Here is a 243,793-nt window from a genome sequence, read left to right as displayed (position 1 = left end):
TTTGTCAGGCAGGCATATGGTCTGCCTTTCTGCCTGGCTTCAGTCAAAAACATTAAACTCAAACAATGCACAGTTGCAAAGCCTTCTCATTCTGCTTTCATAGCTTGCCTTTGGAACACTAATCCCTCCAACACCTTTCAAACAGCTTTGAATTTGATTCTGTCCCTAATACTGCCTCAGAAATACCACATAATGCTCAGCAAATCTTTTATATGGACTTTTCAAACACACTCATCCACAACTTCTTGGTTTTCTAGGTGCTCATCTCAAGGCCCCAGAGTATGATATGAAAAAACTCTTCAGCCCTGGAATCAACTGCTGCTAGCTTGAAAGGGAAAGGTTGTAGTGCCACATCCTCCAAAAGACTAAGCTTTAAGTTCCTTTTGCATAACAGGGATCAGTGCCTACATTTCACTTCAAGATCCACATTGTATTTGCCATCTGGAAATCAGTGGAAAGTGCCCATTAATTTTCTAAGGATTTTGAGAAAAGTGAATGTTTATGAGCTCCTTAATGATAAGTGCCCTAAAAATGCAGATGGAGAAACTTGTTAGTCTGACTGTATTCAAAGTGAAAAGACAGTAAAGCAGGCATAAGGCCACACATAATAGAATGGTTACATAGTGACTGCTGTCTTTCTTGTGTACTGAATAAATAGTGAATCTCATGTCTTTGCACATTTTTGACATCCCCTGTGATCTGAATTTATTTCCCCAGAAGAATGTATAAGCACAACAAGTTTAACTCAGTTGCCACTTCCGTAATTTGGCTATTGCCCTATTTGAACAGTTGGCTTTGCCAGATCATTATCCATATGACTATGATAATTTAGATTTACTAAGTCACACTTTGATTAGTTTGTTACATATCTTGTTCTCTCCACATGAAAATAGCGTTGCCATAGCAAAATATTCAATGCATAAATTGGCAGTTGCATTTTCTGACTCCTAAAATAGAAAGAAGATTATTAAATTCATTTCTGTGTTCTTTTCCCTTCCCTTTCCTCTCCATGGGCAGTCTCAGGTTTTTGTGAGCACTTCTTTAGCCAATTGTTTCACACTTTTTTATTACTGTATTAGCTTCTAATTGCACACTTGGCAGGTAGAACTAGAGGTTAATTTGGCATTCAGGATTTATTTTTTAAATGTTATTTTCCCATTCCCTTTTAGTTTTTTCTTCCCCAAAACTTTTTAGAGTGTGTTGTTTTGTACTTAGGAGTAAACACTAGTATGCATTTCAAAATTAAGTAGTGTCAGCAATCATCAATCATAATGATGGTACACAAAAAATGCATTTCTTGAGGATTGCTTTTTATTCTTTTCCCATGATCACAAAATACAGAAAAAAAACCAGTTATTTTATTATTTTGCTTTAATACTTTTACCTGCATTTGAAAAGAAATTCCTTGTTCATGAATAGTCTAATACTTCCTCCCCCAAACTAAGAAATATTTGGGTAATCTTTCATTGCACAACTACTTCACAAAGCTGAAGCCAGCCTTAAAATTTACATTTTCCTTTCTCACGCTCCCTGACACAAACTTTAATGACATTTTGGAACTTGCACTATGTTGTCATACCTTTTAACTCACTTATGAGTATCTAGTTAGACAAATTTGTCTCACAGAAATCTAAACCTGTCAAATTTTGCGGATGGGCAGAGCTTTTCGTCATGAATTTTTGGGAATTATTGAAATTTATCATCCAGGTCCAGGAATATATAGGCATTATTTTGTTAAAGCCTACCCTTTCAAACCACTGCACCCTTTCCATAATTTTTTTCTCTTGTTTTTATGTGGAAGGATCTAGAGAAAGCTGTTGACAGGTGTACTATTTACTGTTCACAAAATTCTGTGGCACACCATCTATTCACAAGCAGCACATGCTGTTTCCAGCTCCATCAGTGTTCATTGACAGCAAGTTTAAGCTGGATCTGTCTGACATATGGTTATAACATTCCTTCAAGCATGAACTGATGCTATTTATTCAATAATATAGTGTAGCCCCAACTCTCTTTTATCTGAATAATGTGCCAACTCTGATGTGTATAATTAAAGTCAGATGCCAGCCCTGTCAATAGTTTCACTGTCAATACCCTTAAGCAGGAAAAGATAGGGCTGGTTGCTCCCGGGGTCATGAAATGAATACACAGAATATAAGAATGGTGTTTGTTTTGCAGCTGGCTTGGAATGGGAAGGAGTCTAGGAGATCAGGGTTGTGATTAGTTGCTCAAAATCTAGTTGTAAATCAGTAGCTAGTGGTGTACATCAGGTGTCAACATTAGGTCCAAAACTATCTGACATCCTCATAAATGATCTGTGTGAAACAGAGGGCTGCTTCATAAAGTTTACTGATGATCATAGAATCACAGGTCCATTAAGTTGGAAAAGACCTCAGAGATCATTGAGTCAGACCTATGACCTAACACCACCTTGTCAACTAGACCGTGGCATCAAGTGCTACATCCAGTCTTTCCTTAGAGACCACCAGGGACGGTGACACATAACTGGGAGGAGTGGCTGATCAGTCACTGATAACACTCCACAGACTTGTGCTGCCATCCAGAGGGACCTCAACAGGATGGAGAAATGGGCAGACAGGAACCCCACGAAGTTCAAAAAAGGGAAGAGCAAAGCACCCAGGGAGAAACAGTCTCCTGCATCCAGGGAGAAACAACCCCAGGGACCAGTATGGGCTGGGAGTCACCCCAGCTTGGGCTCCTGGAGGATACCAAGTTGAGCATAAGCCAGCAATATGTCCTTGTGGCAGAGAAGACTAATGATACACTAGGATGCATTAGAATGAGTATTTACTGGCAGATTGAGGGAGGTGATCTTTCCTCTCTACTCAGAAGTGTGGCCACCCCTGGAGTCCTGCATTCAGTTCTGGGCTCCCCAGTCCAAGAGGGACATGGATATACTGAAGAGACTGCAATGAAAGGTCACAAGGATGATGAAGGGACTCTAGTTACCCTTCTTATGAGAAAAGGCTGAGACAGCTGTTTAGGCTGAGAGGGAGTGTTCAGCCTGGGGAAGAGAAAGCTTAGAGAGGTTTCATTAGTTTGTATACTGATGAAAAGAGGACAGAGCCAGGTTCTGCTCTGTAGTGCCCAGTGACAGGAGCAGAAGCAAACGGCACAAGCTGAAACACAGCAGGTTCCATGTGAACACCAGGGAACACTTCTTCATTGTAAGGGTGACTGAGCACTGGCACAGGTTGCCCAGAGAGGCTGTGGAGTCTCCATCCTTGGAGATACTCACAAGTTGCCTGGACATGGCACTTAAGCAGCAGGGGTTGGACCAGCTGAACTCGAGAGGTTTCTTGCAGCCATCCTGGATTTCAGAGACTGCAGAGAAATAACAGCATGGTAGGGAACCGTTCTGCCACAGAGATTAACAGTTCTTTGGTTAGATACAGATCTTCATGTTCAGATAGACGTCCTGCATTTCTGTTTTCCTAGTTCCTTTGCAGTTTCTGCTGCTCCTTGTCATCATGTCCGTTTGGCAGGCCATGGGTGACATGACAGGAGTTTGATCACTTGCCGAACCTTTGAGAACTGCCAATTTTGGTGGTGCACCAAGTCCTGAAATTAATTAGCTCCTTTCTTTTGTATCGCCAACATCCCCTAAACGTTGTTCTTTTGGTTTGTTTTTTTGTTTTCTAATAGAAAAATATGCAACATCTGGGAAGGAGCGCTGACAGCAAGCGTTTCTGATGGCGTTTGGTCCCGCTAAGCCTGAGCTGCCCCTGACTCGCGACCGATTTTTCTGTCCAAAAAAGCCGGCTGGGCACCTGCCTTAGCGCTGCTAAGATGGAAACGCTTTCCATCAGCAAGGAGCACACACGGCGGCGAAACCGAGGGGAGCGGAGCAGAGAACCCCGGCGGGCGGCTCGGCCCGCACGCAGCCGGCCCCAGCCGAGCGGCTCCCGGCGCCGCCCGGCGCCTCCGCAGGGAAGCCGGGCCGGCAGGAGGCGTCCTGGGGCGGCTGGCAGGAGAAGGAGGAGGAAGAGGAGGAGGAGGAGGGCCGAGGCGGGGGTGCCGGCTCTCCCGGAAACAGCGCCGGCCGGCGGCAGAGCGGCGGCTGCCAGCGGTGGGAAGTGGCTCGCGGTCCTGCGCCCTCGCCGCACGCCGGGCGGGTCGGGGCGGCGTGGCGGCCGGCATGGAACCCGTGCCCCGCGAGGAGAAGCCTAACCCGCTGCAGGATGCCAACCTCTGCTCCCGGCTCTTTTTCTGGTGAGCGCCCGGGCGCGGGCAGGGGGAAGGGCAGCGCCGGAGGTGCGGCGCCGAGGTGCCCGCCGGAGAGGAAGGCGCCGGGCTTAGCGCCGCTGGCTTTACCTCGGTGGGAGCTGGGGAATGCCCGGGTCGCGCTTGAGCACGGCTCCCGGAGCGTTCGGGCGCCCCGGCGGCGGGCGGGAGGAAGGGAGGGAGCGAGCGGGGAAGGGAAGCGGCGGCCGGCGCTGCCCCGCTGTGCCGTCGGCTGCCGGCGGCGGCTGTGACTGTGCGGCCGCGGCTCGGGCGCGACCTGCCGCCCCCGCGGGCCCGGCTGTCGGCGCTGCCGGCCGGGGCAGCCCCGGCTCGCAGGTGGGTGAGATCTCCTGAGGTGAACCCGGCAGCCCGCGATAATCCCCGGCTGCGGTCCAGGGCCGGCGCAGCCGGGGGCCCGCCTATCTCGGCACGGCAGCGCTCAGCCGGGCGGGCGGCGCCGAGCGCGGCCCCTTCGCCCCCTCCGAGCACGTGTCTGCTTCCCTCGGTAGCTGCGGGAGGACGGGAGCGTCTTCGGCATCCCGGCCCGGGACTGGGTGCAGGGCTGCTCCCAGGCATTGTTCTGCTTCCCCGTTTGAATAACGGGTCGCGGGCAGGGATTGCTCATCCCGGCGAGGCGTGCAGGCTTTCCCCTCCGGCGGTGAGGTGGTTTCTGACCCGCATGGCTACGTGGAACTTCCCGGCCTAAGGGCTGACCAGGCGGCATCCTGGCTGCTCTCATCCACACATCTGCTGCCTCCGCCCCGGAGGAGCTCGGGGTGTCACAGAGCCAAGGCTGGCGGTGTTGCCACAAACTTTGCGACGCCACGTGGCTACCAGTCCAGAGTTAGTGCTTGGTCTCTTACTAGTGGGGACCTCGGCGTGGGTATATATCTGTACTCAAAGAGGTGAGGAATTGCAGTTCAACATTTTAGTTGTTTTGAGTGTAGTAGGAAAACACCTGCAAAATAAAACGGGAGAGCGCCAAGCTTGTTCGTCCTAGCAGATCCCATTTGGAAGAGCACTTCCAGAGAAAGCCCTTCTCCCACTTCACCTGCTGTAGCCTGAGCCAGGGTTCGGCACATGTTGTGTAGTGGAGGAGGGGGAAGGAAGGAAGGGAGGGCATAGCAGGTGAAGCTCTTTTTTTGGAAGCCTCTGAAACACAAATAAAAAACTCTTTGATTCTATAAGCAGCTCTGAGCAGGTGCAGAAGTCCCCTTTGGAAGGTAGGGGGATTTAAAAAACCCTGACAAATTTTCACTGAACATGTGTTTCAGTAAAGGATGTGTCCTCAGAGGTGCTATGTGCAAAAAGAAAGAAATAAATAAGTAAAAATAAAAAAGGCAGAACTCCCTGTGTTCAGCATTTTGACTTTTGCTTTGACACCGGGGGTCCCCATGTTGGAAACAGCTTTGTTGTGAAATCCAAGCAGAATGGGATGAACCTAAGTTGGCCATGCAGCATCCCAGGGCTGCTTCTGGTCTGTTCCCTTTCCCTTGCTGGGATTTTGTGGTATTACTGGTAGTTCTGCCAAAACCAATCCAGCTAGATGTGAAAAAGAAACATGCAGTGCTCGTAGCCAGCTTTCTGACTGCTTGGCTTGTATCTTTCTCTTTTTAGGTGTTCTGTATCACTGTCTGTATTGCAGAGAAGCATTCAACAGCATCAGTGAAATACCTTAAATTTCACTACTTTTAGGCAAACACCTGAAAGGCTCCTTTTACCCCAGACATGTTTTTAGGTTCTTTGCAAAGGGAAAAATAGGTGAAAGGCAGCTCTTGGGGGAATGACAGGTCTGTTAAAAGTCCAGAGATCGACTGGGAATTGAGACTTCACAGTCAGATGCTGCTGTACAGCCATAGTGCTTCTGCTTTGGAAAAGGGTTTAGCGGAGTTTGTAAAGCTTCAGAATTTGCCCAGTGTCCTGTCTCTCAGGCTTTTATAGCCATGTAGTTCACAACAGTGAAAAATAGCCTTCTAAAGTCTCATCTCTTGCCTGTGGTGTGTGCGATCACAACTAGCATCTGTATACTAGTCAACAAGCATTAGTGTTTTCTGGGTGAAAATTCTGGCTGAAATGATACCTTAAGTGGATAAAATTGAATAAGCAGGGGCTATCAGTTTTCTGCAAGTTAATACCATTTTGCATAAAGTTCAGGAAGTGTTAAAACACCCTCTCATTTAGCTGTAAACCTAACTTTAAGGGTAACTCTAAGAATTACTTTCCCTTTCTACAACAAGTGTAGCATCTCCCAGCTGTGTGAGTAGTGCTTCATTTTAGCTGCTGTCTCACACAGGACATTCTGAGATGTTTTCATCTGGAGAACTGGGAATACAGTGCTTGAGGAAGGCCATCCTGTGGTTGTGTGCCTGCTTTTGCTCTCCACATTCCAGGTGTTGGCCTCTTGTTATCAATGAGGGTAAAAATACGGCATTGCAAGCAGCTGGGCAAAGGTCCTACTTATTTTTATTTTGTTTTTATTTTTCTCCAAAAGTGCAGTTTTGCCCTTGTAAGGAAGCACCCTCCCATTTGTTGCCAGTGGTACAGAATAAAAGCTTACATTATTGCTTGGTGCAAACAGGATCAGACTCTGGGGAGAAAAAAAGTCATGTTTTCATTGAGTTATAAAGCTCAGGTAATGAGTGTGTAGGTTGAAGAGACATTCTTCTCCCATTGTTCAAAGCTTGTCTTCTTGCTTTTGGGTTGTGACTTTGGCAAGTATGAGCTTGATGAACATTAAACACTCCAGCAGTATGTTCATGGGAAAGAGGAGCATCTGGATTGTGTGTTAATATTGTTACTTTTATAATGCATCCCTTGTGTAATGCTAGGAGAATGAGAACTATTTATGACAGAAGTGTGAAGATCAGGGCAGTTGCAAAATATTCTTGTTTTCCATGTTTTTCACTGAATTATCTATATTAACAAGAGGTTTATCAAAGCCCAAATTGGTCTTCTGGATGTTTCAGGTATTATTGTAACTCCTGACTTTCAAGAGACACAAGTTCCACACCCACCAAACTTTTTAAAGCCCTGGCTGATATTTCAGTTATAGTTTGGAGTGCTTGTATTTCTGATTTACTTCATCTGTGTTCTTAGGTTGGTTTTTTTATTGCTGGCTCAGTTTGCTGGTGAGAATGAGGACTCTGAAGGATGGATGGGAGGGTTTGCTTTCTTTTTAAGGTTTATCCAAGGAAGAGTGAATTTAGTTGTGTTTTTCATGTTTAAACAGCTATTCAGTTGTAGAAAGTTTAGGAATTGAAAAAACATAGTCCCCCATGCATCTTTTTTTCTGATGTGGGTGGGTGGGATTATTAAATTAATGACTTTAGAGAGTAAGAATATTTCTCATTTCTAGCTATTAACCCATCTTTGAGCTTGCATGTTCATTTGGTAGGAAGCACATCTTTATTTGCTCAGACCATTTTTTCCCTTGAGTTACTAAAGATGTTTTTTTCTAAATAGCATTTAAATTTTCATGCATTCTACTATTTGGACTTCAAATCTACTTTAGTGCAAAGTTGCAAAACAGGCTATGATTAAATTTTTGAAAGACTGGATAACTTTTACACTGTTAACAAGCTGGAACATCCTGGAAAGGGTATCCAGTGTTGTGCAGAGAAGTAAAATAAGTTAAAGTTCTTCCAGATTTCATATACATTTATAACTTCATTTTAATAATAATAATAGTAATTACTTATCTGTCACAGACTCACCATGACTGTGACAAGTCTTTGGGTGTTTTGGAGCCCTGAACACTGTCATCATCCTCAGGCTAGGTTCCTTTTCACATCATGACTTGACATGCAGCAATTGCCATTGCAATTACAGCATTAAAACTTGATCTGAAAACTTGCCTCAAGGCATCTACAGAGTTGTTACTCCAAGGAATAAGTCAATGATTGGTTTATCATTACCTATTCGTGTCTGGAAGCATTGTTTTTGTCTTACTAGGTGTATGCTTTGGGGAAAAGTCTTCTTCATGGATCTGATGTGAAGTGCAGTGGGAGAGAAGATTAAAAAATAATCTTCATTTTTGGGTATAAGTGTGAATTGAATGGGGTAAGCATAGACATGTAAATCCCAGGATTTTGAGTGAGGACTGTATGATGCTGCTTGTCTGACCAAATGTAGTCATGTCACAGATTTCTCCTGTAGCAGTGTGAATAGCTACACACCTTACTTTACTTCCTCCTCTCTCACCCTGTGGCATAGAATTGGAAAGGCTGCTGACTGATTTCACTGGATTTCTCAGGCAGCCTAATATTGCCTGCTTGTCTGTCTTCAAGTGTTTCTTGCCTTGCACTGAAAGAAGTTATGGAAAGAATTCATTGCTGTTTATGGATATTTCAACTGGACTCCAGCAGTGCCACCAATAAAATTGGTTTGTGTTCCTTACTGTGTCAGTGAACAGGTGTGCCTGTGAGGATTTTACATTTACTTAACATGAAAATATCAGGCTTCATGATTTGCCTGGGATCTTGCCTGATACTGAGTGAATTCCCATGGTCAATGCCTGAAATTGCTCATGGTGATACCACTTCCTAAAGATTTGTGAGGTTCATTTATTGACTTATTGGTGCAGGACAGTTGTGGTACTATAAAAAACTCTGAAGAAATATGTAAGCATTTTCAGTATAGATAAACAGAAAACACATTCTCTGTACTCAGAGATTGAAATTACACTTGATTTGCTTTCTCCCTGGATGAAAAAAGACTGTGGATCATATATACAAGTTTCTTTGGAGGATAATTCCTTGTTTGTTCATTTTTCAGATATTTAATATCCTGTTGCCAGATTTGAATCATTTGTTCTCTTGAGCTACTGCATTAATTTTGACATTTTGCATGCTTGTTTGTAATGTCTGTATTATGCAAAAGAAAACACTTGAAAATTATTGTTTATGAGCTAGTAAAGTTAAAATATGTGGATAAAGAGTGCTAAATAGATGATATGGATTACAACAACTGTATAAACTGTTGAAGTGTTAGCATTTGCTCTCTACTGTAAATATCTGTGCTTAGATATGCAGTTAGATGAACTGTTAGGAGTATAATGAAACAGACTATTTGCCTTTGGAATGCTTATATAAAGGCTGCTGTATCATTTATGAGAGAAAATGTCTTCTAATTCCTGCAAAACTTCAAAATTAAGATTATGTCGTGGTATTGTTTTTGTTTTCTTTTCCAAAAATAATTTCCCTATCCTGCTTCTGGAAAACTAGGCCGTATGCAGAGTGGAGGAGGGAGATAACCCAATTAGATTTTGGAAGTGGAAGGTTAAAAAGATCAGTCATCTATTTTATGTTATTTGTTTTGTATCCCTGGCACCGTACCACTTGTAATAACAGTGGGAACTCACACGGCATTTCAACTCTCCCTATTTCCATTGCTTGTCAAAAAGGATGTTAATAGAGAAATTTCCACCATTAGGTCCTTCTTTAGTGAGTAACTACTGAAGTTTATTTTTATAAGTCACAATCTTCAGACCATCACATCAAATCTTTGATACTTTGGTATTTTTCTTGGCTTGTGGTTGCTGGGTTTGGAATTGATATTTTAATGATGGTCTTTGAAATGCCGCAGGTACAGGTGATGCCACTCCTCTCTTCCCTACTTCTAGGCCTGCAGAAAATGCTAATTTGCAGTATGCTCGCCCCTTCTTCTTGCCATGTCTGTGCTTCTCTTCTTGCTGTCTGAAATACCAGGAAGTATGCTAGATTAATAAGGTCATTTTGTACCTGGCTGATGAACAGTGTGAGAACAGCCTGCAATATATGTAGTTAAATACCAGTTGTGTTATTTTCAGCATCAGAAAGTGGGTGTTCAGCAGTTTAGCTGCTCACACTGTGCTGTGAAAAAGCAGTGGCTCAGAAGATGAGATGGAGCTGAGTATCAAAGGTTAATAAGTTGGTATTGAAACTGGAAGCCTGAAGGGCGTTTTTGAGTTAATATGGCTTTGAAGTAATTTCATTGTATTCCTATTTTTTCCTTCTGTAAGCAATGAGAAAAGCTGCTCTTTAAGCCACATTAAGCTGGGGAGGGAAGTTGCAACCAAAACACCAGTTGAAAAGCATCTGAAGAAATACCAGACTTACTCTGTTTACTTTATTACTTGTGGACGACTGCCTTTGTAAGGGGAAGTGGGAGAAGGCAGCTTACGAATGAGAATGGATGAACATGTGAAGTGGAGAGGTTAAAAAAAAAAAAATGACATGATGACTACAGGAGTATTTGCTAGGGTATTTATGAATTCTTGCAAAGTAACTCTGGAGGCTCTCAGTGTGCATGCCCTTCTCTCAGTACATCCCATGCCAGCAGTGATCCTCTGGACTGAGAGCAGGCACATAGCGGTGCTGCATGGCGCTGCTGGTGTAGAGTGTCAGATCACAAAGGTGGCGAACGAACAGTACAGTGAGGCAGGCAGACTCCTGAAGGTGAACCAGGGAGAGTGAGCAACGTGCATTATTATCTGAAGGACCTGCGAGGAAACCCCATTTATTTTATCAAAAAAGCCATCTCCGAAATAGGTGATTAAAGAGAAGGAAACATGTGTTACTTTGCAGCTTAGTTGTTGAAGTAGTGCTTCCAAGCTGCTCAAGGGAGACAAAATCCTAGTGTTACAGAAGAATTTGAGTAAACAAAGACTCTCCTGTGCAACTGTTGAAAAATAACTGGACATTGAGTGTAAACAGGTGATGCTTGTAATGTAATGCACAAATAAGCTTAAGAGGAATGGGGAAAATGCAGTTTGTAAACCACCTCTCTAAGGAATTAGTTGATGAGGATATACTGGATGTGGCTTTGACTGGGGGCTGTAAAATTACCCAGAAATTAATCTTCTGCTTGTTATTACAAATAAAATATTTTCAGGCAATAATATTATACACACACACACATATATATATATGAGATCATTATATATATATCTAATCAGGCAAGCAGTCTGTTTTTTTCTGACTTGTCCTGTGATAAAGCAGGAACTCTCATGAAACTGGTGAGAAAGAAATTCTGCACTTGTGCAGAGGAAGGTACTGTCATATGTGAGTGACTGACTGTGAGGTGGTTGTTGTGGGGCTGGTCAAGGCAGTTGAGACTTGTGGGTGCACCCAGGGCCCTTACAGGCACATCCTTTGATCTAAGGACGTTTTTCATTTGTGTCACCTTTGTAATGTAATTGCAAATGCTTTGTGGCTGGTGTTTTTTGGTAGACTTTATCAGTTAATGAAGAACTTGCAATGCATGCTTGGGTTTATAGAAAGCTCTGCAAGCCTGCTCTGCAGTGTGGGAATGGTAATTTTTTGAGTATTTGCTAGCAGGATGTGATACAAATCCAGAGGTACAGCAGGTCCCATCCCTGGGTTAATGAACCATTTGAGCTGAAGAGTGCTGTTACTTTCATATACCTGTCTGTAATGTATTTCTGCCTTGGGTGATAGGAAAATATTTTGGGATGATAGGAGATTTAATTTACAAACTTTCGTGTTTAGATTTTATTTTGTGTATGAAGCAGAATAGCATGACTAGCCTTAATGATGCTACCTTTTGGATAGCAGGGCCTGTTTCTCTTTTGTGCTGTCTTTGAAGAAGGGGATGACTTCTCTTAGGAGGGTAAGCAAACACTGTCTTAGCTTTTTCTGCAGATCTTAGAGGCTTTCCAAAATCTTTGTGGAGTTGCTTTCATAACGTGGTAAAGATGGGCCTTTCCTGAGCAACCAAGTAAATTGTGGCTGGTTGACTGTGTTGTAATCTTAAAGGGTGTGTAATGTCAGGGCCCAGGAGTAGGGAAATGCAGGAAGTGAATGTTTATATTGTGGTCTTTGTGTATCTGCTGGTTCAGAAATGAATCACTTTCTTTTTTTATCAGTGCCCAAGATACTGCTGCAGAGGTGAAAAGCCTTTGGGGGTCAGAACAGTGATTTACTGTTTTGCAGTTGACTGTCTCTGGGTTTGCACCAGGTTATAGAGTGATTTTTATAATTTTTAAAAATCTTTATTCCAAGTGACATCAGCATTCTGGCAGTAGCAAGGCATGTTTCCAGACTGATGTCTTTGATCAGCTAATTGTTTTGATTGAACAGAGGCATTCCCAGCAGAACACAAGGTACTCAGGATTCTTACAGATACTCGCATTTTTATGCATAGGTCATGCTAGGAAGAATTTGGGCTAAGCTCTTTGAAAGGCATCATATGATGGCACCTGTGTTCTGGAAGAGTGGCTAAAATGAGGCAGTATGTAAGAAAAAATTTTTTTTCAAAATTCCTAGCAAATAGGAAGTTACCTGGGAAAAGTAAAGACTGTTACTAAGGAGTCCTGGTTTTATTTAATTTTGAACAACTTCTTCAGAAAGAAGTACAGAAAGGCAATGTGAGGCTTACCTCCCCAGCGTGTTGTTCCTCTCTTTCTTCTCCTAAAATAGATTGGTATTGAGCCCATCACTGGGGTGAGAGAAAGGGTTTGGATGACTGTCTATGTATTTCCTCCATTTCTTTAATTTAGCTTGTTATATTAGGTTTTTCATTAAAGAGTAATGCGATTTGCACAGGTTCTGTTTTCATGACAAGTGCTAATTTTATATGTGTATATATATATATATATTTTTTTTTTTTTGTGAGCTGTTTTTAGTACTCCTTGAGGAGATATGTGTTAGCTGATATCTGTTCTGACAAAAGACATGCCACTCTAACGAGTCGTCTTCCTTTATGGCTGTGTTGGGGTTTCAGGGATGTTCTTTATGTAGGCCTTTGCTTTATTTGTCAGCCTCCTCTAGCAATTCTCTGACAGCACTCAGCCTGAACCTTCAGGTAGGAGAAGGCTTGGCTGGTTTGTGTGTTACAAGTGTGTGACTTGAGTTAAGCAGGTTGTATGAAATAGGTTGGTCTCGCTTCTGCTGTGAGTGCAGAGAATTCCACAGGGCATAATCTCCATGTGGCATTCAGATGGAAACTTTTACTTTAATGACTGAATATGATGAACATGTGCTAAGTCTTCTGTCTGGAAGTAGACCTTCCAGCATAAAGTTCAGGATGCACCAGTGAAATGGTGATTCTCAAACTCTTCTTGCTATACTTAGGGTTTGCAGAAGAACTAATTCTTGGGATAAAAGCCCTAAAGGTCTAAGCATAATTTGAAAAGGAAAATGTTTAACCTTCTTATAAAGATCTTTTACTATATTCTGTTAATTCAACATACTGGGGTTTTTTTCTCCTGAGATTTCCATAGCAGTAGTTATTGAGGGTGGGTATTTTGGGGGACACTAGTCAGAAAGGTCAACAACGAGTGATATTTAAATCTCTGGAGTTTTTTATAGAATTTTTTCCCTAACCTTACAGAAATGTGGGCTTGTGCTGAGTCTTTGCCATGTTGCCCATTATAATGAATGAGACACAGAATGAATTACTACAGTTTTCTGCTTACTCTGGATTGGTTTTTCTTGTCTTCTTTGTTTAATGTTAACATACAGGTTGTAGTGCAATATATTACTCTTTCCAATGTTACGGTTTTAACTAACGGAAAAAAGGGATAAATCCTGAAGTCACAGGAGGTCTTACTGGAGCTAATAGTCTGACTGCCTTGAGACTTCTGGTGTTTTTTACCCTGCACTATCAGCTCTCATCTGCTCCTTAAATGTTTTTCAAATTCACTTACACTGTAGGTACAGTGTGGAGATGGGGGAGCAAGGGATTTACTGCAAACTGTAAGAACTCAGTGGAGGTGGGCATATCATCAGTAAATTGTTTTGAGAGTTTAAGGACAAAGGATAAACTAGATGGCTCCTACAGTCCTGTACACTTGAGAGTGTTGTCTTTCAGCTGGTTACTTTGCAGTGGGCTGCACATCTGTGGTCAGCACTTGCTGCTCTTGGCTGTAGTGTGGAATCAAATCCCATCAGGATTGAGCAGTTGCCTTCAATAGAAGTGTTGTTCCATTATTCTTCCTGTCGCCTGCCTGTGGTTTTTGGAAAAGTATATGTAGAGGAATGGTGTTCTGCTGAGTAAAATTAATAGCATTGTTTTTATTTTTGAAGACTGTATATTTAAGTCTGTTTCTAAAGTATCTTTTGTTTTCCTCTGTTTACTCTGCTGCATGCAGAAAGTACCATTCAGCATGGCTGAGGCCACAGCTGGGTCCTAAATCCAGTTCTGGGGTCCCCAGTACAAGAAACACGGACATGTTGGAAAGAGTGCAGCAAAAGGTTACAAGAATGATTATGGGTTTGGAGCAGCTCTCCTGGGAGGAAAGGCTGAGAGAGCTGGAACTGTTCATTCTGGAGAGGAGAACATCAGGGGGATGTCATGGATATAGATAAATACTTGAGGGGAGGCTGCAAGGTGGGCAGAGCCAGGCTCGTCTCAGTGGTGTCCAGGAGTGGGATTGGAGGCAGTGGGGCCACAAGCTGAGTAACAAGAGGTTCCCTCTGAACATCAGGAAACACTTCTCTGCTGTGAGGATGATTGAGGACTGTTGTAGGCTGCTTGGAGAGGTTATGAACTCTCTGTGGAGATCTTCAAAAGCTGTCTGGACATTGTCCTGGACAACCAGCTCTACGTGGTCCTGCTTGAGCAGCAGGGATTGGACCAGCTGACCTCGAGATGTCCCTTCTGACACAACCCCAGCCTTTCTGTGATTCTGTAATAAATATCCTATTTATGTTCCTTGTTAAATGTCAGAACAGGTTTTATTTTCACCACCTTGGCAGCAGTAGCCAGTGAAATTTCACAACCATTTCCATAGATGGGAGAAGGACTTATCCCTTATATTTTCCTGAAAGGGCTGCCTTATCCTGATTCTCATGCTAGGAGAAAGATAACTTTAGCCTCTGTCTGAAAGGAGACCTGTGACTTGTTTGTGGATATATCATAGGCTAATACTGATGTTGCAAGAGAAGGAACACTGGATGTCAGCCTCAGGAGTCAATGGAAGTCTGCAGATCTTCCCCATAGCTGCTTGGCCTGGAGCAAACAGAAGCTATCTCATCTAGCAGGCAGAAATTATTTGAATGGCTTTGAGGTTATTATTTGCCTCATACCTGCTTTTCACCTGTGGTCAGCTGCAAGAGCTGAGGCCAAAGAAGACATGTTTCAATGGAGCAGATTCCTTGTGTCAAACCAGGCAGAAGTTCTGCTGCTGGTTGGAGCAATTGGTATTTGTGACCTTTTGTCAGGACCTTTTGTGGGGAAGTTGTGGTAGTGATTTGGACAGAGATGCAATTTAACCATAAAGTCCAAACAACAGACTTGTCTGACAAGTACTTTCTGTTTCTAATTGTACCTTTAACATACATTTAGGAGTTAACAGCTCACATAAACAAATCTTCAGTACTCACTCCAAGAGTTTATAAACTGCTGTTAGGCATCAAAGGTGCTACTCTAAGGACAGAGACTTAATTTTTTTGAATGAGTCACGAAAACACTGTGCTAACATGCTAAGTAGTGAAGGAAAAACACTATATAATCCCATTTGTTACTTGCAGTTGTGCCGTGGAGCCTGGGAAAAAGGTTTTTACAACGCTGCCATCTTTAAAGAAACTTTGAGTCTCCTCTCTAGGGTTCTGCTTGCCCATCCACCCTCTTTAAAACTAGCCTGCAACCTTCTTGGAAGCCAGTGTATACAGAGTTTAGTTGGAACATGCCCTGGCAAGAAATGTAGAGCAAGTTGATGAGTATTCATAACCACTGTTGTGGTTGTGAATAAATAAATAAATAAATAAATACACTTATTGTAAGGCATCTCAGTTTTGGAATCTCACATGTAGTTCTTCCAGAAAAGAATACATTTCACCTAGCACACCACACATTGTTCTAAGAACTGTACTGGTGCAGTTGAGGAATAATTAAGTATCAGAAACTAAGCAGCAGTTAAGGATTTGACAGGCAATTGAGATCAGATAGACGGCTTGCCTTGAGTACAAGAGTATTTTTTCCAAAACAAATCCATCCCTGACTTCTTGATTTGATAGTGTTAACCGGTTGAGAAAGTACTTGTAGGAAAAGCCTTAAAGCCAAAATCCATGTCTCCAGGAAACAAAGTATCACGAATTCAGCAGAGAGACAAACTAAATGGAGAGCTGCAAGTTCCTTAACTCCATTGTTCCCACTAAGCCATGCCTGTTTTGCATGTGTCATTCCCTTTTTCTCCATCTCATGGACGACTTGGTCACTTTTGTGCTTTATTCACATACTTTGGAGCACAACTGAAACTATTTGGACTTCCCTGATGTGTTTCAGGCATGGAGAAGAATCCAGGTGCATAAAAATCTAGTCTTGCTGTTCCCTGACAGTTGACCTATTTGATCTAACAAAATGCAGTGTTTTTCAACAAATCTGTAGTACAACTACTGTAATTTATCTTCAAATGCTCTCGTAAAATACTGAGCTTTTAAGAATCTTTCCACTAAGGAAACTGAACTGTTAGACAGTATTTTCCTTTTTTGAACCTACACACTGTGTCAGTGTGCTTCTGTTTATGTTTCCAAACATGCGTAAGGTACAGTAAAAATTTATTATTTTCCCATTTTTATGTTTCAGTGATTGTCTTTAAATTACTGACCTTTAATATTTGTCAAGATGTCAGTTGAACAGCAGCTACTTTTCTCTTTAAGTAAATTATACAAAAAATGTCTTTTAGTGTGCATTACAATTTTATTTACAGCTCTCCATATTTTAATAGTTGGGTTAAGTTCTTTTTTTTTTTTTCCTTAATATTTAAATGAATGCTATTTTTCCTTGACTGTAAGGAAACACTAAGAAAACAATTCCCTTAGGGCCAAGAAGCGTTCTGCTGGCTGTCTGGATGTCTGAGAGTAAGGTGCTATGGGCATAAAAGAGCTTTAGGAAGTGGGAAGTGCTTTCCCGTTTGCAAGATAGGGGTTGACTTAATTCTTAGATAAAAGTGCAGTGGAATATGTGGATGTTGAATGATTCAGGAGAAGGAAAGAAGGGGGTAAAACAATTTAATTATTATTTTAAGAAATGACTGTGTTTGGTCTGCTGATCTGTTGCTAATAATTTGTATTTAACTAGGTGGTTGAATCCCTTATTTATTATCGGCCATAAACGGAAGCTTGAAGAAGATGATATGTATAAAGTGTTACCAGAAGATTCCTCAGAGAAGCTTGGAGAGGAATTGCAGTGGTAAGGAGAAGAATTGTAGAATACTTTGGGTTGGAAGGCACAGTTGTTCTCTTTTATTGTATTAATGCTGGAGAAGGTAAAAATCTTATTTCTGTTCTAAAATTAAAAGATGTTATTGCGAAGTTTAACAATCTTAAAAATGCTGAAGAATTTAGAGTAATAAGAACTAAGAGAAAGTTGTTTACCATAGAAGCTTTTTAGTTTTTTTCAAGTTACACATAATGGAACTGCATTAGAGTGTTTCCATTATGTCATTTATAATTAATTTGACACTTTGCGGAATGCTTGCAAAAGACAAATTTTCATCAACTGCAACAGTAGTAATCCTTAATAAATGTAGGATTATTCTGGGCTGTGGTAAAATAGCTGTGGAAATATCAAATTGCCCTGTACAAAAGTGGGGAAAAAAGTTCTATTTTTTTCTTTTTGTTCATTTGTTTGTTTAGAGTGCAAGTTGAATTAAGTGACCCTTTAAATATATGCGTGTTTATAAATATATTTATGTTGAAAATCTGCCACTCACTTTTAAAGTGGACGAGAACCTTGAACAGCTAAAAGCATGTATCTAGGAGGTGTTTTTATTTGGTTTTGAGTACTTTTTCATGAATGATACCGGTTTTATAACACCCCCTGAGTGTTACAGACTCAGGGGGATCTGTATTTTAGTAGGAAAATATCTTCACATAATTACTATTTTTATAAATTGTCATGAACCTTGCAACCAGGAGGATTTTTGTCTCCAGATAATCTGCTAAATATAGTTAGAGGAAAAGATGCCTCCTAGTGAAAGGTGGTCTCTGTGTTAAGAAAGTGTGGTCTTGCTGTTTCTTGCCTTTACGTTGAAGGCAGAGCAGATGGACTTTCCTGATAGTTTGGTTGGGAGAAGAGACTCCTCAAGAAGCAAAAAGAATCCAGAAATGAATGGTTGTGACCAAGTCTGACATCATCATGCTCTGGACACATTAACTGAAGAAAGAGGGTTGGTGATAAGCTCAGAGGAGTTGCTGCCTTTAATGCCTTCATAGCTGGAGAACTTTGCCAAATTCTGTGGTTGTGTCTTGAAGCAGTTAAGGGACTTGGCTGTAGGGGAAGATGGACTTTTTCCAATGATTTTTTTAGTAAAAGCACACTCTTGGATGAGTCAGGAAATGGTAGAACTAAAAAGCAAGTGGTTTTTAATTCTTTAGTGTACTTGACCAAGAAGCAGAGAATATAATTCATAAATAGCTGCCTACGGAAGTAGTCTTTTCTCTCAAGCCAAGAAACCCCACAGAACCTACATAGTTTCTGTTTTCAAAGCATATAGACAATAACTCTGTAATTCTTGTTACCAAAAAAAAAGAGCAAAAATTAAAAAAATGTGTTCTTATCTGTATACTTTGAACTTTTGTGTTTTGTTGCAAAATAATTGACTTTCATGCCTTAGACTCATTACACCCCTCAAACTATCAAGGTCAGAGGTTTGGCAGAAAACACTTAGCCTTCAGAAGAAAGGGGAAGGATCCTGTCTCACAGCAGCGTGTTTGAAGAAGTCTGCTTAAATTGTGATACTTTCTTAAAGTTCTTAAAGTTAAAGTCATGCTTGTTATTACTGTCTTTGGTTTTTTATGTGAACGGATTTTGCCCTACTTGTGGGCAGACATGGTCATGGAAAGGGCTTTGCCACTCTGCTGACAAATCCTGCCTTCAGAGAGATGTGTGGAATGTTGGGTGACAAAATCCTCATCAAAGCATGTGGTAGAAAAAAGACAGGGCCAGACATGAGAAAGGGTTGGGCATCACAGCCTCCCTGGGGAAGCATAGAGGCATGTGGATAAATAGACACTGTGCTGCCTCAGTTTAGTCCGTGGTCAGGAGATCATATGATAATACACTCTTAATTAAGGTGTGTGGGGACCATCTGAATTGAGAGGAGAAGAAATAAAGGGAGGGTCCCTCATCAGCAGATATGTCAAGGTTGATAACAGTCAACAGTAGTTAATTGTTTGTGATTAATCAAGAGCAAACAGGCCTGTAATCTAAGTACCAAGTGTTTATGTGAATAAGAAGGCATGACCTTTAACTCTGGTTTTGTTAAAGTGATCAGGGCAATTTGGCTGTTAGTGTGCAAGTGTTTTATTCTAGGTAATTGCCTTGTGATTTTCCTTTTGCCCTCCAACATATTTGCACTTTGTTTGTCAGGTACTGGGATAAAGAGGTGCAAAAAGCAAAAAAGAGAGGAAAAACACCACGTTTAACAAAAGCCATTATTCTATGTTACTGGAAATCCTATTTAGTTTTTGGAATTTTCACAATGATTGAGGTAAGTGGTGTAAAATGTCATAGGACCTACTTCTTGGCTTGGCTTACAGCAATGTGAAACTTGTCCCCTTAGACTGCGTGACATGTACTAGTGACTTCATCCTGGATTGCTTAGGGAACCTGGTAATATTTTAGGAAAGGTAGAACAGAGCTATAGCCCTGTAGAGACTGAAAAACTGAGTCATGACTGCAAGATTATGGAAGTGGCACAGAGAGCTCATTTCAGTGCATTATTTTTGAGACATTGCGAACCACTGACTTGCTTTGTAAGGCTTATCTGTATTTTATTAATGGGATGCCCAATAAAAGAGGTTTTTTTTCTCTCTGTAAGTGGCTCTAAAGGACACATGGCATTTCAAAAAATGGAAGTGTAATACATTCTCGTGCAATTTTTATACCATCAAAGGGATTTTTTGGTAATTGAGAGAGTTTTCTTTGAAGTTCCAGCTAAATTTTAATGTGGAACATGTTTCTTTTGGATAAAATGTTGATAAAAATTAGCTTGACATTTTAGAGCACAGTAAAGACAAAATAATAAGGGATATTACTTGCGGCAGTACTTTGCTCTTGTTTGCCTGTTTACAGACTTGGTTAGCGTGGTGTGATATAAAATTACTAATACTTGCCCTCCTTCTTTCTCTTTCAGGAAACCCTCAAAATAATTCAACCAATTTTTTTGGGAAAAATTATTAATTATTTTGAAAACTATGATTCCTCAGATAAGGTGGATTTGAATTCTGCCTATGGCTACGCAGGTGCTCTGTCTGTGTGCACGCTTATTCTGGCTATAATGCACCACTTATACTTCTATCATGTACAGCGGGCTGGCATGAAGCTGAGGGTAGCTATGTGCCACATGATTTATCGGAAGGTAAGCAAACCTGTTCACAGCTGTATTTTGTATTTGGCTGCTGTTCTGTTAGAGGAGTTTAAAAATGCAGTTATTTAATGTGCTCGTGCTTGCAATTCCATTGAAGTTACTAATTTGTAGAGACCTGATGCGTGCGGAACATGCAGGCCCTAGATGTGCATACGTGTGGCTTTGTTTTCTCTTTGGTGCTGAGGTGTCTAAATGACAGCTTCAGGCTTGCCTAGCGAAGGTGGTGAGTTAAACAGCCCTAAAGTTTTGGAGAAGCTGCTTTTTTTGCCTCCTGCTGCTGTTGGAGAGGAGCCCCCTCATTGCTCTCAGAAGTGTTTCGTGCTGGAGCTGTAAGAGGTGTCTGAGTAGAGCAGGAGAGGGACAGAGCTCCCAGGAAATGCTGGCAGCTACTCAGCTTTGAGTTTGATCCCAAGGGAGGACGTGGTGCTTGGATATCACCATCTGCTGCAGCACTCTCAGTCTCCTGGGATTTGCTTTGCTGTCCAGGTTTCTCCTCACCACTGTTGCAGTTAATGGTGGGATTTATTTATATTTTATTCCAACAGTGTTGTAGAGCTAGTAGGTTGTCCTCTTTGCAGATCAGAGGCTGCTCCCTTCCCTTAGGGCATTCATCACGCTCTCTTTGGGAGTGGCAGCAGTTCTGTGGAACTGCTACTTGCCCCTCCAGGCAGGCAGGGATGCTTGGCATCTTCACCTTTAGTATCCTTCCTGTTTGAGGGCAAAGAGAGAGAGGAGCAGGCAGAGGAGATACAGTTCAGAATCAAGTGGAATCCTAAAGACGGAGAGTTAAAGAGTTTTTTATTATCATTTACTGGTTTTACTGTGTACTGGAGTACTGTGTCCCTCCACTAAAACCAGTGAAATGTGAGAAGGGATGTATGTTCAGTAAGCCATTGTTTCTTTGCTGTCCCTGCGTCCTGATCAACTAATAGCTATTCTGAACTACAGATGGAGTTAAGACTGCTGTCAGAGGGAAAGTGGAGCAAGAGAAGTTGAGTTTTACCTACAGGAAGGAGCTGAACAACATCCAGGATGAATTACTCTCCTTGATGTGCTCTGGGCAGCAAGCAACCCCATTGTAAATGTCTGCTTCACTCTTCTGAAGCTATTGGCAATTCTCAAACTGTGGGGCTGTCTGCTTCCAAGCAGGAAATCTCTGCTGAGAATGCTGGAAGGGAAAATGCCCCATCTTTCTGTCTTCAGTGCTGCTGGAGTAGTGACCTGAAATTTCAGACCTCAGCAAAGAAGTTTACAATGTCTTTGCAATGTAAAGAAAGAAACATTATTTTAACCATTAAACATAGGTACCATCAACACAAACACTTGTACTACTGGCTCAGGTCATGTGAAGTTTTTGGACAAAGCAATCAAGTGAGGAGAATAAAAATGTCCCCATTTTATGCAGTGTTTACTTTTCATACACACATTTATTCTCTTCCTCTTTTGATACTTTGGAAAGGATCCTCTGGGAACTTGGCTCTAACGATGCTTTCTTGTACATAAATGGCACGATGCTTTCTTGTATATAAACATCTCTCTAAGGTATTAATTTACCAAACTGGTTACCAAAATGAAATTAATGAAAAATGTATATAGTGATGGTGTTTGTTGCTGGGTAGATATTGGCTTAGAAGCTTGGAAAATAAATATTTGTAATATGCACCCTTATTTCTAGAGATGGGATTAAATGGAAAATTAATCTTTCCTCATGTTTACTTCTGAGGGTGAGATTGCGGTAACAGCAGAACATTGACGAACCTTTCTAATAATTTGTCTTCATTATGTGCTGCTTATAAATAGGTCATGTTTTCTCTTTAACCTCATATAGGCTTTTGAAAGAAACGGGTTCTTATTTACCAGCACTTTAGCAGAGTTTGTTAATTGGTGTAGAAAATAAAATCTTGGATTTGTAAGGATAAATAGATTGGATAAGAGAACATTCTTAGTAGAGGACTTCAAGTGTTCATAATTCTTAACTTTTAAACCCTTTTTCATTTCCTGGAAAGTTCAAATCTAATTTGTAAAAACCCTATATTCAAACTCTTAAGAAGTTTTGTTACCAATAAGAAGTATTAGAGATGTACGTAGAATACTTGTAACAAAAATGAAAATGAAATCTGTCTCATGACGATCCAGAATATTATGCTTTGAAATCAAAGGCTACTTGTGGGAAACTGTTTTTTGTTGTTTGGTTGTTTTTTTTTTTCCCCAAGACTTAGCTTTTAGAAGTTCTTTGAGGTCAGTGTACTGACTTTACCTGGGATGGAGTTAGTTTTCCTCGGCTCATATGGGGCTATGTATCAGATGTAAAAAGAGGAAGGTACCAGAACAGGACTTTTCTGGTAGAAATTGGTTATGAAAGAAGTAAAACTGCTACTTTGCAGTCAAGGCAGATCCATTCAACCAGGAAAATGCAAGTCTTATTTCACTTAAAAAAAAAAAAAAAAAAAAAAAAAAGATTCAAAACCCAGAAAGAAGCATGAAAATACTAAAACTGCATTGCCACTAATGGTGGGAATGGCTGCCTCTTCCCTGAGAAGACAAGTCAGTCACAGATGACCACCCTCCTTTTGGTTCAGATACTTGTGTGGTTCCTCCTGACACTGTCTTGGTCAACATGAACTGTGCTTAGAGTCATATTAAAACTGATTTTGCTGCTTGTGTAGAAGTAGCTAGGAAGGAGTCAGAAAGGTGATTGTGTGGCAGGTCCAAGGCAGACCCAGGCCATGAGCCACTAATGGGCCACTAGCAAGACACTGGCATGGTCTTCTCATGGTTCAGGTGAACCTCAGGCAGGAAAGGTGCTGTAAACACATCCTGATGGGAATGTCTCCAAGCATACGTCATGTGAACTCCTGTTACTATGATCTGTGGATTCCTATCAGTTTTTTTCGGAGCTTACCAACCTTAATGTGTGGTGTGCAGCAAACATGATAGCAGCAGGCAGCTACCTGGGGGATTTCAGGTGGGTGAGAGACACGTGGCTTAAGATGGAATGAAGCAATACTTTTCTCAGATAACTAAATCTGACCTTTCATATACTCAGTATCCTAGATTTACTTTTTGGAATGTCAGAGGAATTTCATAGTGGAGTTTTAAAAGTTTCTGCCTGCTGGTTTCAATAAAGTTGGGGTTGGAATTCTCTCTGTGATTAACAATATCTTTCTAACACAAAAATGAGGTACAAGAAATGTAAGGAGACTTGTCTGAAAATACGCTTTGAATAGTACTTTGATGGCTGATGTTCTCCTACTTGTTTCAAAATGCTGGAACAGTATTTTTGAAACAATCAGTGCTTTTCAGGTTTGATTATTGGTCAAAAACAAAATAATGTTTGGAGAAGTGATGTGCACTGCCAAATGTGTGGAGTGTTTTTGAGGAATTAACTATTTCTGTACAGAGTAACATGTAACATGCTTTGTGTATTTTTTTAAACTTGTGCCGCAAACCTGTGTTTTCTTTCTAGCAGGTGTAGAAGGAAGTAGGGTGGGTTATCAGTGTTTTTGAGCCATTTCAGTTTGGATCTTTGCAGTAAGGTTCAGACTTCATATTTTCAGATGGGATTTTTTTGGGGAAGGGGTTATTTTTTAAACACATACTAATTTCTACTGACTAACTTTTTTATTAACTTATAAAAATACTTGTTACTTTATTCTTGTTGTTTTTCATAGCATGTGCTAAACTTCATTTTAGACTTTTCAGACAGACTACTATTTTTCAAGAGTCAGTGATTTGTGAACGGACATTCTGATTTGCAAAGATAGTCTAAAATTAATAACTTGAGGGTTTTTTGCCTTCTGCCAGATAACATGTTCAAAACAGAATTCTTGCAATTGGCCAAACACTGTTCTGACTTTAATCTGGCCTTCAGGTGGAGTTCTCTGTTCCTGTTTTGTACAGACACTAATAGTGAGGAGGGAGAACAATGCACATGGAAAGTTACAGCTCTTTTGCTTAGTGACTGGCCATGTTGGCTTTTTCCTATTTTTAATCACTTCAGACATGAAGATAGCTAGGGCATTTTAATTCTCATGGTCCTTCCCCTGACCTTTTTTTTTTTTTTTTTAATGCTGTTTGCTTTGGGACTTTGTTTAGGATATTAAGTCTAACCCACATTTTGTCTAAGGCCCTAATGCTCTCAGGCAAAAGCTGGGATGTGCCTTCAGTTTTAGCCCTTGTACTATATTTATGTATTGAGTCTTGTGTGTATGGGTGTACTGTGCTCTATAAGCTGTGATAATCTGAGTCTGTTCTGACTTTTTCAGGCACTTCGTCTCAGTAATGCAGCTATGGCAAAAACTACCACTGGTCAAATAGTAAACCTGCTGTCAAATGATGTGAACAAATTTGATCAAGTAAGAAGTACTTTACAGATCTTTCCAAAGGGCTGAAGAAATTGTGGGGTTGGAGTTAAGAAAGTTACGTTTTAAACTGGTGATTACATGTTCCTAATGAACACTTCTTCTAGTTGTTTCTTAAGCGTAGAATGTTTTGTGTTGGAAGGGACCTTAAAGACCATCTAGTTCCTGCCCCTCCAGGGCAGGGACACCTTCCACTAGCAGGTTTCTCATAGCCCCATCCAACCTGGCCTTGCCAGAGGGAGAAATACTTCCTAGGTGTTACTAGGGGTTTAATTTGTAAGCTAAGATCAAAAGCTAATTTTTGATTCTTAACTATTTCTTTAGGTAACAATTTTCTTGCACTTCTTGTGGGCTGGACCACTTCAAGCTGTAGCTGTAACAGTACTTCTCTGGATGAAAATAGGCCCATCATGTCTTGCAGGAATGGCAGTTCTGATTATTCTTCTTCCTGTGCAGACCTGCATTGGGAAGCTTTTTTCTTCCCTCAGGTAAGGCTGCATGTTTTGGGTTGTAGCTATTTTCTGTGCCGGATTTTAAAATGTGCATATTGGGTGGAGGCAGAGTATCAGCTTGTGTCTGGTGATATTTTTTGCAATCTCTTTTATCTTTGCTAATTTTTTTTAATAGTTGCTAATGTGAGATGTCTGAATTCTACATTATGGACTTGAAGTGGTCTGTCTTCCAAACATGCTGAAAATATCTGCTACTCATTAGCTATCCAGTACATTAAAAGAGTGACTATTTCTGTAGCTACCTTGCTGTAGATCGTGGCATAAAATTGTGAAACTTGAACCTTGCCTTCCTGCAGTAGTTCTTGGGAAGTGCAAAGATTCTTGGGCTTACTCCAAAGAGATGTAGTTAGTCCTTCTCTTTGTGACTTACTAATGTGAGACAGGAGTTGCAGCAGAAGGCTCTGGAAATTTCTTGTTAAAGATCTTGCTCTCTCCTCCATGACTAAGATGCATAGAGAAAAAAGAGGAAGGAAGTGAGAGAGAAGGGAAGAAAAATTTATCATGGTGGTTTTGATGCCAGCTATGAGGTTTCCAGCTGCAAGGTTCTAGGCTGTGGAGATAAGAGTTTGGAGTAACTTTTCGTTGTCAGACAAATTTAATTTTTTTTTTGTAACTTTGTACTAAAAATCCCTAGCAAGACTTGTCTCTGATGGGATTGTTGAGGCAAGTTCTTGCATCCAAGTTTTCTGTTTCTTGTGTAATTAGCCATGCTTGACTTAACATTATGACTTTATAAAAGGCTTTTACGTCTAATTGGAAATATTTTTGTGTTCCTTTACTCTGTACACATATGCATAGGCGTGTTAGGAATCTTCCTTTGCATCTTTTGTTGAATGAATTCCTTTTAGCTCTTTGGATAGGTAAAATTTCTTTAAGTGAGTTACTGTTTTTTTTAATCAAGTTATATTTCAGGAGAAGTTTTCTCGATGTACTGAGCCTGGCATTGCCATTGCTTGGCCAGGTATGAGGAGAGAGATGAGAATTGCAAAATCAAAACAACTTGTAGACCTCTTCATTTGTAACCAGTATGATAGTCTTCATGTGCCGCTTCTCAAATAATGTTCAGGGACTATTTCTCAAATAATGATCCATTCAGAGTTCTCTGTCAGATTCTAAGAGCTTTTCTTTTTATGAGAAAGCCTGTTTGTAGATCACTTACCATATGTTCTTAGATGTGTATTATCACTGCATGTACCATATGCATGCATAAGAATCAAGCTACTTCATTGTTGTTTTTCATTAGTTCTATGTTTTTGAGGATTGAGTCAATAATTCAAAGACCTAGTGCTTGGCTAGTTCTTAATCCGTGCTGGCAGGCTTTAATATCCCTGTTTTACAGGTGGGAAACTGAGGCACAAAGAGATTAAAGGACTTGTCCAGGGTCAGACAATAGGGTGACAAAAATCACCTTCTTGAAGGTGTGTATTTTAAATATTAATCAGTGGCAATGTAACAGTGTTTGGGGTTTTTTACCCATTCAGTAACAGCCACTTGTTTAGATGCAGTGCAAGGGAAAGAATTTATTAACCAGGAAAGCTTCTGCTTGTCTCCATGTGAGCAGATCTTTTTCTTTGTGAATAGAAATGTGCAATGAAGAGAAGGAGTTAACGGTAAAACTGGAACAGATTTTACATCTGTAGTGATGAGTGTGTTTACATGGCAGTTGGTGGGAAAATCTGCATGGATTTTAGGAAGGCAGCTTCTGAAGAAGTAATTTAAGGATTAAAGCTTTTGCTAAAATCCAAGCACGCTCGGTGTGGCAGTTAATTTGTGCTGTTATTCAGCATTGTGGTTGTGACTCACTCGTGTAAACACGCATGCACACCAATTCATGATGCAGCCATTGGCCTCAGTGCTCTGGGAGTTGCAGATATGGATTTGATATCCCGAGGAATGGCATCCACTGTATTCCGCAGGATTGCTTTTACTTGCACAAGTATGAGAAGTTTTGCAAAATACACATGACCTAATATATTATTAAAGAAACAGTTCAGTTATTGGACTGAAGACAATTTTATATGTAATTTATTCACAAGAGCTTGACGCTTTCACTGCTCAGTCACACAATTGTAGTATTGTTATTTAAAGTCCTTTTCCTTGAAGATAAAAACTGTGTCTAACTGCTGTGTCAGACATAATTAAAACCCATCAAATATGCTCTGTGAAAGCAAAAGGGAATTTTGTAGCTTGCTTAATTTAGAATGGTTTTTAGTATCATAGAGGGGTCTTCTCAGATGAAAAATTTTCAGGTCCTTTCTTATTGCACTCTTGACATGCTGTGTGAGCATGTACTGGACTGATCTGTTTGTACTCTGAACTGAATATTTTTAAAACCAGGGACATTTCTTTCTCTGCAGTAATTTACCATCAATGCACTGGATGTCTGTATACTTGAAGCCATTATACAATATCACTGAGCCTGTGGCTTCTGCTATAAAGCCAGAAAGTCTTACAGAAAGTTGTAGAAAATATGCTTAGTGCAAAGTGGGGGAGTGTAACTTAAAAAAAAAATTAAAAATACTACTCCTCCAACCTCTTGAGCATTTTAAGGCAATTTGAAAAAGGATGGTTACTATGATGACATTTCAGCAGGAAAACTGAAAAATTTGTTTATGAGAGCTACAGCCTTTTTTAATTCACATCATTTAAAAAAAAGAAACCTCTGCTAACTTTATTATTTTCTACCATCTTCAACTTTCTGTTATGTGGAGACCAAGCCTGGAAGTTAGGTGACTTTCAGGATTGCACGTGAGAATTGTTTGCTACTGCAGAGACATGAGCAAAACATGCTAATTTTGCCTTTTCCAATAGTGGTGTGTGTATGGGGAAGAAATTATGAGCTATTACATTCTATAAGGAATTGTCTTTCTGTTACTGTTTCTTTTTGAAAAAGGAAAAGATAATCTCATTCCATGTTGGTGCGGTTGGTTTAGGCCATGTTATTTTCCTCGGAATTAAGAATCCGTGATTGCACTAGGGCCGACTTTCTAAATGCCTTTTGTCAGTTCCCTTGTATAAATATTTTTTAATACCCTGCTTCAGCCATCCTAACATTTATGGAATGCTGGTGCCGAGAAGTTTTTTTAAAATGACGAGTAGGTGCTTGAAATTCTTTCAGCTTGCGTTCTTTAATTATGGTGATTTCTTCCAGTGTATCAGAGAAATCTTACAGGGGACAGGCTAAGCTGAGAAAGCCCAGTCACTCCTTCTAAAAAGATTTGAATTTTTTTTAATGATTTCTGAATCTTAACTTTTGCTGGTATATGCAAAAATAAATAATTTAGCTGGTGAAGGTGTATTTTATCAGAATAAGGTCTACCATAGCTCTCCATGTGCATAGCTCTCCAGTGTTTGTCTACATGAATGAATTCAGAATTATAATAGGATCTATTAGCATTATTTATGCATTCATTATATGACTTCTAACTTTCAATGCTCTTTTCCTAATTAAAACTGTGCCTTTATTATTTAATTATATATATTTTCCATTTTTTCCATCAGTGCAAACATAGTGTGGGACTAAAATAGATATATTTAAGTAAGTGTTAATTACAATTAATGCTTAAATAGTATTTATTTTTTTAAAGAGACCATATCTAGATTATCTAGTGAATTATAGCTCATATACTAAGTAATCTCTGCGTCAACTACAGTTAATCCTAAAAAGTCACAAATGAGACCAGTTTCTTTAACAACATCAAAAGGACTTTATGACAAGGGTGGTTGTTTTGGCATTTTGAAATCTTCTTTTTAAAGTCATTTTCTGATTTTTGTTTAGTTCTACATGCAATAAACAACAGATAGGTTGTTCAAGGAATATTGCATGTTTGCACAAACTGACATACAGTTCTGAACATTGAATCAGTTCTCAGTTCCCTGAGAGCTGGGAATACAAACATATCAAGTCTGTCTGCTGTGTGTCAGCTTTAACATACTGGTCTTCAGGAAAACCCTTTAATGCATTTACAGTTTTGTGAATTGTCATTACAAATAAGAGCAAAAACTTCATAAGTATGTTATGTGATCATAAATTGTCTTCTTTAGGGAATCTGAGAATTTTTCCTTTGTCCTCTTTGCAGAAGCAAGACAGCTGCCTTAACAGATGTCAGGATTAGGACCATGAATGAAGTGATAAGTGGAATGAAGATAATAAAGATGTATGCTTGGGAAAAATCATTTGCAGAACTTGTGAATGGTTTAAGAAGGTAATCCTGGAAAGATACAGCTGATATATGAACAGTGTTATTTTCCATTTTTTACATGTGAATAAGTGCTTTATTCTATGCTTTAAAATGCAGTTTACTTGCACTTTTTGAGCTTTTCTTTTTTCTTTTAAAATTTTATATAGCAAGAGTGGAGAAATGAAGGAATTTATTCTAAGGGAATAAAAAATTTAAGCTTCCTTCAATAATTCAGGCTTTTTTATGCTTCCTCTAACTGTTGTGTTCAAAACTAACAACTAATAAGATGTAACAGTTGTAATGCAGCAATTTCATCCTCCTTTTATGCATTTTATTACTCAAACCATCTGGGAAAGGTAGAAGGGACTAAGACAGCAGATCTGAAATTTCCTTGTTATTCATCTGGCAAGGCCAGCTGAGTTTGGTATCCTAAGGCATTTCATTTCAGAGGTTCTTTGAATCAGATTAAAACACATTAATAAATTTGACCTTCAGTCAGTATTTGCCCTTTTACTTGACATTGTAACAACATTCAGTGCTAAATGTTAACTGTAGGAGTTCAAGTGCATATTTCTTATAAACTGATTTTCATGTCATGTCCCTCTCCAAAATATGGATAGAAGGTTATTATCCTGCTGCAGATTATCAGACTTCTTCTTTTTAAATGTTTTACTTTGGAAATCCTTTTCTTAGAAGGATTTCTTTTCCTTTACATCCGTGTGCAAACTTGCAAATTTTCCCTGAGATGTTTCTTCCCATGCACATAATTGTTTTCTTTGTTGGATTATGGGATTCTGTGCTGATTGAATGTTCGTGACTGATGGGAAGCTTTACTGTCTTGCATGGAGCCAGAGGGTGTATTCGCATCACTAGATTTTAGATTTCCAAGCACAACACCTCATTAGAATTAGAGGTGTCCTTTTTGATGGGAAGAAATAAGGTCTTCCAGAACACGTCTCGAGCCCTCTTTCCTTTCTTGAGCTGTGTTGTGGAAAACTGTAAAAGTCTTAAATTTTCCCAGATGCTTTATTGTCCAGTATTTCCACATTGGCCCTTGACAGTGGGTAGAGATGCCATCTGAACCCCTTCACTGCTCTTCTTTATTGTGTTTGTCTGTATTAGTTTTCTTCTATATAAGTTTGTGCCTCAGAATAGTGTAATATATTATATGCAGCCTGCAGGTAGGCTGTAATTTATCGGGTATTTATGGAGAGTAGCACAAAAATTTGCCAGCTTTCCACAGATTATGAGAGGATTATTAAAGGGTGGGAAAAGAGTTTCATCCAGGGTTGTAGAAGTAATTGAATTAGACCCAATTCAAATAGTTTACATACAAATGTTCCTTCTCTGTACTCCAGGGGAGATCAGAGATTGTGAACCCTTAAGCTGAAAAAAATTAGTCTTTGAAACTCTTTAAAAGTCTGTCAGTTCAGCCAATTTGGCAAGTATAGTGGGAAAGTTGCTTAACTAGTTTTCCAGTAGTGCATCCTGCATACTTTTCTTCATTAAGTGGTTAATTAATTTACTTCGAATTGTATAATCACAACTTGAGTTTCTAATCTTAATGTATAGTTTCAAGTGGAAGGCGATCAAAATTATTACGATTTTCCCTAAGAATTCCCAGAATGTGTGGAAAGGGAAATTAGGAATTGTTTTGTGATTTTGCTAATATTAAGTAGACTAAAAGTCTACTTAAGGATATATGGGGAAGGAGTAAGCTGTTGTGCCTCTTTTGATAAAGAAAAATGATTACATTAATATGGATGTAAGCCTGATAGCATCCACATGTTAGTAGATGATAGTGTAGTAACATTTTGAGGATTGGACTTGTTGAGTCTTTGAGAAGTGGAAGCTGTAATTTAACTGAAATGGAAATTGAGAAAAAATGTGTCAGAAGCTTTTCAGTTGCTGGAGGGAGACTTATGTGTCTGTGCAGTACTTCAGTCATTATTTAGCTTGGGCAATGAGTGGCAGAACAATTGGCCTCACAGATCAGTATTTTCTTAATTTATGAACCAGAATTCCTAGAGCAAAAGAAGTCAAGAGCAGGGTCCAAATTGGGAAGGATTTAGACTGAGATGAAAGGAAATACTCTAAATCCTGTGATATAGCTTGAGGAGCAGCAGCTGAATAATGACACTTACTTGGGCCATGGACAAACTCTTGATCTTCTGGAAATTGCCCTTTTTTTTTGACTGCAGAGTATGTGTTGGTCTTGTCATGAGTTCTGTGACTGAACTGTACTGGATTTTGATATTGGAAGGATAAGGAGTTTGTGGGTGCTTGGCCTTTATACAGGTTTTTTTTACTCTTTGCTATTTCAAGCAGCCCAAAAATATTTGGAGCAGATTAGAATCTGAATTAAAATACTGAATAAAAATAAAGTATGTTAGTTTTCTGGCTCTAAAAAAATAATTGTTTGCTATAGTTACTAGGATACTAAATGTGATTAATTTCTCCTCTGAATTTCCAAGCCTCTTAAATTCTGGTTGGGTTTTTGTTTGTTTGTTTGTTTGTTTTGGTTTGGTTTTTTTTGTGGTTTTGGTTTGTTATTTAACATATAACATGTTTTCTTCACAGTTATTTGCATATGAGCTGGGGTGGTGCAAGGGGAGGAGAAAGGATATGAAACTAAAATCCTGAGAGGGGGTTTCCCTCATCCTGTTGTTGAGGGTAGCAGTAATGGGAGAGATTGATGTGATTCATTGATGTTTTGCATTTTTAGGAAGGAGATTGCCATGGTTATGAAAAGCTCCTACCTCCGAGGACTGAACTTAGCCTCGTTCTTTGTGGCAAGCAAAATAACGGTGTTCATGACTTTCATGGCCTATGTACTGCTTGGCAACGTTATCTCTGCGAGCGAGGTGTTCGTGGCAGTGTCCCTGTACGGGGCAGTGAGGCTCACGGTGACCCTGTTCTTCCCCTCCGCTGTGGAGAGGGTGTCCGAGTCGTTGATCAGCATCCGGAGAATCAAGGTAGCCTCACTGACTGGGAGGGGCTGTGGAGTCCTTCTCTCACTCTGCCTTTGTTTTAATGTCACTGACAACTGCGGCCTTGCTGTGGGTTTGCAGTTTGGGATTCGCAATGGAATAACCTGGTTTGGAAACTGAACGTGTTGCTGTGTATGCAGGTACAAAAAACATGACATGTGCCGTAGGGGTAGGCTGAGATGTAGGAGGAAAGTGTGCATGGCAAAGAGGTGTTGTAGACATCTCTGAAGTAAGAGGAATGTGTGTACAGTTATGTAGGCATGCTGGGATTGGGATTTGAAGAACAAGGCAGGCAGATGGGAGCAATAGGATTCATATTTCACACTGCAGTACCCTGTCATCCATGGATGCCAGGTGGGAGCCCCAGCTTCTGTATTGTGGCTGCTTTCAGTGCTGAAGTGAACACTCAAATTCAGTAAGAGTAAGCATTGGTAGTGCTGATGTCTGGTGCTAACAGAACAAGAGTATGTTGTGCACCGTGGACTGCTGTGTTAAAATGCTTGGCTTCTCACTGCACTCTGTAACACCAGCTGGAGTCTGAGCAGTGCCTCTGTGCCTGTAAAAGCCTAGCAGTAATCTCCCTGCCCTCCCATGGCTCCTGACATCCTCCTCCTGCTTCCTCTTAGATACTGCTCTCTAAGTCTTCAGCAGCTATCTCACTTCTGCCAACTCTTAGCTAAGTACTTGTTAACTAGTCTTGGCTTCTATGGTCAAGACCTTCCTTCTCTTCCCAAAATATTGTCTGCTGGTGCCTATAAGGTCCTTAAACTCCGTGAGTCAAAGGCTAAAATAATGTTCTGTGTTTTGTCGTAAAATTTTGGTAGGTGTTAGCCTTGAAAATTTTCTGTGGAAGTAGACTCTTTCCTTTCAAAGTGTTTTTTGGCTATTTATAATCTAGCATCAGGCAGGGTGTGGTAGAAGTGTGGCTATGGTACAAAGTGCATGCTTATGTAAATTGAAAGAAAAGTGTGCTGGCTGGTATGTAATGTAGAATAGAAATGCTATGGTGAGAGTGCAATGAGCCAGCTATGGAGGTGTAAGCAGGTTTCTTTTTTTGTTAATATCCTGGACTTTAAAATGAGGAAACATTCAGACATGTTCTGCCTTCTATTGATCCCTTGAAGAATGCTTAATAAAGACAGTGGACAGCTACTTGCTGTGTCCTCATTATTTTTCCAGTGAAATAACATAAACCTTTGCCATCAAAGCAGTGGAATGAGAAGGTGTTGCAGTGAGGATTTCACCTCTTCTACATGGAAAGAGTTAAACAACTTTAAACATTGTTAGTGATTCAAGGAAAAGACAGGGCAGGTTCTTAAGATCCATTTCTTTCTGGAATTCTTTATTGAGCAGGTGATTGTTAGAGTCCTTACCTACTAAATCTGCACTTCTGGAGGTTTTTTGGGAGGGAGAGCTAGCGGGTTAGAGGTACACTGTTGTAGTTGTGTATTGCTTTAGAAATGTAATTCTTTGATCAGTTCGTGATTGTTTTTTCCAACCCCATAGTTAATGTTCTGTATGCTGCATTCAAAAGATGTGTTTGGGTTCCTTGCCTATCTCAGTCTCATTGTGAGCAATATCCTCTGCTTTTCTTTTATTGCAGAACTTTCTGATGCTTGATGAGGTCTCACACTTCAAGCCACAGCTGCAAGGCAATAATGAAAATACCATTCTTCATGTTCAAGATTTGACTTGCTATTGGGATAAGGTAAATTTACTTACGTATTACATATATTGGTGCTGCTGGCATTTGAAGTCTAAAAGGCAGTGTGTGTATGTGTAGTGTGCTGATACTTTGTATTCTGTCCTTTGAGTTGTGAGAATCCTTTCAGTACGTTAAGCTAACTCTGTAGAATAGTACTGAAAACACTGTCAAGTGCATCTTAGAAACAGCTGTTTCTTAATACTATACTAAATGAAAAACTGCGTTTCTTGGGGAAAATATCTCTTTCTGTTAAGCAGCACTGTATATTGTGGCTGAGGTACTTAAATTGGAAATAAAGACAGGCAGCACAGCAAGGTGGACCTTATCATGTGAGGTTTTTCTTTGAACTGAATGCTTGATCAGTCCATTAGTCTAGAGCCAGTACAGTATTATACTTCTTACAACAAATTTGAAAGCTTTAGAGACGAGTCTGCATGTATTTGTTGCTCTGTGTTTTGAGACTGCTCAGCTGCACATTTTTTCTGCTTAAAATAGACCAAACTCACCAAAATGGCTAGAAAAATGGACAAATAAACATGATAAATTTATTATATATCTCTTTTATGCAAGACAGGCAAAAGTTGACTGTTTCTGTTTTAAAACTTTAATTGCTATGATAAGCAATAATTTGTGATCAGTTGTTGGCTCTGTTGCAACCTGCCAGTATCCTCACACAGGAGAGACTTCAGTCTCGATTACAGGTGCTGGAAGCTCTAAAAATTACTTTTTCATATAAATGTAATGCACATAAGGAATCCCATATTTTTCTTTCTAAACTCTGTTCCCCTATCTCTGCTGTGTCCAAGGAAGATGAGATGTGAAAAGCATGTGAGGATCTACCTACTTGCACCTACTCAACTGCAAAAGGACATTATTTTATTCTGCTTCAGACTTCTCTGTGGCATCAGTGTTTCTGAGGCAATGACCAAGTTTTTAGAATTAATGGATATGAAAGACTTGATTGCAAATACATTGTAATGCAAAATGTACTGTCTTGCTTAATCTTTGTTTTCTTCTCAAACTGACTTTGGTACTTTTGTTTTGGTAAAACGATTTATAGGAAATGGTTGCATAAGGCGCCCATAAAAGACTTTTTTTTTCCCCATGAGTTGTTTATATTGCATAAAACAGGGTAGCATGACTGGAATTACTGGTTTCCTTTCAGTTAAAAAAAAACCCCAAACTGACAAGCCATCCACAAAACTGTTAATGTAACTTTCATTTTGATATTTAATTGCAGTGTGCCTGGGAAAAGAACAGTTCTCTCAGAACTGTTAAGATCTGCTCAGAAAGTTTCTATTATACACTCTTAAAATGACACAAAATAATTTGTAGACTTGCTCACTGAAAAAAGTGGTAAGTTCTGATAGAGGCGAGTTATGAAAGGATAATATAAATATGTTATCCTTTGTCAAGTAGCAGGCTTAGCTTGCTACCCTGACTAGGTTTCTCAAGACACTTTGGATGTCTGTACAGACACTCTACAGTGGGATGATAATTTTTATTTTTTAGAGATTGTGTGCCAAAAGTGATACTAAACCAACCAAGAAGCAACTCATGAATCCAAAATCACTTGAAGTAAAAAAGGGATTATTAGCTACATTTTTAGGAAAACAGCCTAACATGGTGTACTACAGTTTCTCAAAAGATAAACAAAGCCAATTAATTCCTGGTCACACTCTTTACTTAGGCAAGCATTATCTTGAATACCACAGGCTAGTCTGATACCAACATGGAACTAGGGATTCTTCAGTACAGCTTTTTACTGATGTTCCTTGAATTTACAGAACAGTCTGTCTGCTCAACTGAGCAACTTCAGATTTACAATCTCAGCATTTGAACACAGGCCACATTTATCCCTTGTAATTTTAGTCCTTACATGAGAAACCTAAGTAGGGTAGTACTTCTGTGCAATATATAATCTCTGTGTCCCTTAGGTGGGCAGAGCTCTTTCGTTTTCTTGTCTGTAACGTGTAAGGTTGGCCCCAGCTCACCTAAGGAGTTGGCTGTCCTTGAAGGGATCATTCTTGTGTCCTCTTGTCCTTGCATTCTTTGTCTGTTGCCTCACTTATGCTGGTTGTTAGTGCTGGTTTGTATGACCTTGTGGTGAAGCAATTCGGAGGGATAAAGCAATAGAAAATGAATCACTGTTAATGAGATTTGTTTTCTGATAGCTGAGTCCCATGAATGACTCATGCAGGGTTAGGCAGAGGGAGGAGGGTTGGAGACACAGCAAGCTGAACAGGGCGCAGGGGAGCTGGGACATTTGTGGTAGTGAGCTGCTAGGTGAACTTTGCTGCAATATTAGTCTGTGCTTTAATTTAATTTCCTAAAAATAGCTGTGATGAATTCAGGACAAATAGTCTTTAATTATAAGGAATGCCATTTTGCAAAAATATCATGCCCCTTTAGGGCACGTGTGTGTGTGGCTGTGCTGTTTGCTTGAATTACTACTTTAGTGTAGGCTCTATAACTTCCAGTACTGCTTGAATGTATAATATGGCAGTAAGAGTTCAAAAACTTTAACAAATCTTACTGTAATGTTTTTTGGCTCTTACGTTGTATTTTTTTAAAATGTTTGATGTGGATGGAAATGTCTTTGCACTTCTGTGAATACAGAAGCACAACCTCAGAAGGTCTGAAGAAGGGCCTGTGTGTCAGAAAGCTTTATTTTTTCCATATAGACATTGATTTAGTAAGAGATATTTTCTCTTCCTCCGAACTGTGTAGTAAAAAAATAAAATTTTTGGCTGCCATAAAGTCGTAGAGTTTTCCTGACCCTAGCACTAGGTGAGCACCTGAGTTGTGTGCTGTGGACAGAGGAATCAATTTCGGGGTCAGATGCTGGTTTGGGGCGGGTGGTGCAGCTGTGAAAAGGAAAAAAGTCCCTGCTGCCACCTTGTGGAAATCTGTAATTTGCAGCCAAAGTGGTTCAGCAGAGCTGCAGGAGGAGCCTGAGTTCAGCTTCTTGCAGCCTGAGGCTCTCCTGCGAGCTCTGCAGAGAGAGCGCTGGCAGTGAGGTTGCCTGCCAGGGATTTCTCCTGGCACGAGTGAGCATGTGTGTGCTATCCCAGCCATCACAGGTGTGGATGGATTCTGGATTTCTGTTTCTTCCCAAATAAGTGAATTGCAGGCTTCCTCCTTTTGCAGTCCCAGAACTGTTTTGTCTTGTGTCATCTTTTGTGTGGAGTTAGGGTGGTCACCTTTTCAGCTGCTTGAACTTCAAAAGGTGGACGGAGATTTTAAAGTATTCATAACCTTGCTCTTCTGTTTTTGGAGCTTAAGGCTGGGTTTTTGTTTGGTCCTTTAATGGAGGTACTTGTTTGGGTTTTTTTTAAATGCATATATTTTAATGTTTGCATTTTGGTGTCAGTTGTGTTTAGTGCAGGTGAAGATGCATGTAAAGGCAGATTCTGTTACAAAGGTGTTTTGCTTTAATGAGAGGGAGCTGCACCAGGTCCTTAGAAGTTGCTTTTTAGCATAACTATTAAAGACATGAGCATCCTTTCTTTCCACAAGTAGGCATTTTTGTAACCTTGATAGAAGAGGCGCAAAATATGTTGGGAAATAAACTCATCCATAATGTAAAGGATAAGCATATTAGAAAGGAATGTTTAACAGACAATCCTAGGGTAGTATGAATGAATATCCAGTATACAAGATAAAGCTGTGTAAAATCAAACAGCGTTTTTCTGGTTTTGCTTTGGATAGAGCCTTGACTAGAGCAAACACAGCCTCAGCCCTCCATTTGCCTGTGTGCTCAGAGTCGCTGAGTGTGTCGTGCTGGGGCCGGGAATGCTGGTGTGGTGGCCAGGACAGAGCTCATGTTTCCAGGGCTGCCACCCAAATATGTGGGCTCTGAAGAAGCCCTGCTTCTGCTGCCTTTGGCCTCCTTATTCCTTCAATGCTGTTTTAGCTGTGCTGCATGTTTGTAGTGAAGGATGAGGGTCTTTCAGAAGTGTTTGGGAATTACTGAAGAGGCAAAAAACCATATGCCTGAAAATGTGGTGGGCGTATGGACTTGTAGTTTATAGTGATGTATGCGCATTGTTTCTGAATATTTTTTTTTGATGGTTTGTATTTCATTACTGAGAAATCCTGACTTTTTCTCAAATCCTCAGAGTTTAGAAACCCCAGCACTTCAACAAATTTCGTTTACTGTCAGACGAGGGGAGTTATTGGCTGTGATCGGTCCTGTAGGAGCTGGAAAAGTAAGTCTTAACATTTACACCATTTTGTGAGGCTTTCGAGTATATTAAATGTAAAAACTACAAACCTGAAAATATACAGTTCCTTTATGTATATAATCACACATTCCACATCTGGATACTGACATTCAAGATAGGCTACTGTCCTTCTGGGTGGGGAGGAGGTGATGTGGAGCTAAACAGTATTTTGTGTGTCGCTTCAAGACTGCATGACAAGGGTACTAGTGTTCTTCTACTGTTAGCAGTAGTTTGAGAGACAAGGTGAAATAGGGTATCGTGCCAGTAAACACTGCTCAATCTCTGGGATGTCTTTAATGCAACCAACCTTTTTAATTTCTACTTTTTTTTTTTTTAATCTTTTCCAGTCTTCGCTCTTAAGTGCTATGCTTGGTGAACTGCCTAAAGACAAAGGTTTGATTAATGTTTCTGGAAGAATTGCCTATGTTTCACAGCAGCCTTGGGTGTTTTCTGGCACTGTAAGAAGTAATATACTGTTTGACAAGGAATATGAGAAAGAAAAATATGAAAATGTTTTAAAAGTCTGTGCTCTTAAAAAGGTAAGGCTTTCTCTATGCGTATTTTCTCCCCATGATCTTTATTTTTATTTTAGTGTTCTTTCAGACCTGTGGTATGTGCTGCAATGTACAGTATATGGAATTGATTGTTATAAGTAGCATGTGAAATAACTCCTGTTGCTCATCAGAAATGTGTAATAATTTTTTGCCATCCTTGTGTAAGGCATCATCTTCTAAGTCTCAAAACTTCCACTAGGGGGAAGTATAGCATGCATGGAGCACTGACAAATTTGGGAAAAGCTGTTCCGTACTATTACATTTCATAATTACTGCTGTTTTGGTAGGTGTGTGTGCAAATGCAATAAGAGGCAGAACACAAATGATCAAGCTAGCACTCCTTGTGACTTTAGTTTTGCAAATATCCTATATGCTTTCCTTTGAAATAAATGTTGTTTTCACTGTGTATTATGCTTTGCCAACAGCTATCAAAAGAACCTTAGGGCTTTGTACTGGAGAACTTGCTGAACCCAAGTAGTTTCATGAAAAAATGTATTTGAAAGGTTTGTGTGGAAAGGAGTTTGTGACATGAGATATAGAAGAGGATTAAGCCAGATTTGTCAAGAAACAGACATTTTGCTTGGCAGCTAAAAAGGTTTTGTGCAGCATGTTATGATATTTCTGTCAGCAGCGACACAGGTTAAAAGCAGATGGTTACTGTAATGAACGTTTTTTGCAAGATTTTTACACTTGGCAGATAGAGTTTTAGTATCTCCTGCTGATATTCAGTCATGCTGTTGTCTAAACTCAAGGTTTTAATGACTTTAAAAGACAGGAAACAGCATTAAAAAAATCCCCACTTCATTCATGATGGCATATTTGCTTTCATAGTTTTCTTGCAAATTTATGTGCTTTATAGAAGCTGTGAATAAGCTTTCAGAATATATTTTGTAGCTTAATGTAAAACTTCTGTATTTCCTGAATAGGAAATACAATAATGTGAAATGGAACACTGTATAATTTTGTTCTCTTATCCACAGTCCTGAGGTCCCATATTAACCAAATCTGTGTGATGAATGTTGTAGTTATTTTTCCTGAATACATTGCAGTAAGAATAAAAACAATGCAGTTTTTAGGGACATTGATAGATAATTTAACAATAATAGTTAGTTCATTTTTTATTTTTTGTGACAGCTAATTTTGTTCTAATAAAAATGAATAAATTTACTGTCAGACTTTCTAGTATTTTATTTGATTTTCTAAATCACCAGTAAATATTCTTTGTGAGACTAAGGCTAGTAGTGAACTTCCCTCTGGTATAGCTGTAGAAAAAGTGAACTTTAGGATCTCATCTGTTTTTTCTGCTTTTTCAATTACCTTTTGCTGAAAGTATAGAGTATATGACATATAGAGTCGTAAAGTAACTGCAGATATTACATTTAGTATGAAACCTTATATTTTAATGTGTTATGTTAATATTTCTCAAATAAGAAACGTTATGTTGCAAACAGCTTTGTCAGTCTTTGAAGTTAAAATGATTTTTTAAAAAAAAGTTTTTATCTGTTCTTTCATGTTCACAGGACCTGGAATTACTGGCGAACGGTGACCTAACAGTGATTGGAGATCGTGGAGCTACTCTGAGCGGGGGGCAGAAGGCCCGTGTAAACCTGGCCAGGCTAGTGCTTTTTGCTGTTCCTAAAATTTGTAAACTGTCAGACTCCAGTGACTAAAGTAAGCTAATGTAAGGCTTTGTGATACTGACGTTTCTTTAAACCTTTTAGAGCCGTGTATCAAGATGCAGACATCTACCTTTTGGATGATCCACTGAGTGCAGTAGATGCTGAAGTTGGAAGACATTTGTTTGAAAAGTATGTTAACTGCTTTATTTTAATTTAAAATGCAACTGTTGTATTGTAATTCCTTATCGAAAACTTGAGAAAGCATTTCTGGGGAGATGGATTTCTTCACAAAACTTAGTACATTCACTTTCTGATTTGCTTTTCCCTTGTTTTATGGAATTGGAAGATACAGGGTTTTTTTTCCTTGCCTCAATGTTTTGCTGATTTTGTTCTTTATTTTTAAAAGCACTGTAAAAACCTGTTTTGAAGATATTAAAAATAGAAATAATCTTAAGGGACGATGTGCCATTTTCTTAAGGAGAATGTTGAGTTTCATCCATAAGTATTGGGGTTTATGAATAATGGAGTTTATGAATATTAGTACCAAGTGAAGAATAAAATGGGGTGGGATTTTAAATCTCTTCTTAGTTTGATACAACTTTACTTGCTGGTTATAAGCACTTAATTCAGCTGGCTAAAGGAGAGGAAAGAACCGTCTTAGATTCTTGAATAATTTTTCGCTTTGGTTCTTGAAATTTTTTTTGGGTAGGTGAAACAGGGTGTGTGGCCTGCATAGTAGACTGCAGAGAGCAGAAAAAGAGGGAAAGAGAATGCACCAATTTACTATGTAAGAGAGGGATACTGGACCTGCCCCCATTTCCAAAGAAACAAGACAGTGTTCATTAAAAGTCAGGTTCCCTTTTCAGTGAGTTTCTTCTCTATCCCTCTGAGACTGTCTAATCTAAGGCACAGAGGTGAGTATCAGAATAATTTGGTTAGTCCTAGCCAGTGTTTTGTCCTTACTTCTTCACAGCTTGCAACTCTCTGTGTTAAAAGACATAACCTAGGATTAACTAGAAGGAAAAGCTTCTGTCGATGGAATTCAATGGTCTTTGATTGGGGTCTTCAGTAAATGAGTTTTGTTTAGCACACTTGCATCCTTTGAATTCCATGCTTCAACTCCATAGATTTATTTGGTTTTACTATTGTTCTTTCCTATCCACCCCTAGGAAATCATAAAAACTTGCAGTAATCTTGCAGAAATGGTCATAGAAATAGCACTGAGTGGCAGTGGCATGCACGTTCTTTTTTCTCCATACAGGGAGAAGTACCTCCCTGTGTTTAGTATCTAAATTTGAAAATTGTACATCCTGTTGATGTTTGCAGTTTGAAATCTAGACCCTCTCATTAACATTTTGCTTTATTTTATTGATGTCTTCAAAAAGCTATTTTGTTTGTTTCTGTCAGCTAGTATGGAGTAAGAGTTTCATGATGTGTAGGCTTTACGTTCATTTTTCAGCTGCCGTGACAGATAGATGGAGTGCATCACCTCTGTAGTTCACGTATGCAATCAAATTCCTTTAATGCCTGTTGAAGCTTTCTACTTTTCAGTGACTGGTCTTCTGTTTCTGCCCAAGTTCTCTCTGCAACTCCAGCATCTGACTGTATCAGTGCCTGAGTTATGAAAGTGCACCCACCTGAGCAGTTAACCAGTCTCTCCCTGAAGTCTTAAGGTCTCTTCATGAAGAGGGAGACAAGAAAGTACCGTGGTGCCTTGTGAAGGAGGTCAGGCTGCCTCTTCAGCTTACTCTACTTTTCATGTGAGCTGTGACATTGGCAGCATCTACATTCCACTGCAAACCTGGAAGTGTGGATTTTTGCATGTGCAAAACCGTAAAGGAGATAGAAGCCATTGCACCGTGAGCACAGCCTGTGTTTTGCTGATAAGTGTGTGAAGATGAGGAGGAATAAGGAGGTTATCTCAGAGAATTTGAAACTCAGACAAGTAGCTGGGGTTGTTTCTGTACTTTCATTTTTTCTCCACAACTCCAAATCAGATTGAGCAAAACACAAAGAAGTAGAATGAAAGCATTTTTTAGAAAATGGACTGGGTGGAGTAGTAGTGGGAAGGAAAAGCAAGCCATGCCTCCCTGCACAAGATTTTAAAGGAGGGTTTTTTTACAAACAGAAGTTATTTTCTGAAGCCTTCGTGGAATCTGTAAAGGTACTGGGAGTAGTGAGGAGAGCGTTGTGTTCAGTTAGTCGCTTTGAAAAATAAGGCAAGGCATGTATTTTAGTGCATCCTGAATAGTGCTAAAACTGTGGAGAAGACAGAGAGCACTTGAGCAAGAATGATTTCTTAGAACATGGTGCTGAGGAATTTCCAAAACACCACTTCATGCGGGCTGCCCCCAGGAGTCCAAACCACGAAGCTTAAGACAATGGATGAGATGGAGGAAACAGGGGATTTTTTTAATGAGAATCTGAAGTGGATATTGTTCAGTTCACTCGCTCTTTTTTTCTTGTAATTTTATGTTAAAGTTTATTTTTTTACAAGTGTCTAGTCTATGTGTTTGCATCAAAGATAGGTTTGTTCCTAGTAATTCACCAAAGCTGTGGCATGTGGATGGCTGGTTCATTACATTTTCTGCTTTTCTGTGTTACATTTAACTGCTGCAGTTAAGCAGTTTAAAATACATAAATACTTTTCAAGTAAGAAAGAATGCAAGTAGCACAGCTCCAGTGGGAAAACAGACCATGATATTATTAATATGGAGCTGTGGCTCTTAAGAATTTCTTTGTGGTACAGACAAGTTGTTCTGTGGATGATGGAGTAGATAAAAGCAGTTTTTCAATTAATTCCTCTTTCCTGGTCAGATTCCTTGGGACCTAGGAAGGTATAAACTGAAGATTTCCTATTTTTGTGTTGTTTGTTGCCTTTTTTTCCTGTGAGTTCTCTTGATAGTTAATAGTAGGCATGCCTCAGCCTTTTCATGCTTCAGTGAGGGGTTGCCAATATAGTTCTATGGTTTTTTGCATATTCATATGTGGATATGAAAAGATGCCTTTGTTTTGTATTTTTTAAAGAAAGATAGCTTTTAATTAACTTTTAAGAAGTCTGATATTTTTGGGACCTCTAGTTTCAAAATGAGGGCAACCATCACAGATGCAGTAGCACATTTCTTTATATGATGAAGTTTGGAGCAGACTGGGATTTCTAAGAAAATCATTCAATTGCACTTGGATCTCAAGGAATTTCCTACTTGCCCTGTTTATCTATATAGTGCTATAGATTATATGATTTCATATCACCTTTAGATAGAAATTAAATTGTATCCCACCAGCAGTATTGACTCAAAACTCATGTTTTTAAGAGTGAGATTTGTATTTCAGCAGTCTATTAGGGCATGCATTTCTCTAGGTGTTATTCCTTTCCATGTATCTTTCCAAGTGACAGGAGCTGTGTAGCAGTCTCAGTTGATGATAGCCTGATTTCTTTCCCTTCTCCTCTGTGCTGGTGAGAGTAGACAGAGTTGCAGGACAGTTTAAGAATCTTTTAAAATCGGATCTAAAGTTGTGATGGTTCTTGGGAGTGGTATGCGCATCATTCCTAGTGTCAGACAGAATTCACATAGAAAAAGTTCAAAGATCTACTTGAACACCAGGATCTCTGGCTCAGAAAGTTCCTAATGTATGTATTCTGGAAGCTGGAAGTGTGTGCCAGAGGAAGCATCACTCTGTTTGCTTATAGACTTTCTCCAGCCATCCAGTGCTACCTATTGCCTGAACAGGTCAGTGGATGTTATGGACCAGTCATATTTGTGCATGACTGGGACTTGTCATGAGATAAATAATTATCTAGGTAGACATAGAAACAGAAGCAGCAGAGCAGAAGTAGAGACATCAGAGTAAACTGTGTAGGGTGTGTGGGGTTTTTGTCTCTGGCAAGCATAGCACAATTTTTTTTTTTTTTTTTTCAATTTTGTAGACTTTGAAATGTGCAGAACTAACTGGGGGGTTGTTCTCCCTAAACTACTTAAATTTAAATGGAAGGGAGAGGAAAACAAATATAGGAAGCAAATGAATACAACAAAGACTTTATGCCTGTGAGCACTTATGCATGTGCTTTAATTTCATCTCAGTGGTTATTTTCATTGAAATGAATATAAGTATTAACTAAAGTAAAGTTAAACTTGCATGTGAACTTCCAAAAAGGAGAGAGAGTAAGAATGGTAAGGAAGAAAGTAGCATCATTAAAGAAGAGACATTTTGTAGAGGTGAAAGAAAGCTGGTTCTTGAAGATAAAAACCTAAAAAAGAAAAACTTGTCTCAAAGAAAAGCAGACCTGATAGGGAAGGAAGAACAAATGAGGATTTGTATGCACAAAGTGTGAAGACTCTGCCTTTGCACAGGGGAACACTGTGTTGTTGTAGGCCCCCTTCTCAGTGTCTCCTGCTTCATGCTCTGCACTATCAAAGCTCAAGGTAATTATTTTTTAATTGTGTAGCCGTTTGCTGTCAAAGTGCAGTGAGTTTTTCAAATGGCTTATAGGTATCCTGTTACTTAAGTTTGTTAGCTTAAAATCCTCTTTGCTTATTTTTGTTGAATCAGAAGGGTGTCATTTCTGGAGAGGTCTGTCCTGATGCTGCTATTTCTGATGACGTTTAAAGGTCGATGATGGTACATTTTCAGGTGATAGAAAACCAGACAGTGCTGAAGGCAGTTCTGAAACTGGACAGGTATTTGTGAAGTTTTGGCTATGGGATGTGAATTAGTATGTGCATGCAGCAGGGAAGGCTGCAGAGTGTTGAGTCCATGAACATACACAATGAGCAGGGATCAGTAGTGTGGTAGTTATATGGAAAAGGAGGTGTAGAGTGTAGTGGATCATGAACACAGTATGACTCAGCAATGTCATGCTCTTGTTAAGGAAATGGCAGCCTGAGATTTATGACCAGTACTATACGTGGCAGTACAAGTAAAATAATACTCCGATTATGTTTTGTACATGTAAGATTTCAGCTAAATAATGTTTCAATTTTGTGCCCTGCAAAAAATCTATAGACCAGCTTCCTATTCCAGTATAGGTGGTTAGGAACATTCAGGTGTCCAGAACAGGGAGGCAAAAAAGAAGCCCTATCTACTTAAAAGAAGTCTATTTGGGAGACTTTATTACTTTTATTTGTTTTTCTTTCATGTCTGGAGGAGAAGGACTTCAAGTATGAAGGGACTTTGTACACAGGAATGAACTGGTCTAGGGGCCCTTGGGGATGTAATGGATTGAAATGGCACCAAAGGACGTAAACTTGAACTTCAGAGAAAAAACTTGTAATGGTGAGGGTAGCTTGTCCCTGGAATACATTTTCAAAGATGTTGAAATTTCTATTTAGCTTAAACAGGGAGAAGAACCCATTTAACTTCTGCCAGGAACATTTTTACGTTTAAATTGATTCTTCGTTGGGGAAGAGGATGCAGCTTTCACAGTCCCTTCATCTTGCTTTGCTGAAGAACCTTGGGTGTTCTTTGTCTGGGTCTTGTGTGACTGTGCCCCTGTGTGTGTGCTTGTGTATTTAATAAATGTGACAGTGGTGATGGGAGTTTGTGCAGCAGTTTGTTCTGTTGTCATGCATTAAGTGTGCTCTCAGTCTAACAAGGTGTGCCTCTTGAGCGTAGTGGACACCCCCAGGCAAGGTGAACTATGTGGGGTATTAAAAGGCAGATAAAAAGGTTGTGGCAGTGCTGGGCAGGCTCCAGCAGGTGTCTGAACTCTTGGACCAGTTGTATCCCCTGCTGAAAAGGCTTTCCATGGGTTTTCTGCATCATCAGTGAGAAAGGGACACACTATCAGATTGTGATTCGCTTGGAATTGGGCTTTTCACCTTATTGTTGCTCTTCAGTTACACAGAGCAGTACTTCTACAAGTAGATGGATGCTGAAACTCAGCCTTAGTGAACCAGTCAGAAAAATAAATACTTACGGGCAATTTTGGAATGTTTTGGGTTTGTTTTTTTTTTCTTAAATCAGTAGTACTGTTTAATTCTTCAGAAGTCTCTGTGGCTCAGTGTTACAGCTGATCTGAAAGCTTCTCTTAAAGAAGTTAATTTTACTGGCTGTATTTCTCCATAATTTTCCTCAGTATCTTGCCCTTCTTTCTCTTTCCTTTAGTATAATTTTTTAATGCTCTTTTTGCAATTCAGATTATGACATGTATATTTGTTACAAGAATGTTTTAAGACAATTTTAATGAAATGTCTTATTGCCTCCTCTTTTTTCTCAGACCAGAAATAATTATATTTTTTCCCTACCTTGAAAACCTAAAAAGCTAAATAAAGAACATATTTTTTAAGGTTTTATATAGATTTTGTAAATCTAGTAAGCAAGCCTGGTTATCTTCTTATTTTAAAAACTGAGTAATTGAATAGAAGAGGTCTTCCAGAAATAATTAAAATATTTTAGGACATTTAATTTTAATTAATCTTTCTATCTCTTTGCAGATGTATTTGTCAGGCCTTACATCAGAAGATTTCTGTTTTGGTCACTCACCAGTTGCAATATCTCCATGCTGCAAATCAGATTCTAATTTTAAAAGATGTAAGCAATTTCAATGTCTGTACTTACACTTTGTAATTATCCTTTTTAATCTAAGAAACGAAAAAATAGTTTTAATTTTTAGTTCGTCAATGTATTTTCTGTCTACTTATGACTACAAACGATTTTCAAGTTTTACAGTTACTAGTAAGTAGATTTTTCTTGGAATACTTTCCCTGAAAAATCTGTTTCTGAATTTTATCATGCATATAAATAATCTTGAATTAATAAGGTATTCATTAATTATTCTTCGAACATTTATGCATTCTTATTTCTTCAAACATTTTGTCTGGTTTTGAAATAAAGTTTTAGCCTTCCCTTGCTTTAAATGTAAAATACTGTGAGACTATGTTAATGTTTTGCTTTTGTTCTTGTTTCTTACACTTCTTTGTGAATTAAGAACTGTGTTAATTTTGCAACAAATCCATTTTTAAATTAAGGCTGAGAAATAGTCTTGGATGCCTTTGAGAATGAGCATGCCTTCAAAACAGCTGGTTCCTTCCCATCTTTGCTATGCCAGATACTTAGAGGCAGAGGGGAAATGCAAGGACTGCAGCTGGGGCTTGTCTTCCTGTTCTTTTTTTAAGAGTGGGTAGCGAAATGTTTGAAACTACTTTTGATGCATGGCGATGGTGCAAAACAAGACACTGTTCCTCTTTTTCTTTCCATTCAGATTGCTTTAAAAGTTACAGTAGCTCTTGAGAAATGAGTTTGTGGTAGAGCTGAAACATGGACATGGTCAGTGTTGCTCCTTGTAAGGTTCTGTGAGGATCAGAAAATGAGGATGGTGTTTAACCCTGGGATGGAGCAACATAAAAAGATTGATGGTTGTGTGTGTGGTTTAAAAGGTTGTCCTAAAGCTGGATGGCTTGGCTGTCTCTCACAGCTTCTCCAGGGAGGTGATTCTCCCCTGGCTGTAACTGGGGCTGTTCTCATCCTGTTTGTTTGTTGGCCCTGTTAGCTGCTATAAGGTGACTGGTCAGAGCCTAAAGAGCTTGTTTCTGTTCCTCTAAGTGAGGAACTCATAGAGGCTTCAGCTCAGTTACTGCAGTGGGATGTGTGCCCAGTGACTGCAGAACCCCAGAGGTAGCATGGACAGGTCAGAAAAATTGTCCTTTATGGAAAGTATATAATGAAGGTACTAAAAGTTTATTTTTATTGTAGGGTAAAATGGTGGGGAAAGGTACCTATGCAGAGTTCCTGAGATCTGGCATCGACTTTGCTTCCCTTTTGAAAAAAGATGAAGAGGTGGTAGAACAGCCGTCAGTTCCAGGAACCCCCAGCCTGAAGTCCGCCCGGAACCGAACCTTCTCGGAGTCCTCTGTCTTGTCCCAAGATTCATCCTCACAGAAAGATGGAGCTGTGGAACAACCACCTGTGAGTGCTCAAAGGATAGAAGTGTCTTGATTCTTGTCTGGCTGGTTTTTAACTTAAATTTCGATATGGGCTTTCCCTGCAACATTGGGATTTCAGGGATTACTGAATGGCATTATCAGGTGAGAGCTCGCCTGTGGAGGACCTGCCCTGCCCAAGCTGTGCTTGGCTGGCAGCTCATAGCTCAGCCTGGTGCTGTTCAAACTCAGCAGAGTCAGTCTGTGCACTTCAGCATCAACTCTACTGGGTGCTGGGGGCATTGCTTGTATGTGTCCAGAGCTACCACAGTGTGCTTCTTTCAGCCTGACCTCTGACAGCAGTGCTTAAAAGGGCCTCTGTATTGGGTGGGTTCACTGTCTTTGTGCAGTGTTGAACTGAAATGAACACTTTCCCTTGAAATCCTGAGCTCTGCGAAGTGCATGTAGAAGCTGTGGCTTTATGCAAAGTCTGTGTTTGCATGGCTGACATCAACGTACCCATAAACATACCCACATGATCTTGAGCTGGCCCTGGGGGGGTGATCCTGGGACACCACTGCCTTGCTCTCTCCAGCTCTTTTGTTGGTGAAAACAGAAGGCTTTGTGTGGTGCCACTGTGACTTCCAGGTGCCTCCTTATCTCTTGGCCTGCCCAGTGCAAAAGCAACCCTAAGGTTTCTGTACTCTGGGTTGTGTTCTGCTGGTGTGTTTGCATTCGCATCAAACAGTGTGGGCTCCCTGTAACCCTGCTAAGCTTGTGCCAGCGCTGCATCTATGGAACAAGCAATCTCTGTATGTCCCTGATGATTGTCATCTTTCTGCTGTGGGTATATACTATTTCTATTTATTCTCTATGATTAAAAAAAAGAAAAAAAAGCTATGGGCTTTTTATTACCTTTTTGAGGAATGGTTTTATGCTCCCAAACAGTAAACTTACATTATTAATGCCCCAATGGCAACTCCATTTAAATCTTAAATTCTTGTGAATTTGTGGAGGTGTACCAAACTTCTTAGCAGCATTAAGACTTTTGGATGGGGAGAAATGGGAAGATGAGGTGGCTGGAAAAACAAAAGGCCAAGGTAGGCTTCTCACGTGTTATAGATGAGTAGGTTGGATTTCTCTTTTCACATCTCTCGGGTCTCTTGATTCCACTGCTTTTGTACAGCCGTGTCTTGTGGCAACAAAATCGACTGTTACATGTCCACTGAACTGACACTAGTTTTTATATTGCATATACTGTAAAAATTAAAAAAAAAAAAAAATCCTGATTTTATTAATTTGTGTAGTTCTTTTACCTTCTTTATGCCTATATCATTTTTTCCTTCTCTCTTTTTCAGTGTCCCTCATACACTGTTTGCTTAGTATGACTTCCCATTTGTCATTTTATTTGTTTTCCCTATTAACAGATGCTTTGTTGATATTTACAAGGATATTTTAGTACATACTTGTAGGAGAGTATTTACCTTAAATGCTTTTCTGGAAAGGAAAGGTTGCTCACATTTGCATTCTGAAAACATAATCCTCCTCAAGTGAATGCCTTGATTTCCGAAGCTGTTACAAGTGAAGGTAGTATATAAGAAAAGAAGAACCTGGATAGTGTTCAGAGTAAATATTTCTGGCTATCTATGAAGTTGTGTTATATATGGTTATGCAATGCCAAATAAAATCCTTGAAATGTTGCTTTGCAGGGTAGATTTTTCAGTATTAGTGCACTGAGACTAATTTTTTTTTGTCATAGCTGTAGTTCAAAATTTAAAGTTTTCATGTGCATAATCACTTCATCTCCTTGTTTAATTGTTTGCTAATTCTGAGCAATGACTTTCAAGTGGCTTACTCTGAATCTATGACTACAAGGTTGATGGGGTTTATTCTGTGGATGTTTTTTCTTTCAGGGTGAAAATGCACTGGCTGCAGTGCCAGAGGAGAGTCGCCATGAGGGAAAAATAAACTTTAAAGTTTACAGAAAATATTTCACTGCAGGAGCAAACTACTTTGTGATTTTGATACTCATAGTATTTAATATTTTGGCACAGGTAAGTTTTTGGAAGCACGAATAATACTAAAGCTATTATAGGTTTGGGAGGTTTTGCCCCTGCCCCCTCCCCCCCCTTTTTTTTAAATAGTGCATACTTGCTGCTGTAATGTTTCATCTAAAATGTTTGGGTGTTCTTTAATAATTTGGTAGTGTACACAAGGGTCAGCATGGAATTTTTGGTCCAGCATTCAGAGGTCTTGCATTGATCCTTACTTCAACGATTTTAAAATCACTAAAAATAATTGTTTTGATGACAACATGGCACAAAAATTATGAGCCAGTGTACTTGGTTTCGAAAGGGAAGAAAATCGTAGGGTGTATAAAAGTGATGTTGGACAAACCTAAACAGTCAGAATGTTCCCAGTTGAGGAGGGTAAAGAGATTTACTGGGTGTGGGAGGACAGTCTGACAGAAGTATTCAAAGAACAGCTCACCTGTTGGTAAGTGCAGATTATGCAAGAAGTTTAGATGGAGGGTCACTGTATGGCAGAATGAGAAAGTGAGGAAGAGCATAGGCAAATATTTTGTGTGGCGAAGACTGTAGGAGGTATGTAAAAGACTTTTTTTAACAAGGGAATTTATTTACAAACTTTCTGAAAGCAGTGGTAAGCTGAGTGAAGGTACCTTATTGCCTTTTTCTCTGTTTCTTGCTGAGGAAGCTCAAATTCATTTTACGGAAATGATTTTTCTCGCTGTAAAAAAATGGTCTGTACATTTTAGCATCTTACTTTTTGCTTGTCCTTGAAATGAGTCTGTTGGAAAGATAGGTAAGCAAGATCAAATCTCTGTAGTAGACAGCCTGCCCACAACTTCAAATTCACATGAACAGAAGTGTATTTTGAGATAATAACCCAGTTATGTGTTTGTAGTCACCTCTTGTCACAGAGGGAAGGTGACAGAAGGAGTTTTTCCCTCCCTCTCCACTCTCATCCTCCTTCAACCCTGTTTCTGGTAATTATCTCCTGTAAACACAAATTTCTGGACTGGTAACATCAGAAAGTTTGTTAATCAAAAAGCATTTTGGAATATCTCTTGTAGCAAATTTAGGAACTGAGAAAATGAGTTCTTTAATGTTCAATTAACATACATTAGGAAGAGCTACTATATTTTGTTTGCTAAAGTGTATTGCTTTCCTGTAGTTGCTAACATGTAAGGTAATTTAAGGTAACTTCTTCCTTTGTAGAGCACCTTCTAATGTGCTTGGCAAATTGCTGCTGGTCTTGAAAGACTGGATGGCATACTTTTCTGAATATGTGATGTTTTCCCAGAGAGCTTGAAAGAATGGCAAGGAAATTTAATTTTCTAATTTTTTTTTTTTAATTTTGTAAGATGATTCTTGTATTTGCCTCTCTTGCTCAAGGTGGCCTATGTGCTCCAGGACTGGTGGCTTTCTTACTGGTAAGTTGATGATAATAACTGGGTGTTTTTTTCTGCCTTTTCAGTCAAGTGTTGTTTGTTTAATTGAAAGGGAATGGAACCTGCTCTAGAATAGTTCAGATCCTCCTCTGATTTCCACTTCTTTCGTGGGGGAAAAAAAATTAAACTTTATGTGAAGTGTAGACTGTAATTGCATCTATTCATGTTGTGACACATGGCAGTGTCGATACATGAGATCTTTTGAACTAAAGATTTCAGCAGAGTTGAATCTAGAAACAGCTAAGCACACTTATTTGATGATGATTATCTTCTGTGTGCATTTCCACAGGGCAAATCATCAAGAAAGGTTGAATCTCACAACAAATGGAAATAATGGAACAAATGAGACTGAACCTCTAGACCTTAACTTTTATTTGGGAATCTATGCAGGTAATTGCACATGCGTGTGTGTGTGTGTGAACTATTTATTATCTGATAGAGAGTTTTGAGAGGTGCAAAACAATGTGTGGGGAAATGTGATTTCTAGCAGTAACTGAGCAATGTCTTAACAGATTAGAAGCCTGAATCTTGCTTTCTGATTAAATTGATTGCAATAAATAAATAAATAAATCTGACAGAAGAAATAGGTTGAATGCAGAGTCTTTAATTGCTTTGCCTGGATTTTGGAAAGTAAATCAGGAATTGAGTATTTGCAAAGTCAGTCACATTAAGGTTGTGGTTATTGTCTCTATAACAGTAAGTCATTGAGCTAAATCTTCAGTCATTATATGGATGGCAAGAGGGATTAGAAATGGATCTTTGTTCTGTGCTGTTCTAAAACTTGGCATGGCTACATTTCTTCTGAAGTGCCATAGCAAAAGAACAAGTTTTTAAAAGGCATACTAGATGGGTATGCAAAGCAGGTTGTTAAAAAGCATTTCAATATATTTCAATAGGTAGCATTATGCTTCTGAATATTCAGAAAAGGGCGTTGATCCTTGCGTTCAGGCATCCAAACATCTTGAAAAACTGCTCTGAGATGTAGTAAAAATTGCCACAGAAAAATCATGTGCATGCTCTCAGATTCTGCTATTTAACACTCCTAGTGATGTATGGTTTTGTAATGCATGGTAATTTCTTCATGGAGATGTAAATGATTGGTGTGAGAAAACAGGTGGAATGCCAGAAGAATATGTATTGAATGTATTCAGAAACATCTCCATGGGTGAGAGAATAGGTGCAGGATTTTTTGTTTAGTTTGTTCTCGGGAATCCACGTGATCCAAGTGGCTGAGAGAAAACATTATGTTTGGCCTGGAAAGCAACAATTTAGGAACCAGATAAACTTGGCTCTTATTTTCTCTGTGTAATGTCTTATTTTGTGCACTGTTCCAGTGGACTGCACAGTATGATTAAATGTGGCAAATTTCACTTTCTCTGACCAGGTAGCCTAAACCACATTAGTGAAAATTTTATCCTTTAAGGAGTATTTCGCTCTAGATAACAACAACAAAAGAAAAAACAAGAGAACAACAAAAGCTACTTTTTATATTGAAATGTTTAGATCACTTAGTGAGATATTTGCAATGGTTGAACAGACAGCATTGACTTATTTACACAAAACTGTAAGTGAAGTTGACAAAGTTATAAAAAGGTAGTACATTTTATATGGCATGCATAATAATCTAATTTATCTTTTTCAGTAATCTCTTAAACAATGTAAAACAATTAACATTTTTTATTTCTGATTCTTAATGTTTGGAAAAACAAAAAAACCCCACTGTAGTAGTTTCTTCTTAGTCCTTGTTGCTTCTGTGAAACAAAGATTTTGAAGAATAAAATTGCTGTTAGTATTGCTAATTGCTGTTGGTAGGGAATGCTGTTGGCCAGAACTGAGGTACCAGTTCCACACCTCTTCTACAAGGAGAACATGCAAAGGGGCATTGTCTCTCTCATACTGAGGTTCTGAGCTCAGGAGCAGGGAAAACAGAGACAGACCAGGTGAAGGACTTGGAAGTGTGTCTTGTTCCTCCTTCTCCCCAGCCATTAGGTCTGTTCAGGTGCTTTGTCCTGGGAGGGTCATACGAACAGCTTCCAGCTGCTTCCAGGCCTGAGTAAAGTTGTACAGAAATGTGGGGTTCCCAGGATGTGGTCCCTCTCCTCATGTCACTCCCATAGACTGCTGTTAGGAATGGTCTGTGCCACAGCCTCCTGCTTTGTGCCTCTCCAGCTTTCCTGTTCAGGTATATGCAGTTGCTCTTGGAAAAATCGTCTTCTCCTACCTGGCCTGGAATACAACAGCTGGGATAAGGCAAACAAGCTCTCATCCCAGGCACCATCTTTTTTCTTAAAACAGCACCTCACAGAATGTAAGCAATTAACTGCAGGCAGACAAATGAAATAGTGATGATAGCTTTTTTTGCTCCCTGGGAGGATACAGAAGGAAGCAGGATGGGATAGCGTAACATATCACATAATTGAAAACCTGTCTTTCCCACTTTTACTCTAGTTGTTCCTGAATTGTGTATGATTTTAACCTGCCCTTAGAATAGGCAAGGTTTCTCTGCTGATAGTTGGGGGTCTAACTTCAGCATGTCCTCAAGACCTGAGGTAGCTGGGCTGATTTTCTGAAGCAGATCCTGTGGAGCCTGGAAGCTCTGCTAAATGCAATGTTTAGACCTTCACTGTTCACTCTTATTGATAGGGAACTTGGGCAGCCACATTGGAGGTTATGCACAGCAAACAGAGCAAGAGCAATCTCATGATTTATTTTGTTTTTTTTGCCATGTAGCACTCTTGTCTTGTAAGCAGAGTTGTGCCCAGAGGAGACAAAGAGTCTGCAGACCAGTTCCCTTGAAGGACTGTTTCACGTGGCATAAGGAGTGTGTCTTACAAAGTGTGAAAGACATGTAATTTAAATGATTTGGTGTGTTTTCCAAGGGGAAGAATGGCATGAGTGGTTTGGGCTGATTGGGCGTAACTCAAGGTTGTCTCTAAAGAGCCATGTACATATTACTTGTCTGATACCTGCTGACAAGTGTTGCATGTTACCAGTGACCTCTGCAAGCCACAATTATATACGGCACTGTGAAGTGAATGTTTTAGTAATGCTGCTATGCAGAAAGTTTTAATACACATTTATCTCATGGGTTAACAGACATTTCCTACATTTCTGTAAAGTACCAATTTTTTCAAACTGAAAAAGAGAAATCGATGAAATTAATTCTGTGATAGTAACTGAAGCTACAGACAATGTACCTGTGTTCTCCACTCAGTCTGAGTCCCCCTAGGCTTAAGTTTGGATTCTTGCTATATGCAGAAGTCCAGAGAATTTGATTTTAGCGCAGTTTTTTTTAAACTTTTTTCTCTTCTGAAAGATCCATATCTTGTTTGAGGCTCTATTAATGGTTTTTGTTTTGTTTTGTTTTTTTTTTTTTGTTTTTTTTTTTTTTTTTTAATTTCAGGTTTAACAGTGGCTACAATACTATTTGGCATAATAAGAAGTCTTCTGGTGTTTCAAGTTCTTGTCAATTCTGGTCAGAATTTGCACAACAAAATGTTTCAGTCCATTCTGAAAGCTCCTGTCTTGTTTTTTGACAGAAATCCTATAGGTAAGTTTATTAGTAAAAAAGAACCCTCAGTATTGAATGTATCTCCTTGATTGCACAAATTGTACCATTTCTGGACAATCACAATTCGATGGTATTTTTGCACTTTTCATCGGGTTCTTTTGCTTCTTTTACTTAGACTCTCTAAAGCTAAATTTTTACTTAGACACTTTAAAGTTAATAGTGTAGACCTTTTCAATTTCAAACTCAGACTGCTTACTGATGGTTCATCTTACTGTCTTTAAGTGCAGCTTACAGAACAATGAATTAGCTGCAGCTTTGGTGTTGTACATTGACCTGTATTTGCACTGCGGTTCTGATGCAGTTTCACAGGGTGTCTCCCATACGCTGAATGTGTATGAATGCATTTTGTAAAACTGTGATCCAGATCCTTATGTTCTTCAAAAGAAAGGGGAGAGAAGCTGGAGCAGAGTGAAGAGAGTGGGGAAGTGGGTGGTACTGGTTGACTAGCCAAAGGTTTCTCTTTTCCATGAGAAACAGAAACCTGGTGGTCTTCACTTCCTTGGAAAAAAATGGACGTGGGCTTTTTCTCGTAGCACCAGGAGGCATTTAATTGTAAGGATATATGGGGATGACTTTATTGTTTCAGAGAAAGAAAATATTCTTTCCAGAGAAAGAATATTTTCTGTAAATAGATAGGTTCATGCCTATGATATGATGGATTAAATATGTACAATTTAATCTTAAAAACCACCCCTACAACTGCAGAAGTTTAAGGCTGTTTTACATGGCCTGCTTGTACTGTGAGTGTGTGGAAATGTAAATTCAAGGCCACTGCAAAGGATTAGAAGGAAAACTCGGGAAATGGGTTAGTGGAGAGCATGTACATGAGAAGAAATCCTAGTGCTGATGTGTCAGGGATTTTCCTCTTCTCTCTCTTGTGTGTATGTGCACAGCAAATGCAGTAACTTGAATTTTGAGAGAATACATAATGATCTTGTAAGAATGCCCATAAATCTGGCTCATACAACAAGCTAAGAACTAGAGAGAAAACATCAGCAACAATGTAGAGTAACACCAGTTTGCTTTGTAATGCTGTGAAACTCTAATTAGCAGTGCATTGTAAAACTGACATTCGTAAAACCTGCCTGTTGCTAGTAGTCACACATTGTTGTGACTTAGATGTGTGTTTCTATTAAACAACAGATATTTTAAAATAGAAGACTAACTTCAGGATGCATACATTTCCTTCCCTTTATCTTTCTTTTTGGTCAGGGTGGCATGCAAATGTACTGCTTTTCTGATCTCTGCATTGTATGAAAAAGGAAAAAAGAGGAGAGAAAAGATGACAATGAGACAATGTTCTCTTTCAGAATTGCAGCATTTAGCAGTTTTGAAATCTGTTTCTATAATCTATATTTCATTGTCTGATTTACATAGGTTTTATACTGTTTATTTATCTTAGGACTTCACATGCTATTTCTTGCATTGAAGTGGGATGTATTTTTTCCCTATCCTTTTTTTAATACGCCTGTGAAAGACATATTAAAAAGAAATTGAAATTATTAAAAATTAAATCACAACCCTTTTTCTAGGGTTGTGATTGTGATGGCTAAGCCAAACTATTAGTTATCATATCCCACATTAGCAAAGCTACTATTGCAATGTCAGATCTGTCATTTGAGCATCCAGCATGTTCTCAGTATTAGTGTGAGGTCTCTAAGACCTCAGCAGAAGCAATTGCTGAACTGAATTTTGCTGTTTTATTTATCAAAAAATAATCAGTAATTAAAAAATGCCACGGCTAGTATTTTGAACACATGGTGATCTGTGTTCCAGAGTCGAGGAAGGAAACTTAAATAAATAGACATCCCAAGCTCTTGGTAGTTCTTATTGGGGAAGCAGAGTAATGAGGAGCATCAAGGAGTTGACATTAGGAAATGGAAATGCCTGGTGAATCATGACATGTCTGTCAGCTCCCAACAGTGTAGATCCAATCAGTCTTCGTGAATAAATGAGATGACTTACTTCTAAAAAAATTATGCTTCGTGAATCAGTTTAGGCATGAGCCCAACATCTCTCTTAATGGATTGCATTAGCAATATATAGGGGGGGAAGGTTGTAAAGGGAATAGTAACTAGCATTTTACTCAAATGCTAGAAGAATGTCAGTGTATTTTTGGAACCTGGATTTCACAGCAGAGAGGGAGAAAAGGAATAACAGGACCCGTCTCCTGTCTCCCTTCCCAGCCAAGAATATTTGTATGTGCACAGATTTCACCTTTCTGTAATTTTGCATAGGTCTAAAAATAGTTAAACGTTACTGCATATTTTGCATTGCATAGGACCTTTTAATAAGTGACTGTCTCTCTCTTTACTTCTTAAGCATTTAGCCTAACCCTACTGGGCTGAGAATCCTAAGTGACCAAAGTGTATTGTCTTACCAAGCATTTAGAAAAAATTACCATTTATTTATGACTGAAATTCAAATTTATCAGCAGGTATCTCTACTGCATCACTTAAACAGCTATTGTGAAAGCTTGATGGGTAGTTGAAGTGTTAGTATTTTGGGTTTTATTACATCTGACTTGTCTGCATTTGTTCACAAAATTCTTTTTTTTTGAGCATAGAATTTGGCTCTCTGGAAACTTCCTTTGCTCTTCTATCCATATCCCAGCAAGGGAATGACATGAATGCCAAAGTATCTGTAAAACATGTGGGCATTTTCTATTTCGTAGTGAGTGCTTTATATGTTGCTCTTCATGTGTCACTTGCTGGAATAAAAAAGGGTTGATTTCTGTGCACATCTAGCACAAGAGGGCAGCATGATCTGTTTTATCCCAGCATTACAGCGTTGTATCCGAGCATTACAGCGGCTTCTTAGAAAGATAACAAAATTCATCTCTTAAGTTTTTGGAGATGATATTTGAAGAGTGAATTTTCAACCTCTCTGCTGAGCAATAGTAATGTGATTCCATTCAGTTGTCTTCATTATCTGCAAGAATAGTATTTTGTCCTGATCTTTTACACAATAAGCTTTTCAGCTCCATGTCGTGCTGAGTTCAGGAACTTTTTTGGAAATAGTGGCCAAAAAGTTAGATAACCCTCTAGAGTCAGAAGCATCCCACCAGGGAGACTTTCTTCAGCCATTACTCCTTTTAATTTCTTTTTCAAGATCTTAGTAACACTTCAAAACAAATTTGTTATAAAGCTAAGTAAAAGAGACCTGGACTTCAGCAGCAAAGACTTGATTTGGGACTTGCCTCTTGGAAATTAGTTTCTTATTGAACAGTTCAGAGGATCCTACTTTTGACAAGCTTCAGGATTTGGTTCAAGATGACTTGCTTAGCTTGTAAATGAATTGTTCTTTTCTGGGATTTAGGGACAGAGATTAGAGAAGTGATGCTAATGTGTAACTGCATCATTTTCAGTTATGGCAGTTTTAGTGTAAATTCTGTGTGATTTTGAATTGCATTGAGTTTAGGAAGCTGAAACCTGCTGCTACTCTGCTGATGGGTGCTACAAGAAGGAATGGATGATATGCATTAATTTGTTCAGATAAAATAGAAATCTCTTCCCCTTCTAGAAAATCTGTCTTAAATTTAAATTGAACCGGAATCACTACACAAGTGCAGTTCGGTTTTTTTTCCCCTCGAATTGTATCTCCCAAACTCTTGGTTCTGACAGTTATAGGAGAAAAAGAAATATTTTGGCAGATTTTTTACAACATTTCTGGCTTCTTAGAAATGGGAAGCACTGAACTGTATGATGGTTGTCCTCAACCTGTTAAATTAACAAATTTTTTTTCCCCCCACAAATGCTTTGTGGAAGCATTAAATAAACATTGATCCCTTTGGATGCTTACCTAGACTTTGAGATTTGACCAGGTTATGGAGAGAAATATTCTTTTCTGGTTTTGGCAGCCAGAAATAACGTGCTGAACTGATAGCTAATAGCAGCACATGAAAGCAAACTCCAAATATAAAAAGATTAAAATATGAAAGAAAGCTGTTGTTATAATGAAGAGTTTGTTTTTCTTTAAGGCATAAGGTTTTAATTATGGTGTTCATAAATCAAGGTCTGAAACGCTTATAATTTGACAGAGAAAGTTTCTTTATAGGATTAAAAGCATGTTCATCAATGCATAAATGACTATCTGCATTTTATCTGACAGAAGTGTCAAATGGGCAATGTTGTTAAAGTGTTTCAACCATATAATATTTGCAACGAATATAGTATTTCAGCAGTCTGAAAATTACAATGCTGATAATGAGGTTGTTAAATTATACTTTATCAGATGGATAGTGAAACTGCTCTAGTTAGTGTACATGAATGTATGCTTGTTCACACAAGTGATTCTGCTGAACAAGTAGCATGTTTAAACAAGAAATACTGGTCTTAAACGTTGTGATTTACAGTAGGTGGTGTTTTGGCATATCATGCAGTTAACAAGGCAAAGCTTTATGTTAAGATACTTGGTTTGTAGTCTCATTCGTCAGTGATATAAATATTTAGTGGCAGTGCCAGGAAATGTATTGTATTCTTATTTGACTCAATGACTCAATTGCTCTCTCTTTTTTTTTTTTTGTCTGGAAACACGATCTGTCCTATCTTTCTGATGCAGTTTTCAGATATATCCTTGTGGTCAAGATGAATTCTGCAGGGTTGTGAAAAACTGTACCAGCTCTTTTGACAGCTTTCATGTTCTCTTAAGCTAATACAAAAAAATACATTGTCATTAAAGCAGCAGAGGCTTTGTTTTCAACTCTCTGTGCCAAGCTCTAAAGTGCATTCACATGTGCACAGGTTTGTTAGTTTATGTTGAAAAGAAGTCCCTATAGGACAGCCTTTTGTTGTAAAATAAAAACACAGATTCTCTCTTCCGTGTTGGTAATCACTTGCATTTGTTGTTATTAAGATGGCAACACAATGGGTTCCATCAATCATCAAGATCCTTAACAACCACACAACGTTGTAAATATTATGTTTGGGTGTTTGAGTGGAACAGCTCGTCACTGAAGTAGGTGTGGTAATTAAAACCTGTTAGGTTGCTACATGTGTTAAAGAAAAAACCCTTTAATGTTCTTTTCATATAACAATGGCGATATGTACTTTAAATCTTATCAGGGTGTGATTATTAAATGATATTTTATGGGAGTTGCTCATTTACTGTTAGTATTATCATGGCTTTGTTAAGAGTTTAAATAGTCTTATACTGCCATGTGTTTTATCAGCATTATGATTCTGTCAAGAGCCTTACAAAGTTGATTGCTATAGGAGTAGTCTTTAAAGTCAGTAAATGGCACTCTAGAGTTATGTTTACATTTATTATCTATTAGGGTAACTCGATTTAACTCTATCCTATTCTTTTCTGCAATAATAATTGAATGAAACTTGGCCATAAACGGATGAGACAAGCCCATTACATTTTCGGTTCTCCGAGTCAGAGCTCACCCCATTTATTCCTGATGTGGGAGATAAAATTAAAAGCTTTATGGAAAAGCTGTTTGTAGGAGGGGATGAGACATTATTTGATAGGGAAATGGCGTGAAGCTTGTACTGACAGCCACTTCCAAGTGCAGCCTCCTGCTTTCCCGGCACAAGATTCCTCACCCCTTCGTAGGGATTTTCTATCTTCTTCACATTAAGATCCCCTGGTGGGGAAAACAGCCTGCTGTGAAACTCATTTCTGACCGTATGCTGACCTGCCCAGATACTGCAAAGTCTAGTGTTTTCATTTACTGAAGCAGCTGCAGAGAGAGCTGCTCTCACCCCACCTCAGCCGAGCAAAAAGGAGGCAGGGAATGTTGAGCAAGACAGGGAAGCCTAATTAAAAATACTGGCTTTAGAAAACTGCACAGAAGCTGTTCAGAGGCATCCCTTTCCTGCAAGTATTGCTGGAAAATAAAAATGAAACTTTGTTTTAGTCGTGCATAGATGGCATGCTGTTTTGGGGAGATTTGTGGCAATGAGGAACTAAACGTTTGTTGGAGACATTTGAAAACAGAGGGAGAGACTCCTGTAATATTGATGGAAAACTGCAAGGGGCTTTAAAAGAGGACCCAACTAAGGTGATGCAGCTACAAATAAGCTTTTAGAGATAATCCAAAATGGAGGATTTGTTTGTTTTTTTGTTTTGATAATAACTGTTTTGAATTTGTACCTTTTTTTGCTGTTTTTAATCTGTTTATAAATTGTGGAATGTTGCTACGACTGCTGTGAATAGTGGTGACTGGAGGTGTCGCACGGATAGAATGTCCTTGCTTGCTTGCACGGGAAATGAACATTTCTGAGAAATGAGGAAAAACTTATCAAAACTCACTTCATTCAACCTTGGAACAAGGCGTAAGCATTTCCAAGAATAAATTACTTTGGAGAAGAGCTGGGCAGGAATGATGAACAGCCAGGTGGTGAGACCACATGTATGGAATGTGGGAAAGGCAGTCCAGCTCTTCTTCCCCTCGGGTTTAATGTGGGCCTTGAACGTGTGGCTCCCTCACACCGGGTGACAGCCGTGCACATCAGGCTCTTGGCTCTCGTGGGCTCTTGGCTGTGCCATCGCTTTCCACTGCTGTCCCTTATGGACACACAGACACAGTTAGACCACCATGGTGTTTGCAGAAAAACTAGCCTCCTTTGATGGGGTGTTTTGGTTTGGTTGTTTTTTTGGTTTTTTTGTTTAATCTGAGTAGCTGGGAATTAAAATGGAACAAACACTATCACAGTGCAAACTCATTTCATTAGCACTGTTCTGCTCTATACTGCTCAGAATTCTTTCTCCCAGATGATCCTAGGTAATCTGCACTGCAGCATCTGGATGAATTAATTAGTTGAGGTTTCTGCCTTTTTTTTTTTTTTTTTTTTTTTTCCCACCAGATTGCCAGCATCTTGCAGATTATGCAACCAAGTGAAGATTAGTTTGTGCCTGTGGTGATCTTGTAGAATGTTTGGAAACAAAAGGCGCTTCTCGATCCAAAATTAAAATTTTAGTGTAGAAAAGAATGGCTGTTGTATGTGAATCTGCCTGTTTTGGCAATCCGGACTAAAGCCCAAAGAATAGAAATAACAGCAGAAGCAGAGGTATTGAATCAAACTTGACTTGAGTGTGTTGTTTGGTTTAAAAAATACAAACTTGAAGTTATTTACAAATAGTATAATACAGCATTGCTTGCTGTCTTCCACCCTGTCTTCCTCAGATAATTTTTTTTTTCCCCTTCATCAAAATCATTAGGTACTTTGTCTGGGGCTTTTTGTTATGTATTCAGGTGAATACATATGCAGAACCTCCTTCAACTTTTGATTTTTGATGTCATTTTATGGAAGATAATGTTGCATTTGGAGAGGGCAACATTATTACAAGCTGTATGTGTTGATAGCTACCAGCCTTAAGAGAGCTTTTCAAAGTAATCTAAAATAGCACCAAGCATATGAAGAACACTTTTTTGTTTGTTTTATTAGTTGCTGGACAGTAGTCCTGTAATTAGGGTGGTAGTGTGTAATAGACAATAATTATTGCTTCTGGCTATACCGACCTTGAGGCAGGTAGCTTGAAACTGGAAACTGCACGTTCATCTTTGTTTGGAGTTTGTTTTAATGTTCGTTTAAATTTGGGCTCTTGTTGAACATTTTCCTAGGGGATTCCTACTTGCCTACTTAAGTTGCTTTCTATTTCAGCTTGAGGAGAATATTTAGTTGTGGTGGTCCCAAAGGGAGGTTGTGGAGGGAGGAGGTTTCTGCAAAGCCTGGACAGGCTGGGGCTGCCTTAGCTATTAGTCACCTAATGCTGGGTAGGAAGTTGTATTCGCAGAGCCAGCAGGCAAAGCAAGCTGCTGTATGGCAGAAAGGTGGCAGTCTTCATTCTCAACTCTTTGGTTCAGAGTAGAGTGCCTTTTGTGCTCAGGAGGTGGTTTTGGTTTTGTGTTCATCTTTGCACTGTCGTAAAAAAATTTTAAATGGCTTTTAACCTGTTTTGTCTTCTAGTTGTAGGATCCCTTCATTTACTAGTTTAAAAAAAGAGCAAGAAGATCACTAATATTTCTCAAACTTGGGCTTTTATCATGTACTATTTGTGCAACATTTATAACATTTGAAAATTCAAAAGGAGTTGAGAGTTCAACTTTTCATATCCACTGACATGGTTCTGGTCAGTTTTCATCCACGCTGTACTAAATTCATCCTCTGCTTTCTGTGTCCAAGAATGCTTCTTTTCCTGCCGTCTTTCAAGCATAAGTCTTCACTAGCTTGAGTTAGTGTTGGGGCAGAGAGTGCAGAAGGTATTTGGAAATCTGAAGGTGCTTGGAAATCTGAGAAGGTGAAGGTTTGGAACTTGGACATTTTTTGCTAGTAATTATAAGGAGTAAAAGACGGAAAAGAGATGGTCTAACTCTTCCTCAGTTTTCTTTTTATCAGATGTGATGAGATTTCTGTGTGTGTGTGGTAAACCTCTCTTTTCTCAATGAAGTTACTGTCTGTTTAATATGTAAATGATGCAATGCAGAATATTGCTAATTCATGTATAGGCAAGAAAAAACACTGCTTTGTGGTAAACGTCCCTTCATTGGGAATAAATGTTTCTTTGTCCCTGTGTGTATTCATTTCTCAGCATAATTTCATGTTCATGAGTTCAAATGTTCACAACCCAAAATAAATAGTTTAGTCTTCATTTTAGGCAAAATTCCTACATCTGTTCTTAAGATGTCATAATTCGTTTCTCATACAGGAATACTGTCCCTGCCCTATCCTTTCTAGGACATGCCAGGAGGACAGTAAGTGCCAGAGATTAGGTGCCAGAGGCATTTGCTCAGTGTTGGGTTTTTCCCTGCTCTCTCCTTTTCAATGTGAATGCTTAAAGCTGTAAACTTCACACTATCTTGTTCCTCTCTTCTTCTAGAGCACTTATGTGTCATGCTTTGGAGAAGAGATGGTGTCTTGTCTTCACTTAGAGAGTTAAGTCCCTGTGCTTAATTATGGGTATCTAGGATTTGGAAAGTGCCACTTAGATTAAGAGAAAGAAATGAACTATATTTTAAGTATTAAAAATAAATAAATATATATATATATATATATATGTTTATGTAAAGCCCCATATGCTTTCCTTGAGGTTGGTTTAATACTTCTTTCCTTTCTCCATTCATTCATTCACCAGTCTCCTTTTAGAAGAACAGTTCTCCTCTCTCCTGTCTCAACAACCAGCCAAAAGTAAACAATTGCAGTTAGCTTTCCAGAATATTTCTGGTATTTCCTGAATAAAAAAATGTTGAAATGATTTAAGGAAGAGTTGGTGGTTCTTACCTTCAGTCAGGTAATGTTCGTTTACCATTGGAGGAAAAATTATTATTACTGTTGGTGCTCCTTTGAGACAAAAGATACCTGCAGAAACCTCTGCAAATTTAAATCCTCAGAACTGTGAAATATAGATGGCTTTAGCTTTATAAGTGTCCATCTTTTTTTTCTATTAAACTAACAATATAGAGAGAATTTTTTTCATCAGTATTTTCAACAGAAAACTAGTTATGCTAGACTTATTCTAATATTAAGAAATCTTATCTAAGGAGCGCTTTCAAAATAAAGCCAAATTTGAGAGAAGAAAGTGCCTTGAGGTTTTTATAAAGCTGACAAGTTTTAATATTCCAAATACATAGTGACAATGATCTTTTTTCATAATTAAGCTACAAGTATGAGTTAATATTGAATTCAAAGCCATTCACTGAATGCTGCTTATGTTTAAACCCCCAAAAATCCCCAAGAGAAAAAATGGAAAAAACAATCCCAACATATTTTTTTAATTCAGATAAGAAAAAATAAACTCTGCAGCAACCTCAATTTAATAACCAATGTTGCTCAGCTACTACCGAAGGCTTAAGGACAGTGTTTAGAAGTGATTGTTCAGAAAGAAGTGTTTCTCTAAGATTATGAGGGCTTATACAGATGATTTTGTTCACCTGCTGAGTGTTCAAGAGTGGAAATGTCCAATCTGACATTTTCCAGAAGTGTTTGTTTGCTTGAAAAAATAGAAACCTTCCTGTGGAAAAATAGGATTTAATTAATTTTTGTCCCATCTTAGCCACATACTAAAGCAATATTATTATGTGCTTTTAATAGAGACACAAATGTTTAGTGAAATGCAAAATCCCAGGTTTCTGAAATGATCTGAGATGTTTTTAGCTTAAAATGTAGTGCTGTGAGCACTGCTTAATTTGTTGATACTCTGCCTCTGTTGTTTGTACTTCTCATGAGATTGAAGATATTAAAATGTTTGTTGAATACTTGTTACTAATTTTAAAATGGGCATGAAGTGTTTTGAATAGAAATCTTATGTGTTGTTCAATTAAATGGGCAGAAAGAGAACAAGTTAGTACAACTGAAAGACAGTACATTTAGATTAGATATTAAGGAAAAATCCTTTGCTGTGAGGGTAGTGGGACACTGGCACAGGTTGTCCAGACAAGCCTGTCGATGCCTTATCCTTGGAAGTGTTCATGCCACGTAGGATGGGGCTCTGAGCAGCCTGGTCTTGTGGAAAGTGTCACTGCTCACTGAAGGGGGGTTGGAACGAGGTGGTCTTTAAGGTCCCCTCCAACCCAGGCCCGATTCTGTTTCTTTGATTTTATGGGTCTTGGCAAAACAGAAGTATACATTCGTTCTTTGACTCCCTGAGGAGGAGATGCAAAAATACTCTTCCAGCTAGTGACCTGCAGCACTTTGGTAGCTTTGGATTGTATCTGAATTACTACAAAGTAAATGGGATGAGAAAAAAGTTTCGGCATGGAAGCAGACGGCTTTGATGACCTTTCATACATCTCAGATTTGGTGCTAAGCAGAGATTTATACTTTCATCTCATCTTTAAACAGGTGCTGGTTCTTTGTAATGGAACTCGACCTGCAGGATGGACAGAGAATGCTGTTGGTGTAAGAGAAAGTGTGATGGGTGTAACATTTCCTCCTTAGACCAATTTTTCCTCTTGCTGTATGCCTTTCTGCTGTGATACCAAACCAATTCAGAAAGCAGAGAAAGGAGGGCAGTTACTTTAATTAGTGAATTTTATCCTCAAAGGCTTTTCAATCTAATTTGGTCTTCTGATTTTCTGTTGATTCTTCCAAATGCTTCAGACTTAGTCAGACAAAAGCGTTTTTCTTCACAATTGTCAAATTTCATTGAATCTTAAGTCTTGGTGATAGAGCTTAATTGTCAGCAAAATAAGTCTTGGTTTCTGTAAATTGTTTGATCCTCAATTGGTTTAGAAGTGACAATATACTTTCGTTTACAGGGTTTAGATAATGTTTTCATGTGGCATGTGGAGCAAAGTTGGACCAACCAAAAACATTATTTCATTTGTTTTCTGTCAGGAAGGCTTAGACAAAGAGCTTAGTCTCAGATCCTTTAGAGTTCAAGTATCTGCCACTAGGGGCAAAAATTATTTTCCTGTAGGCATTAATCTTTTATTGTAGATTTACCGTGCTGCTTCACTTGGTTGATAATCTAATTTAAACCTCAGAGATGATTCATACCTCCTCAAGGGGATTCACAGCTAGTTTAAATTGTCTGATGTCAGAAGTTTTCAGTTCTTCTAGGATCTCTTTTCTGAACATAATGGTCCTTTGGGTGTTTGAATGCACTGAGGAGGAAAGAACGTAACCCATGCAAGTGGTAACACTTGAGAGATACAGTTTTACAACTGTACAATTTTACAACAACATACTTCGGATGTTTTTTCGAATTTATTTGGGTTTCTAGTTCAGGTAACTTGTGATGTCATGACTTAATTTAGGTCCTAATCATGCCAAGTGGTCTATTGTGGACAAACTCCTGCAGTTATGAGCATGGTACTTGTTGAAGTAAGGAACTTTCTGAAAGGTGGAATAGGCCATGTGCTTTGCTAGAGACTTTTGTTTCATAAGCCCAGCATTTTGTATACCTGTAATATGACAGTTTTCCAGAAAAACACTGGATTGTGAAAGGTTACAAAACCTAGATGTCAAGAGGCATTTTCAAATTCCATTCTCAGAAGACCAAAAGAATCAAACAAAGAAACAAACTCCCAATTGTCCAGCAGGTCGTAAAAGTTTTTAGAGTGATCCAAAGACTTAAACGTGTTTGTGAGCCCTTCCTGAAGGCATGACCACTGTATAGTTGACTACTAAGAACATTAGGAATTGAATGTTCATATTAGGAATGTAAACTGCTGTTTGAGGACTACTTCTCTAGAGTCAGGCAAGGACAAAATAGACATTTGGAGAATTAAGAGGTTTTGTAAATACCATTCAGCTATGATGAAAAGGTTACTGAATGCTTTTCATATGCATTCTAAAATTAAGCTACAGTTTGAAAACTATCAGAGCCAACATTAGTTCTCCAAATGTTTCAATTAAATAAACTACTATGCTAAGTTGTTATTAATTAATACTCTAATTTTAATAGTGGTTGGTTTATTAACACAGTTTTGCCTTTTGTGGTTCTTTTGCTTGGAGGTATAGTTTTCTTTCATATTTTTTAACAATGTATCCACAAATTGATCCAGAATCAAGTTCTGTGCTCATGCTGTTTCGGGAAGAGGAAATCAAAAGCAGAAGATATTTTTCTGTCATTTGCTTTCATTATTATATGGGGTTTTTTCCATTTATTCTTGCCTTATCAGAAATTTGGTGTCTTTTTCAATGCAGAATAATGGCAAAGCTGTTGTTTTGAAAGAACCTTTCCCAAAATGTCTGGGGTCAGATTATGATCAGTGATTATTTGCAAGATTTTAAATGCATATTACAAAATATAACTTGTGCTTCAGGTCCATGAGAGGATTTAATAGTGGTTTATGAATACATAAATATGAATACTTGAGTGGTAGGTATTTTTTGTCATAGTCTTTACATGGCTCCTCTAGTCGTCCTGTTTGTTTCAGTCCTGGAACTTGTTTCATCCTAATGTGCCTGATGTATTTTCAGCAGATAAGCTTCTGGTTTAAAAAAGCAACAAAACCAAATTGTGGTGAAAATGGGTGTCAGGTAAAGAAAATCAATGCATAAATAAGTGAACTGTTAAAAATCCAGTGACAGACATGTTTTGAAGGAAGAAAGAAAACTCTTACCGACAATTCCTTTACCTGAAATCTTAATTGGCCTTGTGAAATCTTAAGACCCTGTGTGAATGAAATTAAGCAAACTAATCAGAGTATACACTAAAGACTAATGAGACACAACCATCTGTTTCCCCTGCAGTTCTATAGTTAGCAGAGTGAAATATGCTCCTGTAAGAGCAGTTTAAAGCAAGAAATAACTAGAATGCGCTGGATTGTTTTCTAAAGACATCTCTTTCAATAGATGTAAGTGCTCCCTCGTCTGTCAGAGTATAACCTTGTGAGTAGTCTATATGTGTCCAGTGCCTATGGTTATGCAGCATGTGCTGGATGCACTTTGCCATCTTCCTTCAGGTGACACTAGCTTTTGACTTCCACAGTTCTAGTTTGGGAACTATTTCAGAACCTGAGGTCTCCCTTGCTGTATTTCCCCTGTTTTTCAGTGTAAAATACTTTTTCTGTTGGCTTTATGGCTCATGTGTTATTCCCCTGTCTGGCTCTTTTTGTCACTCTGCATTTCCAAAACATCAGTTCAGGCACTTCTCTGGTTTTAAGTGTTGCAATCATCTTATGTGCATCTTCTGTTCTCAGTTGCTTTGTCCCCAAGTCTTCCACGCTTCCTAGCCTGTGTCTCGCTGCGTTGTGCCTTGGTTGTGTGTGGGATAACATTTGTACTTAGAGCTTGTGCCGTGCCATGGTGAAGGAGAATGGAAGAACCAATGTTGATGGAAGAGAGAGAAGAGGAAATGGGGAGTGGATATGCAATGAATGAGGCTGAGGGTGAAGGTGAGGACACATGCAAGCAGGGCAAAAATTCAAGTCAGTATGTACACAAAGTTCTCTCAATATCCAAACACCCCGGATTTGGTGAGGCCTGTGACTACCAGCTTGTCTCTTGGCAATTCTGTCTAGCAGCTGCTCCCCAAGGCCAGATGGAGGGAAGACCTTTTATTAATCTTACAGCCCCAATGTACCGTGAGGGAGTCTAACAGGAATTGTAGAGAAGAGTATGCCTTGGTTTGTACGTTAGCCTTCTCCCCATGCAAAGCTTTTACTATTTGTGCACCTGGTAAATGGAGCAGTTGGCACATTCCAGTGTTTTTAACTCCCTCCCTCATCATTTTGCTTTTTTATCTTTCATGCTTACATCTTTGTAGCTTCCTGCTCACTGCGCACTGAAGTTCATCCACGAGCTGGCACTTTTTCATCTTAAAGTCATCTCTCAAGATGCACCATTAGCATTGTAACCGCATTACACTGACAGCAGTTAAACATATGGGTGGGGAAAACTCATTAATTCTGTGACCCCTTTGTGTTCCTTGTACTTTAGAACACACCTTGTCCTGCAACTTTCTGTTCCAGCTTACTGCTCCATCCTCCCCTAGCTCGTTATTCCTTCTGTAGTCAATTGTGTTGGTTTCTCTTAACTGACACAACAAACTCTGCAGGGCAGAGCCTGCTGCTGGCTACATGATGGTCCAGCCTGCATCCTAGTGAGCCTCTGCCTCCCGTTCCAGATACATTTGTCCTCTTCTGGGTGTTTCTGACATGCAAACAACAAATGGCAACGTTCTCAGGAGTCCCTTGTTGCGAGCAGCACTCTTCTGTTATAGCCTGTTTATTTATTTAGGCGTTCATACTGCTGGACAGCAGTAAATCAGAGCTTCACAGTGAAGTCTGTCTTTGAACTGAACAAAACCAAAAGGGTTTGTAAATTGTATTCACTTCTGCTTGAATGATGGTTCAGTCAAGTAATTTTTTCCTCCTTGATGTGTGTGAATTTTTTTCTGTGTTTATAGAGAAGTGAAGAAATGTTGCTGTTAACATATTTATCATTCTAAGTTTCTTATTATTTAAAAGCCATGAAAAAGAGGAAATTATTTGATTTTTTTTCTTTAATTTTAAGCAACATATATGTAAGCATATGGTTTTAATTTAACCTCTAAGCATTCAGCTGTCAAATATCATAATTTATTTAAGGTATATTAATACATAAACATTAAATGTTCTTTGCTTTTGCTATATGCACAACTAATGTTTTAGTGTGGTCAGCAGCTACTTCTCATTTGTAGCTGCTTATTTCCAGTATATTTTTCTTTTTTGTTTCTGAGATGATGCTTTCTAATACTTGTCCAGTAGAGGAGTACAGTAGAGTCAAAGGAAGTGCAGTATAACTTTTCAAAATGCTTAGCATTTAATAATGTAATTATTAAAATGTCTTTCTTTTAATGTGATAAATAAAATATACAGTAGGAGAAGACGTCATAGCTGGGTTTCTTTCCTCATTTGATTTCATTTACTGTTATTAATTATAGTTTAGGCTGTAATGAAGTTTACTTTACAGTGATATTTTTTTTCCCCAGAAGCCAATGGCCCAAGGAAATGCATTGTTAGACTATATGTATATTCTTTTGGACATAACTTCTGGAAAAGAGCTCTTGGGTTGTGGTTGCCTTCAGCTTGTCTGAGACAAAAGGTTTTTGGTTGTTTCTCAGGCAAGATTTGTAAGTGGAATTTGGTGCCAAGTCACAAAACAGAAGAGTAGGTGAAGTCATCCCTCTTTACACCATAAAGCTTGCTCCGCTGGAAAGGATCCATTCTGTGCCCTACATTAGGCCCCCCAAAAAACCCAAATGATTTCATTCCAGTCTCTCCCATGCTGATTGCTGTATCCTTCAGGCATGCAACTATTTACTACCTTCTGGTGCCATACTATGTGCTGAGTTTTCCAAAGAGTGAGTAGCTTCAAGAGCAAGAACAGAAGTGCCTGTAGTAGAGGATTAGCATGCCTGCTGGAGAGGTGGGCGACCCACCTTCAGTGTATTCTCTATGACTGCTGAAAATAACACAGTCCTCTGGATCACTGCCCCACCTTTACTTCTCTTGTAAGTCCTGACCCCTGGCCTTGGTTGTACCTTTATAAACAAGGTGACAGGTTTCCCAATATCTTATTTTGTGAATGGTACCTAAGTTGTGAATATAGTTGTTACCAAATGTTATGTGACTTTTCTTTCCTCCAACATGTGGTTTAAAAAGTCCTAAATTGAAGCAAAATATTTATTTTCATGGGGTGTGAGGGTGTGCGGTGTGTCATCTTTAACACAAAGGAAATTTTCCAAGAGAATGCTTTGATTATTTGCACAGCAGACTACGTTAGCTTTCTGAAAGCTATACCAGAATATCTCTTGAGTTCTGTAGTAATGACATTCCAAGTGAGACAGGAAAAAATCCATTGAAAATTATCCAGTGTCATCCATTGCACATTGTAGAAAGCCAAATCCATGAGTTTTTAAATAAATTTTTTACCAGTGGCTTTTTTATAATAGAGGTAGTTAAAAAGGAAAGCTTATTTCAGGAATCATTACATGGCTATTTAATGAATGAACTTTATAGATAATCCTTCCTTTCCGAAGAGTCATTTATTCCAGAAGAAGAGGGAAAGAAAAAGAAAACTAAAGAAAAATGAATGATCAAACTGAAGGGACATGCCAAGCAAAAGAGAAGGGTTTACAGAGTCAGATGAAGATGTGAAATGCCTCTGATGTTTGGCCTATCCAGAGGCTTTATCCTCAGAATGGGTGGGCTAGGTAGAGGCCAGAAGTCTTGGCTGTCCCAGGACAGCCTTTATAGAATTCAGACCCTATAGACTTGTGAACAGAAGAAACAGTCCCTATAGAATTCTCTTTTGTGGTCCCGAAAAAGGGAAGAAGATGAATGGGAATCGGAATATATGACTGGTAAAATATGGCACATTATTTGTTTTTGGAATGATAACCATCTAGCGGTGATAACCAGTTGGCAGTTTCAACTAAGATTTCAGGAGTCAAATGCTTTATATTCAGTAATGTCCTATTTCTTCCTTGTCATTTTAGACTGCAGTGATGATTGAGCCCCTCTAGCTTCAACACCAACTTAAAAAAAGGGAGGGAGGAAGAGAAAAACAGTGAAACATTGGAAATTAATATTCTTATTATGAGAATTATCTTTAGGAGGTAGAATGGTAAGCAAAGCACCAAATATGAGCAGACTTGCAAGAGCTATGTGAGACCCACCCCAGTATTTTCTGAAATGCAATATTTGAAGCCTATTCTGAATCAAGTCTTGATAATATAAATAGCATAGAAAAATTCCTTTTTGTTGTTGGACAAACCTTACCAGGAAGGCGACATATATTTCCATTTTTATTTTAATTCTTGCATTGATGTATATTTATATATAGCTCCCAAATATGAAAATAGCTCTGATAGCTGTTTTTCTTCTCTCATGTAAGCATTCCAGTAACAAAATAATCTTCAGATATTTCAGTCCATCCTGATTTGTAGTATTCTGTTTAATTTTTCTGTAAGCTCCTCCTCCAGCAAAACAGCACTTTAGAGATATTTTCAGCCCAAATTGGATTTGTAGCAGAAAGAACTAGACTACACAAGTGCTCTTTCAGAAGTGGGTGTGTTTGTGGTTCAATATTTTAGTGAAGAATGAAATTCATAATCTTGCTTGTAGAAAGTCAACATAAGACTACATTTTGTAGATAATGTTTCAGGTTTCTATTATACAGATGTTTTGCAATGTGGTGAGTAGTAGAATTAGGTAACTTTATATATGAAAAGGAAAAAGAAGGTGGCGTAAATCAATGGAAAGTTTTGTCAGTAATATATAATGTGACATCTTTTTAGAGGCCAGTTGATATGAAGTTGCAAATGGTTACCATTTTTAAGTTTTTCTCCTTCTGAAAGGGTAAGGAGGCCAGTTGTAACTCTCTTGTACCCCTCTCCTCTAAAGAAATACCTTTTTTTTTTTTTCCCCCAGTTGGACTGTGTCCCTTAAAAATGGGATGTAAAAGTCATGTTGCTTATGTTGAAGCATACAGCAGAAATTAAGTTCTGCTGTATTTTGGCAGTGCATGAGGTTTGATGGTGTCATTTTAGGTTGAGTTTTTTTGTTTCAATATGCTTAAATGTAGATTTTTTTCATTAAACTGAGGATAATTTAAAATAACTTCAGTGGATGAATTAAAAATGATACAGAGAGGATATCCAGAGCTTGACTTCTAGAATGGTTTGAACTTTGTTCTGGCAATCTTCACCACAGGATTATTTATTAGAAGCTTGATATTACTCCAGAAATTGGGAGGGGTTGCAGGTGTCTGCTTCCATTGTCATTCTAATTATGAAGCAGAGATGTAGTTTTGTACTCAGGTTCTAGCATAAAACTTTTTGCCAGAAGTTTCTACTTTTAAATGATTTTGAATCTTCCTTTCACAATCAATTACAGGGTATGATTGCAGGGATCAATAATTAGAAAATTGCTGATGAATATATTATACCAGCTCTAGCATTCTTTTTTAAAAGGGATCACTTTGTTAGCAAGTGTAATACAGCACCCAAGTTAAATTCTGTTCTGTAAATGCTGTTACATCTGGAATTGTAACCAACTTAGTTAATGGGTTACAATAGAATGGGAAAGGCAGTTAAGCAGTGCAGAAGATATTTTGAGATTTGCCAAGAAAGCAGTTTTCAGAAAGAAGGATAGTTACAGTTCCCTCCCACAAAATCAAGAGGTTTTTCCTTTGTGTGCTTCTGTTCTTAATGGATACCTTAGATAAAATTTCTGCATTGTATCTTATGTGAGGAGACTTTGGCTGGTGATAACAGATGTTAATACATGTACTCTTCTGAGTACACCCAGGAAAAGGGACAAATCAACTGTACCACATAAATTACCAAAGAGAGAAAAAAAAAGTGTATAGAGCGTTGACCTATTTTGGTTTGCCACAGCAGGGTAATTCCAACCAATGGTATGTATGGACTAGAAAGCTCCAAAAACTGTACAGTTAGCATCAATGTATTCATACTAGGTGATGTAGATGTCTCCATCAGCAGTAAAAATAAAAATTCATTTCCAAAGAAGCCTGTTTTCTGTTCTTATCTTTATCATAGTTTTTCTTCTTCCTTTAAATCCTACACTTAAAAATAAGATCAAACACAGTGTTTGCGTTTTCTTCTGGTATCCTAACTGTTTTCTTGTTTGACAGCATTTGTGTAAAAAGTCCTTTTCAAGTAGTAAATTAATTTGGATAGAAGGCTTGCCACCTGAATTCATTACATGCTGGCAGTTTAGATAAATGGATATTATGATCTCAGCATATTTCGGCCCAGCACCACTGTGTCTATTTGCAAATGTCTAAGAAAGTGATAATATTCCTATCAGTTTCAGACTGCTAAAGAAAAAAATGGGGTAGAATTTCTTATTTATATTTATAGGATGCCTGTGGGGAAGACAGCAATGCTGTATATGGCAGTTTGTGTGGACATGTGGTGCTAAACATATATTAAAAAAAGATAACAGACCTTTTGACGTTTCTTTGTAGAAATATGGAAGAAAAGCCAGAGTAGATCAGTAATTGACAGCTATGCAGGAGATGCATTTCCAGATTTCTTTCTGAAGAAATATTTCACAAACTTACAATTTCTTTCAAAGTCTGTAATCCATCTTTAATTATTTTGTTGATTTCACAGTTGTATTTTACAAGGTTGATGTAATGTCTGCTTCCTGCCAACATTTGATATGGACAATCCACTTTGTCATTGCTTTGATGAAATGGCAGGCTGCTTGTAGTTGCAGTACTTGTTTGGCTTTTTTTTTCAGGGTGTGTGTGTGTGTTTGTGTGTGTGAACTGAGCATGGGTAAAGGCTTATCAGCTGCTTAATGCCACAGCTTAACAGGAAGATATGTGGGGAGCTGCCAGTTTGTACCACGGACAGAATGGGAAGCGTGTTCAGTGCAGTTCAACGGATGGGCATTTAAATGTACCTGGTTCTGTACAGCTATTTCTTCTATTCCTACTTTTTGAGTGTGCCTTTATTGCCACACATGCACTTGAGAGCGTTATTTTGCTACCTGGTGTCCATTTAAAAGGGCTTTGGCGTTCCAAGCAGTAATTGGGACTGTTGGAGTGCAGGATTCCTCTCTTTGGGATCAGGAAGCCCACGCTGCTCCGTGACTGTTGCAGGCAGCAGTGGCACTCAGCCATGGTGTCACGGTGTCAGGGGGGTGGGGGACACGAGGGGCTTCTGCTCACTCAGCAAAGTCAGTGGCCGTACAGTGTGTGCTTTGGGATTGTCTGACATGGGTCCATCCAAAGGTTGTCTGTCCTAGTCCAGGTGAGCATCTCCTTGGGATGACATACCTTCAAGCAAGTGTGCAATCCTGGTTGGGGTTGTTCATGTTTAGTTACACAGAAATAGTCATTTCTACTAAGTACTTCCTTGAATCTATTCTTAGCAGTGCAGCTTGCCTTTAAACAGGTTTCTGAGAGTTTGCAGCAAGGAGTGGAAGAGAATGTCACTTTCTCCATTGGAGGCTGGGCAGTGAGGGTGTTCTGGCTCCACTGTTTCAGAGTAGGGTAAGAGATTTGGAATATTTTTTCCCTTGGTAAATGCAGTGCATGGATAGGGATATTTAGGCCAATTGCTATGGAGGAGTTTAGGTTACTATGCAAAGCAGTATTTATTAGTAACATTTGCATATTGAAATAAAAAGTGTGATGCAATTAAAATTACCTGCACTGAGGATTAGTTTGATCTCTGAGGGGAAAAACATTCCAAGAGTGTGCACCCGTGCACACACATGCACAAACAAGTGGCAAAATCTTTGTATCTGTAGAAGGCCCCTTTCTTAAGCCCTTCTTCTTTTCCAAAGAAGCAAATCAATGAAGTAGAGAAATAGGGACAAAGTATTTCTGCAATGTGTGATGAAGCAAGTGGGTATAAAGGTTTTGTAAACTCATTGCAAGGTGTAGAAAATCAATGTGGCTCCTCTATTGTGTTACACAGAAGTATTTCAGTGAATGCCCTGGCCAACAAAGTATACCAGAAGTGCCAAATGCGTTTAGAAATAATGTACTCTTGCTCTTGGGGTCGCTGGAATTTAGATTGCACAACACTGAATACTGTGGATGGCATTTGGCTATTCCAGTGGAGGATCCTAGTTTCTTGTTTAAAAAAAAAAATCCTTTTCTGGTGTTTACATCTTGAGTGTTGATTCAGTTTGGATTATATTTCTTTCATGATAAAGTATGTATAAACATTTAAAAAAGGTGTGGCACAGTCAAGTGTTTTCATTATTTGTATGATAGGTTTGAACATCTATTCCAAAGTATCAGTAGGCACCTGCAGAAGCAAAGTGGGTTTGTAGCACCTGAACACATTCCGATTTGTGCAATTAAAGTAGTTTACAGAGCAAGGAAGAAAAGAGTATCACATACTGAGGTTTGATGTCTTTTTCAGGGAGGACAAAAGAGTTTTGATTCTTTCACTCCAAGTTTAGCCTAACTATTGTGTAGGGGAGGAGGTTTAATGAATCATTGTTTAACTTTGATACTGCCAAGTATTTGACCATTAAACAGTCTGAAATGTGTACATAGCACTTTGGTGACAGACCCTTATTTAACAGTGATTAATTGGCATTCAACAGTTATTTAATTACTTTGGAAGAAATCTAACAACAGTGTGTGTTCTGATTAAGCTATTTGATGTAAAAACAAACATAAGACTGCTGAAGAGAGCACGTCCTCTTTTGCAGCTTGCTGCTAACACTACACATCACGTGGAAGCCTGAGTGATTGAAATGGTAGATACTGTTCACCAGTTGGGATGCTGTTGTAATATTGGCATAATTAATCCTTGATTTCTTAAAAGACTTTTTTTTTGTTAGTGGTTTGGTGAAATTTGACTGAAAAGTTTTAGATGTAGTATATTTTTTTGCTTTTGCAGCCACTCACTGGGACAAATAAAGGAGATTATATATGTATATATTAATAAAGGTATTAAGGGAGCTTAAAATTTTTTGTTAATTGGATATACTGGACTGATCTAAGAATTATTGTTTCATGCCATGTATATGTATCTCAGATATGCTTACATAAAGAGTTTGGGGTTTTTGGAAATACGAACCATGGTAGCAAGGCAATGTTGATAGTCTGTAAGTTTAGGAGAGAAGGCTTTAAAGGTTTTGGAGAGAAAATATAATTTTCAGGGTGAGGGGGCACGTCAGTTGTGCAGCTCCTGCACTTCTTGAATGGCAAGTGCAACAGTTTCCATAGTCTGAAGACCCATTCTCAAAAGTTAGGTTTGCAGGTTCTGGTAGAAGCTGTAGTCATAACTGTAAGCATTTTGAGTCCGGACTCCAAACAGGTACTTTAACTTTTAAATCTGGAATGTTTTCTCTTGCATGCTAAATAATGCATAAGCAAGTCGCTGATTTACTGTGCTTTCAGTAAGTGGAAAGAGTTGTTTCTTCATACCTTGTGAAATAGACCTCTTGTACTTGTAGATATCCTTATAAGTGAAGCAATTGCTTTGAATGCAATACTGTAATGGCTGTGGGGCATCTTGTGGATATTTCCAAAGCATAACATTTCTGCTTGGAAGTGCATTGCTGTCCCTGCTACATGGTGAAGGAATTTGCTTGCTTCAGTGGGTTACTGCACCATCCTTCTGTGTAGGGCATGCTGTATAAAATGCCAGTTCAGTTACATCTATGTGAACAAGATCTGAAATGCATCTCAAGAACTTGTGTTTTTTCTTCTGCTGTCTCTGTGGTAATAGAATTGAAAAACAGCAATGACAGAAATGAGGCTAAGGTTTGTGGGTTTGTCACTTGCCTTTGGCTGTAGAAAAGCATCAATGGTCACCAGATAAACAGTAGAGGAGGGAGATACAGACCTCTTAGCAATAAGTACAAGATTATCCTGCTGTTAATTACTTCAGGTGTCGTTTTCCAGAATTTCTATGTGCAAACACTAAATAGACTAATTTTTCAGTAATATGAAAATTCAAAAACATTAAAGCTCTGTTATCAGGGATTCACTTTAATATTTATTTGGGAAGCAGCTGATTCATATTGCCACTGTTTAATTGTATTAGGTGGACTGTGAAAGGTTCCAGTTTTCAAGGATTGCCTTTTTCATATACCATTTTTTTTGCTCACTCAAATTTTAGTCAGTGTCATTTTACAGAATTACTGTATTTACATTTTAAAGAGGATTAGGCAGATTAAAAGATGTTTTCATGTTTTATTGATAACATCAGATTAATTTCCACTTTACTAGTGGCAGTTCACAGAACTTGTCAAAACAGAGGCTGTAGAAACATTGTTATACTTAACAATTTCATAAGGCAGTTGCAAAAAAATAGACTTTTGGCAATTAATTAGCAGCATTACCTCTGGGAACTGAAGTGGTTGGTGGTAGCATGGAAAAGACAGTGAATCCAGGGATTGCAGGGGATGACTTGGGTCAGTTCAGTTTTCTGTCATGACCATGATGCTCAGAGAACTTCACTGGAAGAGGAGTCACTCTTGATGTGCTGGCATTGCTGGATTGCTGGAGGTGCCAGCACTGGCCTGACCTTGCTGTGGCCAGGGAAAAGTGGCCAGCCTGAGTGACCTTGCTGCTTCCTGGCAGTGTCACGTGGGATGGCCTTTGCGCAATGGCTTCTTGTAGAAGTCTGAAACCACTACAAAGAAAACTTACTTGGGGTTAAAAGGCAAAGGATCATTCTTAGGCTGAATTAAGGTGGGATTTGCTTGCTATGGGAATAATCCTTTGCCCTTGTGTACAGCTCGTCATTGGTGGCTCTCACAGCCTTTCATGGAGGGGCTTAGCACTGTCACCTCTTCTTGCTATGCTCCTTGCTATGTAAAATAAAGTGAAGTCACTCAGAATGATGCCTTGAGAGGCTGCCTGGAACAGAGGCTAGACAGTGTTAAAGGAATAAAGTAGGTATTTATTAAAAGGCCTTCAAAGGATACACCTTGGGCAGTACTAGAGCCTGGCCAAGGCTACAGCCACAATGGATGATGGATCATACATTTTCACACTTTTGTAAGTTTTGGTCCATTTACATTTTGGGGTTAATTGTCCAATTACTGCCTCAGATTGCGAAGTTCCATCTTCCTAGATCAGTCTCCTCAGTTCGCTGTTGTTCATACTTCTTGGGCCTGAAGTTGCCACGGTGTCCTTGGTTCTTGGGCTGGGAAAGAATTGCTTTGTCTAACTAAACTGTGAAGAGGACTTGCTAAAGCTTTAGATGAAGTTCAGAATTGTATAATAATGCAGTACAGAATCTGGAAAATAGGAAAGCTAAAATTTAAGGCATCAAGAAGACAAGCAACAAAGCTGTGAATAGATTTCTAATGCCCTGAGCCCAATCTGTTATCCCACCTAGTTTCCCTTAGCTGCCCTTCCTGGACACGCCACCAAGGAAAGCTCTATCAATAGGAAGCATTTAGCATCTTCGAATGATTTTCTTTTTGCCAGTGAAGTCTTGGTTCATTTGAAAATAACCTAGAATGTGATATTTGAGGATATTAAGAAGCCTTAGTGACAGTGTGTATGCAGCATGTGCTTGATCACTCTTCTGTGACCAGTCTCCATGTAAGAAAATCATGGGAAAAAGAAAGTTTAAAAAAAAGTCTTGGACTTCCTTCTGATGTATCTACCCTGATATAAGTAAAAGGGAGCATCTCCTACAAAAAAGATAAAAGAGATTTTTTTCTGAGTCTTGTGCTGCTGTATACCCTTCCTCTCTCTGTGCACAGTCTAAAAACAGGATGAATTCTGCTGTTGGCTGCCTGAAGTAACTGCCTTGGGTGGTGAAGTACTGCAGAACAAGCTCTTTGCCACCAGTATGTCTCTTCAGAGTCATGTCCCAGACCTGAGCAGAGGATGTGTTCTGCATTGTTTGGTGTGGAACAGACATTGCCTTGAAAAAGAAATGAACGTAAAAGAACTGTGGGTAGAAAACTAGCTTGATGGTTGCTACAGAAGTTACTTGAGTATCTCTTATCTCTAAATTACGTTGCCAGCGCACTCTGTGGAAACTTTAAACTTGCTTTCAGTTTAATGAGCTCCTTTGAAAAGGAAAAAAAAAGTCTTTTGTTGCCAGCGCAGTGAATGTGTTTGTACCAGTTAAAAGTATAATTGAATCAAGATATAAGCAGATAACAAAGCAATGTGAATGCATGTATGGGCATTGCACACCTTAGAAATGGCCAGATTCCCACCCCTGCTTTCGTTTCTTTCCTGTTGAGTAGAGATACTGATTAATAGAGAAAGATACTAATCCACTTATGGGTGGCAGTGCTGTGACTTTAATTATTAAAGAAGTCTTGATATAACTGATTTTTTTCACTCAAGTAGAACTTGGGAAAATAGAGAAATGTAAATGCTTCACTGACAGCAGATTAAAAATTATTTTATTAGCTTTAATAAAGATCAGTATTGTCAATGTTTTGAATAAGTATAAATGTAAGGCTGCATGAATGCAAATCTATCTCAGATTTTATTTTAGAATAAATAAAATAAAAAAACGCCAAACTTGTCTGCAGTTTGAATCCGTGTATGATGTTGAGGGGTGAGAACAGAAATGCTAAAAAAGATCAGTTAGATCAGCTATGATCTGTCTGAGACATGCATGCGCTAGTGAGTTTCAGTCAAGGATAGGAGCAGATTTTGGCTGATGTTGCTTGATGAAACTTGCATTATGTTGTCTGAACTGTAAACCTTTACCTGCAGATGTTAAGCTTATAAAGCATGTATGTTTCTCCTGTTAAATTCAGTTGAAATATTACCTTAAAGCCCATTTACATATTTTTCTAGCTGTTAAAGTAAAGGTTTTATATTTGGGTAGAAGGCATTTGTAAAAAAATTATTCTTTTTCTAAATATAGTGCAGTGGTTGTAGAAGATTCCCTTCATGGAGGTTTCCAGAATTGTCTTTTTAGAGTCCAGCTGTTTCGTTTTATTTGTTTTTGAAATGGTAAAACATGTGTCTTTTCAGGAATAATACTTACTTCCCTTTTGTTTTTCTTCTCAACCCTGTTTCCATAGGAAGAATCTTAAATCGTTTCTCCAAAGATATTGGCCACTTGGATGACTTGCTTCCATTGACGTTCTTGGACTTCGTGCAGGTAATTCAGTTGTGCTGTCCAAGACTTCTGCACCGCATTCTGCATTTAGATTCCTGTATGCTTTGCTGAAGATCAGCTATTTGCCACAGATGTAGCTGAGTTGAATGAAAGTACTTGTTTGTGAAAGAAAGGTGCGGTTGAAATTTAGCGTGTCAGTAAAAAGCTAGCATGAGTAATAACTGGCAGGTAGGAGTGGCTACACACAGCTTGCTATTATGTCAAGATTTCAGCTCATAGTAGCTACATGCTTGGTAAATTGCTCCTGATTTGCCTCCAAGCAATCTGGCAAGCTTATTGCTGTTATAAGAAATATGTCCATAGTAAAGAAACAATCAGCTCACTTGAAAAGATAGCGCAGATTAACCTAATTACATGTCTACTTCCACAAAGAATCAAATGCTTACCACACCGTTTCAGATTAAAATAGGTGTGGCTATTTACAAAGAAAAGATTAGTAGTAATAGGGTGAATATAATAGCTGTAATATGAACAAGTGAAATAAGTTGCTGCAGAAAAGAAAGATGGACAAAGCATTGAGATTTTGATGATGATGAAATGATAAAGGATTATATATGACATCAAGGTAATTTTTATGTTGCAGTTGCTATTAATCTTTCTTGTAAAAAATTGCAGGAGGATAAATCTGAAAAAGAATGTTCATACTGTATGAAAATAACATGAATCACAGAATACACAGAATTGTGTAGGCTAGATAAAAAAAGACTTAGTGGATTATCTGGATCCACTTAGTGGATCACACCTGTCATGCTGAGGTCAGAAATGTTTCTTAAGGTGCTATTGCTAGCTTTGCTTCATCTCCTAAAGATAACTTATTCAGCATCTAAACCCTGTCTTGACTTATTTAAAAATAAACCAAAGACATTTCAAGTTGAGCAGTTTATTCATGTTGTTCTTACTGAACTCTTGAAAATAGGAAAAAAAATATTCCAAGGAGCAAAAATGCCCATTAAGATAAACTGGGTTTTGTAGTTTAGTGAAGTAACTGAAATTGAAATGTATGTTTTGTTTTTTAGATTTTTACAGTGACACTTTAAAGTATCATTTTGGGGAAGAAAGGAACGTGATGTATTTAACCTATCAATTACAGGAGTTGGGGTTTTTTGTGATTTAGGAAGGTGCTTACAGTGAACATTAGGATTTTTAATTCATGGCCACTTAATTTAATGTAGTATAAATTAATTTAAATTGTTCTTGAAAGTGCAGTATGGTTTTTCTATAAAACCCTATTCAATTTTTACTGTCTGTACAGATTCAAAGTCTTCTTCAGTCTCGTTAACTGTCTTAATTAGACAGAATATCTTACTTTACTTCAGCTGTCTTGAGACTATACATATGTACCTTCTTTTTGACTGGAAGTTCAGTGTGTCCTTCAGTCCTTATCCTCTTCTCTTAGCATACAGTTTGCATCCACAAAGTCAAACCCATCTGTCCTGCACAGTGTCCATTGAGCCAGAGGGGTTTATATGTGCATTAGTGTGTCCCCTTTACAGCAGACTGCTCTGTGTGTGTGTTCATACAATGTACTGCTCATGGCCAGAGCATCCTCTGGGTCCTGTGACCCTGATATAAAATGATTAACCATTTTCTTTAGTTCTGTGCACTTAAAATAATAATGTGAGAGTTGTGTTGCAAGGCCACTTGCATGGTGGTTTTATTGCAAGAAACTGAGTGGGTGTTTTGCATGCCCTGGCATGTGGTTTAAAGACATGTGGGGTTGTCTGAGGATGCAGAATTTGCTGGGAAAATGTTACAGAAGTCTGCAAAAGCAGAGGGAGCCACAATTGGTGTGATCTTGTCCATACTTCCTTTTGTTGGCAGACCCTGAAGCAAACTGTCTTGAGAATTGCAATGTCTTACTTTTGATGGAGCAAACTGATCTGCTTCAAAAGAAAGCTGAGAGTGTCTATGCTGTGTGCATGGCACATGGTACAGGGGTCTGAATCATCTACCAGCACATTGGAAAACTTAGTCATTGACCAGTGTATAGATCCTTTAGGCAGTGTGTGCTTTCCGAAACTTAACTGGTCTGGAATGAAAAGTGAAGGCTGCTTCTCTAGATAGGATTGTTTTCTTCTTTCAAGCTTCTAGTGTAAACCACATTTGGTAGATATTTTCCTTCGTCTTGATTAATTCATGTTTTTTTTTTTTTAATTGGCTGTTGAATTATTTGTCAAATTTTGGAGTTTGCTTTTTAAGTGAAAAGTTTTTGCTTTCCAAAAAACAAAGTAGATTTTACAAGTCCAGTACACTAGTAAAAATATGCTGTGCTTCAAAGCTTGCCTGTTCTATTTGGCATCAGAAAAGAAAATTTAGGTTCTTACTGTTGATTAATAATGCACTGCTATCCATAAGAAAAAAAACACTTTCTTCTTGGCAGGTTATCTAAAATTTACTCTTCTTGATTGGCAGGCTTTTTGCTTAGTGGATGCTTTTGAAATTCAAGAGCAAAGATATATTTACTTCTGATGAAGCAGAGATTTTTACAAAGGATAACTCTTATCAATTATGATAGAGATCTTTTGTCACTTGTTTTGTTTGCAGGTGTCTTTTGTAACACTTCCTATAATCCCTTCAGGAAGAAATATTTTCTTCTTTCTAAAAACAGTATTAGCTGTATATAAAAGCTCTGATCCCAGCCATTATTGTTGATTCTTTGAGAGACATTTCCCAACATTCATTGTTTAAATGGTTGTCAGGAGGAATCAAGTGAAACTTAATAAACAATGCAGTAACTGGTTCATCTTACTTTGTGTGTAGAAGCTTTTCTTGAGCGGATTTGCATTGAAGAAGTGGTCGTTTTTCAGAGTTATTGCTAGGATCATTGTGAAGCATTCCACCTTTTTACTGTATTGGCAAGTGAGTGTATAATTTCAGCACAAATAAATTCAGTGTGATTGGACACTCAAAAACTACAGTATGAGCCAATTTAAATACCAATAAATAAATAAATAAATGCCACCTACTAGTTCCAAAAATTTTGTAATTATACAAAATACAGATTTTTAAGCAATGCTAAAAATTGATAATATTCTTTTTGGAGTATGTAATAAGATTTATGGACTGCACTGCAGCCATAATGAGCATTATTAGTCTAGACAGCTATACTGGATGGAAATTAATTCTTTGAACAGGAAGTGTTTCATTTTTTACATCTTCCATTGAGTTAAGAAGAATATAGACTCTCTCCAAAACAGTGGATAGTCTCAACACTTTCTTGTTAAAGCAAAGGTGAAAGGTATGTGGCAAGCACAGAAATGCATCATGAACCTTGTGTATTCCTTTGAAAATCTGGTTAGATATTTCAAAACCATTGCTTTGCAATATCTCCCAAAGTAGCAACTCACGTTGTGTTTAAAGTTTTCTGCCATCTTTTCCTTCTTTGGTTTGAAGTGCACCAAAATATAACACACCTGTCTTGAGAGACTGAAGGCAAGAGAAGCAGTCCTCACTAGAAGGCAGTAATTTATTTCTTATGAATTTTAACAGCATATGAAACATCTCATGGTAGTGCAGCTGACTGTGTTTTGTGGAAGTTACTGCTGTATCCACAAGGTTTATGAATTAAAAATAAGTCTCTTTTATGAGAACATGTTTATGGCTGTGTTTGACTACATGGCTGGAACAGAACCCTGTGATTAGATGTGAAGTAGAAAAATGGAGAAGAAACCAAAGGTTAAGTTAGGCATTTCAACTAAGATATCTTTAATGGTACATTTAGAGTCCAGTTTGAAGCTCATTTAGGTAGAAAAAAACCCCAACCCTTAAAATCTAAAGTCTATGTCTGGGTCTTATCTTCTGTAATGAATTCTGGCTGACCATAAGGTTCCATACCAGTTAAAAACATAAAATAGGAAACAGTGCTATGTTCACTATGACGCTTGTTATTTCTTCCAAATATGGCATTAAATTTGTTTGTAAAATCAGGTAGTTATCAATGTTTGTAGGTTGATTAAGATAGTTGAAAAGCTAAATTAACTTGTTTGGTGAAGATGGTGAGGTTTTCGCTATTTTCTTGTGAGCTTACATATTTTTAACTATTGTTAGCCTCCTTAGCCTCAGCCTGCATCTCCTTTTCTTTTTCTTAACTGGAATTACGTGTTTTTGGCAGCTGTTCTCCAACTAAGTTACAATCTCCTCAGGTAAAGGACAACTTGTATGAAGGCCATTACAGCGCTTTAAAACTTTCTAAGAGGATTTAAGCATCTACTTTATTTAGATACAAATGTTGTGCCTTAACCTTTGTAGGAATGTAAGGTTCTGTTGGTGTGGACTTCACTGGTAGGTGCAGGGTCTGTAGTTTAAAATCATGGGCTCACGGGATGCTTTGGGTTGGAAAGGACCTCAGAGACCATCTAGGTCCAAACCCCCTGCCAGGGACAGGGACAACTTTTACAAGACCAGGTTGCTCAAAGCCTCATCCAACCTGGCCTTGAACATTTCCAGGGATGGTGCAAACACAGCTGCCAGAGCCATGCTTAGCTCAATGCAGCACTAATAAAACACAACGTGCTAATTGGGAAAAAGGTCAGCCAAGAAATAGAATAAAATTTTGAGGGAGTATTAGGAATTAGGAATTAAAATTAATGAGGGGGTATTAGGAATTGAGAATCCAATATATTTAATAGTGGTTTATGCACATTAGCCCAGATATTCCTAAGTGGCCAGTATTTTGGATGCTGTGTTTTTGAGAGCTCATCAAAGGCTAAATCCTATTCTGACTCAAGATAGATCTTGAGGCTTAACATCTTTAAACTCTGATCTCAGAGTTTGTCAGATAAGTACCCAAACTATTGCTTGGAAATTATATCTGTAAACCAGTTGAGTACATAGGATGGTGAAATATATTTCAGTCTTCCTTTTGGTTTTGTAAATTATTCTGATAAATTTTAAGGGGATGGTTTTTTCTGTAGTTTCTCGTCCTTGTAATTTTTCAGTGATCTTATTACTTGTTAACAGAGTTGATTTTCTGCTTTACTTTCAAGTGAATTTGAGTAATTAATGTGATGGCCCCTTCATTTTGATTTCTTACCCTGCATTAGATTGAGGGGAGGGGTAAAAAAATCATGATCTGTTTTGTTTCTGGAGAACACTGTGAACATGTGAACTATCTGCAGCTGCCCTTGAAAAAGGGCAGTGATTTATTGAGGAAAACTGAATTGCAAAACCTTTTTCCTCCCCAAAATCAACAGCTTGACTGAGTTTAAATAACTGACTTTTCATATCCTTTCATCACACACAAAGACCTAATCCTGAGACTACTTGAGCCACCAATGTAGGCTGTGGCTGAGACCACCACTGAATGTGCCATTCCCTTCTCACTACACACAAAACACATTGACTGCAGCTTTATGAAGTGAAAATACTGAAGAAAAGGAAAATGTGAAGGAGGTGTCCACAGTCATTTCTTAAAAAAAAAGAGAGAAAGAGGGGGGAAAAAAAAGCTGCTGCATCTGGATATTAGGAACAAAAAGTGCCTCAGACTGGAATAATAGCTTGGGTCACTTGCTTTCGTATGTGCACAAGAGTGGAACTGCCGTTCCTTGTTTCAGTACCACTGACCCCTGCATTTTATTGTGTGAGGATGTCAGGGAAAGTGTGTAGAAGGAATTCCAGGATCTTTTAGTTTAACAATGACGTTGTTATTTTGTGCTTTCTGTGAGAGGTGGGATTCCTGAGGAGCTTGTTGTGTTGTTTTTTCCCGTTTAACTGAGTTTAGTCTGTGTTCATGTGTGAGTTTTGAGGGATATTTTTATTCCTTAAAGAATAATTCTTTCTGTGTGTTTTCATGTGCGTATTCAAAATACGATCACAAGTGTGTTGTAAGAAAATAACCAGTAGTGGGATCTGTGTTAAATGTCAACATACTCTGTTGAGCCTGGTACATAGTGCAGACCTGTGGCTTGGATACCTTGGATACTTTTTAGCTTCCCTTCTGCTGAATCATGGTAGTTTTGCTGTGCTGAGGTTTAAATGGAAAATAAATAAATTAAAGAAACACAAAACAGTTGCCTAGTAACACTTGACAACTGAAACCTTACAGGACATTTTCTTGCTGTACCTTCCCAAGACGTATATTTCAGGACATCTGGCTATTGCATAATAAAAGACCAATTGAAACCTAAAGAAAAATAATAGGGGTATATATTTTTTTCATTGGTAACTTTTGGGCTCTAATTTCAGAAAAGGTTAAAATGATCATTGCAATAAGATCCTGATTTTTGCTGTGGTCATGCAGTATTTGCACGTGCTTTCAGTTTTGGTATTTTTTTTAAATAAACCCACTGTCTTGCTAAAAACAAGCAAACAAATAACAGGGGTGGAAGGTAGTGGAGGTAGAGGAAGCTTGGGTTGCATTTGTGTCTCCTAGACCAACATGCAGAAGCTGTGAGTTTAGCACAGGCACTTATCTAAATAATGCAGTTTTTTATTGACCTTTTCTTCCTCTGTCCACTAATGTCTTGATTGTTAAATCTCAGTAGCCAATTGGTCTTGTTGATGGTGACCAGCAGTGGGAGATAATCTATGCCAAAGCTATTGCTGTTCTTTATTTTGTACCTGTCATCACATTCCTTAGAATAGAAGGGTGAGTACCTTGCATCACACAGACTGCATATTTACTCAGATTGGTGGTGTGTGTACAGGATAAAATGTGTTAAGTCTGGAGTCACTGCTTATGGGTTAATTCCTGTTTATATGTGGACCTCTGTTTTCCAGGGAAGGTTAAGGGTCTATTCTCACTACAGTGGCAATGTATCCCCAGTCTAAGCCTTTGCCTCATCCCCTTTTGAATTTGTTTTTCTATTTATGTTCATTTGTAGAACCTTTATAATAGGTATGCATGCAATTCTTGACACATTAGTGTCAAGGCAGCAGAGGTCACTACTGTAACAAAACTAATTTGTGTAGGAACATAGTGTAACTGCTTTAATATTTTAGGGTGTTTATTTACTTGGTATTATAAAATTTGAGGATACAACCCTTTATCTTACATGGGAAAGAAGGTAAAATAATACTGAAAATGTGTTGTTTTTCCTTCTTGTCCTCTTGCCTCCTTTGCCACCTTTCTTGTTTTTCTTAACTAATTTCCTTTTAGTTTTTGCACTTCTCCATTTATATGGTAAAAGTAGGTCATAGTTTTGTACTGGGATCCTTTCATTTTTCATTGAACTGTGGAATACAGGCGGCTTGAATATAGTGCTCTGAAAAATAAAGTCAGTTTTCAATTTGTGGAAACTAATTCTGTCTTCTCTTTTTCTAGAGCATATGAGCATTGTGAGGTGCAGTCTTTGTCCTGATTTCTCTAACATTTGAGCAGATTGAGTATTTTTATAGTTGGAACCTGTAAATACAAAATTACAGTTATGTTTAAATTATTTCTTCACCAAATGGGCTTCTCTGTTTTTTTATCAGCTTACTTTCAATATATTTTCAGATAAAAGAAATCAGGATAGTTGTATGGAAGTCCAGTGATGTTCACCCTGTTCTGTGTGGTTTAGAAGTTTCCCTCCTTTGGTTAAAGTGGAATTTGTAAAAGTTCCAGAAAGAGATTCTGTTTGTTTGGGGCTGTTCATATCTGTTGGAAGGTATTTTCTTCTTTGCTTTTTTCTTTGTGTGAAAGACGGCAAAGAAATATCCTGCAAGTGGATTTATGTTTGTAAGTAAACTTATATTCTGTAGTTTTCTCCTTTTCTTTTTGGTCTTTCTTTGTGTATATACTACTCCTGTTTTTAGTGCCAGAGTGGGGATTTTTACTATAACTGTTTATAGGTATTTTCATGACTTTTTAAGCAATATTGCAATCTATCATATCTGTGTCTCAGACTAGTGATTAGTTTCAAGACTTCTGAAAATCATTAACATTTCTAACACTTTACACTAGCTAGAAATATTTTAATTCTGCTGTCAGTCACAGAGTGTAACAATCCTGTTCCAAATGGTGATAAGTACAAATCTTCTACATTGCCTTAAACTACTGATATACTATAGATAGGACAATGTCTGCTTACAAATAAATTAGGATTTCACTGTTTGGCAAAAGGATTGGAGATTTCACTTTCGATTCATGGAGGAAGGAGAAACTTGGGGTTAATTTGAATTACTAAGCCATGTTAGCTGACATGTGTATATGTGTCTGTGTGTGTGAAATCATTATGGGTAATTATGCCCGAAACAAACATGTGGGACAAGGAATTATCTTCAGCAAAAGCAAAGACTTCATCTGACAGAAATGTTCTGCCAGGGTTATGTGCGCATCTGCACAATATAAGAAGTTTTTTCTGGCTGAAGCTGATACTGTGGCTACTTGGTGAACTCTGCAGCTGATTTGAAAATTCCAATGAGTTTGTTCATCAAAAGGTAGAGGAGACTGCATTGTGGACAGTTCTGTATGACAAAAGATGAGAGTTCAGGTGGTAACTGAATGTCCTATGTCTTTTTGTTACATCTTTGTATTACATCTACGTTAGAGAGCATCTTTGTATTGTTAAAAAAAAAAAAACTGCTTCATTTGGATTGTACTCCTGAAATATAAAAGCCTGTGTGTTTGGAAAGACTCATTCAAGAGCTTAATAGTATCTGTTCCTGCACAGTGGAAGAATAGGATGCTGAGCAATTTCATTTTCTTCCACAATCATATCCCTAAATCATTTTCTTAATGGTTTTTGAAATCAGTCTAATGTTTCAATAAGCAGAGCTCTCTTGCTATGAATGTCACTCGTATGCTAAAATAAAGGGTTTAGATCTTCTTGTAAAACTGCTGGGTTTGGTACTCGATTGAATTGTCCAGCCTTCTGTCAAACACAACAGTTAGAAAAACAAATTTTCAATTTTCTCACTAATGGAAAGTCTGGATTTGGGGATCAGACCTGGAATCAGTTACTTGCTTTAGTAAGTGTGCCTTTGTTGATGGTTTGTGATAAAATAAAGCTTCTGAAAGGTCTTCCTGTTGGTTTGCTGTGTATTTGTAACACACAGAGAATGAGCAAAGACTTAGGACAGTAAATAATGTTTATTCTCTGCCAAGGAATTTTCTTTTTACTCACTGTGTTCTGGACATGCACGGAACAGCTGAACTGGGTGAAACGTGCTGGTGATGATTAGTTTAAATATGCTGAAAACATCACACCACTATTCAACTTTTTGGAGCTGAGTGATCACTAGACATCATGTAGTACTGAAAAATTACAAGTCAGGAGTTTATTTTGAAATAGAAAGTAGTATTTTATCTCCCTATCAAAGTGGCAAAGCTCTGGGGAAGATAAGGGAAAAAAACATCAGGGACAGGTTAAAAAGCGGGGTTTTTTTGCATATCTGCTGTGAAAGAGTGTGACCTGAAGGAAACAGAAGGTAGTTTTATTTCTTAGGATAGCTGATGGCTGGACTCCTTAATATTTTTCATAGTTTTTATTTAACTGAGGCAGAGAGGCTGTTGTGGTGTTTACAGAAATATGAGTAGTTCATTATTCCACCTAAAAATAAACACATGAATAGTGTATTTCTAAATAACAAGAACAACAGTAAAATGCTTAAAAGCTTGTAGATGCTGTAAGGCTGAAGAGCTGTGGGGAATTGATACTCTCTTTAACAGAAGAGCCCACAGTCTGAATGTAGCACAAAGCTTTTAAAGTTGTTGAAAGACCCAGAATTGACTTCTGATGAAAGTTAGACTTGGCTGAGCAGAAGAGGTCATGCTGCTGAAAATGAGGTATTCTTGAGGAGGGTGCACAGCTGCTCTGGCATTATCGCCATGAGGGACAAGAGACCTGAGGCAGGAAAGTACAAGACTCAAAGACAAAGTTCGGAAAACTGTGACACATGAGGTGCAGTGTTTGTGGTAAGCACAATTTTGCTAAACATTTTAAAAGAACTGCAAAAAAAAAAAATGTGCATAGCATGTGTAGGAATGTGATAACATCATCATTAGCTCGGAGGAATTCCTCACAGGAAGAGCGGACAGTATTTCAGCAGGTAAATTAATGGTCTATACCAGAAGGACATGAACTAGTGCCATCAGTGGTCTGTCTAGATCAGTGTTTTTTTCTCCAGCAGTGGCCATAGGAGATGCTTTTTGGGGAGGGCTTGAGCTACTTTCTGTGATCCTTTCCCTGTTTAGTACCCCAGCACTTACAGTTTTGTACTAGGGGTGTCAAAAGGCCTAACTTTTCCCAGCCTAATTTTTCCCAGTCCTTTTACTATGTATTTTTTGCATCATTTTGTATTGACCTGTAAGATCTGCATCCTAGTAGCCTGAGAACAATGAGACATTTGTTCATGTTTTTTGTTCTTATTCTATGCATGTGTTTTCCATAATTATCACTGAAATAAAATCTGCTTTCAGAAGGGCTGTAATTGGGATTAAACTGAGACAAAATCAGTGAATCAGCCTCTGTTGGTAAAGTGCTAAACACATGAATAAAGAAACTGGGAAATACACCACTTGTAGCAGTACTAAGGAGAAAAATACCCGTTGTTGAATCAAATGTTTTGGTTTCATAAAGCTCTGTGCTCACTTGGGGGTGTCTTGGGCTTATACAGCTGGGGAAACATTATGGAAGTTATTTCTAAGAGATAGAAGAAGTTGTCAAGCCATTATTTATTTTCCTTTAAACATACTACTTATTTGACAGCAAGAAACTGATAGAGGAGATACAAATATGGATTGTTCTGGAAATCTTGGAGCAAGTGCAACAGCTGACAAAGTGACCACATTTGGCAGTGGTGGTGGATATTGCAGGCACAACCCCTCTAAATTAATACGATGGAAAAGGGATGCTTTCTGCTACCTGAGGAGTAACTCTGGGAGTGTTGGGTGATGCCAGACATTTTTCTGTAGTGTTTCAGGCAGGTTCTGGCAAGAGCTGTCAGGAAAGCAAAGCATGTGTGTGTGCGTGTTCTACACTCACTGATTAATGCTGTTTCCTCAAGCTACCATGTAAAGCGGTGCTCAGTATCTGAGGTGTTCCACAAGAAAACATATTTTTCATGGTACAAAGACCATTGTAGTTTATTTGAATAGTTCTTGTGTGTGCACTTTTTGTCCCTTGGGAAAAGAATACAGCCGAGGCCTGTTCACAGGAGAAGTGACAAACAGCACTGTTGAACAGCAAAATATACTAACTCTTTGTATTATTCATACAGGGAGATCACAGGAAAGTTAAAACTAACTCCCGTGACTTCAGGAAGAAGACCTCTCACTTTTCTATAGATCCTCATTGCAAAGTTGTGATTTGCTGCCCAGATCACTGAGAACACTTCTGTGGAGATGTGCTTAGGGGGTACAAGGTGCAATAAACAAGGAACACTTCAGAAAATCAAAGATCCTGCTCGAGATTTTACTGCTTATAAATACAAAAAATATATTGTCCACAGCCATTTCTGAGAATGGCTATTGGCGCTGTCATTTTGTGCATGACAGTATTGTTTTCCATGTACAGTGGGGATAAGCAAGAGCTGCATGCCTAAGTAGAGACCATAAAAGCTTGGTTTTGCATGGAAAACTTGTATTAGGTGGAAGTAACTTAGTACTGTGGCCAAAGAGCCTTGGCAAAAAAACTTTTTACATGTGTAAGTTTATTATAAGAAAGAAGATAACTTCTATATGTTGTAGGAATGTAGTGCGGAGTTTTAAGGGATGAGTATTTCAAGTATCTGCTATAATCACCAAGTCCAGAGCTTAGTTATGTCTCTGTTTCTAAAGCATCAGGTCTGGAAGTCTCAGACAATGTATGGACTGTGATTTTTGAAAACTGCTGTTACAGTCAATTTCTGCATGAGACAGTTAAGCCTCCTCGCCCAGGGTGCCCAGAGAACCTATTTCTATCCTTTCGTGTAGGCTGAGAGATTACTGATGATAGGATGCTGTTTAAATTTGAGAGTGGTGGCAGTGCCAATGTATTAAAGAAAACACCCTTTTTATTATAAGGTCACTTGTTAAAGAACAATTGCACACAGTTCGCTGTGACCTCAAACAAACATTAAGGCTTCTCACTTAATGACAAATGCATGCCAAGTCAAATGAATGAGCATGTTGGTGGCACAGAAAACATTTGCCCTGAGGAGCTCAGTATATGCTTGTTCACTTGGAAAAACAGTGATCTAGAAGGACTGTCTTGTAGAGACGAGAACAAATAGGAGGTGCTAGCATTAAGGATGTGATTGGAAATTTTGAATACATTTCTGTGATGTGTCTGGCAGAAGCATTCAGCCCATTTGCAGTGACATATTGATTTAGTTAGGTCGCCCCTTGTCGACTAATTGCAAACAGCAGGATTCAGAGGAGAAGAGAGCGTCTCGCAGGAGATAAGATGAACTTGCTCTTTTTGAAGTTTTAGAGCTGGCAGTATTTAGTTCTTCCTTTCTTCGTTCAATTTATCTGAATTTATAATTTTCATTTCTTCTCCAGCTGTGTCTTTTTCCCCCCTTTCAGTGCATTGGTTGTGGTGGTCTTTAAATTCCAAGTTTTCTCATGGATGCATGTTTTCCTAAAGCTGAATTAGCACTTGTTGAGAGCTGTCATTCCTGTCAAAGATTGCTGTCCGTGGTTGCTTCAGAAAATGACATTGTTGTCAGAGATGCCACTTAAATATTGTATATCTCATGTGTTCTCCTTTACTCATAAATCTTCATTGCATTTTTGCTGAAGACAAATGTGTTCCTGGCAGTTTGATGCAAGCAACAGTATAAACAACCATATATACTTATTTTTAACCTGTTCCAAAAGAAAACACATAAATTTTATTTAAAAACTAATTTGAAGACAAGACTACTCACCTCAACTCAGCTGCTTTAAGTGAGTAAGATGAAGTAGAATTGTTTAGGTGCTAGTTTCTCTTTGGAAGTTTCCTGTGGCTTTTTGTAATAAAGGAGAAAAATGTAGAAAATCTACGCAGTGGTTCTGGGTGGAGCTGGCCTGTGTAAAGTGTTTATCACTCTGATCTTCTCACTGCAGTGTCATCTTCCCAGGGAAACTTGTCTTCTGGTCTCCCAGTGTAACCAGCCACCTGTGCAGTTGTTTTTTTTTTTTTTTTTAACAGAGATGCTGGTCAGTCAGTCTGGTTTGAAAAAGTCTGTTTGAAGTTAAGGAAAAAAAAAAAAGCATTCAAGGATAAAGAAAATGTCAGAACTGGATTAGGGATTGATTGTGCATGCAGTTATTTGGCAGAGTCAACAAGGAAATAATTTCAGTCAGGGGTAGGGGAGAAGGAGGAAGAAGGGTGATGCCAAGCAAGTATGAACAGAATGAGGTTTTGTAGTTTCTTGACCTGGCTTTACTTCAGACAGCACAGCCTGACTGAGAGTGCCCAAAATTAATGTAGTGAAGGTTCAAACTGAAATTGAGGACATGTGCCTTTGCCATCATTAAATTTTTATGACTCTGTGGCAGTTCTGGGGGCTAATAATTCTTGGGGGAGTGTATACTGGGGCCCAGGGAGCAGCATTTAGGAATTGGGGCTGAGTAGGTGTACTTGGCTTCTGCTTCTTAAGTATTGGTAAAACCGGTCCTGGAACACTGCAGTTCTTGCATGGGATTTGGCTGTAGATTCAGTCATCAAAATTTAGGCTCGATGGGCTTGAGATGTTTACTTTGCTGTAGTCAGAGGGCATCAAGTAAGTACAGTTAGTGAATTGTAGCAAGATATTCAACCATAGGGTCATTAGGTATGCACTTAAAGGTTAGATGAAGTTACCAGCCTCGGACATGTTTAAAAGATGCATAGACCATGCTTAAGGACATGGTGTAGTGGTTGGCTTGGCAGTGCTGCACTAAGGATTTGACTCTATGATCTTTGTGTCTTTTCCAATCAAAACAATTTTACTATTCTATTAATCACTTTTTAAACTTCTAAACTAGGGCAGGAGTTACACTATGTAGGCCATATCCAGACTCCCAGAACAAAGTTTCCAAGCCTCAAATCCCATCCCTTGTGCTCCTCTCATTGATTAGAGATCCTACCAGGTCAACAACTGCAAGTGCAGAATAGTGTGGTTCGTCTAGTAGAGGATCCTTATACCATGTTTTTCTGTTCTGTGCTTGTGGTACAGAAATATCTGTTATTCCTAGATATAGACCTATTTGAGATAGAAATCCCAGAATACCACTCTCAGCGCCTGTAAGAATAATGGAGAACTAGTCATCAGATGATGAAGGGAAAGCATGTTTCCTAAGAGAACGTGCTGATCAGAGCATTCATTTCCCCAGAGGGTTATGGTTGGGTATACCTGCTGCAGTAAAAAAGGAGATTTTTAAGGGAAAAAAAGCCACAGTAAATGGAGTGACTGACCAGATCACGGGGGAAATCTCTCAGGACTCTTGTAAGCAAGAGGATACTTCCCAACAGAAACAGCATGTGCTTCTCTGTACTCTAGGGACAGACGGTGTGCAGGCTGTGTGTAGGAGGTTCATCTTTCTCCAGGGAAATGGAAGCAAGTTTAAAGGTGGACATTGTACACTATATCTCCATTTGGAAGCAATGGTCTTTTCCTGAAGCTATCCAGGTCTTGATAGCCAGTGCATCTGTTGTCTTTTGTGCAAGGTGGCCTTGTTTCAAATACTGTGCAGATAGCTGTAAAATGTAATTCATCAGCTCCTGTGTTTTTATTTTGGTTGCTCTTTTCCTTTTTTTTTCAGTTTGACTGTTACTTTCTACACAATCATTACATTTTGAGTGCTAAAATTAAGAAATACATTAAAAGGTGCTGCGTTTGTCAACCATATTTCTTTTATGTAGGAAAATCTTGGACTTTTGATGCAACTTCCCACTGTAAGCTAATTTTACCATGGGAAGCCTAGATACCCAGTCATGAGTGTTTCCTGCTGTTTGTCTCCAGAGAGGAGAGACACCAGACACTCGTGTTATCATCATTGTCACCATGCTGATTATCTTGGGTCCTACAGCTTGCACACAGTGAATCTGGTAGGAGTTGGGGCAGTCTCCATCTGCAAAGGTTGGTTGTCTCTTGTGAAATTCAGGAGCTAGAACCTTTGCCTTACCTCACACAGTGACTGCATGATTACAGTCTGCAAATGGTTGTGTCTGGCTTTCAGACTACTTCATTAAGAGTTAATTTATATGCAAGTTTGGTTTTCAAAAAAAAAAAACACAACACACATGACTGATCCACCCTATCATAAATTTTTATAATGATAAGGTGGTGCAGGCTCATCTAAAATTCCTTCCAAAGGCGGTGTCAGATTTTTACTTTAGTCATCCTAACCATCTTTTCCTTCCCTGTATTTCTACTGTAGCAAGGCTTTGTTTACATGAGCTGGATCCTAATAGTTTTACTCCCACTCCCACCCCCACTGGCACTTTGCAACATATTGTAGATTATCATCACTAAAACTTCAGATTGGCTTTTTTTTTTTTTTTTTTTTTTTAAGAAGCATTTGTTTTTCTCAGAATTCTTTTCCTTGAAGCAGCGCTCCTCAACATTTGACTTCAGATTTGTGGCTGATGTTGTGAGGAGAGTGTGTACTTCAGAAACAGTTTTTTTGTGACTGTGTAACAAGTGACAGAGAGAGAAGGCAGCAGGTGTATAAAGCAGATTCAGGAGTGAGTTTGGAACAGGAAGGAAGAAATGGACTTCAGTCTCTGCTGATAAGGATGGAGGTGAGGGAACCTTTAGAAACTAGCCAACATGTGGATGGGTGGCAGGCTTGGCAGAGATAATGAGAGTTACTGAGGAAAGTGGAGATCTTGACAGGAGAAAATTTGTAGGAGGCCAGGAATCTTCACATCCTTTCTCCTCACCCCATGATAAAAAGGAGATATGTTTACAGGGTTCTAAAGAATACCAGAGAAACAGAAGGTAGAGAAGGGCTGATGGCAGTGCTGGTGAGGAGCCCAGGGTGCTTTGTTTTGCTTTGTGCTGACACAGCCATGTCCATAATTGTCCAGGTGAAATGCCACGCACTCTCATTGCCACCTTACCTCCTCCTGATGAAATCTTGGTAAAATGTTTGCGATCTGTTGTGTGTTTCTAGAAGGTCAGACAACATGATGCTATCAACACCTTAACCCACAGATGAGCAGTGTAGTGGTAATGCAACTTCCTCCAGAGCTCCTCTCCTGTGCCTACCCTATAGCATTTTTCCTTAATAAAGTTATGAGACCCTAAAATGTGTTTTCAGGATCTATGAAATGGGGGGCTATTACACTGATAAATCTTCTTTCATGAGTTAAGACCTCTAAGACTAGAGCTGACTCATACAGTTATAATGGGTAAGGTGTGTGGGCTTGCTCTTTGGCCAGGTGAAATTAGGATAAAGTCAGAGAAGCCTGGAGGAAAAAATAGCAAATTTAAGGGTAAAGGTTGTACTGTTTTTTTGCCTTAGTGCGCTACCTTAGTGCAACAGTGTTTTATAGACACTTCCACTGAAGGTGTTTGAAAACCCAGGTAGCTCTCTGGTACCTACCTTAGCTGATATGTTGCTTATTTGTGCACTGAGTTGGAAAAGTTAAAGCAGCAGAAACATTTTTGCTGCAAGACATGCATTTCTGGCACCCAGTGGTCACTAACACATTTTCGGAATGTAAAAATCAGGCAGCCACAAAGTTTAGCTGGAATCCACTTCTCTGTTGTTGGGGTGGTGAAGAAGGTGGCTACTGTACAGTCCATAAAATGAAAAATCTTTAGAAAATATTGTCATTTCTAAGGAATATGTTAATGAGAAAAATACAAGAATTTAATCTTGAGCTAGGATTTCAGTTTTCTGGTTTTGGTACTGTATGGGTTTATTTTTGTATGGGTTGGGGTTTTTTTCCTATTTTTTTAAGGAAAAAATGAGCACATCCTCATTATAGTACACCAGGACTCCTACCATACATTCATGCATGCACAGCTGGGTTCTGAAAGAAGTTTATGTGCAGGTGATGGTTTTGACTGTGTATTCAAACTGAAAGTTTGGTGAAAAATATGAGGGGGTCTGAAGGAAATGGAGGGTTTAATTCAGAAAGTTGGGCCAGGATCTTCTGTCCTAAGCAGCAGCGTTTTCCTCATTATGTCTAGTTTTCTAAGAGTAAAGTCAGGTTTACCTCGCCTGTTACATTACACTCTAGTAAACCTGGTGAAACAAACCTTTTATGACACTTCTTGCAGTGTGTAACATTTTCTTCACATATGTAGCATTTCACAATGTAACACTTTGAGAAGAGAAAACCCACTTTCTCCTGTCCTGGATTTTTTTTCTAAATGAGATGATGTTGTGTTCAGGAAAACATTGCAAGGCTGTGTTGAATGTCTCTCTTCTAAGTGTCAAGTCTTTCAGCTCAAGCTGAAAGACAGTTTTTCACTAGTTTCTTCTTAGCAGGAGTGAAAAAATGTATCCTTTTTTCATCAAATAACTAGGGTCCATTAAAGATTAGTTGTGCATTATATTGATAATTTATTACTTTATTACAGCAGTCACAAAATAGTGTACAAAGAATAACACTTATTGTCAACCAGCTTTGTAAAGAAATAGTTTAAAGAACAAATAATGTGGAGGAAAACCATAAACTGCAAAAATAGTCAATTTAGGTAATACTGTAAATTTTCCAAGTTGCTTAAAAATAGATGTTGCTCATATGTTATACAATGCATCCGCTCTTAAATGTGGTGGTTATGTTTAAGTATTTAAGTGTTTCAATAGTGTTAAATAGTTTTACTTGTTCTAAATTAAATTCTTCTGGCGAAGAGTTTTTTATTTTGTTTCTGTTGTGCTCCAGACTCTCCTCCAGATTTTTGGTGTGGTGGCTGTGGCTGTGGCAGTGATTCCTTGGATACTCATCCCCTTAATTCCACTATTTATTTTTTTCATTTTTCTTCGACGATATTTCTTAGACACTTCAAGAGATATTAAACGTCTAGAATCCACAAGTATGTAGTTTGGTGGGACTTAATGTCAGTTTGAACCCTACTTACTATTATGTGAAATGCTAGTATTTTACAGACAATCCATCAAAGTGTTTTTTTTTTTCCTTTTGCTATGCAAATAACTTTCTTATTGCCTTGGTTCTCAACTAGTGAATTACATGCTTAACTCCTGTTTTGCATAATGATAAACCTAGGGTATGTCAGTTAACTATCTGTAAATAAAGCTAGTTAAGAACATGCTAAGCTGCTGGTCTTTGGGACCTTGCATGCATATACTAAAGGTACTTCTGACCCTCTCTGACTCCTGTGCTTGTATTTAGCTTGACGATGATAAAGAATATTAAGCATTGCGAATAACAAACATGGGTGCCTAATGTCATTAATAAAGCTCAAAGAATTTCTTCAGTGACAGCTATTGTTAGAAATTTAAGACATGTTTGTATAAATTAATCTGCCTGGCTGTCTGACTGATTCTAATTGAGTAAGAAGATATTAGTTAAAGATATTGCATATTTATTCTAAAAAGATGCAGTAGAGTAGCTTGTATGGTTAAATATAAAGTGGTAGGATTAAAGATTAGTGTGGTACAAAAAGAATTAAATGTTGTCCTTCAGCTATTGTTAAGTTAACTCTCATTTCCCTTTGTAGCTCGAAGTCCAGTGTTCTCCCACTTGTCGTCATCCCTCCAGGGGCTTTGGACTATTCGGGCTTTGAAAGCAGAGGAAAGATTTCAAAAATTATTTGATGCACACCAAGACCTTCACTCAGGTTTGTGATGAATTGATGTGAAAAATCAAATACTTTGCACTGTAGGAGGGAAATATCTTACGCCCTCAGCGACATGTATATAATGTGCATTAAAATCAGTAGGAGCTGTGCATTTGTCTCTTTAGGGTAAAATCCCTGTATTAGAACAAAAACGTTATCTGTCTAGATTTAGAGAGTTTACTTTGGGCTGTAACACAATTTAAAATACCCATGCATATGTTTTAACAATGTATATGATAAACGTTTGAAAGTATGCCTGATAAGAATACCTAAAGAATAATTTTAAGCATTTTCCTGGATTCCATCTTTAAGAAAAGGAAAGGGGGGTGGGGGCACGGCAGAGAGAGATGTGGCAGAAACAAGCAGTATTATGAAGCATTTGATACTAAGTAGCGTGCTAAGAATGGGCAGATATTATTAGTATAAATAGTCGTGGAAAAGTTTCATAAATCTAACTTATTTTTACTTTGAGCAGCTTCCAGGGCTTAAATCTAAAATATGGAATTAACATAATTGGAAGGTGTGAAGTATTCTGCAAGCATAAGTAATATAATTCAGGTTTGCACTGTGATTCTTTTACTTCTGTTATTTAAATGCTCATTATTACAATGTTCTTCAAGATACAGCAGAATGCAAGTTTTCAGTTCTGTGTTTGTTAGGTAAGATTGTGAATTTCCTCTGTCGTAAGACACAAGTATATTCGATGGCTGTTTTGTAATTTGTAGATTTATAAGGTTTCGGATGAGACCAGTTGATCCTTTCTGAAGTACAATTTACCACAGGTTGTAGCATTGTACACACTGACCATGCTGTGCCCGATGAGTTGTGACTGATAAAGTGTATCTTCCAGGGAGGCACCTCTAGCTTTGAATTTCCCATTTCTTAATATTTTATATTTGCTAGTTGTCTGACCAAATCAACGTTACAGTACCTAATAGCAAGGGAAGACGAAGTTGTGGTTTGGTTTTATATTAAAAGACATCTTTGGGCAATAAACTGCGTGTGGAAGTTTCGCTATACAAAGAGGACCATGACATCTAAGAGAAATATTTTTCTGTGTTTTAAGGTCAGATCCAGGGAACATAGAACCACTTTCATTTTTCAGTCAGTTTTGTGCATCTCCCTAACAAAACAGTCAATAATACCTCTCCTGGGCAGATCGTGAACCTGTTTTTGAGGCCAAACTTCCGTAGTCATAGTCACATTTCTCATCTTGGTGTCTTTCCCACCAAAGCCTTTGGGGTACACCAGCTGGCCTAAAGTGTGTGTGGTTTTTGGTCCTCACAGGGAATATGTGCAGCAGAAGAGGTCAGTGCCATCTGGGCTGTGTTAACAGCAGCATAGCCAGGGGAAGGAGGGAAGTGATTATCTCCCTCCACACTTGTTAGCCCACACTGGGAGTACTGCATCTGGTTGTGGACCCTCAGATCTGGGAAACATTCTAGCAAACTGGAGTGTACTCCCTGTAGGGGCCACTAAGATGGTTAGGGTATTAACAGGAGAAATTTCCTTGTGGCGAGTGGGTAACTGGGCTTGGTCAGGTCACAGAATACAGAGGATTTAATAGCTGCCTTTACAGAGGATGTTGCTGTAAATACAGGTTCCTCACTGTGATGCACAGTGGTAGGAGCAATGACATGGGTATAAGTTGTAATGAGATGTTTAACCTGAATTGAAGGAAAAACTATTTCACTGTGAGCAGAGTCAAGCAGAGGCAAAGATTGCCCAGGGGTGCAGGCTTCATCTGTGTCAATTTTCAAGACTCGAACTGCATAAAGTATGGAGCAATGTGGTCTGACCTCTGACCTGACTGTGCTTGAGCAAGAGGCTGAACTCGAGATTTCCTGAGGTTTTTTTCACCCTGAATAGTTCTTTGATAGTGATGTGAGCAAGCAGTAGCTGTTGTAAGAGAATACCTTTCATACCAGCTCACAAAGTTGGAGTCCTGATGTTTTAAGTCTCCTAAAGAGTTTTAAATTCTTTCCTGCAATGCAGAAGGCTCTTGCACTCAGCAATGGTTTTGTTTAGCACTTTTGGCTGGAGTAGTATCTTACTATTTAGGCCTGAGCCTAGGACTCAGGACACTTGCTTTGCACCCCTTTGAGGGATGCCTATGAATGGGGTATTAAATAAATTTTAGATAAAAAAAACATGTAAAAGGCATGCTGACGTTTGATCAAAACCAAGTTTCCTTCCTGCCAATGCCCCTCTCTATAAGCAAGCCCATGAGTCGTAGACCACAATGAGTCTTTATTAGTTCCTGTGACTGTCAGATTCTTTTCTTTATGCACAGTGACCCCTGTTGCATAGGGAGGTTGCAAAATGACCCATCTCAAGATGGCAGTTTAAAGCATCTCCCTGGACAATTAGGATCTGTGGAGCAAAAGCTCCATAATCTGGCTATCCAAGATGATCAGGCTTAAAACCATACATATCTCCTCTCTATCTTACAAAAGGGAGAATTTTTTAGTCTGATTTTTTCCCAGCACTGGGCTGAGGAGCATTGTACAGTTGAAACTGCAGTATCCTTTAGCAAGAAGTAATGGCAAGCAAGGCAGAAGGGGTTGGAATGGTAACCCTCTGCTGTGACTTGGTAGCAACTGGAAAAATTCCTCTGAGTGCAGCCTAAGGGATAAATAATGCCACGCTTTATTATGGCTACTTTGCTTCTGGTTCTGGCTCTGGATACAAACACTTTGCCTTCTGTTATTGCAGTGTGGTTTTGTGCTGTATCTTGTACTGTAGCATATCTACCTGAAACTTAGCAACTATTTGTCAACACTTGAGTGTGAGTACAATGTGAAGATGTCCACCTGTGAGCTTCCCCAAAAGTAAAAATGTGCATCTAATCGTCTGAAAAGCCCTGTATAGCCACACTGGCTGTATTGAGTAGCTCCTACAGGAGATTAACCAGCTGCAGCTGCCTTCTGAAAACTTGGCTCTGACAGTTGTGTTGTGATATGTTCTAGCTAAAAGCCGGTAGACTCTAGTCCAGCTACAGTAAATGCAGTTGTACTTTTGCTTTTTGTATGACTCCTGAGTCTATTGGAGTTGAGAAGAGGCCTCTGTTTTAAATAAGTGGACCATGCTTTGAGCCTTGACTTTTTCTTTCTCTTCCTATTGTGGTTGCTACCGGTATGAAAACTAAATTCCATAATTTCAGGAAAACTGGTCAATATCCTGATCATCATTAGTCCATGCAGGCATACACTTGAAGACGGCAGCGTTGGGTTTTTTTGACAACCAGTATTATTAACGTGAATTAATTTAGTGATTATTATACAGCTTTGTTTTTCTAATAATCCACTGGTTTTATGTCTTTGTAAAATACACTTTAGAGGCCTGGTTTCTCTTCTTGACAACCTCAAGGTGGTTTGCTGTGCGTCTTGATGCCATCTGTGCCATCTTTGTTATAGTGGTTGCTTTTGGTTCCCTGCTTCTCGCCAAGAGTAAGTAGAGATGTTAGAAAAAGTTCACCCAGTAATTACCATGTATAGTAATGCCTAATCCTTTTTCATATGTTGCCGTTTCTAATTGTTTAAAGGCTGTAATTAAGTTAAACGTTTCTTTCTAGATCATGATCTCTTCCTTAGTCTGGGGCATTGGGGCTGTATCTGCTTTCCTGCAAACACTGGAGGCAGTTCAGGCATCTTCCGGGCTGAGGCATGCATTTGTCATCATCCCCAAGTGTGCAAACAAACGTGCACTTCTGTAGTCTTCACTTGGGAGATTCTGGCTTTCAGAGCAATAACAAGAAATAAATCTTCTTTTTCCCTACCTTTGTCTTTCTCTTTTGGGCCTACAGGGCTTTGCTTTTCATGCTGAAACACCCACGGAACTGTCTCTTAACAATGTTTTTCCTTTCTGCACATAGCACAGTAGGTCAAAAGGCAAGCTAAAGTTCCTAGGGATACTCTTCTTATATCTTGGATCAGTGGGATAGACCAGTTCCAGAAGGGAAATTGCCTCATAATAATACATTTTATGTTCACTGTCACTCATGAGCTGTCATTAGTGAATGCATCATCCAGGATGTAATTGGGTTAGATGTACTAGAATGAGATAGTAATCTAAAACATGAAGGAAGAAGTAATTATCTTGGACATGAAAATTGGTGCTAATTTGCTAGTTTTGTTTCTTTTCTTTTTTCTTTGGAAAAGTTTTGTATGTGCACGTGTATTTTAAAATTTGAACACTCTGTGCTGCACAACTGCAAATTTTGAGCTAGGTTTGATATTAGTAGAATGCAAAAAGACAAGTCAAAACAACTGTCTTGAGTCTTTCCTTGTCTCTGGATAAAGAGTAGTTTTCTTGAAGTCAATAGGACTGTTAGGATAAAGTTCAAATAAGTCAGAAGACAATCACGCTTAATATTGAGGCAGACAGAATACGTTTATTTTCTGAGAGTAGACCCACCAAACATAGTAAATGCTTTTACAAACAGGGGAAGAAATACTCTGTCCTGTTACTTTGTCTAATTGCTTATAAGAGCACAAAGTTGATGTAAATGTTCATAACTAATTTTGAAGTAATTTTATGCAAAATTTTTCTTAGGTTTAGGGCCTTATCTAATTTCCATAGAAAAAAAGTGAAGAGTTAACTAATGCTCAGCCAGACAGGAGTGACCCTAACAATCTACGTAAGTATGGTCTTGAGACCAAACCTCAGTTTTTAGATAAATGCCAGGCCAAGGATAATTTGGATTAGCTTGTCAAAATGTTTCCAAAATGTACTCCAAAAATGTAGCAAGTAGCTCTTCTACCCGGAGCTACTCCTTGCACAGATAGCAAGTAGCTCATAACCAGATAAAATTCTGGCTGTGATGCTTCCATCATGTAAGTAACCTCATGAAAGAGAACTTTACTGAGATTTTGTGTAATTACAATGTACCTATTCGAGTCTCATTTTCCTTTCTTCTGCAGCTCTGAATGCGGGGCAAGTTGGTTTGGCACTCTCCTATGCAATCACCCTCATGGGAACATTCCAGTGGGGTGTTAGACAAAGTGCTGAAGTTGAAAACCTGGTAATGTTTATTTCTTCCTTTTCCCCTCTTGGTTCCTTTCATATTTGTGACACCAAGCCTTAAGGACGAGATTCTTCTTAATTAACTTAGGATATTAGTACCTTAGCAAGCAACTGAAGCACCGCTCTGTAGTCATAAGGAAAAGTAGCTTCTTCTAGGCTGTAATTTGTCTGCCTGAATTCGAATGTCTGTTGAGATGAACTGTGTCCAGGGATTGTTCTCCATTCATAGTAAGGGAGGTTTTACAATCTCCCTTTACAGCAGAAAGGAGACTGTCTTGTTGCAGTGTAGACAATTGCATTGCAACTTGCTAAAGTTGCAATAAATTATTCCCTTTCTATAAGGAAGATTTTAAATTATGCTTTTATATTTGGTATTTATAATTTATTGTTATTTATTATTGCGTTTTAAAATTTTATTTATATCCCTCATGGCGTTTTTAGAGTCCTGTTATTCCATTTCAAAGGCTTATAACTTTTTAATTCATTCTAAGTTAACACAGATGAGGAAGTATTTGCTTATATTCAGCTGAGATGGTTGTGTTTTTTCTAAAATAAGTAATATAAGATGCCTTTGACCAATTCACAATATTTACTAGCATGTTATAATTTGCCTGTCTACTTTCTTAAGATAATACGTAAGAAAAATAGATTGTAAAAAAAAACATGCTAAACATAAACCTGGGATTTTTTTTGTTATGTTGACAACTGAAGTTACTTGTAATTACAGTTTGCTGTACATAGTCTAGGAAATATGTGCAGTCTTTTTGTAGAAGTTACAAAGCCATGCTTAATTAATAATAATAATAATGGTAATAACAACAACAAAGTTGGAATTATTTTTTTGCTACCATGATGCTTTTTCAGTGCATTTTTCACACACCAGTAAACTGTGGTGATGGATTTGCTGAGAAATGGGAAGAAAGCATTCAGGTTTTTTCATAGCATTGGGGACTTTTGGAAGTGTCTGTGGAAGTGTCACATGTAGTGAGTTGCTTTCTTGAAGGCTGTGATTCAGAAATACCTTGAAAGAGAAAGGCCTTTCACTAACCTGGCTTTGATGTGAAATGCTGATCATTTTATGGAACTATGATTGGCATCAACTTCTTTGATAGGTGGACATGCACCAAAAATCTCTTGTTATTAAAAGGTGACTACACCTGGGGGAGGCAAGACCATTTCATCTCCACTGTGTTGCTAGCTGGTCAAGGGAAGTGATTGTCACATTCTACTCAATGGTGATGTGCCCTTGTTTTCAGTCCTGTGTGCAGTTTTGGGCAGCACAATGCAAAATGAAGCTGTTGGAGAGCATCCAAAGAGGGTCATGAGGATGGTGAAGGATCTGGAGGGAAAGCCTTATGAGGAGTGGCTGAGGTCACTTGGGCTGTTCAGCCTGGATAAGAGGAGATTGAAGGGAGACCTTATTGTGAGACAACTTCCTTGTGAGGGTGAGAGGAGGGACAGGCACTGATCTCTTCTCTGTGGTCACCAGTGACAGGACTGAGGGGATGGCCTGAAGTTGTGTCAGGGGAGGTTTAGGTTGGATACTAGAGAAAGATTCTTTGCCTAAAGGGTGGCTGAGCACTGGAACAGGCTCCCTAGGGAAAGTGGACCTGGCATGAAGTCTGCCAGACTTAAGAAGCATTTAGACAATGGTCTCAGACACATGGTATGATCTTGGGGGGATTGTCCTGTGCAGGGTGAGGAGTCAAACTCATTCATGTGTCTGCCTGTAGTTCATTTGGCAGCTTCAGTTCTAGCTTTGTATTTCCAAAACACAACAGGTTTGTGTCATCTTAGTCAGGACTGACAGACAACTGTCTTAGCTTAATTTTCTTAAAACTTAGGCACGTGTTTAGGTTTGTAATTAATTGTACTGATGAGAAATGCTTACTGTATCATGAGATACATGTATTCGTGTATGAGAAAGGCTTTATGTATCATGAGAGATCTGGGTCTGTAGTAGGACATGAGATGCATTCTTTCCACTTTTTTAGTTGTTTAAAGAAATGGCACCAAATACTCTTACCTGTGTTTCAAAGAAAAACCATGGAGTAATTTGCATTGAATCTCTGTGCTAAAAATACACACACATATCTATATGTATGGAGTATTTGCAGTGTATGCCATGTATGCCAAGTTCATGTATGTATATCCTCTTTCCTCTCCTTAGATGATATCAGTAGAAAGAGTGATGGAGTACACAGAACTTGAAAAAGAGGCTCCTTGGGAGACCAACAAACATCCACCACCAGACTGGCCTAATCAAGGAATGATAACATTTGAGAATGTTAACTTCACTTACAGTCTAGATGGACCACTGGTTTTAAGACATTTGTCTGTTGTAATTAAACCAAAAGAAAAGGTATGTATATGGCTGTCTTTGGATATTCACAGAAGTTAAGCAAAGATCATGAGTTGAGAAGAAGCTGTGTGGATATGGATATAATGCTAGAAATGCATTATCAAGTACTTGGATGTTAGGAAAATAGTAACTTTTCTTTTAAAAAAATAAGCTTTATCTATTTTTAGATATTATCTAAATCTGTTTCCTGTAATAATTATACAACTGGGAAAAACCTGTCTGGGAACATGGTATTTCAGTCTGTCAAAACAAAGAATTGAACATACCTGATAATTTCCTTAAAAATTTCCTATTCTTCAGAGGGTAGTGGACATTGACAATACCAGCCAAGCCCAAAATGTTTGTTCAAATCCTAAGCAAATGGAGGAGCAATTAGGAAATTTGGGATTCAACAGAGAGAACATAATTGGAATCAAGTATGTCTATAACAGACAAGGGGAGCAAAACCAATAGAAGATAAGGAATGTACATGCCCTTGCGCTGAGCCCAAAATGGAAGATAGAAGAAAGAAATACAAATCAGTTTCAGAACTTCAGAATTTGGGATTTTATTTCAGTTCCTTTTGGCTACCAATCCAATTAACTCCTTTCATTAATTAGATTGATAGCCAAAAGAAACATAAAAATAGAACTCTTCCTCCTCTGCAAATTTGAGGACTCCTCCCCAATTTTGACACTATTCCTGTTGAAATTGTGCTGCAGGGAAGGTCTCCCCCATAGACAAAGTTAAATTAGAGCCCTGAAGTGTTAATTTGTGCTTTGCTACATTTCAAATGCAGGTGTACTTTTTTGATTAGGAGGTCTTCCCTAGAAGGCTGGTTCAACTCCAAATCCTTGCCTTTGCCTCCTTTTTAACATGCCTTGCTATTCAATTCCAAACCCGTTCATTTCCTCTAGTGGACCTGTTAATAACATGCATGTTACAAAAATTCAACTGCACTTTGCTACATTGAGGTGATTTTGTGGAATTAGCTGTGCATGCCTTAAACATGGTCTCTTGAGAAGAAGAACCCTGTGGGCTGACTCCTTAGCTGTTACATGTCACTCCAATATGGGCAAGAAGTTCTGTATTTCTCAGTGAGAGACAGGAATAAAATTAAAAACGAAAGAAAGAGATGCTAAGTAATGCATGACTCAGTGCTTGATGAGGGCAGGAGAGGGAGGGATGACTGGGGGTATTTATTTTTGCTGAGCACTTAAGTTGTGATTTCGTCATCCTGAATTTGCCCAGCTTGAAACGATTGCCAAGAACTTTGTGTTTGCTTTCGATGATGTTTTGCACAATACTGCAGTAGGCTGCCACTGTGTGAACTAAATCTCCCAAGCACCTCTCCACCTTATGTTTGGTTTAATTATGGAGAAGCATTTTCTTCAGAACCAGGTTTCCAGTTCTGTTGGAGATTCTGCCCATACTGCTGTCATTGAGAGCTCTTAGCACCTGTTCAGGCCCCTGGCCTATAGAGATTTCTGGTGGCTGCAGTGCCACTGGCAGCAGGAATGAGTTTAAGCTTCTGCTGTGCTTGTAGTTTTTGTTGTAGCCACCCCAGGGCCCACTTTGGGAAGCCATGGGTGCAGTAAGAATGAAGGAGGTGATGGCTAGCAAATCACTCATGGGTTAAGGTCTCTTTTGATCTGTTTGTCTTGGCATTCAGTATTTCCCCAGTCAAAGCAGGCTAGGAAGTACCCTGTGTTTGAAGCATCTTTGCTAAAATAGCCTGGTCTGACAGAGACAGACCAGGGAGATGCAAACTGCTGTGCCAGTAGCTGGGAGTGATTAACCTCCTCTGCTACTATAGCTGCAGCAGGGGAAGGTTAGCATGTGCAGCACTGGTTTTACACACCACTGTCTTTGTTTCAGGGAGCTCATGACTGTTTATTGACTAACATATTGTGAAATGCACCTTTTCCTGACAGCTCCTGGATCTGCAGGCTGCATGAAGAAGTTAGGAAGGTGCACATGTATATTTATGGCATGACAGCTGTGCTCCCACAACTTGCCACAAAAGGGAGGCTGCCTGAGGGACAACATGGGCAGTTTCAGTGGAGTAGCTGACATGCTGTAAATCTCACGGTTTTTGTGCAGCTCTGCTGTAAAGTACAAGTGACACTTGAGTAATGATGAGCCCAGTGTAGCAGGTGTACCCCTGTGTGTGCACGTGGCTTCTGTCAGGCAGCACAGTCCTGGCCCTGCGATTCCTCATAGGTGGCACTTGCATTTGCAGACTGCTGCTCTATTTGCACTGGCTGTCATTGTGGGCCTCTGAAGAATAAAATGCATTAAAAAAAATGGATAATGTGTACACTGAGGGCTGTTTCAAATTCCAGTCAATTTTCAGCAGCCTATAGTCAATTGGACCAAAGATGCAAATAGATTCTTCTAAATGTTGAAGAGTATAGTCCTTTCATTTGATGCCAGACTGAAAGTGGGATTTTGACAATATGCAGAGCAGCTGCATTTTTATTTTAAGTATCAATGTATTTTTTTATATTTTTTCTTTATATCCTTGATACAATACTTTATATTGACATTTGCAGAGGAACAATTGAACTTTCATTTTCACAACTCTGGTTGTCTGTTTTCTCTATTCAGCATTTTCTTTCTGAACTGTAGTTTATCTATTCAGAACTGTTTTTCCATTGTTTCACTGATATAATTTGGAGTACTAGATATTTTATCATTTATTGCAACAGATTTGCTTAAATTAGTCTGTTTAATAATAAGCACTGTAGAAATGTTAAGTAGTTTATGTATAATAGTACAGTAATGAATGGTTGGATGAAACTTTCGAATCAGAATGTAGAAGTAGAAAATACCTTTTAGATTATGCAGTATAAGCTGCTCCTTGAAGTGTACTTTTTTATGTGTTGTGTATTTTTTATCAAATGTGGGCAGTGCTGTATTGTCTGTACTTAATGTCTCTGACTGAAAGTTTCTCCTTGCACTTTGATGCAGTTTCCTGTCCTGAATTTCATTTCAGCAGTCATTGCTGCATACATGTGAGTCTCAGGCAGTGGGTAATTGTCCTCTGGTGTCTGTACGTATGCTCACGAAGGCTTTCATCTTTTTTCCTCCTTTCTGCACCCCAATCACTTCGCCAAGCCATATTATACATGTTTAATCCTCATAAATCCTTCCCCATCAAATCAGTATCTCTGACCTATATTAATTTTGTGTTGCACTCTCTGAACTTTTTCCAGTGTTCTGATTTTTTGTTTAATGTAGGAATTAGAACAGAATGCAGGAAATAACAAATTCTGCCAGATCAGATCTGCGTAGAGGGTTACACCCATTTTCTTCTCTGATACAGTTGATTACTGTAGGCTGTTTTTCTCTAAGAATCCTTTACTCGAATACAACATTAAAAAAATAAAAGAGAAGAAATATTTGTAGGTCTTAGCCCCTTGTCATTGAAGTTATCAATCCCATATTTTTCATCATCTCTTTTTTCTGAAAGCTATATTTTTTTCACACTGCATATCTCTTCCAGTTCTTCTTTGGGAATAAAGAGAACCCTGGATCTCTGTGATTTTATTATTTGCTGTTTCTTCTGTTTGAAAAGGAATTTCAGCTTCATGTCATGTCCTTGTAGTTTCAATACTTGTTGAAGATGTCTGAAGTATGGATAGTTTATAATTGTGCTACTTTAAAGTACTTCACCTTAACCATAACTAACCAAAATCAGTCTCAGTTATTTAAATTTGGAATACATTGTTCCCACAGTGCTTTATGGGAGTCCTTTTTGGGGTTGAGTAGTAGATGCATGCCTAAACTGATTTGCCTAACATCACTCACCAAAACAGGTTTAGTATAAATATAAGGAGCCTTGAATCACATTACTGTATGCATTGAGCCACTTTATCTTGTTTACACAATAAGACACCACACATTAAGGGAAAATCATTCACCTTTGAATATGATCCAAGAAATTGTCGAGTATACAAATGTCACCTGAATCCAAACTGATTTAAGGGGAGAGGATTTTTCCTCTTGGAAGAATGTTAATTACAAAGAAGTTTTATTTGGTGCATGTTCTACTGTAAATCCTGTGATGCTGTAAAAGTGTTGCTCGACATATTAATCTATCCAGAAAAGCTCAGTTTAATTGTACTGGCTTTGCTTGCTCCATAGGTTGGAATAGTGGGAAGAACAGGAGCTGGGAAAAGCTCTCTGATAGCAGCCCTCTTTCGCTTGGCGGAACCTGAAGGAAAGATTTGGATTGATAAGTACTTGACATCAGAGCTGGGACTGCATGACTTGCGGAAGAAAATTTCAATTATACCTCAAGTAAGACAGTGACTTGGTTTGGCATGGATGTTTTGAGTGTAATACCATTGTGTTTAAAGTGCTTTGCTGGGATATGTTCCCCCTGTATGCAGTAGACACAGGAACTGTAGCAGGGTGTTACTCTTACTTGAGTAAGGTCTTGAGTATTTTAAGATAAACAGAATCAGTGCTGGGGAACATTTTTTTCCCTAGTTTCCTACGCTGTGTGTTCCTTTGGAATATCTGTGTGTTAGCTGCATGCTGTCCTTCCATAGTCTGGAGAAAAGCAGAGAAAATCTGATAAGTATATACAGCAGTCCTCTGAAGTCGCTTGATCCTTTGGCAGCAATTTGCCTGATGCATTGCCTGAGGCTTCCTTAGTAAGGGGCTTTGAAGGACCACTTTCACCTCTCAAGTCATCTCGGAACAAACTGACCGGTGCTGGATTTAGAAAGAGCCAATGTGCCACCTAGAAGTGAGCTATCAGCTTTTGCATTATTTGGAGAAGGTTGTACCAGGGGAAGGCCAGGGGAACAGACTAAAAAGTAGACCATTATGACCCATAATAAATAAAACTTGGTGTATTTTAGAAGCTGAATGCAAGAAAGGCTGCAGTGCAGGCAAAAATCCAATAAGGCAGTGTTGGGAATAGCCTCATCTCTCAAGCTGGAGTAGAAGAAAGGCTGTTCAAAGAAATCCAGTAGGTTACAGGTCTCTCTTAGGGTCTTACTTTCATGAGATATTGTATCAGAGAAGAGTTATCTATAACCTTAAAACTTAGAAGGCAGAGTCTGTGCATGTTACGGTTTCATGAGAGCTCTGATCTCTTCTGTGGGCCTTTGCTCTCCAATGAAGAGGGAGGAAGAGTGAAAACCTCTTACGCTGTAAATGTAAAGATGTATTTTGGAAAGTAGTTCATCTGCACTGTTCTAGCAGGTAGAGTGAAGAGTAGGCTGTGAACCAGAGGAATTTTTTTTGCCATGTTTAGCATTGTTTCTCAGATCTCTCTATTTTATAACAGAATCTGTATTTAGAGTTATGTCTGAATGTGTACTAGTCTTTTGGCAGGGTGGCAGTCAGAGTGTATTACTTTAAGTTGAGAATCTAACACAAATGGTAATGAGGCTTTTTTTTCCTCGAAGAATAGGAGTCAAAAAGAAACAGGTATGCTATTGAAAGAAAAAAAATAGGTACTTCCCCAGCAATTGGATTGTTGCCTAATGCAGGGTGTCTTTTGTTTCTGCATGCTGTAGGCTTTGTTATTGCAGTACTCACTGGAACTAGTCATCTTTTATATGTAACGAGAACTTTATATGGATTTGAATTAAATTTTTTTGTTTGTGTGTAGCATTCCTTTCTTGTGAAAGTAGATGATCATCAGTTCATTTAAGGTCTACAGCTTTTTGAAAGCCTTGCCCATAGCTATTGTGGAAGATTTTTTAATTTTGAAGAATTCAGACCAGTTTAAGAAAATGGAATACTGAGACGGGAAAACTGCAGGTCAAATGCAGTTTCTACATGCTGAATGATACAAATATTCTCAAGTTCACTGCATTTACTTATATATTTGAGGTCTTTTCATGCACAGGTCTATTGACATAGTTTTAAAATTATTTTAATCTGGTGGAACGCTATGATTTTTCTCAAGTTTATGTAAGGTTTGCATCATAGTCTCAAAAGTTTTTACTGTCCAAAGGCTAGCAGGTAGCTATTTTTTTTTAATGTAAGGGAAGGCTGTTTCTGCTAAAAACATGCAAAACTATCGAATGGTGGTACAAGAATAGGAGGAAGGAGGGTTTGGAATCAGGCTTCTGCCATGGTAAACTGTATGATAGGCATTGTCTAATAGTAGTGTCAATAATAGGAATAGCAATGTAACAGCAGGTTGTTATTTTACAGCAAATATCTTCATAATTATGTGGGTAGCTGAAAAACCAGAGAGAGATGCTTATTAGAATTGCAACATAAAACATGCTAAACAGAACCATTCCTAGAGAGTGATGAGGCAAGACTGAAGTTTCCTTGTGTGTGAGTTTAAATACCTACCAGGAGAAATAAAAATGTGCTTAGGCTTCTAATTGCTTCCTTGGATGGAGCTGCGTAAAGGTTGTGTTTGTAAATCTTTTCTATGCAAATGTTGTCTGCCTCTCTGACTGCAAGCATTTTTACAACAATTATTTACAGGTTAGTCTTATTGCTTTCCACTCATAAACCAGACTGTTTTAAAAAATAATCTGTGTCAGAAATAGTAATTAAAGAGTATCCTTATCTTCTGTTGCAGTACATGTCTGTTGTTAGGACTTTAGTATTCGTTATGAACACTTTATAGGTTCAGCCTCTTTTTCTGCCAACCTATAAAAATGGATTGAAAAGGAAAATAAATGTAACAATACCTTCAAAGTATGCCAAATGCTGTACTAAATATGTATTGTTAAACAAATTAGTTTCTAGGTGTTTTTGGAAAAAATTGTTTTTTGGCCTGGAAATGTTTTGTGTTAAACCCTTTTGCTCATTCAGCAGGTTTTTAATGATATTGCTATTGCAGCAGATACTTTCAAATAATTGGCATGTTACATCAAGAAGTGTATATCTTCTTTTATATTGCTTATGGCATGTTCTGTCTAAATTCTTTTATAGCACTCAGATGGTTTAGAAATTAAAAGACAACAAAAGGGTTAAGGTCTGAGTTCTCTTCTGGTTTGCTGCAGCCCTTTGGAGCTGGGCATCACTAAGGTTAGATGGGGAGAAAGCCATGACAAGTTGAGCTCAGAGTAAGCTGAAGTTACCCAGTGTAACTTAGATTTTATTTCCTAAGGGAGAAAAACCACAATGCTAGCCTAAAATTTCCCCAATTTAAAGAAGTCTGGCAACATGATGAATGGTCTCCATTTATGATTAGCACTGTTAGCCGGCTTTTGACTTGTTTTTGTCTTTATGTGTGGTATTAAGATGAGTTTAGCCCTTAAGTCGTGTCAGTGCATGACTCTCAAGTCTGGCAACTCACATTACTGAGTACTGATCTGTTGCTTAAGGAGTTCTGAACCAAAAGTCCTCTTCGCACTTCTTATATACTACATTTTTCAGTGTGATTTGATTTGTGCCAGTTTGATTAAATATCTGTTACTGCTCTGACTGGGAACTGAAGCAGAACAAAACTTACTTCAACCACTGGTAAACCCACATTGGTACCTGAATGGGAGAAGGTACTGACTCGACTCCCTAGTGTATTTTGAGTGAGAGCTTTGTATTTTGAGTGAGAGCAGTGATCCAGTTCTAAGTAAGTTTGCTTTGGTGCTGTGGCAGTATAGACAAACTTCCATGTGTTTAGGTTTTAAATGGTGAAAGCTGTTCCTGCTTCGCCCTGATGGTAAAATGGAAGGGCTTTCATGGTACAAAATGAAAAAAACAAACCCACAGCCAAACACGGAAGGAAAACCAGAAAGGCATTGTGAGCTCTTTGATTCCTCTCTGGTTTATGTACTTCAAAAACAGGTTTTCAAAACTGCCCAAAAGTAATTTAGGAGTGTGAGCTCATTGACAGTGCTAGTTGTTGGTTTTCATTAACAATACCACAAGGATAGCAACGATTTCATATAAGTGTATATATATAGCTTGTGGCATCAGAACAGTGGCATGTAAATGCCCGCTTAAGTACCAATATAACTGTGTACAGCAATTTACAAACAGACCTGTCCTGTTTGGTAAATTATCTTCATACAGAGTAGTTGAATACTTGCCTCCCCCCTCACATCCCCCTTAAACATGCATTTGTGATATACACCTTTACATTTCAAAAATCATAGATTGTTGTTGGATATTTGTGTGCTATTGTTGATATAGGTTACCTGTGATTATTATTAAATTAAAATTACCTATTGCATTATAAAACCTGTATTTATAATGAAATGCTGATTTTGCATGGTTTCAGGAGCCTGTTTTATTCACTGGAACTATGAGGAAAAACTTAGATCCTTTCAATGAATACACTGATGAAGAGCTGTGGAATGCCTTGGAAGAGGTGACTTACTAAATCTAATAATATACATCTAGTATTTAAAATCCACATAACAATAACATCACAGTACTTGTGTGTGTTAGGTTTTAGATGTTTTCATCAGCTTTGATAAAGGTATAGCTGTTGATGGAAAAAGGTAGACTGTCATATGTGCATTTGTGTATGTGTGTGTCCATGTGTGTGCAGATGTGTATATTGTTATATAAGTCTTTTATGAAAAAATTATCCTTTGGGATGATGCCTTGGTTATATTTTGATTCATATCTTGGTTTTAATGAACATCAATAGATTCTTAACAATGTGCTTTAATGTTTTTAGAATTCTAATAACTGACACACTCTGTAATCCAACTTGGCACTTACTCATTTTGTGTCAGAATATAAAAGGCAAACCTTGCATACTTATTATTGTGTCATCAGACACACAATAGCTGATTTAAAAGAGAGTTACTCATCCTACAGTATGTTGACATGTCAACAGGTGCAACTGAAGGAGGTTGTGGAAGATCTACCCAACAAAATGGAGACGCAGCTGGCAGAATCTGGATCTAATTTTAGTGTTGGTCAGAGACAGCTGGTGTGTCTTGCCAGAGCAGTTCTAAAAAAAAATCGTATTCTTATCATTGATGAAGCAACAGCAAATGTGGACCCAAGGTAAAAACAAAATCTGTCATACTAAAATGAGCTGGTTTATCTTCTAATATGTTCATCCCTGCTGTAGAGATGAACTTAAATGCTTTACATTTCATGTAGTTTGTATTGCTCTTTTGTGTTTTTGATGATACCATCACTTTTGTCTATTCATAATGGAATGATTGAGCTTTGGCTAAGGAGTAGATTATATAAACTAAGCACTCGAAAGATCCCTAATTTCTGTGCATTCCATAGAGTAGGGAAATTAATATTCAGAGTTTATTTGTCATGCAGCCATAGATTAGAAGACAAGAATGTTCTTGGAAATGCATCTCTATAACATTAGAGTAGCCATGAAACAAGTTGAGTTCTGTTGACTTCTGGGAAGAAATGTTTGTTGGAAATAAATAAATGCAAAAGATTTAATTCATCTCACTCCCAAAAGTCCCTAAAACTAGAAAGGTGAAAAAATGGCTGTAAGCAAAACCAGATACTTCTGATTATGAGATGCTGTCCTTTCAGATGGCTCAGAGGCTGGTGTGGTAAGTTCAAGGTAAAGTAGGGGCAGGGGCAAGAATGTAAGATGTCCTAAACACCACAGGAATTCCAAAACAGATTTGGAGATGTTTAAGTCTACAGGATGGACTCACTTAGTCATTATTCTGTCTTGTATAACTCAAGCCAGCAGAACTTTCCTGAATTCATTCCTGTTTGAACTAGAGTGTACTTCTAGAACATCTAACCTCAATAGCAATAAAAAATTCAATGACAATCCTTGTTAAATTGTTCCAATAGCTAAGTACCCCCACTGTTAATTTTTGAAACATTTGAAGTGCTGGTGGAAATATTTTGGAAACAATGCTGCAAACGTACTGCATCAATTAGTCTGAGCTGAATATATAGTTCCAACAAACTATGGCTCGAGGGAGAACTCAAAGTCCAAAGAGGACAATAACACAGCAAGTCCCTCAAACAGATGCATTAAGGATTTTGTATGTCATCTGGGCGTGACTCATTTTTCTAACATCTTCTTGGGGAAGAAGTGGTGCCACTGGGGTAGCTTTACAGTTCAGCTGACAGTATATTTCTAAAACCTTTAGAGAAGTGCATTCCTTTCCCAGAGGTTCTCTTTTTTTTTTTCTTTTTTTCCTTTTTTTTTTTTTTTCTTTTTAACTCCTGGTTTATTTTTGGCTGGCTGAACTCTGATAGATTAACTATGATTAATCATAGGGGTGGAAATTTAATACCATCTTACTCATCCTCCCTATTTTGGCATCTCACATGTGTGTTCTCAACTTGCACTATCCATTTAATTGATCTTGATTAATGTGTGCTGCAATATATATTATAATAAGGTAAATGTTTGTTTGTATCAACTCTAGGCATAACAATACAAATAATAACTTGGAACTTCTTCTTTGAATTCAGTTTGCATTACAGGCATTATTACCTTTTCCTTAATGTGTTGGTACAACTATAGCCAAGTATTTTTTACCTGTGCAATCTGATATGATGATCATCAGGAAATGCTGATGTGGGTTGCTTAACTGAGCAGTCAGGGAGGCATTTTTGGCCTGTAAGGAAAACCTCCTCCTCTTCTGATGCACAACCCCCATACCTGGCACCCTTGTCTCTCACCTGGCAACAAGCACATATCATATTGAGCACCTGAGATGGAGACCATGGCGAGCTGCTGCCGTCTCTGGAGATACTTTGCTTTTTGTTTGTTTGTTTTTCTGGATCTTGATCTCTCTCTCAGCAGCCTCAACTTCTGCTGCCACCATGTCCCCTCTGCAGCTCAACCTGGAAGCAGGTGTGAGATGGCAGGGGTTAGGGGTGGCAGGAAGAGAAGGAAGGGTGAGGTGATGTTAGGCAGTGGATGCAGGGTGAGACATGGGCATTGTACTTTCCCCAGGAGACTGAGGGGACTCCCCACCACATTTCAGTTCAACTAGGCCATTCTTATCTGCTACTGGGAGTGAAGGGAAGGAATTTGAAGTTTATCCTTCTCCCTCATATATTCTGGCTCCCATATGTCCCCTTATTTTCCCCCTTGCTCCTCACAGATGCCACCTGCTCTGCATGTGGCAGAGGTGTGAGTACTTTTGTGGGGAGGAGGAGGAGCTTGCCATAAAGAAGGTTGCTCTAAGTCAGACTACCTGCATGATTTATATGTGATAAGTGATAGACCTTTAATTTGATTTTATCTTCTTGGTCCTTTCTCACCCTGAAGAATAGAGTCTGGTTTTAAAGCAGTTGAACTGTTCTGGAAAGTTGTGTGAAATCTGGAGCATAAGACCTGAAAATCTTCGTGTAATTGTTTTGGTAATACACAGAAACAAAATCATTAGTAACTGAGACTTTTTAAAAGTACTGGATTTGTTTTCATTGTATTAACTGGTATTTTTGCTTATAGAGAACGAAACAAACCACTGCCACCTTTTTACATTGTTTGTTCATTGAATCTGGTTAAAAACAGCCATTGCACATTCAGTTCATTAGCCATCTTAACCTTGTAAGGTTTAACCTTTTATTACATCTGACTGCTATCTGTAACTCTTTCTCTTTTGGAGAAATTATCTGAGCCTCTCAGGAATCATGTAGTGTGAGATACGCTTTCAGGACAATCCCAGGAGGACATTAGACAGAAGATAATGACTTACCCAGGTTTCCTTTCAGCAGCTTGGTTGCTTCTCATTCTGACCATATTTATTCTTCCTCTTTAGATAGTTTTCTTTTTACACCGTCAACTAATTCAGGTTGCACCAGATCTTGGGTTGCTGGGAAACTTGGTGTTAGATCCTCAGCCTGTGGTGCCTGTGGGACAGCTATACCACCATTTTGTGCTTTCTTATTGTATTGTTCCTTGCAATAGGGAGTATCATGGTTCCCATATTTATATAATCAGATTAGGATTGAGTTTTTGTCATCCAGCAGCCCTGGTTTTGGTAGTCAGGTTGCATCTTTGGTTTTTAATGTGCCTAAAAGATGATGGGGTTTGATCTACTGAAGTGGGTGGTGAAATTGCTTGCCACTTGCCCAAACACTTGCTCAGTGTGGGTATTCACCACTAAGAGTCCATTTTATGCCCTGAGAAAGAGACAGAAATAATGCTTCCTTTGGTACTTTTCTAGCTCTAACTGGTGTGTGATACAGCCTTTATACTGTCAGCACATAATTCTGTATACAGATGCTTTTCTTGGTCTTTTTAGATTTTCTTCCTTTCCCTAGCTTCTTCCTGAGATTCTCCAGGAGGTTACTGATGGTGCTTCTGCCTGCTGTCCCAAAAACTATGCTCCGAGATCTACCCTGAGCCTTGGAGAGGATCTAGCCAAGTGTCAGTCAGCAGACACATCTGCATGAGATCTTGTATTGTGATATTTGAAGGTGGAGCTATTAAGTCTGTTCCTGATTACTCTGTCCTCTCATTTTGGAACATTTGTCACGCCCACAATAGGGACAGCAGTTTCTTGTTAATGATAAGCTTGTGTTCAAGAAATACCTGTTTAAGATAATAGTTTGATAGTATCTCTCTAAGAATGAGAGGTTTTTTCTTGTAAATGTAGGAAGAGGTAGTGCTATAAACAAGACATGTAATAAAAGAAGATACGATAAATGAATGCAGAAGACAGGGATGTTCAAGGCTGAGGCTTCTCCAAAAACAAAGTGGTAATAACTTGAGTCACAAATAATTGCAAGCCCTTTATAAAGTTGTTATCAAAGTTCCTGAGCCAGATTCTCGTGTTCTATAGTAGCTTTGCAGAAAACTTTACCTTGAGCTTGACTGTAAGGAAAGAAAAAGGCTTTCTTTACACAGTTCTAGGGAGTATTGAATATTGAACATTTTGTTTCTGTTCTGCTATTTCAACCATTTCAGAGAACACATCCTGCTGTCTCTATGAGGCTCTTCCATCATGAGTGTTTTCATTGATGTCCCTGCTTTTCTTTTCCTTTTGGAAGTAAGAGTAGTCAGATTATTGAAGCGTTGCTGAGAAGAAAGCAAAAAAATATTACATGCATTAACACTGGGGTGAAAGGACTGATACTGCTGTGATGTATAACATGATGAACAACTTCCTTTTCTTAAGGAGATAACACAGAACTGAAGAGCCTGGCCCTGTCCTGACTTTGACTCCTGCCTCTTTCCCTGGTTTCTCACTGGCTTTGGTTCAAAAGGAGTTGAGGAACATCACTTTGCTTCCCACTTTGTTTTTGAGCTTCTTTAGGAAGTAGGAGCAGAAGGACCAAACCTCTCAGACTGTGGTCCAGAACCCAGTTCTCTGAAGTTCTTGACAGAACTTAAATGTTTTCTGTTCCCAGATGAAGGTAACAGTTAGAATGCATGGAATTCTTACTTAACTGTTAATGTCTTCCTTCTCTCTGATTATTCTCCTGTCATCAGCAAGGATCTGTCTTCTCCTTTGTCATGCTGATTGCTTCAGCTTAGCTTGTGACAGAAGCTGTGTTTGTCCTTCAGAGCATGAGCTATATTTTCTACTGTGGAAACTTAATAGTTACTTCATTCCTCTAAGTCATCCTGTTCTTCCAAAGTTGTCTATCCACTTTTTATTGCTGGTGCCTCCTGGCATGATGGCATCAGAACAATTCCCTTTGCATAATTCATGAAGTGATACCAGATACTCATCATGTGCAGACAGATTCAGTGTGGAGCACTAATTCTGTCTAAAAAACTACTACTTAATCAGATGAATATATGTTTTATGAATCTTTCATGTATTTTATATTATTTTCCCATTATTTTTAAAAATTTGAAGCATTAAGGCTTTGCAAGCAACTGATTGCAGCCAACGTGTCTGCCTGAATATTCTAGTTTATTCAGATCTCTCCTTTGTCTTTTTTTAACCTATTGTGCGGCACTTTATTATCCTCCAGTCATCATATATACAAAAGAACAAATTCATGTTTGAATAGAAATCCTGGAAATGAGGTCCATGCTTTCAAGTGCCCAACTTCTAGGCTGGAGCAACTAGCACCAGTATATTTTGAGTTCTTTGTGTCATCCTGTCTTGGATGAGAATTTTGGTTTCTGTTCGTTTTTCTCTGTTGTTGCCGTTTGTCCTCTGGAGGTTTTTTGGAGGCTAGTGGACATTATGTGAGTATTCACAAGGCCTGGCTGGTGGGACCCAAGGCTGCCTGTGCACTGGGCTGTCAGGTGCCTCTAGAGGGCATTCATCACCGGATGGCTGCCTAATCCAGATACTCAGATTCACCTTCCAGCCATGCCTAGACCTCCACATACAAGCCTGACTGGTGTCCTCTAAGTTAGGTGATGTCAGTGCTTCTCTTGTACAGGTAGTTACTTCAGTGAGCTCCAGTTCTATAACTATGGCCCATCTTTTGCCTTAATACTCATTTATATGGCTAAAGAACATTCTGGTGTCTTAACTGCCTATCAGTATAATTTTATTTCCTTTTCACAGTTCTCAGCTTCATTTGTGACAATTTTTGCTTCAGCCCTCTACTTCAGTGTCTGTGCTCTAGCTTAGTTTTCTAGCTTACGTTTCTTTCTGCTGTCCTTTTGTTAGGTGGTTAATTCATACAGTAGGCTCACTCTTAACTTGAAATCTTCTATCTCTTTCCTTGGGTTGTGCATTCCAGTTAATGCTTTTGATTTACAGAGTATGCCAAGTTTTGGGTTTTTCAGTAATTAAGTTCTCGAGCTATTCCAGTACTATTTTATTTACCACCCATCTCCTTTAATTGATCTTCTTTTGCATTTGAAATCAAGAACCTTGGTTCTAGGCTGTCTTGTGTTTGTTCTTCAGATGATTTATGAAGGATATTTACTTTCACCAACTTTTCTTCCCTGCTTGCACAAACTAAATCTTGAAAGAGAATAACAATGTTTTGTTGTGTAGAAATCGGTAGAACTGTCTGAATCTAAGAATTTTCCCTTTTCTGTAATCGAAGTCTCAGAAATTAGTCTCCTGAAATGAAGCCTATTGCCCTGCTTGCAAGAAGAAACCCTTTCCTCATCAGGAGTGGAAGGGTAGACTTCGGAGTATGTTTCATGATACACCTCCAAGTCATCTGGTATAACAAGAGGAAGAAGCACTGTAATAACCTTATATTTCCTTCCATCCAGTCATGTTTCATGAAGTCATAAAACCTGCCTGCCATTCAGTTATCCATGCAAACATCTTATTTTTGTCTGCATTGCTCTTGCTGTGTTTCAGAACAGATGAGTTCATTCAAAAGACGATCCGTGAAACCTTTGCTCACTGCACAGTGCTGACCATTGCACACCGCTTGAACACCATTATTGACAGTGATAGGATTATGGTAAGACAGTTAACTGCTTCCCTTTTGTTTTTAATTTCCTGAAGAATAATGTTACTGCTTCTTCTTAATTTTGATCCAAAGGTGGGTAGGAGTGTAAGTCATATGTTAGGCTTATCCAAGTTAACCTCATCGTCCTAGCTACTGTAACTCTCAACTCATAAAACTGTAGAAAACTGGAAAAAAATTCTTTCTTTCTCTGGTCTTGTGCTTTCCATCCCACAAGGCACAAACCCGCTGCAGGTGAGGTACAGCAGGTGACCTGAGCAAATAAGCTCTGCCAGTACTGGGAGCCTGTGAAGTCACACCCATGAGGTTCTGGACAGAGTCAGCTGGGTTCCGTCAGGTGCTTTAATGCAGTGTCGGTGGGCTGAGGGAGGCAGTGACAATAGTTGGTGTGGGATGTGGGAGGGGGAAGTGGTAGTTCTGGGGCAGGAGACATGGAGGTAAGGAGACAGCAGCTGCCCTGTTTAGTGATGGGAGTAGGACTAGACTGGTGAAGTAATGAATATGGCCAGCTTTCCAAAGAAAGGTTCAGAGAAGATGAAGCACTCCCAGTGCAGTAGCCTCTGTCATCTTTGCTACCAGTAGAGGAATGTTATACTGTATCTGCCACCTTGTCTGCCCCACACTGCATTGCACTTGCATAGAAATTAGGAAATACTAGCTGATTATTTTCATAAAGGCAGTAGTGTTCCCTGGGCTCTCAGGAAATCCACCTGGTTTGTGTCCCTGAGATGACGTGCAGCCTACAGTTTTACAATCTTCTGCAATAAGAACATGAGCCCTTTGCAAACATCTTCACAGCCAGTTAATGAAATAACTGGCATAGAGGGCAAAATGTGTTCATAAGTGGAACTCAAATTTAACTTGGCTTCAAGCAGAAATTAACCTTCACCTCTTGGTGGTAACCTTAAAAGATACCTCTCAACTTTTGTCTTATGGAAGTGAAAGATGATAATTCTTTCCATTTTTTTTTTTTTTTTTACTGAATACTCAAAACATTTTAAAATTTTTGATTGAGTTACAGTGGTTGCCTGAAGTACACAAAATTAAACAGTTCCATCTGCTGAGATGAGTGGTGTTCTGAGGAGTAGAATAGGTTGTGAGCTCAGTGATTATAGTTTACTTACAAAGAGAGAAACCAGCAGAACTGCCATAAGTAGTCATGTAATTGCAAGCATTTAACATATAATAAATAAATATTTTCTTCTCTGGTGAATACCTCCCCACAGGTCTAATGGATATGTTGGTGTTTTCTACAACTGAAATGAACAAAAGATTTGTGAGGAAACAACTGTGACCTAATTAATAACTGTGTGTGTTTGTTAGCTGTCCAAAAGGATTTCTGTGGCTTTTGGTTCATTAACTACTATTAACATGTTGAGCACAGAATGCTCTCTCCACAAAGATGTGTTCCTAGATTTACCTTTAATGTCGTGAAGTTGCAATGAGAACTAAATATTTTATTTACTTTTTTTCCAAAAATTGTTGGAGCAAAGCATAAAAATTGCCCTTTCCCCCAAACTATTCAGGATAATTGCCAACTACATAGCTACTCCATTGCATTTTAAGTGTCTGTACATTATTCTTACCCTAATATTTTTCAGTTTAGTCACTATTAAGATTTCTATTTCCCTAATTGTCTAATAGTCTTTAATGCTTTTGGGCTCTTTAGAGTATTAAGAAAGAGATTTGCAAGATGTGTGTTTGAGTCTGCAGTCAGTAGTGATTTTTAAATCTTTTAAATATTTTTCTTTTTCATCTTTTTGTATTGCTCCATTTTGATCTTAGGATCTTAGGTTTGTGTCAACTGGGGGAGAGGAGAGGGTGAGAAGCCTGATAAAAAAAGGAGGAAACTGACATATAACTTCATAACAATCCTGTTTTCTTGACATCCTTACTCAGTTATCTATTCTGTTTAGGGGCAAATCAGAATTACCATCTCATATTTAGAATGATCAGAGTTATGACAGGTGTGCTTCTGTTACACTTTTATTTCTTGGTTTACTCGGACATGTAACTCATAGTAGGAATAAAGTGGAATTTTGGAAGAGAAACATGTTAAAAATGCCAAGAATAAAAATATTTCTCTAGAAGACTAACTACTAATTAATAAGGGCTATCAATAAAATTATTTACTTCAGTATCAGAAAAATTGAGAAGACTTAGCTAAATAAAGCTTTTAGTGCATTCTATAATTTAGTTAGTCAGTGGTATGTTTTAGTAATTCACCGATTTAACTCAATGCAGATTCATTTTCAAGAGTCAGAAATGCACAAAGAAACTGCATTGTTCTTCATTTACCTGGTATATTACTAAAAATCCTGGGTTTGTTCCTCCTTTAATTAAGACCTCTAGGTGCAATAATGCCTTATTTATAAGCCATCCCAAATGTCTGTTGTTTGCTATTGTGGTAAGTTTTTTAGAAAGTGAAGGAGCAAGAACAGAAATAGAACCTGGGAGTCAAAATATTAACAATTATCTTTTGACAAATAAAGGGGAAGTTATTTTTCAAACAAATTTTGAAAAGCTCTCTTAAATCAAGCATGAATGTTGAAGCCCATTCCTGAACAAGTGGACATCACCTAGGGCCTTCCTCCCTTCCCATTGAGTCAGATTGAAAAAAACCTCCTGCTCAAAGCAGGGTCAGCACTAATTTCTCATCAGGTTGCTCAGGACTTTTTCCATTTGAGTCTTGAAAACTTTGAGAAATGAGATTCCGCAGTGTCTGGGCTACCTGTTCCAGTGCTTAATTATATGCTGTTTAATTTTTTTTCTCCTTATATCCAGTGAAAGCCTTTCTTCCTTTTATGGCAATTGTTTCTTGTTTTCCCACTGTGTATCTCACTAAAGAGCCTTCTATCTTCTCAGTAACTTCCTTGTAAATATGGGAAGGTTGCTGTTAAGTCCCCTGAAGCCAGCAGTTCTCCAGGGTGGACATGCCCTGCTCCATCAGCGTCTCCTCATTCATGCTCCAGTTCACTGACCACCCTTGTAACCCTATTTCAAGCTTGCTCAAATTTTCCTTGCTTTTTCTTGTACTGGGGGTTCAAAACTGGTCATCACGTCTTGAGTGTGTTGGCTGCAGTCTCTAGCTTGGCATAGTCCATGAGTTTTTTGAATTAATTCCATTTAATTATTGGTTAAAGCAAAACTTTCCAAAAAGAAGCTGTTCGCCTTTAGGGTTAATCCAAACATTAAAAAAAAAAATTGGAACAGAAAATAATTTTGAGAAAGTCATGAGAAAATGTCAAGTTGGATGAGTATGGAAATAGGAACTGAACGTGAACTGTTGCATGTCTGCTCACACCCGTCGTAATAACTGGTTCTATTTTAAAAGAGAAGAAAAGCCTACTCAAGGAGGGAAAAAAGGAAGAACAGAATATATTTTATACAACTGTAGACAAATCTGGCCTCAGGAGTTGTTTTAATTCTCGTTTGTTCCATTCCCAAAACCATACCTCTGCTTTCATAATCCAGGTCACGCCTTAAGAGTATTTCCATTTTATCTGTCTTAGTGATGAACACATTTTATCAGAACTTCAAACGCTTAAAATCATTGAGGGAAGAGCTGTATTGTGTAACGTGATACTCTCTAACCCAATCACCTCAATGAGTAATACTACACTGCACTTGCATAGGACCTTTCATCTGGAAATTGTAACGCTCTTTATAAACATTAATTAATTAAACTTCAAACACCTGGGTGAGATAGGGAAGTATCCATACAATCTTTGGAACCAAAGTTGGAAAGACTTGTTAAGTCAGCCCATAAAATTATAATCCAGTGGTTTTCAAGCTCCTTTTTTTTTTTTTTTTTTTTTTTTTCTTCCCTCTATGCTGCTCCAGCATCTAATAGGACACTTTCTCATTCCTTTTCCTTCATTACTTTGAGAAGCCAAGTTGTAACTCTTCCCATCAGGTGCTAGCAGTACCCGTTTTAGCTCTTTGGCACAGGTAAGAACTCCGCTGCCTGGCAGAAGGGGAGAGTAGGATGAAAGCTGCAGTTACCTCTTCTGTCATGGCAAATCCTGGCAAAAGATCAGCTCAGGCTTCCTTCATTGATCCCGCATTCCCTGTAGCTTCCCCACCACCTCAACTGTTGCTTCCCTGTCCTGTCCTCACCACAGAGGGCAAAGGCCTTTTATGTAAACTACATCTGCAGCTTGTGGCAGCCAATGGGCACCACTCCCAAGACTTGAGGGGGATCTTATAAAATCCCCATCATCCATTTCTCCCCCTCCTCTTTGCTTTCTTCTACAGGTCGAGAAATGCTTTTTAGAAACTCTGTGTTTATGGAGGGGGAAACAGAAGCATACAGAAATTGAGGCTTACCCAGGGACATAGTGGTTCAGTAGCAAATGAAGTATATGCATCTGGCAAGAACCTGATGGAGTTGTTTGCTGTACATACTGTGCCGTGGCCTCTCCAGAGGAAAGCCACAGAGTCAAAACTTGTGCATTTTTCAATGACAAGGATGTTTCCCCAGAGAGTTTTCATATCAGAGTAATACTTCTTTGAAATGGAAACTCTTCATGCAAGCAGAACTTGATCTAGTAATTAAAAACTGTCATTCAAATAGGAAGTTTTTGATGAGAGAATCATGGGAAGAGATTTGATTTATTTATGGGAAAACCTGTTGTGGTTACATTCTGCAGTGACTAATATTCAGGATAACAATACAATGCACTTCACAGCCAGACCTGAGTTGTTTTTTTTGGTCAATAGAAAATGACTTCCCACGTCTTTCCGATAAGCCTCACAACTTCCCACGTCTTTCCGGTACACCTCCCTTGGTTTATTCAGTTATTCTCATTTTTCTGATGTTGTGTTTGCCATGATGGAACATCTGGGCCTCATAAATCAGGAACTGTGTTTCCTGCACTGTAGATGTCTAATTTCAGCAGAGCAATCAGTCCACCAAGGGTAAGTGTAAACATCTTGGAATCAAAGAGAGAGATCCGGGCAGTGTGGTGTGTGGTGGAAAGGGCGTCACCTGCAGCTAGATAGAAAATGCTGTGCAGCAGACAAGGTCTGAGCGCTTGTCTTTCTCTGGAGTTTCGATATCTGACCCAGTATTGCACATTAATGCCCTTCATCCATCCAGATGGAGTGAGACAGTGGTGATAGACATCTAAGTGAACATGATGGTGATGCCCATACTGCCCTTCCTTACCATGGGGATGGCAGCATTCTTCCAGGAAGCGCAGAAATCTCTGCTCTGTCTCAAGAGGTCTGGATGCAATGCTCCCCATTCCCAGAAAAACTTTGTGTCCTCTGTGTACCCGGGGCAGTCAGGTTAAGCCCTTCCTTTTGAAGAGTTACATCGCCAGAAGTGCAAGAGTCATGAGAGGTAACGCAAGGGAGTCTGAATCTGCAGCCCAGTGAGAGGCAGAGCTCTAGTAGCAGTAGGGAAGCCCCATCTGTCCTACTGATACCTTCATGTGAGCTTTCACTGCAGTGCCCAGCCCCAGATGGAGGTGTGGAGAATGCAGGAAAGTGGTGGTAGTACACTTAAATTAGCAGTACTGAGTTAAAGTCAGAAAAGCTATATAGCCTGTTGACTATTCTTTAGGTGGCTTTCTTTTCCGCTTACTTAAATATCACTGCTGGAAAATGAATATGTTTTACAGCAAATCTCGACATTCTGTTTAGAGGGTGTTATGTTAAGTCACAAGACACAGAACATGCAGTCCTGGTTGTAGAGCAGTTCTTTGTGAAAGCTGTGTCCCACCGTTGATGTTGGCTCTCTGGTCTTCAGCGTGTCCATGTCAAAATATTCCCCTGGTGCCTGCTGTCAAACACTGGCCCTCAAGGGCTCGGAATGTCTGAGAGGTCAGTTGTTGAGACCATAAATATTCATGAAGCCTGGGATGATAGAATTTGAAAACTTATGAAAATAAGAATTAATTATTACTTTCTTCAAAATTCTAAAGCAGGACAACTGGATGGGTATAAAATGAGTAATTTGTTTTCATTCTGTAACAGAAAGGTGGAAGGGGATTTGACCTCTTATTAGCCCAGTATCTAGAGTGTGGTGAAATATTATTGGATATTATGCTTGTGCTATTGAAGTCTGTTCTGTTAAAGAATGTAAAAGGAGCTTAATGGATTATAGTAGCTAGAATGGATGCTGAATTTTTGCAGCTAAGCATCTAATTCTTCATAAAAACCTTAATGTACCTTGTGGGTCTGAATCCAGTAATCTGCAGTAAAATTGCTACAATTATACTGGTGCACCTGCTGTCATTATTCAAAAGCAACAAACACTAATAAAGCTCCTTTTTTTGATTCAGCCTCTGTCTTGAAAATATGGACTAAGGAGTATTAGAACTAAATTCATTCCTTTTTTTATTCAACTTAAGAAAGATCCCCACTGAGTTCTGGAAACAAAGTCTCATGAGTAAGGAAATGTGAAGACAAGAAAATGACAGGTATTCATAGAAAGTGACCTGCATGGAGCGCAGAACGCCTGGAAACCATTAGGTTTCTCCTTTTTTTTGTTAACTCAAGCCTTCCAGAGTTTCTGCAAGAGCTGAGGATTTAGCAAATGATTTTTCAGAAATGGTCAGTTTTGTTTGATTCTGAACAATAGCAGTTTCCACTGTTCCCAGATCTTCTGAAATTGGGTTGATATTTACCAAACCAGAAAGGAAAACAAGATCCTTCCATTTTCTTCCTTGGAATTTATTGAATTCCACAAATATCAGCAGTGAAGACATTGCTTTCAAAGCTGAGTAATATATGCAAGTTTACTATTGAGAAGATTCTATATTGGTGTTTAGGCCAGGTTTTGCCTAGGATATGAGCTGTATGCCATGGTCTTATATCAGAGCGAGCCTTGTCAGCTGAAACGGAGTGTCTGTGACAGTTGTAGATGTCACATCTGGCCTATCTGCCTCTAAAATTAAGTCAGAATCCCAAAGAGCTTGGAAATACACTAGAGTTCTTGATTCTCTTTGCCAGTTTTAAGCCACACTTCTCTAAAACATTGCCATCTTTAGTTCTTAAAAGCTGCTCCCATTTCAAGAGGGCTGCCCAACAAGATCCTTCTTTTGCCTAAATAAAACAACTAATTATTGAGGCAGTACTTCAGCTGGAAGCATTTAAACAAAGAATTTGAATTTGAATTTCTGCAGGAAGTGAAGCCAATGTTTGATGAACCTTGATCTCTCATTCTGTCAGTCATTTGTGTGTGAATGTGTTTCATCACTGTAAGAACAGGATGGTCGTATCATGTTTCTTTAAAGACAGTGGAATGGAATCTAGATTGTACTAGAAATACTAACACATCTTTAAAGAATGATTTTTGCTTGCTCAGAAATATTGTATTACTGTTTGAAAGCAAATTAGCACAGGTCATGCTGGTGGCTGATGCCCTGAGCAGAGATAAGGTGAAACTCTGCATGGCAGCTGAGCCACAAGTTCGTTGTCCTCAGAAACTGATAAAACCAGGAGACATGCTCAGTCATCTGCAACAATATTCCTTAACCTCTTGAAAAGTATAATATCCTTGTAGCTTATCTACCTTTCTAAGACTCTCAAAAGCCTTATTAAAAAGTGGGATTTTTTAAACTGAGGTATATCTCATATCACTTCAGGGCCACATTTGAGTCATTCTGCAATCCCAGTTGAGAAATGTGGCTTTACAGTGATGGAAGCAGTCATTACTGATTGACCAAGGGAGAGTTTTGTCAGCACGTACGTGTTTTTGTCAACTCTTGGTAAGCACTGGCACGAGGCCCCTTTGTACCCTCTGGAGCAAGGGTTGAACTTACACTGCTATATCAGATGTTTGGAGGTGAGGAAACTGTGCAGTACAAGAGAGATTTGCAGTGTGTGGTTAACAGACTTCTTCAATGAGACATAGAAGGAGTTCATATCGAGTGATTATCAGTAGAATAAGTCTTATTACTGCATATGTCATTGGTATTTTTTCCCCACGACATTCCATCCAGCTTACGGTGGCATGCCATCAGTTGGAGGAAAAGAAGGTAGATTTTTTTAATCTCTGCAAGAAGCCTAAAGAAAACCTGTCTGAACCAATTTACCAGTGCTGCATGCTCAATTTCCCCTAAGTTACAGCTGAAGAATAATTTCAGTTCAAGGACATTCACTATTTCTGATTACAGAACAAGATATCTAAAGTTGCCTTTTCTGTGAAGCAGGGGGATAAGGGCTACATGTCAAATCCCAGTGACTAGTGGCTAGTCTGGCATTGTTACAGCAAAGTTAAACTCTGCTGAGGTGTGTTATTTGGAAAATCTGAAAATGATAATTCGGATTATAAGAAGGTAAATTCCCAGGTCTGCTCTGCTCTGTTCATGTTCGTGAAATTTACATTATTTGACACCAAATTTGTCTGGAGTTACTGGTAGAATAATTTGTATAGGAACCCTGAAGGAGCATGGGAAATACTTTGAATAAACCTGAAGGCTTAAGAAAAATCAAAACAAAATAACCAACCAAAGCTCTGCAACAAAAAATAAAAAAAAAAAAAAAACAAAAAAAAACCAAAAAAAAAAAAAAACCCACAAAAACTTTCAAAAGAAAAAGAGCCCCTTTAAAATAGTTTCTGAGTTATATCTGCAGCCTTTTCAATGTGCTTCCATGTACACAAACATGTTTAGATATGTTGATATTTATAAATGATTCTTCAGAGAAGTGTGTGCATGGTTCTCATCTGTTTTGACAAACCACGATGAGACAGAAGAGACAGAACATGCTTGCATCTGAACTTAATGCCAACTGGAGTACAGGCTGTTGACTCTTTTCCACAAAACTATGTATTGTCTTGGGTGAATATATTTCTTATAATATGATGTAACCAGAAGCATCTCCTGAATATTCTTCTCTTCCCAGGACTTTATTGAAGATCATCTTGATGTATGCTCTCTGAGGAAACCATTGTTCAATGTTGTACTCCTAGCAGAGTTTTGAACTTTAATAATGATTTTGTTGTTTGGTGATGTCTTCTCCAAGTCTAAATTAAATCAGATGTATTCCCAAGGAGATAATTTCCTTGAATTATTTTCCTTTTGAATAGGAAATAAAAACATTTATGATCAACTCTTAAATGTCCCATTTCCCCTCTGGCTTAATGGTGAATATGAACGTGAATAAGAATACTAGTCATTCCTCAATAATAATTGGAATAAATTCTCATGCCCCCCTCCTCTGTTGCTGAACACTTCCAACCTTGGATTGTTTTTTTTCTCAAAATGTTTTATAACTATTGTTCTCTTGGTTTGTCTGCTTTGTTGCTGAAAGTTAGAAAACACAGGATTTAGAAGGGTTTTTTTTTTTTTTTTTCTCTATGGATAGCTGTAAGTCCATGGTGTTTGTTACAGAGTTTTAAAAGGCCCTTGTTCTTTCCCTCTCTGTGGCTAATGACACTTCTTTTACATATATCAATCCACAACGAACACTGTAAAATTCACTTGCAAAGTGAGTGTTGGCTTCTCCGAAGTCCTGTGCAACAGAATAATATGGATTATTTGAGGAATCATCAAGGAGAAAAGGTGTTCTCCTGGTTGTGCTGCCTGGGTTTCTGCTGGAAACTCAACTATCTTGTTGTAGTATCCTCGTTTATTAGTTGTTTAGTTTTTCTCTTTTCATGGTGAAATGGATTTCCTGACTCCTTTTTCACCATTTTATGTTTTACTTTTTGTCTTCCTTCCCTTGTTTTTTTGTCTTGGTTAATACATTAAATTATGAAGGTATGGGATGGAAATACTGTAAAGCTCAGGGGTTTAGGAGGGACCTAGGCAAAGTGGGATAGATACCCTGGTAGATTACAGCTGAGGCAAAATGTAGGCTCAAATCTTACCCAAATTTAGTTCAACAACATTTTTGTGGCATAGGCAAATACTCCTGTGCTAGTTAGAGTTAACATAAACACATTTAAATGGCTAATAATCTTCTCATGTTTGATATTGCAGGTCAAGATCAAATACTTCTTTTCTGTTTCACTGTCCTTCCCTGTCATATTTTAATCATCCCCTTTCTGTGTTATTTTGTGCTTCAAATATCAAAGAAAGTGCTGTTCAAAACTGTTGTCTTCTGCCAATATGGTTCTTAACCTTCTGGACAGATCACAACTCAGATGAGCAGTCACTGCCCCAGATTATTCAGCCAGGATGAAACATTAGGTGGAATAGAATTAGATGGCATGTGAGGATTTTACTCACTAATTCATCATTTGAGTCCTGTTTGCACTTAACATGTTTCTATATTGCTGCCTGAGTAATGCTAATTTGGATAGCTGTAAGTAAAGATGTTTTCACCATACTCAGGGAAGTGAGCAAATTCCACTGAACAGCAGTTTTCCTGCATGTTTTCTTTTGTATGATTGCCAGCAGCCAATTTTGTAAATTTTGAACTGTTGGAATTACTCTTTCATATGAGAAAATCCTGTTGGAGTCATAAAGATGGTACTACAAAGGCAGGAACAGTGCAGGCAAGGTAAAAGAAACTGCTGGTGCAAGAGGGTGGAGAATCTGGCCCTGGTTTACATATGAGCACTTTGAGTTCTTTTGTGTTTATTTTATTTCATTCTGGGCAGTCTAAGTATTTCACAGGCAGTTGGCTCCCACAGAATGATCAAGTCTTTATTTCATGTATTTTACAAAGAGTAAGAGCGAGGAGCTGAAAAGTTGAGTGGTTTGCACAAAACCCCTCTCTCTCAAAATCTGCACTGAGGCCTGTGATGAAATTCAAGTCTGATTCAGAGTCAAGTGCTCCTGTGTGTGTCCTCCACAATCTCCCTGCCGATCTGATTTCGCCAGCTACAAGCTTCTCTCTGGCTCTTCTGTATCAAGTTCCACTGGTACAACTGCCTTGGAACACATCTGGGTTCGATTCTCTTGTATTGTGCAGTGATAAGCATTGCAAGTTGATCGGAAAATACGTGGCTGGTAAACACCAGATTCCACCTTTCCTGAATGATTAGCTGGCTTTTTGAAGTCCTAATGATTTTAATTTGGCTTGGAGTCAGTGAGTAAGAGTATGCAAAGCCTTAGCCAAAGTACCTATTTATTTATGTAAATCTTATCAGTGCACATTTCTTCAAAGAAGAGTACCTATCTCTTTGTCTAAGCGCTTTTTAATAAATATATAGATATATAAATGTATAACTACCAAGTAAACCAGCTTACATTTTCTCCATTGTCTCATAGATGACAGCAGTTAGTAGAAAGTGGTTTTCCTTGGTGAACAGGGTTTTTATAGTGTTCCTGACTTGTAGAAATGATATTGTCTGTTCAGTTTCATTCTTCATTTTTCATTTCAGATTTTTTTAAAAAAATAACACAGCTTGTTTTTCTTATAGCTGTTCTGTCTATCTTAATAACACAAGCTTGGGTTTTATTCCCAAAGAAAGGCTATGAATTGATGATTTGTTAATGATTTGTTTAAAATGTGGATGGAGTTTCTCCAGACAGAAATTGCGCACTCTATTCGTTTGTCTTCTGGACTTGACTATTTAGACCTTGCCAAGGAAGAATAATTTTTTCCCTTTCCCCAGGTTCTCTGGAGGGGAAAGATTGTCTGTGTGTGTGGTTGTTTCAGATATTTGCAAAATGAATGTTAAAATTGCAATACTGCAGTAATATAACTCTCAGTAATATAAGACTCTACTTGTCTATTGCAGTTCTTTACTAGTAAGACACACATTTAATGAAAACACTTTTTATTTCCTTTCTTAAGGAGCGCTTGAATAACCTAGTGCTATGCTGAAAAAAGCTTTACTTAAAGGCAATAAAGATGTTCTATCCTGTGGCACCCTGATTTAAGTGTAGAATTGTATACAATAATTTATTGCATTTTTAAGGAAGCTGTCCTTAACTGTGACATATATTGCCCTAAAAAATACTGTGATAAAAAATATGTTTATAATTAATCATTAAATATTCAGAGTAAATGGGATAGGACTAAGTACACTGAAAAATTAGCATGTGTTCAAGTATAATTCTGCAGGTAAAATAGTGAACCTATTAAATGACTGTATGTTGTGCTGTGCAATATTACTAATATTTAAGATTTTTCTGTGAGCACTTTCTTCAGCTGCAATTCCAAACGATACTGGAAACCACTTTCAAAGGAAATTCATAGTATAGGCTGGGTTCTCTAAGTTAGGAGCTTTTAAAAATAGCAAATATCCTCTTGCAGGTTTCTGTGTGTACAGTTCATAAAATTACATGTAATTATGCTTCTGTTTGTTGTCTGAGTTATTTTCCATTCAAATGCCCTGTTCTTAATTGAACCAGAAGGGAAGGAGTGGGTCCCTTTTCCCTGATGCTGGGTCTCCGGTGTCAAAGAAGTTGGCAGTGCGGTATTTTCACACCGGTGCAGGCAGAGGAATCAGCTCAGCTGTGCCCCTTCCCTGTGGGTTTTTTCATTTACTGGGGTCCAGGCTGCTTGGACATCAGGCTCTTGGCCATCAGGATGTTTGGTTTTATGGAGCTGCACAGGCAGAGGACACATTTGAAAGTTTCCTCACAGGACTTTGAATTTATCTCCAAGCTTGTTGGAGATTCTTCTTTCAAAGAGAAGTTTGCACACTATTTTTGTTTCTTTGGAAGTTGTCCTCACAATACCTTTTATTCATTTCTTTCCTGAAATTACCAGCTTCGTTTTTTTAGATCTTTCTTTTTTTCTCACAAGTATGTAGACCACAATTATGGCTTGAGTTATGAGTCCTTCCTTGAAGTCCTTTTGTTGTGGCAATATCTTTGTCAATAGCACGCCTGTGTATTCAGTTTTTTATTTATATAAGAACAAAATTATTTTCTGAATTGTTTTCTCACATGAATTCTTCTCCTTTTTTTTAAACTCCATTACTCCTACTCGTGGCGTAAAGTACTGAACTTGTAGACTAAAACCCAAATCTCTTTCTTGAGTCAATACCATTAATTTATAAGCCAGTTAAGTATTTGAGTGCATTGCATTTGTCAATATTGGCTTTTCCCTGCTATTGTGTTTCTCATTATCTTAGATTAGTTAGGTGTATCTGATCCTCTGGTCTAGACTTACCTGCACATTTTTGTGTCATTCAAAGGTTTGTCACTTCTCTGACACCTCTTTTTTCTGATGACTAACATAAGTAACTACCACCTATGCCAGAACAATATAGTTCCCACCAGTTCCTACCAGTTCCTTTCTTTCTACAAAGAAAGCTGCACTGTTTAATTCAAATCTCTTGTTTTCTGTCCAGGTTTTTGAAAAGCTTTGTTCTTTGTAGCATGGTTATTTGGTTACACCAGATATCTTTCTTTCCATATAAATAATTTCTCCTTTAGTTTTATTCTAATGCATTAAAAATTGTACCAGATTTGTGATTGCTAAAACTGTGGAGAATGAATTCTACCTGTGATCTGTGTGTCTTCTTTTGTTTAAACGACTATTTCAATTCATTTGGTGTCTTATATCAAAATACATATGCTAATCTAAAATTTTCTTGAATTAATCCTGTAAAGGATTTTAAAAATGTAACTTAAATGTTTGCTGCCATGCAGTCCCTAAATTAAGTCACTAGTCTGAGAACAGTTTCCTAGAGGTTCAATCAGCTTATTCTTATTTTTTTCTCGTATTTTTGACTGTGTATGTTCTCTGTGGATTATTGACTTAATGCTTGATTTCTCTGTCATTCTTTCTTTCTCCCTTCCTCTCTTTTTGGGTGCCTGTGCCCATGGTGGCATCTGATCTTTTCTTTATGTGCAAAGAATAGGGTCAGGTTTAAATATCTTTCTCTAATACATAGTTGGCAAAACCTGATGCAAGAAATTGTTTATCTTTTCAGCAGCACCCTCATTTTCTTTAATTACATCTTCACCTCTAATTCAAAAGACCTACTTATTCTCCCTGAACTGTCTTGGTGGTTATTGCGTGGTTTTCACCCACAGCTGTTTACTTCAGAGCCCACTTTGGACCTCTTTGTTTCCTTCTTACACAATGAATCTTATAATCTGCTTTGTTGGCTGCACAAACATTGTATTTCCATATTCTGCATAACTTCGTGTTGGATTCCTGTAGGTAGAATGGCTGTAGGGCACTCGAAAATTGTACAACAGGTCTGTAAACTGAGAAAGTGCTATACTAGTTTGAAGAGGACAGAACTCATTTTCAGAGTACAAAATTCATCCTAGTGCTAAAAATGCATACGTTTCCCACTTGTCTGTAGTCGCCTACATTTGGGTTCTAGTCTCTAACATTTAGTTTTTAATTTTCTTATGTTAATACATTGGTTTCTGCTGATTTAACAGGTTTTAGATGCGGGAAGACTGAAAGAATATGGTGAGCCTTACATTTTGCTGCAAGAACAAGACAGCTTGTTTTACAAAATGGTGCAACAAGTGGGCAAGACTGAAGCGGCTTCTCTGATTGAAACAGCAAAGCGGGTAATTTTAGAAGAAGAGATAATTAAGTTTGTCTGTGCAGTTTGTTTATCTCAAGTTAGCATATTCAGTGTTGCAGTAAGCCTTCCACTAAAGGATCTGTCAGTTTTGCAAGGCAAAGCCATAATTTTCAGTTGGATATACACAGGCTTCCAAATGATACATGTATTTATATACCCTGAGTTGAAAGACTGGATTTCTTGCATCCTTTTGTGTGTACACAAAACAGTAAGTGTAAATATTATAGGACATACTCACTTGAGCTGGGTATTGATCTTAACTTGCTGTAAAAAACATGTTAAGGCTGCAGAGTCAAACATTTCTCTGATATGTCTATATTTTTTAAAGTGTCCACTAGATTTTAGTTGGGGGTCAGTGCCTGTGACCATGCTGTGGTCCCTGAGAGTTTGATCACATTCTTTCTGTTGTGCATTCCCTTACTTTGTTCTTGTACCCTGGCTTTCTGTTCTGCACCAAAAATGAGCAGGGCTCAGCTAAGAAATAGTTGTTGAATGTTTGTCACCTCCTTGTTCCCTGCAAAGCTCTGTGCCTGATTTACTGTGTACTATTCAAATCCTACTCAGAGTACAGAATTATTAATGTAATTGTGGGCATTCCTCTGGCAATCAAAGTCTTTAAGAGACATCAATGGATTCGTTTTCATAATATGCCTGTGAGGTGAGGCTGTATCTTCTCCACTTCTCAGATGGAAAGCTGAAGCAGAGATAAGAAGATAAAAAGGAATGACCTGTGATTAAGGATCTCTTTGACTAGCTTTGGCTTGCTTTCTTTTTTCTTTATAATTTACCCCACAGGATGTCCAGAGGAAGATTTTAATTCTCTCAGTGCCAACGAAGTTTCAGCATTGCTTCAGCTGAGACTGGCAGTGCTCAGTTTGGCAGCAGCTTGCTTGGAACTCATGTAACTTATGCTTTCAGCCTGCAAGTAAGGCACTGGTATTAAGCAGGTAACAACCTAAGAAACCCTTTTGCAGGCAAGAGGCAAAGCTCTTTAGCCTTCATGCTTTCCTTTCCTCACGTTGCTGGATGCGTGGAGCAGAGCTAGAGGAGCACAAAGTCTAAACTGTAACTGAGGGAAACAAAGACTAATAGACAGGGAACAACACACAAAGACAGGAAACAAAATGACAGGTGCTTGACTGTTTTCCAGTAAAAGAATAGATGCTTTTCCATCAAGTTGGGAAAAAAATTAGAAGTTGTGCTAGTATAGAGGCTGTGTGCTCATGTCTGGACACTTTTTACTGGACTTTCTGAAGATTAGAGAAGAGGTTTCTGTGTCTGTTCATATTCTCAGATTTTATTTTTTAAAGAGTTTTTCAAGTGAAGCACTGTAGCTAATAGCATACACTGTAAGTTCTTGTGTGGCACGAATTGCAGAACTGAGGAAACGGTTTTGTCTTGAACTAAGCTGTGTTATGAGTTCTGCTGTCCTCTTCCATTGCTGCAGTGTAGCTTCATTTATTTTCCTATTACAAGGGAATGGGTTAGCCATGTTTTCTGTGGTATGTGCATGACAATCTGGAGGTTATATAAATGATATTTAAAAGGGTAGCTTCAAATTCATGTGACCATTGTTTGTCTGTAAAGTGAAGGCCAGCTTCCTAAGGCTTGCTCCTTGGAGAGGCAGGAGGTGAGGCTGTCCAGCTGTCATCTGTAGAAATTTAGCTATGTCATGCTGTCGCTCCTTCCTTCCCTGGAGCCCTTCTCAATTGCACAATTGCATTCAAAGATGATTCAAAATGTATAAAAATAATTGCCTGATGTTACTTGCCCATATAGTCATCTGCAGTTACCACATCAATGTTATGTGATTTTGTACAGGAAGGGAAGAGATCCAGGAACCAGTCTCTGCTGAAATGTGGTTTGATGAAAAAGTTTGCTAACTCCCAGGCTAGAAGGCAGATACAAGCTTTAGCATCTGCCAAGAATGCAGAGCATGGTGCTTATCCACACTTGGACCAAAAATATGGGAATCAAGAGACTGTATCTCCAGTCAGCAGCTACCCAGAAGCAGAGTTATAGTTCTTTCTGTTTGAAGGACTTGGACAATTCAGGGGTTTTGTTGTTGCAGTCCCTTGTGCTTCATGCATGCTTTCAGAGAAGTCGCTTAGTCAGAAGAGCTGATTCCAATGGCTTTTCTTTTTACACTACTGAGTCTGTTGCATGTATTGCTGTTGGTTTCCCACATTCCTACTGTGGTTACTAAGAACTGTTTTTATGAAGAACAGCTTTCTTTCTGTTTTTGGAAAACAGCATGCTGCACATTAAAAGAAATAGTAATATGACATACATACGTACTTTTCAAAAAGCATTGCAGTGGGTTGCTAAGTGAAATGGTTCAGAATGTGGCTATGCTTTGGCAATGATTATTTGATTTATTGTGTTTTGGACCTGAATCTTGGGTTATATCAGTTTGGACCTGTACAACACAAACTTGTACCAAGATCTTTCAGTAAGCTGAAACTTTAAATGCATTTTCTGGAAAAGTGCAAATATTTTATTCTGCATATATTCTTAAGTGCAAATTAAGAGGTACTACACATCCTAAATTGGGGAGACTAACCAGGACATATTTAAGAAACATAATTAAAAAAAAAATCTCATGGGCCTCTTAGAGAGAAGCATTGCAAGACTGAGCTATTGCTGGAACCTTAGCTCAGGCTTCCAAATAGATCCAGTTGCTATTGTATGGCTCACTTGGTCACTCAGTATCCCTGGTTTTTGTGCAAATGTCAAAGAAAACAACACAGGCAGAACTCAAATTGGAGACTGCTGAGTATGTATTAAACAGCCCATGAGCCTGATGGCAACTGAGTTATGCTTGACATTGTGGGACTGTTTTTATCTTTGCTCAGTTTACAAGAAGCTGCTTGGAGAAAATCCTATGGGAAAGAGAGAAATAGTCATCAAGCAGTGAAAAAAGAAAAAAAATAGAAGTCCTCAATTATTCAGATAAACACAAGTTGGTGTGTTCTCTCTGCTCTTGGCAGTGTTGAGAGAGGCTTTGGTTCTGCAGGCTTTGGTCCATCAGGATAGGGATAGGTTTCTGTCAGTCAGGTTTGAGTACTTTGAGGGAAAAATAAGGGTTGTTTTTTACTTTAAAGCTGTGGCACATGTGTAAATATTAAAATACTAGGTGTTATCTCACCTCAGTGATTACTTTTAAAAAGGTTGCAGCTCTGTTGGCAGTGGAAGAAACTTGTATAAAGACTTGGGCATTTAATATCTTGAGGGATTGGGCTCAAGGGAAGAATTGCAATGAGACAGTTGAAAAGCAGCTGCCATTTCATTACATCTCTAGTAATGTGCCAAGGTTTCCTATTAGCTTTCCATTTAAAAAAAAAATCACATTCAAAAGCTGCATTAAAAGTATGCCAGAGTTTTATGTTTTAAACCAAGAAGGGGATGGGAATACTGAGGCTGCTGTGTGCAGTCAGCAGCCTCATTAACTTTCCTCTGTTGCATCCGATTGTGACTGGTTACTGAGGAATGCCTCTTAACAGGACTCCCAATTCTTCTGTTGATTCGAATCAGACCTTAATATTCTTTGGAACTTGTAAAAATGCATATACCCTGCATTAGAGAGTGCACAAAAGACGACAGTGGTACTTACAGAAACATTTTCGTAGAATGACTATTTCTTTTTTATCCCATGTGTCTTATATGTGCATTCATGTATATGAAAAGGACATTATTATCAAACAAACTGAACTTTGTTGACAATACTCTTAAATATAAATTGCAGAAATGTTTCATAAGCTGTACTCAAAGCAACCTGACTATGAGACCTAACTCGTCACATGTGTCAGCTTCAGAAAGATAGTGTATTTTCTGTTTTTAAAGACTCAAACAAAACTTTTCACATTCTTCTTTGAAAAAAAAAATTGCATTTGAAGTCCTTTTTCACCCAACACATTTTTAGATAACAGCACACAAGTCTTGACATTATTTCATTTTGTTATGCGCATCTGTCAAGGAACAGAGATATGATACACCTGCTAAAAACTGATGATTGTGGAACAGTGAAACTTGACAGCATTTCATTTCCTTTATGTTCTGATTATACATTTATCAGGAAACCTGTATCTCTTCTAGTTGAGCTAGAAATTGGTAGAATTCAGGAACTCAAAGGCTTGGCAAAGAACTGTCCTATTATTTGGTATCATCTTACGTTTTAGAGAAGTTGCTTGGTTGAGTCATTGTTAAAGCTTTTGCTTCTTCTTTCATTATTGTGGTTCACTATCCAGAGATCACATTTCTATAGGCCCTATAACTGCTCTGCAGCACAAATTAAAGGCTGGGATATTTCATACATATACTTGGAAGTTTCAATGGTTGTCAATCATAGTTTGTAAAATATAGGGATTACAACCTGATTTTAACATCCAAATCCATTGTGTTCATTTTATGTGTGAAAATGAGAAACCCTTGTGCAGACACAAGATTTCACAGCTTCTTTGTCATCCTGTTTTTAATTTATCTCCATGTTTTGAGCTAGTAAAATGATTTTACTTATCAGTTTAATGTAAAGTGATAAAACATATCTGTTCATCTGAATTAACAAAATTTGAGGGGATCGACAGGTTGTGTAGGATTTTTCTCACATTTTGTTTGAATGTAAGTTCATATAGTAATTTTACTAATTTTTCAGTGACACACGTTTACTGAATGCCACTAACCTGAAGTTCCCGTTGGGATTCCTTAAGGATATGTATTTTTCTCTACTATATTTATCTCCAGAAATATTGTTTAAAGCTAAATGGACTTTGGTGCATAATTACTGACAGAATCTAATATTTTTCCTAGGTATACTTCAGTAAGAATTACCCAGAAGTTATTCAGAATGGTCAGCTTCCCACAGACTCCTCCTTGGATCCTTCCTCAGGATTATGCATAACTGAAACTGCACTGTGATTCCTCATTGCCTTTAACTGTTCTCTGTAGAATGTAAACCTGAGATCATCTTAACTCAGCGACAACACTTGGCAAGTGTCAATGAGAGAGGAAAGGGAGGGGGGCAATTCTTTGCACTGGACATCCTTCCTATTTAATACTGAGAAGAAAATTTTTACTGTCCCTGTTTCTTTCATTTCAGTGCAATATGTTTTTCTTTCCAACTAATTATGTTTGTATTGCTAAGGAAATTAGATTGAGGTTTTATTTGAAAGTTATGTACTAGAGATCTCTTTTATTTAAACAGGTGCAGGACACCTAACAAGTCTAGTGTGCCTATTTGGAGCTTAGTAAAATAATTGGAATGTGTCTTTTTTTTTTTTTTTTTCTTTTTCTTTTAGAAATGTTTTGAGAGCAAGTAAAACCAAATTTTTTTCAATGTCACTTTAGCATGACAGCTCAGTCTGAACAGCAGATTTGGTAGTGTGTGCAACTTACTTGTCTAGAGCAATTGTCTTTCTGCCTGTCACAAGTACCTATGCAGGCTGGTAGGAAAAAAAACTTGAAAAAGCCAAAACCACTTTTTTTTGGACAGAAAAGTACTATATGCTTTTTTTAAATTTTTTTTTATAAACAGTTCAAATAATGCTGTTCAAGATGAATGTAAATATTAGTTTTATTTTGCTAAAAACCAAATGCTGAAAAATCAATCTCGATCTTCTGTACTTCAGAAGAAAATTACCACATTTGCACTGAAGAAATATTTAAATAATTTAACATACATTCCTCTTTTTACCCAGGTTATCAAAGAAAAAAAGGTATTAAAATAACTTGAGGAAATGTTTGAATGACATGTAATTATACCTAAATACTGTGTAGTACAAAGTTATCTTCAACACAACACATTGAAATGTATACATTATTTGCATTTATTGTGCCTTAATATTTGTGCCTTCAAGCCAAAGCTGTAACTGCAGGGTACACAACAAATTCATTAGATATATGTTAAAAATATGTAACTTTAGTGTGTTTAAACTTTTGCATCAGGGCTTCTGTTGAACTTCAGCTATTTGAAGTTACCATCCTGCCAGAATAAGTAGGAAAATACAAGCTGTAGTTTCGAATGGCTGTTGCTGATAGAGAGGAATGCAGTGAGAGAGGGGTTCAATATTCATAAGTTATGTCCTGATTCAGCAAAGCACTTTAACACAAAGGCACTATTCCCATGTTTAAAAAATAAATCAAGCAAGTGCTATGCTGCTTCAGATTTTTTCAAATTTAGTGAACTATTCTTTGAGGTCCAGTAGAAAATACATCTATTCATCTTACTGTTTAAAGGGCACAGGAGAGAATAAAAAGCTACAGATTTCTTCAGGACATGGAAAATGTTGTGCTTTTTTAAAAATACTGAAGATGCTTTCTATTACCTTTGTAATGCTGAACAAGTGTTATTTACCCAATATTCATCCAGTGGTCTAAAAGTAAGGCAAACATGAATGTTTCTCATTTCAAGCAGTTCTACCAGAATGTAATTTAGTCAGATACAGAGTTACTTCTTACTGAGAAATAAATTGAGGCCAAAGCTTGTGCCTCAGCACAGCCACTCATCTTGGACATTTTCCTGCTCAGAGCCAGCCCAGTGATGAGAGGCAGAATCCTTACCGCCCTGTTGCAGCATCCTCCCTGCACTGGGGCTTGCTGCACTGCTGTGAGATCCCAGGAGAGAGGGGATTGTGTCTGTAGTGCCACCAGCCAGCTTTCTGAGGAACAGGGGCTTTTGGAGCTTGTGGAACAAACATCCAGCATCTGTGCTTGCTGGTAACATCCTCTTACGTGGTTTGAAATCATTAGTGGGGAGTTACAAAATGAGATGCTTTTGCCTTTGGCCTTTCTTTGTCAAGTCCTAACAGTTCTCCTGCAGTGTGGAGCACCTCACACTGTAGCAAGTTCCACTGAGATCAGTGGAACTGATCTTCACACAGTGATGTGCAGTAGGAGGCTTGTGCTACATCTGATGATAAAATACCAGCCGCCAAACCACATGGCACAGATGTGCTCATGTAAGCAGTGCTTTTGGCAGATCCTTCTGAGAACACACCAGCCACATCCACTTTTTGTATTGCTTGGCCCTTCTCTGAGCTGCTGCAGTCCACTTACACAGTGTTCTAGCACACAGCTATCATCCTGTGTGTGCTGTGGCTATTTTCCATTAAAGTTGTCTGAAATAAGGGTAGGGCTGTGCTGCAGCTGAGGGAGAGTAGTGGCTGCATTGCACAGGTATGTGAAGATGTAAAGTTTAAATGTGTAAAGTCACATTAGGTAATGCTGGGGGACTGTGTAGCATACAGAAACTTCAACCTCATAGCCTTGTGCACAAGTGCCTTTTTGGCAAGAATCCATGGGTCCATGTCCAAGCTCTGCTCAAGCTTTGCCACGGAAAAACCTGTTTGGAGTGGTGCAAAACACAGCTAGGGTGAGCTGACCAGTAAGGCAGTGCAGTTCATCAAGTTGGGAGTTTGAGCTTCTTTGTTTATCTTCTTTTTTTGAGCAGTGTGAATATGTTCAGAGTCTGTGTTCTACAATATGGAATTCCTATTCTTTTTGAAGAGATAGTTCTTGTAGAAGAGGAAGTATAATGTATAATACAGAGACTTTTAAATACTCTAAGAGAATAGTAAGTTCTCCTGGCCATATATACCTCGAGTTTATATTTTTTTATCAGACCCAAGGATATCTGCACGCGTAAACCAAGGGTATAATTACAGTTTTAGTTCATTTCAGCTCTGAAATGAATCTATGCTAAGTTATATTTCAGAGCAGAACTCCAAAACGCTGGCTGCTGCAGACTCACTGGTATGAGACCCTGACAGATCTAGCTATCAGTCTATAAGCTAGAATTAATTTGATCCTGTAGCTTTTTGAATGTGCACAAAAATGTTAGGTATCTCTGAAAATGCTGATTCTGCTTCTTCACATGTTTCGGCAGGACACTACTTGCTGTAGATATCAAATATCAATATAAGACAAAACAAATTTTTTACAAAATCACACTTGAAACCCATAAATTGCTGAGTAGAACAACTGATGGCAAGCCATTCATGTCTGCCAGTGGCGTTATGTCATGTTTTTGGTTTAAAGCAATAAAAATACTTTATTCAGGAAACTGGTTTTGCTGGTATTGTTGAAAGCAGTTTTGTTCAGGTGTTGATTAAGACTGACTGATTAAGACCATTTCATTTTAGTTGGGTAAAAAAGGTGCAGTGTGCCTGAATGGCAGAACTCAAATCAGGGGAAGAAAAAGGCCTTCATGTGGTGAAAGTCTAGGTCTGTTAAATGAATGCATTATTTTTCCAACTAGGTGTTTTATGTTTCCTTATAAAGAAAAATTTAAATAGTTTTGAACTTCCATTTTGAAAAATGTTGTGCTTTATTTGGAAATAGCAAAGCAGGTTACTCCAAGTTGATTGCCTTACTCGGGATCTCAGAAAAAGAACTCAGTCTCTATTCAAGCCTTTGAAATATTTCTTTGCCACGAGGTGCCTTAAAGTATTCCAGTCTTATTTCTAATAAATATAATTTTATACAGTAATACTGAAAATCATCAGTTACAGAACTGTTGTTTCTTAGGTGTAAAAATCTAGGAGCAGCCTCTACTTCTGATCTTGAGAGTTGTTTTTCATGCGTTGGTTTTCGTATGTCTTCACTCCACTCCTTCTCAAAAGACCACTGTGAGCCAGCAGAGCATGTTGACATTTCCAAAGCCACAGTTCACCAGGATGGGCCATTTCATGTTTTACTTATTTGCTTGTTTTAAGGACAAAATTTCTCTTTTGTGAACTGCACCGTTTTCCAGATGGGCATAATCTTCTGTGATAACATTTTTACTGCCCTTTGGAAGGGGAGGACTTTCTGACCAGCCTCACTAATGCTGGTTGCTTAAGTTATGTTGATGGTTTCTTTTAGCCTTCCCAGTACATGTGTGAAGTAAGATTGCAAAAAGAATCAGAAGAAATGTTGCTCTTTTTTTTGTTAAACTGACCCTTTTGAAATATCTAATTTCAAAATTTGCCCCCCCCTTTTTTTTTTTGGAGGGGAAAAGAAAGTTAAAATCAGTTCCTTTCTGTGATGGCGATGAGCATGACAGTTTTGCAAAAGATGTGGCTTTCTGTATGTTTTACATTGTGTAACAGCATGCTGCTTTTTCATCATTTTAACTCTGTTTTTGTTTTGGTTTGGTTCTTCCATTTGTTGTAATAATTTGATTTCAGTATTGCTATGGAATGATTTCTTTTGTGGACGTTCACGTGACAACTGCTGTCATACAATAAAAGGCATTTCTCAGAAGCCTGTCTTAAGTCTGTTGTCATTGCAAATGTGTGGCTGAAGGCAGAAATTATGGGCTGAGCTAAGTCAGGACATGTCTGACATCTCCAAACACATCTCCGTGGCATCAGTAGCCCCAAGAGCTGAAAATCCACTTGGAGGTACAAAACAAAGTAATACATGGCAGCTTGGTTTTACCAGTTTACTTCAGTCTGAGATCTCTCAGATCACATTACCAAAAATTTTGCGTTAATTGCTAAAATTATTGCTAAAAAATTGTGATGGAAGAACCACTAAAGTTGCACCAGTGCAGACAGGGTATGGTCTCTGCCTGAAGGAACTGGCAAGCTCATTGGGCTGGACAGTGGAAATGTGGAAGGTCAGTGGACAGAAGTGAGGTGGGTTAGCAGCATAACTCCAAAATCTGGTGTTACCTCTCAGTCCTGTGCTTCTGTCTGATGAGTTTGTTGCTTAATTTAGCAAGATGCTCGAAAATTGTGGGTTTTTTTCTGAAAACCATGTAAAATTCCTCCTTGTGTCTTCCAACTGTGTCTCAAGTACTTCACTCTGCTATTTTGATGCAGGACTTTTAGTACAGGATGAATTGTGCATTTGTCAATAATTGCCGAGTGCAGCAAGTTGCAGGATCTTGTATGATATAAATTGTCGTCTCTCCTTTTCTACCATGGAAAGAATTTCTCATATTTCTCATTAAGAATTTCTCATCTTTCTACCCAAATTCTGCCTCACAACCACCATGCAGCTGTCTTAGTTGCCTCTAAGTGAATTTGGCTTGGGTTGTGACAGCACAAGTTGCCTGTGGGATGTGCAATATTCACCTGGAGCTGTATCCTCCCAGAGCAAGCACTTGCCAAATGCATGTGCTCCCGTGTTAATACAGCAGTCCTCTTTTAGGAGTGGAAGAGGGAGATTTGTTCCCTTGCCTGAAAGGGAGCTGCTGATGACTAACAAAGCCAAAGGTGCTTTTTAGGAATCTGCTCACTAAACAAGCATGGATTTCATAAATTGAGTGTTTAAAGCTGGTTCGTAGATTTGGAGCAATATTAATGTACAGAAAATCAGGGCCATGCTCTGATGTATGAAATCGGGTTTCCACTGTCTGCACCTTGGCACCGCTTAACTCCCAAACTGGCCTGGAATCAATAACTTGGTCTGTTTTTAGATACAAAATTCCCTATGGGTCTTAGCCACAGATCCAGCATGTGCTGAAAAGTACAATAACCTTGAGGAGAAACTGGAGATAGTTCCACAGCCATTCAGGAGCCAGGGAATATCCAGCTTTTAAGTTGCTGGGCTCAGCACGGATTCTGGGATCTTACCCACTTTCTTCAAACACGTGAGTTAAAAGCTGCACCAGAGCTCTCGTACCTCTCCTGCATGGATACTAGAGCATACTTTTGGGTGTTGTGGATTTTCCTTAGGCTGAGCCGCTTGGATCTTCCCATCCTAGTGCATGACCGAAGCATCATATTGAGGATCTTTTTGATGGGAATGTTCACCATGAGTGAGTGACATGGGGGATTGTTTACACCAGGACAAAGGAAAAAGCCTGGATTCAAGTCCAAGTTCAGGGAGTATTTATGCACTTTATTCAGTTGCCTGCAGAAACACCAGGAGGAACGGAGGCTTCTACTCCATTCTTTTAGCATGGCTGGGATATTGTTGGGCAGCAGGATCCATTTGCTTGTGTTCACTCCTGCTCTCTGGCCCCAGTGGGGCGGTGGTGGCCCAAGCTGTGGCTGCCACCACACAGGTCTGACAGGTCTGCTCTTTGCAGTCAGTGCTTCAGCTGTTGGGCAGCTCTACCAAAGTAAACTCGCTTCTCCTGCCTCTCCAAGGACGATGTTGCCCTGAGTGCTACCATGTGGAGCTTTGCTCTAGATGGGATGCTCTCTGTGCCCAGCTGTTCCTATTGCAGCTGCTGCTCCTCCAGTGTACAGGCAGTGAGTCTCCCTATAGACCAAGCTGTTCTTAGAATCAATCAAGCTCCTAACAGAAGGGCTCTGGAATACTAGATGAAGTTTCTGCATTCACTATACCCAGTCAAAAAGGTCTCAGTTCTTGCAGTTTGAATCACTATGTTGCAGCCAAGGGGATGTGTGTCGTCTGCTCACAGTAACATCTGAATGTGGTGCCTGAAGTATGGCTGGTGGATTGTGGTCATGCTGGTCAGGCACATAAGAGTTACAAAGAGCTATGGTGTGTTTTTTCTTTTTTTTTCCTCTCTCTCTCTTTTTCTCTCTTTCTATTTTTCAGTTTTGGATATTTGCTGTGGGGAATTAAAGTGAGGTGAAACAGTGAAAAATAGTTCCCTTTGTTTAATTCCAGTAAGCTTTGTACCTCACAGTTCAAGCATAGATAGTGAATAAAGGAAGGAGTTCTTTATCCTGTGTATTCTGAAGAAAGTAAATCTTGCTAGTGGTCATGCCAGCTGACCTTCTTCATGGAGCTCTCTGTTTTCCCGAAAAGGACCCTAATTATCTTATGGCATTAAATTGAGTAGGGTGGGAAATGCAGCCTAAGATTTATTAGTCAAAGTTTCACTGTCAACAAGAGCTTGTTCTTGAATATTACAGGCTTGGATTTTCTTTTCGATGTAAGTGCCAAGCATGAATAGGACAAGTGAGCGCTGTTGAACTGTCTCTTGAAAATATTGCCAGGATACCAAAAGAGAGGATTTCTCCCCCTCCCTGCCCAGCTGAGAGGATTTTTCCTCATTCTGTACCAGCAGGAAGGCAGCATTGTACCAAGAATATGGACCACTCTGTGTTTTGGTTGATTTAACATGTATGCACTTTTGCAGAGTAGTGATTTCCTTGAGTGGAGTTATGCAAGTAATTCACCGTGAGTCATTCATGCAGTGAATTAAGTGCCTCTTCCCACAACCGGGTCGTCTCCTGACAATCTTTTTTTTTCTTTTCCCTTGAATTACTCAACAAATCCTTTTGCAATTACTTTTAAGCATTCTGTGTAGGTCACACGTTTATGTAAGTGGTTAATGTTTGTTGATTTTTTTTTAGTCATATTCATAATGCATCAGAGAAAATACATAGTGTTTTCTCTGTATTGGTTGGTATAAATATCCATACCTGCAAATAAAGATTTCGTTTTCATCTGGTTTCAGGTGAGCATGTGCCTGTTCGTTTCTGTGTGTATCCCTGTCAATAAAACTAGACTTACTTGAATGGTGTGTCACATTATGCATACACATCAACACAGAAGAGAAACGAATCTGCATTTTTCAAATAATTTTATGGAAAAGTCTCTGCTGCTTTTTCTAGCAGCAAGTAATAGAGACCATCACAAGCTTGGGGGAACAGGAAGATGCCTCTGCACATGCCGAAAGAATGTAGAGAACAGCAAGATGCCTGCAGTCGGCTGGGATGAAGCAGGGCTGGCAAGAATCTCCCTTGCACAGGTTTTACCTGCCTAGGTTCTTTGTGCATTTTTGTGTGTGTGAGAAGTTGCAACAGACTGTGCAGAACCAGTTCAGAAAGTGAAAGGCCAAGTGCTGCTGGTGAGCAGGAGCAGGTGTTTATCCTGTGCCAGGCATGGCCAAAGCCTTACAAGTGCACACTTACAAGTACACTGGCTGACTGTGCCTCTGCCCCATGGCAGAAATTTCGCTTGTTTTGGAAGAGGAGAAGCCCTCCAGAAGGGAGAATTTTTTTGGGAGAGATTCCTAAAGCATGAAGGAAGCAACAGTGAAGTTTCCCTCAGAGGTCTCCATCTTGCAGGAAAAAAATTGTTCTTTTCTGATTTTTAGGATGTGTGCTGGACCCGGCAAAGCTCATGGGTGCTCTGCAAGGAAGGTGGAACAGCCCACAGTGCTTAGGAGGACCTCTTAATGGGCTGGTTAAGTGGCTGATGGGGATGCCTTTGCTGCAGCCAAATGGATTACTTAATAGAGACGTGTAGATCTTTGGGAGATGACTGGGCTGCCAAAAGGAACGGGCAACAAACCAGTTGCAGCTGCTGATGCTGTTGTCACTGATTTACCAGAAAATCTGCTTTTCTGCTTTTTCTTCCAGCTGCCTTTTTTTTTTTTCTTTTTTTTTTCTTTTTTTCTTTTTTCATGAAGAAGTGATTATCAGTTCACCTTTCCCTGGAACTGGTACTGAGTCAAACTTTTATCATATATTGCTAAGTGTAATGTGCCTTTTCATGACTTCTTGGCTCATGATGGCTGCCAAGCTCACAAGATATTTCGGCCCTGTTACTGAAACTGTGGCTACTGCAGGATTTCCATTTGCCCATCCTGAGGGAAGTGTAAAAAAGACTAGTCCCTGCTGTTAAATTGTTAGCATAATTCCTTTTTTCTTTTTCTTTCTTTTTTTTTTTTTTCTTTTTTTTTTCTTTTTTTTTTTCTATTTTTTAACTGGGGAAGTTGATCTTAGACTGGAAGAAGTATCAGCGATGATAGAGTTTTAACGTGAAATCATCATATCTGAGTGATTCAAGATGAGTGTGTCCCTCTTCTCTCATTCATTGCCTTGAAGTTTGGGAAAGTGCTTGATTTCCCACTTTGAATTCTCTGGACGACTCTTAATCCCAAATTTTAGTGAGGAGCTGATTTATTTGCTAGCATCAGGGAGGGGACATTAATTCTGTCTGCCACCCAGTGTGCCTGCTTGGAAAGAAAGAAACCTCCTCTGCTGTAGGTAAGATCAAAACCAAAGGGTATAAACTGGGTTGAAATCCATGTGTTCAGGCAGCTTGTCTGCAAAATGCGACTTCACTGCTACTTAACCCTGTAGTTGCCTGGAAACCCTGGAAACACCTGACTCTTTACCCTGAAGCTCACCCAGGTGCCCAGAACCACCCTCCTCGGGGTCTCCAGAGCTGCCAAATCCTGCAGCGTAGTGCCTCATGCCTGCCAGAGCCTCCCTGACATGGAGAAAACAAGGATTTTCCTCGTGTAGGGGCTTGGTGTGCCCTGGTAGCTGTGCCTGGCACCTCCCCATGCAGCGCCGAGGCAGCTCCAGCTCCAAACAGCTGCTCCAAAAGATGTGTGAGAACCCTTCGAGCAACCGGGAGAGAGGCAAAGGAGGGAAGTGCCCTCAGGGGCAAGGATGTGTGCCCCCTTGCTAAAAGCCTTTCCTAGAGTCATGATGCCGAGGAGAGAGGAGGAATTTGGGTGCCGGACCCGGCAGCCAGCGTGTAAACCTGCCGGGATGACAGCAGCCAGGGCGGTGAGGAGGCAGCCCCGGGCTCCCACTCCCTGGGGATGGCTCACGGTGAGGTTTCGGCATCGGGCACACGCTCCCTCCTTGCCCGCCCCAGTCCCACATTCCTGGCTGCAGAGTGTGGCACTTTCAAAGCAGGGGTGGAGGAGGCTCCTCCGCCCAAGGTAGCCTCCAGCCTGTGTTGGGGCGCTCTCATGGGATGTGGGAGATGTGGGTTTGGGCCCCTCGGGCTGAGGCGGGAGAGGAACCCGGGCCTCCCACTTCCTCAGCATATACTTTGAATACTGAGGCATTATATAATAAAAGCTATCACCACCTTTTCTTCTTCCTGCTTTGTTTTTAAAAGACTGATCTGTGTGGAGTCTTTTGAAAGGAAGGGCGTAGGTACCAATCTCCAGGAGAAGATTCCAGACAATGGATCCCAGGCAGACAGGGTTGCTTCACTCCAGCCTCAAGGGGCTTTTAGTGCAAGAGAGAATTGCAGATACACCCTTGTCCTCCACGTTTCCTGTTGCTTCAATATAAGCAGCTGCATGCTCCCTTCAAAAAGATCCCACTGTATCCTGGCCAGCTTCTGTTGTGTTCAAGTCTTGAAGCACCTAAATTCCACCATCAACCACACAGGGATTCGGAGTGTGGCTCATGAGATGCTGGAGGCCAGATCATCTAAAAGTCTGTGCTCAAACCTCTCCCGAATTTAACCTTAAATTCTCCACTTAAATCAGCTTGTCAAATCCGGATGGAATGACTTGGCTCTTCATAAAAATACTAGGGGTAGAGGCTAGATCAAGAAGGATATTCATACATAATTACGTAAGCAGGTAAAAATAATTTTATTGCTTTGAAGATTTCAGAGGACTTTAGACTAGAAATAAATGTCCACAAGTAGTCTTAATCATTGCACTCTGTGAATACTCATTTGAAATAGTCCTGGCAATCAATTTTGATGTAGCTCTTTGGCTGGAAAAGCCCAGACAGTCCCAGATGTCTCTTTGATGTAGGATCACAGAAAGCTTCGAGTTTCCATTGCTCTGATGAAGCAAGATGTCCCTTGCCCTAACTGAGGGGGAAGAAGTCCCTGTCCCAAAATATAAATGTGCTGCACATGGTGCCTATTAATCAATGGAGTCAAGTCTGGAGCAGCATCAACTCTTATAACTTGTACTCAGAGGTGCGATTATACAAATTCATGTATCTCTTCATATATCCATATATCTTTCCATGATATTTGAAAAATGGTGGTAGCTGGGCGAAGTCCCTGGGGACTGGGACTAGGGAAATACTGCGCACATTTTTAAAAAGGAACAGCCTGGGAAGTGCAGACCTCTCACTCAGCCTCTGTGCCTGGGAAAGTCATGGAGAAGATCCTCCTAGCTGTGCTAAGGCACATGGAGGACAGAGAGATGATTTGAGACAGCAATCACCAGGATAAATACAGTCTGGTGGATACTTCATCCTTGGAAACATTCAAGGCCAGGTTGGATGGGGCTCTGAGTAACCTGATCTGGTTGAAGATGTCCCTTACTTCTTGCAGGGATGTTGAACTAGATGGGCTTCGTGGTCACTCTACAACTCAAACTGTTCTATGATTGTGTGTAACCTGGTTTTGAAGGATTCCATCTATGGAGCTCAATTATTTCCCCTCTTTTTCTTGGAAGAAATCTCACTCCAGAGGGACAAAAGCCAGGTCATCAGTGGGTCTTCACGAAAGATGAAAATATTTGGTTGTTTGTGGTATTTATTACAAACCAAAGGAGACCAGCAAACAAAATGAAGCAAGGATGTCACTGTCTTTACCACATCTTTTATCAAATGAATTCCCCAAAGGAAGGCGAAGGTTCTCTGCAGACCCTTCATTCACATCTTTGTTATCATAAATTGCTAGTGGAATAACCATTGCAAGTAACCAGCTCTGGTAGAGGAGATTGAGGCTTTGTCCACTCTTTGAAACAGTCAGGAAAGCTGAAAGGCATGAAATAGAAACCTTCCTCAGGATATCCTGAAAGTCTAAGTGTACATTTGAGAAGGTCCAACCACAGGAGAAATGGCTGGTTACCCTGGGCCTCGACTGACTGGACAGATATGATGCTTCATGGACCCTCAGGTAGTTTTTGCCAGGTGCTGTGATGAGATGCTACTCTGATACCATCAGGAGAAATAAAAGAAAGAAGGTACTATAGAGGATCATTTCAATACCTGACACTCTTACACTTGGCTAATTGTATTTGTTCATTAAGATAAGGATCAGCATTCAGCTTCTTCTACATTTAGGTCAGCCTTCCAGTACATTTGCACTTGCAAGAGAGAGCTGCTTTAATGAGGGATAATGAAACTTGCTACACATTGCATCATAACTTCTGTGTTAATATCATTTACACATGATAAAATGCAAATAGTATTGACCATCAATGCACAATCATGCTTAATCCTCTAAGCCCACACATACACACACACACAGACGCATGTGCTAAAACTAATATCCCTAACAGTAAACAAAATATACAACTGTGCCTCTCTCTACTCCTGAGAACATTTGTTTTCCCTAAACTACAAGGTGCAGCAGCTCTACCCACACAGCCAAACAGACAGATTGCCACTGGCTCCTGTAGGTAACCCTTACTCCCTGTTTGCACTTCACGAAACTGTGACAATGCAGTGAGATCTCACTGTAAACAACCCTGCCTTAAACAGACCCACACTCTGCATTACAGGGACTCAAAGGGTGTTTCTAATGCATAATTCTTGTTGACTGTCCCAATGCATTTTGGGTGTCCAAAGCCTGTTTGTCCATCTTCTGTAGACACCCTGAATTTTGAAATAGGCATCTCAGCTAAATGATAGGTGGTAGAGATGCTCAAACTCCTTTTCATTTGGGATTTCTGCTAGTAGAAGAGCACAAGAATACTCTTTTACATCTGGATTTTGTAGTTGGAAGGTAGCACAAAAGGCAAGGTGTTAAGCTGAAGGGGGATCAGTTAGTGACTAGCCATCTTCAGTGAGAACATGTTCCCTGAAGGTTAAACGGGTCCGTGTGAACTTCAAGAAATGCAGATTAAACAGAGAGTGAAAGGTAAATGTATTTAGTTATAATTCTGTTGTGGGAAGTTTGGCTCACAATGTCAGAATCACTAAACCACTTTCAGATATCTCAATGCCTCATAGATGTTCGTATTTCAGAGGGAAAAACCTCTTCAGGTTACACTACTGGTTGAGAGCGCTACATCTGAACTGCATGATTTTAGGGGCATTCTGTATCTCTGGTTCCCTGAGAGCTGCAAAGCTTTATGATCAACTTTTCTTATTCTTTGAATGTAAAAACTCACATTAGTTCAGAACTGGTGAAGAATTTTCTTCAGAAATTTCTCACCCACCATATGAAACAGCATTGCAGCAAGTGTTTGCTGTTTCTGTTTCTCAGCGCTATCAGCAAAGTGCTGCCTTGGGTTTTAATGACCCAGAAAAACGCAACAGACAGCAGTTGTCTGGAGAAACCATAGATTTGTGTAGGACATGATCCTTGGGGAGATGTCCCACTGGTAAGGAAACTCTGAGGAGCAGCTGAACTAGCTCAGTGCCTTTGACAGGCACTCTTCTCCTTTGATTGCACAGGCTCTTACTTCAAGAGGGCTGCTTCATGAAGCCAGTAAAATTTAGCTTCATGATGCCTACTGGCCAAGTCTCACCATGAACAAAGTCTGAGTTTGCTTTCCAGAGGTTTGCTTTCCAGAGAAATGAAGTGTCCCAGCCTTTGTCACCAGCTGAGCCTGACATTCACAGAGCTGGCCAGAGTGCTCAGTGTTGAATACAGATGTGCCCTTAAACACTTTTTGGCTTATTCAAAGCTATGCACTATATTTTTGTACCTACCTGAAATCGCACTGTATTCCCTCAGCAGACATAAAGTCAAAACTTTTTTTTTTATTTAATACCAGTAAAGCAGATGTTATTCAGTGTTTACTATGCTTTCAGTGCCTGAGCAGCTGGAAAGACAAGTGTGTGCCTGAAGTGTGTGTTAGAAAACACAGCCTGTATATCCAAGCTACAAAAGAGAAGGGTCAGGATCTCCTCCAAGCAGACCATGGAGAGTGTCAGAGGACTTCGAGACACAGGCTCCTCAGAGCAGCTGAATGCAGACTCCTCTCAACCGAACGTGCACTCAGTTTGAGGATTATGTATGTTAGATCCTTGCTTTGATACGTTCACTTACGCAAAGCCTTGGCTCTATCTGTTCCAGCATAGTCAAACTTGGGTGAATCAGCCTCCCTCAAACCATGCAGCCTGATTCACATGCTAGGAATCCAGCCTCTCCTTGCTGCAGATTAATCAGTGGAAGCTCCAGCTGTGGAGCTGCATTTAGTATCAGCTCTGTGAGCATTTTTGTACGCAAAGCTCAGGAGGTTTTTTTGAACCCTGGCTGTTGTGAGTGTGCCCTGGATTGTTCCAGCTGACTGCACTCGTAAAAGTAAGGCTGTGTGCATGGAAGATGAGCTTGTTCTTCTAAGGAAAAAAGTGGAAGTCTTGTCTATACCTGTAAGTTAGAGGGTGTGAGCTCTGTGCTGCAACCAGCCACACTTTTTGGTGTGTGTTCCCCAGCATGGCTTCGGCCCATGAGGGCTAACATCCTCCTAGGTACTGCAGGGTGTGGCACACATCAGACTGATCTTCATGGATGAGGCCAAGTGTTTTGGATGGGAAAGTGTGTTTACTCATGCATCTGCAAGTTGTGCATGTCATAAAAAGGATTTGCCATCTGGGTAACTAGAGACTTCTTTCACAGCTGCTAGTGAGTGTGCAAACATACACTAGTCTGTGAGGTATGGGCATGTGAGACATATGTGCACGTATATACATAGACGTGTATTTATATATGAGCACACACATACACTGCACTTTTATGCAATACCCAAGTTTAATGCTGGAATTGCCTGTACTGAAGACTAAGAATCATGTCCTCTTGTTCTGTTTCTTTTTATTGGAGAAGGTCGAACCATGCTAATTTTAACAGGTCTCTCTTTCTGAGCATCAGTGGTCTTCAGTGCTGCCACACAACACTGTGGTGAGCTGGTTTTTATCCCTGAAGGGTGATGGAACTGGGTTGAATAAACATAGTGCTGCAGCCCCTGTGCATTTTTTGCCACTAGTGATGCCCCAGCTTCCCTCCCACCATTATACCATTATGTCTGAGGTGCCTGATTTTGTTACCTGCCTTTTGTGTAATTCTCTGGACTCCTCTACAGCCATGACTCACTTACAGGCAAAGAATGCTAACATGCTATTTGCCGAAATTCTCATGGATGAGAAAATTAACATTCTCCCCCCACTCCTTTTTGTTGTTGCCATGGTCACAGGAAAGGAATTAAAGCATCAAAGCCTTCCATTTCCTGATGATGGATTAAGGAAATTATTAATTTGTCTTATAGAAAGGCAGGTTGTGTCTCTGCAATTAATGTTAGAAGGCTCTTCATGAGGGGAATTTCAGCCTCCTGGGTGGAGAAAGCGAAAGCATCTGCTTGTTCACTATCTTAGATAGATGGGATGGCTATGGGGGTCTGTGGCATAATTCCTGCCTTTATTAGTCACTCCAGATAGTATTTGGCTGCCTAGGCAGTGGTTTCTTTGGGGCACAGTATTAAAAATTCAAGCCCACCTACAAATTAAGTCCTCTCCTCTATCCATTTTTTTATGCTCCATCCATGATCTCTCAGGTTTTTTTTTTTCCATTGCAGATTGAGGAAGAGAAAACCCAGGGAAAAATACCTACTTGCACATAATTGTCTTTGATATGTTCCTACTCATCTCTTGCCCTGCTTTCCTGGCTCCCTGGCGCCCAGCATCTACCTACTGGTGAGACAGCTGTTTATACGGGAACACTCTACAAAAATTAGCTTCACAGTGGGATGTGTTCTCCCAGGGAGCTGTCGGCTTGGCCATGGCCACCATAATTAATCCAGCATGGGGCATAAAGACTCAGTCCTTTAAAGACTTCCTGATGGATCTGGGCCTCTTTTACCAGCTACATCTTGCAATGCTTCTTGGTGAAGAAGCTTTCCTGGCTGGAGCTGCCTTTGCTTCCAGGAAAAAAATGGGGAGGAAAATATCTCACCCTGTCCACTTCTGATGTCAAAAATTCTTTCTTTTGCTTCACTTTTTCTTCTCCACTTCCATTTTTTACTCTAAACAATTGCAGAAAATGCAGTTTTTAATTGCGGCATCTCTCTTCAAAATTAGGAGACAAAAAATACCAACACCAAAACATGGTGATTTTGATCTTTCGATTTTCATCAAAATTCTCTTGGCTCCACAGACGGTCACATTGTCCAAAGCTTCTTTTCAGTAGCTTCTCTGAACTTAAAGGTGCTACTTTGTCCTCCCACTGCCAACAGAGGTGTTGTCTCACGACAGAACCCAGCACGCCACGCAGACTCTTAAATTCTTCCTTTCATATTTCTTCTTGGTGCGTTCAGGTAATTTGGCCTCTTTATTTACTTGATCCCCTTTTCTTCCTCCTGAAAGAGGCTTAGTGCTTCCCATTGAAACCCATGGAGGTAAATTGTTGGAAGATAATACCTGGTGAGCCAGTGCCGCTGGGGCAGAGGTGGCTGAGCAGCGCTTGTGACACAGAGCGGTGCCTCATGAGAACCTCGTGGCCTGTCCCTTTGATATGGTGTCTGTCAGGTGCTGTGCTTTGCCTACCTTGCTGTGGGAAATGAGGGAACTTGTTTGTCACTTTTTCCTATGCTGACAGGCCACAAAAGCCTGTGAGTGGTAAGCTCCCATTTCCCTTTGATCTGCTTTATGGGAGTACCTTTCCTCTATGACTGAAAAAAATGCTAGGACTACTTCTTGGAAAAGCTGAATGCAATTTGGAAACTCAACAGGAGTTTGCATACCTGCCATGTTTCTATGAATAATACAGTGCTGCTCTCCTAGAGACCGCACTCAGCTCAGATATCTTTCTTGAAGACACTGCTGCAGTCAGGAAGACTCCTTCACTTGATTGAAAGATACGAACCGCTTGTTCCTGGGTCTGATGGGTCTGTAATTAAGAGCTTTAAAAACCAATGTTGTAATACCACGAGGGACATTTCTTTGGTGTTAAACACGTCAAATGACCTACTGCTCTCAGATGCTGAGCTATAACCCTTCAAGTCTCAGTTGCTGGGGAGAAAATCCATATTTACATCTCCATTCCTGCAACAGTCATGGGTCCTGGTGATATTGGTGTCACAATAACACTCTGACATGCAAATAGATGGATTTGCAAACGCAACATAAACCTACAAAGTCTAGAAAAATGTAAAATGTTTTGCCAGGTATACCCTGGGTATATTTATATATTAGTTATGCTTACTTTGAAGTGTTCCACAGTGTACCAACACTATTTATTTTTCCTTTGGTAAACAATGGGTATACAATGCGCAGGGTTTAAAGTAGGTCCCAAATGAGTTTACCTTCACAGATATCCTTTGAGGACTCAAAAACACAGATACCATCTTCTCTGCTAGGCCTTTTCTCTCCAGCTGAGCAGAGCAATTGAGCTGGAAGCCAAGTGGCATCTCAACACCTCCACAGCCCTTGATACTGAGTTTCTTTTGGCCAGCCTGCAGCAAGTATGCATTGTGCTCTGCTGTTGATCCTTATTTTCTCTGTATTCAATACCAGAAGCCCATAATGCTTGCCATAATCTCTCGTTATGCTGATGTGAGTGTCCAAATGCCAGTGGCCACATGCAGATATATCTTGGTGTTCAGCATCAGGAGTGTGGGGAGAGAAAGGTTTATCTTCCTAAAGAGTGGGAAGAAGGAGATGCAGACGTTATGCAAAACCCCTTTACTTACACCACCGTTTACATTCTGTTGTGAGAACGAATTAAACGTACGTGTAAATCCCTTTAAACTGAAATATCCACTGTCTAATTCGGAAAGAAAAAAATTATAAATCTTATCTGTTTTCCTTTTTCCATCCTTTTAGACCCTACAGAGACTCACTGCGGGTCTACAGGAGAGTTTTGCAAATGTCCTCTGCTCTATGGCAGTCCTGCTGTTAGCAACACATTGTTTCTAGGGAATGTGGAGGATGCTATGCACTAGATAAACTTGTCTTTCTCTCTCTTTTGCTTTCTCTCCTGAACTCCAATGTAAAGATTTCCCAGTCATGCCATGATAGCCTGTTCCACAAGTTAAGTGAAGCTGAGAGCAGGCACTTCAGTCATGGAGTGACTCCAGCTGTCTTTGACTCCTGAGATGATGCTGATGGAGGCACACAAACATGCAAGTATGCCTGTACAGACCTGGTAATCCATTTCCAGAGGGATATACATAATCTTTTGTAAACATGTTGAAACCAGAATGAGAGTTATGTTGCTAAACTTAGGCTATGGAAAACTCAGTAAGACGCGGGTTTCTTCCTCAAGTGCTATGAAAGGAAGTACTCAGGACAGAAACTGTGACAAGACAGCCTTATTTCCAGGTAGCCAAAGGAGAGGAAGTGCCTGCTCTGTGCTTTGGAGCTTGATGCCCAGCTCACTTGGAAAGGTGAGGCTTTATTCCATCAGGAAGGAAGGGAAGCAGGGAAGGAAGGAAAATTTAGGTGCATGATTTTTCAATATAAATATTAGAAATTTGATTTGTAACATCAAGAGAAAGATGGATTACATGGCAAAACCAGCTGGTATATTGAGAAAGGATGATTTCTTTATTCTGTAGACACAACAGCTAGAAAAATTTTTTAAAGCCCTCTGAAAATACTGAAAAAAAATATTGCAGCCTGATTAAATGCATTGAATATATTAGAGGGGGGGAAATGCAATTTCCTGCTCAATTTGCTATCGAGAAGCCATCTGGCAAAATAGTGGCAAAACCTATAAAACTCTGCAGAAAGACTTCCTGTGGCACATGGGATGTCACTATTGAGGAAGACTAGGCTTTCAGCAGCAGGAGGGTGCAGCTGGTTCCTCTCCTGCACCATGCCAACATGCAGGACATTATAGGAAAGCTGCTGGTTTTGGATGGCTTGAGCAGGACAGGATGGAGGTAGAACTCATGTTTCATCAGGACCCTGATGCTGCTGTTCCTGTGGAAAGGCAATGGGGCTGGTGGGAGGGGTTTTTCATCATGCTAAGGCAGAAGGTATGTGCATAAAACAATTGTGGCACTAAGAGGTGCACAAAAGAGTTGTAAGCATACACCAGCTGAGGGGAGCTCCCCCTTGTCCACCTGCACATAAATTTAAAGGTCAATATTTGAGAAGGCACAGTAGGGAAGTGTGCCTTCAGAGAGGTTGCTGCTTAGGGGAGGGTAAAGAAAAGTCTCTCTTGAAGGACGGGAGACTAAATAAAAATATTCATGCTGCGGACACAGATAGTGCTGCAGACTGTAAGACTGGGATAGCCAGTTTAGAAATATTCATCTTACGCAAGATGGATAGAAATATAATCTGGTTAACACCCTGGGTGGTGGGGAGAGACTGAAGATGAGGCTGCAGGTAGGATCATAACACAGCGGCTGTCAGCCCGCTTTGGCAGTATTAAAAAAATCCTTCAATGACACTGCATTAATGCATATACCAGTGTTGCTGAAGATTTAAAACTCCAGACTGATTGGAGAAGCTAGGACAGGGGCTGGGTATCTGTATGGTATCAGGAGGAAGATATCAAGCACTACAAGAGCAGAAAGAGCCAGTGAAATTTAGCTAGATTGAGGCTGGAGTAGTGCTGCCCAGCACCTGAGTGAATGGCCCAGTTCCGGTCAGGTGCATTCCAACACTAGGATGCCTCTTGAAGGAGTTTTTCCACCCCAGGTGCCTTTGGTGGAGAGAAAGCCAGGCACCTCGAGTTAAGCAGGTTGACTAGGGATTCAACTATGTAAAATATTCGAGGAGAGGATTGCTGGATCCCAAGGAACGTGAGTCACCCTTTCATATTTGGCACTCTAGGTCCCACCACAAGAGCGTGCTTCAGCACATAGCAGAGAAACTTTCAAGTCTTGGGATGTGGCAGGGTGTTGCAAAAGACTGTCATGGATGTTATCTCAATAGTGATTTCTGGCCACACCAAAGTGGTTGGTTTTTTAAAAATGGTTATGATAATAGTTTACCAGGTTACTAATTAGTCAATTAATTTTGAAATGGTTCAGAACAAGGTTGAAAAATGATGATTCACATGTATTGTTTATCAAGAATGATTTCAGAGAGGACAAGTACTTATTACAAGTATATCACTTCACAAAATCAATAGAAGAAAAAATAAAAAACCCCTCAGAAAGTAATAAAAAACCTGAGGAACACCATTCATCTACCAGGATAAGACAAAACAGATCCCACTATATGCTCAGAAAATTAATATGAATAATATGAAAATAAACTACACACATAGCACTCACTAAGTGTTGTGAGAAGAAATAAACTTATGCCTCTCATCTTCTGCTCTTACCATCAATTATGTTTCTTTTGTGTCCTGGTGCAAGAGTATGCAAAATTGCCTTTTAAAAATGGATGTCTCCCTGCGTTTTTAGCCTCTAATCCTAGTCCTGTGTTCAGATGTAATGTCATTTCTTAGTCAGATTTCTCAGTGATTATAATCCTTCACTGGAGACAAGTTCATTGACAAACTCCAGGAATTAGGGCAATGGGAAAACTTCCGTTTTGGTCCCAGTAAGGTGTAGGAGTATTGCTGCTGGAAAGCTGAATTTGAGGCTGTTTTTACAGCTCCTGTTGTACTTTGATGACAGAATCACAGAATGGGTCAGATTGGAAGGGACCAGATATGGGGTCATCTGGTCCAACCTCCCTGCTCCAGCAGGGTATCCTTAGAACCCACTGCATGGGACTGCATCAAGACACAATCACATTCCTACTGCCCCTGTTGCTGGAAAATGCCTGCTTTGCTTGCATGCAGAGCAGCAAGGGCAGACGCCCTCTCTGGCTGGAGAACCTGACTCCTGGCCCAGGTTTCCCTGCCTGGTAAGTACACTCTAATTTACATTCCTCCTGAGTTAGTAAGCTCGAGCCTAGCCTTGAATCCTACTTGAAAATCCTGGACTGATTCATTTTCCCCCTGAAGAAGCTCCTCATAAACTCTGGCTCACCCCACACACATACATTTCATTTTAATTAAAAAATACCTTGCTGGCATGACAAGCTATACAAGTTTCACTAAAATATTAAATAATAAAAAAAAAAACCCTCTGAACCCTCAGGTCTCTGTCACAGAGAGATACAATACATCAAACATCTGTCCAGAACAGAACTGAGGATAGTCATAGCATTTAGAGGTTTAACTTCTTTCCATTTATCATTGTGACGTGTTTCGGATTTGGAGGTAAGTTCCTTTGCAGCATGATCATAGGTCACTTTTTCTTTTCCCCCATAGCTGTATGAAAGTTTTCCTCAACTGTTTTTAATGGAAAGTCTTTTACTACTTTAAAATATTATTTTTTAAAAAGAAAAACTCCTCCTCACATTTCCACCTGTTTTGGGCATAGAAATAGGATGCTTTTCTCCATTTCAATTCCTCTCCTATCACATTAGTTGTGCAGTGATTTCTTTTTAGTTCTGCACTGTGCTTTGCCTCTTCCAATTTCAACTCCTCGTTTACAGTCATTGATTCTTCATATGCCGAGGATCTACTCCAGACTGGCACATTTCAGCCTGTGAAGCTATCCATTAGTCTCAATGTGCTATTTAAAACTCTTCAGCAACTCCATCTTTGGGGCTTTAATAAATCTGTGACAGTAACCTGTATATAGCTTTGTGGTAGGGTTAGGTCTGGGTATGGAGACATGCTCTTGCTCCACTTTCTCCAAAGTCCTAGGCTCCCTGTCCCAGTGCTGGGAGAGAAGATATAATCCAAAGAAAGTTGTGTGATATGTTCAAAGCTGTGTAAGCAAGTCCACAGAAATAGAGAGCAATAAGGTAGAGTGTAGATACCAGCTCTGGTATGTGAGCAGGCACATCCAGCTGCTGGGATTCCCAGCCAGCAACTTTTTGGGTTGTTCTTATAGGGAGAGAGCAACTGAGAGCAAACAGTCAAGGAAAGGCACACTGTAATGTAAGCCAGCACTGGGACACTGCTGAATGAGCACTGCTGAGGTGTGTTGAGATGTTGCTCCAGCTGGACAATTAGCCTGATGTTATAAGCCCTCTCTGAAGGTGTTACTGGGGCATCTTGGCGTTATGCTGTGCAAACACTTCAGCTACAGCCCGCAGTCTGAGAGTTCAGACCCAGCAGAGCCATAAGGGACACGAGTGAATTCCTAGCAGCCATTTCTGCTGCCTAGATAGTGCTTAACTGCAAGGTGCTGAGTGTGCCTCGGACTGCAGCACCTGCCCATCCTCTTGGGTGAGTTACTGTGCAGAGAGGCTGCCCAGTTATCTGTGAGCAGAGAGGTGGTGGGCAAATGCTAAAGGAAGTATATCCAGTGTGCAAGTCATTGGTTTTGTCAGGCGTTGGAGTCCTGCTTTTGTTATTAGTGGGTCCTCAGTTGTGATGGCTTTCCTCTGCTGGTGCCAGGGCTCGGCTTGGCTGCACCACTTGTTGCAGCTGCCAGTGTGCTGGACATTCAGGGCTGAAACCAGGACCAGCACAGTTAAATCAGTGCAAAGCTGTGCTTCAGCAGCTCAGCTGCCCCTCTCAGCCCAGCCTTGCTGACAGACCTATGCTGCTCTGAGCTCCATTACTACTTTATTTTTTGCTTACATAAAGATCTTCCTTCTGTACTTCAGTTCAAAGCTTAGGCAATCCTAGATGTATCCCCAAGGAATTTATCTCTGTACCAGGGTGCATGTTGATGTAATTTCTTATCGTCCAAACTAATGTTTTAATCTGTTTTTGAATGTCTTTTTCAGTGACTGTCCTCCGGAGTGCATTTCTTGGCCATATAAAACCCTTTCCTGTTCATCCATGCATTTAATTTCAAGAGCAAGCCACCTTCATGGCAGAGGTGCTCCACCTGCGAGCCATTTTGCTGAGGTTTCCAAAAGTGTGGTCTTGTAGATTTAATATTTATTGTTATTTGTAGGGCATTTAATACTTACTTATTGCCTGTATAGTAATAAACATGCTTGAGGCTCCCAGTAGCTCAGGAAAACAAAGTCCAGCTAGACAGCATTAACAGACTGCATACTGTTAGAAGAGAAGGAGAAAAAGCAGAAAGAAATGTAATTTCTAACATATTTTTGTAGTGGAAAGAAAAGAAAACCAGAAAGAGCAACTGCAGGTAGTTTTACCCACTATCTGAAGTCCTAAGAGCACTGTGCATGGTGAATCAGGTGAGAAATTGCATTGTGGAGAATTGCAGTGTTTATTGATAAGGGAAATTTGCCCCTTAATTGTTGAGTTAGAAAGATGGTATGGGCTCTATGTGACTGACAGTGTGGCCATAACCTTCTTGGTTTGTCTCCTCTGCACCAAGACCTCAGTTCAGCATCCTGTCATGCCTCAGCCCCCTTCAATGGCCTTGACCATAAGTGCTCATCTGGAGACTCTTGGGTGCCCAGAGAGGTGAGAGGGCAGGTTCTGGTAAAGCTGATGCCTTAGAGCAGAGCAGACAGCTGCCAATCAGCCATCCAGAGGCAGGAATCCATGTGGATGTGTTTGCCCCATGCCTCTGTGGAGAGCCTCTGCACCAGCCTGCCTTGCTGGGGTATTGCTGTTTGAGGCAGCAGCCCTGGGTCCTCCTTATAGGCTTCTGCAATCACTGGACATTGACATAATGTGAAATAAATTTTTAGAAAGTTTCTTTGTGCCACTAGTCTCCTTGTATTGGAACGTGTTGTGAATTTTATTCCAGCTAATGTATCACGATTCTCAACATCCATATAAACACTGGTCCATTTTAAAATCCTCTTTTTCTAAACTCAGTAGTATATGCAGCTTAAGGTCCCACACATTAACTACACACTGTGTAATAAAGCATTTCCTTAGCACCTCCTTAATTTATACATCAGAAAATGTCTACTAGGTAGCATTTCATCCACCTTGCTTGTGTTTCCTATTATTAACTTACTCTCAAAACTGCCATCCCAATTTTCCTGTCAAATATTTCTCTCCCAGTCGAGTGCTCTCCCTTATCCATTTTGAAGTCAGAGAACATCCCTCAGCATGAAATCCTTTTCAGTGGGTGATTTATGTCATAGTTTCAACATTATTTCCTAAATAGTTTTGAAACCAGTTAACCTAGAGCTGCTTCAGATTTTCCTGGCCTCCTGCTGTTCCTGCTCTCTGTCCCTCACAGGTCTGCCACGGACCTTGCTCTCCCCATCCCTCAGGGGTATCCTATGCCAAATACCATGGAGAAAGTTTTTCATTTTTTGTCTTCTGAGGCTGCTCCAACTACTTAAAAAATGACAATTCTCTTTGACACCCATAGCCTTGCCCATTTTTGGAGAAACTGACATAAAAATCAGAGATTTCTCTGGAAAAGGGATGAAGCAAACAGACCCTTCCCAAAGATTTGAAGGGGTTAATTAAACAGTGGCTTCATCCCACTCTCTAAGCTCTGCAGTTTATGTAATGATGGAGAGTTTCAAAACTTCTGTTTTATTTCATTATTAGAAGAAACTTTTCAAAGGACAGTGGTAAACACATACTTGTCACTTTTTTCCTAGGGGAGGTGGAAGGAATTTGCCCCATTTCCCACCATGAACTTCTGTTCAGAGACAGAAAACTACACTGTTATCAACTAAATGCTAAGCAATGAGAGGAACTGGTGAATTTTTTAGTCTTAGAAGAGTTTCTGTGCTGCACTCATGGTAACATTCTCCACCATGATGCATGGGCTTGGCTGACAATGTGGCACACCCAGGAATTTAGCTACTTATATAAACCCTTGCAAAAAAAAAAAAAAATTGATGATGTTTTCTTCTGTGGTATGATTTTCATTATTTTGCCTTTAAAGGTCTGTAGGTGTTTCTAAATAAATTAATTTTGTAGAGAGTTAAGGTAGCCATAAAAATATGTTAAGTCTGCAGATATTGTAGCTGTGAAGTTCTGATCCAGATGGAATTATTTAAAGTGAAATTTTGCTCAACTTTCAGTGCAGGATTTTTTTTTTCTGTGTTTTCTTTGTGTTGAGAAGTTTGTCTGTGATTGTGTGTGTGTAGGTGTGTGTACATGATCATCTGTGGTCTTTGCTATTTCAAAAACTACAATATTGAGAAAGCGTAACATTTTTATAGACCAAAGTTCACACAGAGTTTTCTTCTTTATCTCTCTTTATCAATTTTATTTATATGTATGGTTTTAGTAGCTTCATTCCTAGCTGTAAATAAATAGATACATAAACAAGCAAATGCTGGGGTTTAGTGTGCTGGGAGGCGTGGACTGAAACTGGATTTGTGTGGCTGAGGATCTATGCACTGAGCTGAACGTAATTGCCTCTAGTTCCTGCACACAACATCTAATTTGTGGATTTAAAAGTCCATAAGTGCTCATTGCCATGATGGATCATAACAGCTTTTGAGGCAGTTTTTCAGCACCAGCATGGTAAAAGATATTAATTTAAAATTACTCTGCATACATGCATTTTTCTGTGTCTGTGACAGACCATCAGTACTGACCACTGTAATGAAGGGAGTCCATTATGGACTCTCCTGTGTTCCCAGAGGAGCAATCATGAAGGACAAATAAAGGGAACTGTGTGCACACACAAACAGATTTTCCTATTGTGCTGATAGGCTTGAGCTGAAATAAGAGAGGAATAAAGTAACCTGGTACCTTTTTCAGGTTACGAGGTTAAAGTGTGGGAGCCTTAACCCAAACTGGTTCTGTATGCCACCTCCACCAGCCCCATTTCGGGCTGTGAGAGGCAGAGGTGCAGAGGGGTTTTCTGAGCCTGCCCTTATTCACCACAAATGTGTCTAGGTACTGCAGATAGTAGGAACTTCCATCAGGGGTCTCTGGCTAGCAGATGATCTTTACACATCACTCCAGTGATACACGGAAATTCAGTGAAGTCTGAGGAAGGGGCTGAAGCTTTCTCACTCTGCTTCTACAACAGGCAATCCTGCCACAAGGGGACAGAGGCCTTTGGAGACAGTACAAATGTGCCAGTACAGTGAGCCCTTGCACGGACATCCCAACCACCCCATAGTGCTAAGCTCCCTGGAATTGCCCTGCACATGTGTGCAGAGTGTGAAAGAACCACTTCAAAACAAACAAAAATAAAACATTATAGTCCACCAGACTGGGGCTACACTGTTAGCCAAGCTGCTAAATGTCATGGCTGCTGGATGCTGTGAAAAATAACAGGATCATGCCTGAAGAGACACGTGAGGGGTGGCAGCTAGCCCCCTTCCCTGTGTCTGTTTTTATGGCAAGTGTAGGTGTAGGACTGGGAGGGTGACTGCATGTGTGTTGGGGGGTGAGGGGGTTGGAGTCCAGAAAAGCACATGTAAAACTGCGGGCTGCTGCTGCTGCTGCTGCTGGTAAGAGCTCCAGAGGATCTCAGCTGCTTCTTGACTAGGTAAGCTTTGGCAAGCCAGATGAGGAACAGATACATCTGAAATGCACAAGTCTAATACCTTGGGTTCAGGTTTGTTTTTCAGATTATGAAATGTGGAAGTGGGAGAGGTGAGAGGAAAGAGGTCCTGAGGAGGCAAAAAAATCTAAGGGACAAAAAGCCAAGCCCTGCTTCAAGGAGGATCTGCCTTCTGCTGTGCACAAGCACAAAGAATCACGAAGAGATGTTGTAGCTCGAGGGGACAGTTTAGCACCGTTCTTCTTTCTGCCAGAAATCAGGTCCTCTCCTCATCTGGCAAAAGCTGCAGAGAGCCCCCTCCTTGTCTGCGTGGGGACCATTTCTGTACAACGTGAAATGAGGGGGAGGGAGAACATAATTTTCCCTTCACAGCAATTATTTCAGCTTTCAATAAATACCCAGGGTATGTGTACAAAATATGTTCAATGTATGTAGCACCTGTTTAATGTATAATCAAAAGTTACTGTGACACCCGTGAGAGAAAATAGGCACACACAGCATATTTGTAGTATATATGGCACAGTTCAATGTTTCTCTCTCATGGATACATATGGTATATTATCTGTACATTTACCATGTGCATGCATGCTTACATACCTAAGTATTTATATTTTTCTGTCAAAAGAAGACCCATTTTTAAAATTCTGCAACATGGGTAAATTATATAGTAAGTACAGGTCAGATGAGTGGTTTGATACTTTTACAGATTTGGGGATTAAATTAGAAAAATGTGAATTGCCTAGAGCCTGAGGAGCCAAAGTCTGATATTCAGAAGTAATTTAGGAAGAAAGTCTCCATCATGTAAATGAACTTTGCACTGACTTCTCTGAACTAAACTTGATTTTATATATATATATAAGTATTTAGGCATTGCAAAATGCTTATATATGGTTTCCTTCTGTCTGAATGTAATGATGTGCATTTTTGAGACACACAGCTAACAGCTCTAATGGGACCTTAGTCCCACTGTTAGTAAAATTTTTTAAAAAGACACTCTTGGCAACTGTAGTACAAAACTTCTCAGAGTTCAGCTTAAATCTTACATGTCATGTGCCTGTGATTTTGTGAAAGTGTTTGTGATGGAACAGTAAGGCTCTTCAGGGCTTGTGTGTTGTGAGGCAGAGCTGCAGTGCACACAGGCTTCCAGTACAGTTGTGTTTCCATGAAATACTTTCTGTGTGGTATCATTTTTTTCAATCATGCTTTGGGTCATAAGACATGGGTTAATGCATCCTTTCCCAAACAAGTGCCAGCAAAATCTTTATACTCTGCCCCAACATGGACTGTTCTGTAAATGCTACCTTTTATTAAAGAAATATTTTGGAACAATCGCAGAGGGTTTTTAATAACATTATTGGCACTGCAGCTTTCTGCCTCTTAAGCCAGATGACTTGGGGCTCTGTAAACACTGGCAACACTTTCTTCATGTCAGTAGCCTTAAAGACTTCAACTCTGTACAGTACCTGTAGCAAAACCCAGAGTGCACCTCAACCACATGAATAGAGTTTTTTCCCCCTTTAAAACTTTTCACCATACATCATGTTGTCATAATTTTATGTTATAGGGAAGCTCAGGAATTTCCAGGATGATGAGCAAGCATCCCATAGGAAAGGAAAAATTCTCCTCTCACTTGGTGGAAACCTCTCCACTCTCAATTTACTTCACAGAAAATCTTCCAGCTGGTCCCAAGCAAGCCCTACACTAAGACTAATGCAAGGATGGGCACGTTTCAGTGAAGTTTCAGCAGCTTTCTGTACAGGATTCCCAATCTAATGCCTGCTGCAGTCAGGAGGTGGATGTCATCTGGTGGCAGGAGACATGGAGGTGGTGATGCTGGTAGTGGTTGCCTCTTGGGCTAGCTGAGGCCCTAAAGTACTGCAGTCCTAAAACCACCTGCAGAATTAGGGATTTTGTGAGAAAGGAGGGGAATTTTACCTAGAAGTTTGAATTGAAATAAATAAATAAATAAATAGGAGCTGATTTTAGCTGTTTTGTGCTTGGGAATAAGGAGAGCAAAGCCAATAGAATGGTATGAGAGGGGACAGAAAATGCAGGTCACTATGTCTGGAAGGCATAAAAAGGTAATTTAGTATGCACCTTTGTGATTTATCACATACCGATCACCCTGCATGTTGTGATGAGTGTGTGCAAAGGCAGGAGGAGGCTGAGGGTATGTGGATACACATGAACTCATGAACACACAGCAGGGCCACAGGGAACCTGCTGTGGTACCCTGAGTGCCACTGCTGTCACCACCCCTACCACCATCTCTTTGGGGCTGGAGGCAGCCAGATGCTCCAAGAGGTTTTATACCAGTACAGTGACAGGAGCAGTGTTTTCCTATGCGCCTGTCAGCTGGCTTTGCTCTCCTGAGCAAAGCAGTGCAGCAGGAGCTGGCTTTTCCCGCTGGCTGGGGTGCAGGTGCTGTGGGAGCAAGCCACCCCCAGAACCTTCCTCACTGCATCCAGCTCCCTCTGTGCAGCACTGGGGAGGCAGACGCTGTCCTTCCCCTTACTCAATGTGCTGCTGCTGTAGAGAAAAAAGATGTTGCCAATCCCTCCTACCTGGCAGGGCTCCCTTGGCATCTCTGCAGCTCCATCTGAAAGAAGTGGGGCCATGTGGATTTGGGGGCGTCTGTGGGAGGATGGCAGGGCAAACCAGCACCTTCTGGCGGGTAACATGCAAAAAGCCCTTAGTCTCCACATGTTTTTGCCTGATCTATTTTGCAGAGCAAGAGCCAAGACTGGCTGCCTTCTTCTTGTGGCTGTCCCCACAGTATTTTTAGTGGGAAATGCATTTTGGAGTGTGCTTCTTTGCCCCACCCCCCAGCTGCACTGTGAGCGAGAGAGTGCCCTGCATCCCGTGTCAGGTACCTCACACCCCCTATCCTGCAACCTGCATCCCTCATCCTGCGTCTTGCATCTCACACCTGCACCCTGCACCCTGCATCCCATGTGGGACCCAGCGGAGAGAGGACTGGGACCACTCCCTGTTAGCACTGAGTGCACTCCCTTGCTGCTGGGAAAATTAGAGGGGTCCCGAGGTGCTTTAGTATCAGGCTGCCCTGTATGATCAGCAAGGTCACAACAAAAGGCATGGTCACCCGTGTCAAGGGAAGGACTCCGTGGTGGCACTGCCTGCAGCTGAGCTCCCAGTTTTGTGCCAGCTCTGAGGAAAAACCCTGAATGTGTGGAGGGGGCAGCATCCACAGAGTGCATCCTGCCCGGCTCAAGGAGCCCAGGACTGGGATGCGCCTCCTTCCCAAGCCGGGCTGCGAACAAGTGCCTGAGTGTGTGTCTGGCCTGAGCCAGCTCCTGGCTTCCCTCACTGCTCCCAAGGCTGCAGGAAATTTGGGCGCCAAAGTCCCTCCCAGGACTGCCAGTCTCTTTGTTGGGAGCTGGGAAGAAAACCCGTCAAAGTTGAGGAGGAGGAAAGGTGTGCCGAAAACTGAATTGCAAAGTAGAAAGGCAATTTCGACTTAGCCGAAGAGTCTTGAATTTCTTAGTCGGGAAAATAAAAAGCAGAGTGTGAATGTGCAGCTTAAGAGCCTTCCTAAAAGTGTCAATAATTTCCATATACAAAGAATTTATTTTAGCCTTGGATTTCAATGTAAAGTGATTCAACTACGGAAAGTAGGACCACTTTATTGCTGTTCACAAATTCACATGCATTTATTCTGCTGAAAATTTGATATAGGGCATTTTTTGTATTCCCATTTATCGCTTGCCAAGAAATAATTAAGAATAGGAGCTAGAAGATTAATTTTAAATAAAAAATCTTCTCAAATGAAAATGTCAGGTCATAAAAATTCCTTTTAAATCATAACAGCATATAAATCTTTGAAATTAACCATGTAATTACAATGTCTATCAACTTTTACCTTGAGCTTTGAGCCTCTCTTTTTAATCTCCCATTCTTTTTTAATGAATAGCTATTTTGAAATTAAAAAGTACTGTTCATTACACATGCCCCACTATAATAGGGTTTTTATCATATTTGCTCTATTTAAAAATACTTGCTACTTTGTAATTATTCACACGCCGATCCCTTCCTATATTGAGTAGAAAATAAAAAATGAAATAGAAGTCAAAGGTGCTTTAGAGCTGAATGATTTACACAATTCATTAAGGACGGTGATTTTTCAGTTAGCATCAGATTAAATGGTTACTTACTCTCAAATAGCCCTTGGGGAGTTGAATTGCTGGGTAGCAAACAGATTAAAGTTTGCATTGAAAGAAAAATTGAATTCAGAGGTAATCAATAGCATAATAGGGGCAGTGAGTGGTGCCTGCTGCCTGAAATGAAATTACCATATTTTTAATCTTAATTTTCCACTCTGTTTATCTGACAGTGTGGATGTGCAATCCAAACAGATAATGAGAGAGTGGGATATTGACACTGCTGTCCTCTGGAGTGCTTGTTTTCAGTGATTAAATGCTGTGATCTGTGATTACTTTGTGCAAGGATGTCAGAGCTGCTGGCCAGGACTATGGGAGGGACACTAGCTCAGCAGCTGTAGCTCTCTGGTCTCTCAGGTCCTAATGTCTGAAATTCATTTTCTGCTGGCTATACAGGAGGGGGGGAAATTGCCTCTTTATGTATATACTTCTGCTGCACAAATTACAATAATTAATCCCATTACTATTGTTGTCCTGATTCAGAAACATTTAATTAGATCAATATGTAGTGCTCTCTGTAAGCACTATATGAAGGAGCCGCCAAACTTGCGAGTGACGGTAAAACATGAGTTATTATACAAAGCATGACTAGCAAAGTTTGGAGGTAAAAGTGAATTATCTTTGTAGCAGAAGAAGACGGATAATGGAAAGTGTGATTGTACCAGAGATCCAGCAAAGCCAGTTGGTGCAGATATACTGAAATCTGAAATGTAAATAATACCCATTGTAAGTATAACATCCGCAGTCTTTTAAAATGCAAATGTAATGATAGAGATGTTTTTGTAAAAAACATAGAAGGACTTGGGAACAAAACATGATTTAAAAATTGTAATACATTAACATAGCTAACACAATTGGAATGCAGAAAAATATAATGATGCAACCCCTTTTTGACAAACAACCTCGAAGATTTCTCAATTCTGTGAGTATGAAATCTCAAAATATTCCTGGTGTTTGTTGCTTAACCCAAATGCAGCGTAAGCCATTTGCATTTTGATTAGAACCAGGGAGATAGTATATTCAGTATCAGGGCCTGATCCTGCCTGATAATGGGATTACTGGCATGTAGCAAGGTTGTTTGTGTTCCTCAGTCTTTCAGGGATCAGGCCCTGGAAACAGAATTCAGGAAGCCTTGAAGTGTGTGTGTGTATGTATGTGTGATGGATGTGTGGGTTACCTGAACTGGAGTATGTCAGGCCTTGGCAGTGTATTTATCGGCGACAGCTATCATGTTCTCTGGAGGATTAGCATCTCTCTAGAATACAATTTCCATGTTTGATTATAGTCTGAATTGAACTTCTCACTTTTCTAACATCTCCACTGGGAGATTCTCCTTCTGCATCTTTCCAAACCTTTGTATCAAAGATTTCTTTGGTCTAAGAGAGGTTATTATTTCAACCAGTCATTAGAAATTTAGCCATTTTCAGGTATTTTTAGGTTTTGTGTTCTTTTGGGTTTGTTTCTTTGGGTAGGTGGGTGGGTTTTTTTGTCTTTTACTACAATGCAACATAGAAGGCAAGATTTTGTTTTCACAAGTGCTAGATCCTCACAGCTAATGTTGCAGTCATTATCATCTGCAAGATTTCACTTCTTCTGAGAATGAGGTGCAGTATGAAGAGCCAAAGGACTCCCGAGTGCAGGTCTGTGCCATAAGTACAAGACCCTCACTGTATGTGAGTGTCTGCGTCTTAAAGGGGGTCACATTTCTTGACCTCTGCTTTGACAGAGGGTAAAGAGGACACACCTCACAGGAATGCCCAAAAGTCAGATCCATCTTTTCTTGCACGTATGGATGTAAACATGCATGTGCTAGATTGATTTTCATGGATGAAAGCTGTAGTTCAGAAGTATCCCCAAACTTTGCCCCTCTATAGTAATTTCTACAGGCTGGAGCAGGGACATGGTACATGAGCTGAAATACAGCTGCTGCCTGGTCAGACAGGGCTGTCTGCCCCCTCCCTTACAACTAATTCAAAGAGATGTCATAACATGCTGAGTCATTCTTAATTTTACCTTCCCCTCTCTTTGAACACAGTTTGGATGCTCAGGTGGAAACCATGCAAAACAGCTTCTTCATCTAGAGAAACCAAATCTTGGGAGCTCTGTAAGACCAAATCCCTGAAGGCTCAGAGAAAGCACTGTGTTACTTACAGGGAGCAAACGTAGTAAAAGAGCTGCTATTCCAAGAATTAATATAGAAAATGGAAATTTCCAGAGATATACCAGCCCATTGTCAAAAACTGAAACATGGCAAAGTCATAAAATTTTCTCTATTGCATTCCTCAAAGAAGTATTTTACTCTTTGGGAAACTTGCTCCTACTCCAGATAAAATCAAGAGTAAAAAGGAATTCAAAGGGAAATGAAAAAGGAAGATAAGCCAGAAAAATACTTTGGCATGTGTATGTCCCTGTATGGGTGCTGAATTACACCCTGTGCAACACCCAAAGGTGCAGATCTGGAATATTTCCACATAGTTTCTGCATATGATAAGAATTTAGAGGTTGATAGAAAGAAATATAATGTAGCAAAATGCATGCTAACTGAGATATCCGCAGGTATTTGTTAATCCGTGTTAATATTTTTCTCTCAGTAAATCATAACTGGCCATGTATCTTGCATGGTACCATTCCTTCTCCTTTACTTAACATTCTTGAGGATGGAAGTTCTGATGCAGCACCATTGAAATCTGTGGAAGTTTTATCACTGACTTCTGTGAGAGTTAGGCTGGGATCAAAATGGACATGGAGGTTACCCCAGTCTTAATTTCCTGTTTGTGACTGACCCAATAAGACGGGACAGAACCACGAAACCAGTTGCTTTTTTAGGGCACTCCTAATTTTTGTTGTTTTGTGTTTGTTGGGTTGGTTTTTTTATCAATTTCAAACCTTGCTGTTGGCTCAAATGAAGTAATTATACAAATATTTCTAGGACAAATTGTCATGAATGCTAAATTATAATGCCTTTTAAAAGGAATACTTAAATATATAACCTTGAAATTTGCTGCTTTTTTTTTTTTAGTAACAGTAAAATTGAAATATGCTGTAGTGCTTGGAAAGCAAATGTAACAGAGGTGTGAGCGAGGCAGAAGCAAATCCAGTTAAATGTCTGATCAAACATTCATGACAGTATTCACCCACCTTTAGTAAGAAGGCAGTATCCAAAATATTCACATAATTACATGCCATGCCTTCAGCAGACATTCAAGATGACATTATTCTCATATTAATCTTTGAACAGTGCATTGAGGTGATACTTTGTCACTTCCATATGGTCAATGACGTGAGTTCCCCTCAGAATTGCCAATATCTCACTGAGTCACTTGCTTTACCATATTTCTTTGAAACTGTTTTCTCCTGAAATTACTATATCTGCTGTGTTTGTCACATCCATTAATATAAAATACAATGAATTTATATTAGCAATATTTTTAAAAATTGTTAAAAAATCCTGACGTGAGAAACTCCTTTGATTCATGACGTGGGGTTCAGATTTGCTCTCCTTACTCTGCAAACTACTTTAGATAAAGATGACAGAAAAATAAGTGTTTTCCACAGTTATTTGGAGCTGACAGACCTTCTGAAGTTGAGGAGTTTGCTTGACTAGAGTGAACTGTCTAGTGAAGTAATACTGTTGCTGTTGTTCCCCATATGTTAATACCCAGCTACCATTTATGGAAAATTATAAACTCAGATGTGAACAAGACTTAGTCCTCCAGCTCTCTTTTAAACAGGGCCATCCATAGTCATTACTGCTCTTCCCACTGTGTTATCTGTATGTGCATCAAACTCCTTATCAGCACTTTAAAATGCTGTCTCTGGGACTCAGTGATATTGCTAATAAACACCCATTGAAATGGAAAGTGGCTAAAAAACTGTTTGAACTTCTTTCCTGTTGTCTGACTATAGAGGTATAGTCCCAGCAAACGCTGGGGTTTATAAGAGCACAAAAGCTTTCTTCTGCCCCTGTACCTGCAGTCACCACTCTAAGTATATTGAGCTTCAGAGCACACAAAAGAGAGGCAGAAAATCCAAACCAATCTCTTCCCTTTCACTCCTTAAATCCTGACATGCTCCATCACCTCTTCAAAATAGTGCGCTGCCCTTCCCCAAAATGGAGAAAAGGAACAAAATCAAATGCAAAACAATGAAGGAGGGATAATCTGATCTTTAAATAAGGAGACATGTTGCTTGGGGCTTAAGCAGGGTAAAGTTTCACAATGATGTCACCTTCTTCTGAGAACGTGACCCCCGTGAGAGGTGAAGGGTGAAATATAAATACCGCTAATCCATTGTGTTTTTATATCTCTTAAATATGTGCCAAGTTTGGCATGGCTGACTCCACCAACTGTCTGGCAAACTAGGAAGTCTTCACTACAGGCTTTGAATGAGCAGTATTCATGGAAATCAAATGGCTGCTCTTTTTTTTTTTTTTTTTTTTTTAACTGAAGTACACCTCATTGACGTATTTTCTTTAAAAATAGACCTATTTTTCTGTCTTGTTTCTGACAAAAATGTCTGGTTTTTTCAGACACAAGCAGAGGAGCCATTGATTTCATGCAGGCAGCAATATCCTCCACATATAATGGTTTCCACAACCAAAGTTAAAAGTCACGTGTGTGAAGTTCATTGGTTTGTTTGGGGGTTTTTTGGGGTGTTTGTTTGTTTGTTTTAAACATCTGCTCCAATTTTAAACAGGAATGTATTATTCAGGAAAGTCACACTGCCCATGTGACTTTGGCTGTTGGAGTGGGTGACTGTCAGTGTCTCTCCTTGTCTGTCTGTCTGTGTGTTGGTAAAGGTGGAAGGGAGCTACAATAGTAGAGATTTCTATTTTTAGGAGATGCTCATGAAGTATGTTGAGAACAGAAAAATTTGAGATTTTAAAGAATGTCAGTGATTAACACTGGTTTGTTGTTGGAATACCCTGGGAGAAATCTCTGTGTCAGTGTAGTGAGAGCAGAAATGGAAACTGATTGAGAAACCACTCTCTAAGCTCTTTTTATTTGCCTTGTGATACCTGTTTACATTTAAGACCAGCAGTACATTAAGCACAAATATAGATTTCATTTTAATAATATTTTTATTAGAAAGCACAAATGTTTATAGGCATGACAGCTTGTAAGAGGACCAGAAGCTGCTGCCCCACCTCAGAGAACAGGAGCAAAATCCATGCCCTACCACATGGACCAGGAAATTTGTATAATCCAACATTTCTTTGTGGATGACTTTCTTGAGGGGGACACAGAGAGAAGGAGGCTGAGGAAAGAAGGAGAAATACTTACCTATTTTCAAGAGGAAAGCAACCTTAGGCACAAAGATTGTACCCCGGGAAGTACAGCTTTTCACGGTAGATCCTGCAAAATGTTTTTCTGTGAACTTGAGAAATGCTTTTTTGCTCCCATCTAGCCAGGTTGGAAGGCAGTTTTGTTTCTCTTTGACTCTCTCTCTCTCCTTTCTACTGCACAAAAAAATGTTTTGCTTTCACTGCTAAGGGCTTTCACAACCTGTTGTCATCCAACCTTTCATCTTCATTTTAAGTAGCTCCCAATGGTTTGACTGGACAAAATATCTGTCCTTTCCATGCTAAATTTGTAAGCAGGTACTCCCAGACTTTTTGCAGTGTCTCAAAGGCTTGTGTGTGATGATCTCAAGATTATCAATGAACACTGATTCCTTTTATATCTCCAAGTTCTGTCGTTTCCCTGGAGAAAAGACATTGCTAGTCTCTGTGCTGGTCTGCACAGTACTGGTATAACCAAGTTCAACCCAAAGCTGAGGCTCCTGGTTGGTCCCATAGTACCAATTCAGTAATACCTAGAGCATGAAAAGCCGAATATTTTTCACTTTGATCCTGTTGCTGTGTTTGTGCACGTAGCAGTCTTCAGTGCTGGGACTCTGAAGGACTGGAACTGTCTTTTACCATCCCTGTGTGAAGGGAGATGGATAAAATCACCCAGCAACTCTACTCAGGTGAGTCTACAGTGATTTCAGGTGTCTTAGAGGGTCAAAGACATCTGTGTGGGCAAGGAGATATGACACAGGACCTGCAGCACCTGGCCATGAGGACCTGGCCACAGGACCTACAGGGGAGGCCACAGAGGCCAGGTAAGACACCCCAAAGTAGGTACCGTGACCCTGCACACCTCTCAGCTAGTGAACCCCACCAGGGTGACTGTCCACGAGCTGTGCCCAGCGGCCGTGCCAGGCTGGAGGTTGTCTCTGCACGAGTAGCCCTCCACACAGGCCAGGAAAGCTGCCAGCAAACAGCGAAAGTACTCGAGGAACATTAAAGTTCCAGCCTAACTTTTATTTAGCTGCTAATTAAGCCTCTGGCTGTGTCTAGACAGGAGGGCCTGTACCCACCCTGCCGCCTCCCGGCTCCAGCCCGGTGCACGGTGCCCGTCCTTCCTGCCCAGGCGCCCAGCACCATCCATGTGGGGTCCACGACCACCTCTGCGAGCCTCACACACACAGCCCAGGGTTAGTGAGGACACGGCCTCTGTCACGGGAATAGAAGGTAACTTGTTTTTCCAAATGAAGTCCCCTCAAGTGCTGGGTTGAAAATGTTGAAAAACAGTCTTCTAGACATGCTAATGAAACGCTAATAAAATAATGCAGCCAAGTCCCACTAGCCTTGAGAACTTAAGCAGGCAGCCGAATTCAGCCTATGGTAAAATTAAGTGATATTTAGTGATTTTGGACAGAGACCAATTAGCTGAATTTTTCTGTATTAGCAGAAGAAAAAGCCAAAAGTTGTTACCCTGTATGCTTAACCAAGGATATGGATCAAGCAATCAAATGCATGGGCTGGTCATGAGGCAGAACAAAGAGGTTGGTTCACTACTTAAAAGTCAGCAGTGTTCATTTGTTCACTCAAGGTGCAGATCTAACCTGGCACAAAAATAATATTTTCAGTCTTGTTTTGGATCAATATATATTTAAGGATGTCTCCTGGGAAGGTATCAACATCTGAGGTACACTCTAGCTAACTTCATGGCATAGTTCACTGTACATGGACTATTAGAAGAAAACTGTGAAGAAGAGAAAGGAAACCTTGTCTGGAAAGCAGCAAGAAATACAAGAACTGGTAGCAGGATTTGATGGCAGTTTAAGGACAAGGGCAGAGCAAGTGGCAAAATGCAAGAAACTTGTGCTGCTTGAGTAAATCAGCTCATATCACAGCACTTTTGCCAGACTGGTGTACAGGTCTCATCTGAGAAGTGGATGACAGAAACAGTGCATGCTCATAAGGCCAGAGTCACTTTTCCCTGCGAAACTTATGTGCCAGCTAGAGGTGGTATTTACCCAGACACCAATGAGAAACAGGAATAATCTGTTTAAGAGATTTATCTGATCACAAAACCTACATCTAAATGAATACTCCTCTAAAAAGTGTGTATTTTCCTGCCTTGACTGAGATGAGATTTCAGAGCAGTCATCTCATGTGCAACCATCTACAGGTCAGGAGAGAGAGAGCACTGGTGCAGATATTTGCTGCCAACCAGAAGGAAACTGCCCATTATCTCTCTCTTCTCACATTCAGGTCTATGCACTGTGCAAAATCCATGTACTACACTGAGCTCCCTGCTTCCTGAGGGCATCCAAGCAGGAGCACTGCACCTGACACATTTGTTGTAGCAGCAGGTCCAGACCTTGTGTTTGTTTTGAGGAACAGAGCCTGCCTCATGCTTGGAAAACCACTGAGATAGCATAGAGAAAAGGATGTCCAGTCATTCTTTTGTGGTTAGTGGTGAGATAACCTCAGCCTGGGGCTTTGCAGGGCAGAAGCCACACCGTCTCGAGACATTCCAAGCACAACACATCTGCCTCTGGTTTTGGGTAGGCAAGAAAGGGTCTAAGAACAACCACCCAATTTCCAGAACTGAAGAGTAGCTCTACTTCAGAAATGGACCTATTTTAGAGATGAAAGGAGAAAGCAAACTCCCTTGCTGTTCATGCAGCTGCTCTACCTAAACCTCTACCTAATTCCAGAAAAACAATCTGGAACTGAGACACCTGCCATAATATTATTTTCATTCAATACTGTATTTCATCTGAGCTTGAGTTTTAAAGGACATGTGTGCCTGTGCGTGATAGAAAAACCATAGATTTAAGTGTGGAAAGTAGAATCAGCAGTCATGAAAACTTTTACCATGTGACAAATACATAATCTCCGTGTAACACCAGACCATAACATGTAATATATAGTTGGGAACTGAGCAGAAAGGAGAAAATCAGTCCTTTACAAGTAGTCCCTTGTGTCTTACATTTATTGCAGAAGGGCTTTGCATAAAGTCTGTCTTGCCAGCTTTTAGTGTGCCACTCTGAAAATGAAAGGGAGGAGTGCCAAGGAGTGAGCTTGCTGGACACAGGTTATAATTTCTTTCCCTGTTAATGGTGAGTCCTGTGAAAACAAATATTATTCACCCAATGTGGGGCACTTAACCTACTGCATGTGTAGGTTAGCAGTGATATAGAACCCTGATGATGATGGCAAATGAGGAGTTAGAACAACTAACCTGGATGGCTGCAGGTCTTACAGGTACCACTGAGATTTTTGATCGATACATAACAGTAATTCACATGCATTTATTGGACCAGGAGCTGTAAAATTTTACTGACTATGGCTGCACAGATATAATTCTTCTAGGTGTTGGTAGTGGTAGCAAATATTTGTATTTACATTATGATGGTGTCCAAAGAGAACCAGTAGGGGACCATTATGCATAGAACTATATAAGAAAGAAAAGATATAATCCCTTTCCCGTGGAGTTAACCATCTAGGGAACACAAATAAAAGGTAGAAGAATGGGAATAAAATGTACATGCAAATGAGTACAGCAATGAATTGGGGCAGCTTCTTGAGTTGTATGACTTTTTTGTTATTCCTCTAAGGAAGAGAAAAACCATGTACAATTGTTTCTGTGAAGTCAGTGGGACATTCTAGGGGTCTGGAATTCATTTCTGCTTTAGAAAAGTGTGTTTATGAACATTTTCTATTTTTTTTTTGTTGTTTAAATAGAGGAAGAGGGAAAAGGTAAATCATAATAATTTCTGTTTCTTTGGACGTGCAAACTCTAGACTAGGATTTTATCAATTATAATATGCTAAGAAATGAGCTGTAATTTGCAAGTCATGTACATATACATTCAAGACACATAAGAGATCCAGTTGCTGATCACTGTCACATCTGGTTTTGGTGTGGTCTCACAGGAAAAGCACAACAGCAGCCTCCACCCCTCTCCTCATGGGGGCTGTGTGGAAAGCAAACATCTCACAAGTGGACATACACACCTGTTGAGCAATTCCTGTTCCCTTTAAGAAAAGGAAATTAAAAAAATCAAGGCTAAGTTATGTCTCTCCAAATGCTGGTGAAGAGAGGCAGGAGGAGGAGGGTCACCCTGGGGAGGCTGTAGGGCTGATTGGCATTGCTCCTGGACTGCCACCTTTGTGGCAGGGGGAGCTGCCTCAGTCCCAAACCTGTCCCTGCTGCCCGTGGGAGCAACTCTGGTGGCAAGTTACCCTTAGTAGGAAAAAGAGCATTCAGATTTGGTATTTAGCTCTCGAGTTTCTCTCCCTGAATTGTTGATTGTTTACCAGTTAAAGTGAAGTTCTTAGGGTGGATATTAGCAAAGAAGGAACTAATTAGGCAACTTCTGTAATCCTGTCAACACTGTTCTGGCTTGCTTGTTCAGGCTGAGGCATTTTCACATTTTATTCTTCTTTATTCTAAGCATTTCCCAGGTAACAAGGAAGGTGAAGAAAATTACCACCTTTTAAAACTGCCTCCTTGTAACTTACCTTGACAGAGAGATGAAACTGCTTTTTCTCATGTTTTCCTGGCATAATCCTTTCCCTCTTTCATCCTTCATTTCATGGCGACCTGTAATCCTGCAACTGATCTAAAGAAGCCCTGTTTTGCATGTGTCTGTGCCTTATAAAATGTTTTCTTCATCACTCTTCAGTAAAATGTTGTCCTAGGACACTGGGAGCAAAGCAGGGCTTCAAGCGACACAGTAAGAGTTTCATTGTTTAACTTAAATAATGAAGGCTTTGGGGTTCTGGTTTTTATTTTTAAATGTTGGAAGTGAAATATGGTAGTGATGTTTGAGTTATGAACAATGTCACTTATTCTTTTACTGCTTCAGAGTCAATATTATAGCAGTGTTGTGGGCTACAGTGCCCTTAGCTGTGGGCAATATTGCTTTGCTAGATTTGGGGCATAAATAGGTAGACAAGAAGGATGGCAAGGAACAATAATGCGGGATTGTGTGCTACTTTCTGGAAAACTTGATTCTTGTTTATTTTTGTTTGTCCTTTTTCAACATGACAGGAGTAAGAGTTGATTAAAGAAACAAAGAACATGCACAAGCATAATATAAAGTTGGCAACTTAGATTTGCATAACTTAAATTCTTAGTTTAAGACACATAAATAAGGAAAGAAATTCCCTCCAGGAATTCATACAAAACTTCTTTGGATTTTGTATTTTCCACATTATAAGCAAAATCCTCATTGCCCAAAAGCAGAAAAAACTTAAAAGACTATAGCTGCAGGAAAGGGAAGAAGGAGATTTAAGTTTCTGAGACATATTAGAAATTCATTCGAAGATCAGAAGGACAGACATTTTTATCTGTTCTGACCCTAAATGGCTTTGGCTGGTTGTTTCTTTTGTGATGGTGCAGAGAGCTGCTCCCTTGGAGGAGGCTGTTTAGCAACTACCAGTGGCTCTTCCTTAATTACTGACAAGGACAGTCTCCCTCTGGTTGAGTCAGGTTAGAAATGGATCTCCTCATCATTCCTTCTCTGGATGTTCTTTTTGTTTCTCTACTTTAATGCTGTTTCTGCTTATGGCATGAATTCCATCTCTCTCCCCTGCAAGATTTTCATTACATATGGGTTTAATACTATATTTTTTAAGTTCCTTTTTTTCCTCTCAAAGTTTCTTGTTTAGTCTGTGAACACAAACAATAATACATCCCAGCTGAAGGTATTACACTGAATCAAGGAGTTTTCTGTTTTCTAGCTCAGAAATGAAATAATACAGGTGTGTCTGCAAATGTCAAGTCAAAAAAAAAAAGCAACCCAAACCAACACAACAAGACAACACAAAAATGGTAAAAACAGTAGCAGCATTAGAAGGGTTTGATTATTCATATGATAATGGGCAGCTTTAATGTGAACTTTTTACATAGTTGAGCCAGTGAGATCAATTTAATCCGGGTGGGTTATTCTTCTCCTAATGTAAAAGACCATTGATTCCTTCTATTGGCTCAGTGAGGGAGCTCTTCAGCACAGTGGCACACTGAGGAAGCTGGTTGAAAGCCACTGAAATCAGCAGGAGCTTTTTAATTGACTCTGAATCAGGTCCCAACACTGCACATAGCTGCTGTCCTTTCACAAAACTTTCTGTTTCTTGAATACAATTGGATTACCTAAATAAAACTTGGGTTTGCCTGTTAAATATTCTGTGTGAATCAATTCTTTATGGAGAAAACATTTTGCCTGTGCTACATTTGCTGTGTGTTTAAAGTCTGAAAGTGTTGCCAGTTATAATTGCTTCATCATCTTTTGTTCAGGTGACTAATTATAATAAAATATATTTTATGCATAAACCAGTATGAGACTCGTTTTTATACATTTCATTTAATTACTTTTTACTGTGACAAATCACATTGTTAGAAATGTACTAACAGATGGGGTGGATTTTAAAGTCAGTATAAATTATGACTCCTTAATTTTTGCAAGTGTTGAAGAATTTAATTGTCTCCATTCAGATTTTTGGCTTAACTCCTGTGGTTTGACTTGTTAGGATTCCAGACATGCAACACAAGGAGCAGAGAATTTCTGGACTGTGCAGTGTCTTTTTGGGGGGGAAAAAAAAAAGAAAAAAGCATCCTAAGAAGGAAAGGAAGTTAGGATAAAAGGAAGGTCTGAACAGAAGTACTCAAAATCGCCCGTCCCAGAGCGAGGGGCAGGGTGTCTAAGGACTCTCACTGAATAGCCCTGCTTGTTAGGGGCAGCAGAAGCAGCGCTCTCTTGTGTTGCCCACATACCAGCTGCAATGAAATAAAAGCTCTGAGTGTGACCCCAGCCCAGGAGTGGGGGAAACTCTTACCTGAGTGTAAAATTAGAGCATGAGTAGCTGCAGCTAGCAGGAAAACATGGTTAGCAGTGAAACACTGTTTCAGAAAACCTTTTCTTTTCCCTTCCTTTTTTTTTTGGAGGCAGGGGATGCAGATTCTCTCTGCTTCAGTAGAAAATTCTTTCAGCTTCAGTAATTTTAAATTCAGATGTTCCTGTTGAGACTTCTCTGGTATAAGCTGCCTTCTCCCCTCTCCTTGAGTCCACTCCACAGTCGTGCTACTCCTGACACTTCACTCTCCCTCCCTTCCTCATACAGAGCAGATTTTCCTCCACCAGGCCTGGGCAGGTGGGCCACCATAGGCAAACCCGTATTTCTCACCACTGCTCCAAACCTGTCACTGCTCTTGTTTAACCCTCCCACACCCATCCTTTGATATATCACTCACCTGCAGCTCTTTGTGGTGCTCACCATGGTCTTCAGCCTAAGTAGTTCACTTCATCAGGCAAGCATCAGGACTTGTTGAGAAAGGTCCCCTTGATCAGGTGATGATTGTAAACGTGTCAATGGGAGGCAAAGAAACAGCTGGGTTTCCCAGAGGACCCAACTGAACATGACAGACCCAACTGCCTGCACGTGTCCCGTCAGCCCCTCAAGTGATGATCTGCAACGTTCTCTTTCGTGATAGATCTGTGCTTGGCACATTCATTCCTCTTTTGTATCCAAATTTCCCTTGTAGTGCTTTTCAGATGCTTGCTCAGGCTCTCACCTGAAGAAAGGCTTGTACTCATATTCTCCAGTGGGTGGAGGACTTAGACCTGTGCCCAGAATGAGCTAGAGATACTATTTACATTGGCACTTGCTGTTTTCAGCAGCACTAATGCCTGCCCCTGTAGCTTCATTCAAACATGGAGTACACACAATACAGGTGTGGAATAAATTCCACTAATGTGCCATTCTACTTCTGAAGATAAAAACCACATTAAATTAATGAGGAATGCCATCAAGTCCTAGCAAGTGATTAAGCTCAGAGATCTGTGGCTGTGAGGCTGTGGTGTTGACTTAGCAGGTGTTGACTTTTTCCGTGCCTGCGAGTTTTGAACTGGTATTGCAGAATCTGGAAACCCTGAATTTAGAGTTTGGCTTTGAAAGTTCAGCTGATTCAGAGATTAGGAAGCGCTAGTACAGCATCTGTGCCCATTATCTCATGATTTAAATGTTCTCTGTTTTACATTAGCTAATGATTTAAGTGCCATTAGATATCTTTGTATGACATTCAATATGAAATAATCAACTAGCTTAGCGTAACACTGGTCCCATCAATCAAATTCCCTGTTCCTCCCACAGCATTGTTAATGAAATGTTGGTAAGAAAACCAACAGACCTGACTATGACATTGAGAATTAAGGGGTGAAAGGTGACATTTCATTACTCAATTTTTTTTCTTTTGGTCTTGGAGTCGCATTTCATTTAAACAAAGAGTCCAGAAGGGACATTTGCTCAGAAAATGTTTTATAACTCCTAAGATATCTGTCCTAACTACTATTTGTGTTTAAGCTGATTATATAATATAGCAACATTAAATGGAGAAAAAAAGCCATCATATCCTTTAAAACATACCTGATGCTGGAGCTTGACATGGTTTCTTTGAGAGGGAGTCCTGGTAGGTCTTTGTATGCTTGTGGTCCTCATGGCGAGATGGACGTCAGCTCCAAAGTAGTAGTTTTAGTGGAGACAGATGCGAACGTTGTTCCTGGCCTGTTTGCCTGATTGATTTGTAGGTGAGGGTGAAAATGTCCAGATATAAAGATAAAACATTGTCATATGCAGGACCACAGAGCTGCTCTCAGGCTTTTCAGTGGAATCCTTATTAAAAGATAACATACCAGGAAATGAAAAACAAACCCAGCATTGCTGCACACTTTCATAATAGGGAGGTGAACAAGGAGGAGGTGAGAGCCACGGCAGGGACCTGGACCATTTTGTCACCTTCTCCATCAGCTGAAGCCTCCAGATGGACACAGAGATCTTCTGCCTATGTGGGAACTGAATGGGCAATAAACAGAGACCTTTGGAGGTGGAAAGATAGAGGAGTTGGGGTGGAGGAAGGCCCAGGGAATAATCAGTCAGGAAGGGGCTGGTGATTGTAGTGTAGAGTTATGTCTTGTGAAGTTAATAATAAAGACAAATCCCAGGAAAAGTTGAAAAGCAAGGCTGTCTCCATCTCTTCTTCTGTTCAAAACAGAGTAGGGACTTCAACTGCTTGGAAAGTCACCTTTCTTTGAAGCAATTTTGAGGTGAAAATCTCAGGCCTTTGTGCAAGGAATTAAAGCTTTTCTAATTCCCCTTTAATTTGGGAGTATTCAGAAAGCTCTCAGCACTTCTGCAGGTAGCTGGCAGGGTCTTTGCCATTCCTTAATGAGCTTTTTTATTTTTAATTTTTTTTCTGAGACACCAGAATTGGATTATTGTAATATACATGGAAGAGAGATATTAATTAATTCCGAGGAAAAGATGATTTTTAGCCTATTCTTATAATTATCGCCTAAAGTACATAAACTCTCACATGGGACTGGGTTCTTTTAGGGCTGTTTCAGATTATCATGAAGTCCTTTTCAATCAGGCACAAACTCCATTCAGTGAAAAAAGCCAGTGTCTCTGCTCTACTGCCTTGTCCCAGTACTGTACTAGGGCACAGCTGTAATGAGAAGGCTTGAGATTGTTGGTTTTCTCCTCTTTGAAGATTTATATGGTATTAAATAGGAAAGAAATGTGCCTTCTGCTGCGAAAAGAAGGACACTTTAATAGGTTCAGACTATTATTTTTTGTGGAGGAGTAAAAATGTGACACTGAATTCTGAAAAGTGTTTAATTAACAGCTTGGTTTTGCCAAACTTTTCTAGTGAAGAACTAACTTAGCTTACGGACTATAACTCCAAAAAAGAACTATTGATATGTTAATTGTATATGATTATGAATGGTTATTTATGGCATTGGATCCCTCTGCTAAACCAATTATGCTCTATTTGTGAGATTTGCATTATACTGCATCCATGGCATTTAATTGAACTTCTATTTCTCTTCTTTCTTTCTTTTTGTTTTCCTTTTCCAGGCTTACATATATGATAAACTACACTAAGTCAGTGGTTAAGCTAAATCAGCTATTCATTTGATTACCCCTCACTCATATCCTACTCTGTTTTTTCTGCCCAGAAAATCTTAGCTGTGCCCCCTTAAACTTTAACTACCCAACTCACCAGCCCAAGCTCAATGAATTCTTATGATTGTATTTTATGTACTTCTAGAACTAGATACAGCAGTCACTCAAACTCTATTGGTGAAAACCATCTTCTCTATTTTAATGTATATTTAAATATATTTATATAAACATAAAGGAGATGTTTAAAAACAGTGTAATGGCACAGCATGCTATAATTTGAGTTTCTTTTGGTCTCCCTCTGCCAGTTAATAAACAGCATGTAAAGTCAACTGCATAACCAATGCTCTAATTCAGAACATATCAAAAGGTTTGCGTGGGTGAAGTAAATTGGGCTGATAGTGAGTCAGGAGCTGGCTGGATCCCTCATTTGTTCATTCAGAGCATTTTTAATGTAGAACTAATTTTCAAGTAGTTGAATTTTTGCAAAGAAAATTAAATCCTTAAGGGGGCAATTTAGCTGGAGTCCTCTGAAACACAGTTCAACAGAGATTGCCTTTTCACAGCTGTTTTGTGTGGAAAAGGATCTTAGGTTTTGAGTCCCTCAACACCTGCTTACTCTTTCTTTTCTGAAAGTGTATTACAGTGCACCTAGTGAATGAGCTGTTAGGATTTAGTGGAGAAAAGGGTTAAATTATGATATGGGATATACCTCTTCGTTACTCGAAACTTGCTTTGCCTCCTACTCATGCTGTCAGTGCCAAAAATTCTGGTTTGGGGCTTTCAGTGATTGAAGTGTCCAAAAGTGGGAGTAAAGAGAACTATATCCACCCTCCCTGCAGCCCCTTGTGTGTACTGCTTGCCGTATTACTGGGGCAGGGTGCAGAGAAATCAGGAATTCAGCAGCTGATCGAGCCGTACACAAATATATACACAGACATGCACAGAAATATCTGGTTCCACTGTCCCTGCCCAGGCAGTGGCAAACAGCACAGAGCCTGTTCTTTGGTTTCAGAGCATAATAATATCTTCTTCCTGGCCACAATGCTATTCATCACAGCCTTTTGCCAAATAACAGGCCTAAGTGGCCTGGAGGTCTTTCTGTGGACACTGTTCCAGATTCAGTCTCCCAAAGAATATTTTGAAACATACCAGTCCTAAAATATTTTCAGTCTTACTCAGAAAAACTCTCACTAACTAAATTCTACTCTAGGATCTTTGTTCTCTAAGAACCCGAGTCCCTTCTGTCTCGGTTGAAGTCTCAACAGAAAGGAGTTTTAGCATCTTGCTTGCATCTTTAGTGCATAATTTAAAAGGTTGGCTACACAAAGCAAAAACAATTGGAAGCTTTCTTCTGTGTATGATCATAGGGATGTGAGAACATAGTTGGAATAATTGTATCAGAAGGGGACCTTTTTAATTATGTTCCTTCCACCCTAATACATAAACAAATAAAGTAGGACCACTGCAAAAGCACTGATTTAGCCTGGTTGTTGGGGCAAGTACAGAAGGGTTTATCATCTTGACATTGCCAATGCAGCCATTGTTGGAATATAGCTTGAAATAGCTGAAGAAAAAAAAAATGTAGCTCTTACTTCAATTGGGGTAATTTGCAAATACCCAATCTTCTATTGTCTGCAGGGTTTATTTTGTGACACAGAACCTATAGTTACTGCACCCCAAAAGTTCTTTTTTATGATTAGCTGAAGCACAGACAAATCATGAAAAGACAATTGTACACTTTCTTGTGTTGCTTTATGGGCTTTAAGTGCCTACAAAAAAGGATTCCTTATGCTTTAATTTCTCTTTATTTTTTTGACTGTAAAGACCCATGGGGTAAATGCCAGTCCCACAATCCTGCAGTTATATGGTTACTGTCAGCCTGCTCAAATGATGCTTCCTGTTCATTAGGCGTCCTTTCATCTGACAACAATGTACTGGCTTTGCTGCAATTCTTAGTAAACGCCCATCTCTTCAATAGCCTGTGAATAGTATTAAATAGTGTTTATGCTAGCTATTGTTGCCTTTTGTGTGGTTTGTCTAATTCACAGAGAAAAGTCTGCTTTTGTGGTCTAAGGCTGGCTACGTCATGGCACGCCATGTGCCTTTTGATGGGATCCATTCCTGCTGAGTGATAACATTACAGGTCTCAACTCCTTTGCAATACAATCCAGCATTCTTAACACAGTCAATACACTCACAGGCAATCTAGTTTACTCTTTATATTAAGAGGTTTAGGGAGACAAAGCTCATCTAAATACCTGCTCGTGAAACAAGTAAGATGAATTCAACCGATTTGAGAATTACTTCCCAGCTCCCACACAACTACACAATGAGCAACAGAAATCAAAAATAATAATAAAAAAAAATACTGAAGCTGAGCAGGGAATGCCCAAATGCCCCAGGTAGAGTCATTCTGCACACAAACACAGCACATTTTAGCATGTAGGGTGGCATTACTGTTCCTAGTTAAGATGAGGCTTAATACTAGAGTCAAAGCGGCTGCTTTTCTTTGCTTAAACTACTCACAAAAGAGAAGGGATATTGTAGGGATCATTACATTATCCCGTAGCTCAGGAGCCTTTGCAGGGCAGGTATGTTGCTGTGCCTTGAAAGGGCTTTTGATGTAAGCAGATCATTAGAGGCTCAGGGTGTAACTGATCCTTGGCTGTCTCTGGCTTTTGCCGTATACGGGTTACTCTTATCTACCCGTATGCTCCCTGTTCTAGGTATCTAAAATCTTATTGTTTCCTTCCCTCCTTCCCCTCCCCTTCCCTCCCTCAGTCTCTCCCTCCAACCTTGTCGCTGTACAGCTGAAGTTGCTTTCCAGCTTTGCCTTGGGAAGCGTACAAATACATACAAATGCAGCTGGAAAGTGAGGCTTACACTCCTAAATAGTGCCATTTGTTTGTCCCAGGAGTTGTTATCCTCCATGCGTCACGCTTTGAACAAGATCAAGAGTGGCTTCTAAAAAATATGGCAATGAAAAGAATGCACACAAATAGTAATTACTGCTCTGTAGCTGCTCAAGCTATAATACCCTCCGTGGCCAGAAGCAAGCAGGGAGGCAGGGGACTGGGTGGGGCTGGGAGTAGGTGGAGGCTGAGCTTTGTTCTCTGTGCATCACAGGAGAGCAGTCAGATTGCCCTTCTGATCAGCATAACCATACCTGCACTTCTCAGCGGTACTGTGGGCCATATCCACAAAGGCATTCAGGACTGTGAAGCTCCTGGCAAACAAGGGGCACTGGAGTGAATACCCACAAAGCCCACAAAAGGTAGACTTCTCCACCTGAAGTGGCCAAGCTTTTGAGTCAATTGGAAGAGACAACTTACTTCAGCTTCATGTTGGCCTCTGAAATTGTTCTGTTGAGGTACACAGCCTTTTCTTGCCACCACCAGTAGAGAGCGGGATAACCAGCACAGAAATGGACACTGATGGCTTCTAAAGTCTGAAAAGATGAGTCCTACCCAAATGTACCTCAGTCCAGGTTCTGCTGCCTTCACACTAAAAGCTGTTTTATCCAGATAGATAGCATAGAAAAGGCATGATGTCCTTATTAATTATCTTTCTTTATTTTTTAAGCTTCTGAGTGCCTCCAAGCTACACAGAAGGCAGTTGTTCTTTCCATCTTAGAGTGAAAAAAATGAATACAAAAATCTGTCATAACAACATGAAAGCATTTCCTGAATTACAACCCTGACTGCTGAATGAGTGTATTCACCTGAAATGAGTCAGTACAAGTGCAAAGTCTGTTGCCAAAAAACAGGGAGGAACCCGACAATCCAGAGCTGTTGCTAGATAAGAGCTCTTCCCTGTATTCAGATCACCTTCCTATGGAAACAAGTTGAGCAAATGCTCACCCAGAGCCAGCAAATGAAAGAGAGTCTATGTCCTGTAGAAATGCGTTACCTTATTCTGCTCCTGAAAACGAATGAGGTGGGCTTTGACTAACGCTTTCAGCAGCAGGCATTGGGAATGAACTGGGGTTGTCAGGAAAGATCATTGATTTTGCAGGACCTATCCAAATTATATGTTATAGTTTAGTGAAGGAGTAGTCCCTTTTCAAAAGATAATTTTTCAATGTACTGCCCATGTTTGTGCTTTTGTGCAAGCAATAACGGTTTCATAAATGTTTTATGCGATCAAAGTTTAGCTATACCTGGGAAGTCGACGATTCTGACTAGATTTAACAGATACCAACTTTTTTTTTAACCATTAATACTTTTTTTCCCCTTTCTGTTCATGTTTCCAGATTGATTTCCAATAGTTAAAATTCAAACAATAAAGACAACTTCAGTTTTCAAATCTGCAAATAGGACAGACAATGTATGCAACCTCCTCATTGATTGACTCTTCTGTTTTTATAGATTCACCCTCTTGAAAGAATCATTAAACACCAGAGAAAATGATTTGTTGCCATTGATTACATGACATACTGCTCTGACATACACAGTTTTTATATCTAAGTTATTAATTATGTTGTTAATGTAATTTGCAGACCACAAGATAAATCATTCAGCTTCTGACTGGATATTACTGGATATATTGCATGTATAAATACATCTCTGGGTGTGAAGGTAACTGTTACCAAGAGCAATACATTAGGAGGCTTCTAGTTTGCCTTATAAATCATAATGAGCTAAGGAAAACTTCCTCTGCCCATTTATTTTATTATCTTGGAAATGCTGAGTTTCTCAACATCTCTGCCATTTATGTGCTACAGCGATGCACATTATCACTTCATTTCAATAGAGAGGAAACATTTGCAATTGTTGTGTTCATGCTCTATCCTCATTTTCTCAAGAATTTCACAGTTTAAGTTTAATAAGCTACAGGACATAAAAAGTCAAGCTTAATTTGTGTCCTCCCAAAGGCTTCACTAAACAATTTTTTCCCTTTTCTGATATCGGTACCTTCAAGGGCTAGCTTCATTCTCTGTAACTTTCTTTTCCTAGCAACAATTGTCAAGGAATTAATTATGACAGTGTCACAAATGAGTACCATGGTAGTCTGCCACTACTAGTGACAGACTCATGTGTGTTTCAAAGTGGAAGTCTCTGCATTTGTACCAACAAATTATTTTAAAAATTCCTCCTGTTTTGTATTTCATTTCAACAGGTCTGGGTCTTTCCTTAATTTCAGAAGGGTTTAGCAGAAACTATTCAGCAGTTACCCTGGGAGCACACTGCAGATTATGCATGCTTGCCTGACATTTGACAGATGCCCTTAAAAGGCTGAGTTTCCTTTTCTTAGAGGCCAAGGGGTTGAGAAGGGTGGAGGGCTAGAAACATTTCTGAAGTGAGTGACATATGTTTAAATGTCAAGGTGGTCTTGCTGAATCGCTAAGCACAACCCTTTTACACTGAAGCAGTGGGAAATGTCCTTCTTAACTAGAGATGAGAATTCACATTTTTTAATATTCCTGATCCCAGAGATGACATAGTCCTTTATTTGCAGAGGGAGTGGAAGGCTAAAGACTAAATTTTGTTGCCAGCATATGCTAAGACTCCTCTGAAAGTCTCACCACATGTGAATAGTGAATAAAACATTTTTTATAAGAGGCCCTACTGAAAGTGTGAAACCCAAGGAGGTAAATTATCTTCCCTTCCTGCTCAGCTCTGTCCATGCAGAGGTTGACACTGAATGTTAGTAGTGTGATGATAAACAAAGCCACAATTGCAGCTGGAAAAAGGTCTGAGTGTAAGGAGGAGAATTACTCACCTTTTACAAGTCTCTTGGCTTCAGAAATGTTCAGTGTCTTGATGCAAAGGTCTTCAACATCATGGTTGATATTTTTAAGTGTTCATGCCACAGTCATTCCCAGATTAAAACAGTGGGTGGCCTCAAAGAAGGAAGATGGTCCTGAGTTTGGATCTGGGTGTACATCCTGGGAGTCCTGTCCACAGAAGGAGCGACACACCCCCTCACTTCTTCCCTTTCCTTTGGCTCAGGGCTCACCAAAAGACAAGCTGTGTCAAACTACGTGCAAGTCTAAGTTCAAATGTGTCTGCAAATCCCCATCATCCTGACTGGTGAGCCAAGACAGGAGCATGTTTCTACCTGTTTCAGCAGGTGAAATGCAGACACCTAAAAGTTGCATTTGAAAATGTGTTCCTTAAATACAGCAATTATTTGGTCTAGAGATCCCAATACTAGTCAGAGTAAGGAATGGTGCAGGCAGCCCTGGTTCAAGGTTCAGTGCCCAACAGTCCTTATCAATCTTAGACTTGACTTGTCCTGAGTAGATATTGCCAATTATGTCATGGTAGCTGAGGAAGATAGGTATCTCCTTGGGAGGAAAATAATGGTCAGCATTATTTTGACTTCCCATCTAAATTGAATTTGAACTCAACTCTCTAGAGAAACACAAGCACTGCATTAAACAACTGACGGAATTAATGCTCTCATTGATCCTGCTCGTCATTACAGATGTGAATACTTTCATCTGCATCCAACCTCTCCATCTTAGGGAGCCAAACTGAGGCCCTATATGGGCAGAATATGCTGGCTCTTCCAGCTGTGGAAAATGGTACCAGCCCTGCTGCTGGTCTCACAGCTCCTCTGGGTTCATGCTGATGTGAATAAGTGGAAGTAGAGGTTGGGTGGTGGATGAGATGTAGAGTGATTTCCCCTTATTGGCCTCAGTGCCCCCTTTTAAATGCAAGTGGAAAATGAAAACAACAGTGTCAGTTAACATTGATGAGTAAGTTTAAAATTTAAGTTTATGTTATAAAATGCGTATCAGCAAATTTCCATTTTGCTATTCATTTTCATGACACAGAACTTCCCAGGAGAGTGTCTATAATATGGAAATAGTTCTTGTCTATCAGATGATGACTGAATGTTTAACAGGGCCAACAGATACAGTATAGTAAAAGCTACAGTCAAGTATTCACTGGTTGCATCTAGACTTTCCCACTTGGACACTCTGGAATAAAGGCTTTTAATTGCTATATGTTGCATCTACTCACAAAAGAATTGTTATGGGTTTCTTTCTGGAGAGTTTTATTAAAGGCCATTTGGAGACAGAAAATGAAACACAACACTTCAGGGAAATCACATTTTTCTTCTTGATGCTTTGAAATGTCAGGTTTTTTAAAAGGTCTTTATGCTATGACCAATTATATATATAGATATGTAAAAGATTTAACTGCTAAATTTTTTTTTCTGTTTTGTTTAATTCTCCTTATCCAGAATAGCAGATAATTTTTAAGATGATTAATTGAAGTAGATATTAACTAAAATGTATGAAAAGAAAGCTTCATAAAAATAAAAGGAAGTTTTTACTTTATCAGTTTATCCACACAAATTGACTTTGTGACTGATAAGGAGGGCAGGAGGTAGACGAGCAGAAAGCAGAGAACAGCAACCTAGGAGTAATGACAAAAGGTGCTGGAAGGGTCCCAGATTGTCAGCACAATGCAGGAAGGGAGTGGAGGACAGCATGCTCATATCGTTTCCTGTGTGCAGCTTGTGTGAGGGCCCTGATGGATGTGAGGAATGACGCTAAGAAGATGCAATAATGACAAGCTCTATAAAGGGGAAGTGGATCATCCAATAAGGCTAGGAGTCTGCATCACAGAACCATAGAATGGCTTGTGTTGGAAGGGACCTTTAAAGGTTATCAAGTCCAACCTCCCTGCCACAGGCAGGGACAGCTTCCATTAGACCAGATTGCTTGAAGACCCATCCAATCCTCTGATAATCTTCTTGTCCCTACTCTGGACTCCCTCCAACAAATCCACATCCTTTTTAGAGAAATTTCTCTGTATTCCTCGCAGGTCCTTGCTTCCATCCTCTGTAGGCTTCTTTTTTGTGTTTGAGATTGTCCAGGAGCTCCCTGTTTATCCTTGCAGGTTGTCTGCCATTTTTGCCCAACCTCCTTTTTGTTGGAACACATTGCTCTTGAGCTTGGAGGAGACAATCCTTAAATATTAACCACCTTTCTTGGGCTGTTCTTCCTTCTGGGGCTTTATCTCATGATTCTCTGTGTAAACCTTGAAAAGAAGAAAGTCTGCTCTCCTTAAAGTCCAGGGTAGTGATCTTGCTGTGTGATTTCCTCCCTGCCCTAAGCAGTGACCTCTTCATGGTCACTATAGCCCAGGCTTGCCTTCAGTTGCCCAGTACCCACCAGCTTCATCTTGTCAATGAGAACAAAGTCCAGCATAGCACATCTCCTCATTGGCTCCTCTGTCATTTGGAGAAGGAAATGAACATTGATGCATTCCAGTAATCTCTAGGATGGCTTATGTCCTGCTGTGTTACCCCTCCAACTGATGCCAGAGTGGTTTAAGCCCCCCACGAGGCCCAGAGATTGTGAAGGTGATGTCATTCCTACTTGCCTGTAGAGGGGCTCCTTGACACTTCCTGGTCAGGTGGCCTGTAGCAGACCACCGACTATGACAGCACCTCTCCTTGCCCTGCCTTTAATCCTGACCCATAAACTTTGGCTTGGCTCCTCACCCATCCCCAGGTGGAGCTCCATGCACTCCAGCTGGTCCCTGATACAGAGGGCAGCATCACCTCCTCAGCTCCCCTGCCTGTCCTTCCTAAAGAGCCTGCATCTATGCATTCCAATACTCCAGTCATCACAGCCTTCCCACCATGTCTCTGTGATGCCAGTAAGATCTTAGCCCTGCAGGTATGTGCACATCTCTAACTCCTCTTGTTTATTCCCTGTGATGTGTGCAAAGACACTTTTAAGATGGGTCCTGATGTAGCTGGTTGGAGTGGCTGGAATTCTTTCGTGCTGCTCTCCAGGTGCTCTACTGCTGACCTGCAATCACTCCCTGGGCATCTACTGCTGGCCCCGTCATCAAACTGGTAGGAGTGGGATGGATTGGTTCCCCTCCCTCAGCAACATTATTTTTCCCCCTTTATCAACTTGGTAACCCTATGACTGAAGAAGCTCTTGTCCCTCTCTCACATATGTATTCCATGAACCCCCAGTAGAATGTTTAAGTCCAGCATCATTCAGCACTGCTGTTGTCTTAGTCTTTAAAATTAGTTAATTTGTTTATTCCTGCTTTTTCTCCTTATTGGATGATTTCAGCCTTCATTCTGAGGCTGCAAAACTTATTTTGAACATTCAGGGAAATACGCTATTTTCTAATAGACCTTACTTATAAGAAATTAAATGATCCTCAAAACCTCCTATATGCTTCTCTTTCCTCAAAATGCGCTTCTCACTGAGGAAGGGGTATGGCAAACATAGTGTTGTTTGTTAATAAAATGCACATAGATAAAAGGCATAAAATTAACATATCACAAGATAATAAAATCACAAATTCTGTTCAGTCTTCTGTTCCATTTGCCTTCCTGTCAGTTATTAATTTGACCTCTGCAAATATTCTTTGCAGTACGTCACATAGTCATAAATCAGTAAAGCCTTCAAAATTGCAGTCAAATCTCCAAAATACTAAAATAGCCTTATAGTGCAAAGTCAAGCGTTCAGCTGCTGGTAATGCCATTAAAAGTCTGCTGGTCTCCACAGGCTAAGAGAACAGAAGATTGCATAGCAAGCATGGAGTACAGCTGGAGCAGGATGGAGTTTACATGACCCAGATGTTCCCCAGCTCTAGAGACACCTTCTATCTTCTTGCTACTTGTCGCCACATTTTCTTTCATTCCTGATTTATAACTTCAATCTTGTTTATGGTAGCATTTGTAAAGTTTAAGCAAGTCAAACAAAGGGATAGGTGATATATTCCTTGGCACAGGAAATTTGTTGGGGAGTGATAAAAGGAGGATCACAGAGATGAGCAGAGGGCTGAACCACCTCTGCTGTAAAGATGGGCTGAGAGAGATGTGGTTGTTCAGCCTGGAGAAGATAAGGTTCCGGGGAGACCTTACAGCAGCCTTCCAGCACCTAAAGAGGACCTATAGGAAAGATGGGGGTAAACTTCCCAGCTGTGTCTGTTGTGATAGGAGAAGGGATAATGGTTTTAAACTAAAAGAGAGTAGTAGATTTAGATAAGACAGAAGATTTTTACAGTAAGGGTGATGAAACACTGGAACAGGTTGCCCAAAGAGATAGTAGATTCCATAACCCTGGAAACATTCAAGGTCAGGTTGAATGGAGCTCTGAGCAACCTGATCTGGTTAAGGACGCCCCTGCTCATTGCAAGGGGAGTGGACTAGATGACCTTTAAAAGTCCTTTTCAGCCCACCATTCTACGATTTTTAAGATCTTTATAGCTTACTGTATAGACTGTCCTGTCCACAAGAGACTAGACTGTTCTGTCCACAAGAGACCATTAATATTTTAACTGGAAAGTAAGTGGCAGAAGTAAGATTACTCTTCTTTCTCACCCATTCGCAAAGAAAGAGTGAAAAACTCCAGCTGCTATATCTGCCATCTAGACCATGGAGGAGCCCTGCAAATACCACCTGTGGGTGCTATTTGGGGTTCTGTGGGTGTCACAGAGTCCAGAGGCAGAAGTGGTGTTCATTTGGCACACCTGTTCATTTATCACACCCGAAAAGTAGTGATACAGAGCAGTTGGGTCTTGGATGTGTAGTCTCAATTCCTTCTAATCTGATGTCCACTAGTCCATGAACACCACCAACAATTTACTGCAGTTTAACCTTTTGCTGCTTCTCAAGTGAATCAGCATAAATGACCAGGGATATACCCTCAGCCTCCAGCAGGGACAAGATGAGGTGCTCCTGGGAAAACCTACACAAAAGGAAACTGCTCAATAAGCAGATTGTTAAACCCAGTGAGACAATCCCATTCCAGCATCCACCCTTGGACAGCCCCTTATGCCAAAAGAAAAGCCTCCACCAAGTCCTCAAGATCCATCATACAGTGAGTACAGAAGGCAGCTTCACTTCTAACCTTGCAAATCAGTCCTGGTGTCCTCTTCTTTTCTGCTAAACCCAAGAACAGGGGGTATAAAGCTGTAGATAGGCACCTGCAGGTGCTGATGTGCCTCTCCTGATCTGCCTGGACGATGTTAGTAGCATCCTTCTCTGCCAGCACATTTTCCCATTTGTCTTCCTTTTAAAACTGTTGGAGAGCAGTTAACAGCTTCAAGAGGAACTGTTGTCATTGCTAATGTTTAGGGATTAGAAAATGTTAGTTCCGAGCAAATTATACTTAATTAGTGTTGTAAGATAATAATTATTTTTCATTAATAGAGTCCTAAATCTTTGAAAGCCTTAAATACTGTATATCTCATTATGCTACACGGTACAAAAACAGTGAAACCCTTTCATTAATTCATTAATGATTAGTTGGAAAAGCAATATGACAGATTATTTTACATGTTACCAAGTACTATTAGTACACTCATATACACAGCTTAATTTAGAACTTTAATATTAGAGTTTTAGTTCTTTGACCATGGAAATTGAGTAGAAAATTACTATGAAGATAAATTTTCATTTGATATCTTTTTTCAGCCACACTTTCTACGATGTACTCCTTCTTTTTTACAATTCACAGAGTAAGAAAAAGCAATTAAATATGTCTTTAACATGGAGGACTACCTAAAGAAGGAAAGCAAAACAAAAACTGGGTGTCATTTAGTTAATGAATACCCAGTTAGGCAGTGTCCAAATCAGCAGTGCCGTACTGTGAAAGCAGTGAATCCTCTTTCAACTCAGCTGAGAGACCAGGCAGAAGTGCTTAAGCAACTAAATCTGACCTTTAGTTATGGACTTCCACACTTTCCCAAGGGAAAAATGCCATAAAATCGAGGTTAAGTTTCATGAAAGTAAGTTAATGAGTTAATGAATATCATCTCTTTAGAGAGAGAAAGAGAAAATGGGAGAAAGCACGAGTCTTGTTCTCTTCACACTTTTGTCTCAAGAGGTGACAAGGAAGAACATCTAGAAGCGAGTCTGGGATGGGCCAGGCAGACAGTGCCCTGAAAGCAGCACCTTTATCACCCTGTGACTATTCCCAGATCCACAGCTGATCCACACCTCACACACAGACCATTGTTTGGACAGGAGAGCTGTGACCACCATGCTGTGTGTGAGTGCTCCCAAAGCCACGCTCTGACTCTGCTACCCCCTGTGCATGATCAGATTGTTCAGGCCACTGAGTCTAATTTAACTGCAGTTATCACTGCACATAAACAGCAGATGACTGCAGAAAAAGCCACACACATTTCTGCCTGAATGCACTTTTGCAACAGAGCAAGCCAAGATTACATGCACAGGGACTACTGCTCTATTTTTGTGAACTCACATGAAATCTGCAGAAAATGTCTTTAAATGAAGGCTTTGGAAATGTCTGTTGGCAAAGGAGATGTTTTGCAGGACAGTCTGCATTAAGTCCTTGCCTGGTGGATAGGACTCTTGTTCTACCCTTAAAATGGAAGGAGAAATTCACAGATCAACTTCTATGCTTAAATATATGCTAGGGGAGAAAGCACAGAAGGGTATCTGTCAGCCAGCAGGTATTTCCTTCATTTCTTATCCCTTCAAGGTTCTAGGTGGTCTTGGTGGTTGCTGGGCTCTGTTCAGGTGTACCTACATTAAATGGAGAGCTCAAGCTTTCCATAAAAACTTTGTCAGAATATAGGCTTTCCTTTTCCCAAGGAAGTCCATACTTTTGAAATGTGCTTTGATCACACTGAAGTATCAAGTCAGGGAGCTATTATTATACATGTGTCAAATTAAAAAAAAAAAACAAACAACCAAACCAACCAACCAATCAACGAAAAAACCCTCAACAACCTTCAAAAATATTATCACTATTAAACTATTATTCTAATCTATTCTAATGCTCTATTCTATACATTTTAATACAGGGATTCACAGAAAATATGAAATGAGGACTTGGTGGTGTAAGCAAGAAGTTTCAACCCTTTCACATGGAAAACGCTGTCAAAGTTGTGTGCCTGCAAAATTTTGCAAGTTCCTCAAGTCTGCTGTCCAGTAGAAAGGAATTCCATCAGAAATGTTGTGTATTCATGAATTTACTCAGAACAAGCAGTTTCACATGCTCTAATGAGCTGTATGTGAAGACAGTAGACATGCACTTAACCAACAAACAATGTTTTTCTCCACCCCATACTCAACAGAATGCAAAATAAATTCCATTATTTGCTTCATTTACGTCTTTTGAGGACAGTAATATATTGTAAACATTATTAGTGCTTTACATTGACATCTGTCTGTGGAAGGACTCAGAAGTTAGTCTTACCACAGGGTGTAAATTATCACTGACCCTCTGGAAAGAAAGTCCCAGGCTGTGGCTGGGAACACCAGGAGTGGGGATGTCCCTGCAGGCCAGTCAGTCCTTGAGAATCTTTTTTAATGCTCATTGTAAATCCTGAAGATGTACAGAAAACTTCAGTTTCTGTGATGCTTTCTAAACCACAGGAATATATTTAACACATTAATAAAAGGGAAAAAAAGCCAAACAAACCCTAGGAACAATCCAGTTCCTGTCATCTCTCTTGATTTTGCACTTAGTAGACTTCTTTATGGATTAAAAAACTTTTTTTCTTCTTCTTCTTGTAAAGGGTGTTCATTGAAGCTTGGCCAATAGATGGTATCACCCTTTCCAAAGTCTATGCTATGGGAGGCCTATGGAAGCATATCTGCTCAAGGCATTCATGCAAATTATTACTTACTGCCCTATATGCTCATAAATTAATAGCTTCTCTGTGGATGAAAAACAGAAATTAGACAACCATTAAGGTTGAACAATGTATAAAGAATATTAAATATTAATATATGAAATGAAAAAATATTGCAAGAGATATGAATAGATATGCCAGAAGCATAACAAGCCAAACCTAGGAATGTAAATAATAAAAACATGTTTTCAGCTAGATATTCTGGATGGTTTAGTATTCAAATTAAAGTTTGTTTTCCCATTCAATAAAAACAAAACAAAAAGTATTTACCGTTGTTGCCTTATTTGCATGAGAGTTCATTTTCCCCCTGTGAACAGAAGCAGATCTTTAGGCGGAGGCGAATCAGGATGGAAAGGCCACTTTCTCATCGGTGCGTTTTTCAAGGAGTGTTTCAGCGAGGTGTGGATGGCAGCTCTGCAAGTTCAGGAGCAAGAGTACCCCTTACAATTTAAAGTGTTATTTGAATGAATAATTGCAAAGCTAGCTTGTGCATTTTAATGACTTGTGTCGGCAGTGATGATAAAATTGAAATGGAAATTGGATGAAGTGTTTACTTAATAGAAGGATAAGGCTGCCTGTTGCTGAAGTATTGTGGCTGACTGCATGTGTCACTTGTCTCTGGAAGTGATGCTCTTCCTTGGAGCCCTGTCAGAGCTACAGGACCTATCATTTCACACAGCCCATCAGCTGTGAAAAAATTGTGTTAAAAATACCCGATTTCTTTGTGAACCCAAGTTCATTTTTAAAATTCATTACACCCTGGCCAGCTTCAGCTCATTTCTGCTAATTCTGAATTAAATACTACTCTTCCCTGTCTCTGGGAGAATTATTGCAAAGGTACTCTCTATGGACTTTGACCTCAACCATGGATTGCTCCAGCCAGACTTTGATTCAGCCTCCTGTGAAGTCCATAGGAGTGACAAATGCACCCATTTTGAACACACATTTAGTGAAACATCACATGTAGAATGTCCTTGTTCCCATACTCAGTTTTACACATTCATTTCATTTAGTCAGATGCTGATTTCCCAGAGCTTGGACTGGACTGTCTCACAGGGTGCTTTCCAAAAGCTCTAGATCCACTCCTGGCTAAAGCCTTGGTGTAAATCCTACCAAGATTAAAACAACCTCACTATTGAATTGTGTGCATAGAGCTGCACGGGCTCTGCTGTAGTTAGGGTACTAAATCTGGGCTGTTCCCATGCTGGGGGCTGTTTTGTGGGATTCATAGGAATGAGCAAACAGTAAGAAGGAATCTGGTATTTATGTAGTAGGCAGAAAATGTTTCTCAGGATAGTCTTGAAACAGTCTAGTGAACATAGATATCTAAAGATTTCAGATCCAGATGCTTGGTTTAATCGACATGCACATGCATACACACAGAGCACATGCTGGCTCAGAAAACTGATTAATTACTGAAGCTTTTGATTAATACACACCATGGAAAACCCCCAACATTTGCTTTAGGAAGGAATGCTTTTCTTTCTGCCTGTAGTTTGAAAAAATTGACTCCTGACTGCTTCTCAATTCTGATCGGAAAAATGTTTCAAAATAACTGCTGTATTTTTATAAAACACAATAACCACACAAGGCAAAGTACCAATCCTTCTAAAGGCACATGACAGTAAAACCTAGGCTTCAAAGTACTTGGGGCTGTGTCCAACACCGAGAAAATCCAAAATAACATTGCACAACTGTACTATCAGGCATAGGGTCAATCAGGTTCAGCTCCAAAGGAGGTGGCATCTGTTACCTACCTCATGTTTTAGTAAATAGTCTGTTTTTTATGTGACAAGTGCAAACAGAGATACAAATTAATGGGAAAAGAAAAGCCCCAATTGTCCATTTGTGTCACATTGCAAACTGCTGGGTGAAAAACAGCCCAGCATCATTTAATCATCCTGTTTTCCCTCTCCTTTTTCACTCATTACATTCATTACTGGTCACAAAAGACTGCTCACAAAACAGCTAGTGATTTTAATTTAATGCATCCTTTCTAAAACCTGCAGGGAAATTAAAGGAGGGAGCAACCTGGGGAGGGCTGGGGAGCAGAAGGGGGAAATGGCACATCTGAAGCTTTAAATGCTAATAGTCAAACATTTCCCAAATAGATCTGAGCTGACCCTAAACACATTGGGAGGGCTTAACTCATTAGTTTGCAAATTGAGTCAAATTGACACAAGGAGTTTCCTTTCAGTGCCTTTAAATCTCTGATGAAGGCTGCTGAGTGACCTCTCAATCTGACAGGCCAACAGTTGCCAAACCATCTCAGTATCACAAAATCCAATAAAACAAGCTACCTGGGCAGATCACCAAGGGCTGGTGCAAGTTTTTTTTTTTCTCTACATTATGCAAAAGGTTGTTGTTGCCACCTCCAGCTAAATATAGGGGCATCGTTGCTTTACAAAGGGATAGCTAAATAAAAGAGCAGTAATCAGCCAATCTAATCAGTACAGGGTGTAATATTAGGGAAGCATGACAATATTTGGTTGGAGCTGTAGAGAGCCTGTGGAGCACAGCTCACCTGGAGGGCATTGCTCTAGAAAATGGCACCCTTCCAAATTGTTCCACACTAGCTAGTGTGAAGGCTTTGATGGTAGATTTGCTCTTTCAAGTCCTGTCTCCTCGTTCACTGAAATCAAGAGAAAAGCTCCCATTGACACAAGGAAGGTGAGAAGAGGGAAATATGCACTGTGAGAGGGGCAGGAAGGGGCTGTGTTGGCATGAGCATGACTTGCAACAAGGCACAGGTCACCATAGCTGAACGAATGGGATTTAATCTTCTCAGAAAGGTGTTTACACTGGGGTGTCTGCCCAGTAGCTGGGTGCTCATGCTGGCAGAGGTGCTTGCCCCTCCCTCCCTCAGGTCCCCCCAGTCCCTCTGACCAGATCTCCAGCAGCTGTTCCACGGGAGCCTCAGCACTCAGCTCACCTCAGGCTCCTGCATGTTCATTTGCCTGAACTCTGACATCCTGAGTGGTAACATCAGCTTTCTTCTTTCCAGCCTCTACTGTGCACTATTTGCCTCCTCTTCCAGAAGATCCTGCAATCTCTAGCCACCTGCTTCTAACTAGAAACTATGCAGGAAAAAAGCTCTGCTCCTGTGGACACGCTCCAAAAGACCTTCATGGCTCCATTATTTAACATTGGGAAAACCTCTTTGAGGCTGATTTTGACAGCAGGTTGACAAGCATGTATCACAACAAAAGAAGAAGTCTTCTACTTAATTTTCAGAAATAATATCACAGTAATCAGGGGAAAAAATATTGTGAAATCTGAAAGAGCTGTTTAAATATGAGTATAATAAGGTTAATAAGACTAAAGTATACAGAGCAAAAGTCCTCCAACACACTATGTTACACATCTTCCTTGGGATGCAGTCCAAGGTCTATTGGACTTGACTTGACTTCCAAGCCACTTGACTCGGAAATTGTTCTCAGTTCTTATTCATCTCTTTTTCATATTGGTTCTGGTATTTTACTCAAGGGTCTCCAAAATATTTCATATGTCGTCTCACACTTTCTACCCCTGTCTGCCAGAAACATGTGTGCTGTGATGCCCCAGTCAAGTAACTCAACAGTTGCCAGTTAAGTGCACACTTGTCAAGATGATCATTGAATGAAGGCAAACAGCCTTGGGAGACCAATTAAGCCACATGGTTATTTTGACAGATCATGTCTAAAGTACAGCTTTTGAACACAAATGGAAGTATATGTCCTTCAGAAATATTCCTATGTCCTCGTGCTCAGGGTATGGATATGGGAACTAATTACTGCTGTGTTTAATTGCTCCTCTCCCTACAGTAAATTCTCTCTCCAGGCTGCCTGTTACCGTTCCCTTACTTCCTGAGGAGGGAACTCTGCCTCACATATCCCATGACTGGAACTGGTGCAATGGCTGTTACTGCAGGGCAGCTGGCTTACACCAACTTCACACCTTCTCCTCCCCCAGTAACTTGGTTGCATGACTATCCCATAAACCTATCAAATTATTTTTGCACTAAAAACAGGGTTCCAACAGTAGTGAGCTAAGGCAATATAGCACTTCAGCACGTCCATGCCTAACTGCCTGTCCTGTGCTGAGACCACAGTTCAGAGACTTAGGAGCCCAAAATCTCAGCTCAGTGTCACCAAGAGCAAGTACCAAGAGGAAGTACCAGGGCTTAGCCTTCTTGTAGCTCAGTATTGCCTTGTGAGAGACTGCAAATCATTCCTTCTGTGTTGTAGCATGAACTGTATCCCCTTTAGCTTGACTATTTACCCGAAAGAATTATTTTGCAACGCAAAAATGTTCTTGTTTTCATGGGTGGAGTTCCTGTTTCTTCTTAAAAATTGGTTTTTATAAGTAATTGGGCACAATTTACCTCTTTCTTTTTGAAGAGGGAAAGGAGACAAAGCCATAGTAAATGAGATTTTGGGCACTTGAGTCTGATCTCCCTCATTGCTAATTTGTTCTCTTTTGCTTTTTACTAATGAGTGTTATACTTCCCTTTATTCTCCTTTTATTTCTGTTTTGTTGGAGAACTTCTTTTGGTTGTCTCTTACATTGAAATGCATTTTATGTCTTAGCTTTTTTGATTTTATCTCTGTCATATAACCCTCAGTTTGGTGGGAGAATTTTAACAAGGGGGTTTCCAAGAGACTTTGCAGCTTCTCCTGCCAATGCAGCAAACCATTGTGTTGTAAACATATCCAGGGCTGCCTGACGATTGTGGGTTATTGTGCTTCTCATACTAATTACCCTCTACAGGGAGATAGTGTGCAGAACCATTGTGAAAACCTTGTCTTCTCTTCCTCCAGCTTTTTGTTCCATTCTTACATCCTTGGCATCCAGCTTTTTGCTGCTCCTCAGCATCTCAGGCGTTGCATGTTCCTTTTTGTCTGCCTCCTCTTTTGCAACAAATGAAGTTTTGCTTAAACTCCCTTCCCAGATGAAATACCTGAGCACCTCCATTGCTTTTTCTATTACCCATCTTGTAAAGCAGCACCTGGTATAAACACACCATCTCAGGTGTGGTCTTACACTTTTCCATCTGCTGTCAGGAAAGAATTTTATTTCCAAGTTCAAAACTGCTCAGTTCTTATCTTGGATCATGCTCAACAGTGCAACAACTCCACTGAGATCCTCATAATGGTCATCCAAGAAAAGCCGTCTTGTCCATGCAAACGTGCTTGGTCACCATTTATATGGAGGTACCCTTTGCACACTGTTGTTTCTGTTTCCCCTTACAGACTCAAGGCATGTTAGGATAAGAACTACTCACCCAGCCCTTCTGCAGTAAGGTCTGTCACATTATGTCTGCTGTCATAAAACATAATAATAACTGTTAATCTGTTGAGTGCCTGAACTAGGAGAAACTGACTTGCCTGGTTGAGAGAAACTCTCTTGGCATTTGAAAATCCATTTCTTCACATAGATAAAATGAAATCTGTAGGAAGAAGCTTTTGTACAAACTCTTAAAATTTTAGACCCCTGAGACAAATCAAGAGCCCAGCCTTGAATTCTCTTTGAAAGGTCATCCCACCACTAATTTGACAAAAGAATAACCCATACCAAGGGCACAGAATGAAACCCTATCAATGGCTTTCTCATTCTCCAGAAGAGTCCTCCAGTCCCCAGGTACAGCAACATGTCCAGGTCTTATCCTTGTGCCACCCCAGGTGAGACCTGGCCATTTCTCCACATTTACCCTCTTTCTTTCCTCACCTCTGGCTCCAGGGAAGGCCCTCTCTGACATCCACAGCAGCAAAGAGCCAACACAGCTGGGGTGAGTCAATGCCTGGAGCCTTTATATGAAGGAGAAGGAGCACAAATGCCATTTTTGGCACACTTGCCTGGCTTGTGAGGTCTGGGAGCATGTGGGCTTCTTTTCTGCCTCACTGAAGAGCAGTCATCTTTATCAAGTGTTCGAATGATGGCGTTTCGACGTAAAATACCCTGATGAATGGTGACAGGGGTACCTGATTTTTAATTGTTTTAACATGTAGGAGAGTGGAAATTGTGAATATAACATGCAGGAAAACCCTCTGTATTTCATTATTTGTTGCATGTATTTAAAAATTAACAAAAGTTTCAGAAAAATCTGTACACATTTAACATCTGTTATCTCTTTTCTAATCCTTTAAATCCCTTCATTTGCTCCAAAGTTGCTTAAACTGTTATCAACCTCTTTTGAAGGCTCTACATCTTAATCACAACTGTATGACAAATATTTGACGATATAGTATGCATTTGGCAGATACTTAGGACTCAAATGATAATACTGAAATAGAGGTTTCATATGATTACAGAGACTAAGGGATTAGAAACCAGATTTAAATGGATCCAAGGGGCAAATTCAAACACTTCAATCATCTTTTTAAAAACAAGATGCCATGGTTTGTAAAAAAAATTCTAAAACGAATTTGCCAATGATCTCTCCTCCAGAAATATTCTATCACTTCATCAAACTTACTTATTTATTTAACTGCCTTTGAAGCTATTTTATTTCAAGCGGAAAAAAACCCCTGAGTTCAACTGCATACATTACACAAGGGGAAAAATAGCACTTATGTAAAACCTCAGCGGGAACTTTCCCTTCTTCTGTTCTATGAGGAGTATACATTTCCCCAGAGCTGCTTTTGAGTTTCGTGGTAAATCGAGCCTCCAGGTAAATCCTCCCAAGTGGGAGTGAAGCCCTGAGAAATGGCCCACAGTGACAAGCTGGGGGATTGTTCTCCATGTGGATGCAGTGAGTGGAGGCAGATCTGATGGAGCATCCATGCCCTGACCGGGTCTGGCTGGCCACTAATCCCAGTGGAGGTCAATTGCTCGGCGCAGTTGCCCACACAGAGATGAGCGGTGCTGTCCAAAGTGTACAGTGTTGGATCTATGAGAGTTTTCTGCTTTTTCTGTTTCACACAGTCCAGCAAACCCAGCAGGTGCCCACAGGGCCAGAAGGAACCTGTGCCTGGCATAGCCCTGGCTGGCAGCTGGTGCGGTTTGGAGTTACAGACGTGATCTCTCCTCTGCAGGGCTCGCCAGGCTGGGGCACTGCGCTGGTGTGACCTCAGTGCTGTCATTTCCAGAGCTGCTATCCTGGCCCAGCTTGAGTACCCCTGCATCATGTCTGAAGGATGCACTAAGGACTCACTGAACAGGGAGTACACTCTTCCAAGCTGGCATATCTCCTTCTCATCTTCCTTTCTTCCAGAATGAGAGAAGATTGGGTCTAAATCCATGGGATGTCCATTATCTTGGAGAACTGCTCAGCACATCTAGGATCAGAATCTGATCTTTCAAGTCATTAGTTTTTTTTAATCCCAAGTTAGATTTTTGCTAGTTTCATGCCTGGAGATGGCTTGTTAGAGGTTTGCATGAGCATTGGTGCAAGAAGAAAAGAGAGAAAAGAAATGTGCAGCCCAGAGTGGGGACAGAGGGTGGCCTAAGCCACCCTCCATCAGCACCCTCTGAGGCTGAGAGGTGAAAAACATCCTCCAGAAAAATCTTTAGCATTATCAGTACTCAAGACTAAAGACATTAATTTTTCTTCTTACTGTTAATTTTATTTTACAACACTGATCCTCTAACCAAACAAAGCAAGCTGTGATGCAAGCTCCACTCTTCCTGTCCTACAAGGGATCCAAATAGGGGAAGAGTGACTAGAAAACCTGCTGGCACCTAGGGGCAGAGAGTACCATTGCTTTATTCCTTTGGGAAGAGAACTAGTGGCTGAACAGGAGCAAAACCCAAGTCCTCGGGAGGACTAATGCTGGAGAGGGTAAGTGTGCAGCTGATGTGCTGGGCCTCGGCACTGGTGCCTGCTCTTCCTCCTTGCTGCATGTACCTCACTGTGTTGCCATTAGCTCCAAAACTGTATTAGTGAGAAATACTCAAGGATTCCAGGCACACCACAATTCCCGAAGAAGGTGCAGAAGCATCCAAGGAGAGGGATTTGTATGCCAGGTGATAAAGTACATTTCCAGGTGGATTTCTGCTTGGACAGCACTAGAGGGGTGTATGGCCTGTGCCCTTGACCCAGCTCTTCTTGCTATGCCTTGTTCTACATGAAAACATGGTAATGCAATCCTCACTTAAAGAGATTTTCATACGGGGTTGCTCCTACTCACTAGGACTTTTAGTGGGGTTTTTCTATTCTTTTCTGTTTTATTTCCCTGTACGAAACCTTGAAATGGAGAGTCATCACATATATCAAGAACACAAGAAATACTATTGCCTGCAGATGAAGTAGCACTTAGTACAACAGTGATCTGAAAGAGTATATACTTCATTTTACCAGCATTGAAATTTCTATCTTACAAAAGGGAGAAAAGAGTCTTCTCTGGGTATGTGCTCTGAATGGAAAAGTCAGTTTATGGATTCAAGTGGCTCTTTTGGTAATGCTTTGACCAATGCTTAGAACACTATAATAAAAGAAAAATCTTGTGAGCAAAAGACAGGCTTTGGCTTTCATTCCTGCTAACACATTTTCTAACATCTCCAAACAAACTCAGCTCAGGTGTCTTGGGCTACTGTAAACTTTAGAGACGAAGTTTAAGAAGCAAGACGAATTCAAAAGAGTTTGTGTTGTCAGCTACAAGAGTAAAATAAATGTTATCAGCTGCTTAAGCACTGCTGACTAATGTATATTCAAAAGCAAATCAACACAGTCGCACCCACTCTTCAAGCATCAAGGAAACCAGATGAGACCAGTGTCTCAGAGATACGGTGTCAAAGGATTTGATGGTGCTTTTTTTTTTTTTTTAGACAGTAGATGGAAGGGGAGAATTGCATTAAAATGTAATGTTTGTCAATGGCAGTGATAAAAAAAGAAAACTTCCCTGGCCGTTGCTGGCTGCCGCACGCAGCAAATCTGAATACATTGGTAATGTGAGGGACTGATTAGTCCTGTAAGGCTGCCTACAGGTTAGCAGGCCTCATTTCAAATCTCTGACAGCAATATGTGTCGTTTCATGCTTCATCCTCATTCCCCATGTTCAACACAAACCGGGGTCACTCTATATATGGAAATCACTGTCTTCAGGGCAAAAAAATTAAAAAAGGTGAGATTGCTGCTTTAACCTCACTGGCCTCAGAAAATATGTTTTAGTCTGATACATTATACTAGTAGGAATTATTTATCAAGAAGATACAAGCTCGATATTTCAGAAATAATGAGATGTTCTGGTTTTGCAGCTGAAATTTTATGGTCCAGAGAGCATCAGCTATGAATTCAGAGAATGAAGTAAACTTGCAATGAATGATACACAGCATGCAGCTGAAGTAAAATGGCTGTGCAAAGGGTAATATGAAAGTTATAACACAGTGCAAAGCTCACTATGTCTTAAGTGCCTTTGTCACCAGAGACAGACGATTCAAAGACAGTGCAGGCACAAGATGCTTGCAGTATTTATTGAGGGAAGTTTTGCTTGGGAAAGGAATTGCCCAATGAGAAAGTTTACTCGCCAACCCTCAAATCCCACAGCTTAGAAAACCTACTGAAGTATTCATGCCAAGATTATCTGAGAGCAGAAATGCAATGTTCAAGTACTAAGTGTGGAAACATTAGGTAGGCTGCAGGAAAGGCTAGAGGTTTTCTCCCAATAAGGGGTGGATTATTGCTAGAATAAAAGCAGGTGTATAAATCCATGAGTATTGTTTTACACCACTGTTCCTAGTAAATGTTATTTTAATAAGATGATAAGAGAGCAATGTATGAGCTCAATATACTCTCTGATTTTGTTTAGTTTGCTCTCTTGTCTGATCAAATAAGCTGAGTGAAGAACTTGCATTTCCTCTAATATCAGTCTTGGGTTAGGGTTCAGCAGAAGTCAGACACAGAATCAGTTACCAAATGTACACTGCTGTCCAAAATAATTAATTTGTTTGACATGGCTTGTGGAGATTATAAACTCCATGTGACTTAATGTGAACAGAAGCACAGCCAGGAGGAGCGATAATCAGCCCTTGTGGCTGCTCACATCCCTACAAGGAAGACCAACATACAGGTGCTTAGTAATCACCAGAGGAAGCAGGGCTCAGACCAGGCACTCGGCCCACAGCAGTGCCATAGTGTTTGTCCTTGCACCACCAGCACCCTCCTTCTCTTTCTGCTGGCACTTTATGGCAGTTTATGGTCTCCTTTCTAGTGTTTTGCCATCTGTAAATTTAAAAAACAAAAAACTGGCCAGATGGTTTCATACGCTGAGATCTACAACTGCTCCAGTTATTTTTTACCTATCAGTGAACTTTTTTACCTGACATGTGATCTGAAAAATGAGAAGAGGTATCAAACTAAACCTAAGATTTTTGTAATCTGCATCCAGTGATCTTAGAAATAGAGTGAGTGACTCCTCTCTTTCTTTTCCGATTTCAGGTTGCTCAAGATCATTTTCAGGCAGCTATTGGGCGCAGAATTTCCTCTGGAGTTGGTAAAATAAATCAGTCTCTGAGCACCTGAGACCATCTCAAACCCCAGCAGGTTTGCACTGCTGAGTCAATGTGACACATGCTGGTGAATCCCAGGAGCAGCACATCTTCCTCCCAACAGCAAGGTTTGCCTCATGGAACTCAGGGTAAGACTCACCACAGCTCTCTGCGGAGAGGGTGGGGATGGAGAGGATGGTGAGCATCAATGCTGTTCAAAATCTAGATTGCATCTAGATGGCTATCATCAGACACACGCACACACACGCACACACACACACACACACAAAAAAAAAAAGTAGTCAGAAGGACCTAGCTAAGACAGAAACAATAAAACAAATGCTCACATTGTTTGTGCTGAAGAATGTGCAATTTTAACTCATCTAACCTCCCAGGAAGTCTCCCTTTGGCTGACACAGGACCAGCCCCATGATTCAGCACTGAAAAGGAGCTGGCATCCAGGAGTGTAGCAGCAGTGGAGTCACTCTGGGCACCATGAAATGTCCCAGTTGACCTTCAGCTGTGTTTCCTGAGATGCATTGGTCTCTAGGCCTGTGGTATGTCCTCCAGCCTGTGCAGAACTGTGGGATACTCTGTGCATTTCACAGGCACTTAGTCCTTCATTGAAGAAAATGTGTGTACTGTTTCAAACCCTCTTGTATTTTCAGGTCTATTTATTCAACAGAAATACTTAGGAGCTCTTCAAGCTGTGCAAAGACTGCACACAAGTGAATGAGGCCCCTGTAAATGAGATGGTGCATTTTAAGCCATTGAGCTACAGCTCACATCTTGCACAGGTCTGTGCTTGTGCTACAGCTGCTGTATCTAGACTATTCCCACATGTATTCCCAGCTCCTGACATCCACTTCTGTACTCCTGTCTCTTGGACACACTCAACAGCTACAGTGCCTCCAGGCTATATTCTTCTTCACAGAACCCCAGAAATAAGAGCAGCCAGTCTAGACGCTCAGGGGCAAGTTTGATGAGAGAGTATTAGCTGCTTAGACTGAGACCTTTCACAAAAGAACCCACTTTTTATGTTTACCTGCATTCTATGTGTAACCAGAGGAACACAGGCCCTTGGAGATGTTTTGAGAGATCTTCACATCAACATAGATCTCAGACTGAGTTAATAATGAGAAAGAGCAGAGCTCAGTCTAATGTAAATTTATTGCAAAGTACGATTCAAAGCTGCTCTGTGTGTCTTCATCCAGGGTAAAATAAATCAAGAAGGAATCTCCATTTTGTTTTCATAGCAAGCATCAGTGTAAATCCTGAGTGAATGTTGAAACTCTTAAGCCTGTAAGGTGGGTTCAGAACATACTTCTGAATAGCAATTAAGAAGAACCTGCATCCCTTCTTGCTCACTGGCTATGATGAACTCTGTTTTATCCTGTATAAATTATTGGGTTGAATAGCAGGCCAGTGTCATTCAATATGATAAGCCACTGTAGATCTCTGAATCATGATAATGCACAGAATCATCCACGAGCTGCCCCAGCTCTGGAAAGAAGTTTTGTTACTGCTCTGACTTTCACAGCAGCGACTTCTTCAATGATTCTGTGTTGAATTGATATTCTTCTCAATAAAGAGTTTCATGTCTCAGGTCTGGGAGACTTAGACCTGAAAGACTTTAAAGACTTAAAAAATAGCCTTGCACACTGATAATAAAGCATCTACTGATTTGGACTTACTGCATTTCTTATTTCTAAATGTGCATCCTCAGTGCAGACGTGGAACCACTTCCTGAGTACAGTCGTGTAAATTGGGCACTCAGTGTCTGCATCATTATGATTGTATACCCAGCTGAGATGCTGGGAGTGCAAGGAAGGACTGAGATTAAACATTTAAAATGAATATATCTCTTTCAGATTCACCTGGCCTCATTTTGGGCCACACAACAGTTCACCCAATTTAGTATTCCAAATGTGGTGGCATTTTAACATAATCAGAGGGTAGGAGTAGACACTTCCAGAGAGGAGGTTCAACCTGTTCAGCATTCTGGCCTGGTTGTCTCCATCTGGGGGGTGGCCTTAGGTGATATGAGTGTGGATTCCCTCCTCTCTGCACAGGCTGGCAGTAACTGACAGTCTGTCACTGACCACAGTGTGGCCTGTTGGCTGTATCCTAGCCCTCAGTTTGGTGTTCAAACACATCCAGCACTGAGCAGTGCCAGGGTGATGCCACCTGCAAGTGAAAACAGAGAAAACACATGGCTCTAAAAAGAAATTTTTGTATTACCATCACATGCTTGTTCAGCTGCAGTCAATGGTGGTGTTCTCAATGCTAATAAGTACTTTGGGATTTGGCCCTAATCATTGACACAAATAGGCACAAAGTTGATCTTGACACTGAAAGAAGAAGGAGAAGAAAGGACAACTATGTACAAAGTCATGGCAAGAGAAAGGCAAACAGAAGAAAAGTTCATCTGAAGGTGACTGAATGCTATTTCAGGGCTGTTGGTTGTTCTTTGGATCAAACTTGTGTGTTAGTTAATGACTCATTCTCCTTCTTCTTTAAATTTTCTTCTTGACTCTGAATTCTGTGCAGCATCTCTGCACAGAACAAAAATGCATTTGTAGAATGCTGATTTTCTGCAATTAGTTTCTGATTTTTCAGATTTGTCCTTCACTCCAAGGCTTTTGAGCCTCCATCAAGCAGCATTTTTGAGAGACTATGGGAAAAAAAAATCCTTACAAAACAAAAACAGTATTTTCAGAATTCCACTCTACTGCTTTCAGACTATTTCCATCAACCCTCTTATTCATTTTGATTTATTTCCATCCATAAGCAGACTAACGCTTTTCTATGCTTTTATTGTTCTTCAAGAATAGGCCTTCTATTGGAGAAAAATAATGTCTCTACGACCACCACTTTGCTCAATGCAGATCTTCATTAATCTGCAGCCACAGTACAGGCTTTTAGCAGCAAGCACTTTTGATGGGAATTGAATTTGATACTGCATTATGGTTGTAGGGCTTCTCACAATAGACTGTGTTCTTTTCTGTGTCTGTGCACAATCAGAGAGACCCAATTAAATAATTTGGTGCAATAATGGAGAACAAAAGAGTATGAGGGCTTAAAGTGAGGGCTTCAGCATTTGTATTCTCCCTTTTCTGTATCATGTTAATTAATTTGCCTGAAAACCAAAAGAAAGAACATAATGTGAAAAGCATAGCTCATCTACAACATGGAGGCACTTTAAATGCAGATACCAGACCAAATCAACATGTAACAAAGGAACATTCATTGCATTTCCATAAGAAAAAAAAAGTTGCCAGCTAATATTGAGTGGTCCCAGTCATGGCCACTGGAACTAAGGGTAGCTATTTGTGGGGGGGGAAAGCCTTCCAAGTGTTAAGGGCAGGATAATACCTTGTGCCCTTGTGATAACACCTACAAATAAATATGCAGTTTTGAAACCTAATTGGTGGGTGGAAAAGAACTGGATGCAACAGAGATCAGTATTTCTGGCCTTTAAATTCCCTTTTTTTTTTTTTTTTTTTTTTTTTTTTTTTTTTTTTTTTTTTTTTTTTTTTTTATTCTGAGCTCGATAACATTCTCTTCTATTCTTCCCACAACAACTCTAAGCAGACACTTCCAGAGAAGTGAAACCCCAGTCCTCTGTTTGGCTTAGAAACTTCAACAGTATTTCAGTGGGCACGAGGGCAGTCTCTGCTCCACCGTTATTCCCGTCCGCAACTGAGTTTATCCGGCAGAAAAGATCCATTTACTCCCTGCTGGAATAAATAGTGTGAATGTGCAGCCCTTATTGGCTCCTTGGAGCCTGGCAGTGGAGGTCAGCGAGCTGAGCTGATTTGCAGCTCTGATGACAGGAGCTCCCCTGCGCTCTGCAGTGCCATCCCTCCACAGTCCCCCTCAGAGGGCGGACCACCGAGAGCTGCAAAACTGGCAGTCACGCATCTCTCCTGGAATAAATCCTTTAAGCTATTAATTGTTTGAAGTCCTAAAAAATGCAAACCCAAGGATTACTCCATTGTCTCTTGTTCATTAGCAAGTGGAGAAAGAATATCTGCAGAGCTGTGATCCAATTGCATTCATTACTGCTACCTGTTAAATAGTACTTTAGGGATATTAGTGGGAATAATTTACATAAAGGTTATGAATCTTATTTCACAGTATATTAATAAAAAGCATCTCATCTGGGTAAAAATATGATCACAAATTGAGATTTTAATCCGGTTTGGAAATTTACACAATTATGTCTTTGTAAAATAGAAAGATATACATTTTAGCTAGTTACAACTAATATCTTTCTATCAGGAAAAGCCGTTTAGTTTTGGGTTTGAGCTGTACAGAAGCTTCATAACTGCAGCTGTCAGTCTACCTGCATATCACTCATCCTATTAAAAGTATTGAGAATGATCACCTCATCACCTCTCATCAAGGTGTATTACATACCTTTGCTGCTACGATACTGTACTTCCCAGCAGAGGTGTCTTTTTATACCAGCATTCCTCCGAATATTACTTGTGTTGACAAGTTACTGGGTTGAAACCTGGGTGGGAAGATCTGGAGGCACCACAAATGGCTAAGATATTTGTGGCTTTTAATCATTGCAATTATCTGTGCATTTCCAAACAACTTCTTTTTTAAAGATGCTAGAGGTCTTATCTCCCTCCCTCCTCCTTAAACTCACTAAAAATATATCACAACAGCATAGCACTGTTTGTCAACCACCATAGACTCGCATGATCAACTTTCCTGGGAAACACCACCACCAGCAATCCTGGCTCAACTACAGCATGGGAAGCTGCAGCCCTGCTTATCAGCCTGTTTGGTATACGTGTGAGCTATCATGACAAGTGCTGCTCATTATGGTAGGTCTTCAGTCCATAATTAAACTATACGAGGCTTACAGTTGTTATGTCTCTACTTCCAGCATGGGGACATGAAAACAGATTGTCCTCCTTGAATCTTAGCAAGTTACATTCTGATCCAGCATTAAAAAAAAAAAAAAAAAAAAAAAAAAAAAAAAAAAAAAAAGCATTTCTTCATATTCTCAGTTAATTCAGTCTAAAAGTGTCACACTTATTCAGCAGCAGTTAAAATAGTCTGTGATGAGAGCATGACAATTTCCAGCTAAACTAGAGGATAATTAGAAATGCCCCGTAGCAGGCAAGTCAGTGCTTCAATTTATTTGCTGTTTATTACCAAGTCCCTGCCCCTTGGGTGTAATGACTGTAAAGCAGCACCTGCAGCTTCCCAGTGTTTGATTTAGTGCTGTAAATGGTGCTCAGAGAGTAGATTAAGCTGGAATGTGATCAAACCTTATTTGCAATCCGATTATACAAACTGCTCCTTGCACTGACCAGATTGAAGTAATTTCCCTATAGAAGCGTTACACTCACTTTGGTGTAAAAATGATTAACATGTGCTGACTGTAGGTCAGCCTTTCACTTCCAGTGTAATTCTTTATCAGGCAGGATGCCCATCTTTTTCTTGTGTTTGCCACATTTGTGTACCATGCGGTATTTAACCAATGGATATAATCAACCTCCTTTTTTTCAGGTCTTCTTGATGAATGATTGTAATAAATAAGCACTCCAGCATAAGCAGATTAAACCATTTTTCCCCTGTTTGATTGTTCAGTAGTATTGACATGCTTAATGATCTAACAGAGAGCAGCTACAGAACGAAAGAATTTCCATATTTTACTGAAAACAGCTATTGAGGTATTTATAAACAGCCAGTACACACGTGGTGCTCTAACTTCAGTGTTGGGCAGGATCGCTGGGCAACCACATCAATCCAAGAACTAACCTACATGTCTTTCAAAAAGTGCCTAAATACTCACTGCCACTACTAATTCTTTCATTCTTAAATAATCAGCAACATAAGGCTTCTTGATTCTCAGTAGCCTTTTTTTTTTTTTCCTTACCGTATCAGGAATGTTGGATGTGAAAACTGTTTCTCAGACAATTAGCCTCTGGTAATGAAATGCAACCAAATATATTCTGCACATTGAAAGGAAACACTTGGCTCTCCATATATTTCTGTGACAATCAAAGAAATATTTTAGCCTGAAATGCATTATCAAGCCTGACTCAAATACCAGCAATAACATGTTTTGTTGTATAACATTTTAAGCTGGTTTTCTATGGACATTTTAGTTGTAACCCTTTAGAGGCCTCAGTACTGAAGGTTTCACTGAACACCATGTTCACACCCATTCTCTGGAGCTGTGAATTGGGAAAATATGGTTCTTGTCCTGGTCAGCCACCTTCAGAAGGGGATTCCTCAAGTGGTCTGCAATATGTATTGGGTGCAGCCATGGAAGCACCATCCAGAAATCCCCAAATACGTCATGCAATCTTTTGCTGTCAAATAGATATGCTCGCCTGGTGACGGCCAGCAATTTGCTCCCACACAGCTCCCGTGCCGGGGCTGTGCTGAGGCAGCACCACGTTTGTTCCAGCACAGCTCAAAAGGGCTGCATGCATGTTTGTCTGACATTAATATCTTCTGGCTGCTTTTTATGATACCTGAAAGGTTAGAATTAAGTCATGCCAAAAATACCCGTTTAACTTCAGCATTTTTAAGCTTCCTGTACAACAAGTGTTGAAGAAATTACCATCTGCGAGACAACGGGCTGAGCCATGGGTTTATTTATATGACTCTAATTTTACTTCCTGATTGGAAATAGAGAAATTTGGGTCTTTATGGATCTCATTGTCAAAGTCAATTTTACACCAACCCCACTGGAAAGAAGTCAGATCCTTCCCATCACAAAGGGCAGCAGATCAGCCCATTACCCTACAAAAGGAGGTTTTTTCTTGCCTTGCTTTCTGAAGATCACCTATAGCAGAATACAAGAGCTGAATGTCATAAGAACAACTGGCCACAACACAGCAACTTGTAACACAACTTTCCTTTGGTTTTACAGCAGCAATTCACTTTCCTTTGGACAATGCCACAGATACACAATGATGGGAGTATGCAGTGTGGGCATTTTGGGAATGTTGTGCCAACTACTTGGTTCCTAAAGATAGCTCCTCATGGTAAAGCAGAGAATTACTCATGGTAGAGCTGAGGGGATGAATTTTGGTGGTTCCAACTCAAAATTACATTGCTTAGTGTTTCACAAATGAAGCTCCTTTCCTCCTGGCTCTGTGCAGTGTCAAAAAGAAACAAGGACTAGTTGCCTTTGCAGTCTTAGAGGGGCAAAACCAGAGACCCAATGACATCCTGATTCCTTGAGTCTTACTGAATGGGCAGGGAATGAAAAGCTTATCCATATGGAAAGCAGGGCTGAGGTGACAGGGCTCTTATGCAGAGCAGCACAATAGGTCCAGTATCAGAGGACGCAGAAGATGGCTTAGCGTGTAAGTGACTGTAGCAACAATGCAGAGCTGTATAACATACAAGCTCATGTAGCTCATATAGATTCAAAAAACGCATTTCAAGAGACTTCTGCAGAAGTCATTCATAGGTTGAATGACTTCCTAAGCATGGGAGATACATTTTCTCATTTTGCTGTTTCTTTATTGTAACTCTTTCTCTGAAGTTTTATTTCAGTCAATAAATCAATATCACTCTTTTATTTTTTACTGTGATGCAAACACTGTTTTGACTCAATATCGGTGTGAAGTTTGGACTCCATTCAAAAATGTTTGATGTCAATAAGTATTTGTGTGTCTGTGTGGAGATGGGAGGCAAGAGCCCAAGCACCTGGACCTGCCAGCCTTCGCTCATGGAAGATGAGACTTCTGTTTTGGTGAAAATAGGTCTGAAAAAAAATTTCAGAAATTGTCCCTGATTCTGGCCAACTAATTTCTTTAAGTTAGAAAAGGGGAAGGCAGGCTAACATTGTTAGTTTCCCCTAAATTTGACATGCAAAAGGACTTGTGCTGAAGTAGCACAGTAGTCAGGACTGCCACATTATATTTTCCCATTGTGTTTTTTCCCATGTTGTACCAAGTGTCTTCCAACACCCCCTTCTTGCAGTGATTTTCTGGGTATTTTGTCTTTATTTACTTAGGCCTGCAAGAGACTTTGCAGTGCTAACAACAACCCCCAGAGTCTGGTTACTGCTGAGGAAAGGCTTCTCTGTAATTTGTGCCTACACTTCTGAGAGGGCTCAGGAAGGCCTCTGGAGGTTATATCAAGGGGAGGGAACTGCTTTTCCCAGGGGACTGCCTCTTCCATTACCCTCTTGTTTACTCCAGCAGCCACCAAGGGTGGAAAGGGAAGAGACAGCTCAGCAGCCCCTGCAAAGATTTCACATAAGACCACAATCTGTTGTTTCTTCAGGGGCAAGTAGAATACACCAAGCTGTATGTTTAACAGGATGGTTATTTCTATACCAGCTATTGCTAATGACTGTGGTGGTTATCTCTTCACTGCCTCTGTTTTTTCCAAGCTAATAGGCGGTTCTCTTGTGTTTACAGTGGAGCTTACTGTGAAGGATGAGGTATTTAAATACTTCAGATAAATGAAGACAAATGTCCAGGTGAGGGTTTTCACGTGTGGCTGAAGGCTGAAGAGATCAAGGATTGGTGATATGCTAGCCTTCTATCTTCCAAAAATTGGTCCTGTGTGAAGCTATTCACATCAGGCACCCTGAAACTAATTTTGGCAGATCAAGTCAAATTTCACTTTCAGAAATTAGTGGTCTGTATTAGTTAGATTGCCATGAGCACCCCTAAGTTTTACTGGCCCTGATGGGACCCACAAGCCCCCATCCTCTGAGGTGGCATGGGGTCTCTGCAGCACCCCTGTACCTTGTCCCCACTTCATGGGGCAGTTCTGCTCCTCCTGTGCCCTAGCAGTGTGTTCAGGCATCCATGGATGGATGGGTGAGTGACTTAGGGGCATACCATGGGCACTCTCAGAGCCCCAGTAACACCAACATCTCTCACAGCATTTTGCGGGCAGCAGTTCCCATCATAAGAGGTTTTCACACCTGGTAGATTTGGGTGTCTATATCTTCTGTGTGTGGATGGTTAGGAAGTCCAGGCAAGGACAAAATAGCATTGGCTCACATGTGCAGACTTGCCTACAAAAACTGCTTTTCCAAACTGGCTGTGCTTTCCCAGTGTGTTCAAACTGATTATGCTTTCCCAAGGTAGTCCTCACTGATTCCCAAACTTGCTGTACACTTTGGCATGTACAATATACAGAGCAGTTCTCATGATGTGATAGCAGGAGATGGGCACTGCCAATTTAATTTTTGATTCTTGCTTAAGCCAAGATTTGAATGTGATAGCCAGCATTTTCAAAATATTATTAAATTTAACATCACTCATAGTGGAAATACACTGCGTCTTACATGCATTAAGGTCAATATTATTTCACTGAGAAGGTCACTGGCTGTTTTAACTCTTTTACTTCTCTCTCACAGCCAACATTTTGGATAATAATGGCTACAATGGTCATGAGTGATGAGTAGTCACCTGATCCCATGACAAAAATCAAAGCACTTTAGTACAGTGTGCTGGCAATGTCACAGCTGCCGAGAACTCAGATACTGCAATCTCTTCGTGTCACTCAACTCCTATAAACAAGCAGTTTTGTATCAGCCCACTTCATTACTGCAAGCCAGCTTGAGTCCAAGGGCTGGCTGAGAGATGGTTATCAGTTGCTAATAAAGTATTTGGAGTTGCAGCCTGCTATAGGTTAATTGAAGAGGGATCTGCAGAGGTTATGTCTCCCTGCAAAATCCAACAGGAGTACTAAGAGAATGAAAAGCTGCCTTATAATTCACTACTGACCCAGAGAACCTAGCCCTCTGCATCTGCCCGTAGCTTTATATACTAAAGCCTCTCCCACCCTCCTTTGGAAAAGGAGGGAATGAAGCAGTGGTTCTGGCAAGTTGCTTGGTTTTTGTTTTTGTTTAAATCCAGGACCGAGCTTTCCAGCTCTGTGAACTCTGGGTCCTAAAGGAAGAGGAAACCCCTTCCCTGGGGAGCAGATAGATGTTCAAGGAAGGCTGACATACTTCTTCCTCACCTTTCTGCCTTCTTTCTAGGGCAGATCCAGACTGCTACATACAGCTAGCATGCAAAACATAGAAAATATTAATCTTGAAGGAAATAAATTATTGAAGAGATGACATCAGCTCAACTCCATCAGAAGCTAATTGTTGGCCTCATTAGACAACATCATTAATACTCAAAGATGAATGGGATATCCTGCAAAACAAAATGGGCATCCTGGCACACAGTTCTAATGAAGAATGCAATACAAAATGCAATTTTGTAGGAGGGAGCTGGAGGGACCACTTACAAGAATTTCCGCTGACAGCTTGGAGATCCTCACCTGGAGGAAAGTGCAGAGTAGAAAGACTTGGGTATGTCTGTGGGTCAGAGCTTCTGCCTGAGTTGCCAGTAGTGAAGCAGCCAAGAAATATGCATGGAAAAAATAAAATATTTTTTAAAAAAATCACGAAAAACCTCACCAAAAAAAAAAAAAAAAGCCCAAAACCAAACAAAAAAACACTCCCCCAAAAACCAAAATCAAACCCAAACCAAACAAACAAACAGGCAAAGAAAACAACCAAGAAAAAAAGCTCAAAACCAGTCAAGGTATTGCAAATAAATGCAGGGAAATACTAGTGCCAGAAGAGTTAAAGAGTAAGAAAAGAAGTGCCAAGCTGGGAGAAATAAGCCTGTGAGGCTGCAGCTGCTGCCATCATTGTCATGCAGGCAGTGGGACTGCTGGTCACCTGGACAGTGGTCCAAGGGTCTAGGGAGAAGGGGGTACTACATTCTGGAAGGAGTACAGAGGAGGGCTCCGCAGATTACTGTGATAACGGAGATCCTCTTTTAAAAGAAGATATTACAAGTAATTGTGATGCTTGGCTCAGCAAAATAAAGCTGAGGTGGCACGCTGAAGGGCATGACAATGCACAGGGCAGGAGAAGAGCAACTTGAAGGACAATAATTAACAACAATAAGCTTATCTTTGATATGTTTCAGCTGAAAGTCAAAGTATTTTGAGGTATGAAGGACTGGAATAGCAATCAGATGTGAGGGAAATGAGTCCCTCCTTAAGAGGAAAGCGGAAGTCTTTTGTGACATGTGAAGTGATGTTTATGGAAGCGGAAACTCCTGTGCCCCTCATTTTCCAAGGTACTCCCATGCTGTGTATCCAAGGGACTCTGACACTCAGAGCTGGGGGTTTGGCAGCCCCTTTCTTTCCCTCCTTGCAATGTGTGAGCCAAACACTCTCTGGCGAGCCCCTGAGGAGCCTTGCCCAAGCAGGGCAACAGCGGACGCCTGGCAGGAGACAGACGGGGCTCAGAGTTGTGGTGTGCCACAGGGAGGCCTTGAGGGTGAGCGGCGCCTTCGGGGCCCGGAGCACGCTGCAGAAAATGGCTGACAATACAGGCAAAGGCATGGTTCTCCTTTGGATTGCCTAAGGGTGCTTACTGTAAGAACTGGAACAGCACACAGCTCCCACGAGCTACAGGGACAACAACAGAATCTGTCTGAGGGCACAGGGTTAAATATGGAGCAAAAGGGGTGGATCTGAGGGTCAAGGGCCAATAGAGATAAGGGAAAGTGGTGCAGGGGAGTGGCTATGAGTTGGGAGAACCAATAGAGTGATGGGGGTGGAGCAATGCAGTGAAACTGGGCCAATGGGGATTAAGGGAGGGAAGAACATTCTGGAAAGGGTAGATAAATGGTAAACAGGGGCTGAACAAGGGTGACGTCAAATATTAAACCAATAGGATAACTGAACCTAAAAGATATTAGTGTGTGGCTGCAAAGGTCCGTGAGAGAAAAGTCTTCCTCACCCTAACCTAGAGGGGTGTTTCTGTCCTCTTGCTTCGGCCCCTCCAGGGTTTAGGCATGAGTTCTCCAGTGGCAGGCCCATCCACAGCTCAGTATGCTCCAGCTGGAGGCAAAGTCTGGAAAGGAGAATGAGGTTTCTTAGCCTGGCTGGCTTTCTTCGTGTGTTGTTCAGCACAGTGGTTTACGGGCAGTACCTGCCATATGGAGGCTTAAGTGTGCAATAATCTGGGTTTCCATGCTGCAAGTTTGAGAGGAACAACTAACAAGAGTTATGCTTCAGAGTGCTGGAAAGCCCTTGTATCTGAGGCAGACACAAACTGCAGCCTTATGGATGCTTCCACTACCTCACTATTCTCCTGCACTGCCAGAGTCCTGTCCCAGCACGTGTGCCACCCAACTGGGGAACTGTTAACAAGCCCAGAGTGAAAGGTGGCACTGTCATAAATAATAAAAATGAGAAAAGGTGGAGCAGAAGATTCATTTGTAGTAGCAACAATGCTAAATTATTACTTGCCCAGCCCATTTGAGGTTTTAAGTGCTAGATAAATCATTTTACTCCGACACTTTAAAAAAAAAGCATCTTCTAGCCTCATCCAGGCAAGTTCAGAGAGACTAAAGCAATCCCAGTTTGGGTAAGGTTACAGTTTAAGAAACTGCTGTTAAAACCTAGGTATTATGAATGCAAATTTCTCAGTAGTGTTAATGCATGTTGTTTGATCTCTAACCTATTGCCCTCAGAGATTATTGTCACTGCAAATCCATAAAGACTCCACCCCAAGTCCAGTTTTAAATGGCTCCTAATGTGGTCCAATATGGTTTCAATAACCATCATCATATGTTTTCCCTATCACAACACTGAAATGCCTTCAAGTTGGAAAAGTCATGGAGTACTCATTCCAAGAATGGGATGACCTCAGAGCACCAAGATGGCTTTCAACAAGTAGAAGACTACCGTGCATCAGATTTCGGAATGTGAACACTTCACCAAAAATCATTAGAGCTGTCCATGCTGTTACACTACTTTCTCAAATTAAGCCTGACTCCTGTCAGAGCTCTCATTCCTAATGGCCCCCTCAGTCTCGTGCATCCCAAGTAGCTCATCTTGTGCATCAACATCCACGATGCAACACAAGGACAGTTAACATGTCCAGTGTGGCATAATGCTTGTGGTGTTTCATAAGAATGGATTTTCAGGACATGCTTCACAGAGGAGAGGGATAGAAAGGCACTACAAACACTAGCTGGAAAGAGAGACACTCATGTGTGTGGGAGGAAACAATAAAGGGACTAGCAAGGCTGGTACTGCTGGAGTGAAGGGCATGAAGAGGAACATGGTAGGGGAAAAAAAAGCCTAAGATTCAGTAAGGTCAGCATGAAAATTTTCCACTCTGTTTTGTTAGAAGCTAGGGTCAAACAAAAATATTTGGTGAAAGGCATGAAATTACCTGTCCAAGGAAAAGAACCTCTTTTTAATGGCAGCAGAGCTCCAATAGAACTGATATAATGTAGGTGTCAAAGAACAATGGAGACATTATGATGGATTTAAAAATTGTATATATACCTTGGCTACTGGAAACAATCCTAAGTGCATTATTAAAATTAAAAGTGCAGGTATAGCAGGAGGCAGAGAAGGAAAATTAAGGATTTCTCCATTGCTCTGTGTCTCAATAAAGAAACAGAAGGGGGGCATTTTCAATAGAAAGGGAGCAAGTGATGTAGTAGGAAAAAAGATTACGAGTGGAGACTGGTCATGTTAGCTGTGAACTGCTGCACAATGCAGGGTTAGAGTTTCAGTGTAGTGGGGAAGCACAATGGGCTGAAAAAGGACAAGGCTGTTGTGTCCTCAGTGGTGTCTGAATCCATGGAAGTGCAAGGCATTGCTCAGCATGATGTCCCTGGCATGCAGTAAGGAATCATGCAACAAGATACCATTGATGGTACTAGTAGTGGTGGATTCAGCTGCATAAAGTTAGGTAACCAGAGCAGCCTCCATCCAGCTCCTCTTCCAGTACCCAGTAATCCTAGTCAGGTCTGCCAGCACCATGAAGATCTCTTGGACACCTTAGGACAAGTTCAAAGGACAGTAAAAATTTATGTGTCTGCCAGTGACATGTCTCCAGTGACATCTCAGTATTTATCTCCTTAACCTCAGCTGAGGCCTGAAACACTCACATTAGGCATCCACACTGTATACTTTTGAATTTGAATGCCCATGAATCTGGAATTGATTTTCACTTTACATAGTTGTAGTTAATTGACGTGAAGGGATTGAGCACAGCTACCTTCCACATGTAGAAATGTAAAGATGATTGCTTTCAAATCTTCTTTAAAAATGTGAAATTGGATGAAAAAGGATAAGTGTGTTCAGTTTTTTTATTTATTTTTTTAGAAAAACAGAGACCAGTTTGGAATTGGATTGATGTTTGGCCAACCTGTTCCCTTTCATCTCTAACTCATAATATTGTTATCTGAAACCAACTATAATGTATGCCTTTTCAAATCCTGATTTATGAATTTCACGGTTTGAAGCAAGTATGACAACTCTGGCATGTACACATAAATGAGATACTGTAGGATTTGCAGTTTGTGGGGCTATTTAAAGATTGTTGATATCAGTGCAATTGCTATTTGATAGGTGTCTAGAGCATAAATATTAAGTGGCAACTTGATTGTTTTATCTTTCCTGGTGAGCTGGTTCAGGTGAGCCTTTGCTGCCTATACTGAACACAGCTGACTGAATCTAGATAGGGACGTATCTTCCACACTCTGTGCCCTTACAAGTGACAGAACAAGGGGACACCTAAAGTACCTTCCAGCAATCAAACACAGTGCCTAGCTATTTGCAATGCCATGGCTTTCTGCAGAACACTGCTTAGTCAGAAGTCTGCTTAGTCAGATCCTTGGGCTCTGACAAATCATGTATCATTTATGAGCATTTCTTTGTTTCTCCTCTAAAGTCCTTATCCTCTTAAAAGCAAGAATGGAAAAAAGGCAAGAAGGAAACAAATCGAGGAAACCAGGAACAAGGAAGATGACAAAAAAAAAAAAAAAACAAACCAAAAAAAACCCCAGGAATATAGGACAGGCAGGGACCTATCATTCAGTTTCAGTCATCTGTTATTGCAAGCACACTGGCCACATGATGTATTTGGTAAGCTCGCAGAGCTCTCTCTCAAGTGCTTTTGCTTGCATTCTTGCTCTCAAGAGTATTTTGCTCTTTCTTTTCCAAATAAAAGGTTGATCCAAACCTTCTGCCTTCTGACAGCAGAGAACCCCCTTTCCCAGGCAAATTTTACCCAGTTCATGGCCAGTTCATGTCTATTGGTTCTTTTGCCAACATATTCCTTAGACAAATATGTGGTCTGTAAATATGTCAGAGGAGTAAACATCAGTAGTGATCAGATGTGATTATATCTGATAGCAAGCAGCTAATGAAGCCAGTAGTTACTAGATCCTTATGTAAGAACAGACTCACTTTTCCTACTAATAATTCTCTGACTATGGGATTAAATTTTCATGATTGCTATGCCTAAAACTGTACATTCAAAATAAGGTGTTACTAGAGTCCTGTACAGTGGTACAGATGTATATATTTTTTCTCCCCTTATGGAAATACCTTGGTTTATTCCACACTGCTGGCAGGCAAGTTGGTTTCAGAATCTGGAGCTAAAGATCTAGAAAACCTGTACCTTAAATCATCTGCAAGTCGTTCTTGTACAGGGTTCTCCAACAAATCAGGTCCTGTACAATCTCTCTTTCTTTTGCCTTGTTTTGATGGTCCTCTTTCAGGATGTGCTTTCATTATCAGGTCCCATGAAACATCCATAATTTAGCTGAAGTTTGCATTCAGTCCCGTGAGGAGCCAACATGTGAAGGCAAGTGAGACATGCTATGGAACATACCACACCTGCTGTATCATCAGCAGATGTTTCTGAAACTGAAGAGTCATCTGCTTTACACCACCGGAAAGCCAGGATACTCTACAAGCTGGTGTCTTATTAAAGACCTATATATGTTTTAGACAAATAGTCTGGTCTTACTTACTCCACACTTGACTCTTCTTGTTCATTAGTTTAAAAATGAAGGCAGCCCTTCATTTAAGTAGAAATTAGAATAGTGTCGCTTTTCTTAAGTGTAGTTCTTAAGAAAAGAATTTAATTTCACATCTCTTCAATGAGTGGCCCTTAAAACTCTATTGAAAGTCCTGAGTATATATAGAGACAGGCCATTGATCTGAGGGACATTCTAAGCAAAGTTATAGAAACTCATTATGCAAAGAGGCAAGTTGTGTCTTTTTCTCAGAGCAACCTCTTGAACTAAAATGGAGAGATGGGCCATTTAAAAATATAGATAGCTGAGAAAAGCAGAGGGTACTGCAACTACCTTTTCTAATAAAACCCATCTTACAAACATTGGTCATTCAAAATTAAAGATCAGGTAGATTATGCTAAGGTGTTTTTGTTTTTTTTTCCTATATCAAAAGACAGACATTTCTTCACTTACAGGTATATAGATTGGCAATACAAACAAACCAAAAAAGTTATCAGTCATAGACCAAGAGGAGAGAATAACTTTTGCAATCTGTTGTTCATGAAAGGAGAATGCTACATGGGACATGTACATTATCCAGCCATTATATAATGTTCACCACTCCTCCCAGATGGGGAGGTGTGAAGCTCATGGGTTAAGACAAGTTTCATCTCCCTGGATTTGCCTATATACTATGATAACAAGTGCTTGTCTTCTCAGTGTATTTTTTTAAGACTTAATGTAATGTGTACGTTTTCTGGTAAATTTGCACAAGAGAGTATAAAAATAGATTCTATATGACAGAAATTGTCAAGCTGCAGTACATGGACATAAAAATACATTTTTCCAGGAGTACATATTTCATGATCCTAATTGTCAAAATTTTTGTCCTGTGAGGCTTTGCTGGTAGATATCTCAGCATGTCCATATACTCTATGAAATTCCAGCTCCTTTGTCATTTGTCTTCACAGCTCACTTCTCAAAAAGTAGAATTGCTTATGCTTCTTGTAGGTTTCATTTATAATAATGGTTTAAGATAGAGGAAAGAAGAGGCATAGAGGAATTCAGCTGGATGATGAATGAATACGCAGAAATTTGGCTTCCATGAAATGAATAGCCACCCTTCAGGCATGGATTTCATGGTACACTTGACTACATTAAGGTTAGATGACATCTCACCAGTTTTTGTTAGTTTTACAAACCCTTAACTATGGCATCCTGAAGTATTCCTATTCCTATTCCTATTCCTATTCCTATTCCTATTCCTATTCCTATTCCTATTCCTATTCCTATTCCCCCCTTTACCAATATTTAAAACACCATCTCCCAGTATGGTAACGGGCAAACCAAAACTGTCCCACTGGACCTGCTCCAACTTCATCCTGTCCAGCAGAACGTCTGTGAGAACAGCAGGCATTCAAAACCTCAAAGATGTGTCAAAAATTTCCCAGTGGGCAAATACAGAATAAAGTCTCTCGCATTGTCTTGTTGCCTCCTTTAATAGTTAGAGATTGGCTTAAGACCCAAAGCATGACATTTAAGTGAATTTAGTATTAAACAAAAAGTGGAAGTACAAGCTCTGAACATTATTTTTATTTCTTGGAGAACACCCAGCACACAGACACATGGAGTGGGCTGATCCCAGGGCCACTTGCACAAGCAAAAGTCTTTCCATTTGCTGTCCATGGGCTCAGGTCCGGGTTTGACATTAACCTTTTGGATATGTAGAGCAGTCCCAGGCCACGGCACAAGCAAGGGGGATTTAGTGCCGGCAATGCCCTGCTTCTGTGTGTGCTTGTGAAACACCTCTGAGGTGTGTTGTAAATGTTAGAACAGCTGACCAATGAGTTGAGGAAACATAAGTGATGAAAAAGGGAAATTTATTAATATGTAAATATTCAAATTCCTCCTCTCTGTTGGATTTACAATCAGTGGTGCCTGGACAACTACTTGACAATGTGTTTCCATTCCTCTCTGTGAGGTATTTATGATATATTTATAGTAGCCACTCATAGTTCCTGAGCTTTTTTTCTTTGCAAACTTTTATTTAATAACTCCTACTATCTTCAGTTGCTTTCACACTGAGTGTGCTTACTGAACTAATGCCTTATATTTCCTCCTGAATAGAAACCACTCCTGCCCAGACCTTGTGCAGCAAGGGATTTGAGTGCAGTAGACAATTTCAAAGACTGCTCTTTCTATTTAACAATCAGTGCATTAGGCTAAAATATTCACACAGATGCACTAGCAATTGAAAGGGTGTGCGGTGTAGTGACAAGGTCCTTCTGTTACCTGGACTGTAGAATGATGAATGAGCATTAGTGGAATATTCTTTTGGCCTTTAGGTTTACCTTGATCTTCTCACAGAATGCAAATTGACATTATACCCACATTTCTATAGTATTTATTACTGTGGTCATGATGTGAGGGCTTTTTTCAATATGAATAGTGTAAAAGGGGAAACATAGTACTGCAAAGAGGCATTATTGTGCAGGGAATGTATAAACAGCTGAGAAGAATAGAGCGACATGCTCATAATGGAAACTGAAAGCTCTTCATTTTGTCCTGATTGTCTACCCTTCCTTTTTAAACAACCTCCCTTTTTCCTAGCTATCAATACAAAGTTCTTTTTGGTAAAATGAAGTGTATTCATGCAGCCTGAAAGAAGCTTTTAAAGTTGATCTGTGCCCACACAAAAGGGAAGCAGTGTTTGAGCACATCAAGTTGAGGAAGCAAACTTGGTCAATGTTCATTACTCATGGCTTGACACTCTGAGCCTCCATATCATTTTGTAAAGAATCAGATAAACTTTCCTCGTGATAAACAACTGAAATAATTTTTCTTAGCTGTCAAGTCCTTTTCTCCCATTTCCAGCCTGTTCTCACACTCTTCCCAGCTCGTAAAAGCAACTAAGCACAGCTCTCTGGACTGATAAATGGGCTCCTTTCAATTGGTGGCAGGCTTCAGGAAAAAGAGATAATCCTGGATAATGTGGACACAGTTTTCATTTCATGTCACCCAATTAAACTGCAATTATCCGGAGTGCAACAGCAGAAAAACTGGAAAGAATGGTTGGAGAATGAGGAGCCCTGGCTCCCTGGGACTCTTTATACTACACACATTAGCCTAGATTTGTTCTATTCTGATAATAAAGTGCCAGTCTAAGCACTTAGCAGCACACAGTGAGAGACGGACCAGCTGCAACCTGTAGCTCAGAATGAAATACTATTGCAAGTGCTCTGGGAAACATCACTTCGATCCAGAGTAACTTTCTGGGATATTATTTGCATCAGGAATCCAAAGCCCTGTGCTGTGGTTAATTACAGCCAGAGCAATATGGTCAGGAGGTGCTCTGAACAATGCAGAGAGGTTCAGATTACAGGTAAAACAAGGACAAAAAAAGCCTTTTCTTAGCATGACTCACAGTAGCATTGCAAGCCAAAATAAAGCAGATACCAACCATTTTATTATGAAGGCAAACTGCATTAACGTCTCTTATCTCTTCAGCATTTTGGCTGAGATCTAGGGCAGGATGAATTTAATATGTTAATATGTCTTATTAAGTTACCACTCTTGCAGTAAAATAAACTGGATAATCTAACAGATCTATTTTATCTCTAATTACCCTGATCCTGGTAAACTGCAATTAAATAAACAGATGGAGTTTCTAAGCTTGTAGCCTGGTGTATGGGAACATTTTAGTAATTGAAATGCATGTATTTGCTATTATTGCTTTATTTCTTTTGCCCAGCCATGTGAGTGCATGGTGTCTGTCCCATAGGCACGGGGTATAAGTACAAGTGTAATAGTTCATGTATCTCCTGCAACTTTGCTCCTGGAAGTCTGTACTCTTTGACTTCCAATTTTTTATTAATTTACTCCTACACAAAGAACCAGGTGGGGCTACCCCAGGCTGTGAGGCAAGTCAAGCAATTCGGCCAACATTGCCTTTCCTGAGAGGAAAGATGGGCTTTAAGGTGCTACAGTACTAGATATTGTCAACATGAGGGCAATCATTTTTTTGCCTGGACTCTCTTTGCATGTTGGGGAGCAGCAGCAAAACAGAACCACCGTTTTCAGTGGCCACACCTGAGGCTGTGTGCAAGTTCCTGTGCCAGGGGGTGTGAGTGCATCTGCCACGTATAATTATGCAAAGGGAGCAACGAGGGACAGAATTTTCTAGGTCAAACTCAGAGCTCTCCACTGCGACCGTGAGAGGCTCTTAGGTATCACTTAAGCCCTCATCAGGCACCAGACTTCACGGGTTTTGTGTAAGCTAATATCAAGTGATAAGCTATTTTTGCGATATTTTTTGTTAGCAAGCCCTGTAACAGAAAAGCGAGTGACACTTTTGCAGGAAAGACAAAGCAAATCTGAAACTGCAGTGATAAAGAGCAACCAGTTCCCAAAGGAAGGACAGCTATTTCATAAGCAGGTAGTTTTTGGACTGGAAATATTCTGGTTTACCTGAATTTTTCAGTTTGGCCTTATATCCAGGTTTTTATCAAATGGAAAAATGCACTTCCCCATCCCACCTGGGAAAATCCCAGGTGCAGAAAGATTTGGATTCTTCAGAGATGTTAATAAAATTGGGATTTCCCTGTTTCCAAAATAATACCTTGCCTCCCACGCTCTTTATTCCATCTCTTCACATTCCTACCTTAAGCAGGTTCTGGGCTGCTTTGAAGGTTGCTTTTCTGTTTAAGACTTTAAAGCTACCTTGTTCCTCGTGGAGTGTATTAAAATAGCAAAAATCTGCACCTTAATGTGAGAAGCAGTGTAGTGGAGAGAGGGGCTGTGGCAGAGGTATGGTCACTCACCCCTGCACATGATATAAATGGAGTCCTCATTGAAGCGGGGGGACTTTATACCAATAGAAACAAACATTTTAAAGTGTGGAAACTTTCTTTTAACTATTTTGTGGTCTCAAGGAGCCTTAAAGCTACTGTCCTACAAAGAAGGGCAGTCAAAAGCCCTAACTGGCAATTGGTTCACCAGCAGCAACAACGATAGCATGATTTTAAGGAACAAATGCATTTTATTTTTGGAAGCTCGATCCAGGAAGGATCGATAACAAGGTCAGATAGCCAGTGATTTGGTTGTATTTGAAGCTGCCAACCTTTTTCAAAGCCAATCCCAGCATTCCAAAGATGACCAGGACTGAAGAAGTGAGGGGAACCTAAAGGAGGTGCAAAGACTGCTGTGCCCTATGTAGGTAAAGAAAGGTGACTGTATTTGATTTAAGGAACAAAGTTTGATTTATTTTGCTTTGTTGCCCAATCTCTGATGGTTCTAGGAAGAAAAAGGTCAAATGGTTGAGCAATGTTAATCACTTGTCATGCTGAGATCTGTCCTGGTGAGCATGTCAAGACATTGATCTTATTAAGTGACATTTATCTAAGTAAAACCAGAAATTGGGTCTTGTATAACACAGTATAGTACATTGGTCTTTTGGCATAGTACACAGAGTGCACAGAAAAAATTAACATTGTGCATTAACAGCATATAGTGTGATGTAATGGAGAATGGTGGTGCATGGACTTATTATACCCCTAATGCCAAGGCAGTGTGCATGTACCCAGTCCTTTCCCAAGCACATCTGCAGTCCAAATAGGCAAAAGAGACAAACTCAGGCAAAACACCTTGACTTGCTGGGCACAGAAGCTGGGCTTTCCAGCATTTAGCTCAGTTACCTCCCAAGAACTAGACAGTGATGGGTAGGAGATATGCATATCAGTCACAAAACTGTTTTATCACATATTTTTTTATCTTGGAAATAGAACAAGAGCATAGGATTATCCAACCCAGATGCTGACTTCATTTACAGCTGGGTAGCAAGAGTAGTCACACCTTCATAAATGTTTGTATTTCCTCATTTCTTTCTCCAAAGGGAATAGCTATCATGTACTAGTCCTCAGGAGACGTTACTAGGTGAAATTTATAAACCCCTTAAAAATATATGTATACTATGTAAATGCATATATTTTAAAAAATGTATAATACATCATATGATTTTTTCATTCCTGTGTGGAAAAGGCAGTTGTGCATTATAAGGGACTAGATTTTCAAGGATTGTGATCTCCGTGTGGTCCTTCTCTCCATTTCTACCTATTTGCAACTTGTTAGGAAGAAACAGAAACTCTGGGATAGCTGCAATTTACCTGTGCCCTGTAAGTTGTTCTGGAAGGAGAAATACTAACTTCTCAGGATGTAGCTTTACCGAAATATCAACATGTAGTTTTCATAAGAGCTTTGTTAGCTGATGGCATTTTGCTTGATTACCAGCATTCATTGTTCCCCTCAGAAAGGAGCAGTGTCAGATAATTTCACCCCCTGCTTTCTCTTTGGTTGCACAGTGGCCAGAAACAGGAATTAGAGACCCCCAAACCAAGCAGAGGCCAGGGCTCTGAATGGAGCAGCTCTGTCTGAGTCTCATGCTAATGAGATCAGGAAGGGAGGAAATGCTGAACTCCAACCCCAGGCTGCCAAGCCGCCCCTGCCTCGGCAGTGGGCAAAGCCAGCTGGGAGCAGGGAGGGTCCTGAAGTACCCAGGGGATCAGGATGCTACTCAGCTGGCAGGAAAGGGAGCAAGACTTTTGCTTATCTTAATAGCTCCTTTTGTTCAGGAATCACAGTAGCAGCCCTTATTTGCAAACTTGGATAAGTATAATGCACTCTGAGCTCTTGCACAGGTGCTGGGCACTAGGGATTTTTCTCCCTGCCTGCACAATGCCTGCTTTTTGTTCCAGGGCTGCAGGAAGGAACTGGAAAGACTCAGTCAGACAAAAGTGCTGGCTGCACATTTGGCCCAAGACTGGCTTTTGTTGCTGTGTATATGGTGCCATCCCAGCGATGATGACCTAGAAGGTGATCTGACAATGAGTGTTTCTTTTGGAGAATATGTCAACTATTGTAGAAGCTTGCACATTCCCAATGAGACTGACTGGTTCCAACAGATAATTGCCTGGCAGTCTGTCTTGATAGCTGTGTAGATAAAACAGTGTATTTTATTCCCTCCCTTCAAAAACGTAACAAAGGAGGCAAAAATAGGACCTGGAATGTTTGTAGGGATGAAGTAAAACAAAAGTGAATCATAGTAAGATAGAAAACTTTAGAAAAGCAACACACTCATGTTGAGCCATTGAGAACACAGTGAGAAGCTGTGTTACTGAACTCACATGGGTTTATACCACCTCAATGCAACTTTGCTGGCTTTCTTTCTTTGAGAATCTGGTATTCAACTGTTTCTGTCTTCAATAAAGGTTGCCTGCCAAATATTATCTTTTCCTTCTTTTTTTTTCTTTTTTTTTCCCCTCCAGTTGTGGTTTACAGCTTGCCCAAACCCACAAGAGAAGGTGACTGATGTTGCCATATATTGGTTACTGGATGTAATACTGTCCAGTTCATGGACAACATCTTTGTCTTCTTAAAGATCTGCTGCCCCCCAAGTTCACTGGGTGCTGAGAGACTGCAAAACCCATAAAGTTGAATATCTGAGAATGGAGAGAGACTTAAAATATTCACCTCTTCAAAATGGTGAGGACACTTGTGGATTAACAGTTTGAGGAACCTCAGAACATGTGGCTTTGTAATATGCTGGTGCTTCTGACAGGCTTTTTTTCTTTTTTTTTCCTATGTTAACCTCTACTGCAATTTAGGAGATGGAGCAGTCCACCACACGTCATTCAGGATGAAGTTAGTTAGCCCACCATTAGAGTACTTGAAACTAAGTCTAACCTCACACATAAATGTAGTCCCTCCTGTTCAGATTAGTAGAAAGCTAACAAGATGCTTGGAGCAAAATAAGTCCTCACTGAAACATCTTTCTCCAGTAAGGAAGGAAGAAGGATACAAAATGTTCTTAAGTTTCTTGCCATCTGCTTTGTTATGGTTAGTGACCTTCTTCTGGTGGAAGATGTTTCTTCCTTTGTGCATAAGGCCATAGTCATAGCAATTACTCTCAAACATTGCTACTGTGGTAAATTCAGATACCCTCCATCAGTATTGAGCAACTTTTGTGCTACAAAAATATAAATAACTGTATTTGCTATTGTGATCAGTGATGGATTATACATATTTTGCTTAATTATTTTAAATTATGGTGTTACTATGTGCCTGCAATATAGATTATGGAAAGACCCATTTTTTTCCTTTCTGGAAGCACTAATGGAAGGCTTCGTTTCCATTAAATTCTTTTCCATCAGACTTTGCTCCTTGAAAAATAGTCAACAAGCTAACCATTCTCTTATTAGAGAAACTGGAAAGCCAAATACATTTCCTCATTCTTAATGTAAATGTGGGAGGTGACAGGGTGATACATAACTTTTGCAACACAAGTTACAATATTTCATTACAAGAAAAGTAACCAAAAAAATAACTCTGTTATGGGAAAGTTTTTGAGAAGAGTGGGAGATGTTTTTCCAACTTTGTTTGCAAGAAAGATAGGAATTGTAAGCCAAATGACTTTAGACTGTAGTTGATAATTTTTAACTCTTTCAGGATCTAGAGGACCAAATACAATTTTCTCTCCTGCCTAAAGATTTGAGAAAACGACTTTCACAGAGATGCATCAATACTTCAATTTATGGAATACAGAGTTAGTTTCTTACTCTCTCCCATACATTCCTTCTTCAAAGTAATTTAAATCAATATATGACAACAGGCAAGATGTGGACCCCGGTGGTCTTCATTTGAGTTAGGAGGCTCTCTGGGTGTGGTCCAGTAACCACAGTTCCTCAGCTGGAAAAACATTTAAGCAGTCTTCCAGTGTGTGAGTAAGGAGGACTCTATGACAGATGAATTAGTGGGGAACTGGGAATCAAAAAAATCAATAACTTGTACAGACTTAATTAGGATCTTGTTGCAATGCTGGAATGTAGAGGGCTGCCTACCACTGGATTTGGTTCATCTGACCCTGCAAACCCAGAGAGCACAGTGAGCCTTGTCCTGCCTTTAGCAGCAAACTGAAAAGAGGTCCTCCAAAGCGTCCACCCCGGCACTACCTGACAGCTGCCTGCCGCAGGCAGCGGCAGCCACGGGATGCCCGGCACATCGCTGTGGTATGTATGGGAATGAATGGTAACTGAGTTGTTGCTGCTGTTTTTATTTTGCTTAGTTGGCAGAGGTCTCACTATTCTTTAGCTTTTGAATTAAGATGATGTAAGAGGCCCAGGCGCTATGCTAAACACTCCACTACAAGGTTTATCAGAAAAGGCTGCCTGTCCTGAGAGTGTTACCCAGGATCATAGAGAAATAGCAACAAATTTTGTGGAGAATCCACAAGTTCGTGGGCTGAAGGAGTGAGTTAGTTCCTAATCCTCTGTGACTCTGGATGACTGCTATTCTGTTGGCTGACCGTGGTGTATCTGTGGCAAGGCAACCTTGTGTGTGCACCCATGAAGGCCACCTGATGCGTGCCAGCAGCCATGCACAGCTCTCCTCTCTGGGCTGCTTGTCCCAGGAGTCTCTAGCACATGCTGTTAAATCCACATGCTTGAGCTGTCTGGCAGATGCATCACCCCCATATGACCCTGGCTTTTTGGAAAGCAAGGAGGAAGCTTGTCTGGGTGAGTGTGTCAAAAACAGGGGAGCTCAAGTGCTGGTTGTTATTAACATACCACACTGAAAACATGCACTACCTCAGCCTTGAGCCCTCCAGTATACCAGGTCTGTCACGGTGGCTGATAACTCCCATTCTCTGGGGTCACTCCCTGGGTCTCACGCTGACTTCCTGCATTACTTCAGTTGCTGAGTGTCTGCATCATTTCCAAAAACAGTTTTGAGGGTCTTTGAAAATGTAAAACTCGAGAACTCATGCAGGGCCAAATTCAAAGATCAGCGAGTCTTCCCACCACCACTGGTGGCTGAGACAGGAGTAGTCCCTCCCCTGGTTCAGATGTCTTGCTTCCTACTCCCAAAGCTGCCTCTAATTAGCTTGTGCCACATGACCCAGCCTCGAGCTGAATCCTGTACCACCCCAGCCTTGCCCAGGCACTGCTTAATTTTGTTTGTTCCAGGATTGTAGTTGTCTCTTGTGGGAGTGCTATCAGCTGCTCTGCCCTATTGTTAGCAGCCGGTGTGCAGGGCTGTGTGCTGCAGATGCAGTTCCTCGGGAGATTAATGATGTGCCGAACAATGCCTTGTAGTTGATACCCTCTTGAACTCTGACACCTGACACTGGACACCTTCAGTAGGAGTCAAGGGCTCAGCAAGTAAGCAAATTGCAGCTAGATAGTGATTTCCCTCGAAGTATTCCTTCTTAGAATAATAGCACTTCTTTGGCGTATTTGTCAGAGGTAGCTTTGCTTTTACTGGCTTTCACATAAATGCTGGAGAAGAGGTTATTTTTATGGTTATACATAGAGAAAGCATTTTGAACTCTACCAGCTGGTGGCTCTGGCCCATCTCTTTTAGAGGTGGGAGAAGTAGACAATTTAGGGATCTGTATAACAGTTTGTTGCGACTGCAGTCAAGAATACAGACAAAACACCAGTTCCATTTTCTCTTTTAAGTGGGCCTCCCTGGGTGTCAACTGTCCTGCCTGAGGACATGCCTTAAAGTAGTTTTCAATGCCCCAAGACCAAGAGGCTCAAGACATGAGCCCTGCTCAAGTGGCATCGTGTGCTCTGGCTTGCTCTCCCCAGGCTGGCCCTCCCCATCCGTCAGGCACTGCCCTTTGGTGACACGAACCCCAGGGCTGGGAAGGCGCTGGGCATTGTTAGCACTGTTCCCTACAGTAGATTGGCAGCCAGGAGTGCCGGGGAATGACAGGTCCCATAATGCACCCTCATCGCGAAGATGGAGAGCGTCACCTCTGTAACATTCCCAGCTTTCATTAGCCTGAATGCAATTGTGCTAGGTTTAATTTTTGGAGTGTTTGCAGTTTTTCCAGCAAATAGCTGTTTGAACACAGTGTCCCCATTATATCACCACAGTCAAAGAGAGGAAAGATAAAGGCATTGTGCAAAGTTTCTGTGGCTTTGCAGACAAGGATTTATGTACTGGAGAACTCTCATCTGGCAGTCAATTTGCCTTTGTCTTTCAAAGTAGTGGAAGTATCAAGGGAGTATGCCCAAGAGTTTTATTTGCTATTTACCAGATTACTGAAGTATCGGGCATCTTTAGAACTGTTGTAAAGACAAATGCTTTCAAAATGATTTTGCAAACTTCTGCTGAGGCTGAGGAGAGAGGCAAGTGAAACCCTTGAAATGCTGTCCTTTGGATTGCTAGAGGGGTGCATGATTGAGAAAGGAACTTGAGACTGTACAATTTCATGAGTTTAAAATGTGGTCTGTCTATCCAACACAGAGAGAAAGGAAAAAATGCATTTACCACTATCTACTTTAGAGGGGTAAGCATGAACACAGTTTTCTCTGGAAAATGACAGTTCCTGGTTAGTGAATATATGGATAAACTGAGTTTAATAATAAAAAAAAATTCAACATTTTATAAACAGGCAATAATGAGATTTACTTGATCTTTCTTAGAGGCTATAGTCAGTTTACTGCTCATCTTACAACAAGCAAGAAATATGGCAGTTAATGGGATCAGTCCTGGCTAACGTTTTCCCCCTACACCTTTCCCTACTATTTGCTTCTGACTGACATAGCTAAAATTGTAGTGAAGGCTTTATTGTCTGAAAGCAGAACTGAATGGCATCCATCTAACACTCCTCAAAGTGGGTGAGAGCTGAAGGGAAAGCTGCTTACAAATATTTGTAATTTAGTGTTAAAATCAAATACTGTACTGGAGAGCCTGCGCTATAAATATCTTAGCCACTCCAGATGACCCTGGGATTTATGGAACAGTTAGCATTATTAACATGATAATTAACTGAAATAATGCATAAACCAAAGTGATTCCCATGATGTTGCAGGAAGAAATCAGATCAGAAGCCATTGAGGAATAAAGGCCTTTATACCAGAATAAAATATGACTCACTGATTTAGGGTTATCAATAGAGTCCAGTAAATACCGTGGAATGTCTAACTACCCTGAAAGACTACCAGTGCCTAAAGCCAATATCTGCAAAGTTCCAAAAAAAAATAAACCAAAAACCTACCTCAACGTCTGGCATCCATAAAGTTCTTGTAATTTCTCATTCCAGGTTAAATATTATGTGAAAGGCCATTTCTGTATCTAGCCTTGATAAATCCAAGAGCTGTGAAGTATCTCCTTCAACAACTGTTATCTTGAATGGGAGATGTGAGACTAACCTGCTGGCTTTTCGTTATCTCGTTTGAGGGGAAGTTTCCTAGCTTATCCTTTCACAGGTGTAGGTGGTGTCTGTGTTTGTTTCTGAGGAGCTGGTTCCTGGCCAGGTTGCTGAATTTGCCTCAGGCCCTAATCCACAGTGCAGAATACGACCCCTTTTAACACACAATTTTAAGGCATTTCCTTTGGCCAAGTGAGCCCTCCCTAGTGTGACAGGAACCTTTCTCCTCCTGGTGCCAGGAAGGAGCAGCCCAATGTCCTCCTTTAGAAAAAAGCAATGGTTCTGCTGGAAAGATCAGCTTTTTGATGTACCACAGGCTGCATTTCAGCCTGATATGAAGCAGACATCATTAAATATACCAGAGGCCAGTGTAGTGTCAGTGCTGCCATTATTTCAGTCTTACACACTGTGCTGACATTTTCTTCTCTTTGCCTGTGAGATTCTTTTTCCTGGGATAGAGATGGGCAGAAGAGCATCAACTCCACCATTTCCCTGTGTAGCTGGTGAAGCTCTGCTTTGGTACATAGAGTGCTTTCAACTGGATCAGTGCAGCAGTCACTGAACTACCCTACAGGCATCAGCAAAGCATGAGCAGAAGGTGAAAGAGAGACAAGGAAAGAAACCAAGCCTTTGGTTTATGGTGCTGCTCTGAGGCTCAGGAAATGTGGGAGGCCTGCCTGGGTGACAGCCCTGTGTTGCTGATTTAGCCTCAGCATTACACTGTCTGTCTGTACATCTTTCTCTGCCCTCTGCTCATGTTGCTCCTGTTTCCTCTCTCTGGGGTATGTATGTGTGTCATGGGGACATTGATTACATCTCTCTCTGTGGTTATAGGGGCTTGGTGCTGGGGTAGATCACTCTGGTTACTCCCAGTAACAGCAAATAATAAAGACAACTGTGGTAGGTTATTCAGAATGTAATTTTGAGGAGAGAGATATGTACTAGATATTCTAAAAATAATTTGTCTCCTTTTTTTAAACTGCAATATCAGGACTCTCTTCTTCCAAAGCACACCCTCAGTTCTTAGGACTGACTACACTCTCAGAACATCCTTGTAACAATGGCAATAACTTTTTGCTACTATGAAAGAAGATGTAATTATTTTCACATTTTTATGTATTTTGGACCAAAAAATTTAACTACCCATCATCAGGGCAGAGCTGCCTCTGTGGCATAAGGTAATTGAATACTATAGAATTCTCCTCTCCTTGGGCATTGATTGTCCAAGTTTCTGCCTGGAAAATGTGGTGCTTTGGCAAAATTTAACTGCTGATTTTTATCACAGACATGTTTACAAAGACCTACTTCTGTATATGATGCTACACCTGTATTTCTCATTCCAAAAATTCATAATAGACATTTTTAAATTAATCTGCTTCAAATAACTGTGTTGAAAACTGCTTGAGTTTGGCTAAAATACAAAGAAAGGTGTTTCAGGGCTCTTATATGTCTATGTATATTTATTTATATATTTATATATACACACATATCTCAGTACATACACACATGCTATATGACTACATAAAAGAGCACTTTCTGCCATGGATTCAGAAATGCAAGGAATATTAAACAGATAGAGACACTAATTTAACCTTTCTGGACCAACTTTAAGGCAGTCTGCATTTCCTATCCTCTGCTGTTCAGAAACAATGCCAAAAAAGAAGTTCAAGAAGATCTATATTAAACTACAGCTGTTGATCTGTCTCCTCTCTGGCTTGACCCAGGTTGAACATATCAAATCTCACACACGTGGAGCTGGCTAAGTGTGGAACCAGCGTGTTTGTGACTTGGTCTCAATTCAGCATGAGTGTACCATAAAGGGTATAGTTGTGAATCCTCATAATTTCTACAGTCTTTTCTCCAAAGCCTTCTTTGGTTTTGGTTTGGGTTTTTGGTTTGTTGGGGTTTTTTCATTTGGGTTTTTTGGGGGGTGGGGAGAGGGGGTGTAGAGGGGAGGGAGAAGGATGTTGGCATTTGTTATTTATTTCCTCTCTCTGCTCCGTCTCTTTGGGACATGCTTACATTGTCCTCTTAACTATCTGGGCTACTGTAACACAAGTCTTGGCTACGTACCAGAATGGAATATCTGGTGTTGCTGCAGCACAAACAGCAGGTACCAGCACTGTGGTATGATTTACCCATTACTTAATCTTGGAATCATAGGACCTTTTAGGTAGGAAAAAAACCTTTAAGATTATGGAGTCCAACCATTGACCCAGCATACCAAGACCACCACTAGTCCACCATGTCCCTAAGTGCCACATCTGCACATCTTTTAAATACCTCTGGAACTTGTGACTCCACTGTTAGTGACTCCCCCGGTTGGCAGCAAGAAAGGGACTGACCTGCAAGGCCCCATGTGTGAGGTTTTGGTGGGACTTTAGGGTGCTGATGGAGCCAGAAGCGCAGCTCGAAGTAGAATTCTTCCAAGGTTAATTTTGCAAGGGTTAGGCTGTAAATACACAAGCCCCAGCTGCAAAGCATGTCTGAGGGAGCCAGAAAATGATGACCTTTTCCTCTCTCCTCCACAGGTCTGGAGACTGAGCATAAACCAGGTTCTCTGTTTCCATACAGCACTTTTCTGATCCCATGTAACCAAACCCATGCTTGGCAAGGAGGGAACAAATCAGACATCTTTCCATCTGGAAAATCACCATCCTGCTCTTCATGTATGGGAGGAGGTGAAGGGAAGTATCAATTTTCTCCTCACCATCAGTGAGCCCAGATAAACATGTAGTTTGGCAGCCTGAATGACAAACTTCTAGTGGTCTTTTGTAGTAGTCAGCAAGCAGAAAAGTACAAATGTCCTCCTGCTGAAAACCTGATGAGCTTTGCCTTGGGAAGGTGAACATGCTACCTCTTGAGCTTGCCTTTCTCAAAAAGAAAAATATGTGGTGCTAGTCAGGGGAGCAGCCAGATCTGGAAGGCCATGTGGTGGTTTTGGCTCACTGAAGAAAGCCAGCATCTGGTTCAGCTCTGTTTCAAAGTTAAAATTTCTTAAATAGAGCCAAATATTTAAATAATATTAATAATTTTATTTCCTGAATATTTACTATCGTATATGATGAAATGACTTCTGTACCTGCAATAAAGGGATTTTAGGGCTTGTGAGCTGCTCAGTCTCTCTCTCATTTACACAGTTATGCAAGCCAACTATTCACTGCATGGCACATGGTTTAGCTACACATTCACTGCTTAATTAAAAGTACTGCTTTTAAGAGAGCAATAGGTTTTGGTTTGCTTTTTTGTTAGTTACTGCCATAGTAACCTCTGTACTAAAATACTGAGTGCTAAGAAGTAATAAAAATTTATGAAATGCATGCAAACTCAATAATATATTAGTTAAAAATTTATGACATGGTATGTCATTTTGTGTCAGGATGCACACAAACACTGTTCAGAGGTATTTGGGGGGCTGGGAGAAAATAACTCTAACATACTTTGTGGAGCCAGTACTCAATGCCAATTTCCACTAATTAGCTGGCATTCTCATTTTTTCAAGTGGGTGGGAGCTTTGTAAAACCTTTTCAGGCTTCTCTTATGTTGGTGAACACCCTATGTTTGAAGCTACCTGAATTTCTCCAAAGGGTGTGGTACATGTGTAGTGTTTGGAAGGTGAATAGAAGACCCAGAGGGATCCTCATGTTTATCTCACAAGAGGGCATCTCAGGCAATCAGCTCCTCCTGAATGTCTCCAAGATCTCCTTTCCCTTGGCAGTGCCAGAAAAGTGCGGTTAGCCTAAGTGATCCTGGTAATGAGAGCTGCTCTCAAAGCAGTTTACCCCAGAAAAAGGAAATTTTGTGATTTTGCCTTCTACATATCAGGAACTGAGATGCAGACAGGTCAGTTTTTTTTAAAAAATGTGGAAGTATTAAATAAAAATTCAGTGGTTAGGTTGATTGCTTTCAGACCTCTCCAAATTGCCTGTGGTGACAGTATGATGGCAGGTCTTTCGCTTCCCAGAGACCATCCTATGCAGAGGGCGGGTGATGGCAGGAACAGGAAACAGAGGAGGAAAGTTCCCACCAGGTTTGCTTCCAGAGAAGATTGTCCTGAAGTCCCCAGCTTCAGAAATAACATCCCACAGCAGAAGCCTATGGGGAAGCAATGGTCCCTTTCTGGCTGGGAAGAAATGCCCTCCCAGAGCAGCAGCTTTGCCATACCTTCCTTCCCAAAATTTGCCACTGACTAGTTCTGGCAGCACTCTTCTCAATTTTCTGGTTTCTCTGACTCCTG

At 39.8% G+C, this 243,793-nt stretch overlaps 1 protein-coding gene across 1 annotated transcript; it reads left to right on the top strand.

Annotated features, from left to right (window-relative positions):
• The first annotated feature begins 4,018 nt into the window (after window positions 1-4,018).
• ABCC4 (ATP binding cassette subfamily C member 4 (PEL blood group)) lies at window positions 4,019-146,470 on the top strand. The gene is made up of 31 exons (XM_066313444.1): window positions 4,019-4,233; window positions 17,266-17,376; window positions 19,558-19,678; window positions 20,324-20,548; window positions 24,823-24,912; window positions 25,243-25,406; window positions 29,510-29,635; window positions 32,337-32,586; window positions 34,205-34,309; window positions 38,428-38,517; window positions 38,880-39,071; window positions 40,607-40,701; window positions 40,808-40,894; window positions 47,140-47,236; window positions 48,398-48,610; window positions 50,478-50,618; window positions 51,981-52,018; window positions 52,326-52,426; window positions 55,440-55,586; window positions 81,499-81,578; window positions 99,305-99,455; window positions 100,101-100,220; window positions 103,559-103,669; window positions 105,143-105,243; window positions 107,416-107,607; window positions 111,736-111,891; window positions 115,799-115,888; window positions 116,366-116,538; window positions 122,715-122,820; window positions 137,082-137,216; window positions 142,040-146,470. Exons 1-31 carry the CDS (start codon window positions 4,160-4,162, stop codon window positions 142,145-142,147), a joined length of 3,990 nt encoding a protein of 1,329 aa, XP_066169541.1. The 5' UTR covers window positions 4,019-4,159; the 3' UTR covers window positions 142,148-146,470.
• The last annotated feature ends 97,323 nt before the right edge of the window (window positions 146,471-243,793 follow it).

The sequence above is a fragment of the Sylvia atricapilla genome, chromosome 2 (assembly GCF_009819655.1).
Source record: "Sylvia atricapilla isolate bSylAtr1 chromosome 2, bSylAtr1.pri, whole genome shotgun sequence".
NCBI classification, from domain to species: Eukaryota; Metazoa; Chordata; class Aves; order Passeriformes; family Sylviidae; genus Sylvia; species Sylvia atricapilla.
Note: the sequence above shows the minus strand (reverse complement) of the source record. Positions and strands in the feature narration are given on the sequence as shown.

What these genes read in the sequence shown, in the direction of transcription:
- ABCC4 (XM_066313444.1), top strand. Translation starts at nt 4,160, where the DNA reads ATGGAACCCGTGCCCCGCGAGGAGAAGCCTAACCCGCTGCAGGATGCC. An exon ending in GAATTTTCACAATGATTGAG is followed by an intron (nt 19,679 to 20,323) that starts GTAAGTGGTGTA and finishes TTTCTCTTTCAG; the next exon opens with GAAACCCTCAAAATAATTCA. An exon ending in ACAGCAAATGTGGACCCAAG is followed by an intron (nt 116,539 to 122,714) that starts GTAAAAACAAAA and finishes GCTGTGTTTCAG; the next exon opens with AACAGATGAGTTCATTCAAA.